Source organism: Erythrolamprus reginae (assembly GCF_031021105.1).
Source record: "Erythrolamprus reginae isolate rEryReg1 chromosome 13 unlocalized genomic scaffold, rEryReg1.hap1 SUPER_13_unloc_1, whole genome shotgun sequence".
NCBI classification, from domain to species: Eukaryota; Metazoa; Chordata; class Lepidosauria; order Squamata; family Dipsadidae; genus Erythrolamprus; species Erythrolamprus reginae.
The window spans coordinates 46953-335310 of record NW_027248436.1 but is presented as its reverse complement, the minus strand read 5'-3'; the positions used below and the strand labels follow the sequence as shown (position 1 = coordinate 335310).

At 43.4% G+C, this 288358-nt stretch overlaps 1 protein-coding gene and 2 long non-coding RNA genes across 3 annotated transcripts; 2 read left to right on the top strand and 1 right to left on the bottom strand.

Annotated features, from left to right (window-relative positions):
• The first annotated feature begins 60934 nt into the window (after nucleotides 1–60934).
• LOC139155125 (uncharacterized) lies at nucleotides 60935–254654 on the top strand. The gene is made up of 3 exons (XR_011557028.1): nucleotides 60935–61080; nucleotides 253446–253538; nucleotides 254158–254654. It is a non-coding gene; the product is annotated as an uncharacterized lncRNA (long non-coding RNA).
• A 14500-nt stretch (nucleotides 254655–269154) lies between these two features.
• Nucleotides 269155–281498, bottom strand: LOC139155131 (vomeronasal type-2 receptor 26-like). The gene is made up of 3 exons (XM_070730215.1): nucleotides 281262–281498; nucleotides 271487–271607; nucleotides 269155–270580 (listed from the first exon to the last, which is right to left on the bottom strand). The coding sequence occupies exons 1-3, from the start codon at nucleotides 281496–281498 to the stop codon at nucleotides 269670–269672; spliced, it is 1269 nt and encodes a 422-aa protein (XP_070586316.1). The 3' UTR covers nucleotides 269155–269669.
• A 4618-nt stretch (nucleotides 281499–286116) lies between these two features.
• Nucleotides 286117–287140, top strand: LOC139155127 (uncharacterized). The gene is made up of 2 exons (XR_011557030.1): nucleotides 286117–286247; nucleotides 286905–287140. It is a non-coding gene; the product is annotated as an uncharacterized lncRNA (long non-coding RNA).
• Nucleotides 287141–288358: the final 1218 nt, after the last annotated feature.

The following is a 288358-nucleotide window of genomic DNA, read 5'->3' as shown; positions in this document are numbered from 1 at the left end:
GACGGCAGAGGTGGGTTTTAAGGAGCTTACGAAAGGCGAGGAGGGTGGGGGCAATTCTAATCTTCGGGGGGAGTTGGTTCCAGAGGGCCGGGGCCACCACAGAGAAGGCTCTTCCCCTGGGCCCCGCCAAACGACATTGTTTTGTTGATGGGACCCGGAGAAGGCCCACTCTGTGGTCGTACCAAAGTACTTTAGAGAGGAATAATTACTTCACATGAGCGAAATTCTATCTTGTGATATCAGCAAACCACCGATAGTTTGTGAGTGTGCATGTCCACTCGCGAGATTTTGCTCCCTATGCATGCGCAGAAGCAAAATCTCGAATCAGGCAGGTGTGCCTGCCCTCCGGAGACACAGAGCGGGATGCGGAGCACCCCAGTAGCAGGGGAAGCCGGCCTCAAGAAAAACATCAGATTAATTGTAGAGTTAGACTGCAGTTTGGAGATGCTATAGCCGTGATGGCGAACCATTATTCCCTCGGGTGCTGAAACCATGTGCACACACACAATCACGCCTGCATTAGTGTCCACACCCATAATTCAATGCCTGGGGAGGGTGAAAATTGCCTCCCCTGCCCCTCAGAGGCCCTCTGGAGCCCAAAAACAGCCTCTTTCCTCATTTCTGGTGGGCCCAATCGGCCGGTTTTTCACCCTTCCCAGGCTCCAGAAGCTTCCTGGAGTTGGAGAGGGCAAAAACGCCCTCTCCCATGTTGTGGTTAGCTCTGGCCATGCTCCTGCCCCAAGGACTGTGGATGTGGGGGAGACATCCACATGCTGCAGGCCTGTTTTGCCCCCGGTGGAATCTGCTGATGAAGGCTCCTCTGACCAAGAAGACATGAGTGACAGGGAGGAGGAGAGTGTGGCAGACAGCTCAGAAGGAGATCAATTGTCTAGCTCCTCCTTGGATTCAGAACAAGAGTTAATGATACAGCCACGCATGCAGAGAGCGATGCATAGGCAGCAACAACTGAGAGATTATTATCAAAGAAAATGAGGCCACCTGTGGTTGGGTGGGGCTGTGGTAATTAGTGAGGCTGCTATAAAGAGCAGCCTGTGGGTTTGGTCATTGTGGAGGATTATCTGATCGTTGTGTTTTGTGACTGCTTTATTGATTTTGACCTTTTGTGTGCTGATTTTTCCCCGTTTTGAAACTAAACCAGGGCAAAGTGTGTGTCACTTTGTGAAAAAAGAAGGACTGTGAATTGCCTCAAAGCTGCAAGCTAAGTATCTCAGAACTGATAAGGGACTTGTACAAATTACCAGTTTGTTTGGAGATTGAGTGCTCTTTGCTATCCCAAAAGAGGGCTTAGTTTAAGTGAATTTTCATTATAAAGAACATTGTTTTGAATTTTCAAATGTGTGTGTGTCTGAAATTGTATCTGTGCATTTTTGGGAGGATTCTACCAGAGAGCTCGACAGAACACCCCATGCCCCCAGAGGCCTTCTGGAAGCCAAGAATGCCCTCCCAGAGCCTCTGTGTGAGCCAAAAATCAGCTGGCCTGTGCGTACATGCACTGTGCGTACATGCATACTGGCAGTGGAACCTGAATTACCAACCATTATGGGGACCATCTGTGTCGGAACCACCTCTGCCGGGATCATGTGGAGGCTGCTCAGAAGAGGGCTGAGAGTCGTATGGAGCCATGGAGGGTGTGGGGATTCGGAGATGTCGCCCAATAGGACTATTAGCACTTGGGGGGAGACTGGGACGACCAGCGATTATTGGGACTGTTACAGGGAGAGAACTTGGAATAATCCCAAATAAGGCAAGAGACAGATCCGGGAGTGCCGGCCAATGGCAGCTGCCAGCACTGAGAAGTCCATTCTATTATTGCACTTTAAGACTAAGACATTGGCTGTAAGACACTTTAAGCCACTTTAAGACTAAGACATTAGCCAACCTGGAGTTTGGCTCCCTCGTGCTGCTGTGTTCCCTTCATCAATTTATATTCTCTATTTGATACTATTTTTTAGTGTTTTAGTGTCCTTAAATTGCTTAATTGCCATTTTAAACTGTTATTAATTTAATTAATTTTTAATATAATTGGGAGTTCTAGATTAATGGATGACTGGGGTAAATATACTTGTGGGTATGAATGGAATGACTGGTATGATTGGGATGGTGGGGGTGGGTGGGGTTATGGTATGGATGAGATGATTGATAATAGTATGAATGAGAAATTTGGCCTACCTGACGCTCGGGAGACAGGAGAGGAAGGGGCACTGATCTCTGGGGTGGCAGAGGGTCGGAATATCCCTGTGTTGCTGGGGAGAGGCAGATATGGCGGGGGTCACAGAGTTAGCCGTTCCAGGGGAACGAGAGACCGTTGCTTAATAACGGTCCCTTGCTCCAGCTCTGTGAGCCCAATCTTGGGTACTGGTGATGAGTGTAACTCTGGCCCTGGGCTCAGGTTGCTGCTGCTTAATGCCAGGTCGGTGGTAAATAAAGCTCTCCTCATCCGGGATCTGATCCTGGATGAGGAGGCCGACCTGGCATGTATTACTGAAACCTGGCTGGGCCCAGAGGGAGGTGTTCCTCTCTCTGAAATCTGCCCAGCTGGGTTTCAGATATGGCATCAACCTCGACCCCAGGGAAGGGGGGGAGGAGTGGCTATTATAGCCAGGGAGAGCCTTTGCCTACGTGGACTCATTGCTCCGGAAATTGCGGGTTGCGAGTCACTCTTGATGAAGTTGGACTTAGGGGTTCAGGTGGGCTTATTTCTCACGTACCTGCCTCCCAGCTGCGTGTCAAAAGCCCTGCCTGTGCTACTCGAGGAGGTAGCCGGGTTGGCGGTGGAGTTCCCAAGACTTATTGTCTTGGGAGACTTCAACCTGCCGTCACTCGGCGAAACCTCTGGGCTGGCACAGGAGTTCATGGCCACCATGACAGCCATGGACCTGACTCAAGTAGTACAGGGTCCGACTCATGAAGGGGGACACGCACCCGACATGGTATTCCTTTCCGAGCAATTGAGTAATGGTCTGAGACTAAGGGGCTTAGAAGCAGTGCCTTTGTCATGGTCAGACCATTTTCTACTACGGCTTGACTTCCTGGCTCCAATCCTTCCCCGCAGGGAGGCGGAACCAATTAAGATGTTCCGCCCCAGACGCCTGATGGACCCAGAGGGCTTTCAGACGGCGCTTGGGGTTATTCCAGAGGCACTTGTCCACAGTTCGGCAGAGTCTCTTGCGAAAGCCTGGAACGAGGCTGCAGCAGAGGCTCTTGACCAGATTGCGCCTTTGCGACCTCTCCGTGGCGCTAGACCCCGTAGAGCTCCATGGTTCAACGAGGAGCTCCGGGAGTTGAAACGCCAGAAGAGACGTCTAGAGAAGCGATGGAGGAAGAGTAGGTCTGAATCTGATCGAACACTTGTAAGAGCTTTTATTAAGACTTACAAAGTGGCGCTCAAGGCGGCAAGATGCGCGTACCATGCCGCCTTGATTGCATCAGCGGAATCCCGCCCGGCCGCTCTGTTTAGGGTGACCCGCTCCCTTCTTAATCAGGGGGGAGTTGGGGAGCCCTTGCAGAGTAGTGCCGAGGACTTTAACACGTTTTTCGCTGATAAAGTCGCTCGGATTCGGGCCGACCTCGACTCCAATTGTAAAACAGAGTCGACTGACAACGAGTCAGTCGAGGTGACTGGGGCACGTACTTGTCCACCTGTCTGGGAGGAGTTTGATCTGGTGACACCTGATGAAGTGGACAAGGCCATTGGAGCTGTGAGTTCCGCCACCTGTTTACTGGATCCGTGTCCCTCCTGGTTGGTTTCGGCCAGCAGGGAGGTGACACGGAGCTGGGCCCAGGAGATTACCAACGCTTCCTTGGGGAGGGGAGTTTTTCCATCACTCTATAAAGAAGCGCTTGTGCGCCCCCTCCTCAAGAAGCCCTCCCTGGACCCAGCCGTACTTAACAACTATCGTCCAGTCTCCAACCTTCCCTTTATGGGGAAGGTTGTCGAGAAGGTGGTGGCACTCCAGCTCCAGCGGTCCTTGGAAGAAGCCGATTATCTAGGTCCCCAGCAGTCGGGCTTCAGGGCCGGTTACAGCACGGAAACCGCTTTGGTCGCGTTGATGGATGATCTCTGGCGGGCCCGGGACAGGGGTTTATCCTCTGTCCTGGTGCTCCTTGACCTCTCAGCGGCTTTCGATACCATCGACCATGGTATCCTTCTGCGCCGGCTGGAGGGGTTGGGAGTGGGAGGCACTGTCCTTCAGTGGTTCTCCTCCTACCTCTCTGGCCGGTCGCAGTCGGTGTTAGTGGGGGGCCAGAGGTCGACTCCTAGGTTTCTCCCTTGTGGGGTGCCTCAGGGGTCGGTCCTCTCCCCCCTGCTATTCAACATCTACATGAAACCGCTGGGCGAGATCATCCAAGGACATGGGGTGAGGTATCATCAATATGCGGATGATACCCAGCTTTACATCTCCACCCCATGCCCAGTCAACGAAGCGGTGGAAGTGATGTGCCGGTGCCTGGAGGCTGTTGGGGCCTGGATGGGTGTCAACAGACTCAGGCTCAACCCGGATAAGACGGAGTGGCTGTGGGTTCTGCCTCCCAAGGACAATCCCATCTGTCCGTCCATCACCCTGGGGGGGGAATTATTGACCCCCTCAGAGAGGGTCCGCAACTTGGGCGTCCTCCTCGATCCACAGCTCACATTAGAACAACATCTCTCAGCTGTGGCGAGGGGGGCGTTTGCCCAGGTTCGCCTGGTGCACCAGTTGCGGCCCTATCTGGACCGGGACTCATTGCTCACAGTCACTCATGCCCTCATCACCTCGAGGTTCGACTACTGTAATGCTCTCTACATGGGGCTACCTTTGAAAAGTGTTCGGAAACTTCAGATCGTGCAAAATGCAGCTGCGAGAGCAGTCATGGGCCTACCTAGGTATGCCCATGTTTCACCATCACTCCGCAGTCTGCATTGGTTGCCGATCAATTTCCGGTCACAATTCAAAGTGTTGGTTATGACCTTTAAAGCCCTTCATGGCATCGGACCAGAATATCTCCGAGACCGCCTCCTGCCGCACGAATCCCAGCGACCGATTAGGTCCCACAGAGTGGGCCTTCTCCGGGTCCCGTCAACTAAACAATGTCGGTTGGCGGGCCCCAGGGGAAGAGCCTTCTCTGTGGCGGCCCCGGCCCTCTGGAACCAACTCCCCCCGGAGATTAGAACTGCCCCTACTCTTCCTGCCTTCCGTAAACTCCTTAAAACCCACCTTTGCCGTCAGGCATGGGGGAACTGAAACATCTCCCCCTGGGCACGTTTAATTTATGCATGGTATGTCTGTGTGTGTGACTGTTAGCATATGGGGTTTTTTAAATATTTAAATATTTTAAATTTGTCTGATTGCTTATGATTTGTTTTTTACATGTTGTGAGCCGCCCCGAGTCTTCGGAGAGGGGCGGCATACAAATCTAAGTAATAAATAAATAATAAATGCTGGAGCTGAGCTAGGGCATCGGCTTGTGTGCCCTTAGATATGGATCCTCGTGCCACCCGTGCCATAGGCTCACCATCACTGTGCTATACTATAAATCAGTAGCATTGATTTCATTGTTGTAAACTTAGATGTCCTTTCCCCCAATAAAAGCAAACAAAAATATGTATAATGAACCTGCCTAAAATTGCCAAGGTCAAGGAGGAATCCTGGTTGTTGTTGCTGGTAAAGTGATTCAAAATAAGTAGTTCATGGCATCTATGAATTATGCAACCTCCCCTTGCAAATAATATTAATTACAGGAGCATGTACATAAACATTTAATTGAAAAAAAAATATTTCAGGGCTAGTTTCTCCTCAAAGAAGTTTCCACGTCCAGGTGACCTGGGATTGCAAATTTTGAAATCCCCTTATACTCAGCTCCAGATCAGGTTGGCAGGTAAGGAATTTGCAACCCCCAGATAATGAAGAGGTTAAGATCAGCCTAAAGATGGCTGAGGGAGGGGCAGGGATTCTCTCTTCAGTCCCTCAGACTGGGTTTTCCAAGTCATGATCTGGAAACTCCCAGATTTTCTTCAGGAGGTCCAAGATAATAACTGAGTCTTCCTCCTTCGGAGCCATGGAAAGCAGCAGGTACAGATCTTTTGTCTGCTCTCTTTTTTGTCTTTATGATCTTGTCCAAATGACCTTCCAAAATAAGTAACTGACCTCTTCACCACACTTCATCTATGATCCTTCTCCTATTTGCATGAGGATTACAAAAATGATCAGTTACAACAATAGCACTTAGACTAACACTAACCTTCACCCTACCCGAACCCGAACCCAAAGGAAGGAAGGAAGGAAGGAAGGGAGAGAGGGAGAGAGGGAGGGAGGGAGAGGAAAGGGAGGGAGGGTGGGAGGGATGGAAGGAAATAAAGGACAAGAGAAGAAGAGAAGGAAGGGAAGGGAGGGAGGGAGGGAGGCCAAGAGAGGAAGAGAAGGAAGGGAGGAAGGAAGGAAAGAAAGAAAGAAGGAAGGAAGGCCAAGAGAGGAAGAGAAGGAAGGGAAGGGAGGGAGGAAGGGAGGAAGGAAGGCCAAGAGAGGAAGAGTAGGAAGGGAAGGGAGGGAGGGAGGGAGGAAGAGCACTTATATAACACTTCACAGTGCTTTACAGCCCTAAACAGTTTAGATAGTCAGCATATTGCTTCCAAATTCCTCAGTTTTGGCCACACCCACTCAGTCACATGACCACCACCACCAAGCCACGCCCACAGAATCGGTAGGGGAAAATTTGAATGTCACCCCTTAGGAAGGGGGCGTGTCTTTCAGGTCAATGTTGAGTCCTTGATTTCAGAAGTGATTTCTCCTGGCCCGCATCTTCCTAGGACTTACCTGGGATGACTAGGACCCCCTCCAAAAAAAGAGATGAGCCCAGAACTCAAGGTCTCCTAAAGTGTTTGCATGTGTGTGTTTGTATGTATGTGTGAAGTATGTATGTATTTATGTATGTATATGTTTTTTTCTGTTGAGCCACCTGATATACCTAAACATGGGAGGGAGCCTACTGCTTCCTTTTTGCCTTTCTGCCCCACTCCAGGGGACATCCAGGCTACAAACCATATTTTTAAATGTACAGAGAATTGATAAAGAAATAAAGGGAGACTATTTGAAATAAAGATCCAATTCAAGCTATTTAGCTCTCATCAGCTAGCCATGTCAAGCACTGCCTAACAAGGCAAGCAGCCCAGGTTTGAATCCTAGAAGGCTATGGCTAGCTGACGAGAGCTAAATAGCTTAAAATAGATCTATACTAGTCTCCCTTTACTTCTTTTATCAGTTCTTTGTACATTTTTGTGTGTGTATGCAGGGATGGGCAGCAGGCAGGACGGGGTGGAATGCAGTTCCACCGGCAGAAATGAAGATGCGTGCGCAGCTCCAGCTGACTGGCAGCAGTGACTTCCTGGATTGCTGGTTTCCTTTTTGTCCCTGCTGCTTTTGCTGCTGCTGTGCGCTCCTCGCTTTTTTCCTCTTTCCTCCTTCCTGGCCTCGGACGAGCTTCCCTCTCTCCTGCCCAGCTCCCCTCCAGCCACCTCCCAAGGCCAGGAGAGCTGCGAAGCCCTCACTCTGCTCACAGCTGAGATGAAAAAGCATCGTGCGGCAATGACAGTTCACTTGAATGATAGGGATCATTTAAGCCACTCCCACCTGGTCACATGGCCAGCAAGCCACTCCTACCCAGTCACATGACCACCAAGCCACACCCACAAAATAAGCCACACCCACAGTGTGGCAGTAAAAATTTTGGCTGCCCATTACTGTGTGTATGGATGTGAGTATAAACCCCCCCATCCCCACTCCGCATATATTTATATATAAACCGTCTCCTGCCGCTTACCTGTCAGAGACCAATAACCTTATCATCTCAAAAAGAATACATTGATTCTATGGAATTAAGAATCGAAGCCCACTTACAAGCATACTTTACATCTCTGGACAATAAAATTTCAATTCAACCAAATGGTAACTCAGACAATCATAATCTTATTCCAACTCATCAACAACCACCTCAACAATCACCACCTCCACCATACACCCAACTTCAACAACCACTCCCTCATCAATACACAAACAACCCAGACAAAATATCCTTACTTAACAGAGCCAGCATATTGCCTCCACAATCTGGGTCCTCATTTTACCCACCTCAGAAGGATGGAAGGCTGAGTCAACCTTGAGCCAGTGGTCAGATTTGAACTGCTGACCTGCAGATCTAGCAGTCAGCTTCAGTGGCCTGCAGTACAGTACTCTACCTGCTGCGCCACCCTGGCTCTGTATTTGGTCTTGATGTCACAAACGAACCAGATATAGATAAGATAGGTAAGATTATAATGTAATTTATTAGATTTGTATGCCGCCCCTCTCCGAAGACTCGGGGCGATTATTGCACCAAAATTGCCAACAGAGGAAATCATTGAAGTATCTAGGGATAGCCCTGAATTTAAATACAGAGATGGCTCAATAGCACCTAAATTTTGTAGAGTCATCTGCAAAACTGAACTCAGCAAATGAATATTCATCAACACTATAAACTCTATTAACAGAAATGACTTTAATCCAAAAAAACTATGCTCAAGGCCTGACTTATCAATATTACAATGTATAAAAATCCTGTGAACTCAGAGCTGATCTTAAAAAACACCAAGACCAAGGACAAACCGACTTTACATCAATTACTCTGCTGGTTGCATCAAAACAAAGACCCGTATCCCACCAACCAGCCCTGCAACAATCGTCAACCAAAATCATCCAAACCTCCAATCCACCGTCAACCAAGATCAACCAACCTTAAACCCCATCCTCCAAACCAACATCACCCAATGCTATCCTAACATGCAATCCTCCTCAAACCTAAACCGACTCCCAACGAACCAAACTAGGTATGCACACACACCCTTACTTCCTCTATATCCACCACTAATAATCTTAAATGCAAACTCATTAATTCAAGAAGCATAGTCAACAAAATACAGTAACTGAACTACTTTTGCTGAAAACTGCTAATCTTGACATCATATTTTTCTGCAAAACATGGCTAAATGCATCTCTTCCTGACTCCATTATTTCAACCAGAGACTATCACGTCCACCGATCTGATTGAGAAACCTATAGAGGAGGTGGAGTTGCAATCTTTTATAAGAAATCTCTGAACCTAAAAAAAGTACAAGTTAAATTTCAATTTCCTGAATCTATCATCTGTGAATTGACCTTAGATACCACAGTTCACTTCCTTCTATGTTATAGAGCTCCTGATTATGACAAGCTAACTTCATTGCTAACTTGCCTCCGACCCACATCCTCTTATATTTCTTGGTGACCTAAACCTACCACATATAAATTGGACCGTAAACGAATGTACAGCTGAACCCACACATTCAACCCTTTATAATGCTATTACTGAGGTCAATATGAAATCTCTGACTCCTTTTAAGCAGGTGCAGGAGGTATAACAACCGGCAGATTCTTCATTTAATTCCTTCCTTTTGCTTTTGGAATTTAACATTACAAGAAACGTAGATTAAATTAAAGAATAAACACAGATTTAAACTCTGTATAGGGACTTTTTAAAAAGCCTGGGATGCTTCTGTGCAGAAGTGGTAGTAAAGGGTTTTAGAACCCACTACTGAAATTGTTGCAAGTCTTAATTTATTAATTTTCTTACCCACCCACCCAATCACTTGCACACATACATACACACATACACACACACAATTAATTAAAGAATAAACACAGAACACACATACACACACAACTTACTGTGTCTGCATGAAGCAGTATGCAGGCTTCATCAAATTCTGCCAAATCCCAAGAAATGGGCCACCAAGAGTCACTGCAACTCAAGGATGAGTTCTGCAGGAAGAATAAAAGAAAGAAAGAAAAAACTTTTTTTTAACAATACATAAGGAAAAGGCACTCAGGGAATAGATTTGATTATTGTGAAGCAGTGAAAAACCCTCAACCCCCAATTCAGAGCATAGGTAAGATTTCAAAGAGGTAAATCTCTTCTCAACAGGTTAATAATTATTTGCATGAATGGGACATTTTTAGCATGGAGATCTTATTTAGGGCCTCCCAGGCCAGGGAGGAAGTCTTAGAATCCAGACAACGGTTTAAGCAGTATAAGGCTGAGATGAGGGTCTACTGGCCGGATGCCTTTCCTGTCACCAATGTGGAGTTATATTCAACAGACATATTCTCATCATGCTCAGAGGGAGAAATATCTGCCGTTATCTAGGATTGAACTCACAGTCTCCTGATTGTGGAGGCAAGAGTTCCATCTCTAAGCCACTGCACCACTCACCCAGTCTCCAGTCAACCATCCCCAGTCCAAATCCATAACTTTCCACAAGTAGATCCCATGGTAACAATTTGGATCTACTTTTTGACAAGGATTTGTGTGTGTAATTGTACACAATTAGTACAGTACACAATTTGGATAGGTAATTCTTCATTTAATTTCAGGCAAGCATTACATATCCCGAAAGCCCTAATATCTACACATCAGGTGGAAAACACCAGTACTGAGATAATTTGAGAAGTCAGGCATAGATTTAGCAATGTTAAGCAACAGTTAACCAACACTATTGTTTACTAGCTATTGTTAACTAAGTTTCAGTTAACTAAAATGGAAGACTTATTATCTAAATAATAATAATAATAATAATAATAATAATTATTATTAATAATAATAATAATAATAATAATAATAATAATAATAATAATAATAATAATAATACTGGAGGAGTAGAAGAAGGTATAACCTACTGGAGATAAGAAGACTCACCAATTTTGCAGTAAATTATGCCTTTACATTAGACATATGCCAAGTATTTCACCTCCATTCAAATATCTGTGTAAGATGCAGACAAAATCCAGCAGTAGCAATTCCTTACAAACAAACAGGGCCCCAAGGGGGATTTATTAGGGAAAGCTTATGAGCTATTAGCAATTTGGCAGAGCTGGAGAACAGCAGCTGTTCCCTTATCTCTGGCCAAGAAAGCAAATTCACATGGCAATCAGCATCTGCCTCTATGCCATGTTTCAAATCATTGCCAGGCAACTGAAAGTTTGCTCCCATGGAATCGGAACTTTGAGTCGTGTTCTAAATTGCAACTGCCGTGTCACCAGCCCTGGCTGGAGTGGGTTGAGGCCATTGAGCGGCTATCTGTACAACTGAAGCCCAGGAAATATTATTTTTTTATTTTCTTTTTCTTTTAAATAATCTTTATTAAATATTTGAATTAAAATAAAACAAACAAAATTTGACTAACAAACCTATAAACACACATTGCCATTATAAGCACACATTTTATCATGAGATCATTTTTCTTTTGCACATACTGATCTCACTTCAAACTATCCTGACTTCCCATTTGATTCTGAGTCCAACTCAAGGCATATCATCACTCAAAAACCTCCAAAGGAGTTGGCATCATCTCTCATTGGTTGTGGCCACCTTTGCATTTCTTTGATGCTTCTGTTGAAAGGTGGCAACCAATTGAAATTAAGATGGACCCCCCCCTCCAAGTACTACGAGTCCCATCTCAGCCACGAAAGCCAGGTAGGTGACTTTGAGCCAGTCCCTCTCTCAGCCTTCACAAGGTTGTTCTTGTGGGGAAGAAGGAATCTTAGATACATTCACTGCCTGGAGCTATTGAGAGAAATAATAAAGGTGGTGTGAAAATCCAAATATTAAACATTGAAAATAAGTGAATACTCCAGTTGCCAGGCCAAGTGTGTTTGGCAAATAACTAACATATCTGGCCAATGGAATCACAGTTTAGGCAAATTTCCCCAAATCATTAAGCAGGTCAATCTCTATCTTTGGGGTCACTACAGTATATCCATCCAACTGGGAGAGCCTGAAACCAATTTTTTTGCCCCCCAAACCTTGCAGGTTTTTCCTAGTGCCCTTCACCGCCAGCCAGCCAGCCCCAGTCCCTTTCTGGAGACAAGAACCTTCGACATGTTGGATGAGGAGTTTGGTCTCAGGGATGGAGGCTGCGGACACAGCAGGTATATCAGCACCTCTGCCGTGTCTGGCTGAACCCCCTTCTCTCCTCTCCCAGCCTTCCCTTAATTCTGCCTTAAAGAGGTCTCTCCCTCCTGAGGAGCCTACACGAGGGAGACCCTGCAATGCCCCTAGTACCATCCATCCAATCCAGCCAGTTTCCAGGGATTTTGAGCACAGCCTCCATGAGGTGGTCCAGACTCCCCAAGGATACTGAGGTTGCCATGGAGAGTTCCAGCCAATGAGGTCAGCAGGAATCTCTGTTGTCACAAGCAAAGGCTCTCATTGGCCTGGACCGGAGATTTGAACAATATCCACCAATCAGATGCCTTCCCATGGAGGGGCATGGCTTATCCACAAATGAGCCCCCAATTCACTTCAGCCAGAACAGCCCCCTCTGAATAGGGAACTGTGGGTCGCCTGGAGAGCCCCAGATTCTGCCCCTCCCTTCTCTAGAGGTGAAATTGGAATGTTGTCACTTAGATCTGGAATCTGGTATTAGAGATGCAGGGGATCTTGGTTTTCCTCTCCAAGGGAGATGAAAGGGAAACAGGCATAAAAGATCAGAAAGGATTCATGTTCAAAAGGCCTAAAAAAAACCCACATGGGTCTTTGGCAGCTTTAGTTCTCCAACTCACTGCCTGATGAGGGTAGTTAGGATTTAAAGGCCAGAGCACAGACTGCCCCCTGCAGGCAATGAGAAGGACAGCTAAAGCATGGAATGGACCAGGTGAGGAAGGACCCTGAGTGCTGACTCTGGAATCCTGGGAGTTGGAGTCCACTCATCTTCAGGTTGCTAAGGTTGGGAAACATGCTCTAGTAAATTCCCAATGGGGCAGTTGGAGAGAAAACCTTTAAAATGTCTTCCAGCTCCATTTGTTCATTATTCTAACTGCTTCCCTGTTTATGGAAGGCAAAAGAATCCTCTCCAAAAAGGGGCATGGGCAAACAAAATGGAGGATGCAGGGTCTTTGCAAGCTTTAGCTGTCAATTTCATTGCCTGCAGCGGAGCCCACGTTTGACTAAAAGACCAGACCACAGTCTCCCACTACCGGCAGTGAAAAGGACAGCTAAAAGTAGCCAAATTTTTCCTAAAATCTCTCTGTCATTTGAAGGGGGGGCAGTGTCTTTTCACCTGGTGTGTTTCCCCCCCTAAATTTTCCCTGTATGTGTATGTGTGAGAGAGAAAGGTCTTTTAAAAAACTGTGCAAAGTTCTGTTAACTAGTTTTTCACTAAAGTTGCATCAGCCCTTTTGTGTGGGGCCTTTGAGCTTTAACGTTCAAAATAAAGTTAAATACATGTTGGCTTTAACTCAGCAGGCAGCTATTTCAGATCTGTGAGGTGCTCTGGCATTAACTGGCCCCTGGGATTTTGTCTTCATGCAACAAATCTTAGATGTATTTCTTTCTTCAGCCACAGTTGCCGTGTATTCCCTCCAGGGTCAGTTTCAAGCATGGAGCTCCCAAACCTCTCAATTCTAGATGACCAATTTAATTCCATCTCTGCCCCTGCCATTTTGTGCCATATGGGGATTATTTCCCTTTCATTTCTCTCCAGAGAATCCCCCAAATTGAATTACCCAGAATCTCTCTTGAGAGGGAGAATTATGATCAAAGTTTCAGCTCTGCTCTTTGGCTAAATCCTCCAGGAGAGACTTTGAGCACAGAAATATGGAGTTTAGGGACAGGCAGAGCCTCTGCTATTGCATATATGTCTCTCTCCTTTCCAGGTGAAGCTGTGTTTCAATCAGGAAAGCAACTGGATCATATTCCACCTTCTGAGAAACCTCTGAATTCTTCTAATTCTTCTTTAGGAACAGGAAGGAGATGGATTGAGTCACCCCATGAATTATGGAGCTCCTGCTTCTGCTTTTGATGCTGCTTTTATCCCATTCAGTCTTTGGGAAGCTGAGAAGGAAATGCCCACTGAGTTTGGAGCACCAGGATGGAAAACAACCACAGAGCTTTTACAGCCCAGGAGACCATCTCATTGGTATAGTCTGCACTGGATTTGGAACACTGCATACAAAGTTGCTTTTCAACGTGGCTCCCTTTCTTCAGATTGTTTTCCATGATCTGTAAGTCATTCAGGGTGAGGGAGTTGCACTCCCTCCATTCTAACACTCTCCTTCTTTTCTGTTCTCCTCCCCCCATTTATTCCTATATTGGGGAATATGTCTAATTTCATGAATGATTTTGATTTCCACAGCTTTTCTATTTTGTTTGATTTTGTGAAAGAGACTCTGATCCAAAAAGACTAAAAAAACCTGAAAGGGTTGCAGATTATTTTCCTCTCTCTGTTCAATCTAATTTATCACTTGAATAATGAATTTTATATGAAGCAGTGGTTGAATCAGTTGCAGTCGCTGTACCTCAGTCAAGTTCCATATTTGTATAACTGATCATTGCTTTTGGTTCAATTTTGCCATAATGCTCAGTAGGTTTGTGGAGGATTATATATTAAAAGTACAGTATTTGTTGTTGCTGTTGATTATAATAACATTTTTTTACAATAGCGATGTTGATAGTTTTTCACATAGTTTACGATTAATTTTCAACATTCAACTAATCAACAAGAAGTTCCTGTTCCTGCACAACCTCACACTGGGCTACAATATCCATGACAACTATGTGAGCACTTTCCGCACTTCAGATGCCTTGCTGGACATTCTCTCCACTGGAGAAGCCAATGTCCCGAACTATGGCTGTGGAAGGAAGGACAACCTTCTGGCTCTTTTTGATACAGCTACAAGGGAAATCTCCATCCAGATGTCAACCATAGGAGGCACCTACAAAGTCCCACAAGTTTGTGTGTGTTTTTCTCCATCTGATAAATGGTGGGTAATGGTGTGTGAGCAACAGATGCAATCATGCCTTCTCCTTGGAATTCAAGAGCTGCTTTTCTCCATATTAGCAAATATGTCAATGTTTTACCCCATTATATTCATGTTGAGATTAATCATAAAAGGCCTGAAATTCAAACAACACATTCCAGGGGGAAGATATTCTTCCAACTATTTAACTGTTCAAAAAATATCCCTGGTTGTTGGGGTTTCTATTGGCATCTTCATTTTCACATATAAATAAGACCTGCCCTATCCACTTGGGTAGAAGTTGGCAATAGTAGCATTTTATTTATCTAAAACGTGGAATAAAAAGAACTCTTACAATTATAGACCAAATGGACTAGCAGATATTGTGGCTAAAATCTATGCCATGATCTTCTTAGTTAAACTTGAGAAAAATGCATTCCTTGCAGAAGAACCAGAAGGTTTTAGGTAAAGTTAAAAGCTATATAGATTTTATAAGAAATAATGCATGTTCTTATTTTATTTTAGCTCAAATTTGTCTTGAAATTTCTAATCTATATCAGTGAGGTAAAACAAGGTTTGCTGGCTTTCTAGATGTTAGTGCAGCTTTGATGCAATAAACTGAGAAATATGATGGAGAAAATGGATTGCCCTCAAAATGGAGCTCAGACTGTTGGCCCTGATCCAAACCCTTGTTTGAGAGGGAGGTTTTGGCTCAATGGAGCCACCAGAAGAAGGATCTGTGCTTCCAAAGGGGAAAAGGAAAGATTCATTTTTGAACCCTTGCTACTCAGTATAGATATAATAGAAACATAGAAACATAATAACTTACTAGGACTAACACCAATGTTCCCTCTAATTTTTTTCCAGTGTGGGCAGAAAAGTATAGTGTCTGAGCGACAGTCCCTTTGGGACTGGGCGGCACAGAAAAATAAATAAATAAATAAATAAATGAATGAATGAATGAATGAATGAATGAATGAATGAATAAAAAAAAAATTCCCTTCTTTTTTATTAAAATAAATTAATAATAAAACAAAATCAAAATCTATTACTATTATTATCTTCTCTTTTTCCATCCCTGTCTCCTCCCCCCTTGTGTGTGTGTGTGTGTGTGTGAACTCTTGAACCATTTCCCAATTAGAGGTGAGCTATTGGAAATGGTTCAAGAGTTCACACACACACACACACACACGAACGTCTGGGGTTTTTTTTTCTCTGTTATTATTTGGGTGCTTTTTATCATATGCTTTAAATCAAGAGTCATTTCTCTCTCTCTCTCTTTCTCTCTCTATTGCTTTCTTTCTCTCTCACTCTTTCTATCTCTCTTGCTTTCTTTTTCTTCTCTCTCTTGCTATCTCTCTCTCCCCCCTTTCATCCCTCTCTCTCTTTCTCTCTTGTTTACTTTCTCTCTATTGCTTTCTTTCTCTTCTCTCTCCTGCTATCTCTCTCTCCCCCCTTTCATCTCTCTCTCTCTTTCTCTCTTGTTTTCTTTCTCTCTCTCTATTGCTTTCTTTCTCTTCTCTCTCTTGCTATCTCTATCTCCCCACCCTTTCTCTCTTTCTCTCAGCAGCGGTAGTAGCCGTGGGGCGGTGGCAGGGTGATCAGCTGTGAGGCGGAGCTCCGGAACGGAGGCACCGACGGCAAGGGGGCTGCGTGAGCGCTTTCTCCGAGCACTTCGGGAACGCCTGCCCTGCCTCTACTGCAGCCCCCTTGCTGGAAGTCTGGGACTGGGACGAAAGCGCTCCCAGCGAAGGGGCTGCGAGAGGGGCGGGGTGGGCATTCCCGAAGCCTGCGGAGAAAGACCTCTCTCGCAGCCCCCTGGCTGGCTGGCAGTGCTTTCGTCCCGCAGCCGCCACAGCTGCGGCAGAAGTCACGCCCCAAGGCAGGAGGCGGCGGAGGAGGAGAGGGGGCGGATCGGGCAGGTGTGGGGTAGGGCCGAGAAGCCAGGGGCGCGTTTGCCCGGAGGCACTATGGGGAGGCAGGGACGGCTGCGGCTCCCTTTCCTTCTACTGTGGCCCCCCGCCCCCCCCACGGGCTGGCAGGTGGATGGGGAGCGCGCGCCCATGGAAAAGGGCGCACGTGGGGGTATTTTGGGGTGCGCGCACGCGTGCAGCTTACAAGGAACAATGACTAACACAGGATAAAAAGCAGATCATAAATAAATGTTATTCCATTTTTTGACAAAAATTACTAAATTAGTGGACCAGTAAAATGCAGTGCCCATAGTATACAGCACTTGGATTTCAGAAAGTCTTTGACAAAGTAAACCACAACCTATTTCTTAGTAAGCTAAAATATGTGGGATCATGCCCAGATGGAGTCAGCCTGTGGTCCTCGATGGAACTACGTCTGCGTGGTGGGAGACCAGCAGTGGGGAAAGCCAAGGTTCCATTTTAGGCCCAGGACTCTTCAATATCTTCATCAATGATTTGGATGAGGGGAGAAATGGGGAAATCATCAAATTTGAAGACAACACTAAAGTGGCAGGAATAGCCAACACCCCAGAAGATAGGCTCAAGGTCCAGATGGATCTAGAACCCTGGGCCTATCTAACAAATCAAAATTCAATGTAGAGAAATGTAAGGTTTTCCACTTAGGCTAGAAAAACCACTTACAAATTAGGTGAAACCTGCCTCAATTGTAGTAACGGTGAGAGGGATCTTGGATTCTTACTGGACAATCACTTAAAAATTGACCAGCAATGTGTGGCACCAACCAAAAAAGCCGAAAATGCTTGCATTAACAGATAAAATAATCAAGATCATGTGAATTATTAATACCTCTTTAAAATGCCTTGGCAAGAGCACACTTGGAATACTGCATCCAATTATGATGACCATATTATAAAAAAGATTTAGAGACTAAGATGATTAAGGGTCTGGAGACTAAAACATATGAAGAACAGTTGCAGGAATTGGGTATGTCTAGTCTACTGAAAAGGACTGGGGTTACTGACAGGAAAATGTAAAGATAGTTTATTTTGTATAAAGAAGGGAACCAAAGTGAAGCCATATTGTGATATCAAGTTATCTTTTATACTCAAATGACCTTTCCTCTGTATCATTAGATAACCATGTGTGAGAAGCAGTATTATGAAAAAATGTTGTATTTTTAGCTCATTGTGTGAAAAACAGGATATAAAACTGAAGCTAGTCCTTCAGTAACATTTAAAACCACATTAAGAACATATGTCTTTGCTCAAGTCATGAGTTATGAGAGTGTTCAGTATACTGGGTATTATTGATTTGGTATAAAAATGGATGTGTGAAGATGTCAATTGCCTTCTTCAGGTGTGATTCTCTACCTGAGTTGGCCTCTCCTTGATTAGCAAGATAGTAAACGTCTGTTCCTGTTCACCTGGCTCCTGTGTCATTATTTTTCCTTTTCTCATAGTGACATAATAGCAGTGTGCAATATTTCAGGGGCTGCCATAAAGAATAGGGGGGATGGGTTAACCTATTTTCCAAAAACTGGACAAGACAAGAAACAAAGGATTGAAACTAATCAAGGAGAGAAACAACCTAGAACTAAGGAAAACTTTCCTGGCACTTAGAACAATTAATCTGTGGAATAACTTGTCTCCAGAAGTTTATTTATTTTATTTATTCAATTTTTATGCTGCCCTTTTCCTTAGACTCAGGGAGGCTTACATGTTAGCAATAGCACTTTGGAACAGAGCCAGCATATTGCCCCCACAATTTGGGTCCTCATTTTACCCACCTCGGAAGGATGGAAGGATGGGTCAACCTTGAGCCGGTGATGAGATTTGAACCACTGACCTGCAGATCTACAGTCAGCTTCAGTGGCCTGCAGTACAGCACTCTACCTCTTGCGCTACCCCAGCTCTCAGTTGTGGGTGCTCCAACAATGGAGGTTTTTAAAAAGAGACTCGACAGCTACTTTCCTGGAATAGTATACAGTCCCCTGATTGAGGAGGAGGTTAGACTAGAAGACCTCCAAGATCCCTTCCAATTCTTTTATTATGTTTAAAGTTCTTTTATAAGTACACATGTTTAGCATGCTAAATACCTATTGGAACACACTAAATTTACACTAACAAATGGTATTATCATACTTACACTTCGGGTTGTATACCCTGTGAAGAAAACTTGGATTCTTTTGTCATAATAATTATCTGTTAATCAATTAAGTTCAAAAGTTACGGTCTTTGGGAAATGACATGGTAGCCACAGTTGGTCAGCCAATAGAGTGTGTAACACCTTTCCTTACCTGGAGTTGTTTTCTCTGAGACTGAATCTGGGTCCCTCATCATCAAAAGAGCTCAGTTAGAGAAAGGGCCTGATTGAAAGTGGTGCTTAAATGAAAACCTCATAGCTCTCCAGCTTCCTTAGTCCCAATTATCAAAGTATAAGAGGACAAGGTTTCCCCCATGTTCTTACATCCATCTGATGTTTGGAGCTCCAGAGAGAAGTCACTAGCAGAACCAACCCAATCACAGCCTCTGAGGAGTATCTTGGGGTGGGTAAAAGGACTCCAGCTGCTGCCCTCACAGTTGAATATGAATATCAGCATAAAATTTAATCGATGGAAACTGACAGACTCCAAAAACAGACACCCCACGAAACTAGACTTACAATCCTGGGTCTAGAAAGCTTAGAACTAAGACGCCTCAAACATAATGTAAGTATTGCCCACAAGATCATATGCTGCAACGTTGTGCCTGCAAAGACTACTTCAGCTTCAACCACAACAACACAAGAGCTCACAATAGATATGACCTTAATATTATCCGTTCCAAACTTGACTGTAAAAAATACGACTTTGGTAATCGAGTTGTCGAAGCGTGGAATTCACTACCGGACTCTGTAGTATCATCCCCTAACCCCCAACACTTTACCCTTAGACTATCCACGGTTGACCTCACCAGGTTCCTAGGAGGTCAGTAAGGGGCGTGCATAGGTGCACCAGAGTCCCTTGTCCTATTGTCTCTCCTATATCTCCTATATCTTCTCTTCTATACCTATATCTTTTTCTGCTATTCTCTCATAGTTATATTTCACTCCTTTATTTTCTCCTCTATTCCCCCTTTAATACATTCTACCTGATTACATCCTCTATAACCCTCATTGTGTATTATTGTGTATTGGACAAAACAAATAAATAAATAATGAATAAAATTTCAATTAAAGAGAAATCTTGGATTATACAACTGACAAATTGTATAAGGAACTGAGGACACCCTGTTTCTTGTATAATTGGAGAAGAAGCTAAAAAGATTCCTCCAGAAAGAATCTGGGATACAGAAACAGAAAAAGATGCACCAATCTTCAAAAATTATAACAGGCCCTTTATTGGAATATAATACTTCAGTCAGTATTTCAATGTGTTAATCTAATTGTGGTAAATTGTAGAGGTGATACAGTAATATTATTTACTTTGTTTATACTTTATTTTAAAAATTATTTTTTCATTTTTATTGTACAATCTTCTTAATATTTTGTCTTTAATATTTCAAACAATATCTAACTGCAAATTGTTCTAATACATTAAAGAGAACCAGGTTGAATTTATTAAAATCTAATATTTTGTATTTGATTTGACCCCAAATATAACACAGCATTCTTCCTTGCTTTTTCAGATCAGTTATTTACCTGCTTCAGAGGCTCTGAGTGATAAAAGCAAATTCCCCTTTTTCCACCAGATGGACATCAAAGAAGGATTCCACTACCCAGCCATTGTCCAACTCCTCCTCCATTTCAGATGGACCTTGATTGGCCTCTTTGCTTCAGACACAGAGAAGGGAGAGAATTTCATGAGGACTTTCCCTCCTGTGCTTGTCAGGAATGGAATTTGTGTGGTTATATCAGAACAATTCTCAACAACTGAACCTACAGCCTCCCTCAGGGATGCCCTCTCTAAGTGGAGACAAGTCTTGGTTCACTTCATGGAACAAGATTCCGTTTGGGACAGAATTCTTCCTTTCCATGAAACATTTATGCGCTTACTGGGACTCATTGAAGGGAAAGTCTGGATCCTCACAACTTTTGTAGGGTATGAAATGAACAAGCGCAGACTTCTCAAATACGTCCACAGCATTTTGCACTTTGGTTATCTGTTCAAAAGAAGGCCAAAAGATGAAGCCTTTGAACCCCATTTCTTTGTGGAAGAGAAGTTTCAAGATCACAATTTTCTCTGTTCTCTTTCAAAGAACATCTTTTCTGTCTTTTCTGTCAAAGGCCGCAGAAGATGCACCCAGAAAGCCCCACTAGAGACCCAGTGGAAGTGGAACAGAAGACAGATCACAAATTACTATGACATTTACACTATCACGAAGACTCTGGCCCATGTCTTGAATGCCGCCTATTCCTCCAGATTGAGGAGGAGAAGGAAGGAGGGAGAAAAAAGGTTGGGGTCTCTAAGGCTGCAGCCATGGCAGGTAGGGGTCCTCTTATAGATCCATTAATCTTAGATCCTTTGGAGAAGGAATCCAGAGGAAAAGGAGGAGAATCATCACAACAGATCTGCCCAATTTAATTACCCAGGGAATAATGGTTCCAAAGTGGTGTGTGTGTGTGTGTGTGGGGGGGTGCCTAACCTTTTTACTACCACTCTGTGGGCGTGGCTTATTTTGTGGCCATGGCTTGATGGCATGTGACTGGGTGGGAGTGGTGTGATTCAGCAGGTGATGCTGGGTGGTCATGTGATGAACAATTAAAAATAATAGTGTTTTTCTCTTCCTCTTCCTTTCTCATCTTCCTTCCTTTCTTCCTTTCTTTCTTTTTTGTTTCTTTCTTTGTTTCTTTCTTTTTCTTCCTCCCTCCCTTTTTCTTTCTTTCTCTTTCTCTTCCCATCTCTTACTTTCCCTCCCTCCCACCCAGAAATCCAACTTCCTCCTCACTCCTTCCTTTCTCCCCTGCCTCCCTCCCTCTCTTCTTTCTGTTTCTTTCTTTTCTTTCTCTCCCACCTCTATCTTTCTTTTGCTCCCTCCCTCCCTCCCACCCACCAAACCTTCCTCCTCACTCCTTTGTTCTTTCCTTCATTCCTTCGTTCTTTTGTTCCTTCCTTCCTCCCTCTCTCCCTCCCTCCTTCCTTTCTTTCCCTCTCTCCCATCCACCCATCCAACTTCTTCCTTCCTTCCTTTTTTTCTTCCTTCCTTCCTCCCCCTCCCTTCTCTCCCTCTTTTCTTTCTTTCTTTCTTTCTCTCTTTCTCTCCCCCTTTTTCTTTCTCTTCCTTCCTTCCTTCCTGCTTTCCTCCTTCCCTCCCTACTTTCTCATTTTCTCTTTCCTTTTTTCTTTTTCTTTCTCTTTCTTTCTTTGTTTTTCTTTCTTTCCCTTTCTTTCCCTTTCTCTCCTTCCTCTCTTTCTTTCAAATGTGCACTCCCCCCCGCTACTTTCTCTCCATCCCCTTTCTCTCTCTCTCTGCAAAAGTGGCTCATTACCTGAAAGATATTGACAAACTGGAAGCATAGGGGGACACGGGGTGGTGGTGGTGGAGAGAGCTACGAAACTGACAGCAGAGGATGGTGAGAATGTGTTACGAAAGGAGATACAGGTCACGCATTCGGAGCTTCTCCTGCTCAGAATGGTGGGGGGTTAAAACGGGGCAGCAGCTCTCTCTGGTTCCCTCCCACCCTGGAAGAACCATGTGCCAGCTGGACAGCAGAAAGAGGGCCCGGAAATGTTTGTAGCCATGCGGCTGCAAAGCTTGCCAAATTGCTCCCCACCATCTCCGCCATGCCTGCAACTTTTATCCAGAGGTGCTGGCTGGCAGGGACAGGGAAGCAGTTCTGGAAAACTTTGCAGGTACATACAAAGATTGCCGGACCGGCTCCCTCTGTCCCTGCCAGCCAGCACCTCCTGAAGTGTCTCCTAGGTCAGTAGAGGCACCACAAGCCCCCTGTGTCTCATTTTGGGCCTAGAAAGCCTTCCTACATCCCCCAGGGGCCAAAAGGGGCAGGGGGGACTCTGGAAGCAGCGGTGGGTTATGACTGACCTTGCTACCAGTTTGCTTCTTCCTGCAGAGTGTGGCAAAAAAAAAAGAACAAAGCAAAAGACAGATGGTAGCCACATGTACAATGCTGGAACTCGGCTTCTGCATAATAACGATCCCTTGTTCTGGCTCCGTGAGCCCAATCCTGGGCACTGTTGATGAGTGTAATTCTGGCCCTGGGCTCAGGTTGCTGCTACTCAATGCCAGGTTGGTTGTAAATTTGATCCTGGATGAGGAGGCCGACCTGGCATGTGTAACTGAAAACTGGTTGGGCCCAGAGGGAGGAGTTCCTTTCTCTGAAATCTGCCCAACTGGGTTTCAGATATGGCATCAACCTCTACCCCAGGGAAGGGGGGGAGGAGTGGCTATTATAGCCAGGGAGAGCCTGTGCCTACGTAGACTTGTTGCTCCAGAGTTCACGGGTTGCAAGTCCCTCCTGGTGAAGTTGGACTTAGGGGTTCAGGTGGGTTTGTTTCTCACGTACCTACCTCCCAGCTGCGTGGCACAAGCCCTGCCTGTGCTACTGGAGGAAGTAGCCGGGCTGGCGGTGGGGTTCCCCAGACTTATTGTCTTGGAGGACCACAACCTGCCATCGCTCGGTGAATCCTCTGGACTGGCACAGGAGTTCATGGCCACCATGGCAGCCATGGACCTGACCCAAGTTGTACAGGATCCGACTCACGAGGGGGGGGCACCCACCCAACATGGTATTCCCCTCTGAGCAACTGAGTAATAGTCTGAGACTAAGGGGCTTAGAAGTGTTGCCTTTGTCATGGTCAGACCATTTTCTACTATGGCTTGACTTCCTGGCTCCAATCCTTCCTCGCAGGGAGGCAGAACGCCCATGGAAAATGGTGCGCGGGGGGGTATTTTGGGGAGCGCGCGTGCACACGGGCGCAGCTTATGGGGAACGCTGGACACCATCTCTTGATTGAGGGGAGGATGCAGCCCTCTTCCAATCACTGACACACGTTACACACGAGCCTAAGATCAGCTCACTTCTTATTCCAAAGTGTCAGACATGGAAAAATGAACTCAGTTACAAGAGAGGAGATTTTAGATGAATGAGAGAGAAAAATATCATACAAGGATGAGCTGTTTCAGAGGTGAGCCAGGAAAGCAGAGATGTTCACTCTTCCCTTCCTGGATTCTCTGAATGCAAAGACAGAGCAGCCATCAGTCAGAGAAACTTTAACTGGGATTCCTGCAGAGAGGAGGGGTTGGGCTAGATGGTCTCAGGGTCATAGTTCCCTCTAAGCTGAGCAGTGAGCAATCACTCACTTAAAAATCATCATCAACTCAGAGTTTTCCAAACCTGCCCAGAAGCTGAGAGGGAAAGAGTGAGAGGGAAGGAGAGAGAGAGGAAGAGAGAGAAACAGATAGAAAAAAGAGAGGAAGGAAGAGAGAAAGAAAATCAAAATCTAGTTTGAAACTAGATCAACTATTTAAGTGGCATTTTGATATTGATAGAGTTGCCCTATTATGAGCTCACTGTTATAGACACACAGTACAGTATTTTATTTTGAAATTCTCTGAGGCAAAACAGGGTGGGTTTTTTATTTGTTTGTTTGTTTGTTTGTTTGTTCGTTCGTTCGTTCATTCATTCATTCATTTATTATTTCTGTGCCGCCCAGTCCCGAAGGGACTGCCGCTCAGACACTATACTTTTCCGCCCACCCACCCCCCAAAAAATAAAGGGAACACTGCTCAGGGTATCCTTCAAATTTATAAAGGTAAAATTCCACAATTCTAGTCCCAAACCTCTACATACAGGACTTTATTTTTTTTAAAGACTACAGTATTTTGAAATTAACAGTGTTTAGTATCGAAATGCCATAGTATCTAGTCTTTGGAAGAGGGGTGGGTTCCTTACTGTCCGGTCCAGTCAGGGCCACCAGTGCCCTGGTACCAATTCCCAGGGGCCGACATTTTTTCCCCAAATTTGTTTTGAATATTTTTTGATTTGGGGAAAATTCTTTATTTTTTTCTTCTTCTGAGCATGTACAGAAGTCTGGTTTTCAGCACTGCACATGCATCAACATTTTGTTTTGGGTAGGTTTTTAAAAAAAAAAATCAAATGTCTTTTCTTCTGTGCATATTTATTTATTTATTTATTTATTGGATTTGTATGCCGCCCCTCTCCGCAGACTCGGGGCAGCTAACAACAGCTGTAAAACAGTATAACAAAATCCAATACTAAAAACAGTTAAAAATCCATTATATAAAAACCAATCATACATACAAACATACCATGCATAAAATTGTAAAGGCCTAGGGGGGAAGAGTATCTCAGTTCCCCCATGCCTGGCGGCAGAGGTGGGTTTTAAGCAGCCTACGAAAGGCAAGGAGGGTGGGGGCAATTCTAATCTCTGGGGGGAGTTGGTTCCAGAGGGTCGGGGCCGCCACAGAGAAGGCTCTTCCTCTGGGTCCTGCCTCCCTACGGTGCCTCTGGCCCCCTCGCGCCCCTGGCCTCTCGGCCCTGCCTCCTGCCCGCCCTCTCCACCCCCTCTCCTCCTCCTCCTCCTCCTCCTGCCTTGGGGCACGACTTCTCCTGCGGCGGTCGCTGCGGCTTCTCCTTCTCCACTTCTGCGCTCCCAGACAGGGGGCTGAGAGAGGGTTTTCTCCGTGCTTCAAGAATGCCCGCCCCACCTCTCTCGCAGCCCCTTCGCTGGGAGCGCTTTCAGCAAGGGGGCTGCAGTAGAGGCAGGGCAGGCATTCCCAAAGTGCTCAGAGAAAGCGCTCTCGCAGCCCCCTCGCTGACAGAGAGAGAGGGAGAGGGAGGGAGAGAGAAAGTAAGTGAGAAAGAGAGAGAGAGAGAGAGAGAAAGGGGGAGAGAGATAGCAAGAGAGAGAAGCCAAAGAAAGCAAGAGAGATAGAAAGAGTGAGAAAGAAAGCAATAGAGAGATAGAAAGAGAGGGAGAGAGAAAGTGAGAAAAAGAGTGAGAGCGCAGAAATTAGAGGGAACATTTTGATTTAATTTAATTTAATTTATTCGATTTTTATGCCGCCCTTCTCCTTAGACTCAGGGCGGCTTACGACATGTTAGCAATAGCACTTTTTAACAGAGCCAGCCTATGGCCCCCACAATCCAGGTACTCATTTTACCCACCTCGGAAGGATGGAAGGCTGAGTCAACCTTGAGCCGGTGATGAGATTTGAACCGCTAACCTTCAGATCTACAAGTCAGCTTCAATGGCCTGCAGTACAGCACTCTACCTGCTGCGCCACCCCGGCTCAGTTGGAACACAACATTGGTTGTGTCAGTTAGAAAATGGGCTCCCAGACTCTTCAGCTCGTCTCCTTCTTCTCTTTCCTCAAGGCTAAGAGCACCCCCTTTCATCTCTTCCTTGATTTACAGCATTTTTTCAGAATTTAAGATGCACTCCTCCCCCCAGGGGTGGATTCCCATTCTGTGTGCAAGAAGCAAAATCTTGCTGGGACACATCCGCACACCTGCAGGACAATCAAAGATGCACGCACTGCTCAACTTTTGATACTGTCCTTTTCTGTACTGGTAGCAACCCAATATTGCTCCTCCCCAAAAAGAGGGTAAAAATTTGGGTCCATCTTATGCACTGAATGTAGTCCCGGCCACCCACCAGCCCCCACCCTTTGGCCTCTGCCTCCCAGCAATTTACCTCCTTGCAGCAAACAGTAAATGATCTGATTCAGCTTCAGCACAGCCTGATTAACACAAGCATCCACACGACCCTCAGCTGTTTCAGGCTTAGAGATTTACACTGCTGCCTCCGTGTGCCCCATTTTCTGCCCATTCTGATCCATAGCTTACTCTAAGATCATATTAATTACTGTATTAATGAAAATATAGAAAAATTGATAACCAATGGCAAATTTATTTGTTTGTTTGTTTGATTGATTGATTGATTGATTTTTATGCCGCCCTTCTTCTTAGACTCAGGGCAGCTTACAACATGTTACCAATAGCACTTTTTAAAAACAGAGCCAGCCTTTTGCCCCCACAATCCAGGTCTTTTACCCACCTCGGATGGAAAGCTGAGTCAACCTTGAGCTGGTGATGAGATTTGAGCCGCTGACCTACAGATCTACAGTCAGCTTCAGTGGCTTGCAGTATTGCACTCTACACATTAAGCCACCTCGGCTCATACAGATGTTATCCATAAGCTTCCGATTTCCTAGTAAATATTAAGAAAAATAAAAAATCATTTCACTATTATTTTGAAGACAAATTTTGTCCACTTAGTTATCATACCATCCACCCGTCGTGTTTCTAATCACATCACAAAATTGTTTGTGATTCCTTTAGTGAAATCCAGTTCTATCATCAGAGTTCCCATAATCTAGTGTAATTTTTGGACTCTAAGATGCACCAAGATTTTGAAGACGTAAATAAGAAAAAAAGGGTTTTGCCCTGTGCTAAGCCCCAGGAGCACCCTGCAGACCTCCCAAACTCTCTCCACACCTGTTTTCATATGGGGTGGGGCTTCAGGAAGCCAAAAATGGATGTATTTAGTGTATAAGAGGAACCGATATTTCCACCCTCTTTTGAGGGTAGAGGAAGTGCAAAATATGGTATTTAGGAAGTGTAATGGTATCTGAGAATGACTTTAGGGATGAGGAGAATAGAGGCTGCCTAGGGAAGGATCAGATCACACGGGAGAATCCTGCAGCTGCATAATGGGAGAGAAGGAAAGTCAAAAAGGATCTTCACTAACTTCAGGCTGAAAAAAAAGTTGGTGGGAGATATGTTCTTTCAGATTTGCAACATTTGGTTAATGTCGCATTACGACCAAATAGAATTAGCACATCTGAAGGTGTTTTTCATCAGGATGACCAGGGAGAAGATTAGCCTGACACCTTTCTTCTTGATAAACCCCCATGCTTTCTGGGAATCTACCTGTGGTTTCTAAAAAGTTTATGAATCATCTTTTTTTCACTGTTCATTTTATTTCTCATCTGCTCTAGAATGTTCCCTATAATTGACCAATTGTGTCAATTATATTTTCTCTATATTTTGTCACTCTATGATTGACAAATTTTTCTCAAACTTTTTCATTCACTTTTGAAGATAATAGCGGTATTATTTAATCATATTTGGAAATTAGAAATTGTAGAAGAAAGATTCAATGTGGGATAAGAAACAATGTTTTCTGTATTTCAAATTCATGGATGTTCCCATTCTAGTTTCATCCCTTCTTGGAGAAGAATGACTATTGGAATATTTCAGACTTTGAACTGTACTTGGACCAAAACGGAGAAATAAAAGGAGATCTGACCATTTTCTACTGCTTGGTTCTCCCCAAGGAGGATCCTAGGAGAGAGGATCTGGCGTATTTTGAAAGACAGAGATTTTCTATTAAACAAGATGTTCTTTTACGGCTAAAGATGCTTAATAAGGTGGGATAAATTTTGCTGTCTTTTCTCTGTTTTCCAAAGCCTGAGGTCCCATTTCAAGTGAGGAAAGTCTAGAGTCTCCAAGGTGGCCTTCCATGACAGTTGGTGTCATCTAATGGAAGTTTTTCAAGACACAGGACCTAAGTGGAGAACCTTTGCCATGTTTTATGGAAATATTTCAAGATCTTACCGGTCAGAGGTTTCTTTCTTCATCACAGTTTTATTCTACATTAAAAAAACTGAATGAAATAAAAGTTTTCTAAACCTTTTACAGTAAATTTTATTCTCAGTTTTTTAATATGAATATATCATCATACTTAAATATTTTTCCTGCAATTCCCTCCAGATTTTATGAAATAGGAAAGTACTTTATTGTAATGTGAAATTCTAAAAGCAAAAGGGAGGAATTAAATGAAGAATGTGCGTGTTGTTATACCTCCTGCATCTGTTTAGAAGAAGTCAGAGATTTCATATTAACCTCAATGAAGACCAGAGGCTAATTGTCTCCTGCCATTTTTACCTACATTTTCTATAGATGGAGAGTCCTAACGTATTTCCTAACACATTCTCTTCTTTCTGCTCAGTCCCTGCCTGAGTCCCAATGTGTGGAAAGTTGTCATCCTGGATTTGTCAAGAGGGCTCGAGAAGGAGAGCCAGTTTGCTGCTATGATTGCGTTCCTTGTCCGGAGGGGACCTTCTCCACTCAGGAAGGTGGGTGACACTGAGGAAAATGGGAGGCTTTGTGTAACTGGATCCATCCAGAACATTATCATGAAAGTGCAACTCAAAAGGCAGATTGGAGCAAACCTGGGCTTTTTTTCAACCTGCACAATTTCTTATCTAAAAGGAAGTAGATCAAAAAGACTTTGAAGGAGGGCTGGGAAGAGACTGGACTCCCCACAACTGCATATACCTAGCTAGATTTTTTTTTAAAAAAAATCCTTCTTAGTTCTTTTTAATGGAATTGTTTAGAAATACATCTTGGAAAATGTCCCTGGAATTAGGTGTTGTCCAAAAAATGTATTTCTTGTAATATAAAAAAATAAAATATTAAAGAAATATTGCTTTTTATTTTTCAGATACTGAAAAATGCACCAAGTGTCCGGATGATAAATATCCCAATGAGGACAGAGTCCAATGTATCCCCAAAGTTATAACCTTCCTGTCTTATGAAGAATTTCTGGGCATCATTCTGGTCTCTTTTGCTCTACTGTTATTCTTAATCACAGACCTTGTTTTAATCATCTTCATTAAATACCAAGAAACCCCCATTGTCAAAGCCAACAACCGGGACCTCTCCTACATCCTCCTGGTCTCCCTCCTGCTTTGCTTCTTGTCTTCTTCTCTCTTCATTGGTCAACCAAGGAAAGCCACCTGCCTTCTCCGACAGACAGTTTTCAGCATCATCTTCTCAGTTGCCGTTTCTTCTCTCTTGGCCAAAACCACCATGGTGGTGCTGGCTTTCCTGGCCACAAAGCCAGGAAACCAAACGAAGAGATTGTTGGGGAAGAGCTTGGCAAAGTCCATCATCCTTTCTTCTTCTGCTGTCCAAATTGTCATCTGTTCCATCTGGCTGGGAGTTTCTCCCCCCTTCCCTGAATCTGATCTCCACTCCCAGCATGGAGAGATCATCCTGCAATGCAACGAAGGGGCTGTTGTCATGTTCTACGTCACCCTCAGCTACATGGGCTTCCTGGCTGCCATCTGCTTCACGGTGGCTTTCCTAGCAAGGAATCTGCCTGGGGCCTTCAACGAAGCCAAGCTGATCACCTTCAGCATGCTGGTCTTCTGCAGTGTCTGGGTGACTTTTGTGCCCACCTACCTGAGCACCAAAGGGAAATACATGGTGGCTGTTCAGGTGTTTTCCATCCTGGCCTCCAGTGCTGGTCTGCTAGGTTGCATCTTCATCCCCAAGTGCTACATTATCCTTCTGAGCCCAGACCTGAACACAAAGGAGCATCTCACATGCAGAACAAATGTAAAAACATGATATATAACACCATTGTGATATTGGGAATATTGTTATTGTGGCTTTCATTTGATTTCCATTTAGATAGTATGCAAAGAAAAACACATCTATATGTTTCAAAATGGGAAATGAGGACCCTAATTGTGGGGGCAATATGCTGGTTTTGTTAAAAAGTGCTATTGCTAACATGTTGTTAGCCGCCTTGAGTCAAAGGAGAAGGGCAGCATAAAAAATCAAGCAAGCAAGCAAGCAAACAAACAAACAACTAAATAGTTGAATGATGAGTACTCTTGCAGCTCCGTCCCCTTTCAATAAATCTTGCTAAAGAGATCTGTGTAAACTTCAGAGGAATTCAGCTGTTCAGCAATCTGAATGTGAAAGCTTCTAGAAAATAATGTGGGCACTCTTTCCTATTGACAGCAGCTAAAAGTGTTTCTGAGAGAGAATGAGTAGGAAAAGAGGTCAGGAGGAAGCTGTTGGGACCAAGTACCAACCTGGTTGCCTGATCCTCTCCATGAGAATGTCAGAATGATGTGAAATGCCATGTTTGATCGGTTCTCAACTTGGAAGGGAAATTTTGATCCCTCTTATATAATTCTTTCTTTTAAAAATGGTTTTTTTAAAAATTTTTATATAATTCTTTCTCAATTTCCTGATAAAACCTCCTTTTCAGAAAGTGTTCAGTGGAACAGCTGTTTGAGATTTCAGTTTGGGATTATTATTTTGTTGTTTCTGTACTTCGCACCAAAATAAAAATAAATAAATAAATAAAAAATTTTCCACTATGATTTTTTCTTTCAACAAGAGAAATAAAATATCAGTTTTCAGATCCTTTAATTTTCCACTTTAAAGTTTCTGCCTAAAGCATTTTCTCTGCTCATCTTCAAAGTTTGTCTTGTCTGTGAAGGGCTAGAGAAGATTTCCAGAGAAAAAGAACCTGGAGACTCTCCCCAGGAAGAGGTTGTAGGGATCCTGTCTCAAGGCAAAAGTTCAATGCTGCATAATATTCATTCAGGTCCAAGAAGGGGGTGAATAAGGGTGGAAACCAATGGTAGGATTCAAGTAATTTAAAAACCTGTTCTCTGCCCTACTGATTTCTTCCAACAACTGTTGTGAGTGGTCCACAACTGCAGAACAACCAGTTTGTCAAACTTTTTAGGTTGTCTCGTTTTCTTCTTAATGTGGAGGGAATGGAGGAGCCCATGCAAGGTAGAGCTGAGGAATTTGTTCAGTTTCTGGCGGATAAAGTCACCCAGATTAAGAGAGACTTGGATTCTGATTGGGCAATTCATAAAAGCCATGTATTCATGAGCCACGCCCAAGGATTCACCGAGTGACAGTAAGTTGATGTCCCTCAGAACCATAAGCCTGGGAAACTCCACTGCCAACCCAACTACCGCCTCTAGCAGCACAGTCAGGGTTGTTGTAACACAGCTGGGAGGCAAGTACGTTAACAACAAACCCAACTGAAACCCTGAATCCAACTTCAGGAGGAGAGATTCACACCCAACAATCTCTGGGGCAGGGATCCTGTGAGGGCTAAGATTCTTCCAGACAATAATTGCCACTCCTCCAGCCCTTTCCTGAAGTTGCGGTTGATGCAATACCTGAAACCCATCTGGGCACATCTCCCAGAGGGGAACACAACCCCCCCTCATGGCCCAACTAGGTCTCAGTTATACATGCCAGGTCAGCCCCTTCCTCTAACAGTAAATCTCAAACAAGAAGGGCCTTGTTGACCACAGACCTGGCATTAAACAGCAGCAACCGGAGGCCAGGGCCCTGACATCCTGTGTCACCAGCTACACAAGGCGAGTTTGATGACAAACCAAAATCAGAGGGGCTGGAACAACTAATTGCTCTAAGACAATGAGTCATAGTTCCTCGAGAGCGACCTACTCACTGGCTCCCACTGTATCTACCTCTCCCAGTCATTATCATGATACTCCAGCTCTCCAGCATCCCAGAGATCTCCTCCCCACCTCGGTGACCCTCCTCTTCCCCAGCAGGCAAGGTATCCCATTCATATAAAGCCGGGGGTCAAGCCTGTGCCTCCACCTGCTTCTGTTTTCACACTCAGAAGAGGGGGCTACATTTGTTGCCCCTGGCTCACCCAACCACTCCAGACCCACTCTCTCCACTCCCAATCCTCCACCCATAGCACATCCCAATATAAAATCCTAACAATAAATTACAGAAAATAGTAGAGATAGTAAAATTATCAGTTAAAAATTTATCAGTTATTGTGAGGTAATGAATTTATATTGTAAATGGTAGCAGTGGGAAAGGGGAGAACAGGGGTTGGCAACGGCCACACTGGAGTCCCCCTGGGGCCTGCCCTCCTCCCTCCTACAGCTGTTCTTGCTTCCCCAAAGTTTGCCCCAGCAGTTTACTAGAGATCAGAGGTGTCCCCCACAAGTCCGGGTCAAATGTAAGATGGCGATGAGGAAAAGCAACTTTCAGAGCCAAAATTACCAATGATGAATTTGGTTGGGGGGGAGAGGAATGCAGAAAGGGTCTGCCAGCAGCATAAAGTTCAACTCACCAAACATTTCTCCTCCTGTAACAGAATACCATACAAAACTAGACTTACAATCCTGGGCCTAGAAAGCTTAGAACTAAGACACCTTAAACATGATCTAAGTATTGCCCACAAGATTATATGCTGCAATGTCCTGCCTGTCAACGACTACTTCAGCTTCAGCTTCAACCACAACAACACAAGAGCACATAACAGATTCATGCTCAATATTAACCGCTCCAAACTTGGCTGTAAAAAATACGCCTTTAGTAATAGAGTTGTTGAAGTGTGGACTCATTACCAGACTCCATAGTATCATCCCCTAACCCCCAAAATTTTACCCTTAGACTGTCCACAGTTGACCTCTCCAGATTCCTAAGAGGTCAGTAAGGTGCGTGCATAAGTGCCCAAAGTGCCTTCCAACCCGTCCTATAGTCTCTCCTATATCCCATATATCTTCTCTTCTATCCCTATATCTTTCTTCTATTCTCTCATTATTGTATCCTACACTCTCTCTTCTATTCTTTCTCTAATTCTATTTCCTCGAAGATGTCCTCTGTTACCTTCATTATGTATTATTGTGTATTGGACAAAATAAATAAATAAAATAAAATAAATAAATAAATAACACATTCCCAATATGTTCGATCTCAGTTCATTTCCCCCCAGAATGAACTGTTTGTAATTATCCCAAGCAAAATTCATCATCTCCTGGATCTTCAGCCAGTGGCCATAGGTGTTGGGCTCCTTGGTGCTGCCTCTCCTACCCCCCTAGCACCAGATGGTGGAGGTGCTGCTGGGACACCACGTAGTCAAAGCGAAAAGGGGAGTGCACCTGCTGCAAGGGGGGAGCCAAGGTGCCCTGCTCGGCGGGCAGGGGGCATGGTGGCTGGGTCTATCTGGAGGATGGCTCTGAGTGCATGGCAGGCAGGAGGGGTTGGCAGGGTCTGGGAGGTGGTGAGACAGCAGTGGCAATGGGGCTGGCAGGCTGCCACCAGTGGCGGTAACAGGCAGGTGGCAGGGCAGGTTGAATCCTGGGGCTGGGCTGCGGGGAGCTTCCAACTCGGCTCCGGCATCTATTATTAGAGTTGAAACGGACCTTGCAGGTCATCAAGTCCAAACCCCTGCTCAAGTAGGAGACCCTACACCATCCCAGCCAGATGGCAGTCCAATTTCCTTTTGAATGTGTCAAGTGATGGGGCATTCACAACCTCCGCTGGCAGGCCATTCAACTGGTCGATTGCTCTCACTGTCAGAAAGGTCTTCCTTATTTCCAAGTTAAATCTCTCCTTAGTCAGTTTCCATCCATTGCTCCTGATCTGGTCCTTTGATAGCCCCTCCTCTGTGTAGCAACCATTCATATATCAGTGCACTGCTATCATGTCCCTCTGGCCCTCCTTTTTTGCTAGACTATCCATGCCCAATTCCATCAACCTCTCTTTGTATGTCTTGGTTTCCAGTCCCCTTATCATTCTGGTTGCTCTTTTCTGTACTTTCTCTAGAGTTTCAATGTCCTTCTTGTAGTGGGGTGACCAAAATTGAATGCAGTGCTCTAGATGTGGTCTGACTAGGACATTATAGAGTGGTGTTAACACCTCCTTAGTCTTGGAGTGTATCCCCCTGTTGATGCAGCTTAAGACTGTGTTGGCTCTTTTAGTTGCTGCTGCACATTGCTGGATGATATTTTGTTGGTTATCCATCAAGACTCAGATCTCTCTCACGATCACTGCTATTAAGTCTGTTTTCTCCCAATTTGTATGTGTGTCTTAGGTTTTTCTTACCTGCTTTTTTCAACATTAAATTTCATTTTGTTCATTTGAGCCCACAGTACTAGTCTATCTTTATTAAATATATATGTTAAAAATGAAACAAAGATAAATATAAATATAATACATGACATATCAATCATATATGTTGTATTATGACAGAGATCTTTCTGTATTTTGAGCCTATCCTCTGGGGCACTGGCTATTCCTTCGGAGATGGGCGGCATACAAATCTAATAAATTATAATAATAATTATTATTATTATTATAATAATTATAATTATAATAATTATAATTATAATTATTATAATAATAATTATAATTATTATAATTATTATTATAATTATTATAAACATAATTATTATTATCCCTGCCAACCTGGTGTTATCTGCAAATTTGATTAATTCCCCCTCATGTAGGTCATTGATGAATATGTTGAACAGCACTAGGTCCAGGACTGAACCCTGAGATACTCTGCTGCCAACCACCTTCCATGTGGATACTGATCTGTTGAGGACATCTCGTTGGGTGTGGTTGGTCAGCCAACTGTTAATCCATCTACATGTGTTGTAGTCTCTCCCCCTTTTTTCCTATTTGTAGAGTAGTCTACTTTATCAAAAACTTTACTAAAGGCCAAGTATATTAGGTCTACTGCATTACACTGGTCTATTTAGTTGGTTATATTTAGTTGGTTATCCACCAAGACTCTGAGATCTCTCCCACATTCGCTGCTGTTAAGTGTGGTAACCTCCAGGAGCCTAGTATTACCATCCTTAATAATACAGTAATCAAAAATTAAATAAGTATGCCAAACAAAAAACCTAAAAACTCTACATACAAATGCTCCAAAATGGATGATACTAAAGATGATACATGTTATAAATATAACAAACCCACCAACGATACAGATGAACGCAATAAATGCCAACTATCCCTTAATTTTGCCCACAACATCTGCCTTGAAATTAATAAAAATGTAACCAAATTCCTTCCAAAAACTCCCACTACCTAAACAAAATTATTAAATTACCATGTCTTCTAAATTCCATAACCTCAAAACTACAATAACAACACAAAAAGAATACTTAGAAACAATAATATCATCTCAAAAAGAATAAATTAATTCTATGGAAGCATGTATTGAAGCACGCATACAAGCATGCTTTAAATCTTTGGACAATAAAATTTCAACACAATCAAATGGTAACTCAAACAATCATAATCTTATTCCAACTAATCAACAACCAATCATCTGCTCTACAATCACCACCCCCACGATATACTCAACTTCAACAATCACTACTTCATCAAAATACAAGCAATCCAAACAATATATTCTTACTTATCAAAGGAATCTTCGAATGAGAGAAGAAACGCAACAATGCCATTCTATTTGGTCTCGATGTCACAAATGGACCAGATATAGATAAGATTCGTAAGATTATTGCACCAAAATTACCAGCTGAGGACATCATTGAAGTATCTAGAGATGGCCTTGAATTTAAATACAGAAATGGCTCGATAGCACCTAAATTTTGTAGAGTCATCTGCAAAACTGAACTTAGCAAATGAATATTCATCAACACTATAAACTCTATTAACAGAAATGACTCCAATCCAAAAAACCTACGCTCAAGGCCCGACTCAATATTACAACGTATCAGATCTGGTAAACTCAGAGTTGATCTTAAAAAAACGCCAAGACCAAGGACAAACCGACCTTTACATCTATTACCGTGCTGATTGCATCAAAACAAAGACCTTTATCCCACCAACCAACCCTGTAACAATCATCAACCAAAATCATCCAAACCTCCAATCCACCACCAACCAAGATCAACCAACCTTAAACCATATCCTCCAAACCAACATCACCCAAAACTATCCTAACATTCAATCCTCCTCAAACCTAAACCAACTCTCAATGAACCAAACTAGGTATGCACACACACCCTTACTTCCTCTATATCCTCCACTAATAATCTTAAATGCAAACTCATTAATTCAAGAAGCATAGTCAACAAAATAACTGAACTACTTCTGCTGAAAACTGCTAATCTCGACATCATATTTTTCTGTGAAACATAGCTAAACACATCCTTTGCTGACTGCATTATTTCAATCAGAGACTATCATGTCTACCGATCTGATCGAGAAACCTGTAAAGGAGGTGGAGTTGCAATCTTCTATAAGAAATGTCTGAACCTAAAAAAAGTGCAAATTAAACATGAACTTTCAACTTCCTGAAACTATCATCTGTGAATTGACTTTAGATACCACAGTTCGCCTCCTTCTATGTTACAGAGCCCCTGATTATGGCATCTCACATGCAAACAAGCTAACCTCATTACTAACTTGGGCAGCCTCCTACCCACATCCTCTTATATTTCTTGGTGACCTAAACCTACCACATATAAATTGGACCGTAAACGAATGTTCAGCTGAATCCATACATTCAACCCTTTATAATTCTATGACTGAGGTTAATATGAAATCTCTGACTCCTTTTAAGCAGGTGCAGGAGGAATAACAACCAACAGATTCTTCATTTAATTCCTTCCTTTTGCTTTTGGAATTTAACATTACAAGAAACATAGATTAAATTAAAGAATAACACAGATTTAAACTCTGTATAGGGACTTTATTAAAAGCCTGGGATGCTTCTGTGCAGTAGTGATAGTAAAGGGTTTTAGAACCCACTACTGAAATGGTTGCAAGTCTTAATTTATTAATTTTCTTACCCACCCTCCCAATCACTTGCACACATACAAACACACATACACACACACAATTAATTACAGAACACCGAACGCACACACACAACTTACTGTGTCTGCATGAAGCAGCATGCAGGCTTCATCAGATTCTGCCGAATTCCAAGAAACGGGTCACCAACCTCACTGCAACTCAAGGATGACTTCTGCAGGAAGGATAAAAGAAGAAAGAAAATACGTTTTTAACAATACATAAGGAAAAGGCAGTGAAGCAGTGAAAAACTGTGAAAAACTCTCAACCCCCAATTCAGAACACAGGTAAGATTTCAAAGAGGTAAATCATCTCTTCTCAACAGGCTAATCATTATTTGCATGAATGGGACATTTTTAGCAGGGAGATCTTCTTTAGGGCCTCCCAGGCCACGGAAGAAGTCTTAGAATCCAGACAACGGTTTAAACAGTATAAGGCTGAGATGAGGGTTTACTGGCCGGATGCCTTTCCTGTCGCCAATGTGGAGTTATATTCAGCAGACATATTCTCCTCCTGCTCAGAGGGAGAAATATCTGCCTCTGCCTAGGATCAAACTCACAGCCACTGTACCACTCACCCAGTCTCCACTCAACCATCCCCAATTCAAATCTATAACTTTCCAACAAGTTGATGCCATGGTAACAATTTGGATCTAGTTTTTGACAAGGATTTTTGTGTGTCATAGTACACAATTTAGATAGGTAATTCTTCATTTAACAGCAGGCAAGCTTTACACATCCCAAAAGCCATTATTATTATTATTATTATTATTATTATTATTATTATTATTATTTAATTAAAATTGTATACCACCCCTCTCCGTAGACTCAGTGCAGCTCACAGCAATAGTAAAAAATTATGTACAATACAAATCTAATATTTAAAAATCTAAAACCCATAATTTAAAAAGACATACACACAACATACCATACATAAACTATACCTACGCACCAGGTGGGAAACACAGCAGCACTGAGGTAATTTGAGAAGTCAGGCATAGATTTAGCAATGTTAAGCAATGGTTAACCGACACTATTGTTTACTAGCTATTGTTAACTAATTTTCAGTTAACTAAAATGGAAGACTTACTTGAGGAGAAAAACAAGGTACTGGAGATAAAAAGACTCGCTGATATTGCAGTAAATTATGCCTTTACATTAGACATACAGCAACTCTAAGTACTTCACCTCCATTCAAATATTTGTGTATAAGATGCAGACAAAATCCAGCACCAGAAATCCCTAACAAACAAACAGGGCCCCAAGGGGGATTTATTAGGGAAAGATTATGAGCTGTTAGCAATTGGGCAGAGCTGGAAAACAGCAGTTGTCCCCGTATCTCTGGCCAAGAAAACAAATTCAGGTGGCAATCAGCCTCTGCCTACACACGATACTCAAGGCAACTGAAAGTCTGCTCCCATGGAATTGGAACTTTGAGTCGTGTTCTAAATTGTAACTGCCATGGGGATTTAAAGGCCAGAGCACAGACTGCCCCCTGCAGGCAATGAGGTAGACAGCATGGAAAGGCCCAGAGGAGGAAGGACTGAGTGCTGACTGTGGAATTCTGGGAGTTGAAGTCCACTCATCTGCACGTTGCTAAGGTTGGGAAATGTGCTCTATTAAACTCTGCACTAGGCAGTTGGAGGGAAAACCTTTAAAGTGTCTTCCAGCTCCATTTGTCCATTATTCTAATAGCTTCCTTGTTTATAGAGGGCAAAAGAATCCTCCCCCAAAAGGGGCTTGGACAACAAAATGGAGGATGCAGGGTCTTTGCAAGTTTTAGCTGTCCATCTCACTGCCTGCAGCAGAGACCACGTTTGATGCAGACTGTCCCCTGCAGGCAGTGAGAGTAATAGCTAAAGCTGGCACAGGCCCGGATGGATTCTGATGTAGCCTTCAAAGGGGCCTTATTAATCCACTTCTCCATTGTTTTATTATCCAGGGTTGAGTCTTTTCTATTCTAACTGCTAATGTTTATAATGCTATATATGTCACTTCTTTTTAATTTTATCCTATTTCCATTTGAGAATTTCCTCTTCCTTTTCAGTGGCTGGGGGGAATTTCCTGCCATGCTTCTGGGCTCTTTCCAATGGTGCCTTCAGAGCTCAGCACTGAGGACTAGCCCCTTGGATGGCCCAGGGCAGCCCAGGACACCTTCTATGACATTTATTTATTTATTATTTAGATTTGTATGCCGCCCCTCTCCGAAGACTCGGGGCGGCTCACAACACGATAGAACAAATCATAAATAATCCAAATAACTTTAAAATAATTAAGATTTAAAAGAGCCCCATATACTAACAGACACACACACAAGCATACCATATATAAATTGAACATGCCCGGGGGAGGTGTTTCAATTCCCCCATGCCTGATGGCAAAGGTGGGTTTTAAGGAGTTTACGGAAGGCAGGAAGAGTAGGGGCAGTTCTAATCTTTGGGGGGAGTTGGTTCCAGAGAGTCGGTGCCGCCACAGAGAAGGCTCTTCCCCTGGGGCCCGCTAACCGACATTGTTTAGTTGACGGGACCCGGAGAAGGCCCACTCTGTGGGACCTAATCGGTCGCTGGGATTTGTGCGGCAGGAGGCGGTCTCGGAGATATTCTGGTCCAGTGCCATGAAGGGCTTTAAAGGTCATAACCAACACTGTGAATTGTGACCGGAAACTGATCGGCAGCCAATGCAGACTGCGGAGTGATGGTGAAACATGGGCATACCTAGGTAAGCCCATGACTGCTCTCGCAGCTGCATTCTGCACGATCTGAAGTTTCCGAACACTTTTCAAAGGTAGCCCCATGTAGAGAGCATTACAGTAGTCGAACCTCGAGGTGATGAGGGCATGAGTGACTGTGAGCAATGACTCACGGTCCAAATAGGGCCGCAACTGGTGCACCAGGTGAACCTGGGCAAACGCCCCCCTCGCCACAGCTGAAAGATGGTTCTCTAATTTATTATTTATTTATTTATTTATTATTTGGATTTGTATGCCGCCCCTCTCCGAGAACTCGGGGCGGCTCACAACAAGTGAAAAGACAATCCAATACATTAATCCAATTAATTAAAATATTATAAATTTAAGAAAACCCCTATACTAACATACACACACACACAAGCATACCATATATAAATTCAACGTGCCCAGGGGAAGATGTTTAGTTTCCCCATGCCTGACGGCAAAGGTGGGTTTTGAGGAGTTTACGGAAGGCAGGAAGAGTAGGGGCAGTCCTGATCTCCGGAGGGAGTTGGTTCCAGAGAGCCGGTGCTGCCACAGAGAAGGCTCTCCCCCTGGGGCCCGCCAACCGGCATTGTTTAGTTGACGGGACCCGGAGGAGGCCCACTCTGTGGGACCTAATCGGTCGCTGGGATTTGTGCGGCAGAAGGCGGTCTCGGAGATATTCTGGTCCAGTGCCATGAAGGGCTTTAAAGGTCATAACCAACACTTTGAATTGTGACCGGAAACTGATCGGCAGCCAATGCAGGCTGCGGAGTGATGGTGAAACATGGGCATACCTGGGTAAGCCCATGACTGCTCTCGCAGCTGCATTCTGCACGATCTGAAGTTTCCGAACACTTTTCAAAGGTAGCCCCATGTAGAGAGCATTACAGTAGTCGAACCTCGAGGTGATGAGGGCATGAGTGACTGTGAGCAATGAGTCCCGGTCCAGATAGGGCCACAACTGGTGCACCAGGCGAATCTGGGCAAACGCCCCCCTCGCCACAGCTGAGAGATGTTGTTCTAATGTGAGCTGTGGATCGAGGAGGACGCCCAAGTTGCGGACCCTCTCTGAGGGGGTCAATAATTCCCCCCCCAGGGTAATGGACGGACAGATGGAGTTGTCCTTGGGAGGCAGAACCCACAGCCACTCCGTCTTATCCGGGTTGAGCTTGAGTCTGTTGACACCCATCCAGGCCCCAACAGCCTCCAGGCACCGGCACATCACTTCCACCGCTTCGCTGACTGGGCATGGGGTGGAGATGTAAAGCTGGGTATCATCCGCATATTGATGATACCTCACCCCATGTCCTTGGATGATCTCGCCCAGCGGTTTCATGTAGATGTTAAATAGCAGGGGGGAGAGGACCGACCCCTGAGGCACCCCACAAGGGAGAGACCTAGGAGCCGACCTCTGTCCCCCCACTAACACCGACTGCGACCGGCCAGAGAGGTAGGAGGAGAACCACTGAAGAACAGTGCCTCCCACTCCCAACCCCTCCAGCCGGTGCAGAAGGATACCATGGTCGATGGTATCGAAAGCCGCTGAGAGGTCAAGGAGCACCAGGACAGAGGACAAACCCCTGTCCCGGGCCCGCCAGAGATCATCCATCAACGCGACCAAAGCAGTTTCCGTGCTGTAACCGGGCCTGAAACCCGACTGCCGGGGACCTAGATAATCGGCTTCTTCCAAGGACCGCTGGAGCTGGAGTGCCACCACCTTCTCAACAACCTTCCCCATAAAGGGAAGGTTGGAGACTGGACGGTAGTTATTAAGCACAGCTGGGTCCAGGGAGGGCTTCTTGAGGAGGGGGCGCACAAGCGCTTCTTTATAGAGTGATGGAAAAACTCCCCTCCCCAAGGAAGCGTTGGTAATCTCCTGGGCCCAGCTCCGTGTCACCTCCCTGCCGGCCGAAACCAACCAGGAGGGACACGGATCCAGTGAACAGGTGGCGGAACTCACAGCTCCAATGGCCTTGTCCACTTCATCAGGTGTCACCAGATCAAACTCCTCCCAGACAGGTGGACAAGTACGTGCCCCAGTCACCTCGACTGACTCGTTGTCAGTCGACTCTGTTTTACAATTGGAGTCGAGGTCGGCCCGAATCCGAGCGTCTTTATCAGCGAAAAACGTGTTAAAGTCCTCGGCACTACTCTGCAAGGGCTCCCCAACTCCCCCCTGATTAAGAAGGGAGCGGGTTACCCTAAACAGAGCGGCCGGGCGGGATTCCGCTGATGCAATCAAAGCGGCATGGTACGCGCATCTTGCCGCCTTGAGCGCCACTTTGTAAGTCTTAATAAAAGCTCTTACAAGTGTTCGATCAGATTCAGACCTACTCTTCCTCCATCGCTTCTCTAGACGTCTCTTCTGGCGTTTCAACTCCCGGAGCTCCTCGTTGAACCATGGAGCTCTACGGGGTCTAGCGCCACGGAGAGGTCGCAAAGGCGCAATCCGGTCAAGAGCCCCTGCTGCAGCCTCATTCCAGGCTTTCGCAAGAGACTCTGCCGAACTGTGGATGAGTGCCTCTGGAATAACCCCAAGCGCCATCTGAAAGCCCTCTGGGTCCATCAGGCGTCTGGGGCAGAACATCTTAATTCGTTCCGCCTCCCTGCGGGGAAGGATTGGAGCCAGGAAGTCAAGCCGTAGTAGAAAATGGTCTGACCATGACAAAGGCACTGCTTCTAAGCCCCTTAGTCTCAGACCATTACTCAATTGCTCGGAAAGGAATACCATGTCGGGTGCGTGCCCCCCCTCATGAGTCGGACCCCGTACTACTTGAGTCAGGTCCATGGCTGTCATGGTGGCCATGAACTCCTGTGCCAACCCAGAGGTTTCGCCGAGTGACGGCAGGTTGAAGTCCCCCAAGACAATAAGTCTGGGGAACTCCACCGCCAACCCGGCTACCTCCTCGAGTAGCACAGGCAGGGCTTTTGACACGCAGCTGGGAGGCAGGTACGTGAGAAATAAGCCCACCTGAACCCCTAAGTCCAACTTCATCAGGAGTGACTCGCAACCCGCAATTTCCGGAGCAATGAGTCCACGTAGGCAAAGGCTCTCCCTGGCTATAATAGCCACTCCTCCCCCCCTTCCCTGGGGTCGAGGTTGATGCCATATCTGAAACCCGGCTGGGCAAATTTCAGAGAGAGGAACACCTCCCTCTGGGCCCAGCCAGGTTTCAGTAATACATGCCAGGTCGGCCTCCTCATCCAGGATCAAATCCCGGATGAGGAGAGCTTTATTTACCACCGACCTGGCATTAAGCAGCAGCAACCTGAGCCCAGGGCCAGAGTTACACTCATCACCAGTACCCAAGATTGGGCTCACGGAGCCAGAACAAGGGATCGTTATTAAGCAACGGTCCCTCGTTCCCCTGGAACGGCTAACTCCGTGGCCCCTGCCATATCTGCCTCTCCCCAGCAACACAGGAATATTCCGACCCTCTGCCACCCCAGAGATCGGTGCCCCATCTCCTCCCGCCTCTTGAGCGTCAGGTGGGCCAAATCTACCATTCATACTCTTACCATTCATCTCATCCATCCCGTAGCCCCTCCCACCCCAGTCATCCCAGTCATACCAGCCATTTAACTCATGCACACAAGTAATTCTGTCCCAGTCATCCATTTAAATTAGAACCCCCAATACTAAAAATAGATTAAATTGATAACACTTTAAAACACTAATAAATATGTAAGAAATGCAATTCCCAGTTAATTAATTCATTAGTTAAATATTAAAACAGATAAAAAATATAAAAATATAAAAATAGCTAAGAATGGATGTATTAAGATGTATTAAAAAATATATAAAAATATAGAAAAGGAGTCAGTCAGCAGTTCTTAAATTCTTAATTAGTTCTTAATTGGAAGTTCTGGATTATAACAGTGTTCAGGGTCCCAGGGGAATATCTCAGCCTGGTTAAAAGGAAGGATCTCTTCTTAATATTAGTCACCCCTTTTTCGGCTTCTTCCAAGGACTGTTGGAGCTGGAGTGCCACCACCTTCTCAACAACCTTCCCCATAAAGGGAAGGTTGGAGACTGGGCGATAGTTATTAAGTACGACTGGGTCCAGGGAAGGCTTCTTGAGGAGGGGGCGCACGAGCGCTTCTTTATAGAGTGTTGGAAAAACTCCCCTCCCCAAGGAGGCGTTGGTAATCTCCTGGACCCAGCTCCGTGTCACCTCCCTGCTGTCCGAGACCAACCAGGAGGGACACGGATCCAGTAAACAGGTGGCGGAACTCACAGCTCCAATGGCCTTGTCCACTTCATCAGGTGTCACCAGATCAAACTCTTCCCAGACAGGTGGACAAGTATGTGCCCCAGTCACCTCGACTGACTCGTTGTCAGTCGACTCTGTTTTCCAATTGGAGTTGAGATCATCCCGGATCTGAGCGACTTTATCAGCGAAAAACGTGTTAAAATCCTCGGCACTACTCTGCAAGGGCTCCCCAACTCCCCCCTGGTTAAGAAGGGAGCGGGTCACCCTAAACAGAGCGGCCGGGCGGGATTCCGCTGATGCAATCAAGGTGGCATGGTACGCGCATCTTGCTGCCTTGAGCGCCACTTTGTAAGTCTTAATAAAAGCTCTTACAAGTGTTCGATCAGATTCAGACCTACTCTTCCTCCATCGCTTCTCTAGACATCTTTTTTGGCGTTTCAACTCCCGGAGCTCCTCGTTGAACCATGGGGCTCTACGGGGTCTAGCGCCACGGAGAGGTCGCAAAGGCGCAATCTGGTCAAGAGCCTCCGCCGCAGCCCTGTTCCAGGCCTCCGCAAGAGACTCCGCCGAACTGTGGACGAGTGCCTCTGGAATAACCCCAAGCGCCGTCTGAAAGCCCTCAGGATCCATCAGGCGTCTGGGGTGGACATGGGCTATGGGTGTCCCAGTCTTTGATCCATCTGTGGAGAGATGCCAGGGGTGCCCCTTTGGCAGCTCTGGACCTTTCAGTAGGAAGGGGTTGTTGCAAGCCAAGAGAGAGATCCTGGGAGGCCTCAGGCAAATTCTGTGGAATAAAAAAAGAAAATGGAGGAAGTGAAAGTCAGGGTTTCTATCTAAACTTTGGTCACCTGCTCAGTTTCTCCTCCAAATCTTTGTGGAGCTCCTCATTTTCTGCAATGAGTTGGATCTTGTTCACTGTAAGCTGCTTGTTCTTCAGTTGGAGCTCCTCTTTTAATGACAACAGCCTTGAAATTTCCATGCTCTTCTTGTACATTATGAAGAAAGAGAGAAATTGGCCTCCTTATATCTTTTTTTTACTTGAAACATGAACCTTTTTCTTAAATTAAAAAGTATTAAACATAATTTTGTATGTTTTGTTTGTCTGTGTATATAAAAAGTTCAGTTTTTCTCTTTCTGCTATAACCACCAGCAGTTTCTCCTTATGGGAAACAATCCTTCAATCATTTATTGGGTATTTTAGAAACAGTAAAAGTGAGAAATCACTTGAGGTATACCTGAGTACTTCTACAGCCACATTATTCTCCTTTTTAATTGTCCTCTTTTCCAACTCTAAAAGACTTCCGATTTTTGGATCCAATCTGAGTAGGTCACTGGGACCGGAGGTTGAGCCTTTGGAGCTTTCGGACTCCTGCTGGATCCTGTCCTGAGGAGGGTCAACAGTCCCCGGGGGTCTCCTAGGGAAGCCTTGCCTTGCGTATCTCCTCTTGTCCGCTTCTTCCTCTGTGGCAATGAAGGCCTCAGACAGACAAGAGAGAGAGAGACAGTACAAGTGGTCCTTGACTTACGACGGTTCATTAGGTGACTGTTCAAACATACAAGGCCACTGAAAAAAGTGACCTATGGCCGTTTTTCACACTTACGGCCACTGCAGCATCCCCATGGTCACATGATCAAAATTTAGAAGCTGGGCAATTGGTTCCTATTTGTGACGGTCGCAGTGTCCTGGGATCACGTGATCCCCTTTTGGGATCTTCTGAGAAGCAAAGTTGATGGGAAAGCCAGATTCACTTAACAACTATGTTACTAACAACAACCGCAGTGATTCACTTAACAACTGTCTCATTTAGCAACATAACTTTTGCATTCAACTCTGGTGTTAAGTTGAGGATTATCTGTTAAAGGGAATCTTGTAAAATCCAGAGGAGTGGGGCTTGGAATCTGGGAAAGGCCAAAGATTTGAAAATATTATATTATTATATTATATTATATTATATTATATTATATTGTTTAACCAATCCTTGTTAACAGGAGAAGTTCCTGAGGATTGGAGAATGGCCAGTGTTGTGCCTATTCACAAGAAGGGCAGTAGAGAAGAAGCTGGTAACTACAGGCCAGTTAGCTTGACATCAGTTGTAGTTAAAATGATGGAGACTCTACTCAAAAAGAGGATAAATCAGCACCTAAAAAACAATAACTTATTGGACCCAAATCAGCATGGCTTTACTGAAGGCAAATCATGTCAGACTAATCTCATTGATTTCTTTGACTATGTCACAAAGGTGTTGGATGAAGGTGGTGCCGTGGATATTGCCTACCTGGACTTCAGCAAAGCCTTTGATACGGTTCCACATAAAGAGCTGATAGATAAATTAGTGAAGATTGGACTTAATCCCTGGATAGTTCAATGGATTTGCAGCTGGCTGAAGCGTAGACATCAGAGAGTTATTGTTAATGGCGAGTATTCTGAGCAGAGTCAGGTTACAAGCGGTGTGCCACAAGGGTCTGTTCTGGGTCCTATTCTTTTTAATATATTTGTGAGTGACATAGGGGAAGGTTTGGTAGGGAAGGTTTGCCTATTTGCCGATGACTCTAAAGTGTGCAATAGGGTTGATATTCCTGGAGGCGTCTGTAATATGGTAAATGATTTAGCTTTACTAGATAAATGGTCTAAGCCAGTGATGGCGAACCTATGACACGCGTGTCACCACTGACACGCCTAGCCATTTTCGGTGACACGCGGCCGCCGGAGAAACAGGGAGCTTTAGGGAGTGCAATTGCAACCGCAATTATTATTATTTTTCCTCTCCCCTTAATTAAGAGGCCGGGCGATTTTCGCCCCGCCGATATTTGCAATGGCTGGGAGGGGCGAGAACACCGCCTCCCAGCTGATTGGCGTGGTGCCAAGCATCGAACGGTGGTTGGCTCGCAAGGGCCGCTGGGAGTGAGGGGAGGGGTTGCAGGCCTCCTCCCTTCCCCCTGCCCAGGAAAGAGTTGTAAGAAAGAAAGTTGTAAGAAAGCGCGCTGCTTTCTCGGAAAGCCAGCTTTCCTGGCCAGCACAGGGCTTTCCCGCCGCTCCCTCCCTCCGAAAACACAACGGAGGTCCACAGCGAAGCCGAGTGGAGCAACAGGAGGCTCAGGCTGGTGGCAGTAGACCTCCGGGGTTTTTTCGGTGGGGGGGGGGGGCAGGAGGACCTTCCTGGCTTTCCGGGGCAGCTGGCTTGAGACTTGTGCCGGTCAGCAAAGCCAGCTGCACGCCGGAGATGTGGAGAGAAAGAAGGGAAAGAGAGGGAGGGAAAGAGGAGAGGACAGAAGGAGGGAGGGAAGGAAGGGAGAGAAAAGTGAATGAGAGGGAGAGAGAAAGGGAGGAAGAGAGGAAGGAAGGGAGACATAAATATAAAGAGGGAGAGAGGGGAATAGGGGAAGGAAGGAAAAGAGAAAAAAGTGGAAGGAAGAGAGAAGAAAGGAAGGGAGAGAGAGAGAGAAAGAGAGAGAGAAGATAGGAAGGAAGAGAGAGTGAGAGAGAGCAAGAAAGAAAGAGGGAAAGATTGAGAAAGGCAGCGTGTGTGTGTGTGCGCGTGTGTGCGTGCCGCTGATGGTCCGGGAGCTTAGCGTGTGCGTGGAGAGATGAAGAGAAAGAGGGAGAAACGCAGCGTGTGTGGGGTGTGTGCGCGCGTGTGTGTGTGTGCTGCCAGTGTGTGCGTGGAGAGATGAAGGAAAAGAGGGAGAAACGCAGTGTGTGTGTGTGTGTGTGTGTGTGTGTGTGTGTGTGCTGCTGATGGTCCGGCAGCTGCAGCGTGTGGGGGGGGGGGGCGCCGATGCTAAGGCAATCCGTCCGTGGTGGGGCTGCAGGGCAGGCACAGCAGCCCAGGGAGAAAGAGGGAATTGAGATAAAGAGAGAGGAAGAGATGAAGGGAAAGAGGGAGCAAGGCAGGGAGAGAAAGATAGAAAGGAAGAGGGAGGGAGAGATAGAAAGGAAAGAGGGAAGGAGGAAAGGGAGGGAGAGATAGAAAAAAGGAGGGAGGGAGGAAAGAAGGAGGGTGATGGGTAGTAGGATAGGGAGAGGGAAAAGGAAGGGCTTGGAGAAAGGCAGGGTGAGAGAAAGATAGAAAGGAAAGAGGGAGGGAGGAAAGAGGGAGGGAGACATAGAAAGGATAGAATTATAGATGCAAGAACTCGCTCATGTGTGATAGCGCACGCCCACACTTTATTTATTTATTTATTTATACTTATATGCCGCCCAGTCCCAAAGGGATTGTCACTCAGACACTGTACTTTTCCGCCCACCCCGAAAAAAAATTAGAGGGAACACTGCCCTCGCCCCTCTGCTCCCTGCTCGCCTTCCAGAACGGTGTTACAGGAGACGGTGCTAAGGTAAACCCTTTCCGGGTTATTAATTTGTAATTTTAAAAAATCATGCCGGGCTCGCAAAAAAGAGAGTCTGAAAAAAAAACCTGCGTGGACGTCGCACCATTTGCTTCCTCCTTTGGCGGCTCATAACTAGATTTTTACAACCCCCCACCCCCCTTGATAAGCTTTTACTTGAATCTGAACAGTTTGGGGGTTCGCCAAAGAGAGAAAAGTGAACGAGAGGGAGAGAGAAAGGGAGGAAGAGAGAAAAGTGAACGAGAGGGAGAGAGAAAGGGAGGAAGAGAGGAAGGAAGGAAGAGATAAATATAAAGGGAGAGAGGGAGAAAGAGAGGGAGGGGAAGATGGAAAGGAAGGAAAAGAGAGAGAGAAAGAGAAAAAAGTGGAAGGAAGAGAAAAAAAGGAAGGGAGAGAGAGAGAGAAAGAGAAAAAAGTGGAAGGAAGAGAGAAGGAAAGAAAGGAAGGAAGGGAGAGAGAGAGAAAGAGTGTGAGAGAGAAGATAGGAAGAGAGAGGGAGAGAAATGATAGAATAAAGGGGAGAAAAAAAAGAGAAATGAGAAAATGATTGAGGCAGAGAATGACAGGAAAGAGAGAGAAAGATAATTATGCATATTTGTTATTTAAACTATAAATATCACAAAATTATGTTTTTTTCTCAAGGTGACACACCACCCGAGTTATGCTCAGTTTTTTGGCGAATTTTGACACACCAAGCTCAAAAGGTTGCCCATCACTGGTCTAAGCAATGGAAACTGCAGTTTAATGTTTCCAAATGTAAAATAATGCACTTGGGGAAAAGGAATCCTCAATCTGTGTATTGTATTGGCAGTTCAGTGTTGGCAAATACTTCAAAAGAAAAGGATTTAGGGGTAGTGATTTCTGACAGTCTCAAAATGGGTGAACAGTGCAGTCAGGCGGTAGGGAAAGCAAGTAGGATGCTTGGCTGCATAGCTAGAGGTATTACAAGCAGGAAGAGGGAGATTATGATCCCACTATATAGAATGCTGGTGAGACCACATTTGGAATACTGTGTTCAGTTCTGGAGACCTCACCTACAAAAAGATATTGACAAAATTGAACGGGTCCAAAGACGGGCTACAAGAATGGTGGAAGGTCTTAAGCATAAAACGTATCAGGAAAGACTTAATGAACTCAATCTGTATAGTCTGGAGGACAGAAGGAAAAGGGGGGACATGATTGAAACATTTAAATATATTAAAGGATTAAATAAGGTCCAGGAGGGAAGTGTTTTTAATAGGAAAGTGAACACAAGAACAAGGGGACACAATCTGAAGTTAGTTGGGGGAAAGATCAAAAGCAACATGAGAAAATATTATTTTACTGAAAGAGTAGTAGATCCTTGGAACAAACTTCCAGCAGACGTGGTAGATAAATCCACAGTAACTGAATTTAAACATGCCTGGGATAAACATATATCCATCCTAAGATAAAATACAGAAAATAGTATAAGGGCAGACTAGATGGACCATGAGGTCTTTTTCTGCCGTCAGACTTCTATGTTTCTATATTATATTATATTATATTATATTATATTATATTATATTATATTATATTATATTATATTATATTATTATATTTATTATATATAACCTGCCTTCCATTGAGGACCTGTATACTGCACGAGTCAAAAAGAGGGCGGGGAAAATATTTACTGACCCCTCACATCCTGGACACAAATTGTTTCAACTCCTACCCTCAAAACGTCGCTACAGAGCACTGCGCACCAAGACAACTAGACACAAGAACAGTTTTTTTCTGAACGCCATCACTCTACTAAACAAATAATTCCCTCAACACTGTCAGACTTTCTACTAAATCTGCACTTCTATTCTACTAGTTTTTCTCATCATTCCTTTCACCCATTTCCTCCCATGTTGACTGTATGACTGTAACTTGTTGCTTATATCCTAAAATTTTTATTAATATTGCCTCTTCATTGCTTATTTGACCCCTATGACAATCATTGTGTTGTACCACATGATTCTTGACAAATGTATATTTTATTTTATGTACGCTGAGAGCATATGCACCAAGACAAATTCCTTGTGTGTCCAATCACACTTGGCCAATAAAATTCTATTCTATTCTATTCTATTCTATTATTTATATTATTTACATTATTTACATTATTTATTTATTTATTTATTTGTTTATTTGTTTGTTTGTTTGTTTGTTTGTTTGTTTGTTTGTTTGTTTATTTATTTATTTATTTATTTGTCAAGTACGTATTGGTAGTGGTACCTCTACTTAAGAACTTAATTCGTTCCATGACCTGGTTCTTAAGTAGAAAAGTTTGTAAGTAGAAGCAATTTTTCCCATAGGAATCAATGTAAAAGCAAATAATGCATGCAAACCCATTAGGAAAGAAATAAAAGCTCGGAATTTGGGTGGGAGGAGGAGGAGGAGGAGGAAGAGGAGGATGACAGTCGCTGCCAAAGGAAGAAGGTGAGGTGAGGGGAATCCAAAAAATCCAAAACTTTAAGGCTTAAAAAAAAAAAGAGGGACTCTGAGGTGGCGAGGAGGAGCAGGTGCCTCCCATACACCTGGTGTGAGGCTGCCACCCATAAACTGCGCCAGAGAGAGAAACCCAGGGGGAATGATAAGAAACTGGCCGGGCCTTTGTGCCACTCTCAAATTTCCTGGGAAATTTTTCTGGTCTCAGGTTCTTAAGTAGAAAATGGTTCTTAAGAAGAGGCAAAAAAATCTTGAACACCCAGTTCTTATCTAGAAAAGTTCTTAAATAGAGGCATTCTTAGGTAGAGGTACCACTGTATACAAAGAAATAATACTATTTATGTACATGATATTGGTACTAATGACAGGGAAACATAGGACAGGTTCGGTAGGCACATTGGTGCACTTATGCACAACCCTTACTGACCTCTTAGGATTTGGGTGAGGTCAACAATGGATAGTCTAAGAGTAACGTTTTGGGGGTTAGGTGATGAAACAACAGAGTCCGGTAGTTACTAAAGTCATGTTTTCTACAGTCCAGTTTGGAGTAGTTTACCTTGAGTTTGTATCTGTTGTGTGCCCGTGTGTTGTTGTGGTTGAAGCTGAAATAGTCATTGACAGGAAGGACATTGTAGCAGATGATTTTATGGGCTATGCTTAGGTCATGTCGTGCATAAGTGCATCTTTGTGCCTACCATTCCTGTCCTAACATCTTTTTTATCTTTTCTATCTCTACTTTATACTTATATTATGTTAAACATATTACAATACAATACTATATTTTCATGACAAATAAAATAAATAAGAATAAATGTCAAAGGGGACGTAATTCTAAGCTTTCTAAGGCTAGGATTTCAATTCTGGTTGTGAATGGTATTCTGTTGCGAGTACAGGAGTGGAAAGTATCTCTGGATGCTTTCTAATATATTTATGTCTGAAATGTGCTGTGGGTTCCAGATAGATGAGGTATATTCAAGGATTGGTTTGGCAAAAGTTTTGTATGCTTTGGTTAGTAGTGTGAGGTTACCGAAGAAGAAGCTAGGATTAGGTTAACAACACTTGAAGCCTTTTTTGTGATGTTGTAGCAGTGGGCTTTGGCACTTAGGTCATTTGATGTGAGTATTCCAAGGTCTTTTATGGAGTGAGAGTTGTCTGTAAAGTCTTATTTATCCAGCTTGTGTTTGATGCTTGGATTCTTTTTGCTAATGTGTAGGACAGAGCATTTCTTGGTTGAGATTTGGAGTTACAAAATGTTTGCCAATTCAGACACAAAGTCAAGGTCTTTTTGGAGAGTAGCTATCGGTGGTGTTGAAAAGTTTTACATCATCAGCAAAGAGAACGCAGTTGCTTGCAATAGAGTATATAGAGTATGAAGAGTGTCAGTCCTTATATGCTGCCTTGGGGTACACTGCTGTTAACCGGAACAAGATTAGATATGGTGTTGTGTTCTTTTAAAAATATTGTGCGAAATTTAGTGATTGGCTAAGACGCGGCTATTTGGAAAATAGCCGCGAAAGTTAAATGACTGTCAGGGAAAAAGCCCGCCGTTTTTAAGAGTATAAATAGGGCAACGGGCTAGCCGTTGCCCTCAATTCGGAAGGTGCTTGTTGGTGATTGTTTCCTGTCTTGTTGCTACAATAAATGCATACTGTTTAACCAACCTCCGGAGTCGTGATTTAACAGTGGCGACGAGGAGGTCGAACTCCCGCAAACGCAGCTATGAACTCGGCCATGGCTCCACCACCGCCTATCTTCAATTCCGAATCAGAATCGTGGACTTCGTATATGTCCAAATTCAGACTTTTCCTCAAGGCGAGCAATCTACACGACGCAGAAGACGAACGGAAGAAAGCCATATTCCTAAGCTACTGTGGTCAAGAAATCTACAACTTGGCTTCCACCCTCGTTGACCCAGACAGGTTGGAAACTGTTGCATGGTCAACTCTCCAAGCAAAACTCACTGCACATTATCAACCCACGACTCCCGTACGAGTACACCGTCACCAATTCGCACAGATGCGGCAAGCGGACAGGGAATCAACCAATGATTTCATCACCCGTCTCCGCGCCCTCCTTCCAAAATGCAGGTATAAGGATCCTGAGGAACAACTGGTCGACTGCCTCATTTTCGGGTTGACCAACATCACGCTGCAGAAGAAATATTTAGTGGACGAAGACGCTTCACTCCAAGACATTCTTAAAGCTGCAAAAGCCTCCGAGATCTCCGAAATTTCTGTAGCTGAAATAAAATGCACAACGCCGACCGTCCATCATATCCCAGATGACTCCGACTGGCACAACCGCCCAGACGAAGACAAGCATCTGGAATCCAGCACAGCGGACGACACCTGTCTCCAAATCCGCAGACCTTCTGACTGCGACACCAAAGAGGTGCCCCGCCAAGACAAGTGCGCCGGCTGCAATGGGAATCATCCCCGCTACCGATGCAACTTTAAAGATGCCTACTGTCGCCGGTGCCAGCGTCGTGGACACATCGCAGAGGTCTGCCGAGCCGCCGCTCCCATCCCGGCCCACCCGCAAAACCCAAGACCTTTTTTTGCACCAAGGAATAGACGACCGCCGTTCTCTCGCAACGTTTCCCGTCCAGCCGACGACTCTCAATCTCTCAGCCAAAGAGGTAACTGCCCCTCTTCCGTAAACTTCAATTCTCCCACCGCGGAAAACAAACTAATTGTCTCCCTTTCCTTAAACGGTTTTCCCTGCGAGATGGAGTTGGACACGGGCTCCAGACATTCCATAATGCCTTGGCAAAAACTCAAATTGTATTTACCCCGTGTGGAAAAAACCGATTTAGAACCTTGGGATGCGGGTTTGAGCGACTTTCAGGGCCGGAAAATTCCAGTGTTAGGAAGCCTACATGTACCAGTCTTGTTTAAAAAATTTCGAGGTCTTTTACCTCTTATTGTGGTCGATGGCCCAAGACACACGTTGTTGGGACTTAAATGGTTAAAACCTCTGGGCATTGAAATTTCAGGCGTCAACAATGTATGTGATTCTTTTGACCCAAATGACCTATTGAAAGAATTCCCTGAAGTTTTTTCTAACAAATTAGGTAGATACACCGGCAGCTCCATTTCTTTCAATTTGGATCCAAATGTTTCTCCTATTAGATTAAAGCCCCGCCGAATTCCCATTCCGCTTTTGCCTAAGGTAGACGAACAATTGGACAAATTAATAGCCCAGGGCATTTTAATTCCCACGGATCACGCCAAATGGGAAACACCTATAGTTACCCCTATTAAACCAGACAGCTCCATTAGAATTTGTGCAGACTATAAAGCCACAATTAATAAAGCATTGCAACATAATGCTTATCCAATACCAGTTGTACACACTTTAGGTAACGGGACAATCTTTGCGAAATTGGACCTCGCTCAGGCATACCAGCAACTCCCCGTCGATCAGGACACCACAGAAGCCCAAACAATTGTTACTCACAGGGGCGCCTTTAAATGCTCTAGACTCCAGTTCGGAGTTTATACTGCCCCTGGCATTTTTCAAGGCCTCATGGAACAAATTTTAAATAACATTCCTGGGGTCGTCCCATATTTCGATGACATATTAATTTCGGCCACATCAAAACCAGAACTTTAGGACAGGATTAGGCGTGTTTTAACGAAATTTAAAGAGACAGGGCTCCATTTGAAGGCAGACAAATGTTCCTGGGCTGTCCCCAACGTTCAATTCTTAGGTTTCAACATAGATAGATTTGGAATTCACCCCACTAATGATAAAGTTGAGGCCATAAAAAACGCCCCAACCCCCTCCAATAAGACAGACTTGCAGGCTTTCCTTGGACTCCTTAACTTTTATTCCGTCTTTCTTAAACAGAAAGCGACGGTGGCAGAACCGCTCCATAATCTCCTAAAGAAGGACTCTGCCTGGACGTGGGGACCGAAAGAACATGCCGCTTTTCTTGCAGTAAAAAATTTACTTTCATCAAACAGTGTCTTGGTTCAGTACAATATCGCTATGCCCTTAACATTAACATGCAACGCATCACCGTTCGGCATAGGAGCCGTTCTTAGTCATAATTTCCCCGATGGCACTGAAGCCCCAATTGCTTATTATTCTAAAACCCTCTCTTCAGCAGAGAGAAATTATTCTCAACTTGATAAGGAGGCGTTAGCAGCTGTGGCAGGAGTCAAACGGTTCCATTATTACCTCTGTGGTCACCCTTTTACTTTGGTTACAGACCACAAACCTCTCCTCGGTATTTTGGCAGGAAATAAACAAACTCCCGCCTTTCTTTCCCCTCGCATGACTAGATGGGCTATTTTTTTAGCCGGTTACAATTATACCTTAATCCACAGGGGGGGGAAGGACATAGGGAATGCCGATGCACTGAGTAGGTGCCCTTTAAAAGACCTAGTTATTGATCCTGCTCCAGCCTCAAGTATTTTACTAATCGAGACAGATAAACAAGCCTTATTGACAGCATCAGAGATAGCTGAACAAACACAAAAAGATCCAATTTTAAAAAACATCAAACAATGGGTATTGAAAGGGTGGCCAACTGAACAACAAACAGAACAATTTCAGCCATATAGAAATAGACAACTGGAGCTCAATGTATTAAAGGATTGTATTTTATGGGGGGACAGAGTTGTAATTCCAAAAATGTTGCAAACTCGAGCCTTGCAACTATTACATATAGGACACCCATGAATAGTCAAAATGAAAACAATAGCCAGGAGTCATCTCTGGTGGCCTGCATTAGACAAGGACATAGAGTTGTGGGTGGGTGGTTGTGTACCCTGCCAGAAATCAAGACCTAACCCACCAAAAGCCACACCATCAGAGTGGCCAACACCAAGAGGTCCCTGGTCCAGGATACACATTGACTTTGCAGGACCAATCAGGGGCCAATTTTTTTAATTAGTCGTAGATGCATATTCTAAATGGTTGGAAATTGAACTCATGCCATCTACTACTACCAGTGCAACCATAAAAGCCTTAAGGAAAATGTTTGCCACACATGGCATTCCGGATATTGTGGTTTCTGATAATGGGCCTCAACTGACAGTTCGACAAATGGAGTTATTTTTTGCAGACCAAGGCATAAAACATGTGCTCACTCTTCCTCATTTCCCTCAAGCTAATGGACAAGCAGAACGAATGGTTAGATCCACAAAGGAAGCATTAAGCAAAGCACCAGTAGGAGATTGGCAACCACAAATTGATGAATTCTTAACCATTCAACACATAACACCATCAGCTTCAACACACAAGAGCCCAGCAGAACTGTTAATGGGCAGGAACCTCCGTTCTAAACTAGACCGAATTCATCCTAATTACCAAAAAGATCAAAAAGAACTTAAAATACAAACCGATAGACAATTTAATAACGGGGATTTAGTTTATGCTAAAGACTATGATTCAAACGATAAGTGGAAAGAAGGAACAGTATTAGAAAAAACGGGTTTTAAAACGTATTTAATTGTGTTAGCAGATGGACGTAGTTGGCACCGTCATATTGACCAACTACGCAAGCGGATTAAAGCTAACACAGACATTTCACCCACTATAGAAAAATCAACAGAGGACTTACCGGAACCAGTTCAGGACTCCAGCGATGGCTGCCTGTTGCCCCTGGAGGCCGGCGGAGATCCAATTGCAACATCGCAACCAGGCCCATCAGAAACTAGCCTTAGCGGAGCAATACCAGTGCCGGCCATCCAGGCAGGCAACTCCCAAGAAAATGAACTGCGCAGGTCCCAGAGAGCGGTGAAGCCACCAATCTGTTTGCAGGATTACGTGACGTGGATTAACACGTAGCCAGAGTTTTTTCTAAAAAGGGAGGGGTGTTGTGTTCTTTTAAAAATATTGTAAAAAATTCAGTGATTGGTTAAGACGCGGCTATTTGGAAAATAGCCGTGAAAGTTAAATGACTGTCTGTTGGAAAAAGCCCGCCGTTTTTAAGAGTATAAATAGGGCAACGGGCTAGCCGTTGCCCTCAGTTCGGAAGGTACTTGTTGGTGATTGTTTCCTGTCTTACTTGCTACAATAAATGAATACTGTTTAACCAACCTCCGGAGTCGTGATTTAACATATGTGGTTTATATGTATACTTCCAAAGAAAGCTCTGCAAAGCCATAGCCGAACCTCTAAGCATAATCTTTGAAAAATCATTCAGGACCAGCTCACAACCAGATCTATGGTCACTAGACATGGCCATCCCCGTCTTCAAAAAAAGGAGATTCCAGTCTAGTTGAAAACTACAGACCAATCTCTCTATGCTGCGTCACATGCAAAGTCATGGAATTAATCAGAAACCAATTAATTAACCTTCACCTAAAAACTAACAATCTACTGTCGGACAAACAATTTGGTTTCAGAAAAAAATTATCTTGTAACCCGCAACTCCTTCACTGTAAGAACATATGGACTACACATCTCGATCTGGGGAAATCTATAGACACAATTTACATAGGCTTCTGTAAAGCCTTCGACTCAGTGGTTCATGACACACTACTTCTAAAACTCAAATCCTACAGCATCTCAGGATCCCTACATGGCTGGATAACTGTGTTCCTATCAAACAGACAACAGGTTGTCAAACTAGGAAGCACCATATCTAATCCTGTTCTGGTTAGAGCAGTAGTGTACCCCAAGGTAGCCTATAAGGACCAACACTCTTCATACTCTATATACTCTATTACAAGCAACTGCATTCTCTTTGCCAACGATGTAAAACTTTTCAACACCACCGATAGCTACTCTCCAAAAAGTCCTTGACTTTGTGTCTGAATTGGCAAACATCTTGTAACTCCAAATCTCAACCACGAAATGCTCTGTCCTACACATTAGCAAAAAGAATCCAAGCATCAAACACAAGCTGGATAAATAAGACCTTACAGACAACTCTCACTCCATAAAGGACCTTGGAATACTCATATCAAATGACCTAAGTGCCAAAGCCCATTGCTACAACATCACAAAAAAGGCTTCAAAGTTGTTAACCTAATCCTAGCTTCTTCTTCAGTAATCTCACACTACTAACCAAAGCATACAAAACTTTAGCCAGACCAATCCTTGAATACACCTCATCTGTCTGGAACCACAGCACATTTCAGACATAAATATATTAGAAAGTTCCAGATATACTTTCCGAGAAAAGTCCTCCACTCCTGTACTCGAAACAGAATACCATTCGCAAACAGATTTGAAATCCTAGCCTTAGAAAGCTTAGAATTACGTCACCTTTGACTCGATTTAAGCATAGCCCATAAAATCATGTGTTATAATGTCCTTCCTGTCAATGACTACTTCAACTTCAACCATAACAATGCATGAGCAATAACAGATACAAACTCAAAGTAAATTACTCCAAACTGGACTGTAGAAAATATGACTTTAGCTACCAAGTTGTTAATGCATGGAACTCACTACCGGACTCTATTGTTTCATTACTTAACCCCCAAAACTTTACTCTTAAGACTATCCATTGTTGACCTCACCCGATTCCTAAGAAGTCAGTAATGCACCAGTGTGCCTACCGTCCCTGCCCTAAGTTTCCCTGTCATTAATACCAATATCATGTACAGGTATATAAACAGTGTTATTTCTTTGTATACTACCAATATGTACTTGACAAATAAATAAATAAATAAAAATAAATATTTTTTCAAATCTTACACCTTCCCCAGACTCCAAGCACCCCTCCTCTGGATTTTACAAGATTTCCTCTAACAGGTAGTCCTCAACCCCAAAGTTGACTGCAAAATTTATGTTGCTAAATGAGACAATTGTTAAGTGAATCACTGAAGTTGTTGTTAGTAACAGAGTTGTTAAGTGAATCTGGCTTTCCCATCAACTTTGATTCTCAGAAGATAATTAAAATAATAATAATAATAATAATAATAATAATAATAATAATAATAATAAAAAATAATAATTAGATTTGTATGCTGCCTCTCTCCGAAGACTCAGAGCGGCTCACAACAACAACAATACAATATAATACAAATCTAATATTAAACAGAACAAGTTAAAACCCATTATTACTAAAAACAAGCAATACTACACAAGCACAACACACTCAAATGCTACAAGTCAGAAGGAGGGGGATTCCCCCCCCCCCATGCTTGGTGACATAAATGGGTCTTCAACATCTTGCAGAAGGCGAGGAGGGTGGGGGAGTTTGAATCTCTGGGAGGAATTTATTCCAGAGGGCCGGGGCCGCCATAGAGAAGGCTCTTCCCCTGGGTCCTTCCAGACGACATTGATCCCAAAAGGGGATCATGTGATCCCAGGACACTGCGACTGTCACAAAGAGGAACAAATTGCCCAGCTTCTAAATTTTGATCATGTGACCATGGGGATGCTGCAGTGGCTGTACGTGTGAAAAATGGTCATGGGTCACTTTTTTCAGTGGCCTTGTATGTTTGAATGGTCACCAAATGAACCGTCGTAAGTCGAGAACCACCTGTACTGTCTTCTCTGTCTTGTCTGTCTGAGGCCTTCATTGCCACAGAGGAAGAAGCGGACAAGAGGAGAGACCCAAGGCAAGGCTTGAACAGGAGACCCCCGGGGGCTGTTGACCCTCCTCTAGGCCCTGAGTTCTCTCAGGATGGGAGTCCGAAAGCTCCGAAGACTCAACCTCTGGTCCCGGTGACCCACTCAGGTTGGACCACGCGATCTGAAATCTTTTAGAGTTGGAAAATAGGACAATTAAAAAGGAGAATAATGTGGCTGTAGAAGTATTCAGGCATAGCTCAAGTGATTTCTCACTTTTACTGTTTCTAAAATACCCAATAAATGGTTGAAGGATTGTTTCCCATAAGGAGAAACTGCTGATAGTTATAGCAGAAAGAGAAAAACTGAAATTTTTATATACACAAACACACAAAACATACAAAATTATGCTTAATACTTTTTAATTTAAGAAAAAGGTTCATGTTTCAAGTAAAAAAATAAAGTAAGGAGGCCAATTTCTCTCTTTCTTCATAATGTACAGGAAGACCATGGAAATTCCATAACTGTTGTCAGGAAAAGAGGAGCTCCAACTGAAGAACAAGCAACTTACGGTGAACAAGATCCAACTCATTGCAGAAAATGAGGAGCTCTGCAAAGATTTGGAGGAGAAACTGAGCAGGTGGTCAAACTTTAGATAGTAATCCTGACTTTCACTTCCTCCATTTTCTTTTTTTACTCCACAGACTTTGCCTGAGACCTCCCAGGATCTCTCTCTTGGTTTGCAACTACTCCTCCCTAATGAAAGGTCCAGAGCTGCCGAAGGGGCACCCCTGGCATCTCTCCACAGCTGGATCGGGACACCATAGCCCCTGTCATAGAAGGTGTCCTGGGCTGCCCTGGGCCATCCAAGTGGCTAGTCCTTAGTGCTGAGCACTGAAGGCACCACTAGAAAGAGCCCAGAAGAATGGCAGGAAATTCCCTCCAGTCACTGAAAAGGAAGAAGAAATTCTCAAATGGAAGTAGGATAAAATTAAAAAGAAGAGACCTATATAATAATATAAACATTAGCAGTTAGAATAGTAAAGACTCACCCCTGGATAATAAAACAATGGAGAAGTGAATAAGGCCCCTTTGAAGGCTACATCAGAATCCATCCCTGTGCCAGCTTTAGCTATTCCTCTCACTGCCTGTAGGGGGCAATCTGCGGTCTGCTCTTTAAATCATAACTGGTTTCTGCTGCAGGCAGTGAGAGGGACAGCTAAAGCTTGCAAAGACCCCACAGTGTCCTCCATTTTGTTGCCTATGCGCCTTTTTGGAGAGGATTCTTTTGCCCTCCATAAACAGGGAAGCACTTAGAATAAGGGGCAAATGGAGCTGGAAGACACTTCAATGGTGATCCTTCTAAAATGTTATCCCTCCAACTGCCTGTTTCCCAAACTTAGGAACCTGAAGATAAGTGGACTTCAACTCCCAGAACTCCACAGTCAACACTCAGGGTCCTTCCTCCCCTGGGCCTTTCCATGCTTTAGCTGTCCTCCTCATTGCCTGCAGGGGGCAGTCTGTGCTCTGGCCTTTAAACCCTAAGTAGCCTCCTCAGGCAGTGAGGAAGACAGCTAAAGCTGGCAAAGCCCCACATGGTTTCTTTAGGCCCATTCCTACAAGGCCTTTTGAACATGAATCATTTCTTATCTTTTATGCGTGTTTTTATCTCCCCTGGAAACTTGTGAAAGTTGAGAGAGGGACTGGCTCGAGGTCACCCACCTGGCTTTCGTGGCTGAGATGGGACTCGTAAGTACTTGGGGGGGGGGGAGGGTCCATTTTAATTTAAATTGGCTGCCACCTTTTCCTGTTATCAGAAGCATCAAAGAAATGCAAAGGTGGCCTCAGTGAATGAGAGATGATGCCGACTCCTATGGAGGTTTTTGAGTGATGATATGCCTTGAGTTGGACTCAGAATCAAATGGGAATTCAGGATAGTTTGAAGAGAGATCAGTACTGTATGTGCAAAAGAAAAATGATCTCATGATAAAATGTGTGCTTATAATAGGCAGTGTGTTTATATGTTTGTTAGTCAAATTTTCTTTGTTTTATTTTAATTCAAATATTTAATAAAGATTATTTAAAAGAAAAAGAAAATTAAAAAAATAATATTTCCTAGGCTTCAGTTGTACAGATAGCTGCTCTATGGCCTCAACCCACTCCAGCCAGGGCTGGTGGCACGGCAGTTGCCATTTAGAACACGATTCACAGTTCCAATTCCATGGGAGCAGACTTTCAGTTGCCTTGCGATGATTTGAAACATGGCATAGAGGCAGATGCTGATTGCCACCTGAATTTGCTTTCTTGGCCAGAGATACTGGGACAACTGCTGTTTTCCAGCTGTGCCAAATTGCTAATAGCTCACAAGCTTTCCCTAATAAATCCCCCTTGGGGGCATGTTTGTTTGTAAGGAATTGCTACTGCTGGATTTTGTCTGCATCTTACACAAATATTTGAATGGAGGTGAAGTGCTTAGAGTTGGCGTATGTCTAATGTAAAGGCATAATTTACTGCAAAATCAGCAAGTCTTCTTATTTCCAGTAAGTTATACCTTGTTCTTCTCCTCAAGTGAGTCTTCCATTTTAGTTAACTGAAACTTAGTTAACAATAGCTAGTAAACAATAGTGTCAGTTAACTGTTGCTTAACATTGCTAGATCTGTGCCTGACTTCTCAAATTATCTCAGTGCTGTTGTTTTCCACCTGATGCGTAGATATTAGGGCTTTCGGGATATGTAAAACTTGCCTGTTAAATGAAGAATTTATTTATTTATTTATTTTATTTGTCAAACTATACTTGTACATATTAACATAACATAAGTAGAACGTCATAATAGAAAGAATAATAAGACAGTAGGACAGGGACATTAGGCACCTAAGTGCGCTTATGCACGCCCCTTACAGACCTCTTAGAAAAGGGGAGAGGTCAATTGTAGATAATGTAAGGTTGAAGATTTTGGGGTTGGGGGAAGCAACAACAGAGTCAGGTAATGGTTTCCAGGTGGTGACCACTCTATTGCTGAAATTGTATTGGAGTGATTTAAATTTAGTTTGTATCTCTTACGTGCTCTTGTGCTGTTGTTAAAGGTGAAGTAGTCACTGACAGGAAGTACATTATGATGCATGATTTTATGAACAACAGTTAAATCAGTTCAGAGACGAGGTAGTTGTAAATTTTCTAGATTTAATATTTGAAGTCTGGAGGAGTAAGGTAATTTGTTACGTGAGGAAGAGTGAAGGACTCTTCTTGTGAAGTATTTCTCTCCTTCAATTGTATTAATATCTGATATGCAGTGTGGATTCCACACAGGTGAACTATATTCTAGAATAGGTCTGACGAATGTTTTGTATGCTCTGCTTAATAACTCAGTGTTTCTAGAGAAGAAGCTTGGTTTATTAAGATTAGGTTTATAATTCTTAATTTTTTTTGGCAATGCTGTTACAGTGCGCTCTAGCACCTAGGTCATTGGAAATGAGTACTCCAAGGTCTTTGACTGAGTCCACTGTTAGTTCAGTTTTACCAAGTATGTATTTAGTATTCGGATTCTTTTTACCAGTGTAGGACGGACCATTTGTTGGTAGAGATTTGAAGTTGCCAGTTGTTAGACCATTCAGCTACATGGTCAAGGTCCTTTTGAAGGGTAGAGGTATTGTCAGAGGTATTAAATAGTTTAACATCATGAGCAAAGAGAACACAATGGATTGTCATGTTGTCAAATCCAAATTGTGTACTGTACTAATTGTGTACCATGACATACACAAATCCTTGTCAAAAAGGATATCCAAATTGTTATCATGGCATCAACTTGTGGAAAGTGATAGATTTGAACTGGGGAGGGTTAAGTGGAGACTGGGTGAGTGGTACAGTGGCTTAGAGATGGAACGCTTGCCTCCACAATCAGGAGGCTGTGAATTCGATCCAAGGTAGAGGCAGATATTTCTGCCTCTGAGCACGATGAGAATATGTCTGCTGAATATAACTCCACATTGGCGATAGGAAAGGCATCCGGCCAGTAAACCCTCATCTCATCCCTATACTGCTTAAACCGTTGTCTGGATTCTAAGACTTCTTCCCTGGCCTGGGAGGCCCTAAAGAAGATCTCCCTGCTAAAAATGTCCCATTCATGCAAATAATGATTAGCCTGCTGAGAAGAGATTTACCTCTCTGAAATGTTACCTATGCTCTGAATTGGTGGTTGAGGGTTTTTCACTGCTTCACAATAATCAAATCTATTCCCTGAGTGCCTTTTCCTTTTTTTATTGTTAAAAAAGGTTTTTTCTTCCTTTCTTTTATTCTTCCTGCAGAACTCATCCTTGAGTTGCAGGGACTCTTGGTGGCCCGTTTCTTGGGATTTGGCAGAATTTGATGAAGCCTGCATGCTGCTTCATCCAGACAGAGTAAGTTGTGTGTGTGTGTGTTCTGTGTTTATTCTATAATTAATTGTGTGTGTGTATGTGTGTCTGTATGTGTGCAAGTGATTTTTGGGTAAGAAAATTAATAAATTAAGGCTTGCAACAATTTCAGTAGTGGGTTCTAAAACCCTTTACTACCACTTCTGCACAGAAGCATCCCAGGCCTTTAAAACAGTCCCTATACAGAGTTTAAATCTGTTTTTATTCTTTAATTTAATCTATGTTCCTTGTAAGGTTAAATTCCAAAAGCAAAAGGAAGGAATTAAATGAAGAATCTGCCGGTTGTTACACGTCCTGCACCTGATTAAAAGGAGTCAGAGATTTCATATTAACCTCAGTAATAGCATTATAAAGGGTTGAATGTATGGGTTCAGCTGTACATTCATTTAGGGTCCAATTTATATGTGGTAGGTTTAGGTCACCAAGAAATATAAGAGGATGCGGATAGGAGGCTGCCCAAGTTAGTAATGAGGTTAGCTTGTTTGTATGTGAGATGTCATAATCAGGGGCTCTATAGGAAGCGAATTGTGGTATCTAAAGATTTAAAGCATGCTTGTATGCGTACTTCAATATATGCTTCCATAGAATTAATTTATTCTTTTTGAGATGATATGATTGTTTCTAAGTATTCTTTTGTGTTGTTATTGTAGTTTTGAGGTTATGGAATTTAGAAGACATGGTAATTTAATCATTTACTTTAGGTATGCATGATGTACAGAAATGAAGGAAAGTGGGAGTTTTTGGAAGGAATTTGGTTACATTTTTATTAATTTCAAGGCAGATGTTGTGGGCAAAATTAAGGGGTAGTTGGCATTTATTGCATTCATCTGTATTGTTCGTGGGTTTGTTATATTTATAGCATGTATCATCTTTAGTGTCATCCACTTGGGAGCATTTGAATGTAGAGATTTAAATTTTTTGCTTGGCATACTTATTAAATTTTTGATGATTATTAAGGATGGTAATACTAGGCTCCTGGAGGTTACCACATTTAACAGCAGCAACTGTGGGAGAGATCTCAGAGTCTTGGTAGATAACCAACTAAATATAACCAATTAAATAAACCAGTGTAATGCAATAGACCTAATATACTTGGGCTTTAATAAAGTTTTTGATAAAGTAGACTACTCTACAAATTGGAAAAAAGGGGGATAGACTACAACACACGTAGATGGATTAACAGTTGGCTCACCCACCACACCCAATGAGAAGTCCTCAACAGATCAAAATCCACATAGAAGGAGGTAGGCAGCAGAGTACCTCAGGGTTCAATCCTGGATCTAGTGCTCTTCAACATATTCATCAATGACCTAGATGAGGGGGAATTAATCAAATTTGCAGCTAACACCAAGCTGGCCGGGATAGCCAATACCCCAGAGGATAGGCTCAAAATACATAAAGATCTCTGAAATAGACCAGTGGGTCGTTGGTTTATGGAATTCACCAGAGGGTCGTTGGTTTATGGAATTTACTTCCAGAAGAGGTCGTGACAGCTGTCAGCCTAATAGCTTCAAGGCAGGATTAGACAGATTCATGGATGCCAAGCATATAGATGGTTATTGAAACCGATGTCCAAGTACTGCCTCTATGTTGGTTGAGGCAGGCAGGATTCCCTTGAGTACCACTTGTTGGGGTCAAGAGAAAGGGAGGGTCTTGCCTTCTCTTTCTGCTCAAGATCCCCATGGACAATTGGTGGGCCACTGTGTGACACAGAATGCTGGACTCGATGGGCTTTGGCCTGATTCAGCATGGCTTTTCTTATGTTCTTATGTTCTTATATGTTCTGTCGGGCTCTCTGGTAGAATCCTCCCAAAAATTCACAGGTACAAATTTCAGACACACACACACGTTTGAAAATTCAAAACAATGTTCTTTATAATGAAAATTCACTTAAACCAAGCCCTCTTTTGGTATAGCAAAGAGCACTCGTCTCCAAACAAACTGATAATTTATACAAGTCTCTTATCAGTCCTGTGATACTTAGCTTGCAGCTGTGAGGCAATTCAAAGTCCTTCTTTCACAAAGTGAAACACACATTGCTCTGGTTTAGTTTCAAAGCAGGGAAAAATCAGCACACAAAAAGCCAAAGTCAGCAAAGCAGTCATGAAACACAACGATCAGATAATCCTCCACAATGGCCAAACCCACAGGCTGCTATTTATAGCAGCCTCACTAATTACCACAGCCCCACCCAACCACAGGTGGCCTCATTTTCTTTGATAATAATCTCTCAGTTGTTGTTGCCTATGCATCGCTCTCCGCATGCGTGGCTGTATCAGTAACTCTTGTTCTGAATCCAAGGAGGAGCTAGATAATTGATCTCCTTCTGAGCTGTCTGCCACACTCTCCTCCTCGCTGTCACTCATGTCTCCTTGGGCAGAGGAGCCTTCATCAGCAGATTCCACCGGGGGCAAAACAGGCCTGCAGCATGTGGATGTCTCCCCCACATCCACAGTCCTTGGGGCAGGAGCCGGGCCAGAGCTAACCACAACATTATATATGATTGATATGTCATGTATTATATTTATATTTATCTTTGTTTCATTTTTAACATAAATATTTAATAAAAATATTTTTTTTTAAAAAAGAAAGATCTCGGTAGACTAGTACTATGGGCTCAAACTAACAAAATGAAATGTAATGTTGAAAAAAGCAAAATCTTACACTTAGGTAAGAAAAACCTAAGACACACATACAAATTGGGAGAAAACACACTTAACAGCAGAAACTGTGAGAGAGATCTCAGAGTCTTGGTGGATAACCAACTAAATATCGTCCAGCAATGTGCAATGGCAGCTAAAAGAGCGAACACAATTTTAAGCTGCATCAAGAGGGGGATACACTCTAAGACTAAGGAGGTACTAACACCACTCTATAATGCCCTAGTCAGACCACATCTAGAGCACTGCATTCAATTTTGGTCACCCCACTACAAAAAGGACATTGAAACTCTAGAGAAAGTACAGAAAAGAGCAACCAGAATGATAAGGGGACTGGAAACCAAGACGTACAAAGATGGGTTGCTGGAACTGGGCATGGATAGTCTAGCAAAAAGGAGGGCCAGAGGCACATGATAGCAGTACACAGATATATGAGTGGTTGCCACAGAGAGGAGGGGTTCACACTATTTTCTATGCCATCAGAAGGCCAGACCAGGAGCAATGGATGGAAACTGACGAAGGAGAGATTTAACCTGGAAATAAGGAAGAACTTTCTGACAGTGAGAGCAATCAACCAGTTGAATGGCCTGCCAGTGAAGGTTGTGAATGCCCCATCACTTGACACATTCAAAAGGAAATTGGACTGCCATCTGGCTGGGGTGGTGTATGGTCTCCTGCTTGAGCAGGGGTTTGGACTTGATGACCTGCAAGATCAACTCTAATAATAGATGCCGGAGCTGAGTAGGAAGCTCCCCGCAGCCCACCCCCAGGATTCGGCCTGCCCCACCACCTGCCTGTCACCGCCACCAGCGGCAGCCTGCCAGCCCCGCTGCCGCTGCTGTCTCACCACCTCCCGGACCCTGCCAACCTCCTGCTGCCATGCACTTAGAGCCAACCTCCAGATAGACCCAGCCACCGTGCCCACCGAGCAGGGCACCTTGGCTTGCCCCTTGCAGCAGATGTTCTCCCCATTTCGCTTTGACTACATGGTGTTCCAGCAACACCTCCACCATCTGGTCTGGGGGGGAGGGCAGGAGAGGCAGCACCAAGGAGCCCAACACCTATGGCCACTGGCTGAAGATCCAGAAGATGATGAAGTTTGCTTGGGATAACTGCAAACAGTTCGTTCTGGGGAAAAATGAACTGAGATTGAACATATCGGGAACATGTTTAGAGAGTGGAACTTTACGCTGCTGGCGGACCCTGTCTGCATTCCTCTCCCCCCCCCTCCAACCAAATTCGTCATTGGCGATTTTGGCTCTGGAAGTGGCTTTTCCTCATTGCCATCTTATGTTTGACCCAGACTTGCGGGGGAGGGGACACCTCTGATCTCTAGTAAACTGTTGGGGCAAACTTTGGGGAAGCAAGAAGAGCTGGAGGAGGGAGGAGGGCAGGCCCCGGGGGGACTCCAGTGTGGCCGTTGCCAACCCGTTCTCCTTTTTCTACCCATTGCTACCATTTACAGTATAAATTATTACCTCACAATAACTGATTAATTTTTAACTGATAATTTTACTATATCTATTTTCTGTAATTTATTGTTAGGATTTTATAATGGGGTGTGTTGTGGGTGGAGGGTTGGGGATGGAGAGAGTGGGTCTGGAGTGGTTGGATGAGCCATGGGCAACAAATGGAGCCCCCTCTTCTGAGTGTGAAAACAGAAGCAGGTGGGGGCACAGGTTCGACTCCTGGCTTGATATGAATGGGATATCTTGCCTGCTGGGGAAGAGGAGGGTCACCGAGGTGGGGAGGAGATCTCTGGGATGCTGGAGAGCTGGAGTATCATGATAATGACTGGGAGAGGTAGATACAGTGGGAGCCAGTGAGTAGGCCGCTCTCGAGGAACTAGGACTCATTGTCTTAGAGCAATTACTTGTTCCAGCCCCTCTGATTTTGGTTTGTCATCAAACTCGCCTTGTATAACTGGTGACATAGGATGTCAGGGCCCTGGCCTCAGTTTGCTGCTGTTTAATGCCAGGTCTGTGGTCAACAAGGCCCTTCTTGTTCGAGATTTACTCTTAGAGGAAGCAGCTGACATGGTATGTATAACCAAGACTTAGCTGGGCCATGAGGGGAGTGTTCCCCTCTTGGAGATGTGCCCAAATGGGTTTCAGGCATTGCATCAACTGCGACTCCAGGGAAGGGGTGGAGGAGTGGCAATTATTGTCCAGAAGAATCTTAGCCCTCACAGGATCCCTGCCCCAGAGATTGTTGGGTGTGAATCTCTTTGGGATTTACCTTTGGGACCGCCTTCTGCCGCACGAATCCCAGCGACCGGTTCGGTCCCACAGAGTTGGCCTTCTCCGGGTCCCGTCGACTAAACAATGTCGTCTGGCGGAACCCAGGGGAAGAGCCTTCTCTGTGGCGGCTCCAACCCTCTGGAACCAGCTCCCCCCTGAGATTAGGATTGCCCCCACCCTCCTTGCCTTTCGCAAACTTCTTAAAACCCACCTCTGCCGTCAGGCATGGGGGAACTGAAACATCTCCCTCTTGCCCATGTTGTTTTGGTATTAGATTGATTGTATGCGTGTTCTGCTTATTTGTTTTAATACTCTGGGGTTGTTTTTTATGAATTTTAGCTTAAAATTGTAATTGGATTGGTGGGTATTGGATTGTTATTATGTATTGTTTTTTGTCTTGCTGTGAGCCGCCCCAAGTTTTCGGAGAGGGGCGGCATATAAATCCAATAAATCTAATCTAATCTAATCTAATCTCTCCTCCTGAGGTTGGAGTTGGGTTTCAGTTGGGTTTGTTGTTAATGTATTTGCCTCCCAGCTGTGTTACAACAACCCTGACTGTGCTGCTAGAGGCGGTAGTTGGGTTGGCAGTGGAGTTTCCCAGGCATATGGTTCTGTGGGACATCAACTTACTGTCACTCAGTGAATCCTCGGGTGCAGCTCAGGAGTACATGGCTTCTATGAGTTGCCCAATCAGAGTCCAGGTCCCTCTGAATCTGGATGACTTTATCCACCAGAAACTGAACAAATTCCTCAGCTTTACCTTGGAAGGACTCCTCTGTTCTCTCCACATTAAGAAGAAAATGAGGCACCCTAAAAGGTTTGACAAACTGGTTGTTCTGCAGTTGTGGACACTCACAACAGTTATTGGAAGAAATTATTAGGGCAGAGAACAGGTTGTTAAATTACTTGAATCCCAACACTGTTTCCCATTCTTATTCATCCCCTTCTTAGATCTGGATGAATATTATGCAGCATTGAACTTTTGCCTTTAGGCAGGACCCATTCAAACTCTTCCTGGGGAGAGTCTCCAGGTCCCTTTTCTCTGGAAATCTTCTCTAGCCCTTCACAGACAAGACAAACTTTGAAGAGGAGCAGAGAAAATGCTTTAGTCAGAAATTGTAGAGTGGAAAATTAAAGGATCTGAAAACTGCTATTTTATTTCTCTTGTTGAAAGAAAAAATCATAGTGGAAAATTTTTATTTATTTATTTATTTTTATTTTGGTGCGAAGTACAGAAACAAAAAATAATAATCCCAAACTGAAATCTCAAACAGTTGTTCCACTGAACACTTTCTGAAAAGGAGGTTTTATCAGGAAATTGAGAAAGAATTATATAAAAATTTAAAAAAAACATTTTTAAAAGAAAGAATTATATAAGAGGGATCAAAATTTCCCTTCCAAGTTGAGAACCGATCAAACATGGCATTTCACATCATTCTGACATTCTCATGGAGAGGATCAGGCAACCAGGCTGGTACTTGGTCCCAACAGCTTCCTCCTGACCTCTTTTCCTACTCATTCTCTCTCAGAAACACTTTTAGCTGCTGTCAATAGGAAAGAGTGCCCACATTATTTTCTAGAAGCTTTCACATTCAGATTGCTGAACAGCTGAATTCCTCTGAAGTTTACACAGATCTCTTTAGCAAGATTTATTGAAAGGGGATGGAGCTGCAAAAGTACTCATCATTCAACTATTTATTTGTTTGTTTGCTTGCTTGCTTGATTTTTTATGCCGCCCTTCTCCTTTGACTCAAGGCGGCTAACATGTTAGCAATAGCACTTTTTAACAAAACCAGCATATTGTCCCCACAATTAGGGTCCTCATTTCCCATTTTGAAACATATAGATGTGTTTTTCTTTGCATACTATCTAATTGGAAATCAAATGAAAGCCACAATAACAATATTCCCAATATCACAATGGTGTTATATATCATGTTTTTACATTTGTTCTGGATGTGAGATGCTCCTTTGTGTTCAGGTCTGGCCTCAGAAGGATAATGTAGCACTTGGGGATGAAGATGCAACCTAGCAGACCAGCACTGGAGGCCAGGATGGAGAAGACCTGAACTGCCACCATGTATTTCCCTTTGGTGCTCAGGTAGGTGGGCACGAAAGTCACCCAGACACTGCAGAAGACCAGCATGCTGAAGGTGATCAGCTTGGCTTCGTTGAAGGCCCCAGGCAGATTCCTTGCTAGGAAAGCCACCATGAAGCAGATGGCAGCCAGGAAGCCCATGTAGCTGAGGGTGACGTAGAACATGACAACAGCCCCTTCGTTGCATTGCAGGATGATCTCTCCATGCTGGGAGTGGAGGTCAGAGTCAGGGAATGGGGGAGAAACTCCCAGCCAGATGGAACAAATGATAATTTGGACAGCAGAAGAAGATAGGATGATGGAGTTGGACAAACTCTTCCCCAACCATCTCTTCACTCGGTTTCCTGGTTTTGTGGCCAGGAAAGCCAGCACCACCATGATGGTTTTGGCCAAGAGAGAAGAAATAGCAACTGAGAAGATGATGCTGAAAACTGTCTGTCGGAGAAGACAGGTAGCTTTCCTTGGTTGACCAATGAAGAGAGAAGAAGACAAGAAGCAAAGCATGAGGGAGACCAGGAGGATGTAGGAGAGGTCCCGGTTGTTGGCTTTGACAATGGGAGTTTCTCAGTATTTAATTAAGATGATTAAAACAAGGTCTGTGATTAAGAACAACAGTAGGGCAAAAGAGACCAGGATGATGCCCAGAAATTCTTCATAAGACAGAAAGGTTATAACTTTGGAGATACATTGCACTCTATGCTCATTAGGATATTTATCATCCGGACACTTGGTGCATTTTTCAGTATCTGAAAAATAAAAAGCAATATTTCTTTAATATTTTATTTTTTTACATTACAAGAAATACATTTTTGGACAACACCTAATTCCAGGGACATTTTCCAAGATGTATTTCTAAACAATTCCAGTAAAAAGAACTAAGAAGAATATTTTTTAAAAAATCTAGCTAGGTATATGCAGTTGAGGGGAGTTCAGTCTCTTCCCAGCCCTCCTTCAAAGTCTTTTTGATCTACTTGCTTTTAGATAAGAAATTGTGGATGTTGAAAAAAAAACAGGTTTGCTCCAATCTGCCTTTTAAGTTGCACTTTAATGAAAATGTTCTGGATGGATCCAGTTCCACAAAGCCTCCCATTTTCCCCAGTGTCATCCACCTTCCTGAGTGGAGAAGGTCCCCTCCGGACAAGGAACGCAGTCGTAGCAGCAAATTGGCTCTCCTTCTTGAGCCCTCTTGACAAATCCAGGATGACAACTTTCCACACATTTGGACTCAGGCAGAGACTGAGCAGAAAAGAGAACGTGTTAGGAAATATGTTAGGACTCTCCATCCATGGAAAACAGAGGTAGAAATGGATGGAGACAAGTAGCCTCTGGTCTTCATCGAGGTTAATATGACTCTCTGATTATTTCTAAACTCAGGAGGTATAAGAACTGGCAAATTCTTCATTTAATTCCTCCATTTTGCTTTTGGAATTTAACATTACAGTAAAGTACTTTTCTATTTAATAAAGTCTGGAGGGATGGCATCGGAAAAAAAAGCTTTAAGTATGATGATATATTCATATTAAAACTGAGAATAAAGTTTACTGTAAAAGATTTAGGAAACTTTTATTTTATTCAGTTTTTTAATGTAGACTAAAGCTGTGATGAAGAGACACTTATGGCCAGTAAGATTTCCATAAAACATGGCAAAGCTGCTCCACTTAGGTCCTGTCTATTGAATAACTTCCATTAGATGACACCAACTGGCATGGAAGGCCAACCACCCTGGAGAATCTAGGCTTTCCCCACTTGACATGGGACCTCAGGCTTTGGAAAACAGAAAAAAGAAAGCAAAATTTCTCCCACCTTATTAAGCAACTTTAGCCGTGAAAGAGCATCTTGTTTGAAAGAAAGGCTCTGTCTTTCAAAAGTTGCCAGTCCCTCTTGAATGACACCCGCCTTGGGGAGAACAAAGTAGCAGATAATGCCCAGATCTGTTTTTATCTCTCCATTTTGGTCCAAGTACAGTTTCAAGTGTGAAATATTCCAATATTCATTCTTCTCCAGAAAGGGATGAAACTAGAATGGAAACATCCAGGAATTTGAAATACAGAAAACATTGTTTCTTATCCCACATCGAGTCTTTTTTCTACAATTGTCTAATCTCCAAAAATGGTTAAATAATACCGCCATTATCTACAAAAGTGAATGAAAAAGTTTGAGAAAAAATTGTCAATCATAGAGTGACAAAATATAGAGAAAATATAATTGACAGAATTGGTCAATTATAGGGAACATTCTAGAGCAGATAGAAATAAAATGAATAGAGAGGGGGAAAGGATGATTCATAAACTCTTTAGAAACCATAGGTAGATTCCCAGAAAGCATGGGGGTTTATCAAGAAGAAAGGTGTCAGGCTAATCTTCTCCCTGGCCATCCTAATGGAAAACGCCTCTAGCTGTGCTAATTCTACTTGATTTTAATGTAACATTAAGCAAATGTTGCAAATTTGAAAGAACAAATCTCCCACCAACATTTTTTCAGCCTGAAATGTTAGCTAGTATCCTTTCTGAGTTTCCTTTACTCCTGTTATGCAGCTGCCGGATTCTCCCCTCTGATCTGATATATCCCTGGGTAGTTTCTCTTCTCCTCATCCCTAAAGTCATTCTCAGAGACTATTACACTTCCTACATACCATATTTTTCAGAATATAAGATGCACTTCCTCCCCTCCCCGCAAAAGAGGGTGGAAATATTGGTGCCTCGTACACCAAATAAATCTATTTTTGGCCTCCTGAAGCCCCTGGTGTGCAAACAGTTTGGGAGGTCTACAGCATGCTCCTGGGGGCTAGCAGAGGGCAAAACCTTTTTTTCTTACTTATATCTTCAAAATCTTGGTGCGTCTTATAGTCCGAAAAATGCACTAGATAATAGGAACTCTAGTGATAGAACTGGATTTCAGTAAAGGACTCACAAACAATTGTGTGATGTGATTAGAAACGTGATAGGTGGATGGTGTGATAACTAAGTGGACAAAAATTGTCTTTAAAATAATACTGAAATTATTTTTAATTTTTCTTAATATTTACTAGGAAACCTGAAGCTTATGGATAACATCTGTATGAGTCGAGGTGGCTTAGTGGGTAGAGTGCAATAATGCAGGCCACTGAAGCTGATCGCTAGATCTGCAGGTCAGCGGTTCAAAGCTCATCATCGGCTCCAGGTTGACTCAGCCTTCCATCCTTTCAAGGTGGGTAAAATGAGGACCTGGATTGTAGGGGCAATATGCTGGCTCTGTTTTTAAAAAGTGCTATTGCTAACATGTTGTAAGCCACCCTGAGTCTAAGGAGAAGGGTGGCATAAACAAACAAACAAACAAACAAACACACAAACACACAAATACACAAATACATAAATACATAAATTTGCCATTGGTTATCAATTTTTCTATGTTATTCATTCATTCATTCATTCATTCATTCATTCATTCATTCATTAGATTTGTATGCCGTCCTTCTCCGAAGACTCGGGGCATCTTAATGTTGTCATTAATACAGTAATTAACATGATCTTAGAGTAAGCTATGGATCAGAATGGGCAGAAAATGGGGCACAGGGAGGCAGCAATGCGAATCTCTGAGCCTGAAGCAGCTGATAGTCATGCAGATGCTTGTGTTAATCAGGTTGTGCTGAAGCTGAAACTGAAACAGGCTGTTTACTGTTTGCTGCAAGGAGGCAAATTGCTGGAGGCGGAGGCCAAAGGGTGGGGGCCTGGTAGATGGGTGGGGCTACATTTGGTGTGTAAGATGGATCCAAATTGTCAATTGTCTCTTTTGTCGGGGGAGCAATATTGGGTCGCTACCAGTATGGAAAAGGATGGTGCATCGGTAGCATAGGTTGAGCTGCATGTGCAGCTTTGGGTGTCCTGAGTGTGTCCCAGTGAGATTTTGCTTCTTGCATGCAGAATGGGATGGGGGAGTGCATCTTATACTCTGAAAAACATGGTAAGGCAAGGAAGAGATCAAAGGAGCCGCTCATAGCCTTGAGGAAAGAGAAGAAGGAGGAGAGCTGAAGATCAGGAGGAGTCTGGGAGCCCCTTTTCCAACTGACACCATCTCTCGATTGAGGAGGGGAGGGTGCAGCCCTCTTCCGATCACTGACACACGTCACACACCAGCCTAAGATCTGCTCACTGTTACTCCAGGGTGTCACACATGGAAAAATGAACTTGGTTACAGGAGAAGAGACTTTAGATGAATGAGAGAGAAAAATATCCTCAAAGGATGAGCTCTTTTAGAGCTGAGCCAGGAAAGCAGAGAAGTTCAGTCTCCCCTTCGTGGATTCTCTGAATGCAAAGACGGAGCCGCCATCAGTCAGAGAAGCTTTAACTGGGATTGCTGCATAGAGGAGGGGTTGGGCTAGATGGTCTCAGGGGTCTCCTCCAAATTTATAAAGGTAAAATTCCACAATGCTAATCAGAAACCTATACATACAGGATTTTATTTTAAAAAAGAATACAGTATTTTCAAAATAACAGTGCATATGTCACCATTTTGTTTTGGGAAGGGAGGGAGAGAGGAAGGAAGGAATTTAATTTAATTTAATTTTAATTTGTAATGTATAGGGTGCCCATCTCCTGTCAGAAGGAGTGAGGAGGGAGGTTAGGTGGGTGAGTGGGAGGAAGGGAAAGAAAGAAAGAGAAAGGGGGAAGAGAGAGAAAGAAAGAGAGGAAGATGGAAGGAAGGAAGGAAGGTTGGGTGGGAGGGATGGAAGGAGGGAGGGAAAGAAAGAAGGAAGGAAGAGAGGGAGGAAGAGACAGGTGAAAAAGAGAAAGAAAGAAAAAGGAAGAGAGACAGAGAAAGAAAAAAACACTATGCCATTATTTATGATGTGTTAATATTTTATACTATTTTACACATAGTGTGATTTTACTGCCTTTTGTTTGCACAGGGCTACCACAGAATATCTCCGAGACCGCCTCCTGCCGCACGAATCCCAGCAACCGATTAGGTCCCACAGAGTGGGCCTTCTCCGGGTCCCGTCAACTAAACAATGTCGGTTGGCGGGCCCCAGGGGAAGAGCCTTCTCTGTGGCGGCACCGACCCTCTGGAACCAACTCCCCCCGGAGATTAGAACTGCCCCTACTCTTCCTGCCTTCCGTAAACTCCTTAAAGCCCACCTTTGCCGTCAGGCATGGGGGAACTGAAACATCTCCCCCTGGGCATGTTAATTTATACATGGTATGCTTGTGTGTATGTCTGTTAGTATATGGGGTCTGTTTTAAATCTTTAAATATTTTAAATTTGTCAGATTATTTATGATTTGTTTCCACGTGTTGTGAGCCGCCCCGAGTCTTCGGAGAGGGGCGGCATACAAATCTAAGTAATAAAATAAGTAATAAATAAATAAATAGTCCAGAGCATAAATATAGGTGTGTTTATTTTGTACATCAGGTTGTATAAGTCCAGCTTAATATGCTATTCCATCCCATAATCAGCCACATCAGCTCTAACATTAATGACTATTTTCAACAATATGCAGGTTGTATTCCACGAATGGCAATTTTATCTGTGAAATTTTGACCAGAATATTTCTGCACCTCTATTGGTTCTCACTGTCAGGAAACATTTCCTTAGTTTTAGGTGGCTTCTCTCTTTCTTCAGTTTCCATCCATTGCTTCTTGTTTTGCATTCTGGTGCTTTGGAAAATACATTGCCCCCCCTTCCTTCTGGCAGCCCCTTAAGAGCCTGTTGCCTCTCACACTCTGGGGCAAAGCATGGGAGTCATTTCCTCCTTTCAGGGCTCCATGAAAGGACATTTAGAGTATGGAAAGTTGGAAAAAAACGCGAACAATAGTTTTGCAGAACTGTAGATTCATTGAGGCTGGGTGTGACAAGGAATGGCTGGGAGGGGAGGGACCAGGCGAGGCACCCTTGATGTGAATGACATTGAGTTGGCTATGCCCACCTGGTCACAAGACCACCAAGCCTTGCCTGCTGAATCATATGACTATGAAGCCACTCCCATCCAGTCATGACTGCCAAGCCATCCCCATCCGATCACATGGCTGGTAAGCCAATCCCACCTGGTCACCTGACCATGAAGCCACATCCATGGATGGGTGTCAACAAACTCAAGCTCAACCCAGACAAGACGGAGTGGCTGTGGGTCACATGACCATCAAGCCACAGCCACAAAATAAGTCACACACAGAGTGGTAGTGAAAAAGTTAGGAAAACCATCACCACCCCTTTGGAACTCTGAGTAATTAAATTGGGCAGATCTGTTGAGGTGGTTTCCCTCCTTCTCCTCTGGATTCCTTCTCCAAAGGATCTGAGATTCGTGGATCCATATTGGGACTCCCTACCTGCCACGGCTGCAGCCTTGGAGATCCCGACCTCTTTTCTCCCTCCGTCCTTCTCCTCCTCGATCTGGAGGAATAGGCGGCATTCAAGACATGGGCCAGAGTTTTCATGCGGCTGTAATATGAATAGTCATTTCTGATCCATCTACTGTTCCTATCCTCCTGGGTCTCCAGTGGGGCTTTCTGGGTGCATCTTCTGCGGCCTTTGACAGAAAAGACGTTCTTTGAAAGAGAACAGAGAAAATAAAGATCTTGCAACTTGTCTTCCACAAAGAAATGGGGTTCAAAGGCTTCATCTTTTGGCCTTCTTTTGGGCAGATAAGCAGACTGCAAAATACTATGGACGTATTTGAGAAGTCTGCGATTGTTCATTCCATATCCTCCAAAATTTGTGAGGATCCACACTTTCCCCTCAATGAGTCCAGGAAAGCGCAGAAATGTTAAATGGAAAGGAAGAATTCTGTCCCATAGGTTATCATATTCCATGAAGTGAACAAAGACATTGACTTGTCTCCACTTAGAGAGGGCATCCCTGAGATAGGCTGTGTATCCTGTTGCTGAGAATTGTTGTGATATAACCACACAAATTCCATTCGTGACAAGCATAGGAGGGAAAGTCCTCATGAAATTCTCTCCATTATCTGTGTCTGAAGCAAAGAGGCCAATCAGGGTCCATCTGAAATGGAGGAGCAGTTGGACAATGGCTGGGTACTGGATCCCTTCTTTTTGTTGCATATGGTGGAAAAAGGGGGATTTGCTTTTATCACTCAGAGCCTCTGAAGCAGGTAAATAATTGATCTGAAAAAGCAATGAAGAATGCTGTGTTATATTTGGGGTGAGATCAAATCCAAAATATTAGATTTTAATAAATCCAACCTGCTTCTCATGATTGTATTAGAACAATTTGTAGTTAGGCATTGTTTGAAATATTAAAGACAGAATATTAGCAAGATTGTATTATAAAAATGAAAAATAATTAATTTTAAAAACTGTAAACAATGTGGATAATATTACTGTATCACCTGTACAATTTACCACAATTAGATTAACATGTTGAAATACTGACTTATGAATTATATTCTAATAAAGGGCCTATTATAATTTTTTAGGATTGGTGCATCTTTTTCTGTTTCTGTATCCCAGATTTTTTCTGGAGGACTCTTTTTAGCGTCTTCTCCAAATAACACCATGTAACAATTTTCAAAAAAACTTTTGTTCCCAGTTGTTAAGTGTGTTTTCCTGATTGTTTGTACCTTAAATGAATAGAAAAAAGTTATTATTCCCTATCAACTTTGCTTTTGTGGTCAGCACAATGATATTTTGAAATTGATCTATTTTTAAAGATATTCACAATATTTCAAGATACTTAAGAAGCTTCTGGAATTGTGAGAACTCTCAAGAAGTTTCTAGAACTGTCCAGAATTATCTAGAACTTTCTGGGACTGTACAGAATTGTAGGTAGCTGTATAACTACAGTTATATACGGCCACTATAGCCCTTCCTGAGAGACGGAGAGACAGGATCTAATTGATTGGGATTGCATAGTAAGTGGGCAATGGCCATCACAGACAAAGGGGAATTGACCTAGACATCTATCTAGATATCTATTCAAATTCTGATAATGACAGTATTCACACTTCACCCCACACCCATTACAGAAGGAGCTCAGGAATGTAAATGTATATATATTGTGTTACTCTGGTACCGGATGATCAATCTTGCTCTGCTGAATCCTCAGTACACTCTTGTACTTTAATATTGCATGGAATAAAGACCATTTTTATCAATTTTGGAGAGACATCCTTTTTTCTTACAGTACACAGCAACTTAGTCAATTTAGTGGGCATCAAGAGGTTACATACATCCAGCAGACACATTTTGCTACATATGTGGCCAGTTTATAAAGACAAGAGTGCTTCTGGTCTGGATAGAGACCGCAGCGGAGTCTCCCGGGCAGGGCTCTGCCCCGAGGCTTCTTCTACCCCTCCGAAGGTTGCGATTTGCGATCGAATCGGGTCTGGATGACCCGATCCTAGAACAGGGGGCTCCCCTCTGTCCGAGGAGCCGCCGCCGAAGCTCCGGAGACAGCAGTTTGCCCTGCAGCTTCGGAGAAAGGAGAACCGTATCCTCTGCCACAAGAGGATACGGCCAGTGCGTTCTCTCCAAACCTAGCGGGAAGCAAGGAAAAGCCAAAAGAAAGTAAAGATTTCTGCAGCCTTTTGGACCGAAAAAGAATACAATAAACAAGAAAATCCAAGGTAAATTTTTATTGTTTCATGTGTAAAAAAGGAAAACTGGATCATAGTAAAAGTCACAAGTGAAAGTTTTTCTTTAACAATGTGAAGGTGAAAGTTATTGGAAAAATTGTATCCAACCGCAAGTAACGGCCGGATCTAATTTCTTCTCACTTTCGTTTTTCACTTTGAACTTGAACTTTGAATTTTTGAACTATTAAATTTTTGAACTACTAAAAATATTCAAGGATTAGCAATATGACTTAAATTTGACATGATTTTAGAAAAGATTTAATTCATAAAGTTGAATAGAATTTGGAACTTTTAAACTGTCAGTAAACATCGTATCCCAGGCTCTAATTTAGACAGCGGAGGGATAAAGAACACTTTTGCTGTATTTTTTTTTCTCTTCTGCTCCTTTCTTACAACAATAAAATGAAATAAATTAACAACTTAAAAACAAATGGAAAACAAAACGAACTGATACATTAAAGCTAAAAGAACTCATTTAGCCTTTACTTTGGATTATTTGCCTTTGGATTACTACCTTTGGATTACTTGCTGTTTGCCTTTGGATTATTTGCTGAGATCTTTGCATCTGTCTTGGATTGTGAAACATAAATCGACTCCATTTTAACTCTTTAACTGCGGAGACTTTGCCTGCATTTGTCTTGGACTGTGAAACATCAACTGACTCCATTTTAAAATAAAAGAAAACCTCAAATTTGACTTTGCTTTGAATTGGAAAATTGGGATTACATAGAAAATAATGACATAGAAGCCTATTTCCTGATACTATTGGATTTACAATATTTTTCATTAACAAAGGTTACTTGATTTATAAGAAGACTATAAGTATATAACATTATATTCTGTGTTTTAAATTAACCTTTTTCTTCCCCCCCCCCTGTATTGCTGTTCTTAAAAGCAAATTGATTTAAAACATATGCACTGTTAACAAACCTTGGTTTCCTGCTCTACCTTAGTGAAATTAAAAACCCCTTTTGCTTTTTTCTCTCTTAAGACAGTCTTATCTTTCTCCTTTTATTTTTTTTTCTCTGTCTTTTCACACTTTCCTTTTCTTTACATTTTTAGACATATTGCCACTCTCTTTCTTTCTTATTCTCCAACAGGTACTTTCCCCTTTGGTATTGGATTCTTTCTCCTTCCCTTTTCCTCTAAAAGTACTATATTCCTCTTCTTTTCTTCTGGTCTTGCTAATTTAAAGCTAAAAGATAATTCATTGTGAACTTTGCTAGTAACTTGACTGACATATTCATTGTTTTTTATTAGGCAATAATACATTGTTATATTATAAGGGAAATTGGTAGTAAAGTAAATTGAACAGGTTTGGAATTTATAGTGATTCTCTTCCTTTTACTACATACAAATTAACAGCAATTTTAAATTTGAAAATGTCAAGCACTTCAACCTATGTTAAAACAGTTTAAAAACAAGCAGCTGCTGCAACTTCATCACCACAAGGATCACCCCATCCTTCCCCGACACACCAGGTTTTATCTGTAATCATGTCTACTAAGGAGAAGGACAAAGACAAATCGTTGCAGCCCACTCTGACAACAATACAAGAAACCCTAAATGCAATGAAAGACTTTATGCTTAAATCTCAAGAAGATGCAACTCAACAACGAGAAGCCATAAAAGATGATGCCACACAACAAAGAGAAGCCATAAAATCAGAGTTGGCGGAATTTAAAACAGAAATGGCTGAACTAAAAGCAGACACGGGAGAAATGAAGGCACAGATGAAGGAGATTCAACAAACCCTACAAGAAAGTGAAGACCGCGTTAAAACAGTTGAAGAAAAGACTGACAAAATTGAGAAGAGAATGGACTACCTTGAAGGTAGAGCAGACTCAAGATACAGAAGATATGATGAATCAATCACTCACTTGGAGATGCAACGTGCTTCGTATGGGCTACAATTTCAGAACATAATAGAAGAAAAAGATGAAGATTTAAAGATGACTATGGCTGAAACCATTGGAGGAATACTCCAGGTGGACCCCACGGAAATATTGAGAGAAATTGATGAAGTTTTCAGAATTTCAAATAGCTACATCCATCGCCACAACCTCCCGAGAGAGATCCATATCAAGTTTGCTAGAAAGACTCTGCGAGATGACATACTGCACTGGGCAAGAACCTCAAAACTGCAACATAAAGGAGTTGAAATAAAAATACTGAAACAAGTTCCAAGAAGTGTCAGAGAAAGTAGAAGAGACTATCACTTTCTAACTAGAATCTTGATTAAAGAAAATATAACCTTCCGTTGGCTCATTCCACAAGGACTATCATTGACTTGGCGTTCTAGAAGATATAAATTGGAAAATTTGGATCAAGCAACGGATTTTTTCGAAAACAGTGGCATAAGCCAACTATATCAAACAGCAAAGCAACAGACTGCACAACAACAACCAGTACAACAGCAACCAGTGAAAGAACCAGTTGCACAACAGAAGCAAGCTACGGGGGCTACTGCTCAGATAGAAGAGCAGGACCAAGGTGCCAGAAGAGTTCAACCTCAGCGCGAAACCAAAAAACTTAACAAATGACAATAACTAAAGACTTAAAAATCTTTTCAGTAAATGTGAATGGACTTAATGAACCAAAGAAAAGAAAACAAATATTTTCCAAAATTAAAAACCAAAATGCTCAAATTGCAATACTACAAGAAGTGCACATTAAAAAAAGTAATCAAAAATTATTATTGAATTCTAAAATTGGAAAAATGTATGCTGCATTAGCAGATAAAAAAAAAAGAGGAGTAGTGATGTATGTCGAGAATTCTATAAATTCCAAACAATTATTTAAAGATGATGAAGGTAGAATTTTGATTGTACAAGTTAACATTGAACCTAGACCTCTGGTTATTGTTTCTATTTATGCCCCTAATGAAGATCAAATGACATTTTACAAAAAATTATATCAAATAATAATAGAGTTAAACATTGAAAATATGTTAATAATTGGTGATTTTAATGCTATTACAAACAGACAACTAGATCATTCTGGGGGAAAAAATAACAAGAGTAAAAAGAGAAGAAAGAATATACTACCCAGTACTTTTCAAAAAATGAAAGCGGAATTATTATTAAATGACATTTGGAGGGAAAGACACCCTCATAAGAGACAATACCCTCATAAGAGACAGGCCCCCCTGGGGCTTCCAGGGGGGCCTGCTGGATGGGAATGCAGGCGTCTCTCCACAACCTCGAGAGACGCTGAGAACACCAAAATTCCCCAACAAGCAGCAGGTGAGAACTGCTGTGAAGTGGGCTGCACTGGAGAGGCTTCCAGGGGGACGTGCTGGATGTGGACTGAGGCTGATCTGCATGGACCTAGGACACCGGGATGCCAAATGGTGGGGGGTACCTGGTTTCGGAGGGACCATTAAATCACTATTGGAATTGAGCCAATTACTTTTGCTGCCATAAAAAAGGGGAGGATGAAGAGTTACTGGGATTGTGTGAGGACTATCTAGGGGCGACTTGCAGTTGTACAGTCTGTACGGGGATACGAAGGGCGGGCGGGACTGAAGGTTGCTGCGTGAATTGGAGTTCCCACAGAGAAAGAAGAACAGGAGACACTTCCAACCAAGGTAAAGAGACAGAACCTTTAAAGTGCTCGTCTGTGGATATGTCCAGCACTGAGAAGATGACAACAATGACAGCAGCAAAGAGACAGATTTGGCCAACGATAACGGCCATTACCAAAAAGCCGGGGAGGACAGAGCTTATACCCAGGATTCAGACTTTGTCCTATTTTACATCCTTTGAACTCACTTTTTAGATCAGATGTTATCTATATGAACTTGGATGAATTGATTAATTAATTGATCAGTTGGAATATTTTTTATCTATATTTTTATAATTATATATATTTTAATACTAGTTTTATATTAATTAATTAATTTTTAATTGAATTATTGTGGGGATTTTAAGGATGGATGAATGGCAAGGGTGGAATGGTGGGAATGGTATATGAATGGAATGAGGGGGGAGGGTCAAGGTTGGAAGATTGGGGTGGGATGGCTGCTATGTATGAAATTAATGAGTGGGGTGGATGGGATGATAGGTATATGAACAATGTGAATAGTGTAAATGCTGGCCCACCTGACGCTTGAGAGGCGGGAGAGGAAGGGGCACCGATCTCTGGGGTGGCAGAGGGTCGGAATATTCCAGTGTTGCTGGGGAGAGGCAGATATGGCGGGGGCCACGGAGTTAGCCGTTCCAGGGGAACGAGGGATCGTTGCTTAATAACGATCCCTTGTTCTGGCTCCGTGAGCCCAATCTTGGGTACTGGTGATGAGTGTAACTCTGGCCCTGGGCTCAGGCTGCTGCTACTCAATGCCAGGTCGGTGGTAAATAAAGCTCTCCTCATCCGGGATTTGATCCTGGATGAGGAGGCCGACCTGGCATGTATTACTGAAACCTGGCTGGGTCCAGAGGGAGGTGTTCCTCTCTCTGAAATTTGCCCAGCTGGGTTTCAGATATGGCATCAACCTCGACCCCAGGGAAGGGGGGGGAGTGGCTATTATAGCCAGGGAGAGCCTTTGCCTACGTAGGCTCATTGCTCCAGAAATTGCGGGTTGTGAGTCTCTCTTGATGAAGTTGGACTTAGGGGTTCAGGTGGGCTTATTTCTCACGTACCTGCCTCCCAGCTGCGTGTCAAAAGCCCTGCCTGTGCTACTCGAGGAGGTAGCCGGGTTGGCGGTGGAGTTCCCCGGACTTATTGTCCTGGGGGACTTCAACCTGCCGTCACTCGGCGAAACCTCTGGGTTGGCACAGGAGTTCATGGCCACCATGACAGCCATGGACCTGACTCAAGTAGTACAGGGTCCGACTCACGAGGGAGGGCACGCACCTGACATGTTATTCCTTTCTGAGCAACTGAGTAATGGTCTGAGACTAAGGGGCTTAGAAGCATTGCCTTTGTCATGGTCAGACCATTTTCTACTACGGCTTGACTTCCTGGCTCCAATCCTTCCCCGCAGGGAGGCGGAACCAATTAAGATGTTCCGCCCCAGACACCTGATGGACCCAGAGGGCTTTCAGACGGCGCTTGGGGTTATACCAGAGGCACTTGTCCACAGTTCGGCAGAGTCTCTTGCGGAAGCCTGGAACAAGGCCGCAGCGGAGGCTCTCGACCGGATTGCAACTTTGCGACCTCTCCGTGGCGCTAGACCCCGTAGAGCTCCATGGTTCAACGAGGAGCTCCGGGAGTTGAAACGCCAGAAGAGATGTCTAGAGAAGCGATGGAGGAAGAGTAGGCCTGAATCTGATCAAACACTTGTAAGAGCTTTTATTAAGACTTACAAAGTGGCGCTCAAGGCGGCAAGATGCGCGTACCATGCCGCCTTGATTGCATCAGCGGAATCCTGCCCGGTCGCTCTGTTTAGGGTGACCTACTCCCTTCTTAATCAGGGGGGAGTTGGGCAGCCCTTGCAGAGCAGTGCCGAGGATTTTAACACGTTTTTCGCTGATAAAATCGCTCAGATCCAGGCCGACCTCGACTCCAATTGGGAAACAGAGTCGACTGACAACGAGTCAGTCAAGGTGACTGGGGCACATACTTGTCCACCTGTCTGGGAAGAGTTTGATCTGGTGACACCTGATGAAGTGGACAAGGCCATTGGATCTGTGAGTTCCGCCACCTGCTTACTGGATCCGTGTCCTTCCTGGTTGGTCTCGGCCAGCAGGGAGGTGACACGGAGCTGGGTCCAGGAGATTACCAACACTTCCTTGGGGAGGGGAGTTTTTCCAACTCTCTATAAAGAAGCGCTTTTGCGCCCCCTCCTCAAGAAGCCCTCCCTGGACCCAGCCATACTTAATAACTATCACCCAGTCTCCAACCTTCCCTTTATGGGGAAGGTTGTTGAGAAGGTGGTGGCGCTCCAGCTCCAACGGTCCTTGGAAGAAGCCGATTATCTAGGTCCCCAGCAGTCGGGTTTCAGACCCGGTTACAGCACGGAAACTGCTTTGGTCGCGTTGATGGATGATCTCTGGCGGGCCCGGGACAGGGGTTTATCCTCTGTCCTGGTGCTCCTTGACCTCTCAGTGGCTTTCGATACCATCGACCATGGTATCCTTCTGCACCGGCTGGAGGGATTGGGAGTGGGGGGCACTGTTCTTCAGTGGTTCTCCTCCTACCTCTCTGGCCGGTCGCAGTCGGTGTTAGTGGGGGGTCAGAGGTCGACCCCGAGGTCTCTCCCTTGTGGGGTGCCTCAGGGGTCGGTCCTCTCCCCCCTGCTATTTAATATCTACATGAAACCGCTGGGTGAGATCATCCGAGGGCATGGGGTGAGGTATCATCAGTACGCTGATGATACCCAGCTTTACATCACTACCCCATATCCAGTCAACGAAGCAGTGGAAGTGATGTGCCGGTGTCTGGAGGCTGTTGGGGCCTGGATGGGTGTCAACAGACTCAAGCTCAACCCGGATAAGACGGAGTGGCTGTGGGTTCTGCCTCCCAAGGACAATTCCATCTGTCCATCTATTACCCTGGGGGGGGAATTATTGACCCCCTCGGAGAGGGTCCGCAACTTGGGTGTCCTCCTCGATCCACAGCTTACATTAGAAAACCATCTCTCAGCTGTGGCGAGGGGGGAGTTTGCCCAGGTTCGCCTGGTGCACCAGTTGCGGCCCTATCTGGACCGGGACTCATTGCTCACAGTCACTCATGCCCTCATCACCTCGAGGTTCGACTACTGTAACGCTCTCTACATGGGGCTACCTTTGAAAAGTGTTCAGAAACTTCAGATCGTGCAGAATGAAGCTGCGAGAGCAGTCATGGGCTTACCTAGGTATGCCCATGTTTCGCCATCACTCCGCAGTCTGCATTGGTTGCCGATCAATTTCCGGTCACAATTCAAAGTGTTGGTTATGACCTTTAAAGCCCTTCATGGCATTGGACCAGAATATCTCAGAGACCGCCTCCTGCCGCACGAATCCCAGCGACCGATTAGGTCCCACAGAGTGGGCCTTCTCCGGGTCCCGTCAACTAAACAATGTCAGTTGGCGGGCCCCAGGGGAAGAGCCTTCTCTGTGGCGGCCCCGACCCTCTGGAACCAACTCCCCCCAGAGATTAGAACTGCCCCTACTCTCCTTGCCTTTCGCAAGCTTCTTAAGACCCACCTGTGTCGTCAGGCATGGGGGAACTGAGATATCTCCCCCGGGCATATACAATTTATGAATGGTATGTATGTATGTGTGTTTAGAAATGGGGTTTTTAAAAATGTTTTTAGTAGAAATTTAGATTTGTTGTAAATTGTCTTTTGCACTTTGTTGTGAGCCGCCCCGAGTCTGCGGAGAGGGGCGGCATACAAATCTAAATAAACATAAACAAACAAACATAAATATAATACACTTTTTACTCTAACCCCCATAAAATCTGGACAACAATAGATATGGTATGGGCTTCAAAAATAACCGCAGAACAAATAGAAGAGGTCGAGATAGATATTAATACATGGGCTGATCATAATCCTATAGTAGTTTATATGGGAATTAATTATAAACAGATTAATTGGTGGATGAACAGAAATATTTTGAAAGACAAGAAGTATAAGGAATGGATTGAAAAAGAATTAAAATATTTTTTGAAATTAATAAAAACTCAGACACTACTCCACAAAATTTATGGGACACAACTAAAACATACATAAGAGGATTAACAATATCCTACACAGCAAAATATAATAAGGAAAATAAAATAAAATATGAACAACTAATAAATGAATTAAAACAATTAGAATCTATCACAACATAATACAAGGAAAATAATTTGCAAACAAAAATAGATGTAATTAAACACAAAATTAGATTGATAGAACAAAATCAAATAACTGAAAAAATAAAAAGAGCAAAACAATATTACTTTGAACATGCAAATAAACCAGGCAGATGGCTAGCATATAAACTTAGAAAACAGAGGCAATCAAAAATAATTAAAAAATTAGAATATAAGGACGGTTTAATAAAATATGACACAGAAGGAAAAGCAGACATTGTATATAATTTTTTAAAAGAATTATATACAAAAGATAATATTAACAAAGATGAAGTTTTTAAATACTTAGAACATTCAAAATTACCACAGATAACAGAAGAGCAACAGGCGACGATGGATGGACCAATAACAATGGAGGAACTCCTAAAAATAATTAAAAAACAGAAAAATAATAAAGCCACTGGCCCAGATGCCATACCGGCAGAATGGTATAAAATAGAAAATGAAACAATAAGAAACAACATGTTAGAAATTTTTAATGAATGTAGACTTGAGGGCAAAATTCCTAAATCTTGGTCAGAATCCTTAATAACCCTAATTCATAAGCCAGGCACAGAACCAGAAAAAATTAAAAATTATAGGCCTATATCATTATTAAATGTAGATTATAAGATATTCACTGCTATATATGCAGATAGACTCAAAAGAGTCATAAATGGGATAATACATCAAGACCAAAATGGCTTTTTACCAGGTAGACAAATTAAAAATAATCTTAGAGTGATCATAAATACATTAGAATATTATGAGCAGCATCCAGGGAAAACATTATCATTAATGTTCCTGGATGCCCAAAAAGCTTTTGATAACGTTAACTGGATATTTATAAAAATGCAATTAAATAAAATGAGATTCGGTCCAAAATTTGTCAACTTAATAGATGCCATTTATTCAAAACAAACAACAAACATAATATTAAATAATGAACAATTGACAACTCTTGAGATAAACAAGGGAGTTCACCAAGACTGCCCTATATCACCTTTGTTATTCATTATGGCTTTGGAGACTTTATTAATTAAGATAAGAGAAGACCCCAAAATAAAAGGCCTAACTGTAGGAGATGAGACTTACAAAGTTCAAGCTTTTGCAGATGATTTGACCTTTATAATTGAAGAACCGATAACGACAGTTCCAATATTAATGCAGACAATAGAACACTATGGAAAGGTGGCAGGTTTAAAGTTAAATAAAGTAAAACACAATTTTTAACCAAAAATATGAATAAAATACAAGAAACCAAATTAGAACACATTTCCGGAATAAAGATTGTCAAAAAAGTAAAATATTTGGGGATATGGTTAACAGCTAAAACAATAACATTAAAAAATGATAATTACATAAAATTATTGGCAGAAATTAAGAAAGACTTCGAAATTTGGAACAATCTAAAAATATCCTTTTTAGGAAGAGTGGCAACAATTAAGATGAATATTTTGCCCAAAATTTTATTTATTTTTCAGGTAATCCCAATAAATCCAGGGAGTATTTTTTAAAAAAACTTAACAAACATAGTTAAAAAATTTCTATGGCAAGGCAAAAAAGCAAGGATAAAAATAAAATTTTTAGAGGACATTAAAGAAAGGGGAGGCTTCGGACTTCCAAATTGGAAATTATATTATCAGGCTGCCGCCTTAACATGGATTAGAGATTGGATAACTTTAGAAAATAAAAGAATATTAAACTTGGAAGGGCATGATCTTATGCTTGGATGGCATGCCTTCATATGGTATGAAAAGGAGAAAAATCACTCATACTTCAAAAGACATACATTAAGGAAATATTTAATAGAAGTCTGGAAAGATATAAGGAAAAACCACTTTTTAACTATTCCAGAATGGGTTGCCCCTCTAGAAGCAATAATACACCCAAAGTCCATAAAGGACAAAAAAATAATAAGATATAAAGACCTATTAAATGATCAAATGAAATTAAAATCCAGAATTAAACTACAAGAAGAAGGCATAAGAATAGATTGGTGGCACTACGCACAGATTCGATCTAGATATCAGAAGGATAAAACACTTTATATCTTTAATAAGAACAAAAACCTATTAAGTAATTTAATTACTCTGAATCAAACAAAAACAATAGGGAAAATATATAAATTCCTTATTGCACACAAAAATGTAGAGTTGACCCTAAAAGACAAAATGATAAGAAGGTGCAGAAATATTGGTAAAGAAATAGATATAGATATATGGGAGAAAGTTTGGATTAATAACTGGAAAATGACTAAATCAGTATCATTAAAAGAAAATCAAATTAAAATGTTTTATAGATGGCATCTCCCACCAAATAGGATAGCAAAAATGTTCCCCAAAACCTCTCCATTGTGTTGGAAATGCAAGAAAGAAATAGGAACCTATTATCATCAATGGTGGACATGTGGTAAAGCTAAAATATATTGGAAGATGATAGAGAAAATAGTAAAAGAAATTGTAAAGCAAGATATAGAAATTACCCCGGAATTTTATCTATTAGGAATTACCAATCAGATCTATAAGAAAGAAATTTTATACTTAATTATACATATTTTAACTGCGGCTAGAATTACCTATGCGCAGAACTGGAAGGGGGAGGAAGTCCCCAAGAAAGAAGAAATTATCGCAAAAATATTAGATTGCGCTGAAATGGATATGATGACAAGACGTCTAAATGACCAAGAAGATACTAAGTTCTACGAAACATGGAACAAAGTTTATAAATGGATAGATAAGAAAAAATACGATATATAACCTATTTTTTTTAGCAAATATGTGATATTTATTTTAGCTTAGGTTATATTAGTAATAGTTAAATCTATTGTGTTTAAGGATTATATTAGAATTAGTTTATATATAAGTAATATGGTAAGAATTTTGGTTTTATATATATATTAGTGAAAATCTGAGAAAACTTTAATTCAAAATTTAGTTAATTTTTTTTTAAATATTCAATATATATCCAATTATGTATTCTTTTTCTGTATTTGAATTTATACTTTCAAGATAAGCGGGGGAAATGTGTTTAATGTTTGTTTGTCTGTTTGTCTATTTTATGAAAAGCAATAAAAAAATTATAAAAAAAAATATAAAGACAAGAGTGAAAAAGTACTCTGTGGAAGCATCTGCTAAGATGTGTGAGGCCTACAAAGCATACTTCGGCTTGCCTGCTGGTGACCAAGACAAAGCATGGGCTCCTCATTTCACATGTGAGCACTGCAAGAAAACTCTTGAAGGTAAGTGGAACAATGCTACTCTCTTAAATAGCAGATTAACTGTGCTAATATTGTAAATATCACTAGTCATTAGTGTGAAATAGGCCTAAATCAATCTAAATTTTATTTCGTTTGCTTATAGGTTGATACAGGGGAGAGAAGAGAGCCATGCATTTTGCTATCCCAAGAATTTGGCGTGAACCAACTGATCACTCAATAAATTGCCACTTCTGCATGGTGGACCCTTCCAAACATCGCACTGCCAAAAATGCACCACCTGTAACGTATCCTGACATTCCTTCATCTATTGCCCTGAACATCCTGTACCAACCCCTCCAGACAGAACTACACCACCTTCAAAAGAAAACAGCAGGTCAGACACCGAGGAAGACGTTGAAGATCACGATTCCTCTTCATATGCAGATGAGGAGCGGAAGCCATACTACCCTAACCAAAAATACCTCAACGGTCTGATCAGAGACCGTGGTTTCACCAAGTCCAACGCTGAGCTTCTGACATCAAGGCTCAAGCAATGGAACTTATTAGATGAAAGCTTCCAAGTCACAGATCATAGGAAGTGTCTCCAAGTTTTTTCCATCTTCTTCAGTCATCAACTGTGCTGTGCTTCTGCAACAATGTGGCCGGTCTATTCGGGGCTATAGGTATCACCTGTAACCTGAATGAGTGGCGCCTCTTCATAGACAGCTCATGCAAGAGCCTCAAAGCCGTGCTGCTTCACAATGGGAATAAGTATCCGTCTTTTCCTGTAGCTCACTCGGTGCACCTGAAAGAGGAATACACCAGTGTCAAGATGTTGCTAGATGCCTTGAAGTATGATCAGTACAGCTAGGAAGTTATCGGAGATTTCAAAATTGTGTCATTCCTGATGGGCCTCCAAGGTGGTTTTACTAAGTATCCTTGCTTTATTTGCCTTTGAGACAGCCGGGATACTGAAGCGCACTACCACAGGCGGGACTGGGCTCAGTGGACAGAGTTCACTGTGGGGAAGAACAATGTAAAGTGGGAGCCACTGGTGGACCCACGCAAGGTGCTGATGCCACAACTACACATCAAGTTGGGGCTCATAAAACAATTTGTCAGGGCTCTAGCTAAGGAGTTGAGAGCTTTCAATTACCTCCAAGATCTTTTCCCTAAGCTGTCTGAAGCAAAGATCAAAGCTGGTGTCTTTGTCGGACCAGAAATCAAGAAGATCATAGAGTGCAGTGAATTTCCCAAGAAGCTGAATAGGAAGGAGAGAGCAGCTTGGAACAGTTTTGTTGCAGTGGTTCGCGGCTTTCTAGGCAATCATGAAGATGAAAACCATGTACAACTGGTTCAGACTCTGATAAAGAACTATGCTGCAATGGGCTTCCGGATATCACTCAAAATCCAGATCCTTGATGCTCATCTTGCTTATATCCTAAGATTTTTATTAATATTGCTTCTTCATTGCTTATTTGACCCCTATGACAATCATTAAATGTACCACATGATTCTTGACAAATGTATATTTTATTTTATGTACGCTGAGAGCATATGCACCAAGACAAATTCCTTGTGGTCCAATCACACTTGGCCAATAAAAATTCTATTCTATTCTATTCTATTGATAAGTTCAAAGAGAACATGGGAGCTTATTCAGAGGAGCAAGGCGAGCGCTGTCACCAAGATATTATGAACTTTGAATGCCGTTGCCAAGGACAATATAACGAAAACATGATGAGTGACTATATTTGGGGATTGATTTGTGAAACTGATGTGCAGTATAGTCATAAATCTCAGAAAACCGCACACTTCTGTATAGTTTTTGGTAATCTGTGTAAATTTGCAATGCATATAGTGTTCTTAGTCTGACTGTATAAATGAGAAGATGCTAAATCGTCTGTTTCTATAGTAAAAATGGGCAAGGGGCAGCCTGTGGGCCACATCTGGCCTGCCTTCTGTCTGTGACTGGCCTGCCAACAACCCCCCGCACAGTCTTTTCCAAGGCCTGCCCTTGGGCTCCATGGGCAGCATCTTCCCAGCCCCGCCCCCATGCTGGTTTCCCATTGAAGAGCGGCCGTTGTTCTGCTCTTCAAACAGGCTCTGCTCGCTGCTGCTGCTGCTGCTCAGCCCGCTCCTTCACACACACACACACTCCTGCGTGCAGGAACACCATCAGTGCTCTGTGGGGGAAAAGCGGTGGTCACCCCCCACCCCAGAGGTGCATGGTGGGGTACAGAAGTTTGCCCTGAGGCAGCCCTGAGGGAGGAGGTGGGGATTGCACCCGGAGGAGGCGGTGTGTCTCTGCGCCGCTCACTGAGGCACCTCTGAGGCTGAGGTAACAGAAGGCCTGCCGAAAGTCATGCCGGGCACAACATACACACACACACACCCGCTGCCTCCTCCTCTTTGAGAGGAGGAGAGGGTTAAAGAGGGAAAAGAGAGAGAGAGAGAAGTAGAGAGAAAGAAAGAAAATGGAAAGAGAAGGGAAAGAGGGAGGGAAAGAGAAGTGGAGAGGAAGGAAGGGGGGAGGGAGGGAAAGAAGGGAGATAGAAATGGAGGAAGAGAGAGAGAAAGAAAGGGGGAAGAAAGAGGGAGAGAGAAAGGGAGGGGGGAAGAAAGTAGGAGGGAGAAAGAAAGAGAATCCCTGGCCTCAATCCCAAGTGTTCATCCTGTGCCTTGGATCCCTTTCCAAGACAGCCCCCAGCAAAGCCCAGGCTGGGGGTGGGGCTCAGCAGCTTTCCCCCCACCCTCAAAACATGAAGGCGAAACCCCGAGTGCAGGAGAGGAGTCGATTGTGTTCAGCTGGCTCAGCTTGCTGTAAAACTGGGATGTTCTGCTTGAAATCAGAGGATAAGCTCAGAAGAAGTGGGGTAGGCTGCTGGCTGGTCCGCAAAGAGACAGAGACGGAGGCAGAGAGATGAGAGGGGAAAAGAGAGGGGTGGGACTGAGAAAATGATGGAAAGAATGAGGGAGGGGAAGAACTAACAAATGCGAGAAAGAAAGGGAGAAAAGGAAAATGAGGGGGAAGAGAAAAACAGAAATGAAAGAGAGAGTGAGAGAGAAATGCGAGAAAAAAGGAGAGGAAAAAAAGAGAAATGAGAAAATGATTGAGACAGAGAATGAGAGGAAAGAGAGAGAAACAAAAGAGAGAAAGAATGACTCTTGATTTAAAGCATATGGTAAAAAGCAGCCAAAGAATAAGAAAGAAAGAAAAACCCACCCCACACCTATTTTTGGAAATGGCTCAAGAGTGTATACACACACACACACGCGGTGGGGGGGGGCAGGGATGGAAAAAGAGAGGGGAAGTGAGGGGGGAAGGAATGAAGGAAAAAGGGAGGAAGAGGGAGAAATGAGAAACAAATGAGAGAGAAAAGGGAGAGAGAGAGGGAGGGGTACCCAGAAATGAGTGGTAGAAATTTGAGGAGGGATGATTGATTATTAAGTATGGATTGACTATGGAATGATGGTAAAAGCTATATTTAGGTGTTGTTTAATATTAGGATGTATTAATTCATAAATTTGGATTAGGGGTCTCAAACTCAATTTACCCGGGGCCGCTGGAGGTAGAGTCTGGGTGAGGCTGGACCGCATCAGGTTTTCCACAAGAAAAGCTCTTACAAAAACATTCCAATGTTATCAAATGTCTTTATTTTTTCATCTTATTTTGTGTTAAAAAATAAACATAAATTAACAAATGCATAAGAAAAAAATAAATAAATCAGTAATAAATAAATAAAATGAAAATGATGATGATGATGATGATGATGATGATGATGATAATAATAATAATAATAATAATAATAATAATAATAATAATAATAATAATAATACAGCCGATATAGAAGACTGAAGAAACCACATATAGTTGCTGGCTAGAGAAATGTAATTATTATTATTCAGATTCAAATGTCTGTATTAACAGTTCTTTAACATTTAACTTTCTGAACATGAATGGAACATTGAACATAAACTGTTTTGAACATGGCTTCTTCTGCCTACTTCTTACTTTTAGAGATCTGGGAGCGCTTACTCTCGCATAGCTGAGCCACATTTGGCTTAAGGGAGGAAGCAGTTGAGACCCTCAGTAGGGCTTGAAGATGCTCATCAGTAAGTCTGGACCTGTACGTGGACTTATTGAAGTACAAGGTAGAGAAGAGCTGGTGATTGGGTTTCAACTCACCAAGGGGATTGCACCCAGCGGAGTGGGTTGGCGTGGATAGGATCCCGGTTATATGTCCCTGCTGCCATGAGGGCAACGATATTAGAGAGAGGACATGATTCCAAAGTAGCTGATCACTTTGCATTCCTAAAAACTCTAAACCTATGGAGAAAGCAGTTTTGGTGGCCTTCCATGAAAAAGGATATCGAGACTTATGTGGCAAGCTGCTCTGTGTGTGAGGCAGCAAAGCGGGCCCCGGATCATCCCCAAGGACTGATGCAAACTGTGGCGAGACCTGGAGCACCCTGGAAAGAGATTTCTATGGATTTCATTGTGGATTTACCTGAGAGTGGGGGAAATACGGTTATTTGGGTTGTAACTGTTCTTTTTTCCAAACAGGTTCATTTTGTGGCATGTCCAAAAATCCCCACTTCTACAGCGTTAGCCAAAATGTTCATATCACATGTGTATCGTCTCCATGGAGTTCCTGAAAGAGTCATATCAGACCGAGGAGTACAATTCACCTCAGACTTTTGGAATGAGTTTTTGGGGTTGTTAGGTACAAAACAAGGGCTCAGTTTGGCCCATCACCCTCAGACCAATGGTGGTTCGAGAGGGCTAACTCCATGTTGGAGCAGTACCTCAGGTGTTACTTGAATTATCAGCAGGATAATTGGAGCGAACTTTTACCATTCGCAGAGGTTGCTTATAATAACTCGCTGCATAGCAGTACAGGGCTCACTCCATTTAAACTAGTGAGTGGACAGGATTTTGTGCCAATGCCAGAACTACCCCAGGATGAGCCCAAGCATCCATCTTTAAAGGATTGGGTAGCACAGTTAAAACAACCTGGCCTGTAGCTCGGAAGGTGTTGGATGAGGCTCATGATGCCCATAAGGCCCAGGCTGACAAAAAAAGGAGAGCTGCGGTAGACTACCAGGTGGGAGACAGAGTTTACCTCTCTACGAAGTTCTTGAGGACCACTCAAAAATCAAAGAAATTAGGAGCTAAGTATGTGGGTCATTTCCCAATTATACAGAGGGTGAATTCAGTGGCAAAGAAATTAGAATTGCCAAAAACGTTAAGGAAAATTCACCCAGTGTTCCACGTGACTTTATTGAAACTGGAACGGACTTGTGACCTACGTCCTGTTCAAGAAGATCCCCCAGCCCCTTTGTTCATTGAGGGAGAACAACTTTTTGAGGTTAAAGAAGTGTTGGACTCAAAGAAACATAGGGGGAAAATTCAATACTTAGTGGCATGGAAACATTTCCCTGCTTCTCATGCAGAATGAATGCCCAGAGAGAAATTGATTGGTTTAGAGCTAAGTACGCTGATAAGCCTTAATGTATATATATTGGTGTTGTTTTGTTTTTTCTTTTTTATAGGACTGAAGTCCCTGTTCCAGGGGGTCCGAATGTCAACCTTCACTAATGCCGCTACATTCTTTTGCTTGGCTGCCAATAGTTACGGGGTGGGGTAGTGAGAAGGGTGTGGGTGGGAAGAGTGCTGGAGAAGAGTTAGGTTTCGTTTTCCTAGGTACCAGGAGGAGACCGTTAGAGGAAAATTCCAGAAGAGTGACGTGAGGGCCAAGATGTCCCACCTGATGATTATGGACAATGGGGATTGGGCTTTGTCCCAAGGGTGGTGGAAAAGGGGGTTTGATATACGTTTGTATCATGACATTTTCTCAGACTTTTCTTTTCTTTCGATGTTTCTAGTTCTGATTTTGATAAATTCACTTTTGAACTTTTACAAAAAGGACTCTGAGTTTTATTTGTCTGAATTCTGACTGGCAGCTTGACAATATCCCATCGTGATTGGTACGTTCATTCAGGTCCGCACACAGCCATTCGTATCAAACTCGGGCTCACTAACATTAAACTTTGATATTGAGGTGGGGGCTGCAAACTATTGTCCCAAGGGCCGCAATTGGCCCATGGTCAGTGAGTTTGATCCATCTGGGTCTTCAGTCTATCATCTGGGTTGTTGGCTATTCCTGCCACTTTAGTGTTGTCTTCAAATTTGACGATCTCCCCATTTCTCTCCTCATACAAGATAATTCATGAAGATATTGAAGAGTCCTGGGTCTGCATTTTCACTGGTCCACTAATTATTTTGTCAAAAAATTAAATAATATTTATTTATGTTTTTTTATCCTGCATTAGTCCAGTTAGTCATTCATATCTAAACTGAATAACTAGGGTTCAAATATTCATCTTTCCCTTCCTCCCTGGTGTTCTGTGCACAGCCCTCGGAGTGAAACCCCCAACTCAAAAATCCTTCATTTTATGAATAAATCAAACTCTTTATTGATATAACATCCAGAACAAAAAGCAGGTTTTAAAAGACGTGGAGAAAGGAGGATTTTCTTTTTAGGAGCTAAATGTCAACAAGGTCTGGGGAAAGCGCCAAACTTGGCCAAATCAGCAATCCAATAGATAAGTCCATTTATCATTTAAGCATATGAATTTCCCTGGCAACAAGCATCCAGCTGACAATGAGTATTATTGAGGCAGAAATCATGGTTTTAAAGCTTCGTTTACCGCCCCCCCCCCCCCCAGTTTCACATCTCTTCCACTGAACGACTTTGAAACTCCACACCCCATTTCCCAAGATCCTTTGACTTTATAATGCCTGGAAGTGACATCACGCCACAAAGAGGCTAAGTCAATACTCTAATACCTTTTAATATGTAACTCCTCTTGCTTTTTGTGCAATCTGCAATTATAGTGTTTTTCAACAAGTGTGCCATTGCACACTAGTGTGCCATGAGACATGATCAGGTGTGCCATGGGGAAATGAAACATGGGTCCCCAAACTACGGCCCACATGCCGGATACGGCCCGCGGAGGCCATTCATCTGGCCCACTGCCAGCTGCCTCCATCCAAACATAAACATTCCCTTCACAGTCCCTCCAGCTATCAGCGACAGGAAGAGTGGAGGCACAGGGAACTCTCACTGACCAATCCCCTTCTAGGATTCATCCCCGCTCGGGTTGCTGTGCACTTGTCATTGTGTGGCCGAGGCGAGTAGTTGAAGCTGCTACTCCTCCCCATGGTCCCAATTTCTAATCCTGGTCAGGACTGGAGGTAAATGTTGCCACCACTAGATGAAGCCTCAGCCCAGGTTTCACACTAAGTGAGTATAAATACTTTTAGAAACTTTATTATTAACTATATGTATAATATGTACTGTGTTAGAGTATCATTTTGTGTCATTTTGGTTGGTGGTGTGCCCCAGGATTTTGTAAATGTAAAAAATGTGCCGCGGCTCAAAAAAAGTTGAAAATCACTGTCCTATAGCGAGGGTCTATCCACGGGCTATCCACTCTCATGACTCCTTCATCCTCTGCACTCACAACACTTGGTAAGCATAGATCCTTCTTCTCATGGCTCCATTGAGCCCAAACCTCCCTCTCAAACAAGGGCTTCAATCAGGGCCAATAGGCTGAGCTCCGTTTTGAGGACAATCCATTTTCTCCATCATATTTATGTTCATTGAGTCAAATGCTGCACTAGCATCTAGAAAGCCAGCAAACGTTGTTTTATGTCACTGATATAGATTAGATCTTTCAAGACCAATTTGACCCAATATATGATTACTAACTTATGCATTCTTCTGCAAGGAATGCATTTTTCTCAAGTTCAACTAAGAGGATCATGGCATAGTTTTTAGCCACAATATCTGCTAGTCCGTTTGGTCTATAATTGCTAGAGTCCTTTTTATTTGACATTTTAGATACAGAAAATTCTATTATTGTCAACTTCAATCTGAGTGGATAGAGCAGGTCTTGTCTTCTAAAATTAAGATGCCAATAGAGGCCCCAACAGGCCTTTATTTGATGAGTTAAATAGTTGATAAAATGCCTTCTCCATGGAATGCATTGCTTGCATTTCAGGCCTTTTATGATTAACCTCAACATGAACATAATGGGGTAAAACATTGATATTTTGCTAATATGGAGAAAAGCAGCTCTTGAATTACACGGAGAAGACATGATTGCATCTGTGGCTCACTCACCCTCACCCACCACATACTTTTACCAGGTGGAGAAAAATACACACAAACCTGTGGGACTTTGTAGGTACCTATTAATGTTGACATCTGGATGGAGATTTCCCTTTCAGCTATATCAAGAAGAGCCAGAAGGTTGTCCTTCCTTCCACAGCCGTAGTTGGGGACATTGACTTCTCCAGTGGAGAGAATGTCCAGCAAGGCATCTGAAGTGTGGAAAGTGCTCAGATAGTTGTCATGGATATTGTAGCCAAGTGTGAGGTTGCACAGGAACTGGGAATTCTTGTTGATTATTTGAATGTTGAAAATTAATTGTAGGCCAGATACAAAACCATAATCATCCCTATTTTAAAAAAGTTTTATTATAATCAACAGCAACAAATACTTTTTAAATTAAATAATCCTCCACAAGCTACTCAGTCTTAAGCCAGCAATGAACCAAAAGCAATGTTCAGTTACACAAATATGGAAATTGGCTGAGGTATGGCAACTACAACTGATTCCATGAATTACTGGTAAGGATTGAAGGGAGAGAGGAAAAGAATCTGCAACCCTTTCAGCTTTTTCTCAGACCCCTTTTTGAGTCTCTTTCACAAAATTAGACCAAAGAGAGAAGCCGTGGAAATCAAAATCATTCAGGAAATTAGACATATTCACAATATAGGAATAAATGGGGGGGGGGGGGGGACAGAAAAGAAGAAGTATGTTAAAAATGAGCAAGTGCAACTCCATCACCCTCAATGACTTACAGATCATAGAAAACAAGCTGAAGAGAAGGAGCCACATTGAAAAGCAACTTTACACGCAATGTTTCCTTTCCACTGCTGACTATACCAACGAGATGGTCTCCTGGGCTGTAAAGGCTCTGTGGTTGTTTTCCATCCTGGTGCTCCAAACTCAGCTGGCATTTCCTTTTCAGCTTCCCAGAGAGTGGATGGGACAAAAGCAGCACCAGAAGCAGAAGCAGGAGGTCCATAATTCATGGGGTGGCTCAATCAATCTACTTCCTGTTCCTAAAGAAGAATTAGAAGAATTCAGAGGATTCCCACAAGGTGGAATATGATCCAGTTGCTTTCCTGATTGAAACAAGCTACATGTGGAAAGAGGAGTGATGTACATGCAATAGCACAGACTCTGCCTGTCCCCAAACTCCATATTTCTCTGCCCAAAGTCTCCCCTGGAGGATTCAGCCAAAGAACAGAGCTGAAACTTTGATCATAATTCTCTCTCTCTCAGGACAGATCCCTGAATAATTCAACTATAGAGGATTGTCTGGAGAGAAATGAAAGGGAAATAATCCCAACATGGCTCATAATGGCAGGGGCAGAGATGGAATTAAATCAGTCATCTAGAATTGAGAGGTTTGGGAGCTCTATGCTTGAAACTCATCTCGGGGGAATACACGGCAACTGTGGCTGGAGGAACAAATAAATCTGAGATTTGTTGGCATGAAGACAAAATCCCAGGGGCCAGTTAATGCCAGAGCATCTCACAGATCTGAAATAGCTGCCTGCTGAGTTAAAGCCAACATGTATTTCACTTTATTTTGAAAGTTAAAGCTCAAAGGCCCCACACAAAAGGGCTGATGCAACTTTAGTGAAAAACTAGTTACCAGAACTTTGCAGAATTTAAAAAAAACTTTTAACGCTGAAGAGTTAAGATAAAGTTTTCTCTGTGTCTCTCTTTCTCTCACACACACACACACAGACACACAGACAAACTCAGAAAGAAGTTAGAAGAAAACTGGCTAGCTTAGCAACCTGGAGATGAGTGGACCTCAACCCCCAAAATTCCACTGTCAGCACTCAGGGACCTTCCTCCCCTGGGCCTTTCCATGCTTTAGCTGTCCTTCTCGCTGCCTGTACAGTGCAGTCTGTGCTCTGGCCTTTAAGTCCCAACTGGCCTCCTCAGACAGTGAGTAGGACAACTAAAGCTGGCAAAGCCCCATCTGTTGTTTTTGTAGGTCCATTCTCACAAGGACTTTTGAACATCTTTATTTGAAGAAACACCAGTCTTTTAGCCAATGATTTATTTCTGGGATTGTGTGTTATTTTGCCAGATGTCATCCTCTTGTGGGTAGAAGGGAAGAAAAAACCTCCTGTGCACCTCTCTTTTGGGCTGTGTTGCCCAAGTGGTCATAGTCTTTCATTATTTGATTCAGGTTTTTCCCTGTGTCATTTGTTCCCCCACGGATCACCAGTAGGGGGAAGTAGTCAGTGGGCTTTATTATTTTGATAAGGTTTTGCGTTACATCAGAGATTTTAGCTCCAGAGCTGCAGCACACCTCTCTGGTTTATTTTATTTATTCGATTTTTATGCCGCCCTTCTCCTTAGACTCAGGGCGGCTTACAACATGTTAGCAATAGCACTTTTTAACAGAGCCAGCATATTGCCCCCACAATTTGGGTTCTCATTTTACCCACCTTGGAAGGATGGAAGGCTGAGTCAACCTCTGTTTCCGACTCCCCACATCGCCCTCCAGGCAGCCCCAATTCCTGGGCTCCCATCACCGCAACTAAAATAGTTTATGCCCAGATCTGGAAAAATAAAGATATACCCTCAGAAGATTAAATTATTGAAAAGGTATACAGATGTGCAGAATTGGATGAGATGACAAGGGATATTAAAAGAACAAAATAATAATAATAATAATAATAATAATAATAATAATAATAATAATAATAATTTATTAGACTTGTATGCTGCCCCTCTCCGAAAACTTGAGCGGATAATGATAAAGACTCGGAGCGGATAAAGATAATGAAACCATTAAAATACAGTATGGGAGAAATGGCCCAAGTGGATTCAAAGAAGATACCAGATGGAATTATAGTTAACGTCAGACTATAGGTGTACCGAAATATTTGGCAACTTTTTCTTCAAATGGCTTATTGTAAATATATCTATTTTAATATCTTTCTTTTGGGTTTGAAGTAAGTTTTCCATTTTTCTTTCTTTTAATACAGAAGTGAAGACAAATGATAATTGTAGATTTAAAAAAAGGGCAATGGTCTGTAAATGGATGTTTTTCTTTATGTACCAAAAGCAATAAATAAAACATTTAAAAAGAAAAGAAAATGGAGAAAGATTCCTTGTAGTGCAGCGTGCAGCGAAAAGGTCCATTGTCTTGGTGATGGGCCTTAAAGTGCACTCTTTCCTCCCGAGAAGTTTCTGCTCTGCAGGGATGGCTGAGGCAACGGAAGCCCCTATCGCCCCCTGCAGGTCAAGCTCAGCTGCAGGCAGAGCTGTGTCTGTCAGGGCTGCTCTCAACATGGCTGCCTGACGCCTCATTGAAGGGAAGAGTAAGCGGAGCCTGGGGGTGGAGGGAGTCCAGGCCAGGGTCCCTGCGAGGCTCCCCTCCCCAGGAAGAGTCCAGCTCAGTCGTCATCCGTCTGAGGGTTGGAAGCCGCAGGGCTGGCGTTGAAGGTGGTGGGGGAGAGAAAGAGAGGAAGACAGATAGACGTTTGACTGCACGCGAAGAAACCGGCAAAAGTATCTCTTTCTTTCTCTCCCCCCCCCCCCCCCAACTCCAGCTCTGTGGCTTCCAAACCCCCAGCCAGACCAGCAGCCGATCTATGATTGCCCTTCCTGCTCTATGGTGACAGTCAACGGAAGCCTCCCCTTCTCTCCTCCCCCCCCCCCACATGACAAGGCCAAAAAAAAGGTATTCTTTTGGGGAAACGCAGACCTGCTTCGGGCTGCGATTTTGCGCATGCGCAGAAAACTGAAGTGTGGGCGTGCGTGTTCCCCTCTCATCATGAACAGCTGCCCTTTACTACCCCCGCCCCAAAGCCTCTAGCAGGGCCTGCAAGCCAAATCCCCCCCTCACTTCAACGCAGGGGAAATGGAGGGGCCAAGTCTCCCTGGTCGGATTGCCTGCTCCACCCCCAAATCTCTTCCCCCAAGGCTTGAGAGAAGCCCTCGAGTCTCGCGCACAGAACGGCCGCTTCAAAGGACCAACGGAATATGCGTGAGAGAACGTTTCCCCTCTAGGACTTCATGCCTCTCTGGCCTTAACCCTTGCGCTGCAACTCGGTCAGGCAATGGTGATGCAGTCTCTATCCATTCACTCCCCAGTGTCAAGTGGTGTCGGGCCTTTCTCGTGAGCCGAAATGAGCCCCTTAGTGACCCGTCATACACTCCCTCCACCCGTGAGATCTCAGCCCCGCTTCGATTGCGGGCACCAAAGAGGCAAAAGCCCGTCTCTTTTGCCTCCAGCTCGCAAGGAAGCTGCCGTGGCCGACCACCAGAGGGCTCCCTCCTCAGGTGGCGCTGCCCTGGCAGCTCTTTCGACTCAAAGGGGAGCTAAGCATGCGCGTCCGTCTTTTGCCCTCCTCTGCTTCTCCCGTTCCCCAGCCTGATGAAAAGGCACGGAGGGGGGAGGGGCCGGGAGGAGCACCCCGGAAAGGGGCTCCCACCAGATGGCAGGCAGCCGTGGGAGGGAGGGAGGAGGAGGGCTTGCAAGGAGGGGGGCTTCATGTCTCCTCCGAGCCACAATCGCAGCCAGCGCGGGAATTTCTTCCCTTTGGGGCTTCTTTCCCACTTGGTGCCAGGAACGTTTGGATGCTCTTTGGGAGCCCCAGGAAGGAACCCCGCCGTTATAAGGGGTCTCCCCAGCTTTGCCAAGCAAAGGGTGGGTGGCCCCTGTCTACCTTCCCTCCAACCCAGGATTTCCCTCCAGGAAAGAAGCTGCTGGCGGCATTGCTGGGGGTTCCCTGCAATGGGCTGATGGACGGGGGCGTTTGGGGACCCCTCCTGGGATGGAGAGAGATAAAAGCCTCCCCCCTCCTGTCTGTCTGTGTCTGTCTGGGAATCCTGTGTTCATAAGACGAAGGCATGGATGGGATATTGTTGGTGCGGTGTTGTGGTTTTGTGTTGCATGTGGGTGAAGGAGGGCAGTGGAGGAGGAGGAGGAGGAAGAAGAGGAGCGGGGCTTAAAGCCCAGGAGGGAACCGAAGGGAACGTGAGAGCAGCAGGCAAGGGGCGGGAAAAATGCCCGAGAAAGGCGGCGGAGGATTTTGGAAGGTGAGGCTGTTGTGTTGGACGGAGAAATTGGCACGCATCGCCGTTTTCAAACGCAGGATTTTAAAACCTTCACCCTCTCCTTCACCCACATGCAACACACAACCACAACACCGCACCAACAATATCCCACCCACGCCTTCGTCTTATGAACACTTGATCGCTTCTGGTTCTTCTCTTCTGGGACAGTTATAAAAGGAGAATTGCAGGCTTCCTTGAGTAGCTGTAGAAGAAGCGCTTAAGGAACTGTGATTTTTCACTCCTGTTTTGTTCCCTCCTGGGGGGAAAAATAACCCACGGCCAGCCCCGAGGAACAAACCTCCCCCTTTATTGGTAAAATATACAGCGGTCTGCAAATCCACATAAACTCCTTCCACGTCCAACAACCAGCAGCTATAAAACTCTATTTTTGCTCCAGGATTTCACCTCCCCAGGACTAGCTGGGCTCCCCTCTGTTGTGGTTCAGCCTGAGGCTGTTCAGGGACCAGCTGCGTCTCTGCTGGCTCCATGCCCAGAGGAGGATGATTACAGCAAAGAGGTGGGGGCTGGGCAGTCGGACGGGGAGAGTACAGTCAGGAATGTGATGAGGAAGAACAGCATGAGAGCCCCGGGGGGGGGGGGCCTCTCCCCAGCCAGTAGCTTGGAGTCATTAGGTGATGAAGCACAAGCTGTCATTGACATGTGACAGATACGTTTAGATCAAAGGAAGGAGCAATTGAAGAAATATTATCAGCATTGAATTAGGAACAGCAGGGCTTGGGTGTGGTCCTCATTAGCAGGGAAGGGTTTATAAGGCAGGCAAGCTCTTGAAGCCATGTGGAGTGTTATCAGTTTGGAGTTGTGGTAACCTGCATTGTTTCTCGGTGTCTCTGTTCCTGGCTTGTGGCCCAGCAGTCTGGAAGACCCGTGGAAGGTGTATATCTGCTATCTACAGTCTCGTCTTGGCAGCAAGAATCCTGTATTTCTGCATGGACAATTGCCTTCGTGTATATATTTGGAGTTCCAGCGTTTTCCTGTTTCGTAAGGACATTTTCTGTTAGCTTTGTTTCTCTTGAACTTTATAAAACTGTATTTGCATTTTACCGGTGTGTCTGGTTCATCTTTTTGGGCTGGTCATAGCTTCCGGAGTGACCCAGACAGAACACCCTCTAACCTGGGAGGAGACAATGGCACCTGGGACCCCATGGGGACCCCTCTCCCCTCAGTGGCATTTATTTGGGGGAGGTTCAAAGGCATCACCTTTTGTCCCCCTAACGTCAAAATGAAGCTTGAAGGCCGTTGCGGGGGTGGGGGATAAAGTGGATAATGGGGTGGGGGGGATAAATGTCCTGCCCCGCCCAGGTTTGGGCCATCCGATACCTATTTATTTATTTTATTTGTTTATTGCTTTTGCCCATTACTCAATGAGGGATATGTTGGATATACATATAGTAAATATATAATGAAGGTTATAGAGGATATACTCATAGAAGAATATATCTAAGAAAGAATAGAAGAAATAGGAATAAAATATGTCAATGAAAGAATAGAAGAAATATAGGAAAAGAAGAAATCTAGAAAAACATATTATGAATATATTATATGATATTATAATATAATATAAATATAATATAAGAAATATAGGAAAATAAGTGGGAGTGGTGTCGCTTCACCCGAGCTCGGAGAAAGTTTTTGCATTTCGTTGAGGTATCCACAACATGGAAAACTGGTGCCAATTAACACTGAAGCCTCCCTCCCCCCATAAACCGGGCGGGGAGTCTTTCCGTCACCCGCGCAGCTCGAGCCTTTGGTTCCCCCCACCAGAGGCAACAAGACCCCAGTGATGCTGGGTATGGATTCGCCACGGCCCGAAAACCAGCGGCTGCTTCAATCAGAGCCCCTTCCTCCACTCCGTCCCAATTCTGGCGCTGCTCCTTTTCTAGGGGAGCTCAATGGAGGCCCCGTCCCCCGAGCGCCCCCTCCGCCTCAGAGAGGTATTTCCTCAGGTCACACCATTGACCTGCGCACTACCTCGGCACGTCTTTTAAGACCTTCTCAGTCGCCGTCCAGGCCTCCCACAACGCTGCCGGGAAGAGAGTTTGGAGAGGGCGACCCCGAGGCAGACATGGGGTTGCCAGCCTCCGGTTTACCACCCTTTGCCTCTTTCCGCAAGACGGACAGCAGCCCATCTTCCCAGGTCAGTTGGCCCCATAGACCAGTGTTTCCCAACCTTTTTTGAGCCGCGGCACATTATTCATATTTTCAAAATCCTGGGGAACTTTGAAAGGGGGGCGGGCGGGGGGGCGGGCTAAAGAAAAGTTTGGACAAAAAAACCCTCTCTCTTCCTCCCTTTCGCTCTATTTCTCCCTCTTTCTCTCTTTTCCTTTCTTCCCTTCTTTCTCTCTCTCCATCCCTCTTTCTTTCTTCCTCTCTTTTTTGCTCTCTTTCTCTCTCCCTCCTTCCCTTCCTCTATGTCTTTCTCTTTCCCTTGCTCTCTCTCTCTTGCTATCTCTTTCTTGCTTTTTTCTCTTTCTTGCTCTCTCTCTCTCTTTCACTGTCTCTTGCTATATGTCTCTTTCTCTTTGCCTCTCTTGCTATCTCTCTTTCTCTCTCTTTTTCTCTCTCTCTCTCTCTGTCTCTCTTGCTATGTCTCTCTTTCTTTTTCTCTCTCTCTCTGCCTCTCTTGCTAAGTCTCTCTTTCTCTCTTGCTATGTCTCTCTTTCTTTTTCTCTCTCTCTGCCTCTCTTGCTATGTCTCTTTCTCTCTCTCTTTCTCTGCCTCTCTTGCTGTCTCTCTTTCTCGCTCTCTGCCTCTCTTATATGTCTCTCTTTCTCTCTCTCTCAGCTGACTGCATGCGAGAGCCCTGACGGCGGCAGCTGGACGTGCTGCTGGACGCCGTGTATGCCAGGCCCGCAGCGCCAGCATGTATGGCATCCAGCAGCACGTCCAACCGCCACCGTCAGGGCTCCCGCTTGCAGTCAGCTGAGAGAGAGAGCTCCCTCTCACCGCTGCCATCTCCCCGCGACTGCCTGTGGCCGCTGCAGCTGCCACCCCCTCCCCCTCGCCGGGCCCCAAAGGACAGTTGCCGCCGACACCAGGGAAGCTCCAGCTGGGCGGGGCGCTGCCGGTCCTCCGACCTAGGACTCCCACTCGCAGCTGCCCCCTGGCTACTGCCTGATGCCGTGGTTTCTGGCATTCTCCTGCTGGGCCCCAAAGAAGGAAGGCGGAAAAAGGCGCGAAGAATGAAGCTCTCCTTCTTCCTGCCTTCCTTCTTTGGGGCCCAGCAGGAGAGCGCCGAAAACCGCAGCATCGAGCAGGAGCCGGGGGACAGCTGCGAGCGGGAGCTCCGGGTCAGCACTGGCACCGCCCCGCTGGAGCTTCCCTAGGAGCTCTGCGGCACACCTGGCTTTCTTCAGGAGTCGGGTGGGGGAAGGGAAAGGGCTGGCGTGGAAGCTTTGCATTCCCCTTGCCTGGGGAAGGGTCTCTGCTCAAACCTGAGAGGGGGCCCTGCTTAACTCTGAGGACGGGGGGCTCTCTCGCAGGAGCCCTTCCCGCCACCCGAGAGCTGCAACGGGCAAGGGGGCAGCGTAGTGTACGAGAGAGAGAGAAAGAGAGGGAGAAAATGAAAGAAATGAGAGAGAAGGGGAGAGGGAGGGAAGGAGGGACAGAGAAATAAAGAGACAAGGAGAGAGAGAGAGAGAGAGAGAGAGAATATTTTTGCGAATTTTTTTTACTAAACGTTTTTAGCCCCCCCCCCCCCCCAATGGTGTCCCTCTTTCCTAATCTTAAAATCTGGTCACTTTATCCTTCACTCCTTTGTGACTGGATTTAATGAAGCACACTGGACCGACACCAGCAGATGACACGGCTCCCCAAATCAACACAGACTGTGGACACTTCACACTGGACTTCAAGCCTCTTGCAGTGGGTGCCTCTCCATTCTCCCTTCATCCTCTGGGTCCTTGGTTTCCACATGAGATGCAAAAGTTTCCAGTTTCTATCCAGAGATGGATAGAAGAAATCATAAAAGAAAAAAAATAGATTTAAAGCTTGAAATGTTCTTACTAGGAATTATAAAGGGGAAGATAAATAGCAATAATCCATATCTTATCCTACATATAATAACAGCAGCCAGAATCACATACTGGAAAGCAGCAACAATTCCTTCGAATACAATGATAATAACTAAAATTTTAGAATGCATGGAAATGTGTAAATTAGCCATGGAAATTCATGTTAAAGAGGAAACAGATTTTTTTAAAAATGTGGAATAATTGGTATAATTGGTTGGAAGATAGTCACAAAGTTAAATAGTTAGTGATGTATATAGGACGTAAAGTGCAAGGTGGATAAATTTAGACAAGATGTTATGAGATAGAGATAATTGTAATGGGATGGAGTTTAATGAATTATGTGAATATAGATAAATTAATGAACAAGTGTTATAGATACACAGAAAATATACCAATATACAACATTGATAAATGAATATTGTTTACTGTTTATGTCTTGTTATGTAATATCATGTGGTGTCTTTTGAAAGATGGTTTTGTACCTATGTATATTTGTATTTATATGTTTTTAAAACTGTTCAATAAAATATATTTTCCTTTAAAAAAAAGTATATGGAATAAAAAGAAAAAACGGGGAGTGAAAGGCCTTGGGAAGATCTGGGGCTAAATGACTTGGGGAGGGAAAGAGAAGGAGAGAGAGAGGAGGAAGGAGGAAAGGAGGGAGGGAAGAGAAAAATACAGGGAAGGGAGGAGTGGTGGGATTTAGCTAGTTCTCCCTGGTTCAGGAGGTTGGGATTTCGATCCTATGTAGAGACAGATGTAGGTTCCGTTGCGTGGGCGGAGGGTTGGACTAGATGACCTGCAAGGTCCCTTCCAACTCTGTGGATGTGTTCACCTGAACCAGCTGAATTGCCTGGCCCTGGCCCCTCCTTCTGGCCTCCCCTGCCTGGCCCCGCCCTGCCTCACCCCTTTCCTTCTGAGCGCCCTCCCTCTCCCCAGAAAACGACCTGTCTCAAGATCCCCTGGATCCCTTGGGCTCAGGCAGTGGGATTCCCCGCCGGTTCCCTCTCTGCGCCAAGCGAAGGAATCGAAAAAAGGCTGCTGAGCCCAGAATGGAGTTTCCTCGAAATTAGGAATTATGAGCTTCCAGAAAGGAGTAGGACCAATGGTAATTCTCCCTTCTCCAGCGTCATCGGTCTCCGGGCAAACTCTCCCTTGACTTCAGCCCCTGGAGGAGAGAGTTCCGCCCAGAGAATTCAAAATTCCCCCTCCCACTTTCTCCGTTTCTCTCCTCCTTCAGGTGAAACCACAAAGGACTCTGCCCAGAAGGCGATGACGCTCAGGCAGGAAGAATTCCCATTGGTGCTGTTCCTCGTTCTGGCCGCGCCCACCTCCAACGGCCGAGATAAACGCTTCCTCGCGACACCCGCGCCCCCCGCCCCATGTGGATTCTTTCTCTGGGGCTGGAAGCATCTGGCTGCACACACACACAGAGAGACACAGAGAGAGGGAGGGAGGGAGAGAGAGAGAGAGAGAGAGACGTTTCCCCTCAGGGAAATTTGCATAATCCATCGTAAAACAAAAGGTTCCTTTTACAGTAATTATTTTTATTATCATGGCTTAAAATAGAAAAGAAAAGAAGTAAAGAAACGAGGAAGGGGGAAAGAGGGGGGAGAAAAAGTGGAATAAAGAGGGGGGGAAAGAAAGGGAGAGGAAATGAAAAACAAAAAAAGATAGAGTAAGGACAGAAGGAGAAAGGAAAGGAAAAGAAGGTGAAGGAAAAGAAAGGAAAGAAGATAGAAGAAGGAGAGAATATGCAAAAAAGAAAGGGAAAGGAAAGGAAGATAGAAGAAGGACAGAAAGGGAAAGGAAAGAGAAAGAAAGCAAAAGGAAAGGGAAAGAGAAATGAAGGGGGAAAGGAAAAGGAGCTAGACGAAGGACAGAAAGGGAAAGGAAAGAAAAAGAAAGAGAAAGAATAAGGGAAAGGGAAAGGAAGGGGAGAGGAGGGAAAGAGAAAGGAAAGAAGACAGAGGAAGGACAGAAAGGGAAAGGGGTGGAGTGGGGCGGAAGGGCTGAAGAGCCAAGTCTCAGGATCTCCGGGATCCCTTTGGATCAGGCAGTGGGTCCCACCGGTTCCCCCTCTGCCCAAAGGAAAGGGGTTGCCGCGGGAAGAATGCATAGATTCGGGGGTTGAGAGGGAAAAGGGGGTTTCATTTCAAAGCCTGATCTTAGCTGGCCTGCCCTAACTGGTGATGGGGGGGGGGGTTAAAAAGAAAAGAAAAGAGAGAGAAACAGAGGGGTGCGGGTGGGCTGATGAAGAGAGAGAAGGCAACTTGTACCCCCTTATGCACAGCTGCTCCCAGTCCAGGGAGAGGGCACAATCGAGAGGCGCCCTGGATCCTAAGCTCTGCGTTGCTTCCAAAGTAAAAAAACTCCTTAGCTGCTGGCTGACCGTTTGCTTTATGCACCTCGGGAAAGCGGCGCTGATTGGCCACCGCAGCCTGCTTGATTCTCTCTCCTCGCCCTCCCTTTGCCCCATCCCGGCTAGCCTGCTGGCTAGCATAACAACGCATGCGGAAATGATTTAAAAAAATAAATTTAAAACTTTATTTTTTTTTAAGATGTGATCCTGCCGGTCTGCAAAAAATTTCATTACCCTCATAGTGTTCCCTCCCCCCTTGTGGGCAGCAGCCCATGACGGGGTCTCGGGTGTTGCAGGCGGGGACGGAGACGGAGGGTCACGGAAGGGGAAAGGAGGGGAAGGGGGCGGATGGGCGGCTTGCTCTGGCTGGATGCAAAGCCCCGTATGCTGACGTGAACTCTCGGGGCGAAAGAAGCAGGGGGCCCTCCCTTCTCTTAAAGGCGCAGCCGGCGCTACCACGAGCTTGACGGGGGCAAAAAAAGGGGAGGGGGGGAGAGAGAAAAATTCTACCAGGCTGTTTGGACAGGAGGGGGCAGATGGTCACAGCCGGGAAGCAACCCTTGCAAAGAAGGGAGCCCCAAAAGGAGGGAGACCCCCACCCACAAAAACAAATGAGGCAAGAGTGATCCCTATACGTCCCCCGAGCGGGCCCCCCCTGCCTCAGAGACACGTTTCCTCAGGTCGCGCCATTGGCCTGAGCGCTAGTTTGGTTTGTCTTTTAACACACTCTCCGCCGCCGGCCAGGCCTCCCACAGCGCTGCCGGGAAGAGAGTTTGAAGAGGGCGACCCTGAGGCAAACATGGCGTTGCCGGCTTCTGGTTTACCATCAGCCACATCTTCCCAGGTCAGTTGGCCTCACAGACGGTTGGGAGCGGGTGGGTGGGTGGGGGTGGAACAGCGCGCGCTCTGCCCGTGCTCAGAGGCAGCGTCACTTTCTTTGGGAGACGGGGGAAGGGCCAGCGGGGAAGGTAACCCCATGCCTTGGGGGGAATATCCCTGCTCAAACCTGAGAGAGGGGCCTCGCTTGACTGAGGAGGGGGGACTCCTTTTGGCGGAGTGGGGTGGGGTCTCTCGCAGGAGCGCCGGAGAGGGAGGGGGGATTCGTGGGAAGGCGCCCTCTCTTCTCCATCACTCCTTTGTGAGGTGAATTTTTGTGACGTGTTCAAAAGTAATCAAAAGCAATCAAGGTTATAATTTGAGTCTCATGTTTAGTTTACTTGGTAGCTAGTTTGTTAGCACCCTCAAAACTCTTCCAGAGGTAGATACAACTGTGCCAGCAGTAAACCTGTGGGCGGTTTTGCTTGGTTTTTTATTTTTTTTAAAGTTTAGAACGTAAACAACTGTTTTTCAGTAATTATGGGTTTTTAATGCACAATCTTTTCAATGTGCACTCAATGCTTGGAGACAGGATAATTAAGTCATAAAAATATACCTTTAAAACAAGCCCTAATTTTTAGAGCTCATAGGTTTTAATGTTTTTAAAAAAATATCTTTATTAATTTTCATAAAAGACAAACAGGACATACATACATTTAACATATATTTGGGGCTACAATTACCCCACTTATTGTAGAAGTCTTTCTAATACAAAGAAGAAATACACTAATATTTTGTAAAATCAATGTAGTAATTTTAATGAATAGAAGAATTTTTGTTTTTATGTAATTTAACCATTAATACCTATAATTATAGAAAAATAAACTATTATAATACATTAACATACTTTCAGGTCTTTTTTTGTTGTTGAACCATGCATAAACTTTATTCCAAATATTGTAAAAATCTGATTCTTCTTGGTTATTTAGCCGCCTTGTCATCATATCCATTTCAGTTTTTTTAACTGGATGTTAGTTAACCAAAGTTGTATAACCAGTGGATGGCCACACGAATCGAACTGAATAAATAAGATACTATAACCATTATACAATGCTTCATGTTCTAGTATTAGAAGAAAGTGCAATATTTATGGACTTTTCTCAGAATTCTCTAAGCCTTCAATTTGCCCTCCTTTTCTACATGTTTTCCCCAAAATAAGATATCTCCTGATAATAAGGCCAATTGGGATTTTGAGTGCATGGCAATAAGGCCAAGTGCATATTTTAGGGTTCAAAAAATATAAGACAAGGTCTTATTTTCAGGGAAATACAATATGTATGTATGTAAGCATGCATGTTGATCTATTGGAGAACCCCATCTGATTCAGGAAAAATAAGCATTCCCTTTAAAAAATAAAAGGGAAAGAAAAGAAATCCATATTTAAGAAAAGAAGAAAATCTTTTCACCTGACATCTTTTAATTTTTCTAAAACCTATACTTTTTATTACTACCTATAAAAACTGTGATGAACCAGGTCATATTTCCCTAATGTTATTTATATTCCTTTATATAAAATAGCCTATACTAGTATAGGAATTTTTGGTTTTTAGCTTACACAATTATTTGCAGTAGATCAGGCTAGGGATTAGTCTGAAAACTAATATTATTTGGATAATTCCTGTTTATGCAAACAAAGTGTTAATACACTAAAATTTGCATGCTATATGCAAAAATGATCTTTTTGATAATGAGCTGAGAGAACCGAGGAAAACTTGAAAACTAAAACTAAGGACATAAAAGATTACAAATATTTTAAAAATTGTTTATTAAAGCAAACCTATGATGTATGAAAACTCAGAAAACTTGGATCATACAGATAAGAGTCAAGCATTTAAAAAGCAGAGATCCAGAGGAATTGAAAACTATTTAATAGGGATCTTAATAAAATAAATTCTTCAAGGGACAGGGGAGAAATAGTGGACAAGGGATGAAATATAGAGAAATATAGAAAAATCGCAAAAGGAAGTAGGGATATCTTTAAAAATATTAAAAGGAAGAAAGAAGAGGGAAAAATCTTAGGGTTAGGGTTTTGTCCAAATAGGGCATAAAAATGACTGGACAGAATAAAAGTGGCTAATATTTTTCCTCTTATTTCTACTTAAGAGAAGGGAGCTTCAACTAGTCAGAAGAGCAAAGTTCCACAAGCCTTCAAGACTCCCTATTTGCATTCTTCCTCAGATGTGTTTGTCTTTGCCAGATTAGGGCTCTTTTCTTCTAAATGTAGCTGAATTTAGAGATATAAGGAGCAATAACCAACAGGGCGGCAGCAGCAACAGGGTTTCACTGATTTCTCTCTTCACTGGTTCCTTGGAAAAGAGTCTTTTGATTGGCCTCAAGTTCCTGTCTCAAAAAGAACCTCAGACAAACAGGTGGGGTGTTCCTTTAAGATTGGTTACAAACCCCACATTTACAGAGCAGCAAATCCTGAACTATGTCCGTTGGTCATTTCTGCAGCCAGTATTTTCCTCCTATTTCTTGCCTTTGTTGAGCATTTGCCTGAAAGGGGGCTGGCAGGATATAGGGATGAAAAGCGCCCCAGGGTCCAGATGGGGAAGACATTTTGATAGGAGCTGTAGCTGATAGCACAAGTCTTGTTGAATACACCCTCAGTATTCTCCTGTAAGCAAAAGAAGGAATACAATGTAAAGCTTCCTTCTCTTCTTTCCTGTGCATTTCATAGCACCAAAGATCCCGCAGGAAAGGAAAATAAAACACATCTGAGTCACCTGCCATCTAACATAAATGACCACATATTTTAGGAAGCTTCTAACAGGTTTATTTTATTTATTTATTTATTTTATTTATTTGTCATACAAATATAGTATTGTATTGTAGTATGTTTTATTATAATATAAGTATAAAGTAGAGATAGAAAAGATAAAAAGACATTAGGACAGCAAAGGTAGGCACAATTGTGCACTCATACACACCCCTTACAGACTTCTTAGAAAAGAGGAGAGGTCTATTGTAGATGATGTCAGGTTGAAGATTTTGGGATTGGGGGAAGAAACAACAGAGTCCGGCAGTGAATTCCAGGCGTTCATTACTCTATTGCTGAAATCGTATTTTCTGCAGTCTAGTTTGGAGTGATTTACATTTAGTTTGTATCTATTGTGTGCTCTTGTGTTGTTGTTGTTAAAGGTGAAGTAATCTCTAACAGAAAGTACATTGTGATGTATGATTTTATGAACAACAGTTAAATAAGTTCAGGGGGGGGCGTAGCTGTAAATTTTCTAAACATAGTAATTGAAGTCTGGAGGAGTAGGGTAATTTGTTGCGTAAGGAGGAGTGGAGGACTCTTCTTGTGAAGTATTTCTGGACTCCTTCAATTGTATTAATGTCAGTTATGCAGTGTGGATTCCATACAGGTGAGCTGTATTCAAGAATTGGTCTGATAAATGTTTTGTATGCTCTGGTTCATAGATCAGTGTTTCTAGAGAAGAAGCTGCGTAGAATTAAGTTTGTGACTCTTAGTCCTTTTTTGGCAATGCTGTTGCAGTGGGCTCTGACATTTAGGTCATTGGGAATGAGTACTCCAAGGTCTTTGACTGAGTGAGGGTCTTCTGCGAGTTCAGTTTGTCCAAGTTGAGTTGTCTTGTATATCAAAAGACTAAAAAGTCTGCACACTTTAAGGATAATGTAGGAGTTCAAAAGGGAGGGACTTGCTGCAGTTGAAATGGATTTAACCAAAAAGGGTATCAGAATAAATCAAAACTGAACCTCTGATACTCTTGCAAAGTAAAAGGCAGTAATGGCAGGTGCTTTTTTTTATCCATACATAGTTAAGCTTGATGCCAGCAACTTTGTGAGAGTTTAGGGATAACCCACTGCATTGTTATTCATATATTAATTATTATTTAGCATATAGCAATAGCTTTGGGGATGGTGTGGTTATCCACTGACTGAGCTGCTTTGTTAAGCAGGGATAATAGCAATTGATAGAAGCCCCACCATCTGCCTTCCTGCTGAAGAATGGCTGTCCATTAAGGTGATGGACAAGATCCAGGTACCAAGTTCTCCGGAAAGCTTTGTGTAGAAATATTATTGATAAGATAAAAGTCTCAGCAAACCTTGTAAGCTTTGGTTGAACTATGCTACTACTAAAATGTATGCATTACCGGTATTTTTACTGTTTGGGTCTTTTTGTGTTATGTAATGTCATGTGGTGTCTTTTGAAAGTTGGTTTTGTACATATGTATATTTGTATTTATATGTTTTTAAAACTTTAATAAAAATGTTTTTTTTAAAAAATATGTGGAATCAATAGAAAAAAACGGGGAGTAAAAGGTCTTGGAAATCTCTTGGGCTAAATGAATTGAGGAGGGAGAGAGAAGAAAGAGAGAGAGAGGAGGAGGAGGAGGAAGGAAAGGAGGGAGGGAAGAGAAAACACGGGGAAGGGAGGAGTGGTGGGATTTAGTCGGTTCTCCCTTTGTCAGGAGGTTGAGAGTTTGATGACCTGCAAGATCCCTTCCAACTCTGTTGATGTGTTTATCCAACTGGCTGCATTGCCTGGCCCTGGCCCCTCCTTCTGGCCTCCCCTGCCTGGCCCCGCCCTGCCTCACCCCTCTCCTTCTGACGGTGCCTCCCCCCCCCCCTCCGAGAAAACGACCTGTCTCAAGATCCCGTGGATCTCTTGGGCTTAGGCAGTGGGATTCCCCGCCGGTTCCGTCTGCGCCAAGCGAAGGGGTCGTGGAAAGGCTGCTGAGCCCCGAATGGAGTTTCCTCGAAAGTAGGAATTGGGAGCAGTCAGCAAGGAGGAGGACCAATGGGAATTCTCCCTTCTGCACCGTCATCGGTCTCCGGGCAGAATCTCCCTGGACTTCAGCCCCTGGAGGAAAGAGTTCAACTCAGAGAAGAAGCCAAGATCCCCTCTCCCTCCCCCCTCCCACTTTCCCCGCTTCTCTCCCTCCTCCTTCAGGTGAAGCCACAAGGGACTCCGCCCAGAAACCGAAGACGCTCCAGCAGGGAGAATTCCCATTGGTGCTGTCCCTCGTTCTGGCCCCTCCCACCTCCAACGGCCGAGATAAACGGTTCCTCGCGACACTCCCCTGCCCGCCCCTTGCAGAACCGTGGATTCTTCCTCTGGAGCTGGAAGCATCTGGCTGCACACACACACACACGTCCCCCCCAGGGAAATTTGCATAATCCATCCTAAAACAAAAGACTCCTTTTTATTATTTTTATTATCATGGCATAAAATAGAAAATAAAAATTGCAAAGAAACGAGAAAGGAGGTAAATAGAGGGGAGAATAAGGGTGGAATAAAGAGGAAAAGAAAGGGAAATTGAAAGGGAAAGGGAAGAAAATAGAGGAAGGACAGAAAGGGAAAGGAAATTTTGGCAAGAGGGGGCGGTTAAATGGGGGGGGGGGGGCGGAAGGGAAGAAAAGACTTCCTTGCTTTTCCACAGCCTTCATCCTGGTGGCCCATCCAGGTGGGACCCTCAGCCTCCCTGCTTAGCACCTGAGACGCTCCAGGCAAAGCTGCCGGCCGAGCCCTCGAAGCCGCTCTGGGAGAATCTCTGTGGATCTTTGGCCGCTTGAACTGGTTTCTCTTGCGGCCCCTCCACCGCCTTTCTCGGGCGCTTTGCCCGCCCCTCGCCTCCTGTTCCTGTTGCCTCCTGGGCTCTAGGCCCCCACCCCCCCCCTCCTCCTCCTGTTCCTCTTCCTCCACCTCCTCCTCCTTCTATTCTTATTCTTCCTCCTTCTCCTCTTCCTCTTCCTTCTCTTCTTCCTCCTCCTGTTCTTCCTCCCCCTCTCCCCCACTCTTCCTCATCCCTCCCCTGCTCTCCTTCACCCACATAAAACGCGCAACCACAACACTGCAGCAACAATGTCCCACCCACGCCTTCCTCCAACAGGGGAATCCAAGATAGACAAACGCACGCACGCACGCACAAAACCAGGAAGGGGGCTTCCATCTCTCTCCCTCCCAGGAGGGATCCCCAAACGCCCCCCCACGCCATCCCCCTGCAGGGAACCCCCAGCAATGCCGCCAGCAGCTTCTTTCCTGGAGGGAAATCCTGGGTTGGAGGGAGGGGAGACAGCGGTTACCCATCCTTTGCTTGGCGACGCTGGGGAGAGCCCTTATAAAGGCCGGGTTCCTTCCTGGGGCTCCCGAAGGGCATCCAAACGTTCCTGACACCAAGTGGGAAAGAAGCCCTAAAGGAAAGAAATTCCCACGCTGGCTGCAATTGTAGCTCGGGGGAGATAGGACGCCCCCCTCCCTCCCAAGGCTGCCTACAATCTGGTGGGCCCCCCTTCCCGGAGATGCTCCTCAAGAATCCCCTTCCTTCCAGACCCCCCTGCAGCCTCTTGGCTAAGGGGGGGGCTATCTAGGTTCAAAGAATGGGGCAGGGTCAGATTCCGGGGAAGCCTTTCCTCCCCCCCCTCCGTGCCTTTTCATCAGGCTGAGGAGCAAGAGAAGCAGAGACGGGCAAAAGGAGTACGCGCATGCTCACCTCTGCTTTGAGGCTAACGAGCTGCCAGGGCAGCGCCGCCTGCGGAGGGAGCCCCCTGGTGGTCGGCCACAGCAGACCCCATTGCGAGCCGAAGACAAGAGAGACGCGCTTTTGCCTCTTTGGCGCCGCAATCTAAGCTGAGATCTGACGGGTGGAGGGCGTGGATGATGGGTCACCAAGGGGCTCATTTTGGCTCACGAGAAAGGCCCGACGCCCATTGACACCGGGCAGTTCATGGACAGAGTCCACATCATCCTCGCCATATGGAAGCCCAGCGCAAGGATTAAGGCCAGAGAGGTGTGGATTCCTAGAGCGGAAAGCAGTTGTTCTCCCCACCCATCCAGGAGCTACTGTAGGGAACGTTTTCTCGTGCATGTTCCGTTGGTCCTCTGAAGCTGCCATTGTGCGCGCGAGGCTCGGAGGCTTCTGTCAGTCTTGGAAGGCTGGGAGTGAATACATGGAGTGGGGGGCGGGGCACCGGCAATCCTTTCCCCTGCGCTGAAGTGCTGGGCACACTAGCCATGCAGGTACTGCTGGGGGCTTTTTGCCGGGAGCTGGGGGCTGCAGGGGAATCACCAAGGGGACTTTCTGGGTCCCCCCCTTTAGCTGTGGAGTCCCGAAGGTGCTGCTAAAAGGGCCTGACTGCCCCTCCCCGCCCCCGTGGGAAAGGAGCCGTGGATTATTTCAGGGAGGGGGGGAGGCTGGTTTGAAGAGGGAGTGATGGGTTTTGTGGTCCAGGAGATTTCTGGGAAACTGGAGTTGGAGCCAGCCTTTCTCTCCCCCCCCCCTGAAGCCCATTGGATGGCAGCCCTGATCTTCAGTGGGGAGGAGAAGGAGAACCTTGACCTCTCCTCCTCCCTCTCAGGAGGGATCCCTGGCTGATTCCACGAGATTCTTTTACTCCAAGATCTTGCAGGGATAGCCTGGATTGTTCAATAATAATAATAACAACAATAATAACAATAATAACAATAATAATAATAATAATAATAATAATAATAATAATATATTAGATTTGTATGCCACCCCACTCCGAAGACTTGGGGCAGCTCACAACAACAATACTAACAATGTTACAATGGAAACAAGGACTTTGCTTGGCCAATGCTGGAAAGACCCCATAAAGACCGGATTCCTTCCTGGGGCACACAGGGACCCTCCCCCACCCCATAGCCTCCCATCTGCCGGGACCTCCTTCCTTGGGATGCTGTACAGCGGTTCCTCCCGGCCATTGAAGGGCTACCAAAAGTTTTACTACCACATTGTGGGCGTGGCTTGTGCAGGATGCCCTGCATTTTCTTTCAACTTTCAGTGCAAATTAGGTGCTCTGGGGTGGAGCTCTACTTTCGCTACCCTACTGCATTCCCCACATCTGGGCAGCAGCCCACCCCAGCCCTCCCCGCTTGCTAGGACAGGGGTCAATGAAGCTGGGAAGCCCTTGCCCCTCCCCCCTTGGAGCCTTTTCATCAGGCTGGAGAGCCAGAAAAGCAGAACAGGCAAAAGGCAGACAGGCAAGCTCAGTTTCCTTTGGAGGCTAATCAGTCTGAGGCCAGGAAGGAGGAAAGAGGAAAAAAGTGAGGAGCACGCAGCAGCAGCAGCAGCAAGAGGAAAAAAGTGAGCCACACAAAAAGGTCTGGGCTGCCATCTTTTTCCTCTTGCGAAGTCCTCACTCCACCTGCAGCTGAGATGAAAAGGCATCGTGCAGCAATAATAACCATGTGACTCTCCCTTGGCTTTCCAATATTTTTAAATCTCCCCCTCCAGTTCTCCTCCTCGGAAAGCGGCAGGGAGACCAGCACTGGCAGGAGTTGCAGGGGGCCTTTTCGTCCCCCCTCTTTTCTCAACTGTGGATTGGCACCTGTTCGCCTAGCTACCCAGCCTGAGGTTGGGGGCAACCCAGGAAGGAGAGTGTGGGAAACGCAAAGGAAATTGTCACCCCAGCCTCCTATTTTTCTTGGCAGGTACAACTTTTTGATGTTACTTTGTGGATGTAAAGTGTGGTACGTATTTAAAGGTTTGTGTGTTTTCCAGTCTGTTTTCCAGTTTAGCCAAAGTCCACTTGATGTCTAATCCTCTTCCTCCTACCTTTAGACAGGATCCCTTCAACTCCTCCTGGGAAGAGTCTCCAGGTCCTTTTCTCTGGACATCTTCTCCAGCCCTTCACAGACAGGAAGAGCTTGGAAGAGGAGCAGAGAAAATGTTTTAGGCAGAAATTGTAGAGTGGAAAATTAAAAGGCCTGAAAACTGTGGTTTTATTTTTCTGCTTGAAAGAAAAAAAACACAGTGGAAATTTCATTACAAATTTTATTTTTTTAAATTTACTTTATTTTTTTATTTTGGTGCAAAGTACAGAAACAAAAAATAATAATCTCAAACTCAAATCCCAAAGAAAGACAGAATTATATAGGATGAAGATTTCCCTTTCAAGCTGAGAACCTATCAAACATGGCATTTCACATCATTCTGCCATTCTCACAGAGAGGATCAAGCAACCAGGCTGGTACTTGGTCCCAACAGCTTCATCCTGACCTCTTTTCCTGCTCATTCTCTCTCACAAACACTTTTAGCTGCTGTCAAGAAGAAGAAGTGCCCACATTATTTTCTATGAGCTTTCACATTCAGTAGATGTTGCTGAACAGCTGAATTCATCTGAATTTTACACAGATCTCTTTAGCAAGATTTATTGAAAGGGGACGGAGCTGCATGAATTCCCATCGTTCAACAATTTCCAATTTTGAAACATATAGAAATGGTTTTCTTGGACTCCTGCATCTAAATGGAAATCAAATAAAAGTCACATTAACAATTTTTCCAATATCACAATGGTGTTATATATCATGTTTTTACATTTGTTCTGGCTGTGAGATGCTCCTTTGTGTTCAGGTCTGGCCTCAGAAGGATAATGTAGCACTTGGGGATGAAGATGCAACCTAGCAGACCAGCACTGGAGGTCAGGATGGAGAAGACCTGAACTGCCACCATATATTTCCCTTTGGTGCTCAGGTAGGTGGGCACAAAAGTCACCCAGACACTGCAGAAGACCAGCATGCTGAAGGTGATCAGCTTGGCTTCGTTGAAGGCCCCAGGCAGATTCCTGGCCAGGAAAGCCACCGTGAAGCAGATGGCAGCCAGGAAGCCCATGTAGCTGAGGGTGACGTAGAACATGACAACAGCACCTTCGTTGCATTGCAGGATGATCTCTCCATGCTGGGAATGGAGATCAGATTCAGGGAAGGGGGGAGAAACTCCCAACCAGATGGAGCAGATGACAATTTGGACAGCAGAAGAAGAAAGGGTGATGGAGTTGGCCAAGCTCTTCCCCAACCATCTCTTCATTTGGTTTCCTGGTTTTGTGGCCAGAAAAGCCAGCACCACTGTGATGGTTTTGGCCAAGAGAGAAGAAACTGCAACTGAGAAGATGATGCTGAAGACTGTTTGACGAAGAAGGCAGGTGGCTTTCCTTGGTTGACCAATGAAGAGAGAAGGAGACAAGAAGCAAAGCAGGAGGGAGACCAAGAGGATGTAGGAGAGGTCCCGGTTGTTGGCTTTGACAATGGGGGTTTCTAGGTACTTAATGAATATGATTAAAACAAGGCCAGTGCTTAGGAACAAAAGTAGGGCAAAAGAGACCAAGATGATGCCGAGATGTTCTTCATAAGACAGAAAGGTTATAACTTTGGGGATACATTGGACTCTGTGCTCATTAGGATATTTATCATCCAGACACTTGGTGCATTTTTCAGTATCTGAAAAATAAAAAGCAATATTTCCTTAATATTTTGTTTTTTATCTTTACAAGAAATACCGTTTTTGGACAACACTTAATTCCAGGAACATTTTTCAAGACATATTTCTAAACAATTCCATTCTAAAGAGCTAAGATATTTTTAAAAATGTAGCTAGGTATATGAAGTCGAGGGGAGTCATAGGATGTTAATTATTTTCTGTGTAATGTGTAGAATCTTCATAGGAAACTACATTATTAGTGGTTAATAATGAATCATAAAATCTTTTTAGGCAAACATCCTGAATCCTGCCCCATGGCAGTTAATATATGGGACTTTGAGAATGCCTACAGTATCCTGTAATATCTGGAAGCAATATGGAATTAAGGAGAAACTTCCTAACAGTGAGAACAATTAACCAGTGGAACAGCTGGCCTCCAGAGATTTTGTGTTCCTCAAGATTGGAGATTTTTAAGAAGAGACTGGACAGTCACTTGTCTGATATGGTATAGGTCCATGATGGCAAACTATGGCATGGGTGCCATAAGTGGCATGCAGAACCCTTACTGTAGGCAGGCGTGCCATTGCCAGCTGATCTTCTGATTTCCAGTGTACATGTCAGTCTTTGGAGGCACTGGAGCACTGGGAAACAACCTGAAAACCGCCTGAAAAATGGCCCAGAAAACAGCCAAAGAAAAAAAGTTTTCAGGCCATTTTTTGGACCAAAAATGATCTTAAAGAAACAGTCTGATAATGGGCAAAAAATGGCCGAAACAGGCATGTGCATGGTGGCCAGCTGATTTCTGAGTTTCTGATGCTCCATGTGTATCTGCATGTTCTGGTTTGGGCACTCAGTGCCAAAAAGGTTCACCATCACTGGTATAGGTTCTCCTTTTTGAGCAGGGGACAGGACTAGAAGACCTCCAAGGTCCCTTCCAGCTGTATTTTGATTGATAAATTGATCTATATGACTGGCAGAGTATTTGTGTAAGGAGTTCCCCCCATTACTATCCACAACTCCACTTTATGGACCTTCTCAGTGATCCTCAAGGGGAGGCCAATATACAGTGAATTGCCAGGTCTTTCAGGAGGTGGACCTGAAAGAATCCATCAGGTTTCAAAGATCTCAGATGTTGCTAGAAAGGTGAACTTAGCAGCACTCATCCAAACTAAAAAGCAGAAGAGATATTTCCTCTGCTGTTAGTAAAGATTGACCAGTCTTCCACCCCCTCCTCCCATCTGTTCCCATCCCTCCTTCAAAGTCTTTTGGATTTACTTCCTTTTAGATAAGAAATTGTGTAGGTTAGAAATAAAGAAAAAAATAGGTTTGCTTCAATCTGCCTTTTAACTTGCACTTTCCTGAAAATGTTCTGGATGGATCCAGTTCCACCAAGCCTCCCATTTTCCTCATGGACACCCACCTTCCTGAGTGGAGAAGGTCCCCTCTGGACAAGGAACGCAGTCGTAGCAGCAATCTGGCTCTCCTTCTCGAGCCCTCTTGACAAATCCAGGATGACAACTTTCCACACATTGGGACTCAGGCAGGGACTGAGCAGAAAAAAGAGAATTTGTTAGGAAATACGTTAAGACTCTCCATCTATAGAAAATGTAGGTAAAAATGGCAGGAGACAATTAGCCTCTGGTCTTCACTGAGGTTAATATGAAATCTCTGACTTCTTCAAAGCAGATGCAGGAGGTATAACAACTGGCAGATTCTTCATTTAGAATAGAATAGAATAGAATAGAATTTTTTTTTATATATATATTTTTATTTTATTTTATATGACTTACAAACATTTAGACATCAAACAATACAACATTAAACATTTACACTTGATATATTTACAAGATTAATTTTTTAACAATTCTATTTACTATACCTTTTTCTTAATTTCCACCCAGTTGTAAATTTTTTCCCACACTTTGTAATAGTCCTTATTTTGTTGGTTTTGAATTTCGTATGTTAATTTGCTAAATTTGGCGCAGTCTAATATTTTTTTAATTACCGTTTCTTTGTTTGGAATCTTATCTTGTTTCCAGACTTGTGCATATGCTAATCTTGCAGCAGTAAGTAAGTGATTTATTAAGTAGTAATTTTCTTTGCTATGTTTGCCTCTAATTATGCCTAATAAATACATTTCCGGTTTTATTTCAATTTTATAGCCCAATATTTCTTCCATCCATGCCCTAATTTGAATCCAAAATTTTTTTGCTTCGTTACATTGCCACCATATGTGGTAGTATGTTCCCACTTCTTTTTTACACTTCCAACATTTGTTACTAATGTTTACATTCATTTTGGCTAGGCGTGCTGGCGCATAATGCCATCGGAAGAACATTTTATAAAGATTTTCTTTATATGGTGTTGACAAAGTCATCTTATAATTAACTGACCATAGTTTTTCCCAGTCTTCTAGCTGAATTGCATATCCAAAGTTGGTCATCCAAGATATCATGTTAGGTTTAACAATTTCTTCGATGTTTTCATAGTTTAATAGATAAATATACATTTTGGTTATAAATTTTTTGTCAGATCCTGTCAATATTTTGTCTATTTCATTTTGTTTATTACATATTCCAAATTTTACCAAGTCCCTTTTATATCTGCTTTGAATTTGGTAATATGGAAGCCAATCTATTACTATGCCTTCCTCTTTAAGTCTTTCTCTAGTTTTAAGACTTCCTTTAGTATTTAATAGGACTTCGTAGGTTATTTTTTGTTCTTGGCTTATTATATTTGGATGAATTTGAGCTTCTAGAGTGGATAGCCATCTGGGTATTTCATTATAGTGTTTTTTCCTGACTTTCCGCCAGTGTGTCAATAGTGTATTCCGAATTTGGTGTTGTTTAAAGTGAGAATGTTTTGAATGTTCTTTTTCCCACAAATGTGCGTGCCATCCTTCATTTATATCGTGGCCTTCTATTGTTAGAATTCTAGGATTTTCAAGGTTGACCCATTCTTTAATCCATAGTAATTTAGTGGCTTGGTGGTATATTTCTAAGTTGGGTAAACCGAATCCTCCTCTTGTTCTTAAATCTTGTAGGGCTTTCATGTTTATTCTTGGTTTTTTATTGCACCAGATAAATTTAGAAATTATTTTATTTATTTTAGCAAAGAACGATTTGTTTAATTGTATTGGTGCTGTTTGGAAGAGATAGAGCCACCTTGGAAGTATATTAGACTTTATTGTATTGATCCTTCCCATTAAGGATAAATTTAACTTTGACCATTTTTCTAAATCTTCTTTTGTTTTTGTTAATAATTTCATATAATTTAGTTCTTTCAGTGAAGAATACCTTGTCGTAAACCAAATCCCTAGATATTTAATTTTTTTTTCTATTTGAAAACCTGTTTCTTTTATTAATAATTTGTTTAAATCTTGATTACAATTCTTGGTTAATATTTTAGTTTTATTCCTATTTATTTTTAAGCCAGCCACTTTCCCATAGTTCTCTAATTCTTTTACTAAGTATATCATTGAGCTAACTGGGTTCTCTAAGAAGAAGACCAGATCATCAGCGAAGGCCTGTGTTTTATAAATTTGTTGTTTAATTTGGGTGCCTTGTATTGATGATTCCCCTCTAATTCGGTTTAATAGTATTTCTATAGACATTATATATATTAAGGGAGATAGTGGACAGCCTTGTCTTACTCCTTTTTTAATATCGAATGTATTGGTTAAATCTCCATTTATAATTATCCTTGCCTTTTGTTTGGAGTATATTTTATTTATTGTATTTTCAAAGTTCTCTCCTAAATCCATAGTATTTATTAATTTTTTGAAAAAGTTCCAATTGAGGTTATCGAAGGCTTTCTCAGCATCTAGAAATAGCATTGCAAACTCCTTATCATTATGGCTTTCATAATATTCTAGCATATTTAATGTAATTCTTATATTATTTCTAATTTGTCTGTTAGGTAGGAAACCATTCTGATCAGAGTGTATTATTTTGTTTAATATTTTTTTTAATCTGTCTGCTATAATTGACATATAAATTTTGTAGTCTACATTTAACAGAGATATTGGTCTATAATTCTTAATATACTTTGGATCTGTGTCTTCTTTATGTATCAGCGTTATGTTAGCTTCTTGCCATGATACCGGGCATTCTCCATTCGTTAACATTTTATTATAAATTTCTAATAATAATTCTCCCGTTACATGGAATGTTGCCTTATAGAATTCAATTGGGAAGCCATCTGGGCCTGGTGTTTTATTATTATTCTGTTTCATAATTGTTCTTTCCAATTCTTCTTTTGTTATTTCTTTGTTTAATATTTCTTTATCTTCTTTACTTATTAAATTTATTTTACATGTCTCTAAATATTTTAATATATCTTCTTCCTTAATATTTTCTTCACTATACAATTCTTTATAGTATTCTAATGCAATTTCTTTCTTTCTTTTTAACTGGTAATGTGTTGTTTCTTTTTTATCTGTTAATTGTTGGATTAATTTCTTCTCTCTTTCTTTCCTCAATTTATACGATAGCCATCTGCCAGGTTTGTTTGCGTGCTCAAATTGATTTTGTTTTACTTCTCTTAGTTTCTTAGTTACTTCTTCTATCTCTATTAATTCTAGTTTGTGTTTTATCAGCATAATTTGTTGCCTTATATTTAGGTTTCCTGGGTCTTTTTGGGATTCTTTTTCTAATTTTCCTAATTTAAATATCCACTCTTTTTGATTTTGTCTTTTTTCCTTGTTTTTTCTTGATTTATAGGCTATTGTTAAGCCTCTTTGATAGGCTTTTGCTGTATCCCATAAATTCTGGAGGGAGGTATCTGGGTTGTTATTTTCTTTTAAAAATAATTTCATTTCTCTTTCAATCCAATCTATATATTCTTGTTCTTTTAATAGTTGTAGATCTAATCTCCAACTCCTATTTTTCTTCTCCTCCTCATTCCATATAATTTTTATTGGGTTATGATCAGCCCAATCGTTTTTATCAATTTGAATTTGTTTTATTAAGTTTCCTATCTTATTATTAACCCACGCCATATCAATCCTAGACCAACTTTGGTGCGCATTGGAGTAGAATGTATATTCTTTTTTATTTTGGTTCCTTGTTCTCCAACAATCCCTCAAGTTTAATTCTTCACACATCTGATCAAACGTTTTTGGCAGTACTTTTCTTTTTTTATATCGATTTTTATTAGCACTTTTGTAATCCTTAATGGGATCAATAATACCATTAAAGTCACCTATCATGCAAATGTCTTCTACTTCTAATTCAATCAGTTTCTGGTGCAAGTTATAGAAGAATTTTTTTAAATTTTTATTTGGTGCATAAATTACTACTAATGATACAAATACATTAACAATTTTAACTGTCATGATTAAAGTTCTTCCCTTTTTATCTGCATATATTTTCCTTGGATCTAATTCTTTTTTAACGTAAACTGCAATCCCTCTTTTTTTGTTATGTGATAAGGACGTAAATACTTTCCCAATTTTCTCATTTTCTAATTGCTTTTCATTTTTTTGTGGAATGTGTACTTCCTGTAGACAAACAATGTCTAAATTTTGTTTTTGTAATTTATTGAATATACTATTTCTTTTCATAAATGAGTTTAAGCCATTTACATTAATTGAGATTAATTTAATTTCTGTTCCCATCCCCCTTTAATTCCTTATTTGTCTTCTGTTTGTCCTGTTTTCTTTCTGTGCTCTTGTCAATATTCTTTCTTCCTCCTGTACTATATCTTTAGAGGTTCCTTCTTTCCCGCTATCTGAATCTACCTGGGGTTCTTCTATCTCTTTTTGACTTCCTGTTTCCACCCTCTCTTCCACTATTAATTCATCATAAAATTCCTGAGCCATAAGTTCATTATTTACTTTTATTTTTTCCCCCTTCCATGTGATAAGCATCCCCTCCGGAATTAACCATCTGAAGGTAATTTTACTTTGATTTAACAAATCTGCCAATGGTCGGTATCCCCTTCGATTGTCCCTTAATTTTTTGGGGATTTGCTTAAGAACTCTGATTTCCTTCCCATTATGAATTATTGCTTCGTCTTTTGTAATTTTCAATATTTCATTTCTAATCTGATTTTTTACACATCTCACGTGTACTTCACCCTGTAAATCTCATCTATTCCATTAGTTGTTTCTTGTTTATCTTTTTGTAATATATTAGCTATCATTTCTGTCATTGTCTCTACTAAATTCTCATCTTTCTCTTCTTCTACATTTTGGAATCTGACATAAAATTCTGCTCTATCGACCTCAAAATTAATTATTGATTCTTCTAACTCTCTATTTAATTGCATCAATTTATCATCCATTGTTACTACTTTTTTATCATTTTGTTCTACTTTCTTTTCAATTTGTTCTATTCTTCTTTCATTTTTTTCCAAAATTTGATGGATTATTTCAATTTTATTATCCATTTTTTGCATATCTTCCCTCATTGCCTCATGGTTCCTATCTAATTTTTCCTGCAGTTTGAGCATTGTTTCTTGAATTGCCATTAATGCCTCCTGCGTTGTTTGTGGGGTGTTGCTAATATTACCGGTACTGCTGGCCTTTTCTGTTGCTAACATGCTAACTATTGATTTTTGGGTTGAGGGGGAGCCAGATGGTTTTTTTGTATATTTCTGGAAAGTTGCCATTTTAATCTTTTTAATTGATTATTAACTTGAATTGTCTAATATTTTCTTGGAATCAGATAAGTCTAATATATAGTTAGATATATATAGATATATATATCAGATAAGTCTAATATATAGTTAGATATAATGCGCAATTAGACTTTTAGTATTGAGCTACTTGTTGCTGAGCTGTTATTGTTCTTTTCTTATATTCCCCCCCTTTTTCCCTCCTCTTCCTTTACTCCAATGGATCAGTATAATTCATACAATGTAATTCAATATATTCAATAGTAATATTAATATTATTAAGCTAATATATATATTCTAAGTATAGATATTGTAGATATGTTATAGCTGAGATAGAAATTGAAATACAAATTAATTACTTATTTCATTGTATCGTTAATACCATTCACTTCATAGGAATTCAATTCATCCAGAAAATAATAATAATCAGCCTTTCTATTTGTTGTGGGGTTTTACCTAATTCTTCGTCCTTAGATTTTTAAGTTCGCATTCAGGTTCAGTATATCAGAGTTCAATCAGGGTTCAATCAGGGTTCAGTCAAAGTTCAATCAGAGTTCAATCAATCAAAGTTCGGTCAAATTTCTTTTTCTTCCGCTATAAATAGCAATTCATCAGTTAATCCGTTAATCAGGGAGAAAGTTAATCAGGGAGAAAGTTAATTAGTAAATCAGTTAGTCAGTTTTTTCGATTTAGGGAAGGTAAAGAGGAGAGAAAAGAGATATAAATAAGTGCTTAGTTAAGCTAACTTCCTCCTCCCCCGATGTTCCTCTTCTCTGCACCTTCTTTTGGCTCTTTCCGCTTATCTTGTCAGCTTCTGCAGGCTCCTTCTTCACTTCCAAGCACACTCCACCGCTGCTGTTTATTTATTCCTCTGGTCATGGACCTCAGCTCTTTACCATTTGTTCTTTAAGCTTCTTTAAACTCTGGAGCACTTCCTCCCTTTTCCAATCTCTCAGCAACCTCCATATCTCCGTGTCTCGTCACTACCGCTGTAATTCTGTAGTTCCTGCAGTCTCTGTCGTTTGGCTCTTTTTTTCAAAAGTTAGTATTCTCCACCGTTTCTTTTAGTCACAAAGCTCACAAACAGTTGTTAAGTTATTTAAGTTGTTTTTCAGGTTTCTCCTCCACGGGGTGCTTGTTAGTCCACTCCTATTGTTTTAGGTTTTAACTCCAAACGTCTTCCGGGTTTTCCAGGTTTCTCAGTAGAATTTTTTTTTTTAGTCTTTTCTCCCCCACCGCTGAGTAGCCGCTAACCAACTTTGGTGGGTCCCACGCTGCTGCTCTCTCTTAACTTAATCTTCCATTAATTTGACTATGTATATTTTTGTTATCATACTTGGGTTCTTCTTCTTTGTAAATAGGATTGTAGTTACACTCTCTTGCTTCCTCTGTTACGCTGGGCTGTCACAGCACTAACGTCACCATGTTGGTTGGTGACTCTCTTGCTTCGAGGTTTGCGAGGTTCTCACTCCTGCACACGGGGTGCTTGCTTCACACCTCCATGCTAGGAGGAACCCTCGCTACTTCAGCCACCTCTCCAACGTGGTTGCGTCGAAATTCAGCCAAATTTCAACCCCCCGAACTGCAAAATCAGGCTTGGGAGAGCAGAGCTCTACTCTCGCACGCCTGCTCGCTGTAGACCCGCCCCCGGAACAGAATAGAATAGAATTTTATTGGCCAAGTGTGATTGGACACACAAGGAATTTGTCTTGGTGCATATGCTCTCAACGTACATAAAATAAAATATACATTTGTCAAGAATCATGTGGTACAACACTTAATGATTGTCATAGGGGTACTTTTCTATTTAATAAAATCTGATGGGGTGGAATTGCAGAAAAAAGATTTAAGTATGAGGATATATTCATATTAAATCTGAGAATAAAGTTTACAGTAAAAGGTTTAGGAGTCTTTTATTTCACTCAGTTTTTTAAATGTAGAATAAAACTATGATGAAGAAAGAAACCTCTGACCAGTAAGATCATGAAAGATTTCCATAAAACATGGCAAAGCTGATCCACTTAGGTCCTGTCTGTGGAAGAACTTCCATTAGATGACACCAGCTGGCATGGAAGGCCAACCACCCTGGAGACTCTTGGCTTTCCCCACTTGAAATGGAACCTCAGGCTTTGGAAAACAGAGAAAAGACAGCAAAATCTCTCCCACCTTATTAAGCAACTTTAGCCGTGAAAGAACATCTTGTTTGATAGAAAGTCTCTGTCTTTCAAAATACGCCAGAGTCTCTTGCCTGGGATCCCCCTTGGGGAGAACCAAGTAGTAGCCAATGCCCACATCTGCTTTTATCTCTCCATTTTGGTCCAAGTACAGTTTCAAGTGTGAAATATTCCAATATTCATTCTTCTCCAGAAAGGGATGAAACTAGAATGGAAACATCCAGGAATTTGAAATACAGAAAACATTGTTTCTTATCCCACATTCAGTCTTTCTTCTACAATTGTCTAATCTCCAAATATGGTTAAATAATACTGCCATTATCTTCAAAAGTCAATGAAAAAGTTTGAGAAAATTTGTCAATCATATACTGACAAAAAAGAGAGAAAATATAATTGACACAATTGGTCAATTATAGGGAACATTCTAGATCAGATGAGAAATAAAATGAATAGATAGGGGAAAAAAGATGATTCAAAAACTCTTTAGAAACCACAGGTAGATTCCCAGAAAGCATTGGTGTTTATCAAGAAGAAAGGTGTCAGGCTAATCTTCTCTCTTGTCACCCTGATGGAAAACACCTCCAGATGTGTTAATTCTACTTGATTGTAATGCGACATTAAACAAATGTTGCAAGTCTGAAAGAACAAATCTCCCACCAACTCTAATTTTACCCTGAAAAGTCAGCCAGGATCCTTTCTGAGCTTCCTTCTCTCCCATTATGCAGCTGCAGGATTCTCCCCTCTGATCTGATCCTTCCCTAGGCAGCCTCTCTTCTCCTCATCCCTAAGGTCATTCTCAGATACCATTACACTTCCTAAATACCATATTTTTGGAGTATAAGACACACTTCCTCTCCCCCCAAAAAGTGGGTGGAAATGTTGGTGCATCTTATACACTGAATGCAGCCATTTTTGGCCTCCCTAAGGCCAGCTCCATGTGAAAACGGGTGAGTAGATGGTTTGGGAGGTCTGAAAATGATCCTGGGGGCTGAGAGAGGGCAAAACCTTTTTTTTCTTATTTACCTCTTTGCAATCTTGGTGTGTCTTATGCACAGGTGCATCTTATAGTCTACACTGGAAGTTCTAAAGATGTTGGATAATCATTTATCTGAAGTGGTGTAGGGTTTCTTGCCTAGGCAGGGGGTTGGACTAGAAGACCTCCAACGACCCTTCCAACTCTGTTATTCTATGTTCTAATACAGGGATCCTCAAACTAAGGTTCGTGGACTGGATGTGGCCCACCAATGCAAAGTATCCCATGCACAGAGTGGTGGAATTAAGCCCCGCCCCTTGCCCCACACCTCACCATTGGCCTTATCTTCCCAAGAGCATCTACTCCAGCGGCGCTTCTGTCACTGGTTGAGCTGCCCTTCTGATGACACAGCTGCTGCCGGTGGGTGAGTAGGGGAGGGGCTGCTTTGAAAAGTAGCCCTTTAAAAGTGGGTGGGTGGGTGGGGGACATGTCTCCATGTCTCCTCGCTTATTCAAAATCAGCTGAAGTTGGCTAACAGTAATTCAAATGCAACCACAGTATAATGCCTGAAGGAGAATTCTCCCACTGCTTTGGTTCTTGCCATATATAAAGTACATCCACCCAATTGGTTGCTGGACAATTTTGGTAGCTTTCCTGTGTGTGGATACATATGCACAAGTGTGGCAAGAAGCAAATCAGTTTGAATTCTCCTTCTGGCTGAAAATCCCAAATACCTAAAAGAAGGAGGCTGGTCTCCCCTCCCTCCCCTGGCCCCCTCCCCTGCTGTCAGGCACTCACAGCTCTGCAAAGCCAGAAGCCTTTGGCTGGAACCGAAGGGGAAGGACCCACGTGGGCCCTTAGAGAGGAGAAGGGGGGGCTTGATTGACATGACTTCTGTGCTCTGTGATCAGGAGTTATTTTGAAGGAAATCCTGTTTCTTTCATTCTTTTTTTAATGGCCTTTTTTGAAGAGCCTGAAGTTGCTGTTGTAATGAAGTTAGGCAAGTGTCAAGAAAGTGCTCTTTTTCCCTTTGGGGGTGGGTCTTAATAATAATAATAATAATAATAATAATAATAATAATAATAATAATAATAATAATAATAATAATAATAATTTATTACATTTGTATGCCGCCCCTCTCTGAAGGCTTATTAAGTAAATAAATTCCGGAGGGTGAGCAAGTATAGCTTAGAAAGGAGAAAAAATTTGGACTGTTAAATTGGCCACGCCCAACCAGTCACATGACCACCCACCTGGTCCTGCCCCCAGCCATCTCAAGGACTGTGAATCGCCCATCTATGTTTGCGGACCCCCGTTACAGTATTCAACTGGGGGACAATATACAGTATATGTATGTGGGTTTGTCTGTTTTTAAATATACAATTTTTAAAATATGTTTCATCTACTTTTGTTTTGTCTTTGTAATAATTCAATTTTTCGAAGCTTGTTTTTTTACCTTTTTAAATAAGAAAATTTAATGAGTGGAATGTCAAGTTTGCAGAAAAAATATGCATGATTTTCACAGAGAGAAGGGTGCAGGAGTAAAAAGCAGTAGAAAAATCATCTCGGGTTTTTTTTTAGCACATAGGACCTGACTAACAATAGAGTCTCATATAAGAACATTAATGGTGGACTGGAATAAAGATGAGGGATACCAAACTTGATATGCATGTTTGTTGAAATGATCTCAAAATCGTAGTTAACTGGAAACAGAATATGAATCAGCAGGGAGATGTTCTTGAAAAGGAGGCAAAGGCAGCCATAAGAATCCCAGGAAGTGGACGTTCTGGCTTGAGGAGACATCAACTCAAGGACCAAGTCCCCTTGCAGGCACCAAGCTTGGGGGACAATTTGCAAAAAATCTACATCAAGTTCAGGGAAGGACAAATGCAGTATTTCCGAGTCTGTGGAGAGGGGCGGCATACAAATCTAATAAATTATTATTGTTGTTGTTGTTGTCGTTATTATTATTATTATTATTATTATTGTTGTTGTTGTTGTTGTTGTTGTTGTTATTATTATTATTATCATTATTATTTTTATTTTATTTTTATTTTTTTTATTTTTTTCAGCGTATAAGATGCTCCAGATTATCAGATGCACCTACCTTTTTTGCAGAGGAAAAGAAGGGAAAAAAATCTGCCTCCCAGAAATTTGCCTCCTTGCAGCAAGCAGCCCGTTTCAGCCTCAGAACAACCTGATTAGCACATGCAGAGAATTGTGGGTTGGATCGGCCTCATCAGCTGTTTCAGGCTGCAAGGAGTGCCATAGGCTATGGCCGCCTCTGCACGCTCCATTTTCTGGGTGGTGGGGATCAGAAAGGGTGGAAAATGGGACACACGGAGGCAGCAATGTGAATCTCTCAGCCTGAAACAGCTGAGGGTCATGTGGATGCTTGTGTTAATCAGGCTGTGCTGAAACTGAAACAGGCTGTTTATCATTTGCTGCAAGGAGGCAAATTGCTGGGAGGCAGAGGCCAAAGGGTGGGGGGCAGTGGGTGGGTGGGTCTACATTGGGTGTGTAAGATGGACCCAAATTTTCACCCTCTTTTTGGGATGGAGCAATATTGGGTTGCTACAAGTATGGAAAAGGGTGGCGCATTGGTAGCATAAGTTGAGCTGCGTGTGTGTGTCCCAATGAGATTTTGCTTGTGTGCGTGTAGAATGGGAATCTGCCCCGGGTGGGAGAGAGTGCATCTTATACTCCAAAAATTTATTTATTTATTTATTTATTTATTTATTTATTTATTTATTTATTCCAATACACAATCGGGGTTTTAGTGGATATATATCTATATACACATAGTAAAATACATGATTAAGGTTATAGAGGAGATACTCATAGTAAAATACAGTATATCAAAGAAAGAATAGAAAAGAAGATATTGTAATAGAACATATCAATGAAAGAATAGAAGAAGAGATACAGGAATAGAAGAAAGGAATAGGAGATATAGGAGAGCAATAGGACAGGGGACGGAAGGCACTCTAGTGCACTTGTACTCGCCCCTTACTGACCTTTTAGGAATCTGCATAGGTCAACCGTAGATAATCTAAGCATAAAGTGTTGGGGGTTTGGGGATGACACTACGGAGTCCAGTAATGAGTTCCACGTTTCGACAACTCAGTTACTGAAGTCGTATTTTTTACAGTCAAGTTTGGAGTGATTAATATTAAGTTTAAATCTGTTGTGTGTTCTTGTGTTGTTGTGGTTGAAGCATATGATCTTGTGGGCAATACTTAGATCTTGTTTAAGGCGTCTTAGTTCTAACCTTTCTAAGCCCAGGATTGAAAGTCTAGTCTCATAGGGCATTCTATTTCAAGTGGAGGAGTGAAGGGCTCTTCTGGTGAAGTATCTATGGACATTTTCAAGGGTGTTAATGTCTGAGATACGATATGGGTTCCAAACAGATGAGCTGTATTCGAGGATGGGTCTGGCAAAAGTTTTGTAATCTCTGGTAAGTCGTGTCAGATTGCCAGAGTAGAAGCTACGTAGGATTAGGTTTACAACTCTTGAAGCCTTCTTGGCTATGTTGTTGCAGAGGGCTTTGGCACTTAAATCTTTTGTTATTAGTATACCGAGGTCTTTAACCGAGTGGGGGTTATCTGTGATAATTTGATTATTCAGTTCATATTTGGAGTTCAGATTCTTCTTCCCAATGTGTAGGACAGAGCATTTGCTAGTTGAGATTTGGAGTTGCCATGTATTAGACCACTCAGAAACAGCGTCAAAGTCTTTTTGGAGACTAGTTGTGTTATCGGTGGTGTTACATCGTGGGCGAAGAGGACACAGTTGCTTGTGATGTACAGTAAGGCAAGGAAGAGATCAAAGGAGCCGCTCGTAGCCTTGAGGAAAGACAAGAAGGAGGAGAGTTGAAGATCGGGAGGAGTCTGGGAGCCCCTTTTCCAACGGACACCATCTCTCGATTGAGGAGGGGAGGATGCAGCCCTCTTCCGATCACTGACACACATCACACACCAGCCTAAGATCTGCTCACTGTTACTCCAGGGTGCCACACATGGAAAAATGAACTCGGTTACAGGAGAGGAGACTTTAGCTGAACGAGAGAGAAAAATATCCTCAAAGGATGAGCTCTTTTAGAGCTGAGCCAGGAAAGCAGAGAAGTTCAGTCTCCCCTTCGTGGATTCTCTGAATGCAAAGACGGAGCCGCCATCAGTCAGAGAAGCTTTAACTGGGAATGCTGCAGAGAGGAGGGGTTGGGCTAGATGGTCTCAGGGGTCTCCTCCAAATTTATAAAGGTAAAATTCCACAATGCTAATCACAAACCTATACAGCATTTTCAAATTAACAGTGTTTGATATCGAAATGCCCTGGTATCTAGTCTTTGGAACAGGGGCGGGTTCCTAATGGTCCAGTCCAGTCCAGGCACAACGGTAGCCTCGTACTGGCCTCGTACTGGTCCCCAAGGGCTGCCATTTCCCCCCAAATTGTTTTGAATGTCTTTTTGATTTTGGGATTTCTTTATTTTCTTCTTCTTCTGTGCATGCACAGAAGCCAGGTTTTCAGCACTGCACATGTGTCACCATTTTGGGTTTGGTGGCTTAAAAAAAAAAATTAAATGTTTTTCCTTCTGTTTTTCGGCCCATTCATGATGGTCACTGGCCTGGTACCATTCCCTGGGGGCTGGCATTTTTTCCCCAAATGTTTTTGAATATTTTTTGATTTGGGGGGGATTTTTTTAATTTTTTTCTTTTTCTGAGCATGTGCAGATAAAGCAAGCAAGAAAGAAGGAACGATAGAAAGCAAGGGGAGGCAGGGGGAGGGAGGAAGGACTGAGGAGGAATTTTGGGTGGATGGGTGGGAAAGAAGGAGAGGAACGGAGGGAGGGAGAGAAAGAAGGAGAGAAAGGAAGGATGGAATGGAGAGAGAGAAAGAGAGATGGAGGGAGGGAGGGAGGGGTGAAGGAGAAGTTGAGTCAGTGGGTGGAAGGAATGGAGAAAATGAAAGAAAGAGGGGGAGAGAAAGAAAGAAAGAAAAAGGGGAGGGAGAGAGAGGAGGAAGGAAGGACTGAGGAGGAAGTTTGGGTGGGTGGGAATGAGGGAGGGAAAAAAGAAAGAGGGGGATAGAAAGAGAAAGGAAGGAAGGAACGGAGGGACAGAAAGGGGGAGAGAGGGGAAATGAGAAAGGGAGGGAGGGAAGGAGGAAGGAAGAACTGAGGAGGTTGGGTTGGTGGGAGCTTGGGAGGGAAAGAAAAAAAAGAGGGGGAGAGAGAGAGAGAGTGAAAGAAAGAAAGAAAGAAAAAAAGAAAGAAAAAAGAAAGGGGGAGGAAGCAAGGAAGGAAAGAGTGAGAAGGAAGATTGAGTGGGAGGGAGGAAAAAAGAAAGAAATAGAAAGGAGGAAGGGAGGAAGAACTGAGGAGGTTGGGTTGGTGGGAGCCTGGGAGGGAAAGAAAGAAAGAGAGGGAGGGAGGGAGAGAGAGAGAGAGAGAGGGAGAAGGAAGGACTGAGTAGGAAGTTTGGGTGGGTGGATGGGAAAGAAGGAGGGAAAGAAAGATAAAGAGAGAGAGAGAAAGAAAGAAAGAAAAAAGGGGAGGGAAGGGGAGGGGAGGGAGGGAGTGGAGGGTGGAAGTATGGAGGAGGAAGTTTGGTGGGTGGCAGTGAGGGAGGGAAAGAAAGAAAGGGGGGAGAGAAAGAGGAGGGAAGGAATGAAGGGAGAGAAAAAGAGATGTAGGAAGGGAGTGGGGAAGGAAGCATGGAGGGAGGGAAGGAGGAAGGAAGGAGAAGTTGAATCGGTGGGTGGAAGGAATGGAGAGAAAGAAAGAAAGAGGGGGAGAGAAAGAAAAAGAAAGAAAGAAAGCGGGAGGGAGGGAGGGACTGAGGAGGAAGTTTGGGTGGGTGGGAATGAGGGAGGGAAAGAAAGAAAGGGGGGAGAGAAAGAAAAAAAAAGAAAGAAGGGAGGGAGAAAGAAAGAAAGGGGGAGGGGAGGGAGGGGGAGGGAGGGGAGTGTGGAAGGACTGAGGAGGAAGTTTGGGTGGGTGGCAGTGAGGGAGGGGAAAAAGAAAGAGGGGAGAGAGAAAGAGAAAGGAAGGAAGCAACGGAGGGAGAGAAAGGTGGAGGGAGAGAGGGGAAGGAGGCAGGGAGGGAGGGAAGGAGGAAGGAAGTAAGGAGAAGTTGAGTGGGTGTGTGGAAGGAATGGAGAGAAAGAAAGAAAGAAAGGAAAGAAAAAAAAGAAAGAAGAAAGAAAGAAAGAAAGGGGGAGGAAGAGGGAGGGAGTAGAGGGCAGAAGGACTGAGGAGGAGGTTTGGGTGGGTGGGAATGAAGGAGGGAAAGAAAGAAAGGGAGAGAAAGAGAAAAAAAGAAAGAAAGGAGGGAGGGAGAAAGAAAGAAAGAAAAGAATAAAAGAAAAAAGAGAGAGAAGTGATGGGGGGTTGGACAAAAGAAGGAAGGAAGGAAGAAAGGAGGGAAGAAGTTGGATGGGAGGGAGGGAAAGTAAGAGAAGGAAAGAGAAAGAAAGGAGGGAATGTTGGGTGGGTAGTTGGGAGTGAGGGAAAGAAAGAAAGAAAGAGAAAAAAGAAAAAAGAAAGAAGAGAGAGAAGAAGGAAGGGAGGGAGGGAGGGTGGGAGGAAGGAAGGATGGATGGAGAAAGTTGGATGGCTGGGTGGGAGGGAAGAAAAGTAAGAAAGAGGGAAAGAGAAAGAGAGAAAGAAAGGAAGGAAGGAGGGAGGGAAGGAGGGAAGCAAGAGGGTGGGAGGAAGGGAGGAAGCATGGATGGATGGATGGATGGAGGAAGTTGGATGGGTGGGAGGGAGGGAAGGAAAGTAAGAAAGAGGAAAAGAGAGAGAGAAAGGAGGGAGGGAGGAAGAAAGGAAGGAGGGAAGGAGGGAAGCAAGAGGGAGGGAGGAAGGGAGGAAGGATGGATGGATGGATGGAGGAAATTGGGTGGGAGGGAGGGAGGGAAGGAAAGTAAGAAAGAGGAAAAGAGAGAGAGAAAGGAGGAAGGGAGGAGGGAAGCAAGAGGGAGGGAGGAAGGGAGGAAGCATGGATGGATGGAGGAAGTTGGATGGGTGGGAGGGAGGGAGGGAAAGTAAGAAAGAGGAAAAGAGGGAGAGAAAGGAGGGAGGGAGGAAAAGAGGAAGGAAGGAGGGAAGGAGGGAAGCAAGAGGGAGGAAGGGAGGAAGGATGGATGGATGGATGGAGGAAATTGTATGGGTGGGTGGCAGGGAGGAAATGTAAGAAAGGGAAAGAGAAAGAGAGAAAGAAAGGAAGGAAGGAATGAGGGAGGTAAGAGGGAGGGAGGGAAAGTAAGAAAGAGGAAAAGAGAAGGAAGGAAGGAAAGAAGGAAGGAAGAAAGGCAGGAGTGAAGATGAAGGTTGGTTACGTGGATAGGTAGGAGGTAAAGAAAGAAAGGAGGGAAGAAGAAAGGAAGGAAACAAGGAAGAAATAGATGACAAAGAAAGAAAAAGAAAGAAAGAAAAATCCTATTATTTTTAATTGTTCCATGACATAACCACCAAGCATCACCTGCTGAATCACATGTCCATGAAGCCACCCCCACCCACCTGGTCACATGGCTAGTAAGCCCCTCCCACCCAATCACATGACCATCAAGCCACAGCCACACCCACACAGTGGTAGTAAAATACTTGGGAAACACACACACACACACACACACACAGAGCTTTGGAACCATTATTCCCTGAGTAATTCAATGGGGCAGATCTGTTGAGGTGGTTCCCCTCCTTCTCCTCGGGATTCCTCCTCCAAAGGATCTGAGATTCATGGATCCCTATCGGGACCCCCTACCTGCCACGGCTGCAGCCTTGGAGACCCCGACCTCTTTTCTCCCTCCGTCCTTCTCCTCCTCCATCTGGGGGAATAGGCGGCATTCAAGACATGGGCCAGAGTCTTCATGGGGCTGTACATTTCATAGTAATTTCTGAACTCTCTTCTGTTCCTTTTCCTCTGGGTCTCCAGTGGGGCTTTCTGGGTGCATCTCCTGCGGCCTTTGACAGAAAAGACGTTCTTTGAAAGAGAACAGAGAAGATAAAGATCTTGAAAGTTTTCTTCCACAAATAAATGGGGTTCAAAGGCTTCATCTTTTGGCCTTCTTTTGCGCAGATAACCAAACTGCAAAATACTGTGGATGTATTTGAGAAGTCTGCGCTTGTCTATTGTATAGGCTGAAAAATTAGTGATGATCCAGACTTTCTCTTCAATGAGTCCCGGCAAGCGCAGAAATGTTAAATGGAAAGGAAGAATTCTGTCCCAAAGGAAATCACGTTCCATGAAGTGAACATAGACATTGACTTGTCTCCACTTAGAGAGGGCATCCCTGAGATAGGCTGTATATCCTGTTGGTGAGAATTGTTGTGATAGAACCACACAAATTCCATTCCTGACAAGCACAGGAGGGAAAGTCCTCATGAAATTCTCTCCCTTCTCTGTGTCTGAAGCAAAGAGGCCAATCAGGGTCCATCTGAAATAGAGGAGCAGTTGGACAATGGCTGGGTACTCTATCCCTTCTTTGATGTCCATCTGGTGGAAAAAGGGGAATTTGCTTTTATCACTCAGAGCCTCTGAAGCAATTGCATGTCTGATCTGAAAAAGCAATGAAAATGCTGTGTCATATTTGGGGTCAGATCAAATCCAAAATAGTAGACTTTTATAAATCCAACCTGCTTCTCATGAATGTATTAGAACAATTTGTAGTTAGACATTGTTTGAAATATTAAAGACAGAATATTAGCAAGATTGGATAATAAAAATGAAAAAGAATAAATTTTAAAAACTATACACATTGTGAATAATATTACTGTACCACATTTACAATTTACCACCATTAGATTAACATATTGAAATACTGACTGAAATATTATATTCCAATAAAGGGACTATTATAATTTTTGAGGATTGGTGCATCTCTTTCTGTTTCTGTATCCCAGATTTTTTCTGGAGGACTTTTTTTAGCTTCTTCTCCAGTTATACAAGAATCAGGGAGACCTCAGTTCCTAATACGATTTGTCAGTTGTATAATCCAAGATTTCTCTTTAATTGAAATTTTGTCTGTTTTCGGAGACTGACAGTTTTCATAGATTAGAATTTATGTCGATATCCATATTTTCTGAATTTAGACATAGCAGAAATTGTATAAATTCCCAGTACAACTGTGAGGGCAGCAGCTGGAGTCCTTTTACTCACCCCAAGACCTCAGAGACCGTGATGGGGTTGGTTCTGCTAGAGATTTCTCTCTGAGGGTTTAGGACTTTTTGCCTCCGTCAGTTGGACGAAGCTCTTTCTTCCGCTGCAGCTGATCGGCCACTGCCTTCTCTCCCTCGCCCAAAGGCCCCTAGCTCTTGGGCCCTCCCCTTTGGTCACAAAAGTCCACCTTCAGCCACAGCCTTTTGGCCACATGGGACACTTCACCACCATCCAATCAGAATGTTTCTTGCAAAATGCTACTTTTGGAAGGAAAGAATGGGACAGTTTGCTCTTTCATACACACACACACCAGTTGAATGATAGAGAGGGAAGGGACCTCAGTGGCCATCTAGTCTGACCCCACTTCTCATTCAAGGGACTTATAGAATGATAGAGAGGGAAGGGACCTCAGTGGCCATCTAGGCTGACCCCCCTTCTCATTCAGGAGACTTACAGAATGATAGAGAGGGAAGGGACCTCCGTGGCCATCTAGGCTGACCCCCGGCTCAAGCAGGAGAGTGGAGGGGACCTCAGTGGCCATCTAGGCTGACCCCCCTTCTCATTCAGGAGACTTACAGAATGATAGAGAGGGAAGGGACCTCAGAGGCCATCTAGCCTGATCCCCCTTCTCATTCAGGAGACTTACAGAATGATAGAGAGGGAAGGGACCTCCATGGCCATCTAGGCTGACCCCCGGCTCAAGCAGGAGAGTGGAGGGGACCTCAGTGGCCATCTAGGCTGACCCCCCCTTCTCATTCAGGAGACTTACAGAATGATAGAGAGGGAAGGGAACTCAGTGGCCATTTAGTCTGACCCCCCCTTCTCATTCGTCCAACTAGTGGAGGCAAAAAGTCCCATCCCCCTCTCTTTATCCCCAAACATCAGATGGATGTAAGAACATGGGGGAAACCTTGGCCTCTTATACATTGATAGTTGAGGTTAAGGAAGCTGGAGAGCTATGAGGTTTCCATTTAAGCACCACTCTCACTCAGGCCCTTTCTCTGACTGAGCTCCTTTGATGATGAGGGTCCCAGATTCAGTCTCAGAGAAAACAACCCCAGGTAAGGAAAGATGTTACATGCTCCATTGGCTGACCAACTGTGGCTAACATGTCACTTCCCAAAGACCATAACTTTTGAACTTGATTAATTAATTATCAGATAATTATTATGACAAAAGAATCCAAGCCTTCTTTACAGAGTATACAATTCAATGTGTAAGTATGATAATTTCATTTTGTTCGTGTAAATTAGTGAGTTCCAATAGGTATTTAGGATGCTCAACATGTGTATCTATAACAGAACTTAAAACAGAATAAAAGAATTGGAAGGGACCTTGGAGGTCTTCTAGTCTGACCTCCTCCTCAATCAGGGGACCGTATACTCTTCCAGACAAGTAGCTGTGTGGTCTCTTTTTAAAAATCTCCAGTGTTGGAGCACGCACAACTTCTGGGAACAAGTTATTCCACTGATTAATTGCTCTAAGTGTCAGGAAAGTTCTCCTTAGTTCTAGGTTGTTTCTCTCCGTGATTAGATTCAATCCACTGTTTCTGGTCTTGTTTTCCAGTTTTTGGAAAATAGGTCAACCCATCCCCCCTATTCTTTGGGGCAACCCCTGAAATATTGCACACTGTTATTAGGTCACTGTGAGAAAAGGAAAAATAATGACACAGGAGCCAGGTGAACAGGAACAGACGTTTACTATCTCCTTAATCAAGGAGAGACCAACTCAGGTAGAGAATCACCCCTGAAGAAGGCAATTGACATCTTCACACCTCCATTTTTATACCAAATCGACAATTCATACGTGACTCCCAGTATACCGAACACTCCCATAAGTCATGACGTGAGCAATGACCTATGTTCTTAATGTGGTTTTTCCTCTTACTTAGGGACTAGCCCCAGTTTCAGATCCTGTTTTTCACACAATGAGCTAAAAATACAATATGTGTTCATAACACTGCTTCACACGCATGGTTATATAATGGTAGAGAGGGAAGGTCATTTGAGTATAAAAGACAACTTGATATCACAATATGGCTCCACTTTGGTTCCCTTCTTTACACAAAAGAAACCATCTTTACATTTTCCTCTCAGTCACTCAAAGTCCTTTTCATTCAACTAGACATATTCAAATCCTGCAACTGTTCTTCATATGTTTTAGTCTCCAGACCCTTCATCGTCTTAGTCTCTACATTGTTTTAATAATATTGTGATCAAAATTGGATGCAGAATTCCAAGTGTGGTCTTGCCAAGGCATTATAAAGCAATACTAATACTTCACATGATTTTATCCATCTGTTGATGCAAAGGTTTTTGGCTTTTTTGGCTGGTGGCAAACATTGTGGGTCCCTTTTTAAGTGATTGTCCACTAAGATTCCAAGGTCCCTCTCACAGTTACTACAATTGAGGCAGATTTCACCCAATCTGTAAGTGAACATTTGGTTTCTCCAGCCTAAGTGTAAAACTTTACATTTCTCTACATTGAATTTCATCTTGTTAGGGTTCAGGTCTATCTAGATCCCTCTGGATCTTCACCTTATCTTCTGGGGTGCTGGCTATTCCTGCCACTTTAGTGTTGTCTTCAGATTTGATGATTTCCCCATTTCTCCCCTCATCCAAATCATTCATGAAGATGTTGAAGGGTCCTGGGCCTAAAATGGAACCTGGGGGTCCTCCACTGCTGGTTTCTCTCCAGGCAGACGTAGATCCATTGAGGGCCACCGGCTGACTCCATCTGGGCATCAGGCTGCCTATCTCACATAGTTTTAGCTTACCGAGAAATCTGGTCTGATGCCACATAGGGCTTTATAAGTCATTGCCAACACTTGGAATTCTGTCCAAAAAACAATTGGCAACCAATGCAGTCCGCGGAGTGTTGGAGAAATATGGGCATGCCTAGGGAGCCATGACCACTCTCGCAGCTGCATTCTGCAGAATTTGAAGTTTCTGAACACTCTTCAGAGGGAGCCCCATGTAGAGAGCATTGCAGTAGTCAAACCTCGAGGTGATGAGGGCATGAAGGACTTTGAGCAGAGACTCCCTGTCCAAATAGGGCCACAACTGGTGGACCAGGCAAACCTGGGCAAATACCCACTCGCCACAGCCGAAAAATGATGGTCCAATGTCATCAGTGGATCGAAGAGGACAACCCAAGTTGTGGACCCTCTCTCAGGGGGTCAGAATTCCCTCTCCTCCGAGTAAAGGAGGGACAGATGGACATTGTCTCAAACTCAACCCTGATAAGACGGAGTGGCTGTGGGGTTTGCCTCCCAAGGACAATTCTATCTCTCCATCCATCACCCTGGGGGGGGGAGTCATTGACCCCCTCAGAGAGGGTCCGCAACTTGGGCGTCCTCCTCGATCCACAGCTTACATTAGAGAAACATCTTTCAGCTGTGGCGAGGAGGGCGTTTGCATGGTGCACCAGTTGCGGCCCTATTTGGACCAGGAGTCACTGCTCACAGTCACTCATGCCCTCATCACCTCGAGGTTCGACTACTGTAACGCTCTCTACATGGGGCTACCTTTGAAAAGTGTTCGGAAACTTCAGATCGTGCAGAATGCAGCTGCGAGAGCAGTCATGGGCTTTCCCAGATATGCCCATGTTACACCAACACTCCGCAGTCTTCATTGGTTGCCGATCAGTTTCCGGTCACAATTCAAAGTGTTGGTTATGACCTATAAAGCCCTTCATGGCACCGGACCAGATTATCTCAGGGACCGCCTTCTGCTGCACGAATCCCAGCGACCAGTTAGGTCCCACAGAGTGAGCCTTCTCCGCGTCCTGTCAACTAAACAATGCTGCTTGGCAGGACCCAGGGGAAGAGCCTTCTCTGTGGCGGCCCCGGCCCTTTGGAAACAACTCCCCCCCAAAGATTAGAATTGCCCCCACCCTCCTCGCCTTTCGTAAACTTCTTAAAACCCACCTCTGCCGTCAGGCATGGGGGAACTGAGATATTCTTTCCCCCTAGGCCTTTACAATTTATGCATGGTATGTCTGTATGTATGTTTGGTATTTTATAATAAGGTTTTTTTTTAGTTTTTTTAGTATTGGATTAGATTGTTACATGCTGTTTTTATCCTTGTTGTTACCCGCCCCAAGTCTACGGAGAGGGGTGGCATACAAATCCAATAAATGAATGAATGAATGAATGAATGAATGAATGAATGAATGAATGAATGAATGAATGTCCTTGGGAGGCAGAACCAGTGGTGGGCCCCAGCCTCAACGGTGGGGAACGTGGTTCCGGTGGCGGCCATGTGGTGCGTAGGCTAGCACCGGTGGCGATGCCGGGCATGCCTGTGTGTCCCCACATGTACATACAGCACCGGTGCTTCCCCAGACCAATACCTGTCCTGCCCCACTGCAAGCGCTGCCTTCCCCCGCTGATTGCCCCTTGCTCCCCCCTCACGCCGGCTCTCCCCACTGCTTGTGCTGCCGCCGTTCGCCCCAAGAGTGAGAGGAGAACGTGGCAAGCAGGGTGGGGGCAAACGGTGGCAGGGAGTGGCAAGCGGGCACTTATTTGTTTGTCCATTTCTGGGTTTTTTTGCTTCTGTGCATATGTAGAAAAGAATCATTTGAGTATAAAAGACAACTTGATATCACAATATGGCTGCACTTTGGTTCCCTTCTTTACACAAAATAAACCATCTTTACATTTTCCTCTCAGTCACCCTCGGTCCTTTTCATTAGACTAGAAACACACAATTCCTGCAACTGTTCTTCATATGTTTTAGTCTCCAGATCCTTAATCATCTCAGTCTCTACATCTTTTTTTATAATATGGTCATCAAACTTGGATGCAGTATTCCAAGGGTCATCTTGCCAAGGCATTATAAAGTGGCACTAATACTTCACATGATCTTGATTATTTTTATCCGTTAATGCAAGCATTTTTGGCTTTTTTTTGTTGGTGCCACACATTGCTGGTCCATTTTTAAGTGATTGTCCACTAAGACTCCAAGATCCCTCTCACAGTTACTACAACTGAGGCAGGTTTCACCTAATGTGTAAGTGTACATTTGGTTTTTCTAGCCTAAGTGTAAAACCTTACATTTCTCTACATTGAATTTCATTTTGTTAGACAGGCCCAGGGTTCAAGTCTATCTGGATCCATCTGGGTCTTCAGCCTATCTTCTGGGGTGTGGGCTATTCCTGCCACTTTAGTGTAGTTTTCAAATTTGATGATTTCCCCATTTCTCCCTGCATCCAAATCATTCACGAAGATATTGAAGAGTCCTGGGCCTAAAATGGAACCTTGGGGGACCCCAACTGCTGGTTTCCCTCCACGCAGACGTAGTTCCACTGAGGACCACAGGTTGACTCCATCTGGGCATGATGCTCTCTATCCCACATATTTTTAACTTACCAAGAAATGGGTTGTGGTTTAATTTGTCAAAGCCTTTCTGAAATCCAAGTGCTGTATACTAGGTGCACTGCATTTTACTGGTCCACACACTTACTATTTTTTCCTCAAAAAATGAAATAACATTTATTTATGATCTGTGTTTTTATCCTGTGTTAGTCCTGGTAAGTCATTCATATCTATACTGAATAGCAAAAGTTCAAATATGTATCTTTCCTTTCCCCCCTTGGTAAGCATAGATCCTTCTTTTCCTGGCTCCATTGAGCCCAAATCTCCCTCTCAAACAAGGGCCTGGATCAGGACCAACAGGCTGAGCTCCATTTTGAGGGCATTCCATTTTCTCCATCATATTTCTCTGTTCATTGTGTCAAAAGCTGCACTAACATCTAGAAAGCCACCAAATCTTGTTTTACCTCACTGATATAGATTAGATATATCAAGACCAATTTGAGACAATCTATGATCATTAACTAATGCATTATTTCTTATAAAATCTACATAGCTTGTAACTCTACCTAAAACATTCCGGTTCTTCTGCCACAATATCTGCTAGTGCATTTGGTCTATAATTGCTAGAGTCCTTTTTATTCCACATTTTAGATAGCTAAGATGCTATTATTGCCAACTTCAACCTGAGTGGATAGAGCAGTTCTTGTCTTCTAAAATGAAGATGCCAATAGAGGCTCCAACAACTAGGGATATTTTTGAACAGTTAAATAGTTGGTAGAATGTCTTCTTCAGGGAATGTATTGGTTGCATTTTAGGCCTTTTATGATTAAACTCAACATGAACACAATGGGGTAAAACACTGACATTTTTGCTAATATGGAGAAAAGCAGCTTCTCCATCATATTTCTCTATTCATTGTGTCAAAAGCTGCACTAACATCTAGAAAGCCAGCAAATCTTGTTTTGCCTCACTGATACAGATTAGATATTTCAAATCCAATTTGAGCCAATATGTGATTATTAACATGCATTATTTCATATGAAATCTATAAAGCTTTTAACTTTATCTAAAACCTTCTAGTCCTTCTGCAAGGAATGCATGTTTCTCAAGTTTAACTAAGAGGATGGACCGTATGATTTTTATCTTAAGGTGGAGAAAAAATTAAAATAAATATACTCTAGTTTAACTAAGAGGATTGTGGCATAAATTTTAGCCACAATGTCTGCTAGTCCATTTGGTCTATAATTGCAGGTTTTGTCTTCTAAAATAAAGATGCCAATAGAGGCCCCAACAACTAGGGATATTTTTGATCAGTTAAATATTGGTAGAATATCTTCTCCAGAGAATGTATTGCTTTCATTTCAGGCCTTTTACCATTAATCTCAACATGAACATAATGGGGTAAAACATTGACATTTTGGCTAATATGGAGAAAAGCAGCTCTTGAATTCCATGAAGAAGACATGATTGTATCTATTGCTCACCCACCATCACCCAACATCTATTTTTACTAGATGGAGAAAAACACACACAAACCTGTGAGACTTTGTAGGTGCCTACTAGTGTTGACATCTGGATGGAGATTTCCCTTCTAGCTCCATCAAGAAGAGCCAGAAGGTTGTCCTTCCTTCCACAGCCGTAGTTGTGGACATTGGCTTCTCCAGTGGAGAGAATGTCCAGCAAGGCATCTGAAGTGTGGAAAGTGCTCATGTAGTTGTCATGGATATTGTAGCCAAGTGTGAGGTTGTGCAGGAGCTGGGAATTCTTGTTGATCAGTTGAATGTTGAAAAGTAATATTAAGCTATGTGGAAAACCATAAATATCCCTATTGTAAAACAAAAGTGTTATTATGATCAACAGCAACAACAATACTTCTTTTAATATATAATCTTCCACAAGCCTGCTGACCCTTAAGTGAGGATTGAACCAAAAGCAATGATCAGTTACACAAATATGGAAATTGGCTGAGGTACAGCAACTACAACTGATTCCACTACAACTTTAAATGAAATTCATTATTGAAGGGATAAATTAAGGATTGAACAGAGAGAGAGGAAAAGAATCTACAGCCCTTTCAGCTTTTTCTCAGACCCCTTTTTGAGTCTCTTTCACAAAACCAGACAAAAGTGAGAAGCCATGGAAATCAAAATCATTCAGGAAATTAGACATATTCCCCAATATAGGAATAAATGGGAGGGAAACAGAAAATAAGGAGAGTGTTAGCAAAGGAGGGAGTGCAACTCCATCACCCTGAATGACTTACGGATCACTGAAAACAAACTGAAGAGAAGGAGCCACGTTGAAAAGCAACTTTACATGCAATGTTTCCTTTCCATTGGTGACTATACCAATGAGATGGTCTCCTGGGCTGTAAAAGCTCTGTGGTTTATTTCCATCCCGGTGCTCCAAACTCAGTGGGCATTTCCTTCTCAGCTTCCCAGAGACTGGATGGGACAAAAGCAGCACCAGAAGCAGAAGCAGGAGGTCCATAATTCATGGGGTGGCTCAATCAATCTCCTTCCTGTTCCTCAAGAAGAATTAGAAGAATTCAGAGGATTCTCGGAAGGTGGAATATGATCCAGTTGCTTTCCAGATTGAAACACAGCTTCACCTGGAAAGGAGAGACATACATGCAAGAGCACAGACTCTGCCTGTGTGAAAACTCCATATTTCTCTGCCCAAAGTCTCCCCTGGAGGATTCAGCCAAAGAACAGAAACTTTTATCATAATTCTCCCTCTCAAGAGAGATCCTTAGATAATTCAACTTTGGAGGATTTTCTGGAGAGGAATGAAAAGAAAATAATCCCCATATGGCACATAATGACAGTGGCAGATATGGAATTAAATCGGTCCTCTAGAATTGAAAGTTTTGAGAGCTCCATGCTTGAAACTGACCCCGGAGGGAATACACAGCAACTGTGGCTGAAGAAACAAATAAATCTGATATTTGTTGGCATGAAGACAAAATCCTAGGGGCCAGTTAATGCCAGAGCATCTCACAGATCTGAAATAGCTGCCTGCTGAGTTAAAGCCAACATGTATTTAACTTTATTTTGAAAGTTAAAGCTCAAAGGCTCCACACAAAAAGGCTGATGCAACTTTACTGAAAAACTAGTCAACAGAACTTAAAAAACCTTAATCTCTTTAACATACACATAGGGAAGAGCTGATACAACTTTAGTGAACTTAAAAAAAACATTTATCTCTGTCTCTCACATACACACAAACACACAGAAAGATACACACAAATATAGACATGCACAAAACTAGAGAGAAGTTAGAAAAAAACTGGCTAGCTTAGCAACCTGAAGATGAGTGGACTTCAACTCCCAGAATTCCACAGTCAGCACTCAGGGACCTTCCTCCCCTGGGCCTTGCAATGCTTTAACTGTCTTTCCGACTCTAGGGGGCAGTCTTGGATCTGGCCTTTAGGTCATAACTGGCCTCCTCAGGCAGTGAGTTGGACAACTAAAGCTGGCAAAGACCCATCTAATTTTTTTTTAGGCCCATTCCCACAAGGCCTTTTGAACATGTTTGTTTGAAGATAAATAAATATAGGAATGCACAGATGTCGTCACATGTAAAACTACAGAGTGCAATTTCACTATATTTCTCCTAATGAAAATGTCTTAAAGAAACATGTCTCAATGCAATCTCATTATTTCTGCCTATGGTGACTTTTTGGGGTCCGAGGAGGGCCAGATTGGGGAGAAGGGAGGCCTTTCCCCCCTCCTGCCTCTGTCCCTCCCCATTGGAAGCCTTTTGGGCATTTTGTGGCCCCTGTGAGGAAAAGGCCTTTCCGTCTAGAGGCGCCTTGGGGGCATCAACACAGGCAGCCCTCAACTGACGATGGTTCCTTTAGAGATAGTTTGTAGAAAGAAGGGACTCAGGACTATTTTCCACCCTTATGACCCTTGCAGCATCCCCAGAGTCACGTGATTGACATTCTGATGCTGACTCACATTTCTGATGGTGACAGTGTCTGGGAGTCACGTGATCCCCTTTTGGGACTTCCTGACAAGCAAAGTCAATGGGGAAGCCAGGTTCACTTTACATCCCGTGTGATTCACTCAACAACTGTGGCAGGATAGGTCGTACAATGGGGAAAAATTTGCTTAACAACGGTCTTGCTTAGCAACAGATAATTTGGGCTCCACTGTGGTTGCAAGTCAAGGACCACCTTCATGGTGGACATAGAAAGTTTGCAGAGATGTTTCTGAAATGGAAATTTAAAAAATCAAACCAAAATAAATCACTTTCCCTTCCACCTTTAATACAATAAGTAAGCTATTTAATTCAACTGAAAATCTATTTGAAATCTTTCAGCTGGAAAAATAACAATCAAAAAGTAGAGGAATATGGCAGTGTAAACATTTCCTGATCTCGGTTTCCCTGAGCATTTCTAATATACCTGATAAATGGCTGCACCTTTTTCTCTTGTAAGAAGTTTCTGATTGTCATAGCAGAAATAGCAAAATTGGATTTTTATATGCACAACTACACACAAAGACATGAAATTATGTTTAATATTATTTCATCTAAGAGTTTCAAGTAAAAAAGGCCAATGAGTCTAATTTCTCTCTGTTCTTCATAATTGACAGGAACACAACAGAAAAATATCCAGCTAATTGTATAAAAGGAAGAGCTCTGCAAAAATTTGGAACAAAGACTGAGAATTTTAGATATCAACCCCATTTTTTCTTCCAGAATTGGATATTAAACTCTCGACAGTTTCCCCCCACCCCCACGAACAAGTATTTTATATTGGTCATAGTTAAGGTGACCAGACACGCTTTCCAATCGTTTGTCCCGCGGGGTTTCCAAAATGTCCCGACTTTGGAATGGAAGAGGGAGAGAGCCAGCGTCGGGAGGGGGGGGGGGTAGAGCAGGAGGGAAGGGGCGTGTTTCAATTCTTCCCCTCCTCCTCCTCCTCCTCCTTGGTAGCGAGGTCTTTTTCCTGCCCCCACCCCTGCCCCAAACAAGCCATGCTGACCTTGACTTGGTTGGTTAAAGCAGTGTTTCTCAACCTTGGCAACTTGAAGATATTTGGACTTCAACTCCCAAAATTCCCCAGCCAGCGTTCTTCAAGTTTCCAAGGTCGGGAAACACTGGGTTAAAGGCAGCGCTTGGGGGTGGGGTATTCTGCAGAGCGCGAACCCGCATGGTGCTCAGGGGCCACCGTAGCAGCCGGCACCGCGGCGCTGAGCTCTGGAGAGGCCCTCGGGTTCAGACCCTTTGCGTATGTTTTCCTGAGGTAACCAGGAAAGGGCAATTATTTTTTTCCTTTGGCTTTGGGTCTGCCTGCGTTTCCTCCCACTCTCTCAAGGCGGGGGAGGGGAGGGGATGGATGGCCAGTCTGAGGAAACCTGGCTCCTCTTTGGCCTTTGTTCAACCTCGCCCTCCTCCCACCTCAGCCTCGGCTGTTCTTGAGAGTCTTGAAGCCGTCCCCTTCGTTGCCTCGAGCCACTCTTCCCCCCCCGCCCCCGCCTGACGTGCCCTGCGCTTGCGCTCTGTTGCTCCGTTTGGGTGGCTCGAGGGAACTTTCTACAACGGTCGGTCTCTCGTAGCTTGTCCCCCCCTCCCCCTCGCAGACTTCATTTTCAGTGAGGGAAGGAAACGTTGGGGGGGAGAGGCAGTGGGAGGACGAGGGTGACGGCCACCAATTTTGTTGAGGCTGAAGACATGCGTGGGGGTGGGTGAGCGGGTGGCGCGGGACGTTTCTTTTGCAAGGAGGCCGAAGCCGAAAGTTGGAAAAGTTGCAGAGAGAGAAAAAAAGAGAGGAGGGAAGGAAGGAAAGGCGAGAGAGGTAGGGAGAGAGAAAGGGAGGAGTGAGAAGGAGAAATAGAGAGGGAAGAAAGGAGGGAGAGAGACAGAAAGAAAGAGAAAGGAAGAGAGAAGGAGAGAAAAGGAAAAGAAGGAAGGGAAAGTGAGAGGGAGGGAAGGAGGGGAGAGAGAAAGAAAGAAATAGGGAGAAAGAGAAAAAAGAGGGAGAGAAAGAGAGAAAAAGAGGAAAGATGGGAGGGAGAAAGAGGGGGAAGAGAGAAAGAGAAATATAGGGAGGGGGGAAGAGAGATAGAAAGAGAAATAGTGAGAAAGAGAAAAAAGAGAGGAAGGGAGAGAAAGAAAGAGAGAAAAAGAAAGAGGAAAGGTGGGAGTGAGAGAAAGAGAAACAGAGAGAAAGGAGGGAGAAAGGGGGAAGAGAGAAAGAGAAAAATAGGGAAGGAGGAAGAGAGATAGAAAGAGAGCGAGAGGGAAGGAAGGAGGGAGAGAGAAAGAGGGAGGAAGGGAAAGAGAGAAAAAGAGAGGAAGGAAAAGAGAAAGGGAGGTAGGAAGAGAGATATAAAAAGAAAAAGATTTTTTTTTGCTCCATATAGACCAAATTTTTAATCAAGATCACCCCCACCCCCACCCCGGTCAATGGTGTCCCTCTTTGCCAATGTTAAAATCTGGTCACTTTAGTCATAGTTTGACATAACATGAGTTTTTATGGATCAGCTCTTGTGCCATATCAAAATGCAAAGTTCCAGAAACAAATGATTATTAAAATTTGATAAAACAGTTGAAAATTGCAATTAATATAATACAATTTAAAATGAAATTGAAATACAAGATGATTTAAAATGAAGTTGGAATAAAATACATTCTAAAATTAAATTTTAAAAAATACAATTATTTAGATACAGATAAAACATGATAAAATTGTACTTTGATGTTTACATAAATAAATAGAGAACTGGTGCGACCATCCAATGAGAGCCCACCAAAGTTCCTTGGAGACCCTGGAAAGTGACATTGTTCATCTTTGGGGGGGGGGGTGTATGGTTTGGCCTCTAAGTTCAGGGTGTTGTGTCACCAGAACCACCAACTGAAGATGAGGAGGCGGCCTCCATCACTGCGGAATCCACATAAAGCAATCCATCAATTCCCACATCACCATAATTGATGAAAGACGGTGTCAGACCTTCAGGCCTGGTCGACAATGTGATGGTTGCTGCAATTTGTCCTTGGGCAAAAGAAGCACAGATTGAACATTTTAATAATAATGAAATAGTAAGCAAGAAACAAAACAATGGATAAAACCGAGCAACCAAATTAACATTAAAGGATTCTAGTTTTCTTTCCTGTTAGCTTCCATAGTCCAAGCATTCCAACCCAAAACGCCAAAGCAAGAAATGCAAAACCATAAAACGTATTAAGAATTAAATGAGAGCAAAAACAATAACTTGGGTTAGATTTTACTATTCTATTCCTTTCTATATCTATATTCCTTTCCCTTTTCATCCCCTCCCCTTCCTTTCCCTTTCTTTTGTTTCCTGTCCTTATTCTATCTTCTTTCCCTTTCCCTATCTGTCTGTCTGTCTGTCTGTCTGTCTATCTCTGCCTGCCTGCCTGCCTGCCTGCCTGCCTTTCTGTCTGTCTGTCTGTCTGTCTGTCTGTCTGTCTGTCTATCTATCTATCTATCTATCTATCTATCTATCTATCTATTCATTGCATTTATATGCCGCTTGCTCCGAAATGGAGTCTAAGCAGCTAACAACAGTTATAAATACAATACAAGTAAAAAACCCAATAAAACCATCACTAAAATCACGTATATAATAATAAAAAACCATACATACTATCAATCTTAATTCCAGGGCTTCTTCTATCTTCTTTCCTTTCCCTTTCTTTTCTTTTCCTCTTTATTTCACCCATTTTCTCCCCCCTTCACCCTCTTTCTCGTTTCTTTACTACTTTTATTTTCTATTTTATGTCATCATAATAAAAATAATAAAAAGGAGCCTTTTGTTTTAGGATGGATTGTCTTTCTGTGTGTGAGTGTGTGTGTGTGTGTGTGTGTGTGTGTGTGTGTGTGAGCAACCAGATGCTTCCAGCCCCAGAGGAAGAATCCGCCGTTCTGCATTGGGGGGAGGGGCTGTCACGGAGAAGCGTTTATCTCTGCCGTTGGAGATGGGTGGGGTCAGAACAAGGGACAGCACCAATGGGAATTCTCCCTGCTTCAGCGTCATAGGTTTCTGGGCAGAGTCCTTTGTGGCTTCACCTGAAGGAGGAGAGAGAGAAGCCGAGATCTTGGCACGAAGAACCAACTGGGGCTTCTTCTCTGGGCGGAACTCTCTCCTCCAAGGGGTGAAGTCAAAGGAGAGTCTGCCCGGAGATCGATGACGCTAAAGAAGAGAGAATTCCCATTGGTCCTCCTTTCTGATTCCTAACTTTGAGGAAGCCCCATTCCGGGCTCAGCTGCCTTTTTACAATTCCTTCGCTTGGCGCACAGAGGGAACCGGCGGGGAATCCCTGTGCCTGAGCCAAAGGGATTCACAGGGCTTTTGAGACAAATTGTTTTCCTGGGGGGTTGGGACCCTGAGGAGGGGAGGGGTGAGGCAGGGCGGGGCCAGGCAAGGGAGGCCAGAAGGAGGGGCCAGGGCCAGACAATTCAGCTGGTTAGGTGAACACATCAACAGAGATGGGAGGGACCTTGCAGGCCATCTAGTCCAACCCCCTGTCCAAGAAACATCTGCCTCTACCTAGGATCACTTAAGACATAAACAGTAAAAAATAATACAGTATAGCCCCCCCCCCCCCAGTTACTGATTGATTCCTCCTTTCAGTGGTCCATGAAAGTACATCTATAGCAGTGATGGTGAAGCTCTGGTAGGTGGGCCAACACCCCTAAGGCAGGTTGTGTGAACCGAGCCCACAGGGAGGATCTAAACAAGGGCAGAATGTAACCAGACTGAAACCATCCGGTTTCCCACCACGATAAAGCCGAGACGGGGCTCCTCTGCCATGAAGAAGCCCCTCCTTCCCGGGCATTGAACCCCCAAAGGCTCGAAGGGCAAAGCAGACCGAGAACATAAATAAGGACTCTGCACAGGCGGAGGGAGGGAAGGGGAGAAGCTAGCGAGGAGGGAGAGGAACACGCATGCGCGCAACCCCGAGGCTGTCGGGGTTGGTCTGGGAGCAGGTAACGAACCGCTGGATGGGATTGGCTGAAAGACGGGTGGGCGTGGCAGAGGAAGGCGGGGTTAGGTTTGAAATAGACAGCAAAGGGAGCTTCCGTTGCATCGCTTTGCAGGGACGAAGGGGAAGTTTGGGGCTGAAGGGTCGGTGGGGTTTTTTGGCCTGGGTGCAGACAAGAGAGAGAGACGCAGCCTGGAGACTTGCAAGTATAGTCCCTCCCCTCCCTCCACACACACCCCAGTTACTGATTGTTGGTGCTGTTTTTCAGCTAAAGATTCAGTTTAAGAAAAATCAATAAAGCAAAATAATCTTGGATGCTTTTGTCAAGTCTGGAAGTAGGAAAAATGGCTGAGAATTTAGGTGAGCTGAAGGGGGTTAAAATGTCCTTTTAACAGCTGACTTTTGCTGCAGAACGTTGGCTTTAAAGTTGTTGTTTTTTCACCTTATTCGATTGAATTCAAGCTTGGGAGGAGTGAAAAGAAAAATGTTTGTGGTTTAGGCATAGTAGTGTCTTTGTTGTGAGAACTAAGCTGTCTCCTTTTTTAAAAAAATATTTTTATTGATTTTTAAGAATAAAGCATACAACATATAACAGTGTGCCCAGTGTTCTTAGTGCCCACCACCCAACAACATTCGTACCCCTCCACCAAAATGGGGCCATATTTTGTACATAGCATTTTAACTCAAGAGCAATATATCTATTTACATATTATTTTTATTTTTTATTTTATTTATTCAATTTTTATTCAATTTTTATGCCGCCCTTCTCCTTAGACTCAGGGCGGCTTACAACATATTAGCAATAGCACTTTTTTAACAGAGCTAGGCTATTGCCCCCACAATCCGGGTCCTCATTTTTCCCACCTTGGAAGGATGGAAGGCTGAGTCAACCTTGAGCCGGTGATGAGATTTGAACCGCTGACCTTCAGATATACAAGTCAGCTTCAATGGCCTGCAGTACAGCACTCTACCTGCTGCGCCACCCCGGCTCCTAATTTATTCTTTATGGCTTGGTCTCGAAATCTACCAACCGTATATCCTCTTACCTTGTCCCATCGTCCCATCAGTTCCTGCAGATCAGTTTCATTGGCCGAATTCATCCTCTTATCCATAATCTCCAATTGAATATGATCCACCATGTACCGATATCAATTTTATATTGTCCATTTTGTCACATCCTTCCAGCCTATTACCACTTCAGCGCTTTCTATCATTACTTCTTTTATTTCTCTAAATTCACCCATCTTGTTCCTTTTAACTAATACCACCATTTCCTTTGTAATTATCACCGTATATTTAACATCCTATTAATATCCTCTTGCACTATTTTCCAAAATTTCTGCACTACTGGGCATTCCAAAACATGTGCATAAACACTCCCTTATCTTAACTAAGCTGTCTCCTTAACACCAGAACAGAGTTTAATTTCTTGGGCCACAGCATGCTTCTTCACCTCAAGGTGGGAATTATAGCTTGGTTAGATGCGGTGGATGGGAGTCTTGTGGTACAAATATAAACAGATGGCCCTGAATTAGGAGGACTTACAATCCATCCCACCTCCATTGTTTTTAATTGCCTTCTGCTCCAGATAAAGGTTTTGAGGGAAGCCCCCACCCCAGAAGAATAAACTATTTGGGGAAATATTTGAAAAGGGTAGATTATATTTCCATAAAGGAGAAATGCTTTTAGAGACAGAGAAAGCAGCCCCAAGTCTAATAGCCCCACAGCAGATGCCAGCAATTAAGGGAGATAAAGAGCTTGTTGAAAAAGGGGAGCCAACTATCTAGATGGCTCCATTCATAAGCAAAGCTAAGACTGCAGGCAGAAGCCCATTCAAGAGAGGAGATTTCAAAACTGCTTGCAACCAAATTTGACCGCTGGCCAAAGCAGAATGGTAGGATTAGCATTTTGCCTTGTCCTTCCTAAGCTGTACTTGTTGAATCCAAGCACATCTATTTATTTAATAAGACCTGTCCCGCAAGGGAAAAGAGCACACACTTTCTTGCCACTTGCCTAATTTCAGTACAGCATCAGTTTCAGGCTTCTTAAAATAGGCCATTAAAAAAAGAGGATTTCCTTCAAAATAACTCCTGATTATGTTTCAGAAGACCACACAATAAACCAGAGTTACAACTGCCCCAATTAAGACTGCAACTAGAGGTTTGGGAAAGAGGATCACTCTAAAATCCATTAGCATTGCATTTCTCTGAATGCACCATTTATCCTTATTTTATGCATTGTAATTTGATTTCTGATGCATTTAATTTACAGAATTTTCTTTTGTTACTACTTCCGGCAATATCCATCTGCATTTCTTACTTTATTTAAAATGAACAGATTTCAAATTCTATAAAACCCATTGAGGTTGTCTTTAGTCAAACACAACCCCCCCCCCTCTCTCTCTCACACACACACATCAGTCTGCTTTCAAGGGTAAATATATATAAAGGAAATGTTACAGGCAATACCTTAATGCTGATTAAATCTAAACGAGGCCAAGTCAGGAGGACTGATCAAAAAGGACCGGCCCACCTCAAGTTTCATTTAGATTTAATGTTGTCATTTGCATATTGTTTTCTTTACCTGTTCAGAAACCATTCCTCTAGCTACAAGCAAAGGACGGGGATTATAAAAGAATTTTTATTTTATTTATTTATTTATTTATTTAGATTTGTATGCTGCCCCTCTCCGCAGACTCGGGGCGGCTCACAGCATAACATAACAGTTTGTAACAAATCTAAATATAATTTAAAACATTTAAAAAGAACCCCATTTTGTTAACAAGCATACACTCAAACATCCCATACATAAAATGTGCATGCCCGGGGGAGGTGTTTCAGTTCCCCCATGCCTGACGACAGAGGTGGGTTTTAAGAAGTTTACGGAAGGCAGAGAGAGTAGGGGCAGTTCTAATCTCTGGGGGGAGTTGGTTCCAGAGGGTCGGGGCCGCCACAGAGAAGGATCTTCCCCTGGGGCCCGCCAACCGACATTGTTTAGTTGACGGGACCCGGAGAAGGCCCACTCTGTGGGACCTAATTGGTCGCTGGGATTCGTGCGGTAGAAGGCGGTCTCGGAGATATTCTGGTCCAGTGCCATGAAGGGCTTTAAAGGTCATGACCAACACTTTGAATTGTGACCGGAAATTGATCGGCAGCCAATGCAAGCTGCGGAGTGATGTTGAAACATGGGCATACCTAGGTAGGCCCATGACTGCTCTCGCAGCTGCATTCTGCACGATCTGAAGTTTCCGAACACTTTTCAAAGGTAGCCCCATGTAGAGAGCATTACAGTAGTCGAACCTCAAGGTGATGAGGGCATGAGTGACTGTTAGCAATGAGTCCCGGTCCAGATAGGGCCGCAACTGGTGCACCAGGCGAACCTGGGCAAACGCCCCCCTCGCCACAGCTGAAAGATGGTTCTCTAATGTGAGCTGTGGATCGAGGAGGACGCCCAAGTTGCGGACCCTCTCCGAGGGGGTCAATGATTCCCCCCCCCAGGGTAATGGACGGACAGATGGAATTGTCCTTGGGAGGCAAAACCCACAGCCACTCCGTCTTATCCGGGTTGAGTTTGAGTCTGTTGACACCCATCAAATATCCTTGAATTAATAGTTTTGCCAGCACTTCTTTTGTCTTCTCTTCCTTAAACTTAGCTCAACTTTTTAAACGTATAATTAATATCGTGCTCCAATTTATAGTTAGAGACCAATAGCTGGTGGCAGCCGGAATGCCCCAATAGGGCATCCAGGTGGCAAAAAATGGAGCTGCGTATGCAATTCTAGCTGACCAATGCGTGCACATTGTTGGCGTGAGATTTGAATTCTGCGCATGCGCCGGAAGCCAAATCTCATGTGAGGATGCATGCACAAGAGAGATTTTGGTGATTTTCACCGATTTTTTTGCTTCTGTGCATGCCGAACAAAGGATGATCTTGAATCTCTGGAAAGAATGTGTTGTGGCGAGTGTCTTTCCCTCTCATGCAACCACCCCTCCCTCCCCACTCTTGACTCCGCAGCCTGAATAAAACTCCTCTCCAAATTCATATCTATGTATTTCCTCAGTTCCTCCAGTTCTTTTGGTGTCATGGAGCACATTTGGGGTTTTGGGAGAGTTACCCCTGGTTCAAACTCTATTGCACACTGTTGGCCGGTGAGGGGGGAATGCATTGCAATCTTCCTCACTAAACACCCCTTCCAAGTCCCAGGACTCAAGTGGCACCTTCATGAGGTCTAGGGGCATGGCCTCCTTCACTGCAGCTGCAAAGGGGGCCTTGGCTGTGTCTTGAGGGGGCTGTTTCCTCCCACAGGTTTCTGGTAGAGGAATGGGGCCAATGGGGAGGGTTAGCTTTTGGCATCCAGCCTCCCACCTTATGGTGGGGGTCCATTTTTCCAACCAGGCTATTGTGGTTAGCTCTGGCCCAGCTCCTGACCCAAGTAATGTGCAGGTGGATGTGGGGGAAACATCCACATGCCGCAGGCCTGGAATCTGCCGATGAAGCCTCCTCTGACCAAGGAAGCGTGAGTGACATGGAAGAGGAGAGTTTGGCAGACAGCCCAGGAAGAGATCAATCATCTGTATCATCCCTGGATTCTGAACAAGAATTAATGACACATCCATGCATGCGTAGAGTGATGCATAGGAGACAACAACTGAAGGATTATTACAAGAGAAAATGAGGCCACCTGTGGTTGGGTGGGGCTGCTGTAATTAGTGCTACAGATAAAAGTGCAGCTTGGTGTTTTAGCCTCATGGCAGTTTATCTGATTCATTGTTTCGTCAAGATCATGGTTTTTTTGCTGTTCAAAATTGTGTGTGGACTCTCTGGACTTTAGAATTGGACTCAATTTCCCAGTTATTGGGTGAGCAATTGGATTGCATTTAACCTGTGCCTTGTGTGTACCAGAAAATCCCTTTGACATTTAAAAAGGGAGCTGTTTCTGTTTTTCTGTTTATAAAAACTTTTGGGGTTTCCTTTTATCGTGTGGTGTGTGTCTTCCTGGACTAATTATCCTGTAATTATGGATGGTTGAAACACGACGGTAGAACACAGGCTAGGCCCAATAGGATGGCTTCTGACATCTTAGGGGTGACTATAAACCAGATGAATTCATGGTGATGTCCCATCTTGTTGAGTGTTCAAAATCTGATACAAAAGTTAAAATATTTATTCAAAAGCAAACCCATAAAATACACATTACCTTTATCGGTCAACAGCAAAGGAACTGTGCAAAGAAAGAGGGTTCCTTACCTAATAATAAAACGTTCTGTACAAGGGGGCACCTATGCACCATCACATGTGTGCAATAAGGAGGGGGAGAGAAGGGGGGAAAAGAGCAACAAGATAGAGACAGCAAACTGTACCTTAAATACAGTAAATGCAGGTGAGAGGGATTTAGCTAAAAAAGGCCAGCATTTAAACAGACATAGAAACATAGAAACATAGAAGTCTGACGGCAGAAAAACACCTCATGGTCCATCTAGTCTGCCCTTATACTATTTTCTGTATTTTATCTTAGGATGGATATATGTTTATTCCAGGCATGTTTAAATTCAGTTACTGTGGATTTATCTACCACGTCTGCTGGAAGTTTGTTCCAAGGATCTACTACTCTTTCAGTAAAATAATATTTTCTCATGTTGCTTTTGATCTTTCCCCCAACTAACTTCAGATTGTGTCCCCTTGTTCTTGTGTTCACTTTCCTATTAAAAACACTTCCCTCCTGGACCTTATTTAACCCTTTAATATATTTAAATGTTTCGATCATGTCCCCCCTTTTCCTTCTGTCCTCCAGACTATACAGATTGAGTTCATTAAGTCTTTCCTGATACGTTTTATGCTTAAGACCTTCCACCATTTTTGTAGCCCGTCTTTGGACCCATTCAATTTTGACAATATCTTTTTGTAGGTGAGGTCTCCAGAACTGAACACAGTACCTTTTCCCAAAGTCCGTATACAGGTGACTATTCCAATACATCTGCAGTTCCACTAACTTGATTAGGAGGGTGGCTGGAGCCGGAATGGGACTTTTTGCCTCCTCCACTTCTTCGAACCTGTTTTGTCCCCTTCCCCCCCCAGCCATTCGGTGCTGCCTTTTCTCCCTGGCCCTTTCATGGAATGGGCTCAAAAGCACTCTCGCCCTGGCCTTTTGGACACAGGGGACACTTTCCTGTCAGCCAATCGGAGGATTCGTTCCTTTTCATCCCCTTCCACTACTGCCTTCGTATGTGTTTTTAGGAGAAGGAGCAGCGGGAGTTTTATATTTTAATTTGATTAGAAGCAAGGCAGAAATCGAAATAACAAATGAGTGCAGTTTCTCTGTCTTTTTTGAAAAAAATATCTACTGTACTGCTGTTTTATTTATCTGCTTGGAAAAAAAATTCAGTGGAAATTTCATTACAAACTTTATTTTTTAATTTACTTTTTTATTTTGGTGGGAAGTATAGAAACAAAATAATAATAATCTTAAACTGAAATCCCAAACAGCTGTTCTGCTAAACACTTTCTGCAAAGGAGATTTTATCAGGAAATCAATAAAGAATTATATAAAAATAAAAATAAAACTTTTTAAAAAGAAATAATTATATAAGAGGGATTAAGATTTCCATTCCAAGCTGAGAACCGATCAAACCTGACATTTCAGGTCGTTCTGGCATTCTCACAGAGAGGATCAGGCAACCAGGATGGTACTTGGTCCCAACAGCTTCGTCCTGACCTCTTTTACTACTCATTCTCTCTCACAAACACTTTTAGCTGCTGTCAAGAGGAACAAGTGTCTACATTATTTTTTATAAGCTTTCACATTTAGTAGCTGTTGCTGAACAACTGAAATCCTCTGAATTTTACAGAGCTCTCTTTAGCAATATTTATTGAAAGGGGAAAGAGCTGCAAGAATTCCCATCGTTCAACAATTTCCCATTTCAAAACATATAGATATGGTTTTCTTGGACTTCTGCATACTACCTAAATGGAAATCAAATAAAAGCCACATTGACAATTTTTCCAATATCACAATGATGTTCTATATCATGTTTTTACATTTGCTCTGGCTGTGAGATGCTCCTTTGTGTTCAGGTCTGGCCTCAGAAGGATAATGTAGCACTTGGGGATGAAGATGCAACCCAGCAGACCAGCACTGGAGGCCAGGATGGAGAAGATCTGAACAGCCACCATGTATTTCCCTTTGGTGCTCAGGTAGGTGGGCACAAAAGTCACCCAGACACTGCAGAAGACCAACATGCTGAAGGTGATCAGCTTGGCTTCGTTGAAGGCCCCAGGCAGATTCCTGGCCAGGAAAGCCACTGTGAAGCAGATGGCAGCCAGGAAGCCCATGTAGCTGAGGGTGACGTAGAACATGACAACAGCCCCTTCGTTGCATTGCAGGATGATCTCTCCATGCTGGGAGTGGAAGTCAGAGTCAGGGAACGGGGGAGAAATTCCCAGCCAGATGGAGCAGATGACCATTTGGACAGCAGAACAAGACAGGATGATGGAGTTGGCCAAGCTCTTCCCCAACCATCTCTTCACACGGCTTCCTGGTTTTGTGGCCAGAAAAGCCAGCACCACCATGACAGTTTTGGCCAAGAGAGAAGAAACTGCAACTGAGAAGATGATGCTGAAAACTGTCTGTCGGAGAAGGCAGGTGGCTTTCCTTGGTTGACCAATGAAGAGAGAAGAAGACAAGAAGCAAAACAGGAGGGAGACCAAGAGGATGTAGGAGAGGTCCCGGTTGTTGGCTTTGACAATGGGGGTTTCTCGGTACTTAATGAACATGAATAATATGAGGCCAGTGGTTAGGAAGAAGAGTAGGGCAAAAGAGACCAGGATGATGCTCAAAAGTTCTTCATAAGACAAGAAGGTTATAACTTTGGGGATACATTGGACTCTGTCCTCATTTGGATATTTATCATCTGGACACTTGGTGCATTTTTCAGTATCTGAAAAATAAAAAGCAATATTTCCTTAATATTTTGTTTACAAGAAATACCAGAAGTATTTCTAAACGGTTACATTCAAAAGATCTAAGAGGGATATTTTAAAAATGTAGCTAGGTATATGAAGTTGAGGGGAGTGATAGAATGTTAATTATTTTCTATGTAATGTGTGGAAGTTTCATAGGAACTTACATTAATAAAGGTTAATAATGAATCCTAATATCTTTTTAGGCAAATATCCGGACTCCTGCCCCATGGCAGTTAATCTATAGGATGCCTACAGTATCCTGTAATACCTGGAAGCAATATGGAATTAAGGAAAAACTTCCTAACAGTGAGAACAATTAACCAGTGGAACAGCTGGCCTCCAGAGGTTTTGTGTTCTTCAATATTCGAGGTTTTTAAGAAGATATTAGACAGGCACTTGTGTGAAATGATATAGATCCAGGATGGCAAACTACGGCACGGGTGTCAGAGGTGGCACGCAGAGCCCTCACTCTGGGAATCTGTGCCATTGCCAGCTGTTCTTCTGATTTCCAGTGCAGGCAGTGGAGCACTGAGAAACAGCCTGAAAACAGCCTGGAAAATGATGCAAGAAACAGCCAAAAGAAAGAGAGTTTTCATGCCATTTTTCGGACCAAAATTGACCTGAAAACCAGCCAGAAACAGCCAGAAAATGGCCCCCAAAACGGCCACAAAAGGCATGTTCATGCTGGCCAGCTAGTCTTTGAGTTTCCAATGCTCCAGCACATGTATCTGCATGTTCTGCTTTGGCCACTCGGTTGGCCAAAAAGGTTCACCATCACTGATATAGGTTCTCCTATTTGAGTAGGGGGCTGGACTAGAAGACCTCCAAGTCCCTTCCAGCTCTATTTTCATTGATCAGTGGATCGATATGATGGGCAGAATATTTGTGTAAGGAGTTCCCCCCAAAACTATCCACAACACCACATGATGGACCTTCTCAGTGATCCTCAAGGGGAGGCCAATATACAGTGAATTACCAGGTCGTTCAGAAGGTGGACCTGAAAGAATTCATCAAGTTTCAAAGATGTCAGATGTTCCTAGAAAGGTAAACTTAGCAGCACTTCTCCAAACTAAAAAGCAGAAGAGATATTTCCTCTGCTGTTAGCAAAACTTGACCAGTCTGCCACCCCCTCCTCCCGTCTCTTCTCAACCCTCCTTCAAAGTCTTTTTGATTTAAGTCCTTTTAGATAACAAATTGTGTAGGTTACTAATAAAGGAAAAATAATGGTTTGCTCCAATCTGCCTGTTAACTTGCACTTTCATGAAAATGTTCTGGATGGATCCAGTTCCACCAAGCCTCCCATTTTCCTCAGGGCCACCCACCTTCCTGAGTGGAAAAGGTCCCCTCCGGACAAGGAACGCAGTCATAGCAGCAAACTGGCTCTCCTTCTCGAGCCCTCTTGACAAATCCAGGATGACAACTTTCCACACATTTGGACTCAGGCAGGGACTGAGCAGAAAAAAGAGAATGTGTTAGGAAATACGTTAGGACTCTCCATCTATAGAAAATGTTGGTGAAAATGGCAGGAGACAATTAGCCTCTGGTCTTCATTGAGGTTAATATGAAATCTCTGACTTCTTCTAAACAGATGCAGGAGGTATAACAACTGGCAGATTTTTCATTTAATTCCTCCCTTTTGGTTTTGGAATTTAACATTACCATAAAGTATTTTTATATTTAATAAAGTCTGGTGGTTGGAATTGCAGAAAAAAGATTTAAGTATGAGGATATATTCATATTAAATCTGAGAATAAAGTTTACTGTAAAAGGTTTAGGAAACTTTTATTTCATTCAGTATTTTTTTAATGTAGAATAAAACTGTGATGAAGAAAGAAACCTCTGACCAGTAAGATCTCAAAAGTTTTCCATAAAACATGGCAAAGCTGCTCCATTTAAGTCCTGTCTGTTGAAGAACCTCCATTAGATGACACCAACTGACATGGAAGGCCAACCGCCCTGGAGACTCTAGGCTTTCCCCACTTAAAATGGGACCTCAGGCTTTGAAAAACAGAGAAAAGACAGCAAAATTTCTCCCATCTTATTAAGCAACTTTAGCCGTGAAAGAGAATCTTGGTCGATAGAAAATCTCTCTCTTTCAAAATACGCCAGAGTCTCTTTCTTGACATCCCCCTTGGGGAGAACCAAGTAGCTGTCAAGGTATAGATCTGCTTTATCTCTCCATTTTGGTCCAAGTACAATTTATGTTCTGAAATATTCCAATATTCATTCTTCCCCAGAAATGGATGGAACTAGAATGGGAACATCCATGAATTTGAAATAGATAAATAATTGTTTCTTATCCCACATTGAATCTTTCTTCTACAATTGTCTAATCTCCAAATACGGTTAATAATACTGCCATTATCTTCAAAAGTGAATGAAAAAGTTTGAGAAAAATTTGTTAATCATATATTGACAAAACATAGAGAAAATATAATTGACACAATTGGTCAATTATAGGGAACATTCTAGAGCAGATGAGAAATAAAATGAACAGATAGGGGGGGAGTGATTCATAAACTCTTTAGAAACCACAGGTAGATTCCCAGAAAGCATGGGGGTTTATCAAGAAGAAAGGAGTCAGACTAATCATCTCTCTTGTGATCCTGATGGAAAACACCTTCAGATGTGCTAATTCTACTTGATTGTAATGCGACATTAACCCAATGTTGCAAATCTGAAAGAACAAATCTCCCACCAACTCTTTTCTCAGCCTGAAAAGTTATCAAAGATCCTTTCTGAGTTTCCTTCTCTCCCATTATGCAGCTGCAGGATTCTCCCCTCTGATCCGATCCTTCCCTAGGCAGCCTCTCTTCTCCTCATCCCTAAACTCATTCCCAGACATCATTACACTTCCTATATACCATATTTTTGGAGTATAAGACACACTTCCTCTCCCCCCAAAAAGAGGGTGGAAACGTTGGTGCATCTTATACATTGAATACAGCCATTTTTGGCCTCTCTAAGGCCAGCTCCATGTGAAAACTGGTGAGTAGATGGTTTGGGAGGTCTGCAAAGTGATCTTGGGAGCTGAGGGAGGGCAAAACCTTTTTTTAAAATGTACGTCTTGGAAATCTTGGTGTGTCTTCTGCACAGGTATATCTATAGTCAACACTGGAAGTTCTAAAGATGTTGGATAACCATTTATCTGAAGTGGTGTAGGGTCTCCTTCCTAGGCAGGGGGTTGGACTAGAAGACCTCCAACGTCCCTTCCAACTGTGTTATTCTATGTTCTAATACAGGGATCCTCAAACTATGTTTCGTGGACTGGATATGGCCCACCAATGCAAAGTATCCGACACACGGAGTGGTGGAATGAAGCCCCGCCCCTTGCCCCTCCCCTCACCATTGGCCTTATCTTCCCGCCAGCATCTACTCCAGCGGCGCTTCTGTCACTGGTTGATCTGCCCGTCTGATGACACAGCTGCTGCTGGTGGGGGAGTGGGGGAGGGGCTGCTTTGAAAAGTAGCCCTTTAAAAGTGGGTGGGTGGGTGACATGTCTCCACGTCTCCTAGCTTTTTCAAAATCAGCTGAAGTTGGCTAACATTTAAGTGCAACCACAGTGTAAGGCCTGAAGGAGAATTCTCCCACTGCTTTGGTTCTTGCCATATATAAAGTACATCCACCCAATTGGTTGCTGGACAATTTTTGTAGCTTTCCTGTGTGTGAATACATATGCACAAGTGTGGCAAGAAGCAAATCAGTTTGAATTTTCCTTCCGGCTTAAAATCCCAAATAACTAAAAGAAGGAGGCTGGTCTCCCCTCGCCCCCTCCCCTGCTGTCAGGCACTCACAGCTCTGCACAGCCAGAAGCCTTTGGCTGGAACCGAAGGGGAAGGACCCACGTGGGCCCCTAGAGAGGAGAAGGGAGGGGCCTTGATTGACAGCTTCTCTCAGTCTCTCACGACTTCTGTGCTCTGTGATCAGGAGTTATTTTCAATGAAATCCTGTTTCTTTCATTCTTTTTTTAATGGCCTTTTTTGAGGAGCCTGAAGCTGCTGTTGTATTGAAATTAGGCAAGTGGCAAGAAAGTTTGTGCTCTTTTTCCCTTTGGGGGTGGATCTTAATAATAATAATAATAATAATAATAATAATAATAATAATAATAATAATTTATTGCATTTGTATGTGTGGGTGGGTGGGAAAGAAAGGAAGGAAGGAAGGAAGGGGTGGGAGGGGGATGGAGTGAGCGGAGGGCAGAAGGACTGAGGAGGAAGTTTGGGTGGGCTGCAGTGAGGGAGGCAAAAAAGAAAGCGGGGGGGAGAGAAAGAGAAAGGAAGGAAGGAAGGAACAGAGGGAGAGAAAGAGAGAGGGGGAAGGAGGAAGGAAGGAAGAAGTTGAGTGGGTGGGTGGAAGGAATGGAGAGAAAGAAAGAGAGAGGGGGAGAGAAAGAGAAAGAAAGGGAAAGATACAAAGAAGGAAAGAAAGAAAGGGGCGAGGGGGAGGGAGTGGAGGGCAGAAGGACTGAGGAGGAGGTTTGAAGGTGGGAGTGAGGGAGAGAAAAAAGAAAGAGGGGGGAGTGAAAGAGAAAGGAAGGAAAGAATGGAGGGAGAGAAAGAAAGAGGGAGGGGAGAAAGGAGGAAGGAAGGAGAAGTTGAGTGGGTGGGTGGAAGTAATGTAGAGAAAGAAGGAGAGGGGGGAAAGAAAGAGAAAGAAAGAAAGAAAGAAAGAGGGAGGGAGGAAGCAAGGAAGGAAAGAGTGAGAAAGATGATTGAGTGGGAGGGAGGGAGGAAAAGAAAGAAAAAAGAGAGGAGAGAGGGAGGGAGGAAGAACTGATGAGGTTTAAGTGTTTGGCTTGGTGGGAGCATGGGAGGGAAAGGAAGAAAGAGAGGGGGAGAGAAAGAGAGAAAGGGGGAGAAAGAGGAGGTAGGAAGGACTGAGGAGGAAGTTTGTGTGGGTGGAAAAGAAGGAGGGAAAGAAAGAAAGAAAGAGGGGGGAGAGAAAAAGGAAGGAAGGAATGGAGAGAAAGAGAGATCGAGGGAGTGGGGAAGGAGGCAGGGAGGGAGGGAAGGAGGAAGGAAGGAAGGAGAAGTTGAGTCGGTGGGTGGAAGGAATGGAGAGAAAGAAAGAAAGAGGGGGAGAGAAAGAGAAAGAAAGAAAGAAAAAGAAAGAAAGAAAGAAAGGGGGAGGGAGGGGAGGGCGGAAGGACTGAGGAGGAAGTTTGGATGGGTGGCAGTGAGGGAGGGGAAAAAGAAGGGGGGGAGAGAAAGAGAAAGAAGGAACGGAGGGAGAGAAAGAGAGAGGGAGGGAGGGGGAAGGAGGCAGGGAGGGAGGGAAGGAGGAAGGAAGGAAGGAAGGAAGGAGAAGTTGAGTGGATGGGTGGAAGGAATGGAGAGAAAGAAAGAGAGAGGGGGAGAGAAAGAGAAAGAAAGAAAGACAGAGAAAGAAAGAAAGAAGGAAAGAAAGAAGGAAGGAAGGAAAGAAAGAAAGAAAGGGTAGAGGGAGGGGGAGGGAGGGAGTGGAGGGAGGAAGGAAAGAGGAGGAAGTTTGGGTGGGTGGGAGTGAGTGAGGGAAAGTAAGAAAGGGGGAGAGAAAGAGAAAAAAAGAAAGAAAGGAGGGAGGGAGAAAGAAAGAAAAGGAATGAATGAATAAAACAAAGAGAGAGAAGTGAGGGAGGGTTTGACAAAAGAAGGAAGGAAGGAAGAAATGAGGGAAGAAGTTGAATGGGAGGGAGGGAAAGTAAGGGAGAGGGAAAGAGAAAGAAAGAGAAATAGAGAGAAAGGAGGGAGGGAGGGAAGAAGAGGAAAGTTGGGTGGGAGTGAGGGAAAGAAAAGAGAAAGAAGAGAGAGAGAGGAAGGAAGGATGGAAGGAGGAAGTAAGGAAGAAAGGAAGCTTGGATGGAGGAAGTTGGATGGGTGTGTGGGAGGGAAAGAGGGAAAGAAAGAAAGAGGAAAAGAGACAGAGAGAGAAAGGAAGGAGGGAGGGAGGGAGGAAAGAAGGAAAGAAGGAAAGGAAGGAAGGAAGGAGGGAGGGAGGAAGATGGGTGGGTGGGAGGGAGGGAGGGAAAGTAATAAAAAGGGAAAGAAAAATAGAGAGAGAGGAAGGAGGGAGAGAGGAAGGAAGGAGTGAAGATGAAGGTTGGGTGGGTGGATAGATGGGAGGTAGGGAGGTAAAGAAAGAAAGGAGAGAGGAAGAAAGGAAGGAAGGAAGGAAACAAGGAAGAAATAGATGAAAAAGAAAGAAAAAGAAAGAGAGAAAGGAAAAAATCCTATTATTTTTAATTGTTCCATGATATGACCCCCAAGCATCGCCTGCTGAATCACATGATCATGAAGCCACCCCCCCACCTGGTCACATGGCTAGTAAGCCACTCCCACCCAATCACATGAAGCCATCAAGCCACAGCCACAAAATAAGCCACATCCACAGAGTGGTAATAAAATACTTGGGAAACACACATACACAGAGAGAGAGAGAGAGAGAGAGAGAGAGAGCTTTGGAACCATTATTCCCTGAGTAATTAAATTGGGCAGATCTGTTGAGGTGGTTCCCCTCCTTCTCCTCTGGATTCCTCCTCCAAAGGATCTGAGATCCATGGATCCCTATCGGGACCCCCTACCTGCCATGGCTGCAGCCTTGGAGACCCCGACCTCTTTTCTCCCTCCGTCCTTCTCCTCCTCGATCTGGGGGAATAGGCGGCATTCAAGACCTGGGCCAGAGTCTTTGCGAGGCTGAAATACTCATAGTAATTTGTCATTGTTCCTCTGTTCCTTTTCCACTGGGTCTCCAGTGGGGCTTTCTGGGTGCATCTTCTGCGGCCTTTGACAGAAAAGACGTTTTTTGAAAGAGAACAGAGAAAATAAATATCTTGAAAGTTTTCTTCCACAAAGAAACGAGGTTCAAAGGCTTCATCTTTTGGCCTTCCTTTGCTCAGATAAGCAAACTTCAAAATACTGTGGATGTATTTGAGAAGTGTGTGTTTTTCTATTCTATACTCTGCAAAACTTGTGAAGATCCAGACTTTCCCTTCAATGAGTCCCGGCAAGCGCAGAAATGTTAAATGGAAAGGAAGAATTCTGTCCCAAAGGGGATCAAGTTCCATGAAGTGAACAAAGACCTTGACTTGTCTCCACTTAGAGAGGGCATCCCTGAGATAGGCTGTATATCCTGTTAGTGAGAATTGTTGTGATAGAACCACACAGATTCCATTCCTGACAAGCACAGGAGGGAAAGTCCTCATGAAATTCTCTCCCTTCTCTGAGTCTGAAGCAAAGAGGCCAATCAGGGTCCATCTGAAATGGAGGAGCAGTTGGACAATGGCTGGGTAGTGGAACCATTCTTTCTGTCGCATCTGGTGGAAAAGGGGGAATTTGCTTTTATCACTCAGAGCCTCTGAAGGAATTGCATATTTGATCTGAAAAAGCAATGAAAATGCTGTGTCATATTTGGGATCAGATCAAATCCAAAATATTAGATTTTAATAAATCCAACCTGCTTCTCATGAATGTATTGGAACAATTTGTAGTTAGACATTGTTTGAAATATTAAAGACAGAATATTAGCAAGATTGTATAATAAAAAATGAAAAAGAATAAAATTTTAAAAACTATACACATTGTGAATAATATTACTGTACCACCTTTACAATTTACCACAATTAGATTATCACATTGAAATGCCGACTGAAGTATTATATTCCAATAAAGGGCCTATTATAATTTTTGAGGATTGATGCATCTCTTTCTGTTTCTGTATCCCAGATTTTTTCTGGGGGACTTTTATTAGCTTCTTCTCCAGTTATACAAGAAACAGGGAGACCTCAGTTCCTAATACAATTTGTCAGTTGTATAATCGAAGATTTCTCTTTAATAGAAATTTTGTCTGTTTTCGAAGACTGTCAGTTTTCATAGATTAGAATTTATGCCGATATCCATATTTTCTGAATTTAGACATAGCAGAAATTGTATAAATTCCCAATACAACTTTGAGGGCAGCAGCTGGAGTCCTTTTACTCACCCCAAGACCTCAGAGGCCGTGATGGGGTTGGTTCTGCTAGAGATTTCTCTCTGAGAGTTTAGGACTTTTTGCCTCCAACAGTTGGACGAAGCTCTTTCTTCCGCCGTAGCTGATCGGCCGCTGCCTTCTCTCCCTCGCCCAAAGGCCCCTAGCTCTTGGCCCCAGCCCTTTCGTCACACAAATCCACCTTCAGCCACAGCCTTTTGGCCACATGGGACACTTCACCACCATCCAATCAGAACTGTTCTTGCAAAATGCTACTTTGGGAAGTAAAGAATGGGACAGTTTGCTCTTTCAAACACAAACACACACCAGTTGAATGACAGAGATGGAAGGGACCTTGGTGGCCATCTAGGCTGACCACCCTTCTAATTCTGGAGACTTACAGAATGATAGAGAGGGAAGGGACCTCAGTCGTGATCTAGTCTGACCCCAAGCTCAAGCAGGAGAATAGATGGGACCTCAGTGGCCATCTAGTCTGACCCCCAGCTCAAGCAGGAGAATGAAACAGAATGACAGAGAGGGAGGAGACCTCAGAGACCATCTAGTCCAACCCTCTTCGCAAGCAGAATTGGTCTTCCGGTCAAATTCTTGGGCTGCTAAATTGACAGGTGGAACTCCTTGCCTCACAACAAGCTAATCCTTTAAAAGCTAATTTGGGAACCCAATCAGAGCAGTCCTCTCAAAAGAGGGGTGGGAGAGAGCGCTAGGTAGCATTCTCTTAGCAAAGTACAGATGTGAAGTTACTGGTTACTGTCTGGGGCCCCTTTATGACCTGCTCCTCATGGTAATCTTTGGAATTTTTGCAATGCGTGGAGCACTTATGACAAAAGAAATTGTCAAGAGAGGCAAAAACTCAGAGACCCCAGAGGTGGGGGTAGGGGGCCACCCCCGCCCTCTACCCATAAACATTTAACAAGGGTTGGAAGGGACCTTGGTGGTCATCCAGTCCCACCCTGTCCTTCCACCCATACACATTTGTCATGTTCTGACCTGCTAAATTGGCGGGGGGAACACACTGCTACATGGTCCTCTCTCAAACTCCATTTGCATTTCTCTCTCTCTCTCTCTTTCCAGGGTCCTTTCCAACACTTGTTAATTTGTTTGGGAATCTGTAAATGTCACCAACTTGAGAAGGGGGTTGGACTAGATGACCTCTGTGGTCGCTTCCATCTCTCTGATTCTGTAGAATCTGCTTGAGAAGGGGGTTGGACTAGATGATCTCTATGATTCTATATGACCTCCTTAAGGTCCCATCCAATTCTGTAAGGGTTGGACTAGATGCCCTCTAGTTTGTTTGTCATAACCGCTTGTTCCCTTTGCATCTGCCTCCAGGCATCATAAAAATTCCACAGATAATCATGACGAGCAGGTCATAAAGAGCACCCAGACAGCAACCAGCCTTCACTTCTGTCCTTTGCTAAGAGAATTCTACCTAGTTCTCTCTCCCACCTCTCTTTTGTGAGGACCAATCTGATTGGAATATGGAATCTGATAGATATGGAATTAAAATCACCAAGTACAGAATTTAATTATAAAAAAAGAGCATGTGGTAAGCTGTTCTCATATCTCCTTGAAATGCTAATTGTTTTAGGAAACTCCTGTTTCTTTGATGTGATATATGGTAAAGGGGTCATGAGGTCCATTGCCCCAACTAAATGTGACCAGGTATGCCAATTTGTAGAATGATAACTCCTATATTTTTCTCATTATTTTGTTAATTCCTGTTTCTTTGAAGATGAGGAGGTTTTTGGTGATTTTATTTCCATATCTATTGATGGGATAACTATCTGAGTTTAGCTTTGTTGAAAACAAAAGTTCATTGCTGCTGATAATGTGTGTGTGTGTGTGTGTGTGTGTGTGTGTGTGTGTGAAAGAGTTCCCAAAGCCCCCACACACTTTGGGGACTCTCCACATGAATGCAGAAGAAGACATGGGATCGTCTAGATGCCCAGAGTATGAACAGACCTCTGTCTCTCTCTGCAAACAGGAAAGGATCATTAGCCTCACCAAGTTTTTTCCCAGAAAGCCCCCTGCCCCCCCCCACTTTGGGGACCCATGCCTATTTTCAATGCCTCCCCAAGGAAGCGTTGACAATCTCCTGGACCCAGCTCCGTGTCACCTCCCTGCTGGCTGAAACCAGCCAGGAGGGACATGGATCCAGTAAGCAGGTGGCAAAACTCACAGTTCCAATGGCCTTGTCCACTTCATCAGGTGTCACCAGATCAAACTCTTCCCAGACAGGTGGACAAGTACGAGCCCCAGTCACCTCGACTGACTCGTTGTCAGTCGACTCTGTTATCCAATTGGAGCCGAGGTCTGCCCGGATCCGAGCGATTTTATCAGCGAAAAACGTGTTAAAATCCTCAGCACTACTCTGCAAGGGCTCCCCAATTCCCCCCTGGTTAAGAAGGGAGCAGGTCACCCTAAACAGAGCGGCCGAGTGGGATTCCGCTGATCTAATCAAGGCGGCATGATACGCACATCTTGCCACCTCGAGCGCCACTTTGTAAGTCTTAATATGAGCTCTTACAATGGTCGATCGGATTCGGACTTACTCTTCCTCCATCGCTTCTCTAGACGTCTCTTTGGCGTTTCAACTCCCGGAGCTCCTCGTTGAACCATGGAGCTCTACGGGATCGAGTGCCATGGAGAGGTCGCAATGGCGCAATCTGGTCAAGAGCCTCCGCTGCAGTCTTGTTCCAGGCCTCAGCAAGGGACTCCGCCAAACTGTGGACGAGTGCATCTTGAATAACCCCAAACGCCGTCTGAAAGCCCTCTGGGTCCATCAGGTGTCTGGGGCTGAACTGTCTAATTGGCTCCGCCTCCCTGCGGGGAAGGATTGGAGTCAGGAAGTCAAGCCGTAGTAGAAAGTGGTCTGACCATGACAAAGGCAACACTTCTAAGCCCTTTAGTCTCAGACCATTACTCAATTGCTCAGAGAGGAATACCATGTCGGGTGCGTGCCCCCCCCCTCGTGAGTCGGACCCTGTACTACTTGGGTCAGGTCCATGGCTGCCATGGTGGCCAAGAATTCCTATGCCAGTCCAGAGGTTTCACCGAGTGACGGCAGGTTAAGATCCCCCAAGACAATAAGTCTGGGGAATCCCACCGCCAGCATGGCTACCTCCTCAAGCAGCACAGGCAGGGCTGTTGACACGCAGGTGAGAGGCAGGTACGTGAGCAACAAGCCCACCTGAACCCCTAAGTTCAACTTCACAAGGAGGGACTCACAACCCACAATCTCTGGAGCAACAAGTCTACGCAGGCACAGGCTCTTCCTGGCTATAATAGCCACTCCTCCCCCCCCTTCCCTGGGGTCGAGGTTGATGCCATACCTGAAACCAAGCACGGCAAATTTCAGAGAGAGGAACTCCTCCCTCTGGGCCCAGCCAGGTCTTGGTCACACATGCCAGGTCGGCCTCCTCATCCAGGATCAAATCCCGGATGAGGAGAGCTTTATTTACCACTGACCTGGCATTGAGTAGCAGCAACCTGAGCCCAGGGCCAGAATTACACTCATCACCAGTATTCTGGGTTGAGCTCACGGAACCTAACAAGGAATTGCTTTTAAGCAGCGATTCCTCCTTCCCCTGGAACGGCTAGTTCAGTGGCTCCCACCATATCTGCCTCTCCCCAGCAGGACCGGAATGTTCTGAACCTCTGCCACCCCAGAGATAGGTGCCCCCTCCCCTCCTGCCTTTGCAGCATCAGGTGGACCAAAAAATTCATGCATATCATTCCCATTCAGTTCATACATTCCTTCCATCCAATCCCAAGCATCCATTCCTAAAATTACCCCCCAATGAATTAATTAAAAGTATAAAAGTATAAAAATATAAAAATATAAAAATATAAAAATATAAAAGTATAAAAGTATAAAAGTATAAAAGTATAAAAGTATAAAAGTATAAAAATATAAAAATATAAAAATATAAAAATAATATAAAAATATAAAAATATAAAAATATATAAAAATATAAAAATATATAAATATAAAAATATAAAAATATAAAAATATAAAAATATAAAAATATAAAAATATAAAAATATAAAAATATAAAAATATAAAAATATAAAAATATAAAAATATAAAAATATAAAAATATAAAAATAATATAAAAATATAAAAATATAAAAATATAAAAATATAAAAATATAAAAATATAAAAATATAAAAATATAAAAATATAAAAATATAAAAATATAAAAATATAAAAATATAAAAATATAAAAATAATATAAAAATATAAAAATATAAAAATATAAAAATATAAAAATATAAAAATATAAAAATATAAAAATATAAAAATATAAAAATATAAAAATATAAAAATATAAAAATATAAAAATATAAAAATATAAAAATATAAAAATATAAAAATATAAAAATATAAAAATATAAAAATATAAAAATATAAAAATATAAAAATATAAAAATATAAAAATATAAAAATATAAAAATATAAAAATATAAAAATATAAAAATATAAAAATATAAAAATATAAAAATATAAAAATATAAAAATATAAAAATATAAAAATATAAAAATATAAAAATATAAAAATATAAAAATATAAAAATATAAAAATATAAAAATATAAAAATATAAAAATAAAATATAAAAATATAAAAAAAAATATAAAAATATAAAAATATAAAAATATAAAAATATAAAAAATAAAAAATATGAAAAATTAAAAATTAAAATGGTTAACCGGTTAGCTGTTAAAATTAGTCTGAGACAATGATGTAATAGTCAGTTGGTCTAAAATCAGTTCTATAGGAAGGATCGTGAAACAATTTGCCACTCCAGATCAATAAATAGATATTGTCCTCTGTAGGTCTTTCTTTTAACTCTTTGAATCTGCTATGAATAAAATCTTCCACTAGGGGCACAGTTCTTCAATAATGATCTTCAAAAACAGTGAGCAGATGGAAGTGGGTGGGGGGGAGGGGGAAGATGACAATGTTGTAATGTTAGCTGATATCCCCTGTCAATTGGCCTCGATAATCATAGGCAGTGCAGCACTTTGCTCACTTTACCCCCCAGCATTGGTCATTCCGTTCTCTCCATTCTCTCACCAGCCAACGTCCTCAGTCTGCGCGGTGGCCTCCAGCCAGCCTCGTCCTCCTTCCTCCCCTGGCCACCCATTTTCTTCGTCCCCCCCCCCCTTCGGCCCCAGCAGCTCTCACCCACCAGCGCCATCCAGGGGGTTGGGCTGTTGTCCCTCGCCCAGCAGCGTTGGTAGCCTTCATCGGCTGGTATCCCTGGCTCCTCAGATATCCTCGGTCGCCCTCCGATGCCGGCAGCAAGCCGCTCCCACCGACCAGCATCCTCGGCATCCCCAGCGTCCTCGGCCCCGCACTAACAAGCCTGTCCAGCCACTTTCTGGTCTTCCACTCCTTCCTCCACTCCTTCCTCCTACGTCCCGTCGTCTCTATCGCCTCGGCACCTGTCACTCCCATTCCATGGTGCCATGCCAGCAGGCTCAGCTCGCATCTTTCCACCTCCTTCCTCCCTCGGTGTCTAGGAGCGGCGCTATTTTCCAAGCCCCAGCTGATCCTCCCGGCTGGTCTCTCGGTGCTGCTGTCCCGGCACCCACAGAAATGGCAGCATTCACTCTCTGAACCCCCCAAACGGAGGGCTCAGCAACAAAGAGGACAAAAACAATAACCGGCCTAGAATGAGTCATTATTTGGCGTTTTCCTCCATAACTCTCAGAAGAGCGGCATCTCCACCATCCTTTCACCGCTCAGACCGGAACAGAAATTTATGCAGATATCCATATTTTCTGAATTTAGACATAGCAGAAATTGTGTAAATTCCCAATTCAACTGTGAGGGCAGCAGCTGGAGTCCTTTTACTCACCCCAAGACCTCAGAGGCCGTGATGGGGTTGGTTCTGCTAGTGATTTCTCTCTGAGGGTTTAGGACATTTTGCCTCCGCCAGTTGGACGAAGCCACTGAGGTCTGTTCCTTTTCTATCATTATGTAAGTCTCCTGAATGAGAAGGGGGTCAGACTAGATGGCCACTGAGGTCCCTTCCATCTCTATCATTCAATAGGTGTGTGTGGGTATGAAAGAGCAAAATGTCCCATTCTTTCCTTCCAAAAGTAGCATTTTGTAAGAACCGTTCTGATTGGATGATGGCGAAGTGTCCCATGTGGCCAAAAGGCTATGGCTGAAGGTGGATTTGTGTGATGAAATGGCTGGGGCCAAGAGCTAGGGGCCTTTGGGCGAGGGAGAGAAGGCAGTGGCCAATCAGCTGCGGCAGGAGTAAGAGCTTCGTCCAACTGGGGGAGGCAAAAAGTCCCATCTCCCTTTCTGAAGCCCCAAACATCAGATGGATGTAAGAACATGGGGGAAACCTTGGCCTCTTATACATTGATAGTTGAGGTTAAGGAAGCTGGAGAGCTATGAGGTTTCCATTTAAGCACCACTCTCACTCAGGCCCTTTCTTTAACTGAGCTCCTTTGATGATGAGGGTCCCAGATTCAGTCTCAGAGGAAACAACCCCAGGTAAGGAAAGGTGTTACACGCTCTATTGGCTGAGCAACTGTGGCTAACATGTCACTTCCCAAAGACCATAACTTTTGAATTGGATTGATTAATTATCAGATAATTATTATGACAAAAGAATCCAAGTCTTGTTCACAGAGTATACAATCCAATGTGTAAGTATGATAATATCATTTTGTTCGTGTAAATTAGTGAGTTCCAATAGGTATTTAGCATTCTCAACATGTGTACCTATAACAGAACGTAAAACACAATAAAAGAATTGGAAGGGACCTTGGAGGTCTTCTAGTCTAACCTCCTCCTCAATCAGGGGACCATATACTCTTCCAGACAAATAGCTGTCTGGTCTCTTTTTAAAAATCTCCAGTGTTGGAGCACGCACAACTTCTGGGGACAAGTTATTCCACTGATTAATTGTTCTAAGTGTCAGGAAAGTTCTCCTTAGTTCTAGGTTGTTTCTCTCCTTGATTAGTTTCAATCCATTGCTTCTTGTCTGGTTTTCCAGTTTTTGGAAAATAGGTCAACCCATCCCCCCTATTCGTTGGGGCAGCCCCTGAAATATTGCACATGTTATTCAGTCACTGTGAGAAAAGGAAAAATAATGACACAGGAGCCAGGTGAACAGGAACAGACGTTTACTATCTCGTTACTCAAGGAGAGGCCAACTCAGGTAGAGAATCACCCCTGAAGAAGTCAATAGACATCGTCACACCTCCATTTTTATACCAAATCGACAATACATATGTGACTCCCAGGATAACGAACACTCCCATAAGTCATGACGTGAGCAATGACATATGTTCTTAATGTGGTTTTTCCTCTTACTTAGGAACTAGCCCCAGTTTCATATCCTGTTTTTCACACAATGAGCTAAAAATAAAATATGTGTTCGTAATACTGCTTCACACGCATGGTTATATAATGGTACAGAGGAAAGGTCATTTGAGTATAAAAGACAACTTGATATCACAATATGGCTTCACTTTGATTCCCTTCTTTACACAAAAGAAAAATCTTTACATTTTCCTCTCAGTCACTCAAAGTCCTTTTCATTCAACTAGACATATTCAATTCCTGCAACTGTTCTTCATATGTTTTAGTCTCCAGACCCTTAATCATCTTAGTCTCTACATTTTTAAAATAATATTGTGATCAAAATTGGATGCAGTATTCCAAGTGTGGTCTTGCCAAGGCATTATAAAGCGATACAAATACTTCACATGATTTTATCCATCTGTTGATGGAAATGTCTTGGGTTTTTTTGGCTGGTGCCAAACATTGTTGGTCCATTTGTAAGTGATTGTCCACTAAGACTCCAAGATCCGTCTCACAGTTACTACAATTGAGGCAGATGTCACCTAATCTGTAAGTGTACATTTGGTTTCTCTATGCTAAGTGTAAAACCTTACATTTCTCTACATTGAATTTCATCTTGTTGGGGTTCAAGTCTATCTAGATGCATCTGGATCTTCATCTTCTGGAGTGCTAGCTATTCCTGACACTTTAGTGTTGTCTTCAGATTTGATGATTTCCCCATTTCTCCCCTCATCCAAATCATTCATGAATTTGTTGAAGAGTCCTGGGCCTAAAATGGAACCTGGGGGTCCCCCACTGCTGGTTTCCCTCAGACGTAGTTCCATTGAGGACCACAGGCTGACTCCATCTGGGCATCAGGCTGCCTATCTCACATAGTTTTAGCTTACCAAGAAATAGGTTGTGGTTGACCTTCTCAAAGCCTTTCTGAAATCCAAGTGCTGTATACTATGTGCACTGCCTTTCACTGGTCCACTAGTTTAGTAAATGAAATAACATTTATTTATGATCTGTTTTGTATCCTGCATTAGTCCTAGTAATTCCTTCCTATCTATACTGAATAACAAGGGTTCACATATGTATCTTTCCTTTCCCTGCTTGGTAAGCACAGATCCTTCTTCTCGTGGCCCCGTTGATCCCAAACCTCCCTCTCCAACAAGGGCTTGGATCAGGGCCAACAGGTTGAGCTCCATTTGGAGGGCAATCCATTTTCTCCATCCTATTTCTCTGTTCATTGAGTCAAATGTGGCACTAACATCTAGAAAGCCTGCAAACCTTGTTTCACCTCACTGATATAGATTAGATATTTCACAACCAATTTGAGCCAATAGATTATCATTAACTTATGCATTGTTTCTTATAAAATCTACATAGCTTTTAACTCTACTTAAAACCTTCTGGTTCTTCTGCAAGGAATGCATTTTTCTCAAGTTTAACTAAGAGGATCATGGCATAAATTTTAGCCACAATATCTGCTGGTCCACTTGGTCTATAATTGCTAGAGTCCTTTTTATTCCATATTCTAGTTACATAAAATGCAACTGTTGCCAACTTCAATCCGAGTGGATAGGGCAGGTCTTGTCTTCTAAAATGAAGATGCCAATAGGGGCCCCAACAACTAGAGATATTCTTGGATCAATTAACTTGTTGGTAGAACGTCTTCTCCAGGGAAGGTATTGCTTGCATCTCAGGCCTTTTATGATTAATCTCCACATGAAAATAATGGGGTAGAACATTGACATTTTTGCTAATATAGAGGAAATCCCAAATTTCATGCAGAAAACATGATTGCATCTATTGCTCATCTACCATCACCCACCACTTACTTTTACCAAATGGAGAAGAACACAAACAAACCTGTGGGACTTTGTAGGTGCCTCCTAACGTTGACATCTGGATGGAGATTTCCTTGTTAGCTGCATCAAGAAGAGCCAGAAGGTTGTCCTTCCTTCCACAGCCGTAGTTGGGGACATTGGCTTCTCCAGTGGAGAGAATGTCCAGCACGACATCTGAAGTGTGGAAAGTGCTGATATAGTTGTAATGGATATTGCAGCCAAGTGTGAGGTTGTGCATGAACTGGGAATTCTTGTTGATCAGTTGAATGTTGAAAATGAATTGTAAGCCAAATAAAAGACCCTTAATATCCCTATTGTAAAAAATATGTTATTATAATCAACAGCAACAACAAATACTTCTTTTAATATATACTACTCAAAACAATAAAGGGAACACTAAAAGAACCCATCCTAGATCTGAATGAATGAAATATCCTCATTGCACACTTCGTTCTATACAAAGTTGAATGTGCTGACAACAGCATGTGAAAAGCAACACAATCAGTGTTGCTTCCTAAGTGGACAGTTTGATTTCACAGAGGTTTGATTGACTTGGAGTTTTATTCTATTGTTTAAGTGTTCCCTTTATTTATTTATTTTGAGCAGTGTATAATCTTCCACATGCCTAGTGAACCAAAAGCAATGATCTATTACACAAATATGGAAATCGACTGAGGTGCGGCAACTACAACTGATTCCCCAATTACTTCAAATAAAATTCATTATTCAAATGATAAATTAAGGATTGAATAGAGAGAGGAAAATAATCTGCAGCCCTTTCAGCTTTTTCTCAGACCCCTTTTTGAGTCTCTTTCACAAAATGAGACAAAAACGAGAAGCCGTGGAAATCAAAATCATTCAGGAAATTAGACATATTCACAATATAGGAATAAATGAGGAAAAAACATAAAATAAGGAGAGTGTTAGAACAGAGGGAGTGCAACTCCATCACCCTGAATGACTTACGGAAAAGGAAGAGAAGGAGCCACGTTGAAAAGCAAGTCTGGATACAATGTGTCAAGTTCATTGGTGACTATACCAATGAGATGGTCTCCTGGGCTGTAAACGCTCTGTGGTTGTTTTCCATCCTGGTGCTCCAAACTCATCAGGCATTTCCTTCTCAGCTTCCCAGAGACTGGATAGGACACAAGCAGCACCAGAACCAGAAGCAGGAGGTCCATCATCCACGTGGTGACTCAATCAATCTCCTTCCTGTTGCTACAGAAGAATTCAAAGGATTTTCACAAGGTGGGATATGATGCAGTTGCTTTCCTGATTGAAACACAGCTTCACCTGGAAAGGAGAGAGACATACATGCAAGAGGCTCTGCCTGTCTCCAAACTCCCTATTTCTCTGCCCAAAGTCTCCCCTGGAGGATTCAGCCCAGGAGCAGAGCTGAAACGTTGATCGTAATAATTCTCCCTCTCAGGAGAGATCCCTGGATGATTCAACTTTGGGGGATTCTCTGGAGAAGAATGAAAGGGAAATAATCCCCCTATGGCACCTAATGGCAGGGGCAGAGATGGAATTAAATCGGTCATCTCGAATCGAGAGATTTGGGAGCTCCATGCTTGGAACTGACCCCGGAGGGAATACGCGGCAACTGTGATTGAAGAAACAAATAAATCTGACATTTGTGGGCATGGAGAAAAAATCCCAGGGGCCAGTTAATGGCAGAGCATCTCACAGGTCTGAAATAGCTGCCTGCTGAGTTAAAGCCAACATGTATTTAACTTTATTTTGAACATTAAACCTCAAAGGCTCCACACAAAAGGGCTGATGCAACTTTAGTGACAAACTAGTTACCAGAACTTTGGAGAATTAAAAAAAAACTTTTAACGTTGAAGAGTTAAAATAAAGTTTTCTCTGTGTCTCTCTTTCTCTCTCTCTCTCTCTCTCTCTCTCACACACACACACACAGACACACAGACAAACTCAGAAAGAAGTTAGAAGAAAACTGGCTAGCTTAGCAACCTGAAGAAGAGTGGACCTCAACCCCCAAAATTCCACTGTCAACACTCAGGGACCTTCCTCCCCTGGGCCTTTCCATGCTTTAGCGGTTCCTCTCACTGCCTGTATGGTGCAGTCTGTGCTCTGGCCTTTAAATCCTAACTGGCCTCTTCAGGCAGTGAGTAGGACAGCTAAAGCTGGCAAAAACCCATCTGTTGTTGTTGTTTTTTAGGTCCATTCTCACAAGGACTTTTGAACATCTTTATTTGAAGAAACACCAATCCTTTAGCCAATGATTTATTTGTGGGCTTGTGTGTTCTCTTGCCAGGTGTCATCATCTTGTGGGTAGAAGGGAAGAAAAAACCACCTGTGCACTTATCTTTTGGACTGTGTTGCCCAAGTGGTCATAGTCTTTCATTATTTGATTCAGGTCTTTCCCTGTGTCCTTTGTTCCCCCATGGATCACCAGTAGGGGGCAGTAGTCATTGGGCTTTATTATTTTGGTAAGGTTTTAGGTTAGTCAGATATTTTAGCTCCAGAGAGGCAGCACACCTCTCTGATTTATTTTACAGTAGTCCCTCACCTATCGCTGGTGTTACGTTCCAGACCCGGCCGCGATAGGTGAAATCCGCGATGGGGAATTTCTCCTCCTTCCCAGCTCTTTCTACAACCCCAAGCACACCGCCGCCGCCGCCAACCACTAAGCGCGCCTCCAAAGACTGCCTTCTCGGCACTGGCGAGGCGGGTTGAACGAGGGGACAGGCCTCCGCCGGAGCTCAGTCCCCGCCCCGCTCATCATTCGCCCAGCTGCGGGCTGGTTGGCTTGTCCTGCCCTTCCAAACTTCTAAGCGCCGTATCTGTACCACGCTGACTTCAAAACCCGCGATGAAGTGAAGCCGTGGTGGGTGAAGCGCGATATAGCGAGGGACTACTGTATTTATTTTATTTTATTTATTCGATTTTTATGCCGCCCTTCTCTTTAGACTCAGGGCGGCTTACAACATGTTAGCAATAGCACTTTTTAACAGAGCCAGCATATTGCCCCCAACAATCTGGGTCCTCATTTTACCCACCTCGGAAGGATGGAAGGCTGAGTCAACCTTGAGCCGGTGGTAAGATTTGAACCACTGACCTACAGATCTACAGTCAGCTTCAGTGGCCTGCAGCACAGCTCTCTACCTGCTGCGCCACCCCAGCTCCTGGTTTGATTGTCTGGTCTGCAGATGGTAGGTTCAGTTCCCCTGAGAATTGAGTCACCCATCACCACCTTTTTCCTTTTCATTGGGTTGGTGTGGGGGGTCATTTTCTTTGTTGCAGTGGTATCTGGTGGCGCTGTTTTAGTGTGCTTTCTTTCTGGTGGTTCTTTGTCAATTATCTGTGGTTTCTCTTGTGTGAGGAGTCCCAGGTATTTGTTGCTTGTAGGCAGTGGGTTTGGGAGGGGGTGGGTTGGAATTGGTAGTGGTTTTGTATTTGGTTTGTTTTTCCTTCTTTGTGTGACATGCGTCCATTCGTTTTCATCCTCTGGGGCAGAGATGGGGAACCTATGGCATGGGTGCCACAGGTGGCAGGTGGAGCCATATCTACTGGCACATGAAGACAGCTGGCACATCAGCTCCAACATGCATGTGTGTGCCGGCCAGCTGATTTTTGGCTCACATAGAAGCTCTGGGAGGGGTTTTTTTGCTTCCAGAAGTTGGGAAACAGGCCGTTTCCAGCCTCCAGAGGGTCTCCGGGGGCGGGGAGTTGTTTTTGCCCTCCCCAGGCATTGAATTATGGGTGTGGGCACTCGCGCAAGCAAGCAATGCTTTTTTGGTACCCAAGGAAAAAAAGTTTCGCCATCACTGCTCTGTGGGGTTGATTCTGTTTTGCTCCTCTGAGGTGTTGGCTCTACTAGGAGTTTGTTGGACTTTCTCATTTTGATGTTTGTGTTCCAGACTTTTTAGGTTTTTCTCTAGGTTTTCTATTTTTTCCTCAATTAGTTGGATTAATTTACATTTGTTGAATGTAAAGTTTAGGAGGTTTGAGGGCAGAAGTGTGGATGTGGGAAAGTAGAATGTCTTCCAGAAAGTCATTAAAACCTGGCTTTTCCGGCAGGCCTGGAATTAGGATTGACTGCAATAGGAATGGTTTTGCAGGATATTATTGTTTTTATTCCATTGCTGATTTTATTACTATATTTTTATCATTGTTGTATTTATGATTATTTTTAGCCGCTCTGAGTCGTATTTGGAGTGAGCAGCATATAAATACAAAGAAAGAAGGAAGGAAGGAAGGAAGGAAAGAAAGAAAGAAAGAAAGTAGGAAAGAAAGAAGGAAAGAAAGAAAGAAAGAAAGAAAGAAAGAAAGAAAGAAAGCTGGCCAGCCAGCTTCTGATTGTCATAGAACAGTGGTTCTCAACCTTTCTAAGGCGTTTGATAATACAGTTCCTCATGTTGTGGTGACCCCCAACCATAAGTCTAGCACCAATTCTCCCAAGAGAGCTTTGAGCTGATTGGCAGGAAGGTCAGAGAGATGCCCCCACTGTAAATGCATGATTGGTCAGATTGTAAAAATATGTTCCAAGATGCCAGAATAGAAGCTTTAGTTCCTAATACCAGGAGAAATTTGTCTTTTCCCAGGGTTTCAGGTGACCCCTGTGAAATGGTCATTCGACCCCAAAGGGGTCCCGACCCACAGGTTGAGAACCACTGTCATAGAAGAAATAGCAAAATTGAATTTTTATATGCACAACTACACACAAATACATGAAATTCCATGTAATATTATTTAAGAGTTTCAAGTAAAAAAGCCCAATGAGTCTAATTTCTGTTTTTTCTAATTGACAGGAACACAACAAAAAAATCTCCAACTAATTGCACAAAAGGAAGAGCTGTGCAAAAATTTGGAACAAAGACTGAGAACTTTTAGATAGCAACCCTGCCTTTTCTTCCAGAATTTGATATTAAATTCTCGACAGTTTCCCCACCCACCTCCGAACAAATATTCTATACTGTCATAGTTCAACATAATATGAGGTTTTTATTGATTAGCTCTTGAGCCATATCAAAGTACAAAGTTCCAGAAACAAATAATTATTACAATTTGATAAAACAATTTAAAATTGAATTTAATATAATATAATTTAAAATGAAATTGGAATACAATATGATTTAAAATGAACTTGGGATAAAATAGAGTTCTAAAATTAAATTGAACAAAATACAATAATTTAAGATATACATAAGATTTGATAAAATTATAATTTGATGTTTACATAAATAAATAGAGAACTGTTGCAGCCATCCACTGATAGCCGACCAAAGTTCCTTGGAGACCCTGGAAAGTGACCTTGTTCATCTTTGGGGTCTGTGTATGGTTTGGCCTCTGTATTCAGGGTGTTGCATCACCAGAACCACCATCTGAAGATGAGGAGGCGGCCTCCATCACTGTGGAACCCCCATACAGCAATCCATCAATTCCCACGTCACCATAATTGATGAATGATGTCAGACATTCAGATATTAGAATATGAAAATGCTTGGACATCTGCAAATTAGCCATAGAAATTCATGATAAAGAGGAAACAGAAATTTATAAAATGTGGAATAATTGGTATAATTGCTTGGAATAAAGACACAAAGTTAAATAATTAGTAATAACAAAGGAAATAAGGTGGAAGATGAATAAATGTAGACGTTATGAGATAGAGATAATTGTAATGGGTTGGATTTTAATGAATTATGTGAATATAGATAAGTTAATGAACAAGTGTTATAGATACACAGAAAATATACTGATATGCAACATTGCTAAATGAATATTAATTTTTACCGTTTAGGTCTTGTTGTGTTATGTAATGTTATGTGGTGTCTTTTGAAAGTTGGTTTTATACATATCTATTGATATGTTTTTAAAACGGTTCAATTACAATTATTTTTATTTTAAAAAATCTGTGAAATGAAAAGAAAAGTGAGGAGTGAAAGACCTTGGAAAGATCTTGGGCTAAATGACTTGGGGAGGGAGAGAGAAGGAGAGAGAGAGGAGGAGGGAGGAGGAAAGGAGGGAGGGAAGAGAAAGTACAGGGAAGGGAGAAGTGGTGGGATTTAGGTGGTCCTCCCTGGTTCAGGAGGTTGGGAGTTCGATCCTAGGTAGAGGCAGATGTGGGGTCTCCTTCTTGGACAGAGGTTTGGACTAGATGACCTGCAAGGTCCCTTCAAACTTGGTTGTTGTGTTCATCTGAACCGGCTGAATTGCCTGGCCCTGGCCCCTCCTCCTGGCCCCGCCCTGCCTCACCCCTCCCCTCCTGAGGGTCCCGCCCACGAGAAAACGACCTGTCTCAAGATCCCGTGGATCCCTTTGGCGGAGGCAGTGGGATTCCCCGCCGATTTCCTGTCTGCGCCAAGGAATCGTGGAAACGCTGCTGTGTCCAGAATGGGGCTTCCTCAAAATTAGGAATTGGGAGCAGCCAGAAAGGAGGACCAATGAGAATTCTCCCTTCTGCCGCGTCATTGGTCTCCGGGCAGACTCTCCCTTGACCCCCTAGAGAAGAGAGTTCCGCCCAGAGAAGAAGCCCCAGTTGGTTCTTCAGGCCAAGATCCCCCCTCCCTCCCCACTCCCACTTTCCCCGTTTCTTTCTCGCCTCCTTCAGGTGAAGCCACAGAGGACTCTGACCAGAAACCGATGACGCTCGAGCAGGGAGAATTCCCATTGGTGCTGTGCCTCGTGCTGGCCCCTCCCACCTCCAACGGCCGAGATAAACGCTTCTCTGTGACACCCCTCCACAACGCAGAACCGCGGATTCTTCTTCAGGGGCTGGAAGCATCTGGGTGGACGAACACTCCCGCACGCACACACACACACACACACAAAGAGAGAGAGAGGTTTCATTTCACAGATGTTCCCCCCCTGGGTTAATTTGCATATTCCAACCGTGGAACAAAAATCGCTCCTAAAACAAAAGTCTTGAGGGGCTTCAGCTCAAGGGGGGGGTTCATGGCAACCTTGGAGGGGAAGGTGGACTTCCTCCTGCCCTCCCCCCATCCATCCATCATGCAGGGGGGCTGCAGTGGTGACTGAAGGGGAGACTCAGCCCCACGGCCAAGGGGGAGTTGGGGGTCTCAGAGGGCTGACTGAGGAGTCCCCAGCAGTGGTGGGATTCAAAGAATTGAAGAGACGGTTCTGTATCCTAATGAGGATTTTAACTATAAAAAACACCCCTTCCCTCCCTCCCACGGCTGCCTGCCATCTGGTGGGACCCCCTTCCTGGGGATGCTCCTCCCGGCCCTTCCCTCCCTATTTTGAAACAGACAAATAAATAACAATTAAAAATAATGAAAAACAATCAAACAAACAAACAACAACAACAAAAGAAATTATAATATCAGCAAACATTCAGTATTTCTGCATTGCTACATCGGATATTTCATTAAATCCTATAATAATACACATATTAATTAATTGTGGTAATATTCATATGATTTTATACAATCACAAAATCCCTATTAAAATCATTCATCAATCACAGGTGATTTAATGCTTCAGATGATAATGAGTCTCTTATTGGCTTTACTACTTTTATTCATTTTTCAACACTACATAGTTGCCCTGCCTGGTTGATGCTCTCGGGACCAACTATATAAAATAAACACCATTCTCATTCTGATGCTCTTAAATCTGCTCTTCTCTATAATCCATTTTTCTCTCTGTCCCTGAACTCGACTCCCTCGGGTGAAGACCAGGGAGTCTCTGCCCGGAGACCGATGACGCTGAAGGAAAATGAATTCCCATTGGTCCTTCCGATTTTCTGGGCCCTCCCTATTCCGAACTTCTACGCAAACGCTCGGTCTCTGGAGCTGAGTGGCCGCATCCTCTCCCTCCCTCCCGAAAGAGCCGCCGGGGCTTCGGGGGTTCCTCGCACAACGGACCTCGCTGGTTGTAGGCGGCCTTTCTCGGCCCTTCCGGCGTTTCTCTGGCCGGGCGTCGCCTGAAGCTCCATTCTGGGCTGGGCAGCCTCTCCGCCATCCCTTCGCTTGGCACAGAGGGGGAACCGGCGGGGAATCCCACTGCCTGAGCCAAAGGGATCCCGGAGATCCTGAGACTTGGTTTTCCAGCCGTTCCATTCTTTTCCCTTTCTGTCCTTCCTCTATCTATCATCTTCCTGTCCCTTTTCCTCCCTTTCCTTTCTCTTTCCCTTTATTTTCCCTTTATTTTTCTTTTGTTTCCTTTCCTTTCTCTTTATGTCCTTCTTCTATCTTCCTTTCCTTTCAATTTCTTTTTCCTTTCCTTTCCTTTCTCATTCATTCATTCATTCAAAAAAGGACTCTGAGCGGCTAACAATGGTTATAAACACAAGTAAAAACAGTAAAAATATCACTAAAATCACATACATAATTTTAAAAAAGATAAACACTAACAATCGATCTTAATTCCAGGCCTTCTTCTATCTTCTTTTCTTCCCTTTCTTTTCCCTTTTCAGCCCCAGAGGAAGAATCCGCGGTTCTGCAGGGGGAGGGGGGTCGCGAAGAAGCATTTATCTCGGCCGTTGGAGGTGGGAGGGGCCAGCACGAGGCACAACACCAATGGGAATTCTCCCTGCTCGAGCGTCTTCGGTTTCTAGGCAGAGTCCTTTGTGGCTTCACCTGAAGAATATGAGAGAGAGAAGCGGGGAAAGTGGGAGGGGGGAGGGAGGGGGGATCTTGGCTTATTCTCAGGGCGGAACTCTCCTCCAGTGGGTGAAGTCAAGGGAGACTCTGCCCGGAGACCGATGACGCGGCAGAAGGGAGAGTTCTCATTGGTCCTCCTTTCTGGATGCTCCCAATTCCTAATTTTGAGGAAGCCCCATTCTGGGCTCAGCAGCGTTTCCACGATTCCTTGGTGCAGAGAGGGAACCGGCGGGGAATCCCACTGCCTAATCCAAAGGGACCCACGGGATCTTGAGACAGGTCCTTTTCTGGGGGGAGGGGGGCTCAGGAGGGGAGGGATGAGGCAGGACGGGGCCATGCAAGGGAGCCCAGAAGGAGGGGACAGGACCAGGCAATTCAGCCGGTTCAGATGATCACAACATCAGAGTTGAAAGGGACTTTGCAGGTCATCTAGTCCAAACCTCTGTCCAAGCAGGAGACCCTACATCTGCCTCTAGCTAGGATCGAACTCCCAACCTCCTGAACCAGGGAGGACCATCTAAATCCCACCACTGCACCTTTCCCTGTATTTTCTCTTCCCTCCCTCCTTTCCTCCTTACTCTCTCTCTCTCTCTCCTTCTCTCTCCCTCCCCAAGTCATTTAGCCCAAGAACTTTCCAAGGTCTTTCACTCCTTGCTTTTTCTTTTCATTCCACAGACTTTTTTTAAAAATAAAAACTAATTTTAATTGAACAGTTTTAAAAATATATAAATACATATGGATAAAATCAACTTTCAAAAGACAACACATAACATTACATAACACAAGACCTAAACAGTAAAATTTAATATTCATTTAGCAATGTTGCATATCAGTATATCTTCTGTGTATCTAACACCTGTTCATTAACTTATCTATATTCACATAATTCATTAAAATCCAACTCATTACAATTATCTCTGTCTCATAACGTCTTGTCTACATCTAATCATCTTCCACCTTATTTCCTTTTTTGTTACTATTTAACTTTGTGTCTTTGTTCCAATCAATTATACCAATTATAAGAATTTTATAAAATTCTTTTTCCTCTTTATCATGAATTTCTATGGCCAATTTGCAGATTTCCAAGCATTTTAATATTCTAATATCTGAATGTCTGACACCATTCATCAATTATGGTGTTGTGGGAATTGATGGATTGCTGTATGGGGGTTCCGCAGTGAGGGAGGCCACCTCCTCATCTTCAGATGGTAGTCCTCATGTCGTAACATCCTGAACGCAGGGGACAAACCATACACAGACCCCAAAGATGAACAATGTCACTTTGCAGGGTCTCCAATGAACTTTGGTGGGCTCTCAGTGGATGGCCGCACCAGTTCTCTATTTATTTATGTAAACATCAAATTATAATTTTATCACATCTTATCTATATCGTAAATTATTGTATTTTGTTCAATTTAATTTTAGAATTGCATTTTATTCTAACTTCATTTTAAATCATATTGTATTCCAATTTCATTTTAAATTATATATTAAATTCAATTTTAAATTGTTTGATCAAATTTTAACAATTATTTGTTTCTGGAACTTTGCACTTTGATATGGCTCAAGAGCTAATCAATAAAAACTCATGTTATGTCGAACTATGACAGTATAGAATATATGTTTGTGGGTGGATGGGGAAACTGTTGAGAATTTAATATCAAATTCAGGAAGAAAAGGTGGGGTGGCTATCTAAAAGTTCTCAGTCTTTGTTCCAAATTTTTGCAGAGCTCTTTCTTTTGGGCAATTAGTTGGAGATTTTTCTGTTGTGTTCCTGTCAATTATGAAGAACAGACAGAAATTAGACTCGTTGGAATTTCATGTATTTGTGTAGTTGTGTATTTGTGTAGTTGTACATATAAAAATCTAATTTTGGTATTTCTGCTATGACAACCAGAAGGTGTCTGGCTGGCCGGCTGTCTGTCTGTCTTTCTTTCTTTCTTTCTTTCTTTCTTTCTTTCTTTCTTTCTTTCCTTCCTTTCTTTCTTTCCTTCCTTCCTTCCTTTCTTTCCTTCCTCCTTTCTTCCTTCTTTCTTTCTTTCTCTCTCTCTTTCCTTCCTTCCTTCCTTCTTTCTTTCTTTCTTTCTTTCTAATTGTATTTATATGCTGCTCACTCCAAATAGGACTCAGAGCGGCTAACAATAATCATAAATACAACAACGATAAAAACAGAGCAATAAAATCAGCGATGCAATAAAAACAATAATATCCTACAAAACCATTCCTACTTGCAGTCAATCCTAATTCCAGGCCTGCCAGAAAAGCCAGGATTTAACATCTTTCTGGAAGACATTCTACTTTCTCACATCCACCTTACAACCAACCACACACAAGGATGAGGAACAAACTGACTTCATGGTGATTTGCAGATTGTGCTGTGTGTACACACTTCTGCCCTCAAACCTCCTAAACTTTACATGCAACCAATGTAAATTAATCCAACTAATTGAGGAAAAAATAGAAAACCTAGAGAAAAACCTAAAAAGTCTGAAACACAAACATCAAAATGAGAAAGTCCAACAAACTCCTAGTAGAGCCAACACCTCAGAGGAGCAAAACAGAATCAACCCACCAGAGCAATTGATGGCGAAACTTTTTTCCTTTGGGTACCAAAAAAGCATTGCTGGCTTGCGCGAGTGCCCACACCCATAATTCAATGCCTGGGGAGGGCAAAAACAACTTCCCTCAGCCCCCCCACCCCCAAGACCCTCTGGAGGCTGGAAATGGCCTGTTTCCCAACTTCTGGAAGCAAAAAATCCCCTCCCAGAGCTTCTGTATGAGCCAAAAATCAGCTGGCCAGCACACACATGCATGTTGGAGCTGAGCTAGGGCAACAGTTCATGTGCCAGTAGATATGGCTCCACCTGCCACCTGTGGCCCCCGTGCCATAGGTTTGCCATCTCTGCCCCAGAGGATGAAAACGAATGGACACATGTCACACAACGAAGGAAAAACAAACCAAATACAAAACCATTACCAAGTCCAACCAGCCCCCTCCCAACCCCACTGCCTACAAGCAACAAATACCTGGGACTCCTCACACAAGAGAACCCACAGATAATTGACAAAGATTCACCAGAAAGAAAGTAGAATAAAACAGCGCCACCAGATGCCACCGCATCAAAGAAAAAGACCCCCACACCAGTGGTTCTCAACCTTTCTAATGCCGCGACCCCTTAATACAGTTCTTCATATGGTGGAGACCCCCAACCATAAGTCTAGTGCCAATTCTCCCAAGAGCTTGAAGCTGATTGGCAGGAAGGTCAGAGGGACACCCCTACTGTAAATGCCTGATTGGTCGGATTGTAAAAATATGTTCCAAGGCGCCAGAATATAATAATAATAATAATAATAATAATAATAATAATAATAATAATAATAATAAATTAGATTTGTATGCTGCCCCTCTCCGAAGACTCCAAAGAAGCTTTAGTTCCTAACACCAGGGGAAATTTGTCTTTTTCCATGGTCTTAGGCGACCCCTGTGAAATGGTCATTCGACCCCCAAAGGGGTCCCGACCCCTAGGTTGAGAACCACTGCCCCACACCAACCCAATCAAAAGGAAAAGGAGAAAGCTGCTGATGGGTGACTCAATTCTCAGGGGAACTGAAACTACCATCTGGAGACCAGACAATCAAACCAGGAGCCGGAGTGGTGCAGCAGGTAGAGTGCTGTACTGCAGGCCGCTGAGGCTGACTATAGATCTGTAGGTCAGCAGTTGAAATCTCATCACCGGCTCCAGGTTGAATCAGCCTTCCATCCTTCCGAGGTGGGTAAAATGAGGACCCAGATTGTGGGGGCAATATGCTGGTTCTGTTAAAAAGTGCTATTGCTAACATGTTGTAAGCCGCCCTGAGTCTAAAGAGAAGGGCGGCATAAAAATTGAATAAATAAAATAAATAAAATAAACCAGAGATGTGTGCTGCCTCTCTGGAGCTAAAATCTCTGATGTAATGCAAAACCTTACCAAAATAATAAAGCCCACTGACTACTGCCCCCTACTGGTCATCCATGGGGGAACAAATGACACAGGGAAAGACCTGAATCAAATAATGAAAGACAATGACCACTTGGGCAACACAGTGCAAAAGATAGGTGCACAGGTGGTTTTTTCTTCCATTCTGCCCACAAGTGGATGACACCGGGCAAGAGAACACACAATCCCACAAATAAATCATTGGCTAAAAGATTGGTGTTTCTTCAAATAAAGATGTTCAAAAGACCTTGTGAGAATGGACCTAAAAAAACACCCCAGGTGGGTTTTGCCAGCTTTATTTGTCCAACTCACTGTCTGGGGAGGCCAGTTATGACTTATCTGCCAGACTGCTCCCTACAGGCAGCGAGAGAAACAGCTAAAGCATGGTAAGGCCCAGGGGAGGAAGGTCCCTGAGTGCTGACTGTGGAATTCTGGGAGTTGAAGTCCACTCATCTTCTGGTTGCTATGCTAGCCAGTTTTTTTCTAACTTCTCTCTGTGTATGTTATTATTATTATTTATTAGATTTGTATGCCGCCCCTCTCTGAAGATGTGAGAGAAAAAGTTTTTTTAAAAACTCTGCATTCCTCTATCTATATCTATCTATCTATCTATCTACCTACCTACTTACCTACCTATCATCTATCTATCTATCTATCTATCTTCGAACAAACATCTTCAAAAGGCCTTGTGAGAATGGGCCTTTAAAAAAAACCCATCAGATGGGTCTTTGCCAGCTTTAATTGTCCTACTCACTGCCTGAGGAGGCCAGTTAGGATTTCAAGTCCAGTTAAGTTATGACTTAACTGCCAGACTGCCCCCTACAGGCAGTGAGTGGGACAACTAAAGCATGGAAAGGTCCAGTGGAGGAAGGTCCCTGAGTGATGACTGTGGAATTCTGGGAGTTGAAGTCCACAAATCTTCAGATTGCTAAACTACCCAGTTTTTTCTAACTTCTCTCTGGGTTTTTTTTTGTGTGTTTGTGTATGTCTGTTTTTATGGCTCCATGTGTGTGAGTGAGAGAGAGAAAGAGACATTTGTTTTAAAAACTCTGCAAAGTTCTGGTAACTAGTTTTTCACTAAAGTTGCATCAGCCCTTTTGTTTGGAGCCTTTGATCTTTAACTTTCAAAATAAAGTTAAATACATGTTGGTTTTAACTCAGCAGGCAGCTATTTCAGACCTGTGAGATACTCTGGCATTAACTGGCCCCTGGGATTTTGTCTTCATGTCAACAAATCTCAGATTTATTTGTTTCTTCATCCACAGTTGTTGTGTATTCCCTCCGGGGTCAGTTTCAAGCATGGAGCTCCCAAACCTCTCAATTCTAGATGACTAATATAATTCCATCTCTGCTCCTGCCATTATGTGCCATATGGGGATTCATTTCTCTCCAGAGAATTCCCCAAAGTTGAATCATCCAGGGATCTCTCCTGAGAGGGAGAATTACGATAAAAGTTTCAGCTCTGCTCTTTGGCTGACTCCTCCAGGGGAGACTTTGGGCAGAGAAATATGGAGTTTGGGGAGAGGCAGAGTCTGTGCTCTTGCATGTACGTCTCTCTCCTTTCCACATGAAGCTGTGTTTCAATCAGGAAAGCAACTGGATCATATTCCACCTTCTGAGAATCCTCTAAATTCTTCTAAGTCTTCTTTAGGAACAGGAAGGAGATTGATTGAGTCACCCTATGAATTATGGACCTCTTGCTTCTACTTATAATGCTGCTTTTATTCCATCCAGTCTCTGGGAAGCTGAGAAGGAAATGCCCACTGAGTTTGGAGCACCAGGATGGAAAACAACCACAGAGCTTTTACAGCCCAGGAGACCATCTCATTGGTATAGTCCTCAGTGAAAAGCAAAGATTGCATGTAAAGTTGCTTTTCAATGTGGCTCCTTCTCTTCAGTTTGTTTTCCATGATCCGTAAGTCATTCGGGGTGATGGAATTGCACTGCCTCCATTCTAACACTCTCCTTATTTTCTCTTATCTCCCCCCCACCCCCCACCCCCATTTATTCCTATACTGGGAAATATGTCTAATTCCCTGAAAGGTTTGGATTTCCATGTCTTCTCTCTTTTGTCTGATTTTGTGAAAGAGACTCAAATCCAAACTGGCTGAAAAAACCTGAAAGGGCTGTAGATTATTTTCTTCTCTCTGTTCAATCTGTTCATTTTAAGGCTCAGTAGGTTTGTGGACGATTATATAGTATATTAAAATAAATATTTCTTCTTGCTATCAATTATAATCACACTTTTTTTTACAATAGGGATGTTTATGGTTTTATCTATGGCTTGCTATTCATTTTCAACATTCAACTGATCAACAAGAATTCCCTGTTCCTACACAACCTCACATTGGGCTACACTATTCATGACAACTATATGAGCACTTTCCACACTTCAGATGCCTTGCTGGACATTCTCTCCACTGGAGAAGCCAATGTCCCCAACTACAGCTGTGGAAGGAAGGACAACCTTCTGGCTCTTCTTGATGCAGCTAAAAGGGAAATATCCATCCAGATGTCAACATTAGGAGGCACCTACAAAGTCCCACAGGTTTGTGTGTGTTTTTCTCCATGTGATAAAAGTAAGTGGTGGGTGATGGTGAGTGAGCAACAGATGCAATCATCTCTTCTCCATGGAATTCAGGAGCTACTTTTCTCTGTATTAGCAGAAATGTCAATGTTCTACCCCATTATGTTCATGTTGAGATTCATCATAAAAGGCCTGAAATGCAAGCAATACCTTCCCTGGAGAAGACATTCTACCAACTACTTAACTGATCAAAAATATCCCTAGTTGTTGGGGCCTCTCTTGGCATCTTTATTTTAGAAGACAAGACCTGCCCTATCCACTTGGATTGAAGTTGGCAATAGTATCATTTTATGTATCTAAAATGTGGAATAAAAAGGACTCTAACAATTATAGACCAAATGGACTAGCAGATATTGTGGCTAAAATCTATGCCACGATTCTCTTAGTTAAACTTGAGAAAAATGCATTCCTTGCAGAAGAACCAGAAGGTTTTAGGTAGAGTTAAAAGCTATATAGATTTTTAAAGAAATAATGCATAAGTTAATAATCATATATTGGCTCAAATTGGTCGTGAAATATCTAATCTATATCAGTGAGGTAAAACAAGGTTTGCTGGCTTTCTAGATGTTTGTTCAGCATTTGACTCAATAAACAGAAATATGATGGAGAAAATGGATTGCCCTCAAAATGGAGCTCAGCCTGTTGGCCCTGATCCAAGTCCTTGTTTGAGAGGGAGGTTTGGGCTCAATGGAGCCACGAGAAGAAGGATCTATTACCAAGAAGGAAGAAACAGATGTATATTTGAAACCTTGTTATTCAGTATAAATATGAATATGACTTACTAATAGTAATGCAGAATCAAAAAGCAGATCATGAATAAATAAATGATATTTCATTTTTTGGAAACAAAAATTACTAAATTAGTGGACCAGTGAAAGGCAGTGCACATAGTATATGGCACTTGGATTTAAGAAATGCTTTCACAAACAAAACCACAACCTATTTCTTGGTAAGCTAAAAATATGTGGGATAGAAGGCATGATCCCTAGATAGAATCAGCCTGTGATCCTCAATGGAACTATGTGCGCATGGAGGGAAACCAGCAGTGAGTGACCCCAAGGTTCCATTTTAGGCCCAGGTCTCTTCAATATCTTGATGAATGATTTGGATGAGGAGAAAAATGAGGAAATCATCAAATTTGAAGACAATACTAAAGTGACAGGAATAGCCAACACCCCAGAAGATCCATAGGGATCTAGATAGACTTGAACCCTGGACCATTCCAACAAAATGAAATTTAATGTGGAGAAATGTAAGGTTTTACATTTAGGCTACAAAGTGTAAAACCTTACATTAGGTGAAACCTGCCTCAAAAATAGTAACTATGAGAGAGATCTTGGAGTCTTAGTGGACAATCACTTAGAAATGGACCAGCAACATGTGGCACCAGCCAAAAAAGTCAAAAACATTTGCATTAACAGATGGGTAAAATCAAGATTATGTGAAGTATTAGTATCACTTTATAATGCCTTGGCAAGACCACACTTGGAACACTGCATCCAATTTTCATCACAATATTATAAAAAAGATGTAGAGACTAAGATGACTAAGGGTATGGAGACAGTGGCAGGAATTGGGTATGTCTAGTCTAGTGAAAAGGACTTGTGGTGACTGAGAGGAAAATGTAAAGATGGTTTATTTTGTGTAAAGAAGGGAACCAAAGTGATATCATTGTCTCATCATCAAAGGAGCTCAGTGAGAGAAAGGCCATGAGTGAGAGTGGTGCTTAAATCAAAACCTTATAGCTCTCCAGCTTCCTCAGTCCCAATTAACAAAGTATCAGAGGCCAAGGTTTCCCCCATGTTCTTACATCCATCTGATGTTTGGGGCTTGAGAGAGAAATCACTAGCAGAACCAACCCAATCGCAGCCTCTGAGGAGTACCTTGGGGTGGGTAAAAGGACCCAGTTGCTGCCCTCAGAGCTGATTTGGGAAATTACACAATTTCTGCTTTGTCTAAATTCAGAAAATATGGGTATCAGCATAAAATTTAATCTCTGGAAACTGACAGACTCTGAAAACAGACAAAATTTCAATTAAAGAGAAATCTTGGGTTACACAACTGACAAATATAGGAACTGAGGTCTGCCTGTTTATTGTATAATTGGAGAAGAAGCTAAAAAGAATCTTCCAGAAAATATCTGGGATACAGAAACAGAAAAGGATGCACCAATCATCAAAAATTATAATACGCCCTTTATTGGAATATACTTCAGTCAGCATTTCAGTATGTTATTCTAATTGTGGTAAATGTAGTGGTGATGCAGTAATATTTTTCACAATGTTTATAGTTTTTAAAATTTATTATTTTTCATTTTTATTATATAATCTTGCTAATATTCTGTCTTTAATATTCCAAACAATTTCCCACTACAAATTATTGTAATACATTTATGAGAAGTATTCTGCCGGGCTCTTGGCACGAGCCCCTAATTAAATGCAAAGGTAGAAAAAACAGACACACACGTGAAAAGTCAAGAATACTGTCTTTATCCAAAGAAAAATAGAAGCAAAACACCCCTTTGGCAGTCAAAGGGCTCACCTACAAAGCAAACAGACTTGAATGCAGTGAAAAAGCAAACAAAACAAACTCAAAGCAATTAACAAGTAGCTGTGATGTTCAAACGTTTTCCAACTCACACTTTTCACTATGGTTTAAGTTCAGAGTCCTGATATCAAAGCACAGAGTCCTTGGAGAATCCAGAAAGTAAAGCCACATCCACCATCACGAACAGATACCGGTAATCTTCCACACTGAGAGGCCGGCATGCTGCCCTTTTAACAGCAGCCCTAATTAGTTGAACCACACCCAACCACAGGTGAACGCTTACCTCTTGTAATACCTACATAGCTGCTCTTTTCTATTCATGGGCCTTCACCTGCGTACGTAAATAACTGCTTCTTTATCAGAGTCCAGCGAAGATAAAGAGGAAGATGAATTGCTTCCTAATGGGGTGTCTGCCATGACCCCCTCTGAGGGTCCCATTTCACAGTCACTCCCTGCTTCCGACGATACTTCGCTGTCTGAAGCAGTCGGCAGTAAAACAGACCTTTGACACTGGGAGGATTCACCCACATCCACCCCCACAGTCCTTGGGGCAGGAGCTGGCCCAGAGCCAACCACAACAAGAAGCAGGTTGGATTTATTAAAATACAATGTTTTGGATTTGATCTGATCCCAAATATAACACAGCATTCTTCATTACTTTTTCAGATCAATTATGGAATTGCTTCAGAGGCTCTGAGGGATAAAAGCAAATTCTCCTTTTTCCACCAGATGCTCCAGAAAGAAGGGATCCAGTACCCAGCCATTGTCCAACTGCTCCTCCATTTCAGATGGACCCTGATTGGCCTCTTTGCTTCAGACACAGAGAAGGGAGAGAATTTCATGAGGACTTTCCCTCCTGTGCTTGTCAGGAATGGAATTTGTGTGGTTATATCACAACAATTCTCAACAACTGAACATACAGCCTCCCTCAGGGATGCCCTCTCTAAGTGGAGACAAGTCAATGTCTTTGTTCACTTCATGGAAGTTGAACCTCTTTGGGACAGAATTCTTCCTTTCCATTTAACACTTCTGTGCTTGCCGGGACTCATTGAAGGGAAAGTCTGGATCCTCACAAATTTTGCAGGGTATGAAATAGACAAGCACAGACTTCTCAAATACGTCCACAGTATTTTGAAGTTTGGTTATCTGTCCAAAGGAAGGCCAAAAGATGAAGCCTTTGAACCCCATTTCTTTGTGGAAGAAAAGTTTCAAGATCTTTATTTTCTCTGTTCTCTTTCAAAGAACGTCTTTTCTGTTAAAGGCCGCAGGAGATGCACCCAGAAAGCCCCACTGGAGACCCAGTGGACATTGAACAGAAGAGGGATTGGAAATTTGGATAACTTTTACACTATCACGAAGACTCTGGCCCATGTCTTGAATGCCGCCTATTCCTCCAGATTGAGGAGGAGAAGGAAGGAGGGAGAAAAGAGGTTGGGGTCTCCAAGGCTGCAGCCGTGGCAGGTAGGGGGTCCCGATATAGATCCATGAATCTTAGATCCTTTGGAGAAGGAATCCAGAGGAGAAGGAGGGGAACCACCTCAACAGATATGACTAATTTAATTACTCAGGGAATAATGGTTCCAAAGTGTGTGTGGTGTGGGTGGGTTCCCTAACGTTTTTACTACCGCTCTGTGGGCATGGCTTATTTTGTGGATGTAGCTTGATGGTCATGTGATTGGGTGGGAGAGGCTTTCCAGCTATGTGACTGGGTTGGGGGTGGCTTCATAGTCATGTGATTCAGCAGGGGATGCTTGGTGGTCATAGAGTTTTTCTCTTTCTCTATCTCTTCCTTTTTCTTTCTTTCCCATCTATTTATTCCTTCATTCCTTTTTATCTCCCTCCCTCCTTTCTCTCTCTCTCTTTCCTTCTTTCTCTCTTTCTTTCTTTTCCTCCCTCCCTCCCACCCACCCTTACTTCTCACTCCTTCCTTGCTTCCTTCTTTCCTCCCTTCCTCCCTTCTTTCTTTCCCTCTCCCAACCTTCCTTCCTTCTTCTTTCTCTCCCCCACTCTTTCTTTCTTTCAAATGTGCCCCCTGCTACTTTCTCTCCATCCCTTTTTTTCTCTTTGCAAAAGCGGCTCATTCTCTGAAAGATATTGACAAACTGGAAGCCTAGGGGGACACTGGGGTGGGGGGGAGACTACGAAGGGAGACCTTTTGTTATGTCTTGTTAGGCCGTTTTTAAAGCCGGCCACTGATTGGTTAAAAAAGCGGCTACCTTTCCCGGCCCTTCCAGAACCTCTGTGCGCACTCGCCCTCATGTGAAAAGAACCTGAAAATAAGCAGAAACAAGGTATGCCTATATGCCACTGCCTGACGGTTTCCACCCCACCGCCTGCTCTGCCACGTTCAGCCCTTACCTTGCTCCAGTGACCTCCTGCGCAAGAGAGGGGCGAGGCAATGGAAAGGGCAAGGGGCAGGGTTTAATTTAACCACTCTGTGTGCCAGTTACTTTGCATTGGTGGGCCATATCCAGCCCATGGGACAAAGGTTGAGGATCCCTGTATTAGAACATAGAATAATAGAGTTGGAAGGGACTTTGGAGGTCTTCTAGTCCAACCCTCTGCCTAGGCAGGAAGCCCTACACTACTTCAGACAAATGGTTACCCAACATCTTTAAAACTTCCAGTGTAGGAGCATTCACAACTTCTGGAGGCAAGTTGTTACACTGATAAATTTTTCTCACTGTCGGAAAATTTCTCCTTAGTTCTAAGTCGCTTCTCTCCTTGTTAGGTTTCCACCCATTGCTTCTTGTTCTACCCTCAGGTGCTTTGGAGTATAGCTTGACTCCCTCTTCTTAACAGCAACCCCTGAGATACTGGAAGATTGCTATCATGTCTCCCCTGGTCAGTGTTCCCTCTAATTTTTTTTCGGTGTGGACGGAAAAGTATAGTGTCTGAGCGACAGTCCCTTTGGGACTGGGCAGCATAGAAGTAAGTAAGTAAATTCCCTTCTTTTTTATTAAAAGAAATTAATAATAAAACAAAACCAAAATCTATTACTATTAAAACTAAAACAACCAGCAAAACCAAAAACACAACTATTAATAAATCCATGCTTTAAAATCTTAATTTCTTAAATATTTATCATAGAATTATAGCAATCTAATAATACTATGAAAATCTGAACACCAATGCATCAATAAATATATTTCCATATTTACTTTTCTATAATTTCATTCAATATTTCCAAGCTCAATTAATTTTCAGACACTTAGCATTTACTATTATTAACTTTCATCAATCTTCTACATGTCCAAATATATTTTAAATTCATAATGCAAACTCATAAAATCATACAGTACAAATCATAAACCCCTTGTTTATCCTATGTATCTTCCATTAATTTTACCTATGTAATTCTATATAGTTCCAAAATTCTAATCCAATTTTATGAATTAATACATCCTAATACTAAACAACATCTAAATATATCTTTTACCATTATTCCATAGTCAATCCATATTTAATAATCAACCATCCCTCCTTGAATTTCTTCCACTCTTGCCAAAGGGAAGAAACCATGTTGTTTTTCAGTAGTTGGTGCTTTTCTTTTGATATTTGTTATTTTTCTTTTTAATTATAAATTACCAAACGTTTTTACGTAGCTGAGAGACATGAAAATTAAAGTATATTAAGAAATTGGATGATTGATATTGTTTTGCTGATCTTAATCTGCAGTAAAGATATTTTGGTTTTTTAAAAACCCACATTTTGCCTCAGAGAATTTCAAAATAAAATACTGTGTGTGTCTGTAAGTGACATCAGAATGGGGCAACTCTGCTAAGTATCAAAATGCCACTTAAATAGTTGAGTTAGTTTCAAACTAGATTTTGATTTTCTTTCTTTCTCTCTCTCTCTCCCTTCCTTTCTTTCCTTCTCTCTTCCTTCCACATTTTTCTCTCTTTCTCACTCTTCCTTCCTCTCTTCCCTCTTTCCCTCCCTCTCACTCTCTTTCTCTCCCTCCCTCCCTCCCTTTATATTTCTCTCTTCTTCCCTTCCTCTCTTCCTCCTTTTCTCTCTCCCCCTTTCTCTCTCCCCTCCTTTCTTTCCTTCTCTCTTCCTTCCACTTTTTTTTTTCTCTCTCTTCCTTCCCCTCTACTCTCTTTCCCTTCCTCTCCCTCTCTTTCTCCCTCCCTTTATATTTCTCTCTTCCTTCCTTCCTTCCTCTCTTCCTCCCTTTCTCTCTCCCTCTCCCTCCCTTTTTTCTCTCTTCCTTCCGTCCCTCCCTCCCCTCCCTCTTTCCTTCCTCTCCACTTCTCTTTTCCTCCCTCTCATTCCCTTCTCTTTTCTTTCTTTCTCTCCACTTCTCCGGCAGGCAGCCGGCTTTGCTGGCCAGCACAGGGCTTGAGCCTGGTGCCGCGGGGGGGGGGGGGGGAGGAGTGGCCGCCTCCCCCCCACCCCTCGAAAGCGGTGCAGGAAAGAGGCACGTTTGAAAACCGCACCGCTTTCCCGTGCAACTGGCTTTGCTGGCCGGCGCGCCCTCCCCTTGGTTCCACCCCCCTCCCTTTGGCTCTGCATCCCACCGCCACAGCGCAGCTCATCTCAGAAGCCTTGACGCTTGAGAGCAGGCTTGGGCCTCTCAGCTTCAGCGGCCACCACGGCAGCGTTGCTGAGGTTGTTGTCACGGCGGCTGCCCAGCGCCTACTGCCCAGGAAAGCCGGCGGCAGAGAAAAGCAGCGTGTTTGAAAAGCGTGCCGCTTTGCTGGCAAGCATGGCGGTGGGGGAGGAGGCGGAGTTCAGGGCCAAGTAGGCTGAGCCCAGGCCCATCGCCCCCGGTTCCAGGGGAAAGCCCCCAGCGTGGCAGTGGGGGAGGAGGCCAACGCCTCCTCCAATGCCGCACGGGTGGGTATCAGAGCCAGGACAGCCTCGGAGAAGGTCCTCTGCGCAGAAATTTAAAATTCCCGCACTGAGCGGGAAAAACCAGTGTGCTATAGCGTGCTGCGCCTTAGAGGGAACATTGCCCCTGGTCCTTCTTTTCATTAAACTAGAGATGCCCAGTTCCTGCAATCATTCTTCATAAGTTTTAGCCTCCAGTCCCCTAATCCTCTTTGTTGCTCTTCTCTGCACTCTTTCTAGAATCTCCAGATCGTTTTTACATTCTTGCAACCAAAACTGAATGCAGTATTCCAGGTTTAACTTTACTAAGTCATTATAAAGTGGTATTAACACTTCACGTGATCTTGATTCTATCCCTCTGTTTATGCAGCCTAGAACTGTGTTGGGTATTTTGGCAGATGCTGCGTGCTGCTGGCTCATATTTACAAGGCTGTCTACTAGAACTCCAAGATGATATTAGATCCAAGATCTATTATCTTTTATCACTCCTAGTGATAACAGAAATATGCAAGGTTTTTAAAAACTGTTTTAAATTGCTTTTTAGAGGGGTTTACCTTTTATTTTATATGTGTACCCATATATATATGAGATGTACCCAGAGCCCTCTGGGAGTTGGGCTGCATTTAAGTCCAAACAAGCAAAGAAACAAATCCCACTCATAGTTACTACTGTTGAACACGGTACCACATATAATAATAATAATTTCTCCCCCTTTGCAAAGTAGGCCCACAATTATAAACATCTACATATATATTTACAACCATTTTATTTGTCATCTATCTACTGTATATTAAAAAACTGTAAACAGGAAATCCAACAATAAAGTTAAATTTCAAAACTTCAAAACTGTCTGTTATTTCCTATTATATTTAATTCACAGAGAATTTACAGGAGCTTCTTATCTACCACAGGCTGCAAACATTATCTCTGATCCATCTAATGATGAAATATCTTTGTTCCATTCTTAAGATATTACATGCCCGTAACACGATCTTCTCCAACAACTGCATTCCACTCCCCAAAGTCACAGGAGCTCCTGTAAATTGAAACATGATGACTCGTAAGATTTGTTTTCCAGCTAAATATGACAAGTCCCTTCCCACATCTCCCTCAATCTTCTTGAGAGGATTCCTTTCATTGGTCATCAGTTCTCTCCATTTTGAGTCTTCAGGATCCATCCATCTCCAAGCAGCCTGCCTTCAAAGCAGACTCCTTCTTCAGGGATGCCAGCACAAATAAAGTTCATCTAGAGGTGTTTTCCATCAGGATGTCCAGGGAGATTAGGCTTATACAGTGATGGTGAACCTTTTTTCCTCATGTGTCGAAAGGGCGCACACATATGCTATTGCACATGCTCGAGTGCCCACACCCATAATTCAATGCTGCCCCCCATGCATGTCCACACGATCTCCCACCCCATTTCTCAAGTTCAGGTGGGCCTGGTATGTTCGTTTTTCACCCTGCCTAGGCTCCAGAGTCTTCCCTAGAGGCAAAACCATCCTCCCAGAGCCTCCAAGTGAGCCAAAAATCACCTGTCTAGTGCACACATGCATGCTAGAGCTGAACTAGGAACATGACTCAAGTGCCGGCAGATATGGCTCCGTGTGCCACCTGTGCCACCTGTGCCACAGGCTCACCATCACTGGCCTGACACCCTTCTTCTTGATAAATCCATGCTTTCTGGGAATCTACCTGTGGTTTCTAAAGAGTTTATGAATCATCTTTTGTTTCTCTGTTCATTTTATTTGTCAGCTGCTCTAGAATGTTCCCTATAATTGACCAATTGTGTCAATTATATTTTCTGTATATTTTGTCAGTATATAATTGACAGTTTTTCCTCAAACTTTCTCATTCACTTTTGAAGATAATGGCAGTATTATTTAACCATATTTGGAGATTAGACAATTGTAGAACATATTTGGAGATTAGACAATTCAATGTGGGATAAGAAAAAATGATTTCTGTATTTCAAATTCATGGATGTTCCCATTTTAGTTTCATCCCTTTTTGGAGAAGAATGAATATTGGAATATTTCACACTTGAAACTGTACTTGGACCAAAATGGAGAGATAAAAGCAGATCTTGGCATTAACTACTACTTGGTTTTCCCTAAGAAGGGTGTCATGACAGGGGTACTGGCATCTTTTGAAAGACAGGGACTTTCTATCAACCAAAATGCTCTTTCACGGCTAAAGTTGCTTAAAAAGGTGGGAGAAATGTTGCTGTCTTTTCTCTGTTTCCCAAAGCCTGAGGTCCCATTTCAAGTGGGAAAAGTCTGGTTGGCCTTCCATGCCAGTTGGTGTCATCTAATGGAAGTTCTTCAACAGACAGGACCTAAGTGAAGCAGTTTTGCCAGGTTTTATGGAAATCTTTCAAGATCTTACTGGTCAGAGGTTTCTTTCTTCATCACAGTTTTATTCTAGATTTAAAAAACTGAATGAAATAAGTTTCCTAAACCTTTTACAGTAAACTTTATTCTCAGTTTTAATATGAATATATCATCCTACTTAAATCTTTTTTCTGCAATTCCATCCTTTCAGACTTTATTAAATAGAAAAGTATTTTATTGTAATGTTAAATTCCAAAAGCAAAAGAGAGGAATTAAATGAAGAATCTGCCAGTTGTTATATCTCCTGTATCTGTTCAGAAGTCAGAGGTTAACCTCAGTGAAGACCAGAGCCTAATTGTCTCCATCCATTTTACCTCTGTTTTCTATGGACAGGGAGTCATAACATATTTCCTAACACATTATCTTTTTTCTTCTTAGTCCCTGCCTGAGTCCAAATGTGTGGAAAGTTGTCATCCGGGTTTTGTCAATGTTGTGGTTCAGCCTGGGACCCCTCCGGGAATGGCTGTCTTGCTGTCGGTGTCCAGCTCAGAGGGAGAGGCGGAGGACCAGGAGTTGCAGACTGACGAGGAAGCAGAATCCCAGGCTGGAGAAGAAGGACAGCCAGAGTTCCACCAGGGGGAGCTCTCCTCAGCAAGCAGCCTGGAGTCCCTGGGGGAAGATGCTAGTGACTTCATCGATATGCGACAGAGGAGAGCCAATCAGAGACGAATGCAAGTGGCTAGGTATTTCCAGCATTAGAGGTCACAGCTGGGTTTGGGTGTGGTGCTCTTGGGAACGGATAAAAGGCGGCCCCACCCTTCCTGGCTTGTGGAGTTTTATCTTGGAGATTCGTGAAACCTGACTGTGAACTTTGGTGGCTACAATCCTGGTTTGTGCCTTGGACTATTGAAACCTTGGGGGGGGGGTGCCAGCAAGCAGCTTGTGGAATTGACTGGACATCAGGACCCTGTTGTATGTATCTGTAACCTGTCTGCTGTGAAGACAGGTTTTCCTTTGTGCTTATTTTTTCCTGTGATAAATACTTTTGGATTTTACCAGAGTGTCTGGCTGTTTTTTCAGTGGGTGTGGAGGTCTGGGAAAACCCAGACAGAACAGAATAAAACTCCACCAACCACCAGACACCTGGTGCTCATTTTGGAGGGGTGGTTTGGTTGTTTTGTTCCTTGCTCTTTGCTGCTGGTTCCTGGTTGGACATCTTTTGTTTTTCGGCTTCCTGTTCTTGCCTGCCACCATGGATGTTGCTGCAGCTGACATGCAGGCTGTCTTTGCAGAGTTGCGAGGGGACATTGCTCACTTGACCCAGACAGTCTTGTTCTTACAACGTCAAGTGGAGGTTTTGTCCCAGGCGGCCCCACCCCAGGCGGCACCTGTGGTACCACCTCCAGCACCTGTGCCCAGAAGGAAATGTTTTGTGGCGATGCCGGAAAAGTTCTGGGGGGACCGGCGGCTGTTTTCCGCGTTCCAGAGCCAGGTGCAGCTTTTTATCAACGCGCAGATGGTGCACTTCCCAGGGGATGACCACAAGGTGGCGTTTCTGTGCAGTTTATTGGCTGGCCCTGCAGCGTCGTGGGTGGCACCGTACCTGGCCCGGGATGATCCGCTGCTCCAGGACTACAATGCTTTTTGTGACTTGCTGCGTCACCAATTTGCGGACCCGGTGCAGGAACAAACGGCCACGCGGGCGCTGAAGCAATTACGCCAGGGTTCGCGCCCCCTGGTGGACTATATGGCGGACTTTAGGTCTCTGGCCGGGCAAGTCCAGTGGAATGAGGCTGCCCTGATCGAGGCCTTTCAGGATGGACTATCTGACACGATGTTGGACGCATTAGTGCATGAGGTGATGCCCGGCACGTTGGACGGTTTGGAGCGGCATTGCTTGGCAATAGAGGCCAGGCTGTTGGCCAGGGAAGTCCGTCGAGCGGGACGGTCCAACCCCCGTGCGTCAGGCGTCCCGCCGACACCTGTTTCGCGGCGGAGGTTGCCAACCGTAAGCACCCCGGCTCCGGTCCCTGCGCCCCGACGTTTTTCACCAGCGCTGCCTCCACGCTTGATGGATCGTGTTGCTGCCGGAGAGCCGATGGACGTAAGTTACGCCCGACCCCGACAGACCCCGGAGGAACGAGGGCGTCGGCGGGCAGCTGGGTTGTGCTTCTATTGTGGGGCCCCGGGACATTTTGCTGTCGTTTGTCCCCACAAGAGGCGGAGTACCGTGGCTGCCGTCGTTCCTGTACCCTACAGCCCTCCCGTGCTTCCCATGGCGTCCCCTGTGCAGTTACAGGAGACAACCCCTGGTGTCCCCGTTCCTGCCCTGAACTCTCCGATGGCGGGGCCTTCGTCTGGATGTCCCCCGTCGCCGGAACGATCGGGAAACGAGGGGGCCCCGGCTTGGTGGCAACACTAGGTCGGGCGGGGATCCCATTTTCGTCTGACTCCACGACTCCCGAACTCGGACCGTTTCGACACTTGACGCTTGCGGTGACCTTGCATATCGCGCAACGGACTCGGACTTACCCCGCGTTGGCCCTCGTGGATTCGGGGGCGACGACGAACTTCTTAGACGAAGCCTTTGCCCAACGTCATTCCTTGCCCCTTTGTCCTGTTACCCCGCCATTAACTGTGGAGACTATCGATGGGCGGGTTTTGTTGGCTGGTCCCATCCGTTTCCAGACCCTGCCGGTGCGGATGTGCATCGGAACTCATGAGGAGGCTCTACAGTTTTATGTTACCAAGGGGCTTCATTTTCCCCTCGTGTTGGGGTTGTCATGGCTGCGTGCACATGACCCACAGGTGGTGTGGTCTCAGAACTTGGTCACCTTCTCCAGTTTGCAGTGCGTGGACCATCACCGACATGTGTGCGCAGCCCAAGGTCCCGTAGTTCCCGCGATTCAATTACCCCGTTGCCTCGAGGACTTCGCCGATGTGTTCAATGAAAAGGAGGCGGATCGGCTACCACCACATCGTACGTATGACTGTGCCATTGACCTGCTCCCTGACGCCAAGCTCCCGGCTGGTCGTTTGTACTCCATGTCCGAGCCGGAGCTTGTGGCGCTCAAGGAGTTTGTGGAAAAGAATCTGGCCAAAGGATTTATTCGGCCATCCAAGTCCCCTTTGTCGGCCCCTGTTTTGTTCGTGAAAAAGAAAACAGGCGATCTTCGCCTCTGCTGTGACTATCGCCGCCTTAACGCCATCACAGTGCGGAATAGGTACCCCTTGCCCTTGATCCCTGAACTCATGGACCGGTTGCGGACGGCAACGGTATTCACCAAAATCGATTTGCGCAGTGCGTATAATTTGGTCAGGATGCGGGCTGGGGATGAGTGGAAGACAGCGTTTGGCACGCGTTACGGCCACTTTGAATATACAGTGATGCCATTTGGCCTCACCAACGCCCCGGCCGTGTTCCAACATCTGATGAACGACGTGTTCCGGGACATGTTGGACCATTTTGTGGTGATTTACCTTGATGACATTTTAGTGTATTCCCCGAACCATGCCTTGCATTTGACCCATTTGCGCCGGGTCTTGCTCCGGTTGCGGGAGCAGCAGTTGTATGCCAAGCTGGAGAAGTGCCAATTCTTCCAGACTACCGTCGAATTCCTGGGGCACATTTTATCTCCAGGTGGCATTTCCATGGACCCGAACAAAGTGGCCGCACTTCAGTCTTGGCAACCTCCACGACGGGTGAAAGACGTACAACGTCTTTTGGGGTTTGCAAACTACTATCGGGCTTTTGTTCCGGGGTATGCCACGTTAACCACGCCCTTGACTCGGTTGTTACAAAAACAAGTCCCATTTGGTTGGGGGGAGGCGGAACAGCGGGCTTTTGATGCCCTGAAAGCGGCGTTCATGGCGGAACCGCTTCTGCGCCATCCTGATCCCGCTCAGCCGTTTGTGCTAGAAACCGACGCTTCAGATGTAGCGGTTGGCGCAGTGCTTCTCCAAGCCCAGCGGCCCGGTGACATGTTGTTTCCGTGTGCCTACTTCTCCCGGAAGCTGTCTCCTTCGGAAAGGAACTATACCATTTGGGAGAAGGAACTTTTAGCGGTGAAGGCCGCCTTTGAGCATTGGCGGCATTACCTGGAGGGGGCCCGTCATCAAATCGAGGTACGGACGGATCACCGGAACCTTGAGTACTTGCAGACGGCCCGGAAATTAAACCAGAGACAGATCCGCTGGTCTTTCTTTTTCGCGCGGTTCAATTTCCGCATCAGGTACACTCCCAGTGCCCAGAACCCCCGAGCGGATGCCTTGTCGCGCAAGCCAGAATACACGCACCCGAAAGAGCTGGCTCCTCTGCAGACAGTGTTACCCCCTGCAGCGTTGGCTGCCACTCAGGACCCCGTGGACTTGCGTCACCGTTTACGGGAGGCGCAGCGTGGGGATGGGTTTGTAGCACAGAGAGTGCGGGAGTTAACACCCAATTCCCCATGGACGTTTCAAGACGGGCTGCTTCGGTACCGGGGGCAGCTGTATGTTCCCGCCGGCCCAGTGAGAGGGTTGATTATGACCCAGTGTCATGACTGTCCAGTGGCGGGGCATTTTGGGCTGTTTAAAACATTGGAGCTAGTCTCTCGGACATTTTGGTGGCCACGCCTCCAAGATGATGTGCGTTCCTATGTGGCCACCTGTGTCCAGTGTCGTACAGCCAAGGGGGTGACTGGAGCCCCACCGGGATTACTGCGACCTTTGCCCACGCCTGAGAGACCCTGGGGTGCCGTGTCCATTGACTTTGTCACTCATTTGCCTGCCTCTGCTCGCTTCACGGTAGTCATGGTGGTGATGGACATGCTCACCAAGATGGTGCATTTTGTCCCTTGCACTAGGGTGCCCACTGCCCAACTCACGGCTCAAATGTTTATTAGTCACGTGTTTCGGTTACATGGGCTTCCGGATCGAGTGGTCTCTGATAGGGGCACACAGTTCACAGCCCGGTTTTGGCGGGAATTGATGTCGGCCCTGAAGGTGTCCGTGTGCCTCGCCTCGACGCAGCACCCCCAGACCGATGGCGGTACAGAAAAAGTGATCGGGATATTGGAACAATACCTGCGGTGTGTCGTGGCGGATCGTCAGACGGATTGGTCCCGGTTTATCCCTGTAGCGGAGTTCGCGTTCAACAATTCCCGTCATTCATCGACCCGGCTCACGCCCTTTTTCGCAAATTATGGATTTCACCCTCGTTTCTTTCCCTTGACCCTCCTAGATTCCCCGGTGCCTGCTGCTGAGGACTTTCTCTCAGAGCTGCAGGCGGTTCACGAGATGGTCAAGAGGTACCTGAATAAAGCCAAGGAGGACTACAAGAGGGTGGCTGATCGCTCCAGGCGGGATGTGCCCCCCTTGGTGGTGGGGGATCAGGTGTGGTTGTCCACGAAATATGTAGCCTCTGAACTACCCCGGCACAAACTAGATCCTCGGTTCCTGGGTCCTTTTCCCGTTGAGCGGGTGATTAATCCGGTGGCTTACCGGCTCACCCTGCCGGACAACTTGCGGGTTCACCCTGTGTTTCACCGTTCACTGCTAGTCCCTGTCCCTCCCGATTGTCCGCTCCGTCCCAATGTTCCCGTGTTTCCTGCCCCGTGTGTTCGTGATCACCTCCCGGAAGCTATGGTACATGACATTGTGGATTCCCGTTGGGTGGATGGGTGTTTTCAGTACAAGGTGCAATGGGTAGAGGGGGATCCGGATGATTGCTCCTGGGTGGAAGCGGCGTTGTTGGACGCTCCCGATCTTCTTCGGGCTTTTCACGCCCAGTTCCCTCAGAAACCGCGTCCTCTCCGCTGGCAGGTGGGGAGGGGCCTTCCGCGGGGGGATGGTGTTGTGGTTCAGCCTGGGACCCCTCCGGGAATGGCTGACTTGCTGTCGGTGTCCAGCTCAGAGGGAGAGGCGGAGGACCAGGAGTTGCAGACTGACGAGGAAGCAGAATCCCAGGCTGGAGAAGAAGGACAGCCAGAGTTCCACCAGGGGGAGCTCTCCTCAGCAAGCAGCCTGGAGTCCCTGGGGGAAGATGCTAGTGACTTCATCGATATGCGACAGAGGAGAGCCAATCAGAGACGAATGCAAGTGGCTAGGTATTTCCAGCATTAGAGGTCACAGCTGGGTTTGGGTGTGGTGCTCTTGGGAACGGATAAAAGGCGGCCCCACCCTTCCTGGCTTGTGGAGTTTTATCTTGGAGATTCGTGAGACCTGACTGTGAACTTTGGTGGCTACAATCCTGGTTTGTGCCTTGGACTATTGAAACCTTGGGGGGGGGGTGCCAGCAAGCAGCTTGTGGAATTGACTGGACATCAGGACCCTGTTGTATGTATCTGTAACCTGTCTGCTGTGAAGACAGGTTTTCCTTTGTGCTTATTTTTTCCTGTGATAAATACTTTTGGATTTTACCAGAGTGTCTGGCTGTTTTTTCAGTGGGTGTGGAGGTCTGGGAAAATCCAGACAGAACAGTCAAGAGGGCTCGAGAAGGAGAGCCAGTTTGCTGCTACGACTGCGTTCCTTGTCCGGAGGGGACCTTCTCCACTCGGGAAGGTGGGTGACCCTGAGGAAAATGGGAGGCCTTGTGGAACTGGATCCATCCAGAACATTTTCATGAAAGTGCAAGTTAAAAGGAGGATTGAAGCAAACCTGGATTTCTCTTTTTAACCTACACAATTTCTTATCAAAAAGGAAGTATATCAAAAAGACTTTGAAGGAGGCCTGGGAAAAGACGGGAGGATGGGGTGGCAGACTGGACAAGATTTACTAACAGCAGAGGAAATACTTCCTACACTTTAGTTTGGATAAGTGCTACTAAGTTTCCCTTTCTAGGAACATCTTAGATATTTGAAGCTTGATTAATTGTTTTAGATCCATCTTCTGAAAGACCTTGCAATTCACTATATATTGGCCTCTCCTTGAGGATCACTGAGAAGGTCCATAATGTGGTGGTGTGGATAGTAATGGGAGGAATTCATTACACAAATACTCTGCCAGTCATATAGATCAATCGATTAATCAATCAAAATAGAGATGGAAGGGACCTTGAAGGTCTTCTAGTCTAGCTCCCTGCTCAAACAGGAGAACCTATACCAGTGATGGTGAAATTTTTGAGCACCAAGTTCCCAAACCAGAACATGCAGATACACATGGAAACTGAAAGACCAGCTGGTCAGCATGCATATGCCTGTTTTGACCATTTGGGGGGCATTTTCTGGCTCTTTTTCAGGTCATTTTTGGCCTGCAAACTGTCTTTCTTTTGGCTGTTTTTTGGACCATTTTTCAGGGTGTTTTCAGGCTGTTTCCCTGTGCTCCAGTTCCTGCAAAAACTGGCATGTGCACTGGAAATCAGAAGATCAGCTGGCAATGGCACATGTCCCCACAGTGAGGGCTCTGTGTGCCACCTCTGCTACCCGTGCCATAGTTTGCCATCACGGACTTATACCATTTCAGGCAAGTGACTGTCCAGTCTCTTCTTAAAAACCTCCAATATTGAAGAACCCAAAACCTCTGGAGGCCAGCTGTTCCACTGCTTGATTGTTCTCACTGTTAGGAAGTTCCTCCTTAATTCCATATTGCTTCCAGGTGTTATAGGATACTCTAGGTATCCTCCAAGTCCCATATATTAACTGCCATGGGGCAGGACTCAGGATGTTTGCCTAAAAAGATATTAGGATTCATTATTAACCTCTAATAATGTAGGTTCCTATGAAGATTCTACACATTACACGGAAAATAATTAACATCCTATGACTCCCATCAACTTCTAGCTACATCTAGCTATACATCTAGCTACATTTTAAAAATACCCTTCTTAGCTATTTTTAATGAAACAGTTCAGAAATACTTATTGGAAAATGTTTCTGGAATTAGGTGTTGTCCAAAAAAGATATTTCTTGTAATGTAAAAAATATATAAAATAAGTATTGCTTTTTACTTTTTAGATACTAAAAAATGCACCAAGTGTCCGGATGATAAATCTCCTTTTTTTTTAAAAATATTTTTTATTATTTTCAAAATAAAACGAACAAAGACATACAACATTGAACATTTAAGGAGCTACTATTGCTCCTCTTATCATAGAAGTCTAACTAATACAGAATAAAAAAAAACTCTAACTATTACAAGATCTAAGCAGAAAAGCCACACTCGAAGATTACATTGTCATTACATTTAATTATATATATATATATTTTTGTTTTTTAAATTAAGATTGTTAATTAAGTTTCTTTGTATATATTTTTTTAAACAAAAAATAGTAATAATATACTTATATGTATATGTATATATCAAAAAGCAATAAACAAATTATTACTGATACAAAAAGAAAATAATATAAACACTTCTAGGTTAGTTATACTATAGACTATATAGACTATATGATTCTATCTTATGATTTTTAAATAGTCATTTATTCTTATATATTTAATTTTTAATACTATTTTTGTCGTTCCACCAATCATATACTTTATCCCAAATTTTATAAAATTCTGTTTCAGTTTGATTGTTCAACCTTTTAGTCATCATGTCTAGTTCTGCACACTCTATAATTTTTTTAAACACCTCAGTGTCTTTCGGTATCGTCTTTTCTTTCCATTTCTGCGCAAATGTTATTCGTGCTGCCGTCAATATATGTATTATTAAATAGTAAATTTCTTTTTTCTACTTTATATTTGAAATACCCAATAGAAAAAATTCAGGAGATTTTATAATCTTCTCCTTTGTTATTTCATTTATCCAATTCTCTACCTTATTCCAAAATATTTTGGTCTCCGGACAGGTCCACCATGCATGGTAGTATGTGCCGACTTCTTTTTTACATTTCCAACAAATGGGCGATACCGAAGGAAACATTTTAGAGATTCTGTATGGTGGAAGGTGCCATCTATAAAACATCTTAATTTGATTTTCTTTAAAAGAAATTGATTTTGTTATTTTCCAATTGTACGTCCATATCTTTTCCCAAGTATCTATATCAATCTCTTTGCCAAAATTTTTGCACCAACTGATCATATTATCTTTCAATATCCAACCTATCGTCCTATGATTTAGTAAATATTTATAGACATTTCCAATTGTCTTTGTTTGATTTTGGAATAATAATTTTCCCAGTACATTGTTTTCTTTTTTAAAGATATAAGTCTTTACATCTGTTTGGTATCTGGAACTAATCTGCATATAATGCCACCAATCTAAATCTATACCTAACTCATATAACTCTTGTTTTGTTCTTAATTTTAATTGATTATTTTATAAGTCACTATATTTCCAAGTCTTACCTTTTCCTTTAAGATTTGGGTGTACTATGGCTTCAAGGGGTGAAACCCATTCTGGCATTACTAAGAAATGGTTTTTCTTTATTTCATTCCACACTTCTATCAATGCCTTCCTAATAACATTATTTTTAAAATATGAGTGAGTTCTTAACTTGTCATACCATACAAATGCATGCCACCCGACCATCAAGTCATGGCCTTCTAAATTAAGCAATCTTTGATTTTCTAGTGTGAGCCATTCTTTTATCCATGTCAAAGCCGTGGCATGATAATATAGTTTCCAATTTGGAAGACCCAGGCCACCTCTCTCCTTACGGTCTTCTAATGAATTTTGTTTTATTCTTGACTTTTTTCCTTGCCAAATAAATTTTCTTATTATCTTATTCAGTTCGGCAAAGAATTTCGTTCCTGGATTTATTGGAATCACTTGAAAAAGGAATAGTATTTTTGGAAGAATATTCATTTTAACTGTGGAGATTCTTCCAACAAATGATAATTGTAAGTTACTCCATATTTCTAAGTCTTTTTTAATCTGACTTAATAGTTTTAAATAATTGTCATTTTTTAAAGATAGGGCTTTGGAGGTCATCCATATCCCTAAGTATTTCACTTTTTTCGTCATCTTCATATTTGATAAGTCTCCTAGGTATTTTCTCTGTATTTCAGTCATATTTTTTGTTAATATCTGTGTCTTTTCCTTATTTATTTTCAATCCTGCAACTTTCCCATATTCTTCAATCACATTTGTTAAATTTAAAATAGATTCTGTTGGGTCATCTAAAATAAAGACTACATCATCTGCAAATGCTTGTGTTTTATAAACTTCTTTTCTAATTTTCAATCCTTTTATTTTCTGGTCTGCTCTTATTTTTATCAGCAATACTTCTAGAGTTAAAATAAATAACAATGGTGATATTGGACAACCTTGTCTTACTCCTCTTTGTATAACTACTTTTTCTGTTTGTTCACTATTTATTATAATTTTAGCAGTTTGTTCAGAATATATAGCATCTATTATATTAAAAAACGTTGTTCCTACTTCCATCTTATTTAATTGTATTTTCATAAAATTCCAATCCACGTTGTCAAATGCTTTTTGGGCATCTAGAAATACAAGTGCCATTTGCTTTTCAGGATGCTGTTCATAGTATTCCAAAGTATTAACTATTATTCTTAAATTATTTTTAATTTGTCTTCCTGGTAAAAATCCATTTTGATCAAAGCCAACAACCGGGACCTCTCCTACATCCTCCTGATCTCCCTCCTGCTTTGCTTCTTGTCTTCTTCTCTCTTCATTGGTCAACCAAGGAAAGCCACCTGCCTTCTCCGACAAATGGTCTTCAGCATCATCTTCTCAGTTGTGGTTTCTTCTCTCTTGGCCAAAACCATCACGGTGGTGCTGGCTTTCCTGGCCACAAAACCAGGAAACCAAATGAAGCGATGGTTGGGGAAGAGCTTGGCCAACTCCATCATCCTGTCTTGTTCTGCTGTCCAAATTGTCATCTGCTCCATATGGCTGGGAGTTTCTCCCCCATTCCCTGACTCTGACCTCCACTCCCAGCATGGAGAGATCATCCTGCAATGCAACGAAGGGGCTGTTGTCATGTTCTACGTCACCCTCAGCTACATGGGCTTCCTGGCTGCCATCTGCTTCACGGTGGCTTTCCTGGCAAGGAATCTTCCTGGGGCCTTCAATGAAGCCAAGCTGATCACCTTCAGCATGCTGGTCTTCTGCAGTGTCTGGGTGACTTTTGCCCCCACCTACCTGAGCACCAAAGGGAAATACAAGGTGGCTGTTCAGATCTTTTCCATCCTGGCCTCCAGTGCTGGTCTGCTGGGCTGCATCTTCATCCCCAAGTGCTACATTATCCTTCTGAGGCCAGACCTGAACACAAAGGAGCATCTCACAGCCAGAACAAATGTAAAAACATGATATATAACACCATTGTGATATTGGAAAAATTATTAATGTGATGTTCATTTGATTTCTATTTAGATAGTATGCAGGAGTCAAAGAAAAACATATCTATATGTTTCAAAGTGGGAAATTGTTGAACAATTCGAATTCTTGCAGCTCTGTCCGCTTTCAATAAATCTTGCTCTGTAAAATTCAGAGGAATTCAGCTGTTCAGCAACAGCTACTGAATGTGAAAGCTTATAGAAAAAAATGTGGGCACTTGTCACTATTGACAACAGCTAAAAGTGTTTGTGAGAGAGAATGAGTAGGAAAAGAGATCAGGATGAAGCTGTTGGCACCAAGTACCAGTCTGGTTGCCTGATCCTCTCCATGAAAGTGCCAGAATTGTGTGAAATTCCAGGTTTGATCAGTTCTCAGCTTGGAAAGGAAATCTTGATTCCTCTTATATAATTCTTTCCTTTTAAAAAGGTTTTTTATTTTATATAATTCTTCCATGATTTCCTGATAAAACCTCCATTGCAGAAAGTGTTCAGCAGAACAGCTCTTTGGGATTTCAGTTTGAGATTCTTATTTTTATGTTTCTGTACTTTGCACCAAAATTAAAAAAAAATAAAGTAAATTTTAAAAAAAGTTTTGTAATTAATTTTCCACTTTTTTTCTTTCAAGCAGAGAAATAAAATAGCAGTTTTCAGATCCTTCAATTTTTCACTCTACAATATCTGCCTAAAGCATTTTCTCTGCTCCTCTTCCAAGCTTGTCTTGTTGGTGAAGGACAGGAGAAGATTTCCAGAGAAAGGAGACCTTGAGACTCTCCCCAGGAGGAGGTTGAAGGGATTATCTCTAAAAGTAGGTCACAAAAATTAAATGCTGCATAATATTCATCCAGGTTCAAGAAGGGGTTGAATAAGGGGGGGAACCAGGGGGGGAGGATTCAAGTAATTTAACAACCTGTTCTCTGCCCTAATGATTTCTTCCAACAACCAGTTTGTCAAACTGCTCAGAAAGTTAACAACCGGTTCTCCTGAATTGGTGTGATCTGGCTGAATCTCACCACTGATGGGAACATGTAGATTTATGGAAGAGGCTCCCATGGAAACCGTTCTGCTCTCCAACCACACAGATTGCTGATCAATTGGGAATCAATGTTTAGGTCTCAAAATGGCTCTGAATAGCGAATGGAAACCATTTGCAACGTCCATTTTAAGGAGATAAGAAAAGCTGTGATGGATCAGATGAAGGTCAGTCCAAGATGCACAGTGACCACACAAATACCTCTGGTTCTCCCACGAGCAGAAGGTGGAGACCTATGGCTTTTCTCAACATGGAACAGGCATTTCCCCTCAATTTCACTTTCCTCCATCTCACCACACAGGATTGGACACCAAGACATCTTACATAATAGGAATCCCCAATTCTGGTATTCCACATAAATCTAATAAATTTTTTGCAAGTTTCATACTCCCAATCAAAAAGCACTTAAGCGGGAATGGAACTCAGGAGTCTCCTGGTGATTGGCCCAAAGTCATCCAGGATGTTGACATGCTAAGGGAGGATTAGAACTCTGAGCCACATGATTTCCATGCCTAAGTGAGGATTAGAGTCTGCGGAGAGGGACGGCATACAAATCCAATAAATAAATAAAATCAAGGTAGACTTTGGCTGAATTGGAAAACATAGAGTGAAAACGCACAAACTTTTCAATATGTACCACGCTTTACATCCACAATATGACATTGGCAAGTTGTACTTGCTAAGAAAAATAAGAGGCAGAGGGCTCTTGCAAATCCATCAAACTGTAGAAGAAGAAAAATGAAGTTTGAATGATTATGTGAACCAAAGTACAGAAAAAATACTGCAAGCTGTGAAAACAGAGAACATTATAAAAACAACAGAAACAAAGGCAGAATATAAGGAAAAACTGCTGGTTGTCAGATTAAATAGATGGAAAACCAAAGCTTTGCATGGACAACACTTGAAAAACATTGAAGGAAAATGTGATGACAACCTTACATGGGAATGGCTTAAGTTGGGAACCATCAAGAAAGAAACAGAAGGTTTAATATTCGCTGCTCAAGAATTTGCCATGAAGGAAAAGATACAGAAATCCACTGACAATCCAAACTGCCCAGTTTGCAATGACAAAGTTGAAATGATTTCACACTTAATATGTGACTGCAGCAATATCATCCAAACTGATTAAGTAAGAAAGATTAGAAGTAACATGAGAAAATATTATTTTACTGAAAGAGTAGTAGATGCTTGGAACAAACTTCCAGCAGACATGATTGGTAAATCCACAGGAACTGAATTTAAACATGCCTGGGATAAACATATATCCATCCTAAGATAAAATACAGGAAATAGTATAAGGGCAGACTCAATGTCGGATGGATAGCTGGTGGAGAGGGGCGGCATACAAGTCTAATGAATTGAATTGAATTGAATTAATGAGTAAAAGGAATAATAATAATAATGATGATAATAATGATGATAATGATTAATAATAATAATGATTAATAATAATAATAATAGTAATAGTAATAGTAATAATAATAATAATAATAATAATAATAATAATAATAATAATAATAATAATACCATGTTTCCCTTATAATAAGACATATTCTGATAAATGGGACAGGATATTTCAGGACATGTGTTGAAATAAGCCCTCCCCCAAATAGGCCCCTTTCCCCAACAACCTACATGAACCCCCTGTCCCATCTGCCACCCTCAAATTGTGCCGGAACATCTTACCAGAGTCTGGCAGCTCTCTGCTTCTCTTTCTCGGCCGGTCTTTGCTGCCACTCAGGAGAAGGAGAGAGAGGGGAGGGGCTGCGAGGGAGCCCATGTCTCATGTTCTTCTCTTCCTGGGTGGTGGCAGCGCATCCAGCTCCCCGTATCTGGCCTGCCGATCTCGGCCGGTGAGAGGGAGTGACAGGTGGGGAGGGGAGGGACAGCGGAGAAAGGAGACAGAAGGAATCTTTCTCTCTTCCAAACTCTGCCAGAAATGAGCCTTCATGAGACTCATGGCACCTGCGCAGCCTCTTGGGCTGAAAGGGGGGAAAGATTTCTTGCATGCAGCCTAAAGGTTCCTTGTCCTGGTGCCGTGTCTCACCTTCCCCCCCCCCCCCCCGAAAGGTTTGTTCGCTGGTTGCTTCTGCTACTGCGCCCGGCTAGAAGTTTGGCTGTCAGCTCAGGTTTAGTCGCTGGTTGCTTCTGCTTGGCTTCTGTTATTTATGACATGATTTAAATAAAATAAAAATAAAACTCAATTTCTTCCATTTGTTTGAGTTTCCTTTTCATTTGGTTGCTTTCCTCTACAATACGTGCAAATTCCTCTTCCAACTAAGATACAGAAATGAGAACAAGCGTACATCAGTCACAGAATAGAAACAAGCAAACCCAAAGAGAAGCTTATGACAGGATTGTAAGGGAATTGAATGACTTACAGCTGTTATTCTGGCATTCTTTTTGGCCAGATCCTCCTGATACTTAGCTGTTACTTCATGGATGTGCTCCGTCTGTTTTCTTTGCTGGTCTCTGTATTTCCACAGACACACCTGGCAAAAGAAGACATCTTGAACACCTTTGAACAGAGGAGGCGAATCTACTAAGTGTGATACTGTCCCTAGACCAGGGGTCAGAAACCCACAGCTCTGGAGCCATATGTGGCTCTCTCAGCCCTCTGCTGTGGCTCCCTGTTGCTCAAAATATGTGTCACAACTTTTCTGTGGGAAATGGATCTAAATGGTTCTCTGAGCGTTTAAGGTTGCCGACCCCTGCTCTAGACTATATTGCTGTTAAAGAAAAAACTACAAGACCTAGAGAGCTGTCAACAATCCTCATGACATCACCTGAAGTTTGCCTCTAGTGAGCTGTGGGAACAGCTGAAGTTGCCTTTTGCTGCTCTGCTGTTTCAATGATGCTATAACGGCCCTTTTCTTCCAATACAAACCTTGTTGTATGAATAATTGACACTGCCTCCGAGATAGTGTTGATGACAACGTGGTCAGAGGCTTGGATCCTCCTATCTCTAGTTTAGTGTAAGGTGACTCTGGGCCATCTGACTACTAATTGTATGGATTTGAGGCAGCTGTTTGTAAATTGTCAAGAATTCATATGAGTCAGTGGTACAAAAATACTATTAAATCAGCCAGTCAGTGCCAGCTTCTATCCGTCTTTCCACTGACATGGTTTTGGTCCGATTATCATAGAAGACTTTGGTACATGTACTGTTCTGGAAGGCTGTCCTGTGGATGTGTTTAAATTAAAAATATTAACCCAATTCACCAAGAAACCCAGAAAGAGGTGATATAATTTTTTTTAAAAAAAATACAGGTTAAAAAGCTATTCTAAAAATTATCCTAAAATAATTTTACTTATTCCAAGATTCCTTTGATTCCTATTTTATTTCATTATCAAATTGTAATGTCTATCATGAAATTATTTATGTCATGTTATCTGTCATATTACCTTTTAGAATTCTAAATCCTAGAGTCAGCCATGGAAGCTAACAAGCAAACAAATAAAACTGAAGATCTCTTCCTACATAATAGAGGCAAATATCCATGATGGAAATAAAGTAAACCCTAACTAAGCTAAACTACTGTTTAATATATGAAACAAATATAATATACGGAATATACGGAAACAAATATAAATATATGTTTATAATATTTATAATATTATGAAGTAAATAGATGAATAAGTAAACAAATAAATTTTGTAAAATAGAACAAACCTAAACTACAGCAATAAAATTAAATAAAAACAGAAGCAACTCAACCAACCAATCCTCAGTAACTAAGTAAAGCACCCACACAGAGATAAAAGCTCAGGTGAATAATACCTTTCATTCATCCCACCCAAAGGTTTCATTTACTTCTCCTTTGTGAGCTCATGCACCTGTCAGAAGGATTATGAGGCGTGACCTCAAGAGGGAAAAGCCAAGCAAACTGAATAGCTGAGTTAATGCTACTCAGTGTTTTATCTATTTTTCAATTTTGGTAGAAAGTAAATACCAAATGCTGCTGATGCGTTTGGTGGAACAAGAGGCTGAAGTAACAAGAAAAATGCAACAGAAAAATTAGTGTCCCTGAAGAAAGCAGGGAGATGTCTGGAGAAATACGCACCGTTGAGAGTGCAAAAGTGGTAAAAGAGCAGGAGTTATTTATGTCTGTGGGAGAGTAAATTACGCTGTGGATGTTGCTCCTACAAACTTCAAGAAATACACATTATTTTAACGTAACCATTCAGAGCGTCCCTTTATTTTCGGGCCTGAGCGGATGAATTACATAGAGATAGTCCTCAATTTACGACCACAATTAAGCCCAAAATTTATGTTGCTTAGTGAAAAATTTGTTGAGTGAATTTTGCTCCATTTTAGGAGTTTTCTTTCTACACTTGTTAAATGAATCACTAAAGTTATTAAATTAGTAACATGGTTTGTTAAGTGAATCTGGCTTCCCCAATATCTTTGCTTGTCTGTAAGTTTGCAAAATAGAATGGAACAGAATTCTTTATTGGCCAAGTGAGATTGGACACACAAATTTGTCTTTGGTGCATATGTTCTCTGTACATAAAAGATACATTTGTCAAGAATCATGAGGTACAACCAGTGATGGGCTCCTAGAGGTACGGTCAGGTACACAGTATCAGTAGCAAAAAATCTTTTTCTCCCTTCTGGGCACTGGATATGTTTTTCCTATTGCAGTAAATGAGGTTGAACGTGTATAATTTTAGAAGAGCTGTGCGTATATGTGTGTACATACACTTTATATAGTAGATAATTAGGGTGGGCTACTACCCGGACGGGGCACAGTTTATTTATTTATTTTTCATTTTTTATTTATTTATTTTATTTTGTCCAAAACATAATGAAGGTTACAGAGGATATACTCATAGTAAAATATATCAAAGAAAGAATAGAAGAAAGGATTTAAGAATAAAATATACCAAAGAAAGAATAGAAGAAAAGATATATACAGAAATATAGGAGAGACAATAGGACAGGGGACGGAAGGCACTTATGCACACCCCTTACTGACTTCTTAGGAATTGGGATAGTCTAAGGGTAAAATGTTGCGGGTTAGTGAAGTAGCAAAAATGGAGCTCCACCGCAGAGCACCCAATTTACACTGAAAGATGTTGAATCAAAATGCATAAGCCACACCCACAGTGTGGTAGTAAAAATTTTGGCAGCCCATCACTGGGTACAACACTTAATGATTATCCCAGGAAACAACCAATATTAATATAGTAAGGATACAAACAACAAGTTAAAGTCATACATTCATAAGTGGGAGGAGATGAGGATGGGAACGATGAGAAAAATTAATAGTAATAATAATCCTAAGTGAATAGTTTGACAGTGGTGATGGAATTAGTTGTTTATCAGAGTGATGGTATTTGAGGGAAAAACTGTTCTTGTGTCTAGTTGTCTTGAGGGTAGGAGTTGCTACAATTTATGTTCACGATGCGAGGTGTCTGTAAATTTTCATGGCCCTCTTTTTGACTCATGCAGTAAGGGATGCTGCAACCAGGGCCGCTGATAGGCCAGTATTACTGCTACTGGCGTCAGGGGCCCGGTCTAATTGAAAAATGGGGGTGGGGTGCCAAAAGCTCTCCAACCCCGATTGCGATGGGGAAAAGCGCGCCAAGGCGAGCGAAAGGACCAGAGACACCTCGCCGAACTCCGCCTCTGCGGAGCTTCTCCGACCGTGGCCCGCACCTTCCTTCCCACCCCTGGCGAGGAAAGAAGGCAGGGAGGCCGGCAGACAGGCAGGGAGCCCCGATGGCAGCCGCGGAAGGAGGAGCCACCGCGGGGGTGGCTCGGCCCTCCAGAAGCCAAGCCGTGCTGCTGGGGAAGCACAATTGGGGAAGCCAGGAGAGGTCTGAGCCCAATCGGCTTCTCCGCCGGCCTTGTGCCCCCCCCCCCCCCGAGGATGCACGCATGCAAAGCCGCCCCCCTCCCGGTGCATTTCTTGCAGCGGGCGGGTAGAAGTCAGCGTCGGGCTGCACCGGTTGGATGCCGAGCTGCACACCCCCGCCCGACCCCGCCTTCCCAGGGCCAGAAAGCCATGCCCGGTTTCTCTTCCTCGCCTACTCCCTTCTCTTTTGTTTTCGCTTCGATCGCTTCCCTGATTTCGGGGGTTCGCTGCGCCGCCTTTGCAAGCCTCTCCAAACTCGGGTCAACCCTTCTGACCTGCATCTAAAAACCTCACCCGATGGCCACCCTGGAGATCTCCCCTGCCTGCGAGGCGCAGGTAAAGCTGCTGTGTGTCTGTGTGTGAATAGTGCCGCGTTTTCTTGCCAAACCGCGTGGGAGTGGCTTGCCCTGTTGGACTTCCGCCTAGAGGCCGCCCCGTCATAGGGGCTTTCCGTGCCCCCCTCCCAATAACCCCGACGGGATCCTGTCCAGTGTTGCCCTTTGGGGGAGATGTTAGGGTGGAAGGGGGGAGGATGCTTCACCTGTTGGATTGCCTCCAACAGGCAGGGAGGAGACCTGCTAAAATAGAGGAGGGGGAAAGAGACAGCGTCATCTGTTGGTTTGCCTCCAACAGGCAGGGAGGGGTCCTGTTAAAATAGAGGAGTGGGTGGGAGAAGAAAGCTTCACCTGTTGAATTGCTCCAAGCAGGCAGGGAGGGGACCTGCTAAAATAGAGGAGGGGGAAATAGAAAGCTTCACCTGTTGGATTGGGCCTAGTGGGCAGGGAGGGTCTGCTAAAATAGAGGAGGGGTGGGGATGAGAGAGAAAGCTGCACCAGTTGGATTGCCCCCAGCAGGCAGCGAGTGGCTAAAATAGAGGAGGGGTGGGGATGAGAGAGAAAGTTGCACCTGTTGGATTGCTCCAAGCAACCAGGCAGAATGGATTAAAGGGTGGGTGGGGGCTTGGATTGGGCAGAGCAATGTCAGAGCTGGATCTGGGAGAAGGGGGAGGGGGAAGGGAGGAATTTGAGGAGAGAAAAGCTTCACCTGTTGAATTATTTGGAGCAGCCTGCTTAGAATGGAAAATGGGGGAGCAAGGTGGGGGCAAAGAAATCAGAGCGGGATGCACAGATCAGGGGAGTGTTTTGGGATGGGGAGAAGGAAGGGGTGGCATGACTGCATGATGGATGGATGGATGGATGGATGGGGGGAGGGCAGAAGGAAGTCCACCCTCCCCTCTATGGCTGCCATGACACCCCTTGAGCTGCGCCCCCCAAGACTGAAAATATCCTCCCCCCTCCCCCCCCCCTCCCTCCGCTTCTCTCTCTGCCCCTGAACTCGCCTCCCTCGGGTGAAGTCCAGGGAGACTCTGCCCGGAAACCGATGACGCTGAAGAAAGGTCCCCATTGGTCCTCCCGCTTTTCTGGGCCCTCCCTCTTCCGAAGTTCCAGGCAGACGCTCCCCCCCCCACACACACAATGCAGCCCCTCCCTCTCTGGGGCTGAGCGGCCGCGTCCTCTCCATCCTTCCCGAAAGAGCCACCGGGGCTTCGGGGGTTCCTCGCACAACGGGCCTGGGTGTTGTAGGCGGCCTCCGAGGGTTTCTCCGGCCGGGCGTCGCCTGAAGCCCCATTCTGGGCTGGGCAGCTTCTCCGCGACCCCTTCCCTTTGCCCAGAGGGGGAACCGGCGGGGAATCCCACTGCCTGAGCCAAAGGAATCCCGGAGATCCTGCGACTTGGCTTTTCAGCCCTTCCCTTCCACTCCTTTCCCTTTCTGTCCTCTCTTCCTTTCCCTCCCCTTTCCATTTTTCTTTTCCTTTCTTTCCCTTGCCTTCCCTTTCTTTTCTTTTCCTCTTTATTCCACCCCATTTCTCCCCCCTCTTTTCTCCCTTTCTCGTTTATTTACTACTTTTATTTTCTATTTTATGCCAGTATAATAACAATAATAAAAAGGAGCCTTTTGTTTTAGGATGGATTATACAAACTGCACAGGGGGGAAACGTGCGTGTCTGTCTGTCCGTCTCTCGGTCCGTCCGTCCGTCCGTCCGTCTGTGCAGCCAGATGCTTCCCCAGAGTAGAAATCCGCGGTTCTGCAGTGGGGGACGGGGTGTCGCGAGGAAGCGTTTATCTTTGCCGTTGGAGGTGGGAGGGGCCAGAACGAGGGACAGCACCAATGGGAATTCTCCCTGCTTGAGCGTCACGGTTTCTGGGGCAGAGTCCTTTGTGGCTGCACCTGAAGGAGGAGAGAGAGAAGCGGGGAGAGTGGGAGGGGGGAGGGAGGGGGGATCTCGGCCTGAAGAACCAACTGGGGCTTCTTCTCTGGGCAGAACTCTCTCCTCCCGTGGGTGAAGTCAAAATAGAATCTGCCTGGAGACCGATGACGCTACAGAAAGGAGAATTCCCATTGATCGCCTCCTCCTGGATGATCCCAATTCCTAATTTCGAGGAAGCCCAATTCTGGGCTCAGCAGCCTTTCGACGATTCTTTCGCTTGGCGCAGAGAGAGAACCGGCGGGGAATCCCACTGCCTGAGCCCAAGGGATCCACGGGATCTTGAGACAGGTCGTTTTCTGGGGGGTGTGGGTAGAGCCCTCAGGAGGGGAGGGGAGGGGAGGGGAGGGTCAGGCAGGGCGGGGCCAGGCCAGGGAGGCCAGAAGGAGGGGCCAGGGCCAGGCAATTCAGCCGGTTCAGATGAACACATCAAGGCCTTTCACTCCCCGTTTTTTCTTTTCATTCCAGACTTTTTTTAAAAAGTAAAAATAATTTTTATTGAATAGTTCTAAAAACATATAAATACAAATATACTTATGTACAAAACCAACTTTCAAAAGACATCAAATGACATTACATTATACAACAAGACCTAAACAGTAAAAATGAATATTCATTTAGCAACGTTGCATATTGTTATATCTTTTGTGTAGCTACAACACTTGTTTGTTAAATTATCTATATTCATTAAACTCCATTCTTTACAGTTACTGTATCTCTATCTCATAATATCTTGTCTAAATCTATCCATCGTGCACATTATGTCCTATATACATCACTAGACATTTAACTTTGTGTCTTTGCTCCAACCAATTATACCAATTATTCCACATTTTATAAAATTCTGTTTCCTCCTTATTGTGAACTTCCATGGCTAATTTACACATTTCCATGCATTCTAATATTTTCGTTATTATCATTGTATTCGAAGGAACTGTTGCTGCTTTCCAGTATTGAGCGTATGTGATTCTGGCTGCAGTTATTATATGTAGCATAAGATATCAATTATTGCTATTTATCTTTCCCTTTATAATTCCATGTAAGAACATTTCCAGTTTTAAATCTATTTATTTGTTTTATGATTTCTTCCATCCATCTCTGAATAGAAATTGTAAACTTTTGCATCTCATTTGGAAACCAAGGACCCAGAGAATGGAGGGAGAATGGAGAGGCACACTGCAAGAGGCTTGAAGTCCAGTGTGAGGTTTCCACCGTCTATGTTGATTTAGGGAGACATGTCATCTGCTGGTGTGGTTCCACTGTGCTTCATTAAGTCCAGGGTCAAAGCAGCTGTCTAACCAGGAGATTTTGGAGCACTTCATGCTTCCTTCCACAGCCGAGATCTATGGGGATGCTGACTTCATTTTCCAGCAGGATTTGGCATCTGCCCACACTGCCCAAAGCACCAAAACCTGCTTCAAGGACCGTGGGATTCCTGTGCTGGATTGGCCACCAAACTCCTCTAACCTGAACAGCATAGAGAATCTATTGGGCGTTGCCAAGAGAAAGAGGAGAGACATGAGACCGAACAATGCCGAAGAGCTGAAGGCTGCCATTGAAGCATCCTGGTCTTCCACAACACCTCAGCAGTGCCACAGGCTGATAGTGTCCATACCAGGACGCATTGAGGCAGGAATTGCTGCAAAGGGACCCCAAACCAAGTACTGAGTACATATACATGCTTATACTTTTCACAGGTCCAATATTCTTCTATGTACAATCCTTGCTTTATTGATTGCAAGTAATATTCTAATTTTCTGAGATGGGGGATTTGGGGTTTTCATGCACTGCACCTCATAATCATCACAATTATGACAAATCACGGCTTGGATAGAAACATAGAAACATAGAAGTCTGACGGCAGAAAAAGACCTCATGGTCCATCTAGTCTGCCCTTATACTATTTTCTGTATTTTATCTTAGGATGGATATATGTTTATCCCAGGCATGTTTAAATTCAGTTACTGTGGATTTATCTACCACGTCTGCTGGAAGTTTGTTCCAAGGATCTACTACTCTTTCAGTAAAATAATATTTTCTCATGTTGCTTTTGATCTTTCCCCCAACTAACTTCAGATTGTGCCCCCTTGTTCTTGTGTTCACTTTCCTATTAAAAACACTTCCCTCCTGGACCTTATTTAACCCTTTGACATATTTAAATGTTTCGATCATGTCGAAATTATCTTGCTTTGCATGTAATGGGTCTCTCTCATCTGTTATGTTTCGCCTTTTAAGTTACATTACTGAAATAAATGAACTTTGGCACGATATTCTAATTTTTTTGAGTTTCCCCTGTAATAAAGTCTGGAGGGATGAAGTCACAGAAAAAAGATGTAAGTATGACAATATCTTCATCTTAAAACTGAGAAGAAAGTTTTACTGTGAAAGATTGAGGAAACTTTTATTCCATTCAGTTTTTTTATCTGGAATCAAACTGGGAGGAAGAAGGGGAAGGGACCCAGCGGGAGGGCTAGGTGGAGAAGTTGGACAGGAGGAAGAAAGTCTCCTAGGGACCACGGAGCTGTTGGAATTACAGCCCAGAAGGGGCCACCTGCACCTTCCCCGAGGGGCCCTTCTGCTCTGCATGGCTGCGTGGCTGAAGTCCGAAGCAGGGGGGGAGTGAGAGGGCCTGGGGGGAGGGCGAGCACCCCCTGCGGGTGAGGTAGTGATGAGAGGGCAAGAAGCCTTGGAGCTCTTAGTTTTGAAACTCGGGCAGAGCGATTTTGGAAAGGGGGGGCGGTTAAATTGGGGGGGGGTGAAAGGGAAGAAAAGACTTCCTTGCTTTTCCACAGCCTTTGTCCTGGTCGCCCATCCAGGTGGGACCCTCAGCCTCCCTGCTTAGCACCTGAGACGCTCCAGGCAAAGCTGCCAGATCGGGGAGAATCTCCGCAGATCTTGAACTGGTTTCTCTTGTGGCTCCTCCGCTGCCTTTCTCGGGCGCTTCGCCTGCCCCTCGCCTGCTGCTCCCGTGTTCCCTTCTATTCCCTCCCGGGCTTTAACACCCCACTCCTCCTCCTCTTCCTCTTCTTCCTCTTCTTCCTTGTTGTCCTCTTCTTCCTTGTCCTGCTCTTCCTCTTCTTCCTCCTCTTCTTCTTCCCACCTCCTTCTCTTCCTCCCCGCTCCTCCTCTGTTCTCCTTCACCCACGTACAACATGCAACCAAAACACTGCACCCACAATAACCCACTCACGCCTTCTTCTTATCAACAGAGGAATCCAGGATACACACACACACACACAATCAGGAGCGGGAAGGCATGCACGAGATTTGTATTTTTGTGGTCACTGTGCATCGTAGATTGACCTTCATCTGATTTCTTATCTCCTTAAAATGGAAGTTGCAAATGTACTCCATTAGCTATTAGGAGTCATTCGGAGTCCTAAACATTGATTCCCAATAGATCAGCAATCTGTGCGGTTGGAGAGCAGGACAGTTTCCATGGGAGCCTCCTCCCATCAGTGGTGAGATTCAGCCAGTTTGCACCATTTCAAGAGAACCAGCAGTTAACTTTCTGAGCACTTTGGCCAACTGATTGTTAGAAGAAATCATTAGGATAGAGAACGGGTTGTTAAATTACTTGAATCCCACCACTGGTTCCCACCCCTACTCACCCCCTTCTTGGACCTGGATGAATATTATGAACCATTGAATGTTTGTGACCTACCTTTAAAAAGGATCCCTTCAACCTCCTCCTGGGAAGAGTCTCAAGGTCTTTTTACTCTGGACATCTTCTCTGGCCCTTCACAGACAAGACAAGCTTGGAAGCGGAACAGAGAAAATGCTTTACGTAGAAATTGTAGAGTGGAAAATTAAAGGGCCTGAAAACTGCTATTTCATTTTTCTGCTTGAAAGAAAAAAACACAGTGGAAATTTCATTACAAACTTTATTTTTTAAATTTACTTTATTTTTTATTTTTTTGGTGCAAAGTACAGAAACAAAAAAATAATAATCTCACATTAAAATCCCAAACAGCTGCTCTGCTTAACACTTTCTGCAAAGGAGGTTTTATCAGGAAATCAAGAAATAATTATATAAAAATAAAAAAAACCTTTTTTAAAAAGAAAGAATTATATATGAGCAATGAAGATTTCCCTTCCAAATTGAGAACTCATCAAACATGGCATTTCACATCATTCTGGCATTCTCACAGAGAGGATCAGGCAACCAGGCTGGTACTTGGTCCCAACAGCTTCATCCTGGCCTCTTTTCCTACTCATTCTCTCTCAAAAACACTTTTAGCTGCTAATAAGTGCCCACAGTATTTTCTATAAGCTTTCACATTCAGTAGCTGTTGCTGAACAGCTGAATTCCTCTGAAGTTTACAAAGATATCTTTAGCAACATTTATTGAAAGAGGATGGAGCTGCAAGAATACCCATTGTTCAACAATTTCCCACTTTGAAAATATAGATATTGTTTTCTTGGACTCCTGCATACTATCTAAATGGAAATCAAATAAAAGTCATATTAACAATTTTTCCAATATCACAATGGTGTTATATATCATGTGTTTACATTTGTTCTGGCTGTGAGATGCTCTTTTGTGTTCAGGTCTGGCCTCAGAAGGATAATGTAGCACTTGGGGATGAAGATGCAACCCAGCAGACCAGCACTGGAGGCCAGGATGGAGAAGACCTGAACAGCCACCATGTATTTCCCTTTGGTGCTCAGGTAGGTGGGCACAAAAGTCACCCAGACACTGCAGAAGACCAACATGCTGAAGGTGATCAGCTTGGCTTCATTGAAGGCCCCAGGCAGATTCCTGGCCAGGAAAGCCACCGTGAAGCAGATGGCAGCCAGGAAGCCCATGTAGCTGAGGGTGACGTAGAACATGACAACAGCCCCTTCGTTGCATTGCAGGATGATCTCTCCATGCTGGGAGTGGAGATCAGAGTGAGGGAAGGGGGGAGAAACCCCCAGCCAGATGAAGCAGATAACAATTTGGACAGCAGAAGAAGAGAGGATGATGGAGTTGGCCAAGCTCTTCCCTAACCATCTTTTCACCTGGTTGCCTGGTTTTGTGGCCAGGAAAGCCAGCACCACCATGATGGTTTTGGCCAAGAGAGAAGAAATGGCAACTGAGAAGATGATGCTGAAAACTGTTTGCCGGAGAAGGCAGCTGGCTTTCCTTGGTTGACCAATGAATAGAGAAGGAGACAAGAAGCAAAGCAGGAGGGAGACCAGGAGGATGTAGGAGAGGTCTCGGTTGTTGGCTTTGACAATGGGGGTTTCTCGGTATTTAGTGAAGATGATTAAAACAAGGTCTGTGATTAAGGACAACAGTAGGGCAAAAGAGACCAGGATGATGCCCAGAAATCCTTCATAAGACAGGAAGGTTATAACTTTGGGGATACATTGGACTCTGTGCTCATTAGGATATTTATCATCTGGACACTTGGTGCATTTTTCAGTATCTGAAAAATAAAAAGCAATATTTCTTTAATATTTATTGTTTTTTAACATTACAAGAAATATTGGTTTTTGCACAAAACCTAATTCCAGGAACATTTTCTAAGATGTATTTCTAAACAATTCCATTAAAAAAGAGCTAAGAAGGATATTTTTAAAAATGTAGCTATGTATATAAAATTGAGGGGAGTCATAGGAAGTGATGTGCCGGTGCCTGGAGGCTGTTGGGACCTGGATGGGTGTCAACAGACTCAAGCTCAACCCGGATAAGACAGAGTGGCTGTGGGTTTTGCCTCCCAAGGACAATTCCATCTGTCCGTCCATTACCCTGGGGGGGGGAATTATTGACCCCCTCAGAGAGGGTCCGCAACTTGGGCGTCCTCCTCGATCCACAGCTCACATTAGAAAACCATCTCTCAGCTGTGGCGAGGGGGGCGTTTGCCCAGGTTCACCTGGTGCACCAGTTGCGGCCCTATCTGGACCGGGACTCATTGCTCACAGTCACTCACGCCCTCATCACCTCGAGATTCGACTACTGTAACGCTCTCTACATGGGGCTACCTTTCAAAAGTGTTCGGAAACTTCAGATCGTGCAGAATGCAGCTGCGAGAGCAGTCATGGGCTTACCTAGGTATGCCCATGTTTCACCATCACTCCGCAGTCTGCATTGGCTGCCGATCACTTTCCGGTCACAATTCAAAGTGTTGGTTATGACCTTTAAAGCCCTTCATGGCATCGGACCAGAATATCTACGAGACCGCCTTCTGCCGCACGAATCCCAGCGACCGATTAGGTCCCACAGAGTGGGCCTTCTCCGGGTCCCGTCAACTAAACAATGTCGGTTGGCAGGCCCCAGGGGAAGAGCCTTCTCTGTGGCGGCCCCGGCTCTCTGGAACCAACTCCCCCCGGAGATTAGAACTGCCCCTACTCTCCCTGCCTTCCGTAAAGTTCTTAAAACCCACCTTTGTCGTCAGGCATGGGGGAACTGAAACACCTCCCCCGGCCACGTACAATTTATGTATGGTATGTTTGTGTGTGTGCTTGTTAATATAGTGGGGTTCTTTTTTAAACTATTTTAAATACTTAAATTTATTGAATTTATTTGGATTTGTACGATTGTTTATATTTTTGTTGTGAGCCGCTCCGAGTTCGGGGAGAGGGGCGGCATACAAATCTAAATAATAAATAAATAAATAAATAAATAAATAAATAAATAAATTTCCTGTGTAATGTCTAGAATCTTCATAGTAACCTACATTATTAGAGGTTAATAATGAATCATACAATCTTTTAGGCAAATATCCTGAGTACTACACCACAGCAATTAATATAAGAGACTTGGAGGATGCCTAGAGTATCCTGTAACATGCAATTAAGGAGAAACTTCCTAAGATTGATAACAATAAACCAGCAGAATAGCTGGCCTACAGAAGTTTTGGGTTCTTCAAAATTGGTGGTTTTTAAGAACACTCTGGATGGTCACTTGTCTGAAATGATATAAGTCCTCCTGCTTGAACAGGGGTAGGATTAAAAGACCTCCATGGTCCCTTCCACTTCTATTCCGATTGATGTACATGACTTGCAGAATATTTGTGCAATCCACAGAATCACATTATGGACCAGTGACACCTCCTCATTGATCCTCAAGAGGAGGCCAATATACAATGAATTGCAAGGTCTTTCAGAAGGTGGACCTGAAAGAATTCATCAAGTTTCAAAGATCTGATGTTCTTAGAAATGTAAACTTAGCAGCACTTAACCAAACTAAAGAGCGTGAGAGATATTTCCTCTGCTGTTACTAAAGCTTGTCCAGTCTGCCACCCCCTCCTCCTGTTTCTTCCAAGCCTCCCTTCAAAGTCTTTTTGATTTACTTCTATTTAGATAAAAAATTGTGCAGGTTAAAAATAAAAAACAGGTTTGCTCCAATCTGCCTTTTAACTTGCACTTTCCTGAAAATGTTCTGGATGGATCCAATTCCACCAAGCCTCCCATTTTCCTCAGTATCACCCACCTTCCTGAGTGGAGAAGGTCCCCTCCGGACAAGGAACGCAGTCATAGCAGCAAACTGGCTCTCCTTCTCGAGCCCTCTTGACAAATCCAGGATGACAACTTTCCACACATTTGGACTCAGGCAGGGACTGAGCAGAAATAATAGAAAAAATAGAATGTGTTAGCAAATAAGTTAGGACTCTCCATCCATGGAAAACAGAGGTAAAAATGGATGGAGACAATTAGGCTCTGGTCTTCACTGAGGTTAACATGAAATATCTGACTACTGCAGAAAGTATAACAACTGGCAGATTCTTCATTTAATTCCTCCCTTTTGCTTTTGAAATTTAACATTATAATAAAGTACTTTTTTATTCAATAAAGTCTGAAGGGATGGAATTGCAGGAAAAAAAGATTTAAGTATGATGATATATTCATATTAAAATGGAATAAAGTTTACTGTAAAAGGTTTAGGAAACTTTTATTCCATTCAGTTTTTTAATGTAGAATAAAACTGTGATGAAGAAAGAAATCTCTGACCAGTAAGATCTTGAAAGATTTCCATAAAACTTTGCAAACATACTCCACTTAGGTTCTGTCCATTGAAGAGCTTCCATTAGAGCAGTGATTTTCAACCTTTTTTGAGCTGCGGCACATTTTTTACATTTACAAAACCATAGGGCACATTGAGGGGGGGGGGCTAAAGAAAGCTTGGACAAAAAAATTCTCTTCTTCCCTTTTGCTCTATTTCTCTCTCCCTCTTTCTCTCCCTTCCTCTTTTTTGCTCTCTTTCTCTCTCCCTACCTCCCTCTATGTCTTTCTCTCTCTCACCTTCCCTCCCTCCCTCTCTCTTTCTTTCTTTCTTGCTCTCTCTCTTGCTATCTTTCTCTCTTGTTCTCTTTCTATCTTGCTCTTTCTTTCTCTCTTGCTCTTTCTTTCTTTCTCTTGTTTTCTTTCTCTCTTGCTTTCTTTCTCTCTCTTGCTTGCTTTCTCTCTTGTTTTCTTTCTCTCTTGCTCTTTCTTTCTCTTGTTTTCTTTCTCTCTTGCTCTTTCTTTCTCTTGTTTTCTTTCTCTCTTGCTTTCTTTCTCTCTCTTGCTTGCTTTCTCTCTTGTTTTCTTTCTCTCTTGCTCTTTCTTTCTCTTGTTTTCTTTCTCTCTCTTGCTTGCTTTCTCTCTTGTTTTCTTTCTCTCTTGCTCTTTCTTTCTCTTGTTTTCTTTCTCTCTTGCTTTCTTTCTCTCTCTTGCTTGCTTTCTCTCTTGTTTTCTTTCTCTTGCTCTTTCTTTCTCTTGTTTTCTTTCTCTCTTGCTTTCTTTCTCTCTCTTGCTTGCTTTCTCTCTTGTTTTCTTTCTCTCTTGCTCTTTCTTTCTTTCTCTTGTTTTCTTTCTCTCTTGTTCTCTTTCTATCTTGCTTTCTTTCGCTCTCTTGCTTGCTTTCTCTCTTGTTTTCTTTCTCTCTTGCTCTTTCTTTCTCTCTTGCTCTTTCTTTCTCTTGTTTTCTTTCTCTCTCTGAACTTCGCGGCACACCTGACCATGTCTCGCGGCACACTAGTTGAAAAACACTGCATTAGAGGACACCAACTGGCAGGGAAGGCCAACCACCCTGGAGACTCTAGGCTTTCCCCACTTGAAATAGGACCTCAGGCTTTGGAAAACAGAGAAAAGACAGCAAAATTTCTCCCACCTTATTAAGCAACTTTAGCCGTGAAAGAGCATCTTGGTTGATAAAAAGTCTCTGTCTTTTAAAATACGCCAGATTCTTTTTCTTGATATCCTTCTTAGGGAGAACCAAGTAGTAGACAATGGCCAGATCTGCTTTTATCTCTCCAGTTTGGTCCAAGTACAGTTTTTGTTCTGAAATATTCCAATATTCATTCTTCTCCAGAAAGGGATGAAACTAGAATGGGAACGTCCACGAATTTGAAATACAGAAAATATTGTTTCTTATCCCACACTGAATCTTTCTTCTATAATTGTCTAATCTTTAAATATGGTTAAATAATACTGCCATTATCTTCCAAAGTGGATGAAAAAGTTTGAGAAAATATTGTCAATCATATACTGACAAAATATAGAGAAAATATAATTGACACAATTTGTCAATTATAGAGAACATTCTAGAGCAAATGACAAATAAAATGAACAGAAGAAAAAAATATTCATAAACTCTTTAGAAATCACATGTAGATTCCCAGAAAACATGAGTTTATCAAGAAGAAATGTATCAGGCTAATCTTCTCTCTGGTCATCCTGATGGAAAACACCTCCAGATGTGCTAATTCTACTTGATTGTAATGTGACATTAACAAAATGTGGCAAATCTGAAAGAACAAATCTGCCACCAACTCTTATTTCAGCCTGAAAAGTTAGCCAGGATCCTTTCTGAGTTTCCTTCTCTCCCATTACGCAGCTGCAGGATTCTCCCCTCTGATCTGATCCTTCCCTAGGCAGCCTCTCTTCTCCTCATCCCTAAAGTCATTCTCAGATAGCATTACACTTCCTAAATACCATATTTTTCAGAGTATAAGACAACCACCCCCCCCCCCCAAAAAAATAAGAGGGTGGAAATGTTGGTGCATCATACATAGAATGCAGCCATTTTTGGCCTCCCAAAACCCCACCCCATGTGAAAACAGGTGTGCAGAGGGTGCTCCTGGGGGTTAGCAGAGAGCAAATATTTTTTTCTTACTTACGTCTTCAAAATCTTGGTACTAGTGTTGGGTGAACCCAATGAAGTTCAGGTTTGGCGAACTTACCTGAACTTGGCGGTGGAGTTTGGGTAATTTCGCCGAACCTGAACCCAAACCCAAACTCTTCTGGCCCCGCCGTCTTCCGGAAATAAAGCGACGGGCCAAGAAGGTGTCTCCGTGACATCAAAGCTTCACCCCCGGAATCCCATTGTGGGATTCCCTACCTCCTTTTGCATGCAGTGCCATTCCGAGCCCAAAATTTCCCCGTCTCGGGAATGGCGCTGCAAGCAAAAGGAGGTGGGGAATCCCACGATAGGATTCCGAGGGCGGAGTTTTGATGTCACAGAGACTCCTTCCTGGCCCATGGCTTTATTTCCTCCCCAACTCCCTGTTTCGGCCGGCCAGGAAGGTGTCTCCGTGACGTCAAAGCTTCGCCCCTGGAATCCCATTGTGGGATTTCCCCACCTCCTTTTGCTTGCAGCGCCATTCCCGAGACGGGGAAATTTTGGGCTCGGAATGGTTTGGAACTCTGGTTGAGGGATGGGTGGTATGATAACTAAGTGGACAAAAATTGTCTTAGAAATTATACTGAAATGATTTTTAATCTTTCTTAATATTTCCTATGAAACCTGAAGGGTATGAATAACTATTTGTCATTGGTCATAAATTTTTCTATGTTGTCATGAATAGTAATTAATATGATCTTAGAGGAAGCTAATTTGATGTCATTTAAAAATATAAGTCCCTCAATTTACAAGACTTATTTGAAACTTCATTTTAAAATATTGATATACTAACAATGGTTTTAAATCAACTTAAAGATGATGATGATGATGATGATGATGATGATGATGATGATGATAATAATAATAATAATAAAATAATAATAATAATAATAATATTTTTTTAGATTTGTATGTCGCCCCTCTCCGAAGACTCGGAGCCGAAGCAAGAAGCAAGTAACAATGTTGAATCGGATGGATTGGATGGATGGATGGCCAAATGGACTGGAACTTAATCTGCTGCTGGCATCCCTGAAGAAGGAGTCTGCTTTGAAGGCAGGATGCTTGGAGTTTGTTAGAGAGGCTGTGGATCCTGAAGACTCAAGGTGGAGAGAACTGATGATTAATGAAATGAATTATTTCAAGAAAATTGAGGGAGATGGGGGACTAGACTTGCCATATTTAACTGGAAAACAAATCTTAAGAGTCGTCATGTTTCAATTTACAGGAGCTTTTATGACTTTGGGGAGTGGAATGCAGTTGTTGGAAATAATCCTAATTACAATTTGAAGGGCATGCATTATTAATTGTGGAACAAAGATATTTAACTAATGGATGGATCAGATTCTGGATAGAAGTTGTAAATACTCCAACTCTGGAAGTTTTAAAGATGTTGGGCAACCATTTATCTGAAGTGATGTAGGGTTTCCTGCCCAGGCAGGGGGTTGGACTAGAAGACCTCCAAGGTCCCTTCCAACTCTGTTATTCTATGTTCTAATACAGGGATCCTCAAACTACGGCCCGCGGGCTGGATATGGCCCACCAATGCAAAGTATCCAGCACATGAAGTGGTGGAATTAGGCTCCGCCCCTCCCCCCACCTCTCACCATTGGCCTTATCTTCCCATGAGCATCTACTCCAGTGGTGCTTCTTTCATTGGTTGAGCTGCCCTTCTGATGACACAGCTGCTGCCAGTGGGTGAGTAGGGAACGGTCTGCTTTGAAAAGTAGCCCTTTAAAAGTGGGTGGGTGGGTGGGTGGGTGGGTTGGAGACATGTCTTCATCTCTCTCATCTTTTTCAAAATCAGCTGAAGTTGGCTAACACTAATTCAAGTGCAACTGCAGTATAATGCCTGAAGGAGAATTCACCCACTGCTTTGGTTCTTGCCATATATAAAATACATCCACCCAATGGGTTGCTGGACAATTTTGGTAGCTTTCATGTGTGTGGATACATATGCACATGTGTAACCAAAAGCAAATCAGTTTGAATTCTCCTTCCGGCTTAAAATCCCAACTAACTAAAACCAGGAGGCTGGTCTCCCCTCCCTTCCCTGTCCCCGTCCCCTACTGGCAGGCACTCACAGCTCTGCAAAGCCAGAAGCCTTTGGCTGGAACCAAAGACGAAGGACCCACCTGGGCCCCTAGAGAGGAGAAGGGAGGAGCGCTCACTGACAGCTCCTCTCAGCCTCTCATGACTTCTGTGCTCTATGATCAGGAGTTATTTTGAAGGAAATCCTGTTTCTTTCATTCTTTTTTAATGGCGTATTTTGAGGAGCCCGAAGCTGCTGTTGTAATGAAGTTAGGCAAGTGGCAAGGAAGGTTGCACTCTTTTTCTCTTTGGGGGTGTGTGTGTCTTATTAAGTGAATAGATTCCTCGGGATGAGCAAGGACAGCTTAGGAAGGAGAAAGGCAAAAAAATGGGACTGTTAAATTAGCCACGCCCACCCAGTCACAAAACCACCCAGCTGATCCAGCCCTCCAACAGTCTGAGGGGCTGTCAATCAGCCCCCTGTTTAAAATGTTTGAGGACCCCCATTTTTCTATTGAACTGGGAGGGCGACAATATATGTGTATGTGATCTTGTCTGTTTTAATGCACAATTTTTAAAAAAATGTTTCATCTAATTTTGTTTTGTCTTTGTAATAGTTCAATTTTTTGAAACTTGTTTTTTTACCTTTATTGAATAAGATTAAATTTAATGACCAGAATAATTCTGCAGAAATAGTCTGCAGAAAAAATATTTATGATTTCTACACAGAGAAGGGTACATGAGTAAAAAGCAGCATAAAACATCTTTTTTTTTTAGCACACAGGACTTGACAAACAATAGAGTCTCATATAAGAACATTAATGATGGACTGGAAGAAAGATGATGGATATCAAACTTGATATGCATGTTTGTGAAAATGACCTCAAAATCGTATTTAACTGGAAACGGAATATGCGTCAGCAGGATACAAGGTGCATTCCAAAAGTAATGCAATTGAATTTCCCATGCCGCTCCTATTGGTCGGAGTGGGACCGAAACACTTGGAGTAGGTGGGGGGATGCTAAACTTTGCAAAACCAGTCTCAGTGCTCTCCAAGCTGTGGAAGTGGCAGGACATCAATTATGATGCATTTTCATCAACGACTTGGACGAGGGAATAGAAGGGCAACTGATCAAATTCACAGACGACACCAAGCTGGCGGGGGCAGCCAATACCCTAGAAGACAGGCTCTAATTACAGAAAGACCTAGACAGACTAAGACAGTGGGCCCATACCAACAAAATGATGGTTAATATCGACAAGAGCAAAGTTCTTCACCTAGGCAAAAAAAACCCTGGACACACATACAACCTGGGAGAAACCCCTCTTGGCAGTAGCGACTGCGAAAGAGACCTCGGAGTCTTGGTGGACAATCAACTAAACATGAGCCAACAATGTGCAGCAGCAGCTAAAAAAGCCAACACAATCCTAAGCTGCATCAGCAGGGGAATATACTCCAAGATCAGGGAAGTCTTAATACCATTCTACTATGCCCTGGTCCGACCACACCTGGAGTACTGTATTCAGTTCTGGTCACCACACTTCAAAAGAGACATTGAAACTCTGGAGAAAGAGCAACCAAGATGATTAAGGGACTGGAAACCAAGACTTATGAAGAGAGACTGGGGGAACTGGGCATGGATAGCCTAGAGAAAAGGAGGGCCAGAGCGGACAGGATAGCAGTCTACAAGTATACGAGGGGATGTCACAGAGAGGAGGGGATCACTTTATTCTCCAGGGCACCAGAGGGCCAGATGAGGAACAACGGCTGGAAGCTGACCAAGGAGAGATTCAACATGGAGATAAGGAGGAACTTCCTGACGGTCAGAGCGATCAACCAATGGAACTACCAGCGGACATTGCTAACTCCAACACTCTGGACATTTTTAAGACAAGATTGAACTGCCACTTGATTGGTGTGCTATAGGGTTCCTGCTTGGGCAGGGGGTTGAACTTGATGGTCTTCATGGTCCCTTTCAACTCTAACAATAAATAAATAAAATTATAAACCTCTGCACATTGACTGTGTAACGAAAAAAATGGAATCGACGATTGAGCAACCTTACACGATTAAGTTTTGTGCTAAACTGAAAAAATCTCTTGAGGAGACAAACAAAATGATTCATGAGGCTTATGGGGACTCTGCTCTGTCCTATTCACAAGTTTTGAGGTGGTTAAAGGCATTTAAGGAGGGTCAGGAAGAGGTTCACGATGAACAACGCTCTGGGCGACCGTCTACCAGCAAAACCAACAACAATATGGCTCGTGTTCGACAATTGTTGGACTCTGACCGTCGATTGAGTATCAAGATGGTTGCTAATGAACTGAACTTGTCATCTACTGTTGTGTTTTGCATTGATACTGATGATTTAGTGATGAGGAAAGTGTGTGCCAAGCTCATGCATAAGGTGTTCTCAGACGACCAAAAGACCAACCGAGCGGAAATTTCAAGTGAACTTTTGCAACATGTAGAAATTGAACCTGATTATTTGGATGTCATCATGAAACCTGGGTTTTTGAATACGACCGAAACAAAACACAAAAGCTCTGAGTGGCACACCGACCAGTTCCCCAAGCCCAAAAAGGAAATGAGCAAATCAAAAGTGAAAACAATGTTCATTGTCTTTTCCGACAGTAAAGGAGTGGTCCATATGGAGTTTGTTCCTCAAGGACAGACAGTTTACACTGCCTACTACGTGGATGTGCTGGAAAGTCTCCGAAAAAGGGTCATTAGGATGACAAAAGACATCTCCGCTACCTGGCAACTTCATCACGACAACACGCTTTGCAACAATGTGCTATGAGTCCACGGGTTCCTGGCCAAACACCAGGTGCCAACGCTGCCCCCCCCCTTATAGTCCTGACATTGCCCCAGCAAACTTCTTTTTGTTCCCTCAGATTAAGGCAGGAAAAGAACCCGTTTTTCATCCATAGAAGAGATCCAATCAGCCGTGACGAACACCTTGTGAGAGGTCCCTGAAGATGCCTTCCAGGGTGCATACTGGTCATGGCAGAGTTGCTGGAAAAAATGTGTAGAGGCCTAAGGAAAGTACTCTGAAGTGTTTGTTCAAATCTGTTCAATAAATTACTTTTTTAAAAAAAATTGCATTACTTTTGGAACGCACCTGGTATGTTCTTGGAAAGAAGGCAAATGAAGCCCTAAGAATCTCAGGAAGTGAACATTTTGGCTTGGGTAGACCCCAACTCAAGGAGCAGGTCCCCTTGCAAAAACCAAGCTTGGAGGAGAATTTGCAAAAAAATCTACATCAATTTCAGAGGACAAATTACAGTATTTTTTGAAGTATAAGATGCTCCCGACTCTTAAACACACCTTTTTTGGGGAGGAAAAGAAGGGGAAAAATCCTATACTCTACAACGCCCTAAACAACACCTAGAGTACTGCATACAATTTTGGTCACCACACTATAAAAAGGACATTGAAACTCTAGAGAAAGTGCAGAAGTGAGCAAACAGAATGATAAAGGGACTGAAAACTAAGACATACAAGGAAAAGTTGCAGGAACTGGATATGGACATTCTAACCATGGGCATGACAGCAGTCTTCAAATACTTGAAGGGCTGTCACAGAGAGGAGGGGGGTCACATTTTTTTCCAGGGCACCGGAGAGCAGACTAGGAGCAATGGATGAAAGCTGATCAAAGAGAGGAGAGAGGGGTGGGGTCAATGGCTGCAGCAGCAAGGAGCCTTTCCACTGTTTTGGAAAGGCTCTGAATCCCCACTGTCCGGAGGTTCTGGTCCTTTTGGACCAGACCGGATCCTCCCTAAGGGGAGGTGATGCAGGGGACACTACCTGGGGTCTGGTTTGGGGTCAGCAAACCCCACCAAATGAACCAGCCCAGTCTTGCACTGCCAATGGTGTGAAGCCAGCCAGGCAGCCATGCCTAAGCCAATGCAGCCGCAGAGACAAGGCAACGCCGGGACAGAAAGATGAACGGTAACATCTGGAAAGAGATGGAGGAGTACTTACAGAGAGAAGAAAAGTGCTGCTGAGTGGGAACGGCCGAAAGGGATTTTGGATCTTTATTTTTCGATTTGATTTTCAATGGAGGTAAAACAGCAGGAAATGGAAACCGGAAATGGCTATTTGCTGAGGAGGCGAATAGCAAAGGCTTCAGAAAGTAACAAATTGCCCAAGATTGGACGTTTAAGATACTTAATTATTTATAATTTTTATTTATAAATTTGTCTTTCTAAATTGGGAACTTTAAATTTTCCTTGTGGAGGCAATGGTTTGTTCCCCTTATATTCTTTAAATGAAGAGGAATACTATATATCGGAAGATTTGAAAAAATTGTCATCTATCGCCATATTGTTGGTTGAGGAAATATTGCAACCATTTGGTGTAAAGATGTTTTTGCTTAATGTTGACATTGTTGGAAGCATATCTCATTTGTTTGGCCTTCACATATAGTATGTTTTCTATGAAGAAAGGCGGTTATCAGCTATGACGTGTAAGGAAGAAAACACTTAAGATGGAATTGACTGAACTAACTGAAAACACATTGGATAATACTACTTAAAAGAGGCTTGAGATACTATAGATATGAAAAATACAGAGGACAGCAGTACTGCAAAGAGGAAGAGGACTGAGCTTTCCCACAAAGATATAAATTATAAAAAGAAATGACTATGCAATTAAATGAATTGGAATTATAAATGATTTAATTTTATTGGAGTTTTTTATTGAAAAAGAAATAAGATTAAAATGTTAAAATGGAATGATTGAATACGAAAGAGAAAAATTGAAATGGTTATGATTATTATGAATGAGAAAATTGAAAATGGCTATAATATTTTGGATGATTAATATTTTTTAATATTTTATTGACTATTTGAATTATAAGTTTACTATGTGATTTATAGTGATAAATAAAATAGGAGGAAAGGGAAAAGGGATACAATACAAGTTATGATTATTAAAGGAGGATCAATATGGAATAATAACTAGTATTGATTACATTGGGCATGATAGTGAAAGATAAATGGAGTAAGGAAAAGTTAAATTAAATAGATTAGGGAAGATTATCACAGTTCGATAGTGGAAGATATATAGAACAGGGAAAATACATAGATTAGGGAAACATAGATTAGGGAAGATTATCGCAATGCAATTGACAATGAAAACAATTAGAATAGGGAAGATTATTACACTAGGTATGATAGTGATGTATAGATTATAGAAGAATATTACACTGGGTTTGGCAGTAGAATTTATAGATTAGGGAGGATTATTACACTGAGAACGGCAATTGAAAATATATAGATTAGGGAAAAATATTACTATATTGGGATTTTCAATGAAAAATACTTTTCTTTAAAAATAATAGAAAAATATGTTATATAATGATTATGATTTGTTAAATTAGAAATGATATTCTGGTAAAATGTAAGAAATGAAAGGAATGAAGCACAGTGAGTAGGAAATATATTTTAAATTTTTAATAATAACCCTTCCTCCTATGTATATTGATAATGCTATAATCAGATTAATCAGATTCATATAATCAGATATTAATGGTTATTTTTCTTTCCTTCCTGTGGTATAAAGAGGTAAATTTGGAAATATTTTTGGTTAAGGGCAGCTACGATAAAATGAGGGTTTAAAAAGCAGGAATGAGTTAAATAAGAATATAAGAAATGGACTGAAGCACGACAGCATAGTTTTGGTAGAAAAAAAGCAAATGGCCAAGATAAATTTGGATAGCTAATAGCATTTTGAATTCAAATGAAAGCGAAAAATAATCTCTGAAATCTGGATGATAGAATCTGAAAAGGAGGTAGCACAGGATGAATGATGTATACCAGAATAAAATGGATAAAGAATTAGGAAAATTTGATTAGGAAATTAGCATTTGATATTATATTGTATTGTATTTTAATTTGAGGTATGTGAATTTGAATCTCTGTAAAGTGTGGAAAAATAATAATAAAAATTATACACACACAGCGCCCCCCCCCCCCAAAAAAGAAAGCTGACCAAGGAGAGATTCAATCTAGAAATAAGGAATAACTTTCTGACAGTCAGAGCGATCAACCAATGGAACGGCCTGCCAGCGGAGGTTGCGAACGCCCCAACACTTGATACATTCAAAAGGAAATTGGACTGCCATCTGTCTGGGTGGTGTAGGGTCTCCTGCCAATACAGGGGGGGTTGGAATCGATGACCTGCAAGGTCCCTTCCAATTCTAATAATAAATAAATTTGCCTCCTTGCAGCAAGCAGCCCATTTCAGCTTCAGCACAGCCTGGTTAGCACAACCAGATAATTGTGAGTTTGATCGACCACATCAACTGTTTCAGAGCTACTCTGGCTGGTGCACGGTTCTGCCGATGTGGGAGCAGGTGTAGGCAGCAGCTGATGCGCTCAGGTAAGTCTGCAGCTGCACGCGCACAACCAGCGAGATTCCCATAATTTTCACCATTTTTTGGCTTCCGCACTTGCACCGGGAGCGCCGGTGGTGGGCACCCCATAACTCGGTGGGAGGGAACCAGAGAGAACTGCTGCCCCCTGTCCCCCCCCCCCATGCTGAGCTGGAGAAGCTCTGAACATGTGATGTACAGTAGATCTGCTTTTGTAACACATTCCCACCAGCCACCTCTGTCATTTTTGTAGCTCTTTCCCCCCAACCTCCTGGGTCCCCTTTGCTTCCAGTTTGTCCATATCTTTCAGAGAATGAGCCACTTTTACAGAGAGAAAAAGGGGATGGAGAGAAAGTAGCTGAGTGTGTGTGTGCGCGTTTGCGACTGGAAGTGAAGGCTCTGTCTCTTGGACTGCTTTTGCTGCAATGTATTTAATGTGGATCAGCACTCTCAGCCTTTCCATGCCTCTGTATGCATAGGCATGGCTTCATTGGGAATTGAATCAGGGCTGTTTTGGGTAAGGAACCGCTTGAGGAAGAAATGGAACCCACTTGAAAGTGCCCTGAGACGTGCAGAGCGCATTCCCAGGTGGCTGATTCGGGAGAGAAAGCTCTTGCATAAGAAGGACATTAGCAGAGCATTCCAGATTCTAAGATGGGGATGGCCAGCCAAAGGCATTTCTGTTTTGATACCACATTTTAAGGGATTGCATTCAATTTTGCAGATTCAGATGTAACTTTTTGCCAAGGTTAGAATAGTTGATGTGTTGGTATAGCAGTCCCCTCAATTTCTCAACTCTTTAAATACCCCATTGTAGTAGGAGAAGGAAAGGAATAGAAGGAATGAGAAGGGGGAAGGAAAGAAAAGGGGAGGAAAGTAAGGGAGGGAGCCAGAGACAGAGGGAGGCAGGGTGGAAGGAAGGAAAGAAAGAAGAAAAGAAGGAAGGAGTGAGGAAGAAGGTTGGGTGGGTGAGAGAGAGGGAGGGAAAGAAAAAAAAGAAAAAAAGAAAAAATAGAAAGGAAGGAAGGAAGGAAAGAAGGAAGGAGGGTGGGTGGGAAAGAAAGGAAAAAAGAAAGAAAGAAAGAAAGGAGGGACGGAGGGAGGAAAGCAGGGAGGCAGCGAAGGAAGGAGGAAGGGAGGGAAGGAAGGAAGGAGGAAGGGAGGGAAGGAAGGAAGGAGGAAGGGAGGGAAGGAAGGAAGGAGGAAGGGAGGGAAGGAAGGAAGGAAGGGGGAGGAGGGTTGGGTGGGAGGGAAAGAAAGAAAAAGAGATGGGAAGAAAGAAAGAGAGGGAGTGAGGAGTGAGGAGGAAGGTTGGGTGAGTGGAATATATGGAAAGAAAGAGGGGGAGAGAGAAACAAAGAAAAAGAAAGAAAACAAAGAAAAAGGAAGGAAGGAGGGAGGGAGGGATAGATGAGAAAGAAAGAAAAAGGAAGAGAGAGAAAGAGAAAAACTGTACTATTATTTTTAATTGTTCTATTATTTATCATGTGTTAATATACTACTTTATAGATTGATGCCTTTCTTTTGCCCAGGGCTACCACATATTTTTCAGAGATTTACGTGCATTCAGTGTTTATAGTCAAGAGTATAAATATGGATGTGTTTATTTTGTACATCAGGTTGCATAAATTCAGTTTAATAAGCTATTCCATTCCATAATCTGCCACATCAGCCATAACACTAATGACTGTTTTGAACAATATGCAAGTTGTATTTCATGAATGGCAATTTTATGTGTGAAATTATGACTGCAATATTTCTGCACCGAGTCTTCGGAGAGGGGCGGCATAGAAATCTAATAAATTGAATTGAATTGAATTGGTTCTCACTGTCAGGAAATGTTTCTTTAGTTTTAGGTGGCTTCTCCCTTTCTTCAGTTTCCATCCACTGCTTCTTGTTTTGCCTACTGGGGCTTTGGAAAATACATTGCCCCCCCTTCTTTCTGGCAGCCCCTTAAGAGCCTGTTGCCTCTCACACTCTGGGGCAAAGCATGGGGGCCATTTCCTCCTTTCAGGGTCCATGAAAGAATATCTATAGTATGTAAAGTTGGAAAAAAGTGAATGACATTTTTGCAGAATTGTAGATCCATTGAGGCTGAGTGTGACAAGGAATGGCTGGGAGCGGCCAGGCGAGGCAGCCCTTGACATGAGTGACACTGAGTTGGCCACACCCACCTAGTCACATGACCTCCAGGACGTGCCTTCTGAATCACATGACCATGAAACCACTTCCACTCAGTCACGGCTGCCAAGCCACTCCCATGGGTCACATGGCCATCAAGCCACATCCACAAAATTTAGGAACCCCCCACATACACTTTGGAACCATTATTCCGTGAGTAATTAAATTGGGCAGATGTTGAGTTGGTTCCCCTCCTCCTCATCTGGATTATTATTATTATTATTATTATTATTATTATTATTATTATTTATTGGATTTGTATGCCGCCCCTCTCCGGAGACTCGGGGCGGCTAACAGCAATAATAAGACAGCGTATAACAATAATCCAATACTAAAAACAATTAAAACCCATTATAATAAAAAGCCAAACATACATACAGACATTCTATGCATAAAATTGTAAAGGCCTAGGGGGAAATGATATCTCAATTCCTTCTCCAGAGGTTCTAAGATTCATGGATCCATATTGGGATCCCCTACCTGCCACGGCTGCAGCCTTGGAGACCCCAACCTCTTTTCTCCCTCCTTCCTTCTCCTCCTCAATTTGGGGGAATAGGCGGCATTCAAGACATGGGCCAGAGTCTTCATGACGCTGTAATAATCATAGAGATTTTGGATCCCTATCCTGTTCCTTTTCTCCTGGGTCTCCAGTGGGGCTTTCTGGGTGCATCTTCTGCGGCCTTTGACAGAAAAGATGTTCTTTGAAAGAGAACAGAGAAAATAAAGATCTTGAAACTTTTCTTCCACAAAGAAATGGGGATCAAAGGCTTCATCTTTTGGGCTCCTTTTGGTCAGATAACCAAACTGCAAAATACTGTGGACATATTTGAGATGTCTGGGCTTTTCTATTTCATACGCTACAAAATTTGTGAGGATCCAGACTTTCCCTACAATGACTCCTGGCAAGTGCAGAAATGTTTCATGGAAAGGAAGAATTTTGTCCCACAGGGACTCAAATTCCATGAAGTGAACAAAGACATTGACTTGTCTCCACTTAGAGAGGGCATCCCTGAGGGAGGCTGTATGTTCAGTTGTGGAGAATTGTTGTGATATAACCACACAAATTCCATTCCTGACAAGCATTGGAGGGAAAGTCCTCATGAAATTCTCTCCCTTCTCTGTGTCTGAAGCAAAGAGGCCAATCAGGGTCCATCTGAAATGGAGGAGCAGTTGGACAATGGCTGGGTACTGGATCCCTTCTTTGGGCTTCATCTGGTGGAAAAAGGGGAATTTGCTTTTATCACTCAGAGCTTCTGGAGCAGTTGAATAAATGATCTGAAAAAGCAATGGAGAATGCTGTGTTATATTTGGGGTCAGATCAAATCCAAAATATTATATTTTAATGAATCCAACCTGCTTCTCATGAAGGACTAAAACAATATGTAGTTAGACATTGTTTGAAATATTAAAAAAGAATATTAGCAAGATCGTATTATAAAAATGAAAAATAATTAATTTTAAAAACTATAAACAATGTGGATAATACTGTACCACCTCTACAATTTACCATAATTATATTAACACATTGAAATGCTGACTGAAGTATTATATTCCAATAAGGGTCCTATTATATTTTTTGAGGATTGGTGCATCTTTTTCCGTTTCTGTATCCTAGATTTTTTCGGGAGGAATCTTTTCAGCTTCTTCTCCAGTTATACAAGAAACAGGCAGACCTCAGTTTCTAATACGATTTGTCAGTTGTATAATCAAATATTTCTCTTTAATTGAAATTTTGTCTCTTTTCGGAGTCTGTCAGTTTCCATAGATTAACTTTTATGCTGATATCCATATTGTCTGAAATTAGACAAAGCAGAAATTGTGTAACTTCCCTATACAACTGTGAGGGCAGCAGCTGGAGTCCTTTTACCCACCCCAAGACCTCAGAGGCCGTGATGGCGTTGGTTCTGCTAGAGATTTCTCTCTCAAGCCCCAAACATCAGATGAATGTAAGAACATGGGGGAAACCTTGGCCTCTTATACTTTAATAATTGGGGTTGAGGAAGCGGGAGAACAATGAAGTTTTCATTTAAGCACCACTTTCACTCAGGACCTTTCTCTCACTGAGCTCCTTTGATGATGAGGGTCCAAGATTCAGTCTCAGAGAAAACAATTTCAGGTAAAGAAAGGTGTTAACTGCTCTATTGGCTGACCAACGGTGGCTACTATGTCATTTCCCAAAGACCATAACTTTTGAACTTGATTAATTATCACATAATTATTATGACAAAAGAATCCAAGTTTTGTTTCCAGGGTATACAATCAAATGTGTAAGTATAATAATATCATTTTGTTAGTGTAAATTAGTGAGTTCCAATAGGTATTTAGCATGCTCAGCATGTGTAACTATAACAGAACCTAAAACAAAATAAAAGAATTGGAAGGGACCTTGGAGGTCTTCTAGGCTAACCTCCTCCTCAATCAGGGGACTGTATACTATTCCAGACAAGTAGCTGTCTAGGTTTTTTTTAAAAAGCCTTCAGTGTTGGAACACCCACAACTTCTGGAGACAAGTTATTCCATTGATTAATTGTTCTAAGTGCCAGGAAAGTTCTCCTTAGTTCTAGTTGATCCTCTCCTTGATTAATTTTAATACATTGTTTCTTGGCTTGTTTTCCAGTTTTTGGAAAACAGGTTAACAACCCATTCTTTGTGGAAGTCCCTGAAATATTGCACACTGTTACTGTGTCACTGTGAGAAAAGGAAAAATAATGACACCGGAGCCAGGTGAACAGGAAGAGACGTTTACTATCTCTCTAATCAAGGAGAGGCCCACTCAGGTAGAGAATCACACCTGAAGAAGGCAATAGACATCTTCACACATCCATTTTTATACCAAACCAACAATATATACATGACTCCCAGTATGTTGAACACTCCCATAAGTCATGACGTGAGCAATGACACATGGTGTTAATGCGTTTTTTGCTCTTACTTAGGGACTAGCCATGGTTTTATATTCTGTTTTTCACACAATAAGTTAAAAAAATACAATCTTTGTTTATAATACTGCTTCGCACGCATGGTTACATAATGGTACAAAGGAAAGGTCATTTGAATATAAAAAACAACTTGATATCGCAATATGGCTGCACTTTGGTTCCCTTCTTTGCACAAAATAAACCATATTTACATTTTCCTCTCAGTCACCCCTAGTCCTTTTCATTAAACTAGACACAGCCAATTCCTGCAACTGTTCTTCATATGTTTTAGTCTCTAGACCCTTTAATCATCTTAGTCTCTACGTCTTTTTTTATAATATGGCCATAAAATTGGATGCAGTTTTCCAAGTGTTGTCCTTCCAAGGCAGTATAAATTAGTACTAATATTTCATGTAATCTTGATTTTATCTGTTAATGCAAATGTTTCTGGCTGGTGCCACACATCGCTGTTCCATTTTTAAGTGATTGCCCAATAAGACTCCAAGGTCCCTCTCACAGTTACTGCTAGTGGGGCAGATTTCACCTAATCTGTAAAGTGTACATTTGGTTTTTCTAGCCTAAGTGTAAAACCTTACACTTTTCTCTACACTGAATTTCATTTTGTTAGATAGGCCGAGGGTTAATGTCTATCTAGATCTATCTGGGTCTTCGGCCTATCTTTTGGGGTGTTGGCAAGATGTACAGTTCCATTGAGGACCACAGGCTGACTCCATCTGGCCATGATGCTGCCTATCTCACATATTTTTAGCTTACCAAGAAATAAGTTGTGGTTTACTTTGCAAAGACTTTCTGAAATCCAAGGGCTGTAAACTATGTGCACTGCATTTCAGTGGCCCACTAATTTAGTAATTTTTGTCAAAAAATAAAATAACATTTATTTACAATCTGTTTTTTTATCCTGCCTTAGTCCTATCCTGCCACAGATCATAAATAAATGTTATTTCATTTTTTGACAAAAATTACTAAATTAGTGGGCCACTGAAGTCATTCATATCTATACTGAATAACAAGTGTTCAAATATGTATTTTTTCCTTTCCACCCTTGATAAGCATAGATCCTTCTTCTCATGGCTCCGTTGAGCCCAAACCTCCCTCTCAAACAAGGGCTTTGATCAGGGCCAACTGGCTGAGCTCCATTTTGAGGGGAACCCATTTTCCCCACCATATTTCTCTATTTATTAAGTCAAATGCTGCCCTAACATCTAGAAAGCCAGCAAAACCTGTTTTACCTCACTGATATAGATTAGCTATTTCAAAACCAATTTGAGTCAATATATGATTAATAACTTATGCATTATTTCTTTTAAAATCTATATAGCTTTTAACTCTGCCTGAAACCTTCTTTTTCTTCTGGAAGGAATGCATTTTTCTCAAGTTTAACTAAGAGGATCATGGCATAAATTTTAGCTACAATATCTGCTAGTACATTTGGTCTATAATTGGGGTAAAACACTAACATTTTTGCTAATATGGAGAAAAGCAGCTTCTGAATTCCATGGAGAAGACATGATTGTATCTATTGCTTACCAACCACTTAATTTTACCAGATGGAGAAAAACACACACAAACCTGTGGGACTTTGTAGGTGCCTCCTATTGTTGACATCTGGATGGAGATGTCCCTTCTAGCTATATCAAGAAGGGCCAGAAAGTTGTCCTTCCTTCCACCGCTGTAGTTGGGGACATTGACTTCTCCAGTGGAGAGAATGTCCAGCAAGGCATCTGAAGTGCGGAAAGTGCTCATATAGTTGTCATGGATATTGTAGCCCAGTGTGAGGTTGTGCAGGAGCTGGGAATTCTTGTTGATCAGTTGAATGTTGAAAATGAATCCTAAGCCATGTAGAAAACCATAAATATCCCTATTGTAAAAAAATGTTTATAATCAACAGAAACAACAAATATTTCTTTTAATATATAATCTTTCACAAAATCAGATAAAAGAGAAGCTGTGGAAATCAAAATCATTCAGGAAATTTGACATATTCCCCAATATAGGAATAAATGGGGGGGGGCGAAAAAAGGAGAGTATTAGCATGGAGGGAGTGCAACTCCATCACCCTGAATGACTTACAGATCATGGAAAACAAACTGAAGAGAAGGAGCCACATTGAAAAGCAACTTTGTATGCAATACTTCCTTTTCACTGGTGATGATACCAATGAGATGGTCTCCTGGGCTGTATAAGCTCTGTAGATGCTTTCCATCCTGGTGCTCCAAACTCAGCGGGCATTTCCTACTCAGCTTCCCAGAGACTGGATGGGACAAAAGCAGGACCCAAAGCAAGAGGTCCATAATCCATGCGGTGAATCAATAAATCTCCTTCCTGTTCCTAAAGAAGAATTAGAAGAATTCAGAGGATTCTCAGAAGATGGAATATTATCCAGTTGCTTTCCTGATTGAAACACAGCTTCCTGTGTGTGTAAAGTAGAGAGACGTACAGTACATGCAGGAGCAGAGGCTCTGCCTGTCCCCAAACTCCATATTTCTCTGCTGCCCAAAGTCTCCCCTGGAGGATTCAGCCAAAGAGCAGAGCTGAAAAATTTATTATAATTCTCCCTCGCAGGAGAGATCCCTGGATAATTCAACTTTGGGGGATTTTCTGGAGAGATGAAAAAGGGAAATAATCCCAATATGGCTCATAATAGCAGGGGCAGAGATGGAATTAAATCGGTCATCTAGAACTGAGAGGTTTGGGAGTTCCATGCTTGAAACTGACCCCGGAGGGAATACACGGCAACTGTGGCTGAAGAAAGAAATACATCTAAGATTTGTTGGCATAAAGTCAAAATCCCAGGGGCCAGTTAATGCCAGAGCATCTCACAGATCTGAAATAGCTGCCTGCTGAGTTAAAGCCAACATGTATTTAACTTTATTTTGAAAGTTAAAACTCAAAGGCCCCACACAAAAGGGCTGATGCAACTTTAGTGAAAAACTAGTTACCAGAACTTTACAGAGTTAAAAAAAAACCCCACCTTTCTCCCTCTCACATACAAATACAGGCAAACACAGACAGAGAAAAATTAGGGAGAAAAAACACACCAGGTGAAAAGACACCCCCCCCCCCAAATGACAGAGAGACATGGGGAAAAAATGGCTACCTTGAGATGTCCTTTTCACTGCCTGTAGGGGGAGACTGTGGTCTGGCCTTTTAAGTTAAATGTAGCCTCTGCAGAAAATGAGAAGGACAGATAAAGCATACAAAGACTCCACAGTCTCTATTTTGTTGCCTAAATGCCTTTTAGGAGAGGATTCTTTTGTCCTCCATAAAGAGGGAAGCAGTCGGAATAATGGACAAATGGAGCTGGAAAACATTTTAAAGGTGATCCCTCCAATTGCCTAATGCGGGGGTTACTAGAGCATGTTTCCCAACCTTAGCAACCTGAAGATGTGTGGACTTCAACTCCCAGAAACCCACAGTCAGCACTCAGGGACCTTCCTCCCCTGGGCCTTTCCATGCTTTTGCTGTCCATCTCATTGCTTGCAGGGGACAGTCTGTGCTCTGGCCTTTAAATCATATCTGGCCTTCTCAGGCAGTCAGGAGGACAGCTAAAGCTGGCAAAGACCCATATGGGGGTTTTTTAGGCCCCTTCCCACAAGGCCTTTTGAACACAAATCATTTCTGATCTTTTATGCATTTTTCCTTTCATCTCCCCTGGAGAGGAAAACCTGAATTCTCTGAATTTCTTGTACCAGATTCCAGATCCAAGAGACAATATTCTAATTTCATCTCCAGAGAAGGAAGGGGCAGAATCTGGGGCTCCCCAGATTCTCCATCTTAATTTCAATTGGTTGCCATCTTTCAACAGAAGCATCAAAGAAATGCAAAGGTGGCCACAACCAATGAGAGATGATGCCGACTCCTTTGGAGGTTTTTGAGTGATGATATGCCTTGAGTTGGACTCAGAATCAAATGGGAAGTCAGGATAGTTTTAAGAGAGATCAGTATGTGCAAAAGAAAAATGATCTCATGATAAAATGTGTGCTTTATAATAGGCAATGTGTGTTTATATGTTTGTTAGTCAAATTTTGTTTGTTTTATTTTAATTCAAATATTTAATAAAGATTATTTAAAAGAAAAAGAAAATAAAAAAATAATATTCCCTGGGCTTCAGTTGTACAGATAGCTGCTCTATGGCCTCAACCCACTGCAGCCAGGGATGGTGGCATGGCAGTTGCAATTTAGAACACGACTCAAAGTTCTGATTCCATGGGAGCAGACTTTCAGTTGCCTTGGAATGATTTGAAACATGGCATGTAGGCAGATGCTGATTGCCACCTGAATTTGCTTTCTTGGCCAGAGATATGGGGACAACTGCTGTTTTCCAGCTCTGCCAAATTGCTAATAGCTCATAATCTTTCCCTAATAAATCCCCCTTGGGGGCCTGTTTGTTTGTTAGGGACTGCTAGTGCTGGATTTTGTCTGCATCTTATACAAATATTTGAATGGAGGTGAAGTATTTAGAGTTGGGGTATGTCTAATGTAAAGGCATAATTTACTGCAAAATTGGTGAGTCTTCTTATCTCAAGTAGGTAATACCTTGTTCTTTTCCTTGAATAAGTCTTCCATTTTAGTTAACTGAAACTTAATTAACAATAGCAAGTAAACAATAATGTCAGTTAACTGCTGCTTAACATTGCTAAATCTATGCCTGATTTCTCAAATTATCTCAGTGCTGGTGTTTTCCACCTGATGCGTAGATATTAGGGCTTTCGGGATATGTAATGCTTACCTGCTGTTAAATGGAGAATTATCTACCCAAATTGTGTACTATACTAATTGTGGGCTATGACACACACAAATCCTTGTCAAAAAGTAGATCCATGGCATCAACTTGTGGAAAGTGATGAATTTGGACTGGGGATGGTTGATTTGAGTCTGTACAGTGAGTGGTACAGTGGTACAGTGAGTGGTACAGTGGCTTAGAGATGGAACTCTCGCCTCCACAATCAAGAGGCTGTGAGTTCGATCCTACGTAGAGGCAGATATTTCTCCCTCTTAACACGAGGAGAATATGTCTGCTAAATATAACTCCACATTGGCGACAGGAAAGGCATTCGGCCAGACCCTCATCTCAGCCCTATACTGCTTAAACCGTTGTCTGTATTCTAAGACTTCCTCCTTGGCCTGGGAGGCCCTAAAGAAGATCTCCATGCTAAAAATGTCCCATTCATGCAAATAATTATTAACCTGTTGAGAAGAGATTTACCTCTTTGGAATCTTACCTATGCTCTGAATTGGAGATTGAGGGTTTTTCACTGCCTCACAATAATCAAATCTATTCCCTGAGTGCCTTTTCCTTATGTATTGTTAAAAAAAGTTTTTTCTTTCTTTCTTTTATTCTTCCTGCAGAACTCATCCTTGAGTAGCATTGACTCTTGGTGGCCCGTTTCTTGGGATTTGGCAGAATTTGATGAAGCCTGCACGCTGCTTCATGCAGACACAGTAAGTTGTGTGTGTTCTGTGTTTATTCTGTAATTAATTGTGTGTGTATGTGTGTCTGTATGTGTGCAAGTGATTTTGGGTGGGTGGGTGGGTAAGAAAATTAATAAATTAAGATTTGCAACAATTTCAGTAGTGGGTTCTAAAACCCTTTACTTCCACTTCTGCACAGAAGCATCCCAGGCTTTTAAAACAGTCCCTATACAGAGTTTAAATCTGTGTTTATTATTTAATTTAATCTATGTTTCTTGTAATGTTAAATTCCAAAAGGAAAAGGAAGGAATTAAATGAAGAATCTGTTGGTTGTTATACCTCCTGCACCTGCTTAAAAGGAGTCAGAGATTTCATATTAACCTCAGTCATAGAATTATAAAAGGTTGAATGTATGGATTCAGCTGTACATTCATTTAGGGTCCAATTTATATGTGGTAGGTTTAGGTCACCAAGAAATATAAGAGGATGTGGGTAGGAGGAGGCTGCCCAAGTTAGTAATGAGGTTAGCTTGTTTGCATGTGAGATGTCATAATCAGTGGCTCTATAGGAAGCGAATTGTGGTATACAATAATTTAGATACAGATAAAACATGATAAAATTGTACTTTGATGTTTCCATAAATAAATAGAGAACTGGTGCAATCATCCAGTCAGAGCCCACCAACGTTCCTTGGAGACCCTGGAAAGTGACATTGTTCATCTTTGGGGTCTCTGTATTGTTTGGCCTCTAAGTTCAGGTTGTTGTGTCACCAGAACCACCAGCTGAAGATGAGGAGGAGGCCTCCATCACTGTGGAATCCACATAAAGCAATCCATCAATTCCCACATCACCATAATTGATGAAAGACGATGTCAGACTTCAGGCCTGGTCGACAATGTGATTGTTGCAGCAATTTGTCCTTGGGCAAAAGAAGCACAGATTGAACATTTTAATAATAATGAAATAGTGAGCAAGAAACAAAAAAATGGATATAACTGAGCAACCAAATTAACATTAAAGGATTCTAGTTTTCTTTCCTGTTAGCTTCCATAGTCCAAGCATCTCAACCCAAAACGCCAAAGCAAGAAATGCAAAACCACAAAACGTATTAAGAATTAAATAACACCAAAAAATAACTGTTGGGTTAGATTTTATGATTGGGTGGGGAAAAAATTAAAAAGTAAAATTAAAGAATTAATAAATGTCAGATAATTTGGAGAGTAAATGTCACAAAAGGTAAACAAAGAAAAAGATGTACCAGAGCTCAGGTGAAGGGCAAGGATCACCCCCTCCTGATCCCAGAGCACAGAGAGAAGTGAGAAGGTGAGACCAACCCAGACTGAGCCCTATGAGGGAGGAGAGTGCCCTGCCCCCCTTCACAAGGCACACCTGGGGACTGAGATGTAAGGAGGGGCTGGTGGGAGGCGCATTCGTCAGGAAGAAGCCTTGAATCTGTGGAATCTCGTGGGCACTTACCGACCCCATGCTTGTCTGTCTTGTGGGGCTCACCCGTTTGGCCTGCTTTGCTGAACTTCTTGCTCTGCTTACTGTTTGGATAACCTGGCTTCCTGGACTACTCACAGCCAGAAGCTGCTGAAGGTGCATGTTAGAGCTTTTCTCCAGGGCTTGTAGTAATTGTGGGGATAAATGTTAGGGAAAAGGTTGGGGCAGTCAAGGGGAATTAGACCCCTTCTCTAGCTGAGTTGCTTTCGTGCCATGCCCTGGGTCATCACAGCCTTGAAGGTGGCCCATGAAGAATTCTTGTCTCTTTCTGGAGACTTTTCTTGGAGTCCCATTCTCCGAAGGGTCCTCTGTTCAGATCTGCTTCCTTACCAGGATCTTCCTCAGCTCCTTCAATGAGGTGGGGGCTCTTCCTGCGTTGCTTCCCCTCAAAAGCTGGTCAGACCCTCTGAGGGAGCCCTGATGGATGACCCCATGGAGCCCAGTCCTCGATCAGCCCAGGAAAGGATTCCTGACCTTTTGTGTTACGTCACAACCTTTGATCCAGCTGTGGGGAGATGCTGGGGGTGTTTCTGAAGACAACCCCCCGCCCCAGCCACTGTGGGTCTTTCAAGATGGAGAGTCAGAAGCTGAAAGAGACACTCGGAGAATCCCAGGCAAAGTCTGTGGAATGAATAGAATAAATGGGGAGTGAAAGACCTGGGAAAGACCTTGGACTAAATGACTTTGGGTTGGGGGAGAGAGAAGGAGAGAGGGGGGGGGGGAAGAAAGAGGAAAGGAGGGAGGGAAGAGAAAATACAGGGAAAGGAGCAGTGGAGGGATTCAGCCGGTTTATTTATTTATTTATTTTTATTTATTTTGTCAAGTATGTGTTGGCGGTATAAAAAGATATAACAATATTTATATACATAATACCAATAAGAGAGAAACATTAGGACAGGAAATGAAAGGCACTCTGGTACACTTATGCACGCCCCTTACTGACCTCTGAGGAATCGGGAGAGGTCAACAGTGGACAATCTAAGGGTGAAGTTTTGGGGGTTAGGTCATGATACTACAGAGTCAGGTAGCGAGTTCCAGGCATTAACTACTCAGTTACTAAAGTTGTATTTCGTGCAGTCGAGTTTAGAGCGGTTTACATTGAGTTTGTATTTGTTGTGTACTCGTGTGTTGTTGTGGTTGAAGTCAAATAGTTGTTGACAGGAAGGATTTATTTATTTATTTATTTATTTATTTATTATTTGGATTTGTATGCCGCCCCTCTCCGAAGACATCTGCTGTAGCAGATGATTTTATGGGCTATGCTTAGGTCGTGTTTAAGGTTTAATGGAGTTAATCGTGTGGAAGCTGGTTCTCACTGTTTTGCTAGAACCGTTTAATGTAATGCCCAGTTCGGGGAACCATCTGAACTGCCTGTCCCTGGCCCCTCCTCTGACCTCCCTTGCCTGGCCCCGACCTATCTCACCCCTCCCCTACTGAGGGTCCGCCCCCCTGACAAAATGATATCTCTCAAGATCTCCTGGATCCCTTTGGCTCAGGCAGTGGGATTCTTGTCGATTCCCTCTCTGTGCAAAGCGATCGGATTGCAGAAAGGCTACTGAGCCCAAGGTCCTGGGATCCCCTTTTGTAGCCTTCCCAAAGCAAAGTCAACAGGGAAGCCAGATTCACTCAACAACCCTGATAGAAACGGAACTGGTGAGAAAGATTGTAAAGTGGGGCAACATTCACTTAACAAATATCTCCTCTAACAACAGAAGTGTTGGGTTCAGTTGTGGTCATAAGTCGAGGACTCCTTCCTTATACCTGATACCTGAAGGTATCGGGTTTAAAACTGGGTAGCAAGAATATGAAATATTTAGAAGAATGGTTATTAAAGAATCTGGAAAAAATTGTGGAATTTAATTATAATTTAATATGGGGAAAAATTCAGAAACAAATTAAGAATTGGAAAAATAAAAATTTGAGAAGATTGGCCAAAGTAAATAAAAGACCAAGGATTAAAAAAAATGACTGATAGCAACGGAGGACGAGGGAGGCTGGGGAAATCCATTATAGGGACACATATCATATTGATAGGCTAATGGAATTACAATTATTAGAGGAAAAACCATGGGTAGAATTAGAGAAAGAAATTAATGATACAGTGGTCCCTCGACTTGCGCGTTCTCGATTAGCGCGAAACGCTGCAACGCAGTTTTTCAAAAAATATTATTTTAAAAAATAAAATATTAAAAAATAAATTTTTTTTTATTCTGTTCCCTGAATGGAGACCGCCGGCCGCTCAATCGGGCCGGCAGGGAACAGAATGGAGCCTTCCGCGGCGGGGCTGGTAAGGGGGGGAGCCGAGGGGGGAGCCGAGCCCAGCCCCGTGGCATTCGCTTTCCTCCCGCCGGCAGCCGACTGATCGTGGGCTCCTTCGCAACCTCGGAGAGCTTCCTGGTTTTCGTGAGCTTTCATGCCCCGGAAGCTCTCCGAGGTTGCGAAGGAGCCCACGATCAGTCTCGGCTGCGGGTGGGAGGAAGGCGAATCCCCCATGGGCTCCGTTACATCTTCCGCTGCCAGCCAGGCCATGCTGGCGGCAGCGGAACAATCGCTGGCTGTCAACTTTTCTTTTTAAAACTGGGCAGGAGCTGACTTGCCTCCCCAGTGCTAAAAAGAAAAGTTGACAGCCGGCGCAGGAGGCAGGAGAGGACCGGGCGACTGGAGAAGCAGCGCTGCCGCCGCCACGCCTGGCTCGACTTCCCTGGCTGCTTGGCCGGGGAGGCTCGGCCGAAAGGGGCTGGAGCGGCAGAGCCGAGCACGCCTTCCGCCCGGGAAGTCCTGCCCCTTCATCCCCACCCCTCGCCCCTGTGGCCGGCTCATCCAGGGGGGCGTGTGTGGACTGGCAAGCGGCAAGTGATCTGGCGGGAAGACCAAGGGAAGGTTCCTTCAGCCGCCCAACACCTGATCCGCTCCGCAGCGCGGCAGCAGCAAGGAGCCAAAGATGGGGTTTCCCCTTTGCCTTTACCCCATCTTCGGCTCCTCGCTGCTTCCGCGCTGCGGAGCAGATCAGCTGTTGGGCGGCTGAAGGAATCTTCCCTTGGTCTTCCCCGCCGCCCACACGCAAACTCCACCATCTGCGCATGTGCGGCCATGAAAAAAAATGGCGCACATGCGCAGATGGTGGTTTTACTTCCGCATCCAATATAACGCGGAAATCGGTTAGCGCGGGAGGTCTTGGAACGTAACCCCCGCGCTAACCGAGAGATCACTGTATTAAGAATCAGGAATTATTATTTAGGAAATGGAATAAGGTAGAAATAAATAGACTATTAGACCCTACTAAAGCGATAATAGAGAGCTGGATGAAATGGCAAGATAAATTGAAAATGACAAACTCTAAATTAGCAACGCTGCATGTGATAAATACAAAGAAAGAAAGTAACCTCACAAAGATAATATGGGAACTAAGGAGGAAAAGTATACAGAGAATAGAACAGTTATATGAAAGGGACGGAAGAATTAATAGAAATGAAATAGAGAGGTGCCTGGGACAACAAAACTGATTACAAACCAATGCGATAAGCACATATTTAAGTAAAAGGGAAAATAAAGAAATATTTATGAGACAAGAAAGAAATTTAGAAAAGATACTAAGGGATAAGTGTAAGAATATAAAAGCACAAACAGGTAATATATAGAGAGAATTATTACAAGCGGAAGAACAAGTAGTAAAAGGACTGATGAGATATTGGCAGGACAAATTAGAAATTGATGAATGGGATATGGAAGGTATAATTGAAAATATTAAAAAAATTAAAACCACAAGAATAAGAGATGAGAAGAAAAATACTACATAAATGGTATTATACACCAGTACAATTAGCACGTTTTCAAACAATGAAGAAAGGAAATTGTTGGCATGGGTGCAAGGAAAAAGGAGTATTTATGCATATGTTTTGGGAATGTAATAAAGTTCAAAAATTCTGGAAACAAATACAAATGGAAGTGAATAAAATTACGAATGGTAATTGGAAAATAACCAAGGAGGCAGCATTATTGATAAAAAATAGTGAGGTAAAAGAATACGAAGAAATCAAAATTGCAGCGATAGAAAGTGCCCAGGCAACTATAGTGCTTGGGTGGAAAGATGACAATAAACGGACGATAAAAAATTGGTGCAAATACATGGTGGATCACATTCACTATGAAATTATGGAAATTAGACTACATAATTATAATGAAGGAAAATTAGCAGCAACAATGAGGCGGTGGGAGAAGGTTAAAAATTATATATTAACAACATCAGTAAGTGATGCAAATGTAAGAAATAAAATTCAATCACTCTATAAAGAATGAACAATGTAACCCAGAGACAAAGCAAATGAAGGATACAAAATGGATTCTTCCCTGGTGAAGGGATTTTTTTTTCTGTATGGTGATGGTACACTTTATGCTTTCTGTTTTGTTTTTTGTAAAATTCTAAAAAAATCAATAAAAATTATTTTTTTTAAAAAAAAAAGTCGAGGACTCCCGCTAACTGCTTTTTTCATGCCATGTCCTGGTGTCTGATCTTGGTCTCCTCCCTGCTCTGAACTCAGCCTAAAGGATCCTCTGATTTCCCTCTTCTCCTGATGGGTCTCTTCTTTCTTTCTTTCTTTCTTTCTTTCTTCCTTCCTTCCTTCCCTCCCTCCCTCCCTTGTGGTTGACAGAATCAATGGAGGAGGAGGGATCTGGCAGCTCCTGTTAGTATCTCAAACTGATTTTCCGTGCCCCCCCCCCCATTCCTTCCTTCCAAGGTCCTTCTGGCTTTCCCAGAGGTGTCCGTGGATGGAAGCCTCCCTGGGGCTTTCTCTCCCCCTTGACAAGCTCCTGTTCAATGTTAGTTTTCCGCTCGTGAAAAAGAGCATCGAGTGTGTTAGTTCAAGGCCCGTTTGAGATTCCTCTGAAAGACTCTTTGGATCTTGTGCTGCACAAAAGCTCCATTTCTTTTGGGAAGGAAAGTTGGGTTCTGCCAGCTAGAATGTTTCTCATGCGGCCATTACTAAGTGAATGACAGGGTGTTTTTTTTAATGCTTCAGATGATAATGAGTCTCTTATTGGCTTTACTACTTGTATTCATTTTTCAACACTACACAGTTGCCCTGCCTGGTTGATGTTCTCAGGACCAACTATATAAAATATACACCATCCTCATTGTAATACACTTAAATCTGCTCTTCTCTATAACCTTAACACAGATCACAAGGTGTCTACTGTCTGTGCTATGAGTCAAATGTACAGAAATAGAAGCAATCTGGGCACCTGAATTATATGCAGCCTCCCTCTGTGCCCCCCACCTGCTATAAAGAAAGAAATTCACCTCAAATAAGACTTCATATTGGCTTTTTATTTAATCCTCATTAGGGCACAGAAGCAGTTGTTCAGTTCTTTGAATCCCACCACTGCCGGGGACTCCTCAATCAGCCCTCTGAGACCCCCCCAAGTCCCTCCTGGCTCTGGGGCTGTCATTCCTTCAGTCACCCACTGCAGCCCCACTGCATGATGGAGGGATGGCGGGGGGAAGGCAGAAGGAAGTCCAGCACCCCTACAGGCCTGCCATGACCCCCTTGAGCTGCGCTCCCCAAGACTGAAAATATCCCCCCTCCCTTCGCTTCTCTGCCCCTGAACTCTCCTCCCTCGGTTGAAGTCCAGAGAGACTCTGCCCGCAGACCGATGACGCTGAAGAAAGGGGAATTCCCATTGGTCCCTCTGATTTTCTGCGCCCTCCCTATTCCGAAGTTCCAGGCAAACGCTCCCCCACCCCCCCATGCAGCCTGTCTCTGGGGCTGAGCGGCCGCATCCTTTCCATCTCTTCCAAAAGAGCCAGCGGTCAAGGGGGGAGGGGCAAGGGCTTCCCTGCTTCACTGACTCAGCGCAGGGAAAAGGGATTGTCTGTCCCACCCGTGTATTCATTCCCATGCCCCCCCCCCAGGAATGAGAGAAGCTTCAGAGGACCAACGGAATGTGTGCGAAAAAACGTTTCCCATAGTAGCTCCTGGAATGGAGGAGTGGAGAAATTCCACGTGGGAGGACCGTTTGCAAGGAAGGCTGGAAGCCGGAACTCCTTTCCACTCTAGGATTTCACAACTCTCTGGCCTTAACCCTTGCGCTGCGGCTCCATCAGACATAGATGATGCGGACTGTCCGTGAACTGCCTGGTGTCAGTTGGCGTCGGGCCTTTCTGGTGAGCCGAAATGAGCCCCTTGGTGACCCGTCATCCACTCCCTCCACCCGACAGATCTTAGTCCCGCTTGAATTGCGTCACAAAAGAGGCAAACGTGCGTCACTCTTTCCTCTAGCTCGCAAGTGGAGTTGCCGTGGCCGACCACCAGGGGGCTCCCTCCACAGGGGCTGTTGCCTTGGCAACTCTTTAGCCTCAAAAGGGAGTTGAGCATGCGGGTCTGAGGAAGGGAGGCGAGGAAAGGCTTCCCCGGCGTCCGTCCCCTTCCCCCACCCTTTGCATCGAGACACCCCCTCTGCCCCCCAGTCAAGAGGCTGCAGGGGGGTATGGCAGGGAGGGAGGGGCTGGGAAGAGCCTCCCCAGGAAGGGGGTCCCACCAGATGACAGGCAGCCGTGGGAGGGAGGGAGGGGGATCTTGCGAGGAGGGTGGGTGTTGTATCCTGGAATGGCTACCTTGTATCGTTGTAATGGTTTGTTCCTCTTTTCTAACACTGCCTGAGCCAAATAAGGAAGTCGCTCCTGATTGGCTCAGGCGCGGCTGGCTCTTGCTTTGGCGGGAACCGCAAATGTATAAAAGAAGCGGTTTCTCCCAGGCAAAGCCAGACGGTACAACTGAAAGTCACTTTTACTTGCTGAGCTGAATAAACGTACCGTTCTCAACTCACCCTGTGTCTTGGGTCTACTTCACTGGCGACGACGGACGAAGAGAACACGCGTGCAAGATGAACAACATCCAGATCGGCCGGGCTCCAGAGTTCTTCGACCCCGAGAAGACTTCCTGGGACGACTACCTGGCCAACTTCGAGATATTCCTCGAGGCAGCGGGAATTCGGGACGCCGACGCCGACCGAAAACGGGCAATCTTCCTCAATTACTGCGGCCCAGAAATGCGCGCTCTCGCCCAGACTCTCACCGACCCGCTGCCAGCAAGAACCGTCGCTTGGGACATCCTACAAGCCAAGCTCGCGAGCCATTTCAAGCCTACAAAACCAGCCATGGTTTTCCGGCACCAATTCTCCAGAATGGTGCAACGCGAGGCGGAATCAATCAACCAGTTTGCAACGCGACTTCGTACGGTGCTAGCTCAATGCAAGTTTGACAACCCGGAAGCTCGCCTCACCGATGCCTTAGTTTTCGGCATATAAAACGCTTCCGTCAGAAACAAACTCCTTGCCGAAGACAACCCATCTCTACAAACCGTGATCAAGCTAGCGCAAACCGCAGAGGTCGCCGACGCCGCTGCCAAAGAGCTGAAAGAGCACGAAAGGCGTGAAGTCATCGCCAAGATCGACTCCACATCTTCCCGCGCCGAGGACCCAGACGACCTCAGCCCACCAGCTCGCAACGAAGACAACTGCTTCCTGCTACAAGACCAACAGAGACAGCAGAGACCGCCTCACTCCGCCGCCCCCTGCGCCGGCTGCCGAGGAAACCACCAGCGACAACGTTGCCCCTTCTGGGACGCCACATGCCGCCGTTGCAACCGACGGGGCCACATCGCCGAGGCCTGCAGAGCATCTGCACCGGAGGACACCTTCTCCATGCCGCGAAACCAACGATCTCAAAATCAACCCCGAGAAAACCGACCCTTCCGCTTTTCGGGCCGAAGGAATTACTCAGCCGCTAACCGCAACTACTCAAGAGGTAACACTCTATTTTCCGTGAATAACACGGCAACAAAGAATGGGGGAAAAATTGTAATTTCGCTATTGCTTAACAACAAGCCATGTTCTATGGAACTCGATACTGGGTCTAAATACACCATCATGCCATGGGAAAAGCTCAAATAGTACATGCCTAACCTGGCTAAAGATGAGCTATTGCAAACCTCACTGATAATCAGAGATTTTCAAGGGGGGATAATCTCTGTCTTGGGCATTGTGAATGTACCTATTGTATTTAAGAATGTTAAATGTACCCTGCCTATGGTTGTTGTTACAGGGGCTAAGCACTCTCTCCTGGGGTTGGCTTGGATGGAACCTTTGGGAATTGAAGTTTCTGGTATTTGTACTGTTAACTGTGATAGCATGCCTAACTTTTTGCAAGAGTTCCCTGAAGTGTTTAGCCCCACCTTGGGATCATATAAAGGGCCCCCTATCTCATTTTCTATTGACCCCAAGGTCCCGCCTGTCCGGCTCAAACCTCGCAGGGTACCCCTTCCACTCCTCCCCAAACTAGACCTGCAGCTGGATAAGCTAATAAGCCAAGGCATTTTAGTCCCTGTGGAACAGGGGCCATGGGAGACACCCATAGTCACCCCTCTTAAGCCAGATGGCTCCTTAAGGGTTTGCGCTGACTACAAATCTACCTTAAACAAAGCCCTCCAACACCACCCTTACCCCATTCCAGTGGTACAACAACTCCTGCACTCTCTGGGGGAAGGGAAAAGGTTTGCAAAGATTGATCTCGCACAAGCTTACCAGCAACTTCCTGTCAATGAAGCAACAGGAAACGCGCAAACGATTGTGACCCACAGGGGTGCCTTTAAATGTACCAGATTACAGTTTGGAGTGAGCATAGCCCCAGGGATATTCCAAAGCATAATGGAACGATTGTTATCAGGGATAAAAGGGGCCATTCCTTATTTTGATGACATCTTAATTGCAGGGGAGAACCAAGAGCAACTCAACAAAAGAATAAGGGAAGTACTTAAAAGACTTCAGGACAAGGGATTAAGAATTAAGCCTGATAAATGCGTTTGGGGAACCAACAGTGTAGAATTCCTAGGTTATAAAATTGATAAGGAAGGTATCCACCCCACGACCGAGAAACTGAGAGCAATTAGTGAAGCCCCAGAGCCACAAAGTAAAACTGAATTACAAGCTTTTTTAGGCCTTCTTAATTTTTACTCCGTTTTCTTAAAACAGAAGGCAACAGCAGCAGAGCCTCTACACCGTTTACTCCAGAAGGAAACTCCTTGGACATGGGGGAAAACTGAACGCGAAGCCTTTATACAAATAAAACAGTTATTAACTTCCAAAAGTGTGGTAGTCCAGTATAGCACTTCGCTACCCATTAGGCTCACTTGCGATGCTTCCCCATACGGCGTGGGAGGAGTTTTGGCCCACGTGTTACCAAATAATACAGAGGCACCAATTGCTTTCTTTTCCAGGACGATGACCAGTACTGAAAGAAATTATAGCCAGCTAGATAAGGAGGCTCTAGCTTTAGTGGCAGGGGTGAAGAAGTTTCATAATTACCTTTTTGGAAGGGGTTTTGAATTGGTTACCGACCACAAGCCGCTACTAGGTCTTTTAGCCCCCAACAAGCCTACTCCTCCATTTATGTCCCCAAGGTTAATCAGATGGGCCCTTTTCCTCTCCGGATACCAGTACGAGCTCATCCATAAAGGGGGTAAATCCATCAACCACGCAGATGGTCTCAGTAGATGCCCAATGCCAGAGTTAGTGGTAGACCCTGCCCCATCTGCTGATGTGTTAATGTTAGAGCTCGAAGACAACCCACTAACTACTGCAAAAGAGGTGGCTGCACACATGCAACAAGACCCAATACTAAAACAAGTGATAAACTGTGTACTCAAGGGTTGGCAAAATGATTCTGTAAAACCTGAACTGTGTGATTTCAAAGCCAAAAGACTTGAATTGTCATATGTAAAAGGTTGTCTATTGTGGGGGGACAGAGTGATTATTCCTAAAAGCCTAAGGGTAAAGGTACTTGAAATGTTACATGTGGGCCATCCTGGGATTGTCAGGATGAAGGGCCTAGCTAGAGGGCATTTATGGTGGCCAGGTTTGGATGCTAATATTGAAGACTGGGTAGCCAAATGTGACCCATGTCAAGAATCAAGGCCCAATCCCCCCAAAACAACTCCAGCAGAGTGGGAGCAGCCTGCAGGGCCATGGTCCAGAGTCCATATTGATTTTGCAGGCCCAGTGGGATCACAATATTTCCTGATAGTGGTCGATGCATTCTCCAAATGGGTGGAAATTATAGCAATGAACAACATAACCACGAGTGCCACCATCAAGGTGCTACGCAGACTGTTTGCTACCCATGGTTGCCCTGATCTCCTAGTGCCTGACAATGGGCCACAATTAATGGCCAGACAGTTTGAATTGTTCCTGGACAGTCTGGGAGTCAGACACGCACTCATCTCGCCTTACTCGCCCTGGGCTAATGGTTTGGCAGAACGTTATGTTCGTGTGGCTAAAGAAGCATTGCGCAGGTCAGGCCCTGGAGATGTACAACAGAATTTGGACCAGTTCTTGCTAACCCAGCACATCACCCCAAATTCTCACGCGCACGTAAGCCCTGCAGAGTTACTAATGGGGAGGAAATTAAGGTCCCCACTGGATAGGTTACACCCAAGGTTTTGTACTAATAATCATATGTATGTAAACCCTGAAAGGGAAATGTATTTGGGACAAAATGTATTTGTAAAATTTTTTGATGGAGGTGTAAACTGGATGAAGGGAATTATTGTTAAACAAAATGCTCCAAAGACATATATGGTTAAACTAGAGGATGGTCGATTGTGGAAACGACACATTGACCACATTCGGAAACGCACAGAAAACCCCTTGCAGCAACCCGCTGACACAGACTCTCCCATTTCTACAGACTTTAACACGCAACCCGATTTAATGGACATTCAAATGGACTTATCGGGTCGGGGAGAGTCGTCCAGCGATGCCGAGCCATCTTCCTCCTCCGAAGCCATCGTTGGGCCTCCCAGGCCGAGTCAACAGGCCGAGGCCCCAATCAGGCCTCAGCTGCGCCGGGGCAGCAACAGCGAGCCGTCCTCCACCGTCTGTAGCGAGGAATCAACTGGACTGCGCAGGTCGGAGCGAGCCTCGCGAAGACCCAACAGATTGGACGATTTTGTCACGTGGCTTTCGTGATGGATGTCTCCAACTAAGGAGGGAGGGGTGTTGTATCCTGGAATGGCTACCTTGTATCGTTGTAATGGTTTGTTCCTCTTTTCTAACGCTGCCTGAGCCAAATAAGGAAGTCGCTCCTGATTGGCTCAGGCGCGGCTGGCTCTTGCTTTGGCGGGAACCGCAAATGTATAAAAGAAGCGGTTTCTCCCAGGCAAAGCCAGACGGTACAGCTGAAAGTCACTTTTACTTGCTGAGCTGAATAAACGTACCGTTCTCAACTCACCCTGTGTCTTGGGTCTACTTCAGTGGGGGTTCCTATCTCCCCCGAGCCACAATCGCAGCCAGCGCAGGAATTTATTTCCTTTGGGGCTTCTTTCACACGGTGCCAGGAATGTTTGGAGGCTCTTCGGGAGCCCCAGGAAGGAACCCCGCCAGACCACAAACACACGCACACACACACACACATTTCATATCATTTCACAGATGTTCCCCAGGGAAATTTACATATTCCAGCTGTGGAACAAGAAGCGCTCCTTTTTAAAAAAGGCTCTTTTTTACTATTTTTATTATCAAAACATAAAATAGAAAATAAAGGCAGTAAAGAAACGAGAAGTGAGAAAAGGGCGGGGGGAGAAAAAGGGTGGAAAAAAGAGGACAAGAAAAGAAAGGGAAAAGAAAAAGAAAGAGAAAGGAAAGAAGATAGAAGGGCAGAAATGAAACGTGTGTTTGTAAGTGTGTCCGTGTGTGCGTGTGCGTGTGCAGCCAAATGCTTCCAGCCTCAGACGAAGAATCCGAGGTTCTACATGGGGGGGGGAGTCGCGGAGAAGCCGTTGGAGGTGGGAGGGGCCAGAACGAGGGACAGCATCAATGGGAATTCTCCATGCTCGACCGTTATCGGTTTCTGGGTAGAGTCCTTTGTGGCTTCACCTGAAGGCAGCCCCCCTTGCGAGCCGGAGGCAAGAGAGAGACACGCCTTTGCCTCTTTGGCACTGCAATCCAAGCGGGGCTGAGATCTGACGGGTCACCAAGGGGTTCATTTCGGCTCACGAGAAAGGCCCAACGCCAATGGACACCGGGGAGTTCACGGACAGAGTCTGCATAATCTATGTCTGATGGAGCCGCAGCGCAAGGGTTAAGGCCAGAGAGTTGTGAAGTCCTAGAGGGGAAAGGAGTTCCGGCTTCCTGCCTTTCTTGCAAAAGCTCCTCCCACGTGCAATTACTGCCCCTCCCATCCAGGAGCTACTGTGGGGAAACATTCTCTCGCGTTTGTTCCGTTGGTCCTCTGAAACTGCCGTTCTGCGCAGGAGGCTCGGAAGCTTCTGTCAGTCCTGAGGAGATGGGAGCGAATACACAGGGAGCGGCCAGCTGGGGGAGACAGGCAATTACTTTTCCCTTCGCTGAAGTGCTGGGGATACTTGGCGTGCAGGTACTGCTGGGGGCTTTTTACGGGGGGGGCGGCAGGGGGGTCAACAAGGGGCCTTTCTGGGTCCCCCCCCTTTGGCAGAGACTCTTGGCGGTGGAGTCCCGAAGGCCCTAAAAGAGCCTGACTGCTCCTTCCCCCCCATTTGTGGATTCTTCCGGGGAGGAGGCTGGCCTGAACAGGGAGTGATGGGTTTTATGATCCAGGAGATTTCTTGGAGGCTGGAGTTGGAGCCAGCCTTTCTCTCCCCCCCACCCTGAAGCCCATTGGATGGGAAGGGCTCCAGGCAGCCCTGATCTTCAGTGGGGAGGAGGAGAACCTTGGCCCCTCCTCCTCCCTCTCAGGAGGGATCCCTTTCTGGTTCCATGAGATTCTTTTACTCTGAGATCCTGCAGGGACAGCCTGGATTGTTTAATAATAATAATAATGATAATAATAATAACAACAACAACAACAACAACAACTCTCCGAAGACTTGGGGCGGCTCATAACAACAATAATAACAATGTTACAATGGAAACAAGGAAAGGACTTTGCTTGGCCAATGCTGGGAAAACCCCCTAAAGACGGGATTCCATCATGGGGCTCAGGGGACCCTCCATCCCATAGCCTCCCATCTGCAGGGACCCCCTTTCTTGGGATGCTGCACAGCGGTTCCTCCCGGCCTCTGAAGGGCTACCAAAATTTTTACTACTACACTGTAGGGTGGCTTATGCAGGATGCCCTGCATTTTCTTTCAACTTTCAGTGCAAATTAGGTACTCTGGGGTGGAGCTCTATTTTCGCTACTCCACTGCGTTACCTCCATCCAGGCAGCAGCCCACCCCAGCATCCCCACTGCTAGAACAGGGGTCAATGAAGCCGGGAAGTCTTTGCCCCTTCCCCTTTGGAGCCTTTCCATCAGGCTGGAGATCCAGAAAAGCAGAACAGGCAAAAGGCAGACAGGCATGCTCAGTTTCCTTTGGAGGCTAATCAGTCTGAGGCCAGGAAGGAGGAAAGAAGAAAAAAGAGAGGAGCATGCAGCAGCAAGGGAAAAAAGAGAGCCACACAAAGAGGTCTGGGCTGCCATCTTTTTCCTCTTGCGAAGTCCTCACTCCAACCGCAGCTGAGATGAAAAGGCATCGTGCGGCAATAATAAGCTTGTGACTCTCCCTTGGCTTTCCGATGTTTTTAAATCTCCCGCTCCACTTCTCCTCCTTGGAAAGCGGCAGGGAGACCAGCACTGGCAGGAGTTGCAGGGGGCCTTTTCCTCCCCCCTCTTTTCTCAACTGTTGATTGGCACCTGTTCACCTAGCTACCCAGCCTGAGCTTGGGGGCAACCCAGGAAGGAGAGTGTGGGAAATGCAAAGCAAATTGTCACCCCAGCCTCCTATTTTTCTTGGCAGGTAAAACTTGTCGATGTTACTTTGTGGATGTAAAGTGTGGTAGATATTTACAGGTTTGTGTGTTTTCCAGTCTGTTTTCCAGTTTGGCCAAAGTCCACTTGATGTCTAATCCTCTTCTTCCTGCCTTTAGACAGGATCCCTTCAACTCCTCCTGGGAAGAGTCTCCAGGTCCTTTTCTCTGAACATCTTCTCCAGCCCTTCACAGACAAGAAGAGCTTGGAAGAGGAGCAGAGAAAATGCTTTAGGCAGAAATTGTAGAGTGGAAAATTAAAGGGCCTGAAAACTGTGATTTTATTTTTCTGCTTGAAAGGAAAAAAACAGTGGAAATTTCATTACAATTTTTTTTTTTTGGTGCAAAGTACAGAAACAAAAAATAATAATCTCAAACTCAAATCCCAAAGAAAGACAGAATTATATAGGATGAAGATTTCCCTTCCAAGCTGAGAACCCATCAAATATGGCATTTCACATCATTCTGGCATTTTCACGGAGAGGATCAGGCAACCAGGCTGGTACTTGGTCCCAACAGTTTCGTCCTGACCTCTTTTCCTACTCATTCTCTTTCAGAAACACTTTTAGCTGCTGTCAAGAAGAAGAAGTGCCCACATTATTTTCTATAAGCTTTCACATTGAGTAGGTGTTGCTGAAAAGCTGAATTCCTCTGAAGTTTACACGGATCTCTTTAGCAAGATTTATTGAAAGAGGATGGGGCTGCAAGAATACTCATCATTCAATAACTTCCCATTTTGAAACATATGGATTTGGGTTTTCTTTGACTTCTGCATACTATCTAAATGGAAATCAAATGAACATCACGATAGCAATTTTTCCACTGTCACAATGGTGTTATATGTCATGTTTTTACATTTGTTCTGGCTGTGAGATGCTCCTTTGTGTTCAGGTCTGGCCTCAGAAGGATAATGTAGCACTTGGGGATGAAGATGCAGCCTAGCAGACCAGCACTGGAGGCCAGTATGGAGAAGACCTGAACAGACACCATGTATTTCCCTTTGGTGCTCAGGTAGGTGGGCACAAAAGTCACCCAGACACTGCAGAAGACCAGCATGCTGAAGGTGATCAGCTTGGCTTCGTTGAAGGCCCCAGGCAGATTCCTGGCCAGGAAAGCCACCGTGAAGCAGATGGCAGCCAGGAAGCCCATGTAGCTGAGGGTGACGTAGAACATGACAACAGCCCCTTCATTGCATTGCAGGATGATCTCTCCATGCTGGGAGTGGAGGTCAGAGTCAGGGAAGGGGGGAGAAACTCCCAACCAGATGGAGCAGATGACAATTTGGACAGCAGAAGAAGAAAGGATGATGGAGTTGGCCAAGCTCTTCCCCAACCATCTCTTCATTTGGTTTCCTGGTTTTGTGGCCAGAAAAGCCAGCACCACTGTGATGGTTTTGGCCAAGAGAGAAGAAACAGCAACTGAGAAGATGATGCTGAACACTGTCTGTCGGAGAAGGCAGGTGGCTTTCCTTGGTTGACCAATGAAGAGAGAAGAAGACAAGAAGCAAAGCAGGAGGGAGACCAGGAGGATGTAGGAGAGGTCCCGGTTGTTGGCTTTGACAATGGGGGTTTCTAGGTACTTAATGAAGATGAATAATATGAGGCCAGTGGTTACGAAGAAGAGTAGGGCAAAAGAGACCAGGATGATGCTCAAAAGTTCTTCATAAGACAAGAAGGTGATAACTTTGGGGATACATTGGACTCTGTCCTCATTTGGATATTTATCATCTGGACACTTGGTGCATTTTTCAGTATCTGAAAAATAAAAGGCAATATTTCCTTAATATTTTGTTTACAAGAAATACCAGAAGTATTTTTAAACAATTACATTCAAAAGAGCTAAGGGGGATATTTTAAAAATGTAGCTAGGTATACGAAGTTGAGGGGAGTGATAGAATGTTAATTATTTCTGTGTAATGTGTAGAAGTTTCATAGGAACTTACATTAATAAAGGTTAATAATGAATCCTAATATCTTTTTAGGCAAATATCCTGAGTCCTGCCCCATGGTAGTTAATCTATGTGACGTGTAGGATGCCTACAATATCCTGTAATACCTGGAAGCAATATGGAATTAAGGAGAAATCTCCTAACAGTGAGAACAATTAATCAGGGGAACAGCTGTCCTCCAGAGGTTTTGTGTTCTTCAATATTGGACTGAACTAGAAGACCTTTAAGCTTCCTTACTGCTCTATATTGATTTTTCAATTGATCTATAGGACTGGCAGAGTATTTGTGTAATGCGTTCCTCCCATTACTATCCACAGCACCACATGATGGACCTTCTCAGTGATCCTCAAGGGGAGGCCAATATACAGTGAATTGCAAGGTCTTTCCGAAGGTGGACCTGAAATAATTAATCAAGTTTCAAAGATCTCAGATGTTCCTAGAAAGGTAAACTTAGCAGCACTTCTCCAAACTAAAAAGCAAAAGAGATATTTCCTCTGCTGTTAGTAAAGCTTGCTTAGTCTGTCACCCCCTCCTCCCGTCTCTCCCCAGCCCTCCTTCAAAGTCTTTTTGATTTACTTCCTTTTAGATAAGAAATTGTGCAGGTTAAAAAAAACAGGTTTGCTTCAATCTGCCTTTTAACTTGCACTTTCATGAAAATGTTCTGGATGGATCCAGTTCCACCAAGCCTCCCATTTTCCTCAGTGTCACCCACCTTCCTGAGTGGAGAAGGTCCCCTCCGGACAAGGAACGCAGTCATAGCAACAAACTGGCTCTCCTTCTCGAGCCCTCTTGACAAATCCAGGATGACAACTTTCCACACATTGGGACTCAGGCAGAGACTAAGCAGAAAAAAGAGAATGTGTTAGGAAATACGTTAGGACTCTCCATCTATAGAAAATGTAGGTAAAAATGGCAGGAGACAATTAGCCTCTGGTCTTCATTGAGGTTAATATGAAATCTCTGACTTCTTCTAAACAGATGCAGGAGATAAAACAACCGGCAGATTCTTCATTTAATTCCACCCTTTTGCTTTTGGAATTTAACATTGCAATAAAGTACTTTTCTATTTAATAAAGTCTGGAGGGATGGAATTGCAGAAAAAAGACTTAGGTATTATGATATCTTCATATTAAAACTGAGAATAAAGTTTACTGTAAAAGGTTTAGGAAACATTTATTTCATTCAGGTTTTTAATGTGGAATAAAACTATGATGAAGAAAGTAAACTGTGACCAGTAAGATCTTGAAATATTTCCATAAAACATGGCAAAGCTGCTCCACTTTTGGTACTGTCTCTTGAAGAACATCCATTAGATGACACCAACTGGCATGGAAGGCCAACCACCCTGGAGACTCCAGGCTTTCCCCACTTGAAATGGAACTTCAGGCTTTGGAAAACGAAAAAAAGACAGCAAAATTTCTCCCACCTTATTGAGCAACTTTAGCCGTGAAAGAGCATATTGGTTGATAGAAAGTCTCTGTCTTATAAAATATGCCAGATCTTCTCTCGTGGGATCCTCCTTGGGGAGAACCAAGTAGTAGGCAATGCCCATATCTGCTTTTATCTCTCCATTTTGGTCCAAGTACAGTTTAAAGTTTGTAATATTCCAATATTCATTCTTCTCAAAAAAGGGATGAAACTAAAATGGGAACATCCAGGAATTTGAAATACAGAAAGCATTGTTTCTTATCCCACATTCAGTCTTTCTTCTACAATTATCTAATCTCCAAATATGGTTAAATAATACTGCCATTTTCTTCAAAAGTGAATGAAAAAGTTTGAGAAAATTTGTCAATCATATACAGACAAAACGAAGAGGAATATAATTGACACAATTGGTCAATTATAAGGAACATTCTAGAGCAGATGAGAAATAAAATGAACACAGAGAGAAAAAAAGATGATTCATAAACTCTTTAGAAACCACAGATAGATTCCCAGAAAGCTTGGGGGTTTATCAAGAAGAAAGGTGTCAGGCTAATCTTCTCCCTGGTCATCCTGATGCAAAACACCTCCAGATGTGCTAATTCTACTTGATGGCAATGTGATATTAACCAAATGTTGCAAATCTGAAAGAACAAATATCCCACCAACATTTTTCTCAGCCTGAAAAGTTAGTGAAGATCCTTTCTGAGTTTCCTTCTCTCCCATTATGCAGCTGCAGGATTCTCCCCTCTGATCTGATCCTTCCCTAGGCAGCGTCTCTTCTCCCCATCCCTAAAGTCATTCCCAGATACCATTACACTTACTAAATACCATATTTTTAGAGTATAAGACACACTTCTCCCCCCCCCCAAAAAAGTGGGTGGAAACGTTGATCCATCTTCTACACTGAACACAGCCATTTTTGGCCTCCCTAAGGCCAGATCCCTGTGAAAACAGGTGAGTAGATGGTTTGGGAAGTCTGCAAAATGATCCTGGGGGCTGAGGGAAGGCAAAACCTTTTTTTCTTATTTACCTCTTTGAAATCTTGGTGTGTCTTATGCACAGGGACCACACTGGAAGTTCTAAAGATGTTGGATAACCATTTATCCGAAATGGTGTAGGGTTTGCTGCCTAGGCAGGGGATTGGACTAGAAGACCTGTAAGGTCCCTTCCAACTCTGTTATTCTATGTTCTAATACAGAGATCCTCAAACTATGGCCCATGGGCTAGATACGGCCCACCAATGCAAAGTATCAGCTGCATGGAGTGGTGAAATTAAGCCCCTCCCCTTCCCCCTCCCCTCACCATTGGCCTTATCTTCCCGCGAGCATCTACTCCAGTGGTGTTTCTGTCATTGCTTGAGCTGCCCTTCTGATGACACAGCTGCTGCCAGTGGGTGAGATGGGGAGGGGCTTCTTTGAAAAGTAGCCCTTTAAAAGTGGGTGGGTGGGTGAAGGACATGTTTCCATGTCTCCAAGCTTATTCAAAATCAGCTGAAGTTGGCTAACTCTAATACAAGTGCAACCGCAGTATAATCCCTGAAGGAGAATTCACCCACTGCTTTGGTTCTTGCCATATATAACATATCCACTCAATTGGTTGCTGAACAATTTTGGTAGCTTTCATGTGTGTGGATACATATGCACAAGTGTTGCAAGAAGCAAATCAGTTTGAATTCTCCTTCCGGCTTAAAATCCCAAATAACTAAAAGAAGGAGGCTGGTCTCCCCTCCCTCCCCTGGCCCCCTCCCCTGCTGGCAGCCACTCACAGCTCTGCACAGCCAAAAGCCTTTGGCTGGAACCGAAGGGGAAGGACCCATGTGGGCCCCTAGAGAGGAGAAGGGAGGGGCCTTGATTGACAGCTTCTCTCAGTCTCTCAGGACTTCTGTGCTCTGTGATCAGGAGTTATTTTGAAGGAAATCCTGTTTCTTTCATTCTTTGTTTAATGGCCTCTTTTGAGGAGCCTGAAGCTGCTGTTGTAATGAAGTTAGGCAAGTGGCAAGGAAGTTTGTGCTCTTTTTCCCTTTGTGTGTGTGGGGTCTTATTAAGTTAATAGATTCCTTGGAGTGAGCAAGTATAGCTTAGAAAGGAGAAAGGGGGGGAAATTGGACTGCTAAATTGGCCACGCCCACCCAGTCACATGACCATCCCAACCATCTGAGGGACTGTCAATCTCGGCCCCCAACGTTTGAGGACCTCCATTCTAGTATTCAATTGGGGGACAATATATTTGTATGTGGTTTTGTCTGCTTTTAATTGTACATTTTTTAAAAAATGTTTCATCTACTTTTGTTTTATCTTTGTAGAAGTTCCAGTTTTTGAAGCTTGTTTTTTACCTTTTTGAATAAAATAAAATTTAATGAGCGGAATATCAAGTGTGCAGGAAAAATATTTATGATTTCCACAGAGAGAAGGGTGCACGATCAAAAAGCAGTAGAAAAACATCTGGTTTTTTAATCAACTAGGACTTGACTGACAATAGGGTCTCATATAAGAACATTAATGATGGACTGGAAGAAAGATGACGGATACCAAATTTGATATGCACGTTTGTGAAAATGACCTTAAAATCGTAGTTAATTAGAAATAGAAGATGAGTCAGCAGGGAGATGTTCTTGGAAAGAAGGCAAAGGCAGCCATAAGAATCTCAGGAAGTGGACGTTCTGGCTTGGGGAGACCCCAACTCAAAGAAAAGGTCCCCTTGCAGGCACCAAGCTTGGACGAGAATTTGCAAAAATCTACGTCAACTTCACAGGAGGACAAATACATCACCTTTTTGTGGAAGGAAAACAAGGGGAAGAAATCTGTCTCTGCCTCCCAGAAATTTGCCTCCTTGCAGCAAAGAGCAAGCAGCCCTTTGCAGCTTCAGCACAACCTGATTAGCACAAGCAGATAATTGTCAGTTGGATCAGCCTCATCAGCTATTTCAAGCTGCAAGGAGTGCCATAGGCTATTGCCACCTCTGCACGCTCCTTTTTCTAGGTGGTAAGTATCAGAATGGGTGGAAAATGGAGCATGTGGGGGCAGCACTGGCAATCTCTAAGCCTGAAACAGCTGACAACAGCTGATGTTAATCAGGCTGTGATGAAGCTGCAACTAAAACTGGCTGTTTACCGTTTGCTGTAAGGAGGCAAATTGCTGGGAGGCAGAGGCCAAAGGGTGGGGGCCGGTGGGTAGGGCTACATTCAGCATATAAGATGGACCCAAATGGTCCTCCTCTTTTTTGTGGGAAGCAGTATTGGTTTGCTACCAGTATGGAAAAGGACAGCACAATGGTAGCATAAGTTGAGCTGCATGTCTGCCATTTTTGTAGCTCTCCCCCCCCCCCCTGTGTCCCCCAATGCTTCCAGTTTGTCAATATCGTTCAGAGAATGAGCCACTTTTGCAGAGAGAAAAACGGGATGGAGAGAAAGTAGCCTGGGGGGGGGAGAGTGCGTGTTTGTGAGTGGAAGTGAAGGCTCTGTCTCTTGGACTGCTTTTGCCATAATGTGTTTATTGTGGACCAGCGATCTCGGCCTTTCCATGCCTCTGTGTGCATAGGCACGGCTTCATTTGCATCAAGGATATTGAATCGGGGCTGTTTCAGGTAAGGAACCGCTGGAGGAAGAAGTGGGACCATCTGCCCAGAGACGTCCAGAGTGCATTCCTAGGTGATGGATGCAGGAGACAAAGCTCTTGCATGTGGAGGACTTTAGAAGAGCATTGCAGATTCTAAGATGGGGATGGCCAGCCAAAGGCACTTCTGTTTTGATATGAGGGATGGAGGAAGGGAGGAAGGAAGGGAGGAAGGAAGGGAGGGAGAGAGGGAGGAAGGAAGGGAGGGAGAGAGGGAGGGAGGGAGGGAGGAAGGGAGGGAGGAGTGAGGAGGAAGGTTGTGAAGAAAGAAACAGTAAACCAAGAGAAGAAGGGAGAAAGGGAGGAAGGTAAGAAGGAAGGAAGGTTGGGTGGCTGGGTGAGAGGGAAAGAAAGAAAGAGAGAAAGGGAAAGAAATAAAGAAAAAGAGAAGGAAAGAAAGAAAACAGGGAGGGAGGGAGGAAAGAAGGAAGGAAGGAGGTTGTTTTGTTGGGTGGGTGGGAGGGAGGGAAAGAAAGAATGGCGGGAGGGAGGGAGGAGGAAGAAAGGAAGAGATAGATGAGAAAGAGAAAGAAAGAAAAAGGAGGAGAGAGAAAGAGAAAAACTCTGTGCTGTTATTTTTAATTGTTCCATTATTTATCATGTGTTAATATTTTATATTATTTTACACATAGAGTGATTTCACTGCCTTTCTTTTTCCCAGGGCTACCACATATTTTTCAGGGATTTATGTGCATTCAGTCTTTATAGTCCAGAGCATAAATATAGGTGTGTTTATTTTATACATCCAATTGCATAAGTCCAGCTTAATATGCAATTCCAGTGATGGTGAAGCATAGGTGGCACGTGGGCCCATATCTGCTGGCAAGGGAGCTGCTGCCCTAGATAGCTGCAACATGCATGTGTGTGCTAACCAGCTGATTTTGGGCTTGCACAGAGAGTCTGAGAGGATGTTCTTGTCTTTCAGGGAAGCCTTTGGAGCCTAGGGAGGTGAAACACGAGCCTACTGGGCCCACCAGAAGTTGGGAAAAGGGCCATTTCCAGCTTCCTTAGTTTTAGGTGGCTTCTCTCTTTCTTCGGTTTCCATCCATTGCTTCTTGTTTGGCCTTCTGGTGCTTTAGGCAATGGGTCCAGATGGCATCCACCCCAGAGTTCTTAAAGAACTCAGATCTGTCATTGCTACCCCCCTGACTGATTTGTTTAACCAATCCCTGTTAACAGGAGATGTTCCTGAGGATTGGAGAATGGCCAGTGTTGTGCCTATCCACAAGAAGGGCAGTAGAGAAGAAGCTGGTAACTACAGGCCAGTTAGCCTGACATCAGTTGTAGTTAAAATGATGGAGACTCTACGCAAAAAGAGGATAAATCAGCACCTAAAAAACAATAACTTATTGGACCCAAATCAGCATGGCTTTACTGAAGGCAAATCATGTCAGACTAATCTTATTGATTTCTTTGACTATGTCACAAAGGTGTTGGATCAAGGTGGTGCCGTGGATATTGCCTATCTGGACTTCAGCAAAGCCTTTGATATGGTTCCACATAAAGAGCTGATAGATAAATTAGTGAAGATTGGACTTAATCCCTGGATAGTTCAGTGGATTTCAAGCTGGCTGAAGCGTAGACATCGGAGAGTTATTGTTAATGGCGAGTATTCTGAGCAGAAACAGGTTACAAGCGGTGTGCCACAAGGGTCTGTTCTGGGTCCTATTCTTTTTAATATGTTTGTGAGTGACATAGGGGAAGGTTTGGTAGGGAAGGTTTGCCTATTTGCCGATGACTCTAAAGTGTGCAATAGGGTTGATATTCCTGGAGGGGTCTGTAATATTGTAAATGATTTAGCTTTACCAGATAAATGGTCAAAGCAATGGAAACTGCAGTTTAATGTTTCCAAATGTAAAATAATGCACTTGGGGAAAAGGAATCCTCAACCTGAGTATTGTATTGGCAGTTCTGTGTTAGCAAAAATGTCAGAAGAGAAGGATTTAGGGGTAGTGATTTCTGACAGTCTCAAAATGGGTGAGCAGTGTGGTCGGGCGGTAGGAAAAGCAAGTAGGATGCTTGGCTGCATAGCTAGAGGTATAACAAGCAGGAAGAGGGAGATTGTGATCTCCTTATATAGAGCGCTGGTGAGACCACATTTGGAATACAGTACTGTGTTCAGTTCTGGAGACCTCACCTACAAAAAGATATTGACAAAATTGAACGGGTCCAAAGACGGGCTACAAGAATGGTGGAAGGCCCCCCACAGAGAAGGCTCCTTCGCTAGGCCCTGCCAAGTGACATTGTCCGGCTGATGGGACCTGGAGAAGGCCAACTCTGTGGGACCTAATTGGTTGCTGGGACTCATGCGGCAGAAGGCGGTCCCGGAGATAATCTGGTCCGATGCCATGAAGGGCTTTAAAGGTCATAACCAACACTTTGAATTGTGACCGGAAATTGATCGGCAACCAATGCAGACTGCGGAGTGTTGGTGTAACATGGGCATACCTAGGGAAGCCCATGACTGCTCTCGCAGCTGCATTCTGCACGATCTGAAGTTTCCGAACACTCTTCAAAGGTAGCCCCATCTAGAGAGTGTTACAGTAGTCAAACCTCAAGGTGATGAGGGCATGAGTGACTGGGAGCAGTGAGTCCCGCTCCAGGTAGGGCCGCAAATGGTACACCAGGCAAACCTGGGTAAACGCCCCCCCTCGCCACAGCTGAAGGATGGTTCTCTAATGGATCAAGGAGGACACCCAAGTTGCGGACCCTCTCTGAGGGGGGTCAGAATTCCCTCCCCCCAAGTAATGGAGGGACAGATGGGCATGTTCTTGGGAGGCAGAACCAGTGGTGGGCCCCAGCCTCAATGGTGGGGAACACGGTTCCAGTGGCGGCCATGTAGCGCGTAGGCTAGCACTGGTGCCGATGTCGGGTATGCCCGCACATGCCCACATGTGCACATGACACCAGTGCTTCCCTGGACCAACACCTGCCCTGCTGCAAGAACTTCCTTCCCCCGCCGTTCACCCCTTGCTTGCTCTCGCACTGGCTCCCACTACTGCCAGAACTGCCATCATTTGCCCGAAGAGCGACAGTCGAGCACGGCAAGAGGGTGGTGTGGGGGCTAACGGCGGCAGGCAGCAGCGAGCGAGCACTTACATGTTTGCCCATTTCCGTTTTTTTTCCACTTCTGTGCATGGGCAGAAGGGAAAAACCCTGGAAATAACTCTCGCATGAGATTGAGCCTCTGTGCATGTGCGGAAGAGAAAAAACCCTGGAAATTGGGCTCTCTCGCGCGTGCACACATGGGGGCAAGCGGTGGCCTGCTCCCACCCCATTCCGGTACGGCCAGGAATGGTAGCCCACTCCTGGACAGAACCCACAGCCACTCCGTCTTGTTGGTGTTTAGTCTGAGTCTGTTATACGTGTTCATAATACTGCTTCGCACGCATGGTTATATAATGGTACAGAGGAAATGTCATTTGAGTATAAAATACAACTTGATATCACAATATGGCTGCACTTTGGTTCCTTCCTTTACACAAAATAAACCATCTTTACATTTTCCTCTCAGTCAATCCCAGTCCTTTTCATTAAAATAGACACACCCAATTCCTACAACTGTTCTTCATATGTTTTAGTCTCCAGACCCTTAATCATCTTAGTCTCTACATCTTTTTATAATATGGTCATCAAAATTGGATGCAGTATTCCAAGTAAGGTCTTGCCAAAGCATTATAAAGCAGCACTAATACTTCACATGATCTCGATTTTATCCATGTTTTAGTGGCAACATTTTTGGCTTTTTTGGCTGGTGCCAAACATTGCTGGTCCATTTTTAAGTGATTGTGCACTAAGACTCCAAGATCCCTCTCACAGTTACTGTCTTTGAGGCAGATTTCACCTAATCTGAAAGTTTGCATTTGGTTTTTCTAGCCTAAGTATAAAACTTCACATTTCTCTACATTAAATTACATTTTGTTTGATAGGCTGAGGATTCAAGTCTATCTAGTTCCATCAGGGTCTTTAGCCTATCTTCTCGGGTGTTGGCTGTTCCTGCCACTTTTGTGTTGTCTTCACATTTGATGATTTCCCCATTTCTCCCCTCATCCAAATCATTCATGAAAACATTGAGTCCTGGGCCTAAAATGGAAACTTGGGGCTCCCTCACTGCTGGTTTCCCTCCATGCAGATGTAGTTCCACCATTGAGGACCACAGGCTGACTCCATCACATATATTTTGAGCTTACCAAGAAATAGGTTGTGGGTTAGTTTGTCAAAGTCTTTCTGAAATCCAAGTGCTGTATACCATGTACATTGCTGGTCCACTAATTTAGTAATTTTTGTCAAAAAATGAAATATCATTTATTTATTCATGATCTGTTTTTTTATCCTGCATTATTCCTAGTAAGTCATTCATATTTATACTGAGTAAGCTTACAAATATAAGGGCCGGGGTGGTGCAGCAGGTAGAGTGCTGTACTGCAGGCCATTGAAGGTGACTAGATCTGAAGGTCAGCGGTTCAAATCTCATCACCGGCTCAAGGTTGACTCAGCCTTCCATCCTTCTGAGGTGGGTAAAATGAGGACCTGGATTGTGGGGGCAATAGCCTTGCTCTGTTAATAAAGTGCTATTGCTAACATGTTGTAAGCCGCCCTGAGTCTAACAAGAAGGGTGGCATAAAAATTGAATAAATAAATAAATAAATAATACATCTCCCCCCCCCCTTCTTGGTAGTAGTTCCTTCTTCTCGTGGCTCCATTGAGCCCAAACCTCCCTCTCAAACAAGAGCTTGGATCAGGGCCAACAGGCTGAGCTCCATTTTGAGGAAAATCCATTTTCTCCATCATATTTCTCTGTTTATTGAATCAAATTCTGCAGTAACATCTAGAAAGCCAGAAGGTCTTGTTTTATCTCACTGATATAGATTAGATATATCAAGACCAATTTGAGCCAATATATGATTATGCATTATTTCTTATAAAATCCATATAGCTTTTAACTCTACTTAAAGCCTTCTGGTTCTTCTGCAAGGAATGCATTTTTCTCAAGTTTAACTAAGAGGATCATTGCATAAGTTTTAGGAGAATTTGCTGGGAGCTGCCTTGAGTTCAAGGAGAAGGGCAGCATAGAAATCTAATAAATAAACAATATCTGGAGTCCTTTTTATTCCACATTTTAAATGTATAAAATGCTACTATTGCCAACTTCAATCCAAATGGATAGGGAAGGTCTTGTCTTCTAAAATGAAGATGCCAATAGAGGCCCCAACAACTAGGGATATTTTTTGATCAGTTAAATAGTTGGTAGAATGTCTTCTCCATGGAATGTATTGCTTGCATTTCAGGCCTTTCATGATTAATGTCAACATGAACATAATGAGATAAATTATTGAGATTTTTGCTTATATGGAAAAAAGCAGCTCTTGAATTCCATGACGAAGACATGATTGCATCTATTGCTCACCCACCATTCACTTTACTAAATGGAGAAAAACACACACAAACCTGTGGGACTTTGTACGTGCCTCCTAATGTTGACATCTGGATGGAGATTTCCCTTGCAGCTGTATCAAGAAGAGCCAGAAGGTTCTCCTTCCTTCCACAGCCGTAGTTGGGGACACTGGCTTCTCCAGTGGAGAGAATGTCCAGCAAAGCATCTGAAGTGTGGAAAGTGCTCAGATAGTTGTCATGGAGGTTGTAGCCAAGTGTGAGGTTGTGCAGGAGCTGGGAATTCTTGTTCATCAGTTGAATGTTGAAAATTAATAGCAAGCCATAGAAAAAACTATCAACATTGCTATTGTAAGGGGAGCAAGAACAAATATTTCTTTTAATACATAATCCTCCACAAGCCTACTGAGCCTTAAGCCAGCATTGAACCAAAATCAATGATCAGTTACACAAATATGGAAATCGGCAGAGGTATCACAACTACAACTGATTCCACCACTACTTCAAATAAAATTCATTATTAAGGTGATAAATTAAAGATTGAACAGAGAGGGAAAATAATCTGCAGCCCTTTCAGGTTTGTCTCAGATCACTTTTTGGATTTGCGTCTCTTTCATAAAATCAGACAAGAGAGAAGCTGTGGAAATCAAAATCATTCAGCAAATTAGACATATTCCCCAATATAGGAAGAAATGGGGGGGGGGACAGAAAAGAAGGAGGGTGTTAAAATGGAGGGAGCGCAACTTACGGGTCATGGAAAACAAACTGAAGAGAAGGAGCCACGTTGAAAAGCAACTTTGTATGCAGTGGTTCAAATCCAGTGAAGACTATACCAATGAGATGGTCTCCTGGGCTGTAAAAACTTTGTGGTTTATTTCCACCCTGATGCTCCAAACTCAGTGGCCATTTCCTTCTCAGCTTCCCAGAGACTGGATGGGACAAAAGCAGCAACAGAAGCAGAAGCAGAAGGTCCATAATTCAATGGGTGACTCAGTCAATCTCCTTCCTGTTCCTAAAGAAGAATTGGAAGAATTCAGAGGATTCTCAGAAGGTGGAATATGATCGTACATGCAAGAGCACAGACTCTGCCTGTCCCTAAACTCCATATTTCTGTGCTCAAAGTCTCCCCTGGAGGATTCAGCCAAAGACAGAGCTGAAACTTTAATCATAATTCTCCCTCTCAGGAGAGATCCCTGGATAATTCAAATTTGGGGGATTTTCTGGAGAGAAATGAAAGGGAAATAATCCCCATATGGCACATAATGGCAGGAGCAGAGATGGAATTAAATTGGTCATCTAGAACTGAGAGGTTTGAGACCTCCATGCTTGAAATAGACCCCAGAGGGAATACATGGCAACTGTGGCTGAAGAAACAAAGACATCTGTGATTTGTTGGCATGAAGACAAATCCCAAGGGGCAGTTAATGCCAGAGCATCTCACAGGGCTGAAACAGCTGCCTGTTGAGTGAAAGCCAACATGTATTTAACTTTCTTTTGAAAGTTAAAGCTCAAAGGCACCACACAAAAGGGCTGATGCAACTTTAGTGAAAAACTAGTTACCAGAACTTTTCAGAATTAAAAAAAAACTTTTAACTTTGAAGAGTTAAAATAAACTTTTCTCTGTGTCTCTCTTTCTCACACGCACACACAGACACACAGACAAACCCAGGGATAAGTTAGGAAAAAACTGGCTAGCTTAGCAACCTGAAGATGAGTGAACTTCAACTCCCAGAATTCCACAGTCAGCACTCAGGGACCTTCCTCCCCTGGGCCTTTCCATGCTTTAGCTATCCATCTTCACTGCCTATAGGGGGCAGTCTGCACTCTGGCCTTTAACTAACTGGCCTCCTAAGGCAGTGAGTTGGACAACAAAAGCTGGCAAAGACCCATCTGGTATTTTTTAGGCCCATACTCACAACGACTTTTGAACATGTTTGTTTGAATGTGCGCTGAAATTTTATGAAAAAGTTCACACGAGACGTTTGGACAAAGAGAACAGAAATGTTTATTCTCTCTGGGTATACCAAAAACGGTTTGCAAAGCGGGTACTCTTCATAAGGGAAGAGACACTTGTACAGAAGCTAAAGAACAGGTTATATAGTTTTACAAATTACAAGGGTACATAGAATCCCCAACCCATCACAGGGGCACACAGAATTCCCTGGCAAATATGGTCCACATCCTTATATGGTTTATTGGGTAAACAGCAAACATTTTTCTTGTTAAAATGACAGTCACAAGATAAGTAAAAACAGGAAATCCTTATCTTGTTAAAGACAGAAGCTACAGACAGCAAATACTGATATCCTTAAAGGAAAAACAGCTACAGACATCAAATACTGATATTCTTAAAATAAAACTTAAATTATTTTATACACAATAGATTTTTCCTTCATGAAGATAAATAAATAAATATAGGAATGTGCAGATGTGGTGACATGTAAAACTATATTACCCAGAGTACAATTTCACTACTTTCCTCTAATGAAAATGTCTTACAGAAACCTGTCTCAATACAATCTCACTACAGTGGAACCCCGACATAAGAGCTGCTCTACTTAAGAGCAACTCGAGATAAGAGCTGGGAGGGGAGAGATATTTTTGTTCTACTTACAAGCCCAAATTCGAGATACAAGCGCCAAGGAGCTGTCTCCTGAAGCCGAACGCTAACTTCCGCGTTCGGCTTCAGGAGACAGCTGCGAAGCGGCGCGCATGTTTTAAAAGGTTGCAGCCGGCCTGGGGGGCTCTGGGGGTGCTTGCAGCCAGCCTGGGGGGCTTGCCAGCACCCCCCCGAACCCGCCAGGCCGGCTGCAACCTTTTAAAACACGTGCGCGGCTTCGCAGCTGTCTCCTGAAGCTGAACGCGGAAGTTAGCTCTTTTTCTTTCTCTCTTTTACCTTCCCTTCCTCTATTTCTTCTTTTCTTTCTCCTTCCCACCTTCTTCCCTCCCTTCTCTCATTCCTCTCTTACTCTCCCCTTTCATAAGTTTCCTTCCTTCCTTCCTCTGTTCCTGTCCCTTCCCTCTTTCCTTCCTTCCCACCCTCCGTCCATTCATTTATCCCATTCCTCTCTTGATCGCTTAAAGCCGGTCCCTGGTGCAAAAAGGGTTGGGGACCTCTGTCCTACAGGATTGGGTGGCAGAGAAGTTGAACATATGTAAATTTAAAAGTTTAAGAAAGTTTACAAGTTAAGTGAAAGAAACTTCATTATTCATTTATATTTACATGTACATTTCTTCATTAAAAACTTGTCTTTCTGCATAATTTAGACTAACTTTGTGAGTTTTTTGAGGGCTGGAACCAATTAAAATTATTTACATTAATTCCTATGGGGAAAAGTCGTTCGAGATAAGAGCTACTCGACTTAAGAGCCTAGGTCAGGAACGAATTAAACTCGTATCTCGAGGTACCACTGTATTTCTGCCTGTGGTGACTTTTTGGGGTCCGAGGACGGCCACAGATTGGGGAGAAGGGAGGCCTTTCCCCCCTCCTGCCTCCCTCCCCCCTCCCTTTGGGAAGCGTCTTCAAGGACTTTGGGCCTTGTGTGGCCCCTGTGAGGACAAGGCCTTTCCATCTAGAGGAGCCTTGGGGGCATCAATACAGGCAGCCCTCAACTGACGACGGTTGCCTCAGAGACTTTTTGTAGAAAGAAGGGACTCAGGACCATTTTTCACACTTATGACCCCAGGGCCACGTGGTTGACATTCCGATGCTTTGTGGCTGACTCACATTTGTGACGGTCACAGTGTCTGGGAGTCACCTGATCCCCTTTTGGGACCTCCTGACAAGCAAAGTCAATGGGGAAGCCAGGTTCACTTCACATCCCATGTGAGTCACTCAACAATTGCAGTTGATTCACTCAACAACTGTGGCAGAATAGGTTGAACAATGGGGCAAAATTCGCTTAACAACAGTCTCGCTTAGCAACAGATAATTTGGGCGCCACTGTGGTTGCAAGTCAAGGACTTCCTTCATGGTGGACATAGAAAATCTGCAGAGATGTTTCTGAGATGCAAATTTAAAAAATCAAACCAAAATAAAGAACTCCCCCCCCCCCCTTGAATACAACAAGTAAGCTATTTAATTCAACTGAAAATCTATTTGAAATTTTTTAGGTGGAAAAATAACAATCAAAAAGTAGATGAATGTGGCTGTGCAAACATTTCCTCATCTGTCGGTTTCCCTGAGCATTTCTAATATATCTTATAAATGGTTGCACCTCTTTTTCCTGTAAGGAGAAGCTTCTGATTGTCATAGCAGAAATAGCAAAATTGGATTTTTATATGCATAACTACACACAAAGACATGAAATTATATTTAATATCATTTAACCTAAGAGTTTCAAGTTAAAAAGGCCAATGAGTCTAATTTCTCTCTGTTCTTCCTAATTGACAGGAACACAACAGAAAAATCTCCAGCTAATTGTATAAAAGGAAGAGCTCTGCAAATATTTGGAACAAAGACTGAGAATTTTAGATAGCAACCCCGCCTTTTCTTCCAGAATTTGATATTAAATTCTCAACAGTTCCCCCCCACCCCCCTGAACCAATATTTTATATTGGTCATAATTAAGGTGACCAGACACGCTAATCATTTGTCCCGTGTCCCGCCAGGTTTCCAAAATGTCCAGATTCTGGAATGGAAGAGGGGGACGGCCAGTGGCCTGGGGGGGAGGGGAAGCCGGAGGGAAGGGGCATGTTTCAATTCCACCCCTCTTCCTCCTCTTCCTCGGTAGCGAAGTCTTTTTCCTGCCCCCACCCCTGCCCCAACCAAGCCATACTGACCGTGACTTGGTTGGTTAAAGCAGTGTTTCCCAACCTTGGCAACTTGAAGATATTTGGACTTCAACTCCCAGAACTCCCCAGCCAGCGTTCTTCAAGTTACCAAGGTTGGGAAACACTGGGTCAAAGGCAGCGCTTGGGGGTGGGGTATTCTGCAGAGCGCGAGCCCGCATGGTGCTCAGGGGCCACCGTAGCAGCCGGCACCGTGGCGCTGAGCTCTGGAGAGGCCCTCGGGTTCAGACCCTTTACGTATGTTTTCCTGAGGTAACCAGTAAAAGGCAATTATTTTTCTCCTCTGGCTTTGGGTCTGCCTGCGTTTCCTCCCACCCTCTCAAGGCGGGGGAGGGGAGGGGATGGATGGCCAGTGTGAGGAAACCTGGCTCCTCTTTGGCCTTTGCTCAACCTCGCCCCCCTCCCACCTCAGCCTCAGATTTTTTTTTTGCTCCATAAAGACCAAATTTTTAATCAAGTTCCCCCCACCCTGGTCAATGGTGTCCCTCTTTGCCTTTGTTAAAATCTGGTCACTTTAGTCATAGTTTGACATAACATGAGTTTTAATGGATCAGCTCTTAGGCCACATCAAAATGCAAAGTTCCAGAAACAAATTATTATTAAAATTTGATAAAACAGTTGAAAATTGAATTTAATATAAAACAATTTAAAATGGAATTGGAATACAAGATGATTTAAAATGAAGTTGGAATAAAATACATTCTAAAATTAAATTTAAAAAAATACAATAATTTAGATACAGATTAAACATAAAATTGTACTTTGATGTTTACATAAACAAACAGAGAACTGGTGCAACCATCCAGTGAGAACCCACCAAAGTTCCTTGGAGACCCTGGAAAGTGACATTGTTCATCTTTGGGGTCTGTGTATTGTTTGGCCTCTACGTTCAGGGTGTTGTGTCACCAGAACCACCAGCTGAAGATGAGGAGGAGGCCTCCATCACTGTGGAATCCACATACAACAATCCATCAATTCCCACATCACCATAATTGATGAAAGACGATGTCAGACCTTCAGGCCTGGTCAACAATGTGATGGTGGTGCAATTTGTCCTTGGGCAAAAGAAGCACAGATTGAAGATTTTAATAATAATGAAATAGTAAGAAAGAAACAAAATAATGAATAAAACCGAACAATCAAATTAATATTAAAGGCTCCTAGTTTTCTTTCCTGTTAGCTTCCATAGTCCAAGCATCCATACCCAAAAGGCCAAAGCAAGGTTTCCTGACCTTTGGTGTTACATCACAACCTTTGATCCAGCTGTGGGGTCATTCAAGATGGAGAGTCAGAAGCTGAAAGAGACACTCGGAGAGTCCCAGGCAAAGTCTGTAGAATGAATAGAAAAACGGGGAGTGAAAGACCCAGGAAAGACCATTGGCTAAATGACTTGGGGTTGGGGGAGAGAAGAAGAGAGGGGGGGGAGGAAAGAAAAAGGAAAGAAGGGAGGGAAGAGAAAATACAGGGAAGGGAGCAGTGGAGGGATTCAGCCGGTTTATTTATTTATTTTTATTTATTAATTTTGTCATGTACATGTTGGTGGTATAAAAAGATATAACAATATTTATATACATAATACCAATAAGAGAGAAACATTAGGACAGGAAATGAAAGGCACTCTGGTACACTTATGCACGCCCCTTACTGACCTCTGAGGAATCGGGAGAGGACAACAGTGGACAATCTAAGGGTAAAGTTTTGGGGGTTAGGTCATGATACTACAGAGTCAGGTAGCGAGTTCCAGGCATTAACTACTCATTTACTAAAGTTGTATTTTGTGCAGTCGAGTTTAGAGCGGTTTACTTTGAGTTTGTATTTGTTGTGTACTCATGTGTTCTTGTGGTTGAAGTCAAATAGTTGTTGACAGGAAGGCTGCTGTAGCAGATGATTTTATGGGCTATGCTTAGGTCGTGTTTAAGGTTTAATGGAGTTAATCGTGTGGAAACTGGTTCTCACTGTTTTGCTAGAACCGTTTAATGTAATGCCCAGTTCGGGGAACCGTCTGAATTACCTGGCCTTGTCCCCTCCTCTGACCTCCCTTGCCTGGCCCCGCCCTGCCTCACCCCTCCCCTCCTGAGGGTCAACCCCCTGACAAAATGATATCTCTCAAGATCTCCTGGATCCCTTTGGCTCAGGCAGTGGAATTCCTTGCTGGTTCCCTCTCTGTGTAAAGCGAAGGGATCCCAGAAAGGCTACTGAGCCCAAAGTCCTGGGATCCCCTTTTGCAGCCTTCCCACAAGCAAAGTCAACAGGGAAGCCAGATTCACTCAACAACCCTGATAGAAATGAAACGGTGGTGAGAAAGTGGGGCAAAATTCACTTAACAAATATCTCCCCTAACAACAAAAATGTTGGGTTCAATT

What these genes read in the sequence shown, in the direction of transcription:
- LOC139155131 (XM_070730215.1), bottom strand. Translation starts at nt 281,498, where the DNA reads ATGAACAAGAATTCCCAGCTCCTGCACAACCTCACACTTGGCTACAAC. An exon ending in GCACGTACAAAGTCCCACAG is followed by an intron (nt 271,608 to 281,261) that starts GTTTGTGTGTGT and finishes GCTTAGTCTCTG; the next exon opens with CCTGAGTCCCAATGTGTGGA. An exon ending in GACCTTCTCCACTCAGGAAG is followed by an intron (nt 270,581 to 271,486) that starts GTGGGTGACACT and finishes TTTATTTTTCAG; the next exon opens with ATACTGAAAAATGCACCAAG.